At 44.3% G+C, this 284,706-nt stretch overlaps 4 protein-coding genes and 1 long non-coding RNA gene across 12 annotated transcripts in view; 3 read left to right on the top strand and 2 right to left on the bottom strand.

Annotated features, from left to right (window-relative positions):
- Positions 1-78,381, top strand: part of ABCA1 (ATP binding cassette subfamily A member 1) — a 93,314-nt gene extending 14,933 nt beyond the window's left edge. For 2 of the 3 annotated variants that reach the window (XM_032095466.1, XM_032095467.1), the window contains exons 2-50: positions 103-246; positions 6,358-6,451; positions 9,703-9,844; positions 10,722-10,843; positions 30,357-30,478; positions 34,973-35,164; positions 42,307-42,393; positions 46,848-47,088; positions 47,655-47,794; positions 48,033-48,149; positions 50,429-50,617; positions 51,456-51,661; positions 51,754-51,930; positions 52,540-52,762; positions 53,117-53,338; positions 53,712-53,916; positions 54,445-54,558; positions 55,017-55,188; positions 55,716-55,847; positions 56,370-56,509; positions 57,509-57,646; positions 58,190-58,410; positions 58,837-58,909; positions 59,431-59,633; positions 60,640-60,688; positions 61,374-61,487; positions 61,820-61,971; positions 62,409-62,533; positions 62,899-62,997; positions 64,125-64,314; positions 64,470-64,564; positions 64,946-64,978; positions 65,528-65,633; positions 66,348-66,422; positions 66,826-66,995; positions 67,908-68,085; positions 68,626-68,741; positions 68,829-68,973; positions 70,296-70,419; positions 71,008-71,137; positions 71,276-71,396; positions 71,571-71,633; positions 72,090-72,196; positions 72,581-72,722; positions 73,839-73,973; positions 74,204-74,307; positions 74,434-74,526; positions 74,708-74,951; positions 75,155-78,381. In XM_032095466.1, coding sequence (XP_031951357.1) covers positions 181-246; positions 6,358-6,451; positions 9,703-9,844; positions 10,722-10,843; positions 30,357-30,478; positions 34,973-35,164; positions 42,307-42,393; positions 46,848-47,088; positions 47,655-47,794; positions 48,033-48,149; positions 50,429-50,617; positions 51,456-51,661; positions 51,754-51,930; positions 52,540-52,762; positions 53,117-53,338; positions 53,712-53,916; positions 54,445-54,558; positions 55,017-55,188; positions 55,716-55,847; positions 56,370-56,509; positions 57,509-57,646; positions 58,190-58,410; positions 58,837-58,909; positions 59,431-59,633; positions 60,640-60,688; positions 61,374-61,487; positions 61,820-61,971; positions 62,409-62,533; positions 62,899-62,997; positions 64,125-64,314; positions 64,470-64,564; positions 64,946-64,978; positions 65,528-65,633; positions 66,348-66,422; positions 66,826-66,995; positions 67,908-68,085; positions 68,626-68,741; positions 68,829-68,973; positions 70,296-70,419; positions 71,008-71,137; positions 71,276-71,396; positions 71,571-71,633; positions 72,090-72,196; positions 72,581-72,722; positions 73,839-73,973; positions 74,204-74,307; positions 74,434-74,526; positions 74,708-74,951; positions 75,155-75,295 — 6,789 coding nt within the window. In that variant the 5' untranslated portion in view covers positions 103-180 and the 3' untranslated portion in view covers positions 75,296-78,381. The remainder of the gene's footprint in view (positions 1-102; positions 247-6,357; positions 6,452-9,702; positions 9,845-10,721; positions 10,844-30,356; positions 30,479-34,972; positions 35,165-42,306; positions 42,394-46,847; positions 47,089-47,654; positions 47,795-48,032; positions 48,150-50,428; positions 50,618-51,455; positions 51,662-51,753; positions 51,931-52,539; positions 52,763-53,116; positions 53,339-53,711; positions 53,917-54,444; positions 54,559-55,016; positions 55,189-55,715; positions 55,848-56,369; positions 56,510-57,508; positions 57,647-58,189; positions 58,411-58,836; positions 58,910-59,430; positions 59,634-60,639; positions 60,689-61,373; positions 61,488-61,819; positions 61,972-62,408; positions 62,534-62,898; positions 62,998-64,124; positions 64,315-64,469; positions 64,565-64,945; positions 64,979-65,527; positions 65,634-66,347; positions 66,423-66,825; positions 66,996-67,907; positions 68,086-68,625; positions 68,742-68,828; positions 68,974-70,295; positions 70,420-71,007; positions 71,138-71,275; positions 71,397-71,570; positions 71,634-72,089; positions 72,197-72,580; positions 72,723-73,838; positions 73,974-74,203; positions 74,308-74,433; positions 74,527-74,707; positions 74,952-75,154) is intronic. The other variant, XM_032095468.1, reaches the window with a different exon arrangement.
- Positions 78,382-80,626: 2,245 nt separating this feature from the next.
- NIPSNAP3A (nipsnap homolog 3A) lies at positions 80,627-91,932 on the bottom strand. The gene is made up of 6 exons (XM_032096850.1): positions 91,779-91,932; positions 87,278-87,479; positions 83,751-83,912; positions 82,117-82,266; positions 81,654-81,740; positions 80,627-81,543 (listed from the first exon to the last, which is right to left on the bottom strand). Exons 1-6 carry the CDS (start codon positions 91,851-91,853, stop codon positions 81,467-81,469), a joined length of 753 nt encoding a protein of 250 aa, XP_031952741.1. The 5' UTR covers positions 91,854-91,932; the 3' UTR covers positions 80,627-81,466.
- Positions 91,933-115,424: 23,492 nt separating this feature from the next.
- PSD3 (pleckstrin and Sec7 domain containing 3) lies at positions 115,425-228,199 on the top strand. Of its 5 annotated transcripts, XM_032096846.1 has the most exons (16): positions 115,425-115,525; positions 127,709-127,817; positions 140,713-141,781; positions 143,209-143,589; positions 156,494-156,700; positions 156,805-156,885; positions 165,937-166,049; positions 168,948-169,006; positions 172,609-172,698; positions 195,275-195,318; positions 203,177-203,370; positions 205,817-205,887; positions 211,624-211,781; positions 212,625-212,769; positions 215,885-216,028; positions 222,330-228,199. In XM_032096846.1, the coding sequence occupies exons 1-16, from the start codon at positions 115,505-115,507 to the stop codon at positions 222,540-222,542; spliced, it is 3,099 nt and encodes a 1,032-aa protein (XP_031952737.1). In that variant the 5' UTR covers positions 115,425-115,504; the 3' UTR covers positions 222,543-228,199. The 5 variants fall into 5 exon arrangements, with proteins under 5 accessions (XP_031952737.1, XP_031952736.1, XP_031952738.1 ...); XM_032096845.1 differs by lacking the exon at positions 115,425-115,525 and having other exon boundaries at positions 127,451-128,239; XM_032096847.1 differs by lacking the exons at positions 115,425-115,525; positions 127,709-127,817 and adding an exon at positions 136,955-137,000.
- Positions 116,413-137,643, bottom strand: LOC116438172. Of its 2 annotated transcripts, none has more exons than XR_004237618.1 (2): positions 137,477-137,643; positions 116,413-136,499 (listed from the first exon to the last, which is right to left on the bottom strand). It is a non-coding gene; the product is annotated as an uncharacterized LOC116438172 (long non-coding RNA). The 2 variants fall into 2 exon arrangements; XR_004237617.1 differs by having other exon boundaries at positions 116,413-132,898.
- Positions 228,200-266,935: 38,736 nt separating the features above from the next.
- Positions 266,936-284,037, top strand: LPL (lipoprotein lipase). Its single transcript, XM_032096315.1, has 10 exons — positions 266,936-267,167; positions 273,960-274,123; positions 274,238-274,417; positions 275,032-275,143; positions 276,997-277,230; positions 277,471-277,713; positions 278,821-278,941; positions 279,804-279,986; positions 281,166-281,270; positions 282,222-284,037. Exons 1-10 carry the CDS (start codon positions 267,104-267,106, stop codon positions 282,265-282,267), a joined length of 1,452 nt encoding a protein of 483 aa, XP_031952206.1. The 5' UTR covers positions 266,936-267,103; the 3' UTR covers positions 282,268-284,037.
- The last annotated feature ends 669 nt before the right edge of the window (positions 284,038-284,706 follow it).

The following is a 284,706-nucleotide window of genomic DNA, read 5'->3' as shown; positions in this document are numbered from 1 at the left end:
GAGTGCAGCCTCTTGTCTTTCCCTATCTTGTTGCCTTTTCTGTTTTGAATGACACAACTTTTCCCTTCCAACTTTTTTCTTGTTTTTCTTTTCTTTCACTAGTTGATGCCTAGCCACAACATCTGTACTGTGTACTGCTGCTGCTACACAAAGAGAGCTTCTAGGCTTTGCTGAAGGAAGATGGCTTTCTGGACGCAGCTGGGGTTGCTGCTATGGAAGAACTTTACCTACAGAAGAAGACAGACTGTAAGTATTAGCCCAAGGGTGTTCTGGGATCTTAAGTTATAGTCTTGTAGCTTACTTTTCGAGAAAAACAGGGAAACATCCTCTATCTTACTTAGTGTTCCTCCTCTAGTGATTCCTGGCTGAGCAACTGGTCTGGCTTTGAAAAACCTGTTCAAATTGGAGAGAGTGGTGGGTGGACAGAAACCAGAGGGCTTGAAGGCACTCAAGACTTCTGTCCTGAATTCCAGTGTGAGAGTGTTGGAGTACTGAAACACTGATGTCAGATCAGGCAGAGAGGAGGGTGCATCACTGCTCTGTGCTGCAAGGAAGACGTGAAATGAAAACCTGTACTGAGACCTGCTCCACTCTGTGGGTGAGGCATTGCCAGGCTGCAGGGATGTGCCCGTGAGTCTAAAAGCTTTTGAATGCTGCCAAGTTGCAACAACAGCAACAAAATCCTGCCATTTCCTAATGGCAGAAGTGGCAGAGGCAATAGCAGACATCTCCAGTCACTTAAATCATTGAGAGAATCCCAAACCTGCTATGTAACTTTACAGCAGAAGCTATAGATTAAATGGATGGCAGGAAGCATGTTCCTGTATCGGCATGAGGATAAACCCAGGCAACTGATGTTTTCCTGCCAAGGTGTCTTCTGAGTGGCTAAATGCTGTCCTCACCATATGTTAACAGTGTGGAAATTTACCTGTTAAGAATACACAGTATGTAAGAAGAGTTTCTCCTTGTGATAACAAGGACACAAGAGTGTGGATCCAATGTGGTGTTCTTAAAATTCTTTTGCCTTTAGCTTAGTGAGACCTCATAGGATGCTATAACTCTTGAAAACAGCTAAAAGCCTGAGAAAAGATGGTATTGGACCTCTAGAGATTTAGGAAATACCTGTGTTGGACAAGGCCATGATTTGTGCAACAGGCTTGTTCAGGGGATCTGGCCTGCTAGATCTGACCTTGAGGAGGTATCAGTAGGGAATGTGAAGGGAACACGGGTTACTGAAGTGGTGAGTGGAAAGTGGTCTCTGATAAGGTTTTTGAACCCTGCAAATGTCAGGATGCCTGCCAGCCAGTTGGGTTGTGTTGTTTTAGTAACTCAGTGTCACAAGGGAGGGGAGGCTGTCATATTCACCACTGGTAATGGTGACAGTCCCTGAAGTATTCACTCAGGTGTCTGAGGCTTGTTTTTATAAGACTTGGGTCCAGTGAATTCAGAACTGGAATTAGTCCATTCTTAAATAAAACAGGCAAAGGGGGCTTATGGCCTCTTTGACTTTTCCTGTATACATCTGTGGTTATAGAACTGCCAGTGATGACAAAGTTTTTGTTTTGTGTGTTTTTGCCTTTCACGAGTCTTGATCTCATGGACTGCCCACCAGAGAGGTCATGGACTGTGTCAACTGCAAGGAGTGAGGCTGTCTGCTCTCTGGATGTATGGGTCACATCCTGGCCTTGTGAACAGACTTATGGTTTAGAAAAATGTTACAAATGAAGCTGGGGAAGTAGTCTCAAGACTGGCTGTGGCTCCTTAAGATTGGCTCTTCTCAGCTATTGCCCATGTAACCTAGGCTCTAAGAGCTAAAAGCACTCTTCCTACCTTGCTACTAGAGGTCTAACTTTTGCCTACTACCAAACTGCCTTTAGAAAGTAGGGCATTTCTAGGATGTTGTAGGATTTTCTGGAGTGATGTTAAACTGAGTAAACCAGGAGGGTGTTTCAGAGCAGCTGAATTTTATGCTGAGGATGATAGCTTGGTTTTCTTCAGTAGGATCTTCTGAAAATAATAGAATCATAGTCATTGTGGTTGGAAAAGACCTCCAAGATCATCAAATCCAGCCTTTGTCCAAACACCACCACACCAACTAAACTGTAGCACTAAGTGCCATATCCAGTCATTTTTTTGAACACTTCCAGGGACAGCAGCTCCACCTACTCCCTGGGCAGCCTGTTCCAATGCCTGACCACCCTTGCAGTGAAAAAACTGTTCCTGATGTCCGACCTGACCCCTGACACAGCTAGAGGCTATGTCCTCTGGTCCTGTCACTGTTTCCTGGGAGAAGAGAACCTCCCTCTTCCTACAACCTCCTTTCAGGTAGTTTTAGAGAGTGGATAAGGTCTCCCCTGAGCCTCTGTTTCTCCAGGCCAAACAACCCTAGTACTGCATCAGGTGTGAAGAGGTCTGAGTTTAGCAGACCTTGTGTCATGTCAAGGTAGCTGTGCTGGGCGCAGGGCTGTGACTGGGCAGCAGGGGTGCATTATATCCTTCGGTGGTGCCAGAGAAATGCAGCAGGCTAACCCTTTTGGATCTGCTCAGCTATTTCTTGGCGCCTTCTGGCGGTTTCTATACCGGTTTCCCATCAAGTACCCCAGAGGGCATGAAACTGCTCAGAATCTCTATTCCCCACTGACTGTTAGTCAGTTAATAATGAAAGCCTGAGACACGGCTTGTTTTTGTGGGGCTCCTCAATTGTGTAGGGGTTTTCTCATTAACAGTTCTCATTTGGGCTTTATCTGAAGATGTCAGGAGGGGAAGGCCACTTAACAGGAAATGGCAGAGAAGGAGCAGAACATCTGTTTTCACCATGCTGTTATCATGGCTGCACAGTTTTTCATCTCTTTGCTTTCCTGGTAGGAGATCATTGTCCTTGAGTTGGGTTGTGGTGATGAAGGCTCTCTCCCATTTGTACTTACTGAAGGTGTAGCCTAGAAATAGTTTGATCCTTACCCTTCTTCTCACGAGAAGTGTGGGCTAGCCTTGGCTTCCCACTGAACCCCCTTGTTGGCTGCTGCGAGTTAGGGCTGAATTGCGAAAGCTGGGTTCAAAGCTCACCCTGACGTGTGCAGTTCAAGTGTTACTTTGTACTGGATAACTTCCAACAACACCGGAGTGGGGGGAAAGAGCTCACATGGGGAGAGAGGAAAGAAAAATCATGTTCAGGGGTCACTGTGTAAAAACATTTCTCTCCTTGCTTTCTTGCAAATGAGGAGACACCTCAAAGTTGCATGGAGAGACTGGTCAGCTGCTGGTAGCTCCCTGCACTGAAACTGGATCATAAAGGTGTGGAGGGGAGTTGACAGTGGGATGGGGTGATAGTCTTGCTCAATAGATTTCCTGTTGACACAATGTAGAGCTCAGTGTTTAATGGCATCCTGCATCATGCAACTGGTATAAATTTGGCATGCTTTAGGTATTAACCTTGGTAAAATTAGGACAAATTTGTTCCTAGCTGAACTCACCTGCTGTGTGCAAATGGGATGTTCCTACTTCAACTCCAGGTGGAGCAGGGATAGCTGAGGGGTTGGGTGCTTGAAGATTAATTTCATTATTTACCAGGCTGGTCTAGTAGTTGCAGCAGAAAAGTGGCTGAGAAGACTTGATCTTTCAGTATCCACTTAAAATGAAGCTCAGTGAGAAGTGTTCCCTTTTTAGTATCTTTGTGTCCTTGTCTGGAAAGGCTGCAGTGGATGAAAAGTGCTGTCATGGCAGGGGAGGGAACCTGCTGGCCTTTAGGAGCAAAGGAAGGTAACTCAGTTTTTGTTGAGCAGCACAAGAGGCTTGCTGAGGAGTCTCTGCAGACATGCTGCTGACCCTTTGATCTTGTCCCTGTGTGAGCCGCTGGTGCAGCAGTTGCCAGCTGTCTCTCACTTGCAGCATTTTGCTGCCTGCTATGGTACCTGCCTTCAGCTGTAAAGGTGCAGCTTGGTCAGTATGAGCTGCCTCCCTCCTTTCTCTGTCCTCCCTGAGCTTGTCAATCTGCCAAGTTAGGTGTGTTGTGCATGTAGCCCACATGTGTTTACCTTAATGACAGTGTAGTTACCGGTAACTGGGTGTGCAGAAGAGGAGCTGTGTGTGCAAGTGGCCAGTTCCCCCTTCAGCAACAGGGCCGCTTGGGCACTGCTCTCCCCCCCAGTGTCATATGGCTGGGGCTGATATTTCTGTGAGCAAGCCAGGGCTTGAGCTCAAGGGCAGCATTTTCTCATTGGTTCTGTAGCAGTTGCAGGGCTGTGAGAGGCCATCTGTCCACACCGGTCCCCCCAGGAAGCCTCCACAAGCCTAGCTGACAGTGCTCTTCCCCAAACAGTGTAGCAGCAGTTGCTTGGGGTACATGCTGCTTGCCTACAGCCACAGTGGCAGAGGGCTGTGACATGTGCAAGAGCATGACCATTGACGCTGGAAGAGGGAATGGACTTGTCTTGGTTTCATAGCCACTTTTCTGTGAAGAGGAGGAAAAGTCCTGCTGTGTTATCCTGGCAGCCGCTATAAGAGTATCCTGAAAACAGAAGGAGTAGACAAGTTGTCAGTGTCCTCGCTCTGAGCATCTTTGATCTCTGGGAGCCATCTTTGATCTCTGGGAGCCAGAGCACTGTTTAATGCAGAAGGAAACAGGCTGTGAATGTTAATGGCTGAGTGTGTGCTGCCACTACATTGTTTGTTGTAGTAAGAGACCAAAGATATGAGGCATCTTCCGGGCACCTTTGTTAGTGTGGTCTCAGTGGAGTTTCTTACCCGGTAATTGTACAGTGTGGGCATGAAAATAACAGATGACAGAGTATTCTGAGTTGGAAGGGATCCATAAGGATCATCAAGCCCAACTCCTAAGTGAATGGCCCATACAGGGATTGAGTCAGCAACCCTGGTGTTATTAGCACCATAGCTGGTTCTAACCAGCTGAGCTAATCTCAGGATCCAATGGGTAACGATATCCCAAAATTATCTTGCAGAGACTGGCACTGTTACCAGGAGTGCCTGGGAGACTGATGCTTAATTTTTATGCCTTTTAGATAGAGCTCCTATTGGATGTTTAATGTCAGCTATTAAGGGTATCTGGGAAAAGCCATCCTGCATCATTTCCTCTGCTGGATCAAGTGACCTTTGTTTTAATGCCCTATTTTTACAGTGTGAGCTCATGTTGAGGTACCATAGTCACCTAGAAGTCTCTGACCTCAAAGTTTGCATAGAGTGCCTTGTGCTGAGTGTCAAGAGTCCAATTTTAGCTGTTAAGGATGGAACATGGAAAAACATGTTTGTGGGTGGGGATTCTGTCTCCCACTGGGTTGCAGGTCTTACACTTTGGATTTTAAGGAGAATGATGTAGACCTCTTATTAGAAAAGACTGAGTTTTTCAGGAAAGAAGTGGAAAAGATTTTTCTTCACTTGACCAGGGAAACACTCTGTTCTCTTACTCCTAATGGATGAAAAACATATGAAGTAGCAGCATAAAAAGCTTTCAGGTTTTCCTTGTCTCATAGCTCACTGAAAATAAATGTTTGGGCAGTCTTTCTGGAGTGGGAAAGTAGGGGTGTGGCTAGTGAAGCTCAAGTCTGGGAAGCTTCGCTTGTGTCTCAGAAGCTCTCGGCTGGAGAGCTGCTTTTCCCACGTGCTTCTGTGGGATGTGACACATCTCAGTGAATTTTTCTGCACTTCAATTCTCTGTCTAAGAAATGCTGTGTATTTAATAGCACGCTGTTTTTCTTCTTGTCTCATCCCTCTAAATAACAGAGTTCTTTCTTTATTTACCTGATACTCACTGCCTTTCTGTAGATGACCTGCACCAGTGGGTGCTGCCTACCTTCAGGAAAAAATATACGTTAGAACAGAAACTAGATATGAGCCTAATCTTAGTAGCTCTGCTTTCTAGATACCAATATATTTCTGCACCACTGAAAGAGTTGGCATAGCATGTATCAGCACAGTTTCCATGTCTGATGTGTTAGGGTAGACGCTTAATGGTCTACTCTGAGAATGGGATACATGTACCCCACTACTTGAAAAAATGGGATAAAAAATTCAGCTTATTGCTAGAAAGATTGATTGGGAGGTTTCTTTCAGTAAGGGGACAGAAAACTATAAAAAGAAGCCAAAAATAGCCCTTTAGCACATCCATTTTAGTTGAATAAGTGGCACATGTTAATGAGAAAAAACTAATTCTTTGCAGATTATCCTCTGAAGCTGGAGGAACAAACTTCTTGATCCTGGAATGCATAGGCAAAGCAAAGACAGTTCTAACCAGCAGAGACAGTGCTTACAAAACTGTTCTGGCTTACAAGTGGATTGTCCTAGAACTTCTATTCTGACCTTTATTTTGAATATAATGTCTTAATACTTTGTCTTTATTGTTTCCAGTTCCAGCTGCTGATTGAAGTTGCCTGGCCTCTGTTTATCTTCTTTATCCTGATCTCTGTAAGACTTTCATATCCGCCCTATGAGCAGCATGAATGTAAGTACCAAACACAGCAGCTGTACCCAGAATGCTTGTTGTTTCATGGTTAGAAGGTAATAATGCAGCTGGCAAGATGCAAAGAGCAGTGGTTCCATACTTCAGTCAGAAATCTGCAAGAGGATTTAATAACTCCTTTGCTTCCACCTCGGGAACTGCAGTTAACTGATGATGTTGCTCCAGGACTGTACATTGCTGCTCTTTTTCCTGCTGTTTCTCATTTTGTATTCATATTACCTGAGAATTTGCTGTACAGCTGTGACAAATCTATAAAACCTGCACAGAACCCGTATCTTATTTTTCATTTTTGATCTGTATGTGACTTAGCATAAAAGAATGCAGTGTTCTGATCGCTAAGAAAGCAATTTTGTTTCCAGGTAGTAAAGTGCATTAATGTATCACATTAAAGAGCACAAGAGCCATTCTGTTCCTTCTAGCCATTACAGTGTCAGCTCTGCCTTTAGTAGATTCAACAGTCATACACTGCTGAGAAAAAACAATTTTGCTTTTCTCTTTGCACCCTAAATGGGCAAATTTCTGCTTTTCTTTCAAAGGAAGCTTGTTCTTTATAAATGGCTATAGGCCTCTTTGGTTGACATTTGATTTAGGAAGCGTGACTTGTTTGTTAGCAACATGCTGTTGTTTTACTGTGTTTGGTGATAGCTTCATACTGCAATTAGCTGATTGTGGAAGAGCTCTTTGTTTATCTTTCCTTAGCCTGATTACTGCAAGGTACGGTTTAAGGGTCAGCAAAACATGTTTCTGAAGGGCCCTTTGAGGTGGTTCTTTCTTAAAATGAGGAAAGAACTTGCTTTTACAGCACTTATCCTGTCTTTGCAATGGCTGGGGCATTTTGTGCTGTTTGCTAGGTGTTCAAGCTGGTAAGTGTCTTTTAAAGCTGAGATGTCAGTGTTTGCAGTTTCCCGTTACACTTTGGACTCTGCTGGTCCTATGTGCTGCCTAACTTGCTTTTTTCAGCATTCAACAGCACACTTGAAGCTTCCTTAAATCTCATACTTTACATGGTATTTGAACTGCCTCTTCTGACTGAAAGTTACAGTGACATTAGGAGAGATACCTGTAATAACACATGAAGCTGAAGAGAAGCAATAAGCACTCTACTCAGTTGTTATAAATAGCTAGCAGCCTCAATGGTAGTTTATTTCAGGTACGGCAGGGCTGCATATAAAATCAATCCTAGCAAGAGCTGTGATTTCATAAAACTACTTAGATTGATCTTGCTAGTCAGTAGCCTTCTCATAAAACATTTGCTCTGGCACCATGCTGTCATAAGCATAGTTTTGAGTCTTTTACCTGCAATCCTTTTTCCTTCCCATTTATGTTGACTGTTATTGCTTTGTCTTCCTTCTTACATTGTCCTCAGCAGTTATAGAGTATAGGGCATCTGGTAATTTTTAATTCACATTTATGGCTAATTCCTCTTCATTTTTTGAAGAGTTTCTGCGAGTAAGTTTCTAAATTGTGTTGTCTGGATTGGTTTTACTGAACGTTCACTCATGCTGACAGATGTGGATGTGCTGTGAAGTGAAGCAGTTTTTGCTGCATTGTGAGCAGAGATAGAAAAGAAGAAGGCTTTTGGGTTCATGGTGAACTCTTTGGCAACCCTGTGGATGCCTTAAGGGAAGTAGGATTGCTCTCTGTAGTGGCAGTGTTCTATGCTGTTCTGAAATCACTTGTAGGTAATGCCTGGTGATAGCAGTAGCAGAGCTGTGTGCAAGTGCTTTGTAGCCTCCAGATAGCCTCAGTATTTTAGTGATAGTCTTTTTCAACAAAAAAGTAAAATTTTCAGTTTTCTTTCCCTGTTTGAGAAGAATCAAGAATTGGACTGTTGTCAGGGTTTCTTGTTTCTAATGGCTGGGCTTAGTGTGAGGAAGTTTCCTCCTAAAATATGGAGGAACAATTAACTTTGAAGTGATAGTTACGTGGCTTTCACCAGACCAGTCAGAGAAGATATCTTAGATTGCTATTGAGCTAGATTGTGTCTTGTAGAGCTCTTCTTTTCTGTTCCTCTGACTCTTCAAGGTATTCAAAATGCACTTTATTGGGAGTGGGAGGGAGAGAATCTGACAAGAAGTGACTAATCTTTTCTGTTTTCTGTGTATCTCATCTGATTTACAACCAACAGATTCCCGCTTTACTCTTGGAGAAACTGCTGTTACATGCATCACTGTCTGTAAAAAGTTACTATAAACTCTTGTGTGCCATTCCTCTTTCTGTATTGGCTCTGAACATTTTCTTGGAGTTACTAACAATGTAAAATGAAAGGCATGGAGGACAGAGAAGGTGATTCTCTGGGAAATTTTACAAAAAGAATATGAAAGTCTTAGCATTTTTCTTCTTCCTCTACCCTCACCTCTTCCCCAAGCCTCTCAGCCAAGAAGGACAAAAAAAGGAAAATCAAACGAAAGTCAGACAGCTCAGGTAAAGAGCTCTTCTGTTTTAAACAGAGAACTAGGAACAAGGGTTCCCTGGGTACTGGAAACAATAAACCTTAGTTTCCTTCATCTTTCTCCTGCACAGAGTCCTTGGCTTTCTCCAGGGAGGGCTAATAAGATTCCCATCTTCCTTCAACCACGTACATTAACCATTCTTGCTGTAATTCAGCAGCTTTGATACCTCTTTCTTGGCCTTTGGTACTTCCTTTGGGGTAGTGGAGGAGCCAGCCCCCTGAGTGATAGCAGGTATGCTGGGAGGATGAGGTAGACACCAGAGGGAAGAGTGGGCATCTGATCCTCAAAGTCTTGAGCTTTGAGGTACCGAGGAGGGGACACAACCTTCTTCCAGGATTCCTTCCTAGTGCAGGGGTGAGGAAGTGAGCTCACTGCAAAAAGCAGCCTGACAGCTTATCTAACATGCAGGATTATACAAGGCAGGCCTTTCCTGCCCTGTCATTGGGGGTATGGGATTCAAAAGTACCCAAGTGGCATTACTGGTGGATATCTGCCATGAGTAGTTTGTTACTGCTTTGTTCTTAAACAGGATGTAAACTCTCGCCTACAACTTCAGTAGTTCTTTAGCAGAAGGATTTAGACTTCAGCAAAAAGATTTGAAAGAGCAGTGTGGAGAGTCTAACATAAGCTCAGTCCTTCTTAGTGTTGGGTGTTCTGCTCTTTCGTGAGCACTTTGGGGCAATACCCAGTGCAGGGTTAGCAGTGCTCTTCAAATACAATGTTGTGTAGTAAAAGCTTGTATCATGTATTTGTCTCCTAACTCCTGTGTTTCTGTTCCAGGTCATTTTCCAAATAAAGCTATGCCTTCAGCAGGAACCTTGCCATGGATACAGGGGATCATCTGCAATGCCAACAACCCATGTTTCCGCTACCCAACTCCTGGGGAATCCCCTGGTATTGTTGGAAACTTCAATGCCTCCATGTGAGTCTGTCTGCTTTTGCCTCATCCCTATTCTGGGGAAAACGTGGGGAAATGGGGTATTTGGAAATCACCAGCTAGTTATGAAATCTTATGCTAGTGGGGGTTTGCAATTTCTACTACCTCTGAAGTACCAGATTCTTCAGTTACCAAGTGCATAGGGCCTAGCAGACAGGTGGTAGGTGTGCAGAATTCTCAAGTCCAAGCACCTGAAGCTCTTGGTGAATGAAAAGCGCTGCCTGGGTAAGGACTGAGTCCATTCTCTTACCTGGGCTCTGAATTTGACCCATAAAAAGGTAAGCCTTTTTAAGATGTTCTTTTTTCAGAGCATCTCTTTCCCTGTTTAATGAGCCTGTGAACAGTATAGAGTGTGAGGCAGTTGAACAGGTTTAGGGGATACTCTCTGACATTTATCATTTATTACTGGCTAACATGATGCGGAAAGCACAGTTGATGGCCAGCTTTCCTATACCTTGCCTTACTTGCTACATTCATACTGTCAGGAAAGATAGGCTTAGTGCAGAGTATAATGTGTCTGCAACCTGGAGAAGCATTTGAAAGGAGCAAGGAGATTCTTAAATTATTGTTCTTCTAAGAAGCAGTAGATTATAGGCAGCAGTAAGCCCTCTCCATCCCAGTCCTAAAAATGCTTTCAAATGCATGATGTTCCCAATGTAACTTACATTGACCTTGCATTAGCAGATATCTTCTGTTGGGCTCCTTGGATTGTCCCAGGGTGTTCACTGAGCAAAGAGTTTTTTTTGTGCTGGAGTGACATAACCAAAGGGGATTAAAGTTTGGAATTGGTATATAAAACTGTATCTGTGGATGGTGGCTCACAGAGCTGATGACTGCTAGTTGTTTTTCTGTTTTCCCCCAGTGTTTCCCGCCTGTTCTCGGATGCCAGGAGGTTACTGTTGTACAGCCAACAGGACACAAGTATAAAGGATGTCCAGAAGGTCCTGGGAAAACTACACAAGTTGGGAAATTCCTCTGCCTTAGGTAAGAGCCTAAAAGAAAGAGTCAATATTTGGTATTTCTGGTCTGTTTAATTCCATGTATGTGTGTAAATTTCAGGAATGTGCCATCATGTGAATATATGCAATTATAACTCAGAATTTATCGAACCTTTTCCAATCCTGCAGAAGTACCTTAAGCCTCTCCTGTGTCAGAGCTTTTTGTGCTCTTTGTTTGGTGGAAGAGAAGAGGGGTGGTGTGCAATGCCAAGAACAGCAGCTGTTTTGGATGTGAAACTATAATCCTGGGCGCACTGAAGTTAGTCAAAGTGCTCATTTTCTCAAAGGAGTCCAAGTAGTGTGTCTTTTTGGAGAGTGCTAGTTATTTTGGTGTTCTGTCAAGCAGTGAACACAATGTAGCTACAATTTAGTGTTCTAACGCCTGAGCTCCAGAGGGAAGTGTGCTGGAAGAACACAGATGGGGAAAAGCTGATGTTGGCCTCCAATTTACAGACTGAAAGCTGGTTATTATCTGACAATGAAGTATCCATTTCCCTTCTTGTGTTTGATTTTTGGAGGGTTTTTTTTGTTCCTATAAGACTGTTTGGTGTTGTATACTTCACTCTCTGATACTGTCTGGCAGGATTTTGAATGGCAGGGTACGAAAGAAAACTGTGTAGGGGGCTTTCACAGCCCTATTTCCCATGAAAAAATTAGAATCCTCCCATTTTCAGCTTGTGGAAAAGATGATGTGCCTTCCTGTCCTGTGCAGATGAATGAGTGACTAGTGTGAGATCACATGGGAAGCTTGCAGCAAAGCTGGGACGTGAAAGAACTGTTCTGTCTCAGGAAATGTGGCAGATCTCTTGCTATTGCCAGGTCTTTCTGACACGATACCTTGTAAAAGGTTTTTGGGATATTCATCCCAGAAAGATTATCTATCTTGGCTGCTGTTTTAGTGTGGCATGTGTCTAGTGGAAGTGATGGAAAGTAATGGTTTAGAAAGACATACAGCAGGGAAATAGAAAAGGGAGCACAGCCATTGAGGGTCTTCACCTACTGCCTTTGTGCAGCATGTGGAGCTCTTTGGACACAGGTGGTATTTTAGTGTTTTGTGAAAATTGTCCTTGGTTTCACAGCTGTAGTTCTTCTTAGCTCTCTTCATTTGAAGATGGCTCAGGCACACTGCAGGAAGAAAAATATCTGACCTGGTATGATGTGAATAGTGTCACATAGTGTCTGATGTGTGCTGAGCACACTTTAAGCAGAGATGGTGTTTTTACATTCTTTCCTGTGTTGCTCAGTACATTGCAGGTTGTCTTGGAATAATCTGTACTGTTAGTGACAGGTTGACAGGTATGTGCTGAATCTATGTTCAGACATGGACTGCGCAAGGTATTTGTCTTGAGTATTTAACCCTCCTCTCTCCCCTTCAGGGCTGCGCAGAATCCTGATGTGACCAGATCTGCACATAATACTGTGGTCTACTGACTCTGAGCATTAGTTGATACTTGTGTATAAAGGGCACCTCTCCTTGCTGAGGAGCTCAGTATCCATACCACCAGGCCTCCTCTCTTTTTACTCAGAGAACTGGTGAGCAGCAGCTTCAGAGGGGAGAGGATGCAGAGTGAACCCTTTGTGCAGAGATGGACGCATAAGGAACACAGCCAAAATGAGTTAACATGACTATTTCCCAAGGAAAAGTTTAATATTGTTTTCTTGGATATCTTCAGTTGTTTGGTTTGATTTGCTGGGAACAAGCTCTCTCCATCAGAATGACAGATATTGTTGTTAATGGTTTTACACTTCTAGCTGTAGTATTTTACACTTTAGTAGTACTACTTTTACACTTATATTGGCAAGTTAACTCTTCCAAAGAGAGTAGATGCTGGTGTGGTGTTTTTTGTTAGGACATGCCGTGAATGTCAGACATGGCCATTTATAAGAACACTATCCAAGCCATAAGCTGAAGCTCTTGCTGCTGGGAAGGTTTGAGGGGGAGGAGTGATTCCAAGAAGAGTTTTGCATATGGAGTACTGTACAAGTTGAAAGTCAGAAGGCTCATGTTTCTCTCCACTGTAAAGATTAGTGGCCTGACTGCAAAAACAAGCCTCAGACCCAGTCATCAGACTATATTTCTACAATAAAATATTTCAAATGTGTAATCAAAAAATCAAGCCAATGTGTCATTAGAATGACAGAATGTCCATTGTTGGTAAGGCTTTTAGAGAACAAAGCCTGTTTGTCCTTCTTATGCTCATTTACAAAGCCTTCCAGCTTGATGGACCCTGCTGCCCACTTCTTGGCTGTGTGATTCGTTCTCTGACAGCATGCATGGAACAGCATCCTCTAATCTTAGAAGTACTCATGTATTTATACTTAGCAGCGCTTAGATTCCTGTGCAAGGAAGGTCAACTCTCAGTTGCTGTTGACGATGAGGTGTGAGAGATGCAAATCCTCTTCACTCTGGGGCATTTCCTCTAGTGACTCTGGGAACCTAAGGAGACAGTAGGAGTGGATGCCAGATGTAAGTGCACCACCCAGCCTGAAAGCACTGTCTGTATACGTGTGTTTCCCCCAGTAGCAGGAAGGCTAATTATCAATAAGCTAATAATTGAAAGCATTATAATATTCTGTATGTTTTAACTCTGGCCTGGACCTGAATTTGTGTGAATTGGTGGTGCAGACAGGTGCAGCTTTGCAGCTTCCCCAGTGGGATGGACTGTATGCTCCCTGGTGTGTGACATGGGCTCTGTTGGAGTGTCTTCAGCTCCCTTCTCCCCTCACACATTCTTCCTGCTGCTGCCTGATGACTTTGAAACAGGCTTCCAGGAGTTGATCCCTCATTGCCAGCATACAGACTGGAGCTAATGCTAGTCACGCAGAGTATTCATGTCTGTATCTGGCTTCTGACACTGGAATCTGTTTAGAGACCATTTGCCAAAGTCCTTCTGCTTGAACCTTCTTTAAAACAACCCTCACAAACTAATGGTCAAGGTGTGACTCTTAGTCATCTGATCTGAAGTTATGCGTGAGCTGAACCTTGGGGATGAGAGACCTACTTAAGATGGGAGGTTGCTTGAGGTGCTTGCACAGGTATGTGCAAGTCAGTGTCTTCGTTAAAGACAAGGTAGGACACTAAGGTTTTGTTCAGGCCATGCTATGCACTCATTCCAACAGGCTTTGTCTCTTAGGCACTTCTTGATGAGGTGGGAGATAATTCCTCATAACAGGCCTGTTTGTGCAGGAGTTTGAGAAGGAACAGCAGAGAAGAGCTCTCTGTTGGAGAGGAAGGTGTTACCAGTAAGGAACAGTCCAGTGCTGCTTCATGTAGCACCTTTTTTGGCCAGGATAAAGTGCTAATTGGTGGTGTGAGGGAGTTCAGCACATTCAGCTGTCACATTCTATGGGCAGTGCTGTTGTGTGGCCGCTTCCAGCAAGCCCTGGGCAGTGAAATCTACGTGCAGGCACACACATACCATAACATGATCAATTTTGCAGGCAGGTGCCAGGTGCCCTCTCTGTTCCACTTGTTACATGTCTGTCCAGCAATGTCACCAAGGTCTTTAACACTCATGATAAGGCAGAGTGCAAATCAGAACAGAGAGTCAAAGACCTTGGTGACGGCACTTTCAAGAACATGACAAGGTTGCTGGGATTGCCAGCTGCAGTAGGTTTGGATCGCTGCTTGCAGGCACTGAATTTGCAGCTGGCCTCAATGTCATTTTATCAGGTTAAGTGTTTGCAAGAAATAAGCTTTTCTTCTGTTTTGAAAGATGGAGATACAGCTTGCTATTGACGCTGAGGTACATTTCTTTATTTTTCCCTTCAGTTTTCAGGACTCCAAAATACTTTGTTCTGTAGTGCCACAGGGTAATAAATTATCAGGTATAATTAAAGCCGTCTTCTTTTGTTATCGCTGAAAGTTGCAGATATAAGCCAACCTGGCTATATTTACTCCATTGCTCTTAGTTTTCAGTGATCCCAAAGGGCATGTTTCTGTTTTTCTTGAAGCCAACCCAACTAAACAAAAATGGAACAATGCAATAGGCAGAGGGAAACAAACAATGCCTAAGAAATTGTATCAGATCTCAGGCTATTACTCCACACGTGCCCTGCCTATCCCTGTTGTTTGCTGGATTAGTATTGCTCGTGGTAGGAGAGAAACATCAACTGGGTGGCATTCTTTGCTGATGTTGCACTCTGCTGCACAGAGATGTTGAGACTGAAGGAGTTTGCAGCCTGTCTGGTCAGTGCTATTAGTGCTTCTCTTATTTAACAGGTAAAGGATTGTAGAAGGCTTGGGCTAAAGAACAGCCTTGGGAGGGGTTTTCTGGTGACTTGTGTATTACTGTATGATTACAGGCTGCTCAGGGAAACAGGATGTCATGCATTACCTGCTAGGTGACATTAAGGTGATGGCTAACTCCCTCCTCAATGTCTTGTCCCTAACAAAATTGTCCCCACACCCTCAAGCTAAACATTCAGATTGATTCTTATACCCTAATTAAACTGTTTCCTCCCTGACTTCCTTTGGGAAGAATCCTAGCAAAAGCCAGCCAGGCTGGAATGAAGACTAGCAAACCATGCGTCCAGGTGGCCTTCACCCCCAGAAACACCAACTGTGGCAGGGTGGCATTCCTGTTGCTGTGCATAAATATACACCTGGATTCTCTGGTAATGTGCTCCACAGTGACATTCAGGTCCTTGCCTTTCCTTTAGGTCGAGAAAAAGTGTTGCCAGAAATGTTGCCCTGTGGTATCAGTAGAGAGATCTTGATTTATTAGGGTAGGTAGGAAGGCTACTTTACCTTTTTCAGTACCAGTTACCTTGCACTAGCCCTCAGCAGAAATCCCTAGGATATTCCTGGCTGCTACTTCCTCCCAGACCAAAGCACCCCTCCAGGAAGGGGAGCCTGGGACCATGTGGGGAACCACTGTGATTTCTGCTGCAGTCAGATGCAGCCTGTCACAATGAGCAAGTGGAAGAAGCGGCCAATACTGGGTGCTTGGATTGCGCAAAGATTGTGGTGTGCCATGTCAATTGGGTAGGGGATTCAGGTACACATGACAGTTTTCCCACATTTGTCTAATTAATTTTTTCTTCAAATCTGTGTTGCTGAGCAGGCACAGATATGAATGTCCTTAGATTTTATTTTTTTAAGTAAATGGAAATTGTTTAGGCAACTGCGGATCTTCTGGAAAGACATTTCCAAAACATTCTTGGAAGGGCGCTTTAAGTCCCTTACTACAGGTAGTGAACAAAGTCTCTGTGTGAATCCAATGGGTCTGTTATTTCTTCTGTCCTAAACTGAAACTAGGAGGCTGACAGTCAAGAGATGTGCAAAGGTGGACAGACTCTTACGGCAACGTTTTTTATAGGGCAGTTAGTTATGTAGCTTTAATTAGTTAGGTGGCATGATATTTGCATTATTCAGAAAATAGCATCCTGTGACTACAATATAACTGCATATGGAATTACCACTTTCAATGGAGCCTGCTTTTGCTTTCCTTATTATTTGGTAGCCGAGGATGTGATTATCAAGATAATAAAATTATCTTGATAGAGGTCAAGGTACAAAGGTCTGCTGTACTTCTAAATCTGTTCCCAGGCAATCATACTTGTTTTCCATGGGGCTGTTCATGAGCAGTTGTTACTATGTGACTTTGCTTAGAGGTTGAGATGGGCAAACACATACAGCAAAATGTATATTGCTGTATTCTGATTCTGTAGAACTGGGCTTTAGTGTCTGCTTTTGGTCTAAACTTCGTTTCTACAGAGATGCTTTGGAACAGAGAAGTTTAGAATTGTGTCAGCTTGGATTCTGGGTAGATATGTATGGATGTGAGAGAGTAAGGCTCAAATCTCTTAGAATGGGGAATTGAAAAAACGCATGCAGTGTTAAGTTAAATCTGGCCTTGCTGTAGTGTCTGCACTAAACTAGGCGACAGGAGCTTGAGAAAAACGTTTCTGAGAATCCTGTCGCAGAAGATGGTGTGAACCCTGTTGAAAACACACCAGGAGAATTGCAAGCTTGTCAGCATAAGGCTGTGCTGGCGGTATGGTTACTTTAGAACCAGCTCACCCAGTAGTGCTGGTTAATGGTTTGACTGCATGTAGGGGAGTCAGCAATGCCCATAGCTACAATTAGCAACAGAACTATTCAAATAGATACCAAATTGCCGTTTCTTGAGGGCACCACCTTTATCTTTCTTAACTTACCTAGATACAGACACAATGATAAAGAAAACAAGAGTTGCTTGCTGTGCTTGTCAGTAATTAATAACTAGTATGTGCCTCAGAAGCAGGACCATCTTAAAAAAGTTATGGGTGTTTTCTTTAGTCTTCACCCTCCTCTGTCAACACTGACTTTTATTTTAAATCAGCAAATAAAGTAGAGAGCGTTAAGTGAACAGTTAAACCTCTCACACTTAGCTATTGTCTCCCTCTTTGTATGCAGCCTTGTCAGTACAGCTTGCTAAATGTCAGGACTATGTTGCCAAAACTTACACTGTTTTAGCTTCAATTTGCATTTATTTTCTATGTTTTCCACTGTGGCAAATTCTGCATTTGTTTTCATTGACTTCTAATCTCAGAATCTTAATATAATTGCCTGATTTGTGGAAGACTGCATTCAGTTTATTTAAGCTACAGTCTGAGGTTGGTTGAGACAGCAGGATAGTGACTTTTCACATCGAGCTTAGTGTTAGTAGTCCCCTAGGAAATTTGTAACACTGTTATCTGATGAAAAGTTCAGCTTTCTCAGGGGATTTCCGTGTGCCTGAGCTCTCATGCGAGTGGAGATTATGAAATTGCCCCATTTGGAAAAAGCCCTGTGCACTTCTGTGTTTGATTGGTACTGAGGCCAGAGTGCCTAATTTGGGTCTGACCTCCCATATCTTTCAAGTTAATATTCAGCTTTGGAGCTATACCTAGTAATCATACATTTTATCTTCAGCGTTCATTACAAACACTTATTACCTAATTTTTACAGCATTCCTGTGAGCTAAATAAATAAACAGCTGCCCTCATTCTGAAACACAGGAGGATGTGGCAGTTTTCAATGCAGTCAGGAGGCAATAAAAGCTGATGGCTTTTAAAAAATGTTGATGATGTATCAAGTTCATTTTTACACAGGCAAGAAGATAGAGCATTGATTGACTGATTTTTTTGAAAATACGTGTCAGTTCAATTTTTGGGCAGTCTTTTATGTTCTAGTTAAATATTTTGGGTCATAAAATAAGTGAGTGTTAATACCAGGATCCTGACTAAAATCAAGCAAAATGTTCTGCCACCTGTTGCTGAATTTCTTTGCAGCTTCATTAAAATGCAACAGTCTCTACTTCCAGTCCTAGAGTTTTTTTGCGGTTTCTCTGTTTTATAGAATAGCAGTTGTGAATTGTTTGAAATACACTTTTAATTCACTTTACAGGTTTTGTGCTTATATTTTCATATGTTTTGTTTTCAAAATTCTGGAAAAATCCATTGAATTAAATGCAACAGTTGCAGAATTTTTAAAAAATGCATCTGTTTATGTATTTACTAAGTGTCAATAATTGAGTTTGTTAAAACTGCATATTGCTTAGGCCTGTGTATCAGGAATCCTCAGCTGGTGAATTGGTGTAGCTCTGCAAATTTAGTGGAATGTACGTCATCTATTAGCTGAAGATCTTGCCCTAACTTTTTTTTTATGCTGACCTGGCAGCACTCTGTGTGCTGTATGTGGGGGAGATTCATGCTGTTCTGTGATGCACATCCTCTGTAAACAGCCAGAGTTTCTTTCCCTTTCTAATTTAGCTTTAGTTTTAAGGATGGTGCAATAAGCGACCCTTTAAAAGGATTTAAAATAAGACTCCTTCCTGTGAGTTTTGGTGTTTTGTGGTGGTTTTTTTCCCCTCTCTGAACCTTTCTGTTCTTCTAAACATATATTTTTAGAGGCACATACTACCTGAGGTAATATTTAGATGTATTTTTGCTTGATGTTGTCAGAAGGTTTACATAACCACAGACAATCAGAACTCAATAAACATAAACTATTGTATCTCGGAACATCTTTTCCTTGTAGTTCTCTATCTATTTTAACATGTGCAGCTGAAACATAACTGGACCATATCTGAAGCTGACTGAGCATAGATATATGCCAGAAGGAGATTTGCTTATGGGACAAAGACAACTTACTGCAAAGATAGCAATATCTTAACTCTGAGTGCCTGTTCTGGCTCGTGCCAACCAACTCCTTAGGAAAGCAGCAGCTGCTGCCTACCCAACAAAATGTTACTTCAGAACAGTAGGGAGGAAAAAAAGAAAAGTGGTTTTGACACTTGATACATTATGTGAACTTGGAAGTCCCTTGTCCCAACAATTTCCATTGTAGCAGAGGCACAACTGTATGAGAACATGGTCAACAGCCATCACCTATGGTGTTACCCTGCTCTGTTCCACATGCTTGGTGCCTAGCAGGTGGGGAACAGTGTGCTGTCAAGCCAGAGAACACAAATCAAGACAATGAAGTAGCCCTTTAAGACCTCAAGTGTCCTCACGTACCTGGTCTTTTTCATTGTTTTTCATGTTATCTCTGCTGCTACCTTAAGGAAGTGTAAGGAATTTTACCGGTGTATCCATAGAAATAATGCATAAGACCTCTCCAGCCGTACACATTCCATTTTCTTCAGGTAATTCCAGTGCTTTGTGACTCTGGTACATGGAATCAGGTTCCTAAAGTACTAGCAAGCACTGTTCTTCTCTGTGTCTAGAAGTAATCCAGCCCTCTGTGTAAAACAGTGTGGTGCAAATGCTCCAGGGTGTATTTTCAGCCAGCAAGTTCTGTCAGTACCAAAGGGAAGGAATGGTTAGTATATTGACAGTCCAATAGAAAACCAGCTGGAAGGATGAGCTTCTGAAACTACCAAGACAGGGTCTGTTGGGACCATCCTGATGTAGTGTAGTATAGTGTCATGCTCAGAATATGAGAGACATGGTTTCCAGTCAAAACTTCATGTGAATTTGGGCAATCCTTATCTTCTAACATCTGTTTTTCAGTCTTTCCCAAAGGTTGAGAAAGTTCTTCAATTATTTTGAAGTGCTGTTGCTCATCAATCTTTTCTTTAGTGCTGAAGTTTGAGGGTTTTATTTCCATCCATTGGACTTGAGACTCAAAAGCAAACCCAAAGAACTATCCGTAAGGGTAACTTTGCAATGACCAACTAAAGTGAAATGTAGGGAGCAATCATGGGAGGTTGAAATAATTTAGATGTAGGTATGTTTTCAGTGGAAATAGACAGTGTTTCTGGTTAAACTAAGTGCAGTATAATGATTGGCTTATTGTTGTTAATCTTTAGCATGTTAATCTTGGTTGCTTTTACTCTTTGTTCTGAAGGTGGCTTGTGCTGCAGTGAGCTGGATAAGGAGCATTAGGACTTGGCACTAAATTCAGAGCTGTCAGGTCTTCCTGAACATAGGAAAAGTAAGAGCTACTATGATCTGCTGACTGCAGACATGGTATCTTGCTAAACTATAGAATAAGTCATATGTCAGCCAGGTTCCCCGAATTTGTGACAAGTAAGAGGAACAGATATCTTCACACCCAAGGGAAGGGCAGCTTTTTCTCTTCTCATCAGCCTTTCTGTGTGTCGCGGGTTCGGTTTGTAACCGGGCAGAAACACCAATTTAGTGTAGTGGTTTGGTCCAAAATACTCATTACTGTTTATCTGCTGTGAGATAAGAATTAGGAGAAATGCAAAACAGGCACCAAACTTGAAAGAATATAAAGAAGTTTATTAACAGACCTAAAAGAAGAAAAAAAAAATTATACCACCTTCAGAACTCTCCTCCTCCCCCCACCTTCCTCCCTTCTCCCACTGACAGTGTTCAAAGACAACCCTTAAGATGTTCAGTCTGTTTACCACTTCCATAATAACCTTGTTCAGTCCATTTAGAAAGAGAAGTCTCTTCTTGCTCATGCTATGAAAACATTATCACAACGAGACAGCCGCCCACTTCCAAATATTGTTCAGTCCATTTAGGAAGAGGAGTCTCTCTGCCTGCGTGTGAGTCCTTTCCCCCGACTTGCAGCTTTTCCCGCAACTGCTTTCGAGGGTCCACTCTTGAAGTTTTTTGGGGTACAATTTTAAGGTTGAGCCGTTCAGAAACAAAAACAGAGGCCCTTCTCCTTCCCTGGGAGCAAAGGGTCTTCATCATCTTCATCTTTAGGACTATCTCTGGGAGCATCTCTAGGGACTGAGGTTTTCTCCTTTCCCGTTTGGAGCAAAAGTCCTCATCTGGTTCATCTCTCCCTGTCCAAACTTCTCATGAAATTACAGCTGTGTCAGCATCTGCCTATCTCAGCACAGGTGCTTTTGCTTATGAGTTGAACACTCCACCCCCCATATCTTCATGAAATTACAACAGGATACTCTGATATATCATAGCTTCACAACAGAATTTCAGCTTTAAGCATCTCCTCTCTCTCTTCCCTCAGGTTTTCAGCTCTTCACAGCAATAAAAAGGGTTAATCTCACCTCGGCCTTGCAGCTTTGCAGCTGGAATGTTGAATTTTTCTTATCGCAGTGGAGAGGGGGGAGAGCCGAGCCGCTCCGGCTGCCCACGGCAAGGCAGTGGGGGGGGTTCCATGGCTGGAACAGGTCCATGGCTCCAGGATGGCTGTGGCCCGGCCCGGCCTGGCCCAAGCAGGGCCTGGCCGGGCCCGCTGGCCCCCACACGGGGCCTGCAGCCACCTGTCCCAGCGCCGGAAACGAGAGAGAGCTTGGAGGGGGAGTTTGCCTATTCTTAAATGTGGATCACAGAGGTGATCACAACTTTAAGTGGCTTAGAGAATTGTCCATATTCAACCTGGCCAGCTGATAGGTTCTATCAGTTCCCAGAGGAAACTGTAAGCACCCCTTAGCAAGGACGTCCCTTCCGGGACTGTGCTTGCTAACCTATGACACTGTGTAAGAAAGAACAAATACAAGTGCAGGACAGTCGGAGTGCTTTGATCCTGGAAGGCTCTGCCTGCCATTTTGCTTACAGTTCCTCATTACCCATGCCAGTTTCATGGGAGAAGCTCTTCAAACTGGATAGGTGGTGCTGTGATAATTTTCAAGTTGGAGAGTACTACTGGATTCATTCTACCTGCTTGTTTTGGGGATTCAGAATGATTCTCATATAAGTGTCTTCTAGTTGCATTTGAACCAGCAGTCTCACAGATGCATGCTTACATAGCTGGCTTATGAAAACACTTCATTACTATTAGTATTGGTCATTTGATTAAAATGTCCAGTCCTCCTTTTTCCTGTGATTTGAATTTCCACTAAATTTAAGGTCCCTTGCTCAAGTACAAAGAATTCTGGACAGGGTCCTCCTTGGTCACAGCTTATTCTGTCAACTTCTGTTTAGCTCCATGCATGTTTAATAGCATAATGCCATTCTTTATAAGCTTGTTTGCCATTAGAATAGTGGTATGTGACTGGATGTGACCATGGCATTTGGTTTTCGGTTTCTCTATTGTTTGGGGTTTTTAATATATTTTACTTTCTGAGTTGATGTTTTGAAACATCTAAAACCTGCATATTATGTAGAGTATTATATTCCTCATGCAATGAAAATCAAATCCTAGCAGCAAACCCTTACTTTCTGCCTCTGTAGAAGAACCCATCCTGCCCTGAGCTGGGTTTGACCTTTGGAGGACCTTCTCCATAGTCTATACCATCCCTGAATGTGTTCCATTTACCACTCCTGAAAATAATTTTGTTGTAATAATGAAATACATTTTATGGTCACATCTGTGGTCTGTTATCTCTGTAACTGACAAGCCTGTTCAGAGGCTAAGAAATTTGCAGTTTGTCCTTGTATTGTGAACATTAGCAGGAGAATTTTCGACCAGTTATAATGCCATGCAATTTGGAGCTCTGCTCAGGATCTGCTTCTTAAAGCAATACAGTGACTGTTCTTCTGTTTCCTTTAAGGTTGCTTTTTTTTTTTTTTCCACTGTTAGATGTATAATTTCTGCATAATTTCTTTCTGCTTTTTTCATTGGCAAGCTCTATTTCATGGTTGTCTGTGTTGATAACAGAATTTGCCTTGCAGTGGGGAAAGTAATGAGAATATCTGTTCTGTGGCATAATGCGAGGCTTAGGGAGGTGGTTGGGTGTGCTCCTCCGTAGGCAGGAGCTCTGCAGGCTGTGTTTGCCGGCAGGGCTGTGGTAACCAGACTGAGGCTTTTGACTCTGTGCCTTGTGTCTTGGCTTTCTGACGTAGAGTCTTTGTCTTGTCATGTGTGTCATACAGGAAGAGGGCTTGATGGCTTTTGGGACTTTACCAACTGCACAAAGGGATGTATTAGCCCCGTGTTTGCTGCTGGCTTCCCATGCAGGGTGGAGATGGAATCTCAGCTGGCTTAATGGGCTCTGTATGCCTGAAGTCAGTGTATCCCCAGTGAAGACTAACTGAGGACTGGTTTGTGTATGTGCATTAGTACATGCTGAGAGCTGTGCTTTCTACCAGAGTAATTGTGCTGGACTATATTTAAAGCTCTTCTGAGCAAAAATAGTGACTTAGAGAGGAATGGAGGTGGTCCCAGTGTCACAGTCCCAAGACGAGAGGGAAGACCCGGGCCTGTTGCACAGCATTCCTTCTCAGGAGAGATGCTAGCAGCTGGAGATGAATGGCAGGCTGCTTCTTCTTGACTCACATCACCATTTGGCATGGCAGATATATGAAGATGATGGACCCTGGCTAAGGGGGTGTTCACTTTGGTATTATCTAGTGTCTGCAGAGGCAGCACTGTTTGATGTGTGATGGCCTCAGAGCAGAGAGCTATAGCCTACTGTAAAACAGGTCAGGCCATGGCTGCAGAAGGAGCAGCACTTTGACTGTGAGCAAATTAGATTTGTATTTTCACACTAGTAAATCCTGCACAACAGGCCTGCTGAGCTGCTTGATTTGTTCTAAGCAAATCAGGGCATGGCTGTCCAACTTTTTCACAGGACAGTTCTAGCTCTTGCCAGCATTAATAGGTACACAAGCAGCTCTGAGAGCTATTCTCACCTCACAGGGGGAAAGCTGCCGTAGAGGAAAAGAGTAATTAAAACGTAGTAACTGCTTAAGAAACCAAGACCAAAAACCTTAAAAAATATTACTTTGTCATGCTTTTTGGATGCGTTGTCCAAGGTTAGGAGTATAATGAAGGCAGGTGAAAACTTGTTGCCTTGCCCAGCACTGTAAAAAGTTTGCTTTTCATATTGTCAGTCAGTGTCATTGGCTCAGTAGGGTAGCATGGTTCACCATTAGGAGATTGCTGTTTCCTCTGGGTGGTTGTCAGTTTGCTCTGGGTTATCGTCAATTTGCAAGTTGTTCAGTCTTTGCTTTGTCTGTTGAAATTATTTGAGAGCCCATTTTTGTTTTTATAGGATGTAGCTTCAGACATCTTTTGTCATTAAATCACGGTGATAGGTAATGTGTGAAAATCACACTCATTGAGTTAAAGTGCACCTGTTCAAGAGGAATACTTCCCAGATAATGAAAAATTAATACAAAGTTCCAGTGTACAAGGTAGTTCTGTGGCAGCATTTGACTTGCCTGCCCTAATTGTCTCACCATGTGAGGGTTTCCTGAAAGACAGGTTTCTAGCCAGAGTAGTGTGTGCTACTAGGAAATGCCCTCAGCTGCTGGAGCTTCAGCTCTTGGTCTCAGCTTCAGCATCTCCATGGGCTTGTGTTATCCAAATCTCCTGTTGCTGGAAGTATGACCAGTGAAGAAACAGTGCCCTGGGTGAAGCAGGCCTGTGTGACCAGGGTGCCTTGCGACCTTGTTCTGCAGTCATGCCTGGGCACAGTTTTGCACAGACTTGATAGCCAGCTGTGCAATCTGGCTGGGCTTTGCCTTCCTGTAGAAGTGCAGTTTTACCTGAATGGGAAATTGTGAATCTGAAGTCTTTGTACAGGGAGAGGGAAATGCCTTGTTAGCTCACTTGACATTCTTCCTTTCTTTGCTCCTTCTGTTAATTGGTAGAGATGAGTGCTGAGCTGGGAACCCACTTCTTTTTTTTTCTCCTTTGGGCACTTGTGGAACCTTGCTGATTCTAAAGAATGAAGCTAAGGCGTCTCATGCCTCATCCTATCTCACTGTTTCATCTCACTGTGATGCCTTAGTTGCTGTTACAAAAATGATTGGGTTGCCCTATGAGCAGTCTCTGTGGTAAGAAATAAGGGTCAGAATTTAATACCAGCTTCTGTGTCACAGTGATATTTGGCTGTGATGAATACAGGCTTAGCCAAAGGCTAGCAGGTCTCCCCGGCTGCAATGGATATAAAGAAAATAACATAATTGTTTTCAGTCTTGTGTGTTGAATCAGTAGAGTGAAATCCCCTGATGACAAAAAGCCGTGTCCGTAGATCAGACATATTGCCCTACTTTCCTCTTAGCTGCTGAACTAACTTAAGGCACAAAGCTCCTTCTCCCCTTTCCTTCATTTGTTTTTTGTAGGGAGTTAAGGTATGTGAAGCTGGGAAGTAGATCTGAATGTCACAGTGTTTTCACTGAGCTTGTTAGCTTTAAAGAGGCTGAAAACCTGCCATATTGTAGATTATGGGCACAAACCCTTTGGGCAGAAACTCCACAAATTAACATTAGACCTGGTGAGCTTTTTACTCTACAGGATTGAGATAATGTTGAATACCATTTGCATGCCTTTTATTTTTAGAAAGCAGTGTTCAGGATGTGAAAAACATAGCCACAATCTCCATGGGGTTCTGTTTTCCCACCCTATTTAATTTGAAAAGACATTGCACCATTAACTTTCTGGAGGAAGGTATGAGCCCTCTGCACTTCTCAGTGAAGGAAGAAAGAATGGGAAAGAATTTTGAGAAGAGTCTTGTTCTGTAACCTGCCCCTAGAAGCTTTGTTTTCTTTTCCACTTGTCTGTAGATCTTCCCAGTATTGTTGGAAATTATCACTGCTTACTATGGGACCTGTTATGGTCATACTTGTAGTAAGATCAGCAAATAAAACCGATTCCCAGCCGTGGCTTCTCTTGCACTTTGACCCAACTTTTGAGCTTGTGAAAGTAACTGGGGATGTGTTTCTGGAAAGAGGGAACTAAAAACCTGTGGCTTTTGGACCACAGATACTTCTTCACTACACAATCAGCGTTCAGTTGTGGTCTGCATTGAACAGAGACCCCATAGCACTGATTTGCTATTTTTTTATAGTGCATGTTTTTATTTGGATGTTCATTTCAATCAGCAATATAGCAAGCATAGAGGTTGTTTTTCTTCACTAATTCATGTGACTGTCTTGAGCTCTTTGATTACATTTTGGGTTTTGGGTTTTTTTTCTGTTATCACACAGATTTGATTCTTAAGCAAGAACCAACTGGCCTACCACTGTGCCCAGACATGAAGGTGCTGGAAAACGTTAGGTTGTCAGTAAAATGCAAATCTTAACATGTGATACAGTGCTACAGTCCTGTAGGAGATGCTCTGCCGTACAAAAATCCAAGAGTTTCTGGTTTTGATGCCCAGAATGCAGTCCCCAAGGTTTGTTTGAACTGCATGGAAATGAAGGACAGCTGTGCCTTTTGTGAAGACAATATCTGTGGAATGCTGCCATGTGTGATTTTCTAATCCTGACTGGTGTCTTCAGAGAGGAAGGGAAGCTTTGTGGTTAAGGCACAAGACCTCCAGGTCTGGGAGTTCTCAGTTGTGCAGGAAGCTTCCTTATGTGACCATATGAAGGATCTTTCTCCCTGTCCCACATGGAATATGGACATCTCTTCTGCTTGTTTCATGTGGATGGGGATGGTCTCCTTGTTGCATTGCCATACTGTGCCCAAACTGGAGCTAATTACAACAAAGGCATTTCAGCCCTACTAGACCTGTTGGTTTTGGGGGTTATTTGCATGGTTTATAAGCAAAGACTCTGTTCTCTGCTGTTGCTCCCTTGGTGTCAGAACTGAAACTGTTAAAGTAGTCTGCCATGGGGAAAAGCTGTCTCAGTATTATTTATGCTGACTATCCCACCAGTGCATCAGCAAGGTGGTTCACATTAGATTTGACAGTCTTTGAGTGTGTTTGCTCAGTCTGACCTCAAGTTTATCTCCCCATTTGCGCCTAGGGCTTGGCTTGCTTGCTGGGGCCTATGGTTTTAGCCAGGAGGCCAAACCCAGGGGTGAGGGAGCATGCAGGGCTGCAGCTCCCTTGGTTTCCTGTGGAAGATGAAGAGGAGGGGAAAGGAGAGGCTGCATGTCCATGTCGAAGTACATAGAGAGATGGGTCTCCAGTGTGCTGCCTGGTGTTGTTCTGTACCCACCAGCTTGCAGTAGCTGATTGTAACGATGCTCTTGGCCACTCTCAAGCAAGAGAGGAGACATGCAAGTTATATAATGTTTGAGCTGACATTTTGTCTCATGCTTTTTGAGTAACTTGATAGTGTGTCTAAATTTTTATGGCAGGAAAATACTACAGTAGTAGACCTATGGTGGTAAAAGGTATTCTTCCACTCTGGGTGTTTGCATTATTAAGTAAGCTTGGTATTAGCCTTCGGAAGACTTGCCCGTTTCTTTTGTTTCCTGCTTTTGGAGGGTTGGTTTTTTTTTAAATAATGTTCTTTTATTTCTTTAGGCCCAAGTGGGCAAGCAGTCATCTTGGATGGGAATGGCTGTTTTCAGGAGGAAACCTCTCTTAACTCTTGACTTTTTGAGGTATCCAGAGAGAGAATTTAGATGCATTGCAGTGTTCAGTGCTGTTCTGTGGTTTCATGTGTGAGCTGTTATGCATGCCTCCATGACTGAGAGGGATTGCATAAGACACTGACCCACAAGTCCTGGAAGTAGGACCAGATGGGGTGGGGGAGAAAATGCATGGTACAAAAGGCTGGCTTTGTGCTTAGGGTACTGCAGGCAGGACTGTGGTATTGGGATTCAGTCCCTTGGTCTCACAGAGCTTTCAAGTGTGGCCTTGGGTAGTGATCACAGGCTCATGATCAGCTGTCAGGAAGCCAAACACTACCCCACAGTTTTGGTAACCTTGTTCTATTTCCTTCATGGTTTACTCCAAATGATGATGAAAACTCCTTCAGATGTTTGTAGGAGCTCCTTGGAAGGCAGCATTGATTTTCAGCAAACTCTAGTGCTAAGCAAGTCTGAAAATGCTTGGCATGACAAAAAAGGCAGGAGATGAATGCTCTTCTAATGCTGGACTGGTTAATTACAGCTGTGGAAGATGGTGACTCTTTGTTACTCCCCCTCATGATTACAGGCAGGTCAGCAGGAATCTCAGTATAGTTCAGGTTGTGTTCTTGCAATTGCCCATAGAATATCTCCCTGACCAGGAAAATCATGCTTCTATATGCCAAAAATCCTCCAAGCCAAGCCCAGACAAAATAGACTAGCAAAACCCAAAAGCAACAGAACAATGAGGAAACAGAAAAGCGGAAGAATTATTGTTTGGCTACCTTTTTTTTTTTTTTTTTCCCAAAAGGCATGTGGTCCTTTAAGAGAAGCTTGAAAAATATCTTAAATGGGGACAGATTCAATGAAAAAGCTTGCAAACATCTGATCTCTGCATGCCAGTGTGCCTTCAGGCAGCCATCCCTTTGTCCATCTGACTTTCTGAACAGTCGATGATCTCACCAAAAAATAAACAAGCTGCAGAAGTGTTTAGGGAGTTTGGCACATTTAGGAAGTAACCAAGGAATCGGGGTGGGGGAAGTTTTTCCTCCAGTTGCAGTGAAGCAGAGTGCTTTAGCCTCTGCTGGAAAGAAAAGGACGGCTTTATGTTTTTGCAGGAGCCAGATCTTTTCCTAGGCTTTCCCCGGGTGGGGAGTGGGGTTGATGGTCGATTTTCGGTAACGGGGTTCGGTGGAGCGTTTGCACGGCGTGCTCACAACCAGCATATTCATGAGTGGTCCTGCTGCGTGGGAGAGAGGAGGGCGAGGGAGAAACTTTTGCCCCGGAGTAACCTCCGCGTTGCCTCAGCAGAGGCGGGTGATTTACTTTTTCGTGTGGAACAAAAAGGCAACGGGGAATTTGTAACTGGATATGTAGATGAGGGAGCAATGACCGTCAGTAACCCCGTGTACTTGCTGCCTCAAGAGCAGAGCGCCTGGTTCCTTCCCTTTGCCGGCTCCTCCGCAGGATCGGGCTGGGAAGCAGAAGTGGCACCCGACCCGCCCGTCTCCCTTGTCACCTCCGGTGGCACCCTGAGTGCCGACCATGCTTTTTCCTGAGGGGGCCCATTCTTGACAGTATCACCTGCCCAAATTAAGCCAAACCCACCCCCTAAGAAACCAAAACCAACCAACCAAAAAGAAAAAGAAAACAAACCCAAAAGCAACCAAACAAAAAAAGAACAACCAAAAGACCCCTCCTGCAAAAGAGGTGTGAGAAAAGGTTGTTACAGCCATCCCCTATAAGAGGGGGGAAGGTACAAGCCCCTGGTTCTTCCATGTCATTACTTTCTCTTTAGAGGTCATGGTTTTCCACTCTTTGCTCTGGGTTGTGGCATCGTGTCTCCTAGAGTAGAAAATAGAGCATGACACCTAGCTAGTTGTCTTACCTCGGCCTGGAAATCTTCACTCTGGTAAATCCTATAGGACCTGGTCTCTCACCTCCTCCTGGCATAGCTGCTTTACTCATCACTGCTTGTTTAAGCAATGTGGAGATAGAATTGGCCTCTCTCTCTTAAATAAAACAGCAACAACAAAAAACAAACTAAAACTAAACACCGCTCCCCCCCTCAAAAAAAACCTCAACCAAACCACAAAACAAAAAACCAAAAGAACCCACACACAAAACCCAAGAAAACAACCCAGAACAGTGTGAGAGTCAGCTTCTTAAGATCCAGTTTTGTGGACTTTAATAGTTTGCTTGGATTATAATTTCCAGATGGTTCCCCTCTGCTGTGATGAAGGTACAAATTGGTTTTAAAGCCAAGAGCTGAAACACCAATGACTTGAGAAGGTGAAGCATTTGGGAAAGGAAATGGAAACAATGCTTGCAAATGTATTTTTTAATTGCAAGTAGCTAAGATTGTTTCCTAGACCTGCGTGCTATTCTGTATCATACCTGTGTGTCTGCATATGTCAGATTTTGAAATTTATGGTAGAGTACATCAGCTATTAACATAATTAACCAAAGGCTAGTAAATCCCTCAGTGGCCCATGCACCAGCTCAGTCCCATGCTCAGTAACAATACAGGGATTAAGTGCTAATGCTGTAGTAGGTTTCAGATCAGGGGAGCAGCTTAATGTGCCTTGCTTCTGTGTAAGTATGAACAAATTGAGCTGAAGTAATGATGTTAATGGGAGTTGTTTTTGAAGGTTGATTTCTTTTCTTCTTGTTGGTTTGGGGTTTTTTTGAGACCAAGGCACCATGGATTGAGATTTCTGAAGCCTGCCAAGTTTCAGAGCACTTCACCAGCAGCTCCTCTTTTCCCTTTGTGCTATGGTTTGTGTAATTCCCTCTCCCCCATTTGTCAGCTTGACTTTTCCTGTTCAGAGATCTCACACGAGTTTCCTTTTGGCTTTGCTGTGACCAGAATGTTGCTTGTTTTGTCACTTTCCAGACCTGAAACTTCGGGATTTCCTGATTGACAATGAGACATTCTCTGACTTCCTCCATCATAATGTGTCCATGCCATCATCTGCAGTAGAGGAGCTGCTGGACGCAGGGGTCAACCTCCAGCAGGTAAAGAGTACTTTCAACTCCTAACATAACGCTTGTCTGTTGTTTGTTTAGCTGTAGTGCCAAGATCCACAGTGCTGGACCCCACCTATGCCAGGTGCTGTAGATACACAGAGGAAAATGTATTCCCTGCTTCTTTCCTCTTTTTCTCAATTTACTGTGTTATTTGATTTTAAGCTGTAAAATGGCGCTGGGAACCCATGAGCAAACGTTTCAACCTACAGAAGAAAATAGTACCCTCAGGCTAAACTGAATTTCTTCCTTCTGCATTTTTTTTTTAATGGAAGTAAAACATTAATTAAGCTGCTAGCACTGTTCTGACTGCTTTCGGTCACTCAGCTTGGACTAGAGCAGGGTTTCTGGGTCTTGCTCTGCCTTACATTCCTGTGCAGCAGAAGGAGCTATACTTTCAGGTTTGTGGCCAATGCGTCAAGACAGACACATTGTACATTACGTAGTACAAGAGTCCTGATATCCTGAGTGTACCATGATTGCAGTCATAAACATAGCCAGTGGTGACAGTGAGCTAGAGCCTTGTCTTGCAATGGCTGTCTGCCATTGTCAAGGTTGTAACATGTTTTTTGCTAGGCTTGATTGGTTAGTTGACCAGCATCCTTTCTAATGCAGAAGCCAGAACAGACTTCAAAGGAAGACCCGGGGTTCTCTTGGAAGAGTGCAAAAGATGGTATGCAAAAGGAGGAGGAAATCCATTTTGCTCCTCAACTCCAGATCAGATCTTTTCATTGAAGTGGAATGGATTAATAGTCCTTTTAGTCTTTGTTTTCCTGTAGTTACAGGTGCTGTCCTGCAACTACACATCTGTTTTAGCACAGTTAGATAAGTTATCCTACAAATTAAGGATACATTCTACTAAAAAATGTAAAGCGGAGAAAAAATTCTTATCCATTTTAGGCTGCATGCTTTGTTTTACTTGAATCCAATTTGCCTGAAATTCAAGCTAGATTAAGACAGAATCATGCTACAGATGATTCTAGAAGGGTAACTGGAAGACTGCAGCAATAGCATTCTAGTCATTCTCCCAAAGTTAGTGGAGAGGCAGAAAGATTTTCAAACGGGCGAAAAACCTGACCTTATATTCTATGACTGCCATACTGTATTGGTTGTATAATGGAAGGACAAAAAAAGCTTAGCTTTTATCTACATAGTGTGTCGGAAGGGTGGTGAAAGGCTGGTCAGTCAGCTAGTTCTTCCTTGAATGCTTCAAGCTGTATTCTTGTTTATGTAATTCTTAAGTTGATTCTGCTAGACCACTGGGAATGATGCTGCTAAGTAATAATAGCATTTTGTGCTCAGGGATGGCAGGAAGAGCTAATCTGAGCAACAGGACACTAAGCTGCAGATAAGTGGCCCACCGAATTTTTTCTGAGCACTTTCCTAATACAGATGGTAACTAGAGATTCAGACCTCTCCCTTCCTGCAGAATGACTTTATCTGACTCACAAAATGGATGTCTTTGATTTTGCTGGAGATCTGGTTTGGAGAACTGTTGCTGCCTGTTCTGAGCTTCCCCTCCCCCTCCCAAAGACACGTGCTCCTGCCCATGTGCTCTGAGCTCCTTTGTTCCAAGCGCTGGCAAAGCCAAATGTAACTCAGACTCTTCAGCAGTGTCTGATTGGCCGGTCACCCCGGGTCCGCCCCCAGTCCTCCCCTTTCCCCTCCTCCTAATAAAGATGGTCGAGGGGAGGCTCGGCTCTCTCTCAGCTCAGCGACTTTCCTGTGAACATCTCTGGTTGTCTGTCTCATTTGAAAGCTTCTAACTGCAGGGAATTGAGCAAGCAGGGAGTTATATTTCTCCCTCTTTGCTTCTGCTGATGGTATTTGCTCTGCAGCTGATTCAGGTACCGATTTTAGAGCTACTAAAGTGCTAGATTGCCCGTGCTACCTCTCAAGGCTGCTCGAGGCTTTCTAAGGCATTGAAATACAAGCGCTAGCCAGTATAAAGCTGAAAAGATACCTTCCACATAGAACTGACCTCTCTGCTGAGCTGACTAGTGACTTCAGTGTTAATAAGGCATTATTTGTTAGGTCTCTAAATGAGTGGGTCATAGCTTCATTCAGAAGTCATACAGTAGAAGGGCCTATCCAGACTATGCTAACCTTTCACAGCAAATACAGCCCTCTTCTGCAGTCTGTTGGTGTCCTCGGGTTGTTCAACAAGGCCAGAACTTACGATACACAAGTAAGGACCTGAAGTCACCAAGGAGATGGGACAGTTCAGTGGCGCTGCTGTAATGACAGCACTCCAGCATGTCCAGCAGGGTTGTGTATCCGACATACTGAAATTAGTGCAGACAGTTAAAAGCAACCAAAGCCTTGTCTTGATGGATATGTTGCTTCCTGGGGCAGAGTGGCTCAGCCTTCTGTTTTTCCAGTCGTGGCAGGTGTGCTCAGAAGGGTGTGGGATTTGGAAGGTGCCTGGGTCAGCAGTGGGCAGGCAGCTATGTAATCAAGTCTGGTATGCTGCTGTTGTCCAGGTGTGGCCAGACAGCTCTTGTGTGACTTGGAGGCAGGAGTAGGTCCTGTCCCTCTGAAAAGTTGAAGGCACAATGAGGTCCTGAGCCAGTGCTGCAGCATGATGCACTGAATAGCAGTGAGGAGTAAATAGTAATGGGCAGTGCATATTCTGCTTGGAACAAATCTCTGTTTCATGAAGCAGAAAAAGTCCCAAGGAGAGAATGATATGACCTGTAAGGACAAAACAATTATGTATGACTACTTTCCGGCATGAGCCTGGCATCTTGAGAGTCCTTAGGGGATTTAACCTGTCATTTAGGATGTATTTTTGTCTGCTGAAGACACCATGAGTTCAGGTGACTGCAAGTGGATACAGAACTTGCTGACTTGGTGAGACTGGGTGCTTTAGTTTGGGGTGGATAGGCAGAGTGTTTTTCCTAAGGTCTCATGCTGTGGAGCTCAGTGCTTGAAATGGGCAGCTTCTCTCCAAAAGAGTTTAAAATCTGGGTGAAAAAGGTGGACATTTTCAGAATGGTGAAAGGTTGGTCACCTTCACTTTTTGTGAGTGAACACTGAGGCACTGGGAGACACTGTTTTTTCTGTAAGTCCACCCAGGGAAGCTTGTTTAGACTCATTCTGGGAGTGTTATTTCAGTGCCCCACAAATATCTCCTTTTCAGCATGGCTATAACACTGGTGGTAGTATTTCTGCTGGCAAAAGAAAAAGGCACCCCAAATTTTTCAAAAGGCCAGCCTTTTTGATGTGAGAGCTGGGTGTATGGCATTGAAAGATCATATTTTTGGCATATGGATACAGACCAAAGTTAAAGGTTTGCATGAGTATTGCATTAAAAACCTCTTTTCTCTCCTGTCAGCTCCATTTGCTTGTTTTCTGAATGTAATGCACTTTCCCCCCCAGATTGTGCATACCCCTTTGATTTTGAAAGACAACAAATTTCAGATTTACCAGCCTGGTTCATGAGCTGCTAACTCTTCTGGAATGTAGATCAATCCTCCTTAGCTGTTATTGTAAGTTGGGCAATGCACACCGAGTCTTACGAAATGACAGAAAGAAGACGTTAAGTGTACAGCTGCTGTTACCTGTGCATTTACAGTAAAATTGTTGCATCTGTCTAGCCCCAAGGCAAACAAAAATTTCTTTCCAATAGTAGACTCTGGATTTTTCATTGTTTATCACCTTCAAGAAGTATGCAGCTTTTTGACATGCACTTTGTTGTTCAGCAAACATGAAGTCGGTAAATGACCTTATTAAAAGAATTTGGTTATCAGGCCTGAAAGGGTTTGGTGATAACTCAGAGGGATTTTATCAATTTTGTTAATGAGGTGATTGCTTGTGGATTAGGAAACATTATTGACAAGCAAACCATTACCTTAAGAAAAATATGCCTGTGAAGGAAGACTCTAGGATCTTATCTCACTTGTTGCAGCCAGTAAGATAACTTTTTTTTGCTGATACATTATCTGCTCAAAAACACTGCAAAATGTTTGTCTCAGCAGTTAGCGAGTAGATACTTCAGAGTTAAGAGTGATGATTCTGATTCAGAACTGCATAGAAAATGTGGCTGGCAGATACATCTGAGTAGTTTGGGACATAGGTCTTTTGCCCTTCACATAGATTTGCCAGACTTGTGTCTGGTCACAAGCCTTGTTTTTGTCTCGGTGGCTCAGTTCCCAGAAGACTGAACATTAGGCAATGCATGTACCCTTGGCTGGAGGAAATGGCTGCTGTGGAGGACAGGATCACTGCTGCTTTGTGCGTATTTGCAGGGATGTTAAGAGAGACCTGCCTCCCCCAGGACTTCTCTCCCATGTTCTCAGCAGGGAAGGGTTTTTCTTGGAACTGAGTTGCATATGAATCAGGACAGCTCAACCTGTAGAGAAGAATGCCCCCTCACCTCTATCTGGAAATGTTATGAATGGTTTGCTTTGTCTAGGCAATAACCAGTTTTTTGGTTGGAGCCTTAGATGAAGGGAGACTTACATGCTTTCCCCACTTTTTTAGGTCATTGTGTCTGGTTATCGAATGCGACTGCAAGATCTCTGCAAAAACTCAACATTGTCTGAATTTCTCACCATCCAAAATCAGACGGCAGCCACAGACTCTGAAGCCTTCATTTGCACCTTGTCAAAGGAAAAACTCCATGCAGCTGAGCAAGCCTTCCGTGCTAACCTTAATCCTTTGAAGCCTCTTCAGGTGAGTTCGCTGGCCCCACCTGTAAGAGTGTCATTGACACAGTGACATTTTCCAGGGCTTTCAGTCTAGGAACTCATCCCTGCATTTGCAGAACTGCTCAGAGGCAGTTAGAAAGAAGAAAGATGGTCGGTCTTTGTCATCGGAGCATGAACAACATTGCTTCTTCCTGTCATTCTTACCCTTCCTGTTCAGTCTGCTGCTTGCAGAACATAAATGTGTGTGGTCCACAGTTCCATTTTAAAAGGAAAGTCTTTGCTGTGTTGTAACAGAAAGGCTCTTGGTTGTCCCTTTGTTTTAGTCAAATGTTGTATCTTGGCTGGAACAAGCCTAGGTATAAGACTGGCTTGTGCTGAGCGCTAAAACCATCGCACTTTGCCCTTAGCATGGCACCACTGAGTGCGGAAGTTTCTAGCCACTGACAGGACACAACCTTTAAGCAGGTTTAAATCATACGAAGTAGAGTCAAGTTTTAAAGTCCTGTTTCAAAAATTAACCAACTGAATGGGTATTGGGGGAAGAATTCATGAACTTCAAGAACATACATTATTTACAGGATGACTGGAGACTAGAGCAGACTTGGATCTGGGACAATCCAGTGATGTTTGCTACAGATCAGCAATATCTGTTAAAATATAGAAGTTTGAGAAATTCAGTGCTGGAAATAACAGTAGAGTGAAGAAAGGACCACAGAACCCACTCTGTTACCCACTAAAACAAATATTCTATTGTTTGCTGTGTGAGTTTTCAGATTTGATGAGCCTTTCAGTACTGAAAGTCATGTACCACTTGCTTGGCTTTGTCCCCAGTCAAAGAGGGTCATTATCAAGTACTGGAATCATATTACTCTGCTGCGCAGTACGTAGCGGTCAGTGACTTCTCTCCACAGCTTGTCTTCTGTTTTCCACATGTCCTCCGTCTGCACTTTCTTTACTGCTGGAAGAGCAAGACAACCCATAAGCATTAAGAGATGTGGTAGCGACACTAGAATTGTGACAAAGATGGGCTGTTCAGAGAGGAATGGCTATAATTAGTTTCCTGTCTTCAGTTGTATGTGTATGTGCACATATATACATATTTTACTTTTAACCATTCAAAGGTGCTAGAATTTTGGGGTCTTAAAGGGAAGAAAATAGCCAGCTATTGTACCGCTCAGAATTGGTTTTCTGGGCTCTGTGGAGACTCAGTCTTATTTTTCTTATTTACAGAAGCTTCTGCAGTGTAGCTGACAGAAGCAGGTATTGAGTGTGTCTGTGTCATTAGGTCTGTATTGTTGGCTGGTGAAAGGAAACAGTCATAAGTCACTCTGTGCCTCTTGGCAGCAGCAGTATCGATTTAAGACATTATGTGCAGCTTTGGGGGGGGTTTCTGAGAGGCTGGGTCACGATCTTGTCTTCAAGGGGAAAAAAGCTGGAGTCCAGAAGCCAGCAGTTCTAAACCTGCTGTGCATTGTTGTCTGGTAAAGGTCCACAGTTTTCCTCAGAAGTGTGTCACAGTGTACCCTCTAGTTAAGCTGCTGTAATGCATCAGTGAATGAAACAGAAACTAACTCGCTTCAATGTGGCTAGGCAAAATGGATAAATGAATAGGATCACAACCAACGCATTTGAAACTTAGTGTCTTTAGAGGCTAGAAAGCACCCTGACCTGCAGTAACATCTTTGTTCAAAGAGAGAACTTTCTGCTCATGAACAAAGGAGGCTTTTGACGCAACTTATTGAAGGCACTGTGTGTCAAATCGTGGACATGCACACTGAAGATAGCATGCTCTGTTATCTACTACAGAGTCTGTAAACCAATGCCAACAATTTGTCCAGGGATTAATTTTTATTTTTTTCGCTTCATCTCTTTGATGTACTTCATAGCAAGGCATTTCAGTAAGCAAAGTAAGGGCCAAGTCAAATGGAGATGCAACAGTGATTTAGAGACAGGTTTTTAGCTTGTGTAATTGGACATGAGCTTCACTGGTTGCACTGTTTTGCGATTTATGGAGAGGCAGCATCTTAGTACAAGAAGGTTAATACAAGGGCTTGCAAGTGTGTGCAAGAACTTTGTAAATTCAACACCAAGGGCTTGAAGTGTAAACTGGAAATTTGTGCCTCTCTGATAGCCGGGCAGTGAAGTGGCTATGGTTTCTTGAAATGTCTTAATAGATATGACTTAGCCTGGCATGCACCTGCTTGTTTTTGTCCCTGTGCATTGCTGTTTGTTACTCCCTCTGCAAGGTGATGCAGTAAATTTCATCATGGAATTGATCCGGATTAAAAGTCTCTGACCTGATTGTATGTTTATACAAATATTTATGCTGAAACTTGAAGGGGAGGGTGCAGGATTGAGAGCCCTATGATCAAGGAGTGAGTGCGTGGGTTGAGACCCTGATGATAACACTAACTTCTGCTGGCTTAAAGTGTGTGTGCATTTGTAGCCTTGGGGAAACTCTTAAGTGTTCTAAGTAGCTCGCAAAAACGCAGTAATTGCTAGCAAATTATGGACAGATGAAGGTTTTAAAAAAGAAATTAAAGTGCTTGCATAATGAAATGCATGAGCTTGAAATGTCACAGCACTGTAAGTTTTTTTAAAAAGAAAGGTAAGGAATAAACACTTTACATACATGCTCCTCAGTTTTATCCAGAACACCTAGAGTGTTGCCCAAAGGGCAGTGGTACAGTTAAGAACTTCTAATTAAAATTTCACACTAGGATTCTAGCTCTGTCACTGATCTTTTGTATTACTTCAATTTAGCCTGTTCTGTAATATGAGAAAACAGAGCCAAGTACATTGGAGGTATGGTAGGGAGGTTAAAGTGTGTCTCCTTACTCTTTTTTATGTAAGAACCTATTTGAGGCAGACTGTTTGGATCAAAACCCAGCAGAAAATCTGGGTGTGATCACAGGGCACCAAGGTGGAGGATCAACTTTCCTTATTCTGAGTCTTCACTCCACTAGAAGACAAAAGTGTTTCAAAAAGTCAGATTCCCTTTTCCATCATCTGTGTCTTAGCCTGCGTCCCTTCTCTGAAGCCTTTTGACCAACAATACTACAGGACATAGAATAGGTTGTAAAAGCTCGTTGTGTGGACACATCGCCTCTTCTTGAGGCTTGCCTTGCACTGGGTGAGTGAGACTGAGGCAGGAGAACCTGGTTTGAGAACAACAGTGAAGCAGTGCATCTGACTGCATGCATTCAAATTTCCTTCCTGGCCTTCTCCCAGTGGTAGGCCAGCAGTTGTCCCATGGAGGAGCTACCCAGTTTGGGAAAGACTAACAAGAGCAACGACAGTAAGTTCCCAGCCATCACAATGCAGTCCAGTGGGACATTTCTGACTGTCTTATATTACAGAAGTACCTGTTTGTATTTCCGTCTGCAAATCTGCCCAGTTTTGAATGTGATTTGGTGGGGGAAGGTTAAATGACAATTCAGATTGTTCATGTGGGGTTTCATCTCTTGGACAGCACTGCCTAAGAAGGGCTTTGCCATACTCACTTCCAGTGGTATGGTTCTGTAATAAGCCATAAATATTCTGTGTTGTGTAGTGCAGTGGTCCTTGAAAGAGTGTGGTTGGGCACATGAAAATCCAATTGTTTTTTCTCCCTCTGTAATACGGGTGGTATTTTGTCAAATGGTTAGCATGAACTAAGCATTAAATAATAAATGCATTGCAGTTGAAAAATGGCTTTTAGTAAATGTCTCCTAATGTAAATATGTGCTGCAACTGAACTCATAGCTTTCCTTGGTCTTTTGAGAGCATTTTCAGTCAAGCACAATGATATCATCCTTCTAAGCAGCAGTGGCTTGAGACTTCCACTCTCAGGAAACAAAAGCAGAAGCTTAAAGCACATGATTTTTCTGCAGAGGCCAGTGGAAAGTTTCTGCTAAGATCAGTATAGAGTTGTAATAACTATTTCAAAGCAAAAGTGGCAGAATGGTCTTTATTAAGCAGAAACAGTTAGCTGTAGGATGCAGACTGAATTTTGGCTTAATTTTTTGACTTCCCAACACTTTAAACCCATGCATTCTCATGTATGTTAAAGAATCAGATTGTCCATGCCCTGTAAGTCTCACCTGAATTTATTCAAGGCTTGTCTGTCAACTCCAGCCATCTCAAGTATTCGTCACTAGAGTAAATCTTGTAGCATGCACCTACAAGCACAGAGTCCCCCCCAGTGCACTCAGTATATAATCTGAGTATACTCAAGAGTGTTATAATGTTGGCTGTCCCAAAAGACAAATTTAGTGACTTGCTAGCCACTGCGACAGTAATCTTAGAGGGCAGTTGTGTTCAAAACCTGTTAGAGGTCTGTCTTTCCACAGTGTGCCTAGAACAGACAGGTGATGTTTTTGCAGCACATTACCAGTAAATGAGTCATTGCTCTCCCCAGTCCCAAGATGTAGTGCAGATACCTGTTAAAGACAGTCTCACAGCAGGAACAATCTTCCTGGATCTATCCTGAATCTAGAGGTTTCTTATTATGTAATTAACTATGTAGTGAGTCACTACAAAGATGTATATTACAGGGGAATTAATGACATGCTCATCTCTTCAAAGAAGAGTGGCCCTTGTGACTGACTTTTTTTGTTGTTGTCTCTGGAGATGACTTGTGAGAGACTTCCTGACTGGGCTTTGAGGTTCAAGAAGTGGTCGAGGGAGTAAAATTTCCTCCGTATCAATGATACTATTGCAAGTTCTGGTGACAAATGACCTTGAAGTGATATGAATTTGTTAGAGAAGAAAGGTCAGGGTGTTGTGTATGAAAGGATAGATGGGTACTCCTCACATTTCAGCATAAGGTTTGCAAGCTCCTTGAATCACCTAAGACTTACTTAGGAGGTAAGGAAAAAGTCCTGTTAAGCTCAGTGTCCTTGACTGATAGTCCAGCAGTGGCCCGTAATGGATGCCTTTGAAAGGGTGCAGCCACTGTGCGCTATGGAACAGCATTTCCTCAGTGTCATGTTCTTCAGTAGTTTGCAACCCAGACTTTCTCAGCTACTCCTGGGATCTTGTTGTTTAATAGAATTTGGTAAGACTTTTACGTTCAATGAATTCTTTTAAGTCTTTCTCAAACTCAACATTTTCAACATTGCATAGAGTCTACTGATTTTTTCCATTTTGACTAACTCGTATATGCAGAAGCTCATTTGGTTTTGTTTTAAATTGATTATTTCACTGGAAGTTCTCTAGCCCTGTGTGATGAGGCACAGTGGGCAATCATCACATTTCCATTCCCCATCCCACTTGTAAGTCTACAGACCTTTGTCATAACCTCTGTTTGTCCTTACAAGTCCCATTGGAAGAACTGTGGTCTATTGTTCTTCCCTCAAAAACCATTCTTACCTTGAATCATGGCCTTTCTCTGTACTTGAGTTTCTTCAGAGATGGAGAACCCAAAATTGCACATAGTACTTGAGAACCAGGAGTGCATTGTAGATTTATATTGATGTTGATCTGTTTTATCACTATATTTCTAAGATCTTTTTTTTTGAGTGGCAGTAGCTAATTCAGAGCCACACAGGAGGTATCTTAAGGTAGCACTGTCTTTTCTCCATGTATTTTACTTTGCAGTGCTGAATTTTGTCTGGCACTTTGTAGCAGTGTGTCAGTAGGAGGCTGTTCATTAATCCTTTGCAATTGGATTTTGACTTTTCACTGTTCAAAACCAATTAGTATCTTCAGAAAACTTTTCCTCATCTACCTTGTCCCTGAATGACCTCTGAGTGCAGTGAACACAAATCTGTGTAGAGATTGATGAAGTATGTGGAACTGAATAAGCACATCTCTTGTTGTGCATGAATCTAGGACTTTCTACCTCATCTTATTGCTAAAGTAGTAGTGGTAGAGCAGATACGTGGTTTTGATGTTTGGTGGCTAAATTTCTTTAAATATGTCTTGAAGGTGTAAGCCTGTGGGGATTTTTAACTGCTTTTCTTCTAGATAATGTTTTTATTTATCTAAACCTTGAGAACTGCATTTAGTAGAAATCCATAGAGGTTAAAGAGATCCTCCCTGAATTTGCAACTGGCTGTGGAGCAAAGACTAACTGTGCACTCAGAAAAGTTAGCTGAATTTTAAACGTCCCAGCAGATCAGCAGAACAGTGCCCGCTTACACCAGCTGGCACTGACCAGGTCTTACTGTTCTCCAGCAGATTAAGTACAAAAAAAATCGTCCCAGGAAAGACGTGAAAAGGAAGAGATTCAGCTCAAAAGATACGTGCTAAATTCAAGGGCCTTGGCTGTTCATCTGTGTGTTGCAATGCTCTAACTTTAGTATGCTTTCAAATGCTGTAACATGGAGCTACTAATGTGAAATTGTAGGAATTTATTTTAATCTTCATTCCCCTGAAAAAAGGATTGTGCCCAAATATTTTCCATGCAAGATAATCCAGATATGTGAACAGAACAGGAAAAGAACCTCACAAACTGAACTCCAGGCCACCAGTTACACGTAGAGCAATTGGAAACAAGGAGTTGTCTTCAGTGTGACTTCCTGCTAGGGCAAATAGTTCCCTGAAAGCTGTGCCTTCCATTTCTGGATGCCTGTCAGTCTTGCTCTTTGGTGACAGTGCATACCAGCTATTGGAAGCTGTTTGTTTTAAAATACTCCCTTGATTTAGATAAACATCAAGGCCTGATGGGAGGACTTGAGTGATGATGATGTACACTGCACTAGGGAGTTCTTTATGCCTGAGCTGGTATCTGTGTACTCTCACTGAAAACTTGTGCCCACCATATTGTCTTTCCCTCCACTGTACTGACTTTACATCCCCTTCTTGGCATTGGCTTGCAGGATTTCAAGACTGTCCATATGCTGTCCCTTATACTGTGCTTGTTTTGTGACCTGGGATGCAAGTCATCCTTTGCATTGTAATTGTATGTGCATGCATTTAACATTTTGTTGGTATGGTTCCGGTTATGGTATCTTTGTACTTAACCTGTGAAAAGAGAAAGGGGTGATCCTATCACATTGCAAGGTACAGAAGCCCATGGTATTTTAAGTTCAAGGTTACACAGATAGCCAGCTCTGTCTTCCCCACCAAGCACTTTGCCATATAAACAGTCCTTACTGTTCTATACGAGAGTGTTTACAAGAATTTAATTTCTTTGCTTGTGCTTTGCAGTAACTTGTAGTTTCCTTTTCTGTCTTCCTGCAGAGACGACTTTCTTTCAATTCCTCCTTGTGGGATCTCTCAGAAACTGTGGAAACTTTGAGAGAGAGCATTGGGAAGCTTGTTAAAGAGGTAAGAAGGGCCTTTGTGTCAGGAGAACATATCACTGTGGTTGCTATCTTAACCTGTGATCAAGTACAAGAGGCAACTCAAAGGCAAATCCCTGGCTTGTTTTGAAACTTTTCCCCATCCTACAGCTATTTTCCCTGTGTCAGTACAGGCAGCATGCACTTTGCAGCTGCTTGGCACTTCAAGTTAAATACCACAACAGGAATTAGGACGTTTTCTATAGTGTTTTGCCTCCTCAGCAGTGGCACAACTGTTGGGCTTGCAGTACATCTGCTGCCAGGTAGTGCCTTGCAAACTGCATGTTGAGGCTTTCCTTTTTATTTTTTTCCATTCAGTTACCAACCCATGTCAGGGTTATTACTTGTTTGTAACTACTGGGTTTCATGTGCAGTGAGGGTATGGCATGTGGAAAAGATACTGTGGCTGTAATAATTTAAATTAGTAGCTATAGGCTACTATTTCCTCTTTATCTATCTTGCTTTTTGGGCCAGAGATTGTTTTCCAGTCTTGTGGGGCACTCAGCACAATGACATCACAACACTAAACATAAACAGCGATTTGCACAGTCAAATTGACATTCTAGAGACTGCAAGTATTTGTTTTTGCAGGTGAAATGATGGATTAGGGAAAAAAAAACCCCTGTGTACCTCAGTATGAGTCAGAAGTCCAAATCTGGGAGGTAGTGGGTGGGTGTTGAGCCAGAAACTTATCCTAGTTTTTTTGTCTGGCTCTGACTTTGAAGTGCTGCTATTAGTCAAAAACATTCTCTCCCTAGAGCAGAAATCACAACCATCTAAGCTAAACAGTGCCCCCGCCTCCGTCTAAGCTAAACAATGCCGCCGCCTCCTCCTCCTCCCTTCGCTAGTCTTCAGTCTTTGCATCAGAGCGAGAGCTCCGCGCCCGTGAACGGCAGTAACCTCTGGGAGCATGCACAAGAGCGGGTCACTCCAGGTTAGCGTGCGCCTCACTCCCACGGAGGGGCAGCTGCCGGGAGCCTGCGCCGTGCCAGCCAACAATTCCTGGCACACACCCCTCCCCGAGTGCTACAACCTGCCATGCAGTCCCCTCCACACTGAAATTAAGACGATTCCAGGATCAGCTTCAGTTAGGACCATCGCAGAGCTTTTGTTGCTAGCAGGGAAGCTGCCCTTCAGAGTTTGACTACAGCTGTTTCCTGTTACGTCATTTAAGCTTGCCTTTTTTCTTGTCTGGGATAAAAATAATTGAAACCACGTGATACTGAGTTTGCTGATGTGGCCGAAAACGTCCCAGGGTAACGTGCCTTTTGCTTGGCAGCTGTTTTGGGTAGGACTACCTTTTATTCTGCCCTGCTGTGCAAACAAAGGCAGCTTTTTGCTCTGTGTACAGCATGAGCTGCTCCAGATGGCGTGACCGAAAGTTACTTCTTATTGTCTGTTAGGCGGATTTCTGTGTGAAAAGGAGGGACTTGCTCCCTTGTTTCAAATGGCAGCAGCTAGAGGGGGTGGAGAGAACTATTGTTTGTGCCGTGTCTAGGAGCCTTTCTAGCAGGGAATTTTAATTAGAAAATAGTCTGAACAAAATATTTGTCCCGGAGTATGGGGATTGATGGGATCTGTGTCCTTGGACTCTTAAAATCAACTTTTAGGAGGGCAGATTAAACACCAAGAGCAAGGATGACTATTTAGAAACACTTAGGGAGCCAGGTCTGATGTATGGGAGAAGAAATAGCTTAGTAACCCTTCATGTTTGACATACTTGCTTCCAGAGGTGTAAAAAGATCAGCTGTGCATGTAAGTTGTAAAGTTGCTGGTGCCAAAGATGAAACGAAGTTCCTTGCTCAAGCCGTTTCAAATAATATATAGAAATGTATTTGCCAATGCAATCCTTCTTCAAGATGATTAACACTTCATATGTTCATGGGAATTAGCTGTACTTCCTATTTGAGTACCTTTGCTCATCATGTTAGGGAGTTTATAGTACTTTAGCTAAAGTAGCTGCCTTTTTGCTGAGGAAAAATGAGCTGTTTTACCTAAGATACCAAAAACTCCCCAAGGGATCCCTTTGAATTTCGTACTCAAACTGTCACACCTGAAATGCAGCCTTGGCCATTTAGGTGAGGAATCATCAAATCCAAAAACTACGTGAGCATATGTAACAACCAAAAGCTGTTGTGTGACACTTTTCATTCATGTCCCATGATGCTGGTGTCCTGTATGTCACCCTGAACCTGTGGAGCCAGGTCGAGTGGCACCAGGCTGCAGGCAAAGACAGCAGTGAGTAGCGAGGAAATGAAAGTACACTTGAATCAGTCACTCTGGACATAGGCACTCAGGCTTTTGCTGTTCTCACAGCTGTCTTCCATTATATCAGCGTGCTGTGTGCTTTTAGCATCTGAAAATAGAGGCTCCTTGTGTAGGTGACACATAGTAGCTGTTTTTTAGCATCAAGAATTTTTCTCCAGATGTTGGCACATCTAAAACATGGCAGTGCTACATGCGCAAAGGGATGAGCACAAAGGGTCAGGTTTACCTCCCACTGTAAGGCCAAAGAGTCTTGAGTGTGTTTTCCTTGGGTGAACTTGGATTGAATTGTTCAGCACACTGCTGCTTTCAGCATTGTTGCTGGCTGGCTTTGCCAGCTGTCTTAGACTTAGTTATCTGCATTTTATTTAAACAAAAGTGACAGACTGATACACAGTGAGCAAAAGTGGCAGATGGTCTTTGACTCTGTTATTGTCTCTGAAAACAGGGCAGTTGGACCATAGCATCTGAAGTTGTTTCTGAGATGCAGTTGATGAGAAGTTACAAATAGGTGTCTCAGCAGTTCTGCTTGCCCTGTTTACTGCATGTGCCTGTTCTGGGCAGCACAGTAAGAACATCCAAGTTAATGTCACCTGATATTTCAGCAGCAGTCAGGGGATTGGATAAAATTCAGGAAAACGCTTTAAAAGGGATGGAGAACCAGCTGTAGCATTTTACCATGATACTATATAAAACCCTTTGATACAGAACATAGATCTAGGCTCTCATTCTCTGAAAACGGATAACAGAAGGGGAATAAAGTTCAGAGAAGGCCAGTTAGGACACTTGGAAGTAGAATGACTTTCACAAAAGGAACAAGGGAATAGGCTGAGACTGTTCAGCTTGGAAAAGAGATGAGTTGGGGATATGATGGAGACCTGTAGTGGCACATGAAGAGATAGGGTTTGAATGTTTACTGTCTCTTGCAGTAAAAACAAAAAACAAAGCCACATGACACCAAATGGAGCTAACTGTAGCCAAATTAAGCAGAGAGAAGAGGTTCTTTCCTGTGATGTTGTCTGTTAAATACTTGCGGATGTTCTAAATTCTAGGAGTTTACCATGGAAGAAATTAGTGGAGGATTAGGAAATAGTAGTTTTCTGAGCTGAAAATAAATAGAAACTGGAAGGTTACTTAGAGGAAGTATCCTAGATTCTTGCCTTTATCTTATTTTTTCATAATATCCACTTATTGTTGCCATCAAAGAGGTGATGTTCCGACATCTCCAGACAGGAGTCTGAGAGCAACACTCCAGTGCAGCATGAAATCAGTTCTCATGCAGGTGGGTTGCTTTTCTTCTTGTGGTGAGCTTGGCCATGCCCGAGTATGGCAGCATTAATACAGTGAGTGTCTCAGGCTGAAGGCAGGGTGCTTTTGTTCATGACACATTGCAGGCATATTGTCTGGCTTATGGCACTCAAAGGTGTCTGGAGGTACTAATGGTTCTGGCTGGTTGCATGCTGTCACCTCAGGCCTGGTGTCAGGTCAGCTGGGCAGGAGAAGGCTCCTTGCTGTGACTGGCTGTGTGCATTATGCTGTGATTCAGGCTCCTGGCTGCAGCAGGGCTTGTTTTCAAGGATTTTCTGGGAATGCTGTTCACAACGGGGCAAGGAGTTTCTGGGGCAGGGATAAGCCATGCCAGTCTGGGAGGTCAAACTGGCTGCCTGGTGTAAATCAGTGGAGGCTTGGTGGAATTGTGCCAGGTGACACTGCTGTGGCCTGTAGCTCATCCCATGAGTTTGTGATCCATGAGCTGCAGTCACTTGGTGGTGTTCCTTTAATTCCTGTTTTGACTCAGTGTACCCCACCCCACCTGTCCTTGTGAGGGTACTCCACTGGAATGTAAGCCATTGTGCAACCAGGAGGAGAAGCAGCTTCCATGTTGGAGGGCAGGGAGGCCAGGAACCACCCACAGCACTGGACAAGAAAGCTCAAGAGTAAAGAACTTGGCAAGGATACAGTCCAAGTACTTGTACAGAAGAGACTTCTTCTACAATCTCCCACTGTGTTGGTGGGGAAATGTTTTCCCTGGTTCTTACCCTTGATGTTGTGTTCAAGGGGATTCTCATCTGTTTAGAAATCTGTTCTGTGATTTGAAGGCGCATGGAAAGAACTCCTTTTATTAATGCTGTTTGATAACTTGCTTCCATTCTTTTCTCTGCCCTTCCTAAACAGCTGCTGAGCATGAAGAGCTGGAGTGACATGAGGCAAGAGGTGATGTTCCTGACCAATGTGAATGCCTCAAACTCCTCTACGCAGATCTATCAGGCTGTGTCACGCATCGTGTGCGGCCATCCTGAGGGTGGAGGGCTCAAAATTAAATCCCTCAACTGGTATGAGGATAACAATTACAAAGCACTGTTTGGAGGCAACAGCACTGAAGATGATGTGATTAACTTCTATGATAACTCCACAAGTAAGTGTAACAGTGGCATGGTCTGATGTCCTATCTACTTCAAGATTGTCATCACTAGTGTTTTCCAAACTTCCGGAGATGAAAGCGTGTGGTCGTGAGGAACATGTTCACTGCTGTTTCAGAAAGGCATGCACATATTGTCCTGCATGTGCCCTTAAGACCAGTAAGTTATCAACTTGCAGAGTCTCCCAAGGACCGTCTGTAGAGTCCACAGAAAGCTGTGCAGTGGACCTACTTCAGTGGGAGAGGGAGCACAGTCAATGTGGAGCCTCTGGAAATCTGACGTTTTCTGGACAAATTTTGTTTGTGCCATGCATCAGGGTTGTGGGAGCGTTGCAGGACCAGTAGTGTGGCTCTTAGTGTTGGAAGCTACCTGGTCTCTCCGTGTTCACTGGGCAGACTGTGCAGCCTTGGGCTAAAAGGGGCTATTTGTGGAGCTTTGCAGTAAAGGAGGGGTTTTGTGTCTGAAAAATGCTTTGCTTTCAGCTTTGATGGTTCTTGAAGCTCTATGCCTTCTGCACTTGTCACTGTGCTGTTCAGCTACTCACTTTTGTGCTCTTCCTCAGCACCCTACTGCAATGAGATAATGAAGAACCTGGAATCCAGCCCGCTTTCCAGGATTATCTGGAGGGCTTTGAAACCCTTGCTGATTGGGAAGATCTTGTACACTCCAGATACGCCAGCTGTAAGGAAGGTCATGTCTGAGGTAACTCTAGCCCTGTCCTCTGATATGTAGCATGAACTATGTCCTCTGGCTGTGCAGCTGATCCTCGCTAGTTAAATTGGACCCAAACACAAGCCTAGAAAGGATTGCCTGCAAAAGCACAGCCTCCCTAGTCTCTCACCTCCCATGCGCTTACTGTTAAAGGCTCAGTGCACCCTTTCAGCCCATTATGGGTCTCTGCCAGCTTTTGGAAATAACCTTCCTCTCCTTTTTGTGACAGGTGAACAGGACATTCCAGGAGCTGGGTGTGTTTCGTGACCTCGGGGGAATGTGGGAGGAGATAAGCCCAAAGATTTGGACATTTATGGAAAGTAGTCAGGAAATGGATCTCATTCGGGTCAGTATGGTGTCCTTGCCAGAACCACCACTGTTGTTTTTTGCAATAAGTGATGAAATATTTGTTTTAGATGGTGCTTCATGGTGCTTCAGTGCTGAATTGGGCAGATAAATATTATGGATGGGACCCCTTCTTGAAAGAGGCTTTGATTGTACAGATCTTGCATTATGCTTGTCATTCCTTCCTTCATGGAACAATCCCCTGCAAACAGGAGCAGTGCACATGTAACACTCGTTTCTAATCTGCCTCTGTTGGAAAATGTACTGTTTTGTCCGCAGTGTTGCCCTAATGTGTTATGAGAGAATCACCATGGTTCCTCAGGTGCAGCTCTGAGGGGTGGATCTTTGGACCCTGTCTGATGTCTTTGGAAGCACTGTGATGTAAAACTGGGATCGAGAAACAGAGGGACGACTGTAGAGTAGTTTTTCCAGCTGTCTTTGCAACGCAGCTGGTTGGGTATCATAGTGCACCTTCTTGTGTATAGTGACCTCCCCAGGTCTTATAAACCTTAAAATTAATTCATTTTTTACCCCGCTGTAATGGGGGTAAATGCTCTGTAATGCTCTGCTGAATAATCTGTGACCTGCCCTGTTGTACTTCTCCATTAACATGACATACTGGAGTGCCAGAGACAGTTGAACAGACTGTTGCAAAGTTCAGCAGAAAGGAAGGTCCAGAGCATTGATTTGCAGTGATGTCCTCTGAAAAGTGAATGTTGATCCTATTTTTTTTTTTTTTTTAAATTTTAGTGAGCCTTGGGCTTTTCTGGTTTTATATTTTATGTTGCCTGTTAACACTATTGCCTCTGGTAGTTAATTATTGATCTTCCCAGCAATCTGGTCTTCTCTGTACCAATGTAGTAACGGGGTCCCTTTGTTGTCACCTGTTGACGTTCACACAAATAGGAGTCCTTCATTGTCAGTGCCTTGGCAGCTCCCAGAGAGCATCCCATTCAGTTGCCATGCTGCTGGGTTGACAGCCAACACCTCTCAACTTTCTGGGTTGTACAGTCTGTTTGGCATATTTCTTCCTGCTGAAGGAGAGGAAAGTGCTTTGCTTGCCCATCCCTGCCACTTCTAGCTTGATGCTAATGTGCCTGTGAACTTCAGGAAGGGTGACATGTGTCCCTGGGGTTAAGGAGCTTTAATGATGGAACTGAATAAGATGAGGTTGAGCTATTTCCCTGCAGGCATGATGTCCTTTCTGCTGGGGATGGTGGCAGAAGTTAACCTTGAAGACCAAATGAGAAGAGAGCACAGCACATCCAATTCTTGTTTGCTTGGATTTCCTTTTTGTATGTTTTCCTTTGATAGCTTGGTCTGTTCTGTTTTTCCAGTTTACTAAACTGTTCTTATAACTGAGTGACACACTACTTTCTGGTTTGCTGGTAACAGCAGAGTATGGGGAAGCTCTTTACCTCTCTTTAATTTTTGTTGTGGCAAAAAATCCATTTCCTGTTCTTAATCAGAAAGATTTTTGCAGTTTTCTCTCTTGTGCATGTTTTTCTTTTTATCTCCCTGACTTCAGTTCACCTATATCCTTTACAATTACTGCTCCCTTCTGCCTGGCCTTATATTGTCTGCCCAGTTGACTGGTTTCTGCTTCAGTGATGGGTGCTTCTGCCTGGCACTGAACCTGTGCTAGGCATTCTGCGTACAATAGCCTGTCCTCAGAAAGCTAGCAGTTAATCCGGATGAAGAAAGCACTGTCCCTGACAGGAGGACAAAGGCAGGACATTGTGGCCGTATAGGGCTGCTTCAGCCAACTCTGGTGGCACAAAAGCAAAATATGAGAATCCCCTGGCCTCTGGTCAGCACAGTGACCGTTGAGCCTTCGGCCATGCCTCAATCCCTCTCCATCCCAGCTGGGAGCGGAGATTTGTCTGGGAGAAGTGAGGAGATCTTGGCAACCAGCATTAGCCAAATGCATTTCTGCTGAGCAAGCATCTCCCTCTTCCCTGGTTTTCGTGTGTGGGGGGGTGCAGAGCTGTGCATGGCTCTCTGCTGCCCTCTCCTTGGGAGAGGGGTGGCAGGACATGGAGGCAGACAGCCTGCAAAGCACACCGATATGGTTTAGCTATACCGAGGGAGGCATATCCTTCTCAACGGGAAGGTGAGAGGAAGGACCCCACTGCGGTGATCCTCTCAGTATTTCAGAGGGCCTCTCCCTGCACCTTTTTAACAGGTGTTTTCCCTGGTAGTGCTTGTTTTCGTTATGAGAGAGGAGATCTAACATTAATTCTCACAACTATTTCTCCTTTGAAAACAAAATATCTGCAGACGTTGCTGAAAGGCAAAGCCCTCTGGGACCTGCATTTGCCAGCTTCCAACTGGACAGTGGAAGATGTTGCTCGTTTCCTGTCAAACAATCCAGAGGACTTTGAGACAGAAAATGGCTCTCTGTATACCTGGGTGGATGCCTTCAATGAGACAGACCGGGCTATCCAGACCATCTCCCGCTTCATGGAGGTGAGATCCTGTTAGTGTGGGCAAGGAGCTGGGGGAGGGCAGCAACTTGGTCTCCACTCATGCAGTTTGTTGTTCTGGAAAGGGAAGATAGATGTTCCTCTGTCCATTTTCTGGACACAACCAGCCATTAGTAGGGCTGAGTAGCATGTGAGAAAACTATCATTTATTCAGATGCCTGAGTATAGATATCAGAACCTAACTGTAGGCCTTGTTTTTGAAGTTTTTGCTTTTGTCACTGTGTGTGGTTTCCTGCCCTGCAGTTACTGGGTGACTGACAGCTGCTGCTGTTTCCAGCAGTGTAGCAGCTCATACTTCAGTCTGGGGTTTAGCTGGGGACTGTGGTGAAGCTGCTTTAAACTGAGGGAACAAAATTAGTTTTTAATTGTTGCCTCATCATATTGGGAGGTAAGTGCAAAGAGAAACAAGCCATGGCCTGTTAAGGGCCTGGTCCAAAGCCTTCAGATCTCTCTACTGATGTTTAGAGGCTTTTAATCAGACTTGGTTTATTGGTAACAGAAGTAAGACTATATATGGAAATTGATACTTGGATAAGATCCCGTAGGCACTACCTAACCTCTTGCACAGAAAATCCCTTTGCTGGGGTATTTCTCAGTGATATATATTTGACTGGTAGGTGACTGTCAAGCAGTCAGCAATGACAGCTCTTGCAGCTTGCTGGGCTACAGCAAACCATTGCAAGATAGTCGGATGCAGTTGTCTTTTTCTTGGGCATGGCATTACCACTGGAGAGTTCTTTTCCTCTACCCCACGTCTAAACAAAGTACATTATGCTTTGGCAGTGTATCCCATAAATGCTTCCAATTGTGTCCCTGTCTAGTGTGTCAACTTGGACAAACTGGAGCCTGTGCCCACAGAAGTCCAGCTCATAAACAAGTCCTTGGAGCTTCTGGATGAAAGGAGGTTCTGGGCCGGCATAGTCTTCACTGAAATAGCTCCTGACAGCACAGACCTTCCTCAGCATGTGAAATACAAGATACGCATGGACATTGATAATGTGGAGAGGACCAACAAGATCAAGGATGGGTGAGCCCTGACATCCTGCCTTATGAACAAATTCTTCCAAAGGATGTGGTGAGGAGGATTTCTAATGGAAAGGTCTTATTCCCTTGGTGCAGGTACTGGGATCCTGGTCCCCGTGCTGACCCCTTTGAGGACATGCGCTATGTCTGGGGAGGCTTTGTCTACCTGCAGGATGTGGTAGAACAGGCCATCATCAGAGTTCAGACAGGCACGGAGAAGAAGACAGGAGTTTACGTGCAGCAGATGCCCTACCCATGTTACGTGGATGACGTGTATGTATGCAGGCTGCTTCAAAAGCTCCCAGGAGGAGGAGCTTGGGAGGCATGGGCTTTTGTCACTCCTCAGACATGGTTTATGTTCCTGTTATCAGTGAGGAGGCAATCTCCATAGTGTTCCTAATCCCTGGAACTAGGGCACCCACATGGAGGATTTAGAATACATGATGCCCTGCAGAGTCCTGCCCAGGAGAGGGACTGTCAGTAATAGACTTGAACATACAAAGTACCTTTCTGAGGTGTGACTATATGCCCACACCTGATGCAAGCAAAAATAGCACTGGGGAAGAAAGCAGACAGATAAGCACAGGAGAAGGGGAAGAGAGCAATTGAGAGCAATCTCCAGGCAAGGCAGCTCTTTGCATCCACTCTTCTACTGAGTGACAATTGCAGCTCCAGCTCTCATTCCTAACTGGTGATGTACTCTAAACCCATCCGCCTCACCTCATGGTGAGACACGGATCTTGTGTCAGGCTTTGCACATCAGTTGCTTTGTGCAGTGAAGGCTTAGCTGTCACCATGCTCTGACAGCCCTTGAAGTGGTACCTGGAGTTGCAGTGAAGTTTCTCACTCAGTTCTTCTGGCCCCTTCCCTTCATTTTCTCAGATTTCTGCGTGTCATGAGCCGCTCCATGCCTCTCTTCATGACTCTAGCTTGGATCTACTCAGTGGCTGTGATAATTAAGGGCATTGTGTATGAGAAGGAAGCCCGCCTGAAAGAAACAATGAGGATTATGGGACTTGACAATGGCATCCTTTGGTTAAGTTGGTTCATTAGTAGCCTTGTCCCTCTCCTGATGAGTGCAGGATTGCTGGTGCTGATCCTGAAGGTGAGTAGCCTGGTTTGGCCTGTGGCAGCAGACTCTAGAGTCTTTAGAGCCTGCTAAGCAGTGGTCTGCACTGACACACTGGGGAGGAGTTTGTGGGTGTGTGTTGACCAGTCACTTTTTGGGAACAGGATTTTGAAACAACAGGACTATGTGGCTGAAAACAACAGGAGGCAATGTTGTAGATTCAGTTTTCTTGAAAAGAAGCCTCTAGTACTGCCTCACTTCTGGGAAGGCTGTTGTGCAAATTGCAGGAAGCTCCACTTCCCCTGAGCAGCAGCTCTGCAGAGCTGGCTGTAACAGAGGTACCTTGAAGAGCCCTTTCAAAGCCTGATGCACTTGTTGTTCTCCTGCCAGATGGGGAATCTGCTGCCCTACAGCGACCCTAGTGTGGTGTTCATTTTCCTCTCAATCTTCGGTGTTGTGACCATCCTCCAGTGCTTCCTCATCAGCACTGTGTTCTCCAGGGCCAACCTGGCAGCTGCCTGTGGGGGCATTGTCTACTTCACGCTGTACCTACCTTATGTGCTGTGTGTTGCCTGGCAGGACCATATCAGCTTCTCACTCAAGATTTTTGCGGTGAGTCTTGATAAAACTCTTCTGGGCACTGGGTCTCCACCGCTATGGCACTCAGCAGCTCTCTAGCTGGACGCTTTCTTACCTGTCTGGAGAGGGTGACTGTTAGCAACCTGTTCCCTTGCAGGAAAATCCAAAGAATAAGGGAAAGGAAACAGGGAAACTTACAATTCTGGATGGAGGCGCAGCAGAGATTTCAGGCATTATTGAATCCTAGACCAAATCTGCCACTCCATACCTCTAAATACAATGATGGTCCTTGGAACTTTGACTTTTCATATGGACAATGTCCCTTAGCTTTGTGCTACAACTGAGATGACTAGTTGGAGAGTAGATGTAAAAACACTCAGTGCATGTTCATGCCTTCCATTTTCAGAGCCTGCTGTCTCCAGTAGCCTTCGGTTTCGGTTGCGAGTACTTCGCACTGTTCGAGGAGCAGGGAGTTGGTGTTCAGTGGGACAACTTCTTTGAGAGCCCATTGGAAGAAGATGGCTTTAGCATCACCACATCAGCTGTCATGATGCTGTTTGATACTTTTCTGTATGGAGTCATGACCTGGTACATTGAATCTGTCTTCCCAGGTGAGGTCTGCTTCTGAGGAATAATCATGTCTTAAGGCTTTTTAATAAATCCTTTCACTCTTCTCACTTGCGAAGGTGCAAATTTGGCCCATTTCCAAGTAGTGATGTAGAAAGGTCATGGAACAAAACCAGCATCAGAGCAAGGTTGTTGCTTGCTGATAGCAGTGAGTGTTGCCCAGCACAGAAGCATGACCCCATGGTGGCCATAGCTGATCTGGCCCCAGAAGCTTTGCTGTACTTCACTTGTTCCCTCCTCAAAAGTTCACAGACTGTGCTGCAAGGGAGGGGTTAAGAGTATCAGTACCTCGTGTGCTGCTTAGCACCTTCCAGCAGAGGGTTTTTAACCCTAAAGTGAAGTTAGATGTCTCTTACCCAGAGTCTGTCAGTGTCTTCATACAGAAAGATTTCTTCTTAGTCTTGCCTCACCTGGAGGCTTACTGGGGGTGGAGTACTTCCCTTCTTGTCCTGAAAGCTAAAAGACGAAAAGGGACAGATGCAGTCAGGCTCATGTAATGCTTTTCTTTTTAGGCCAGTATGGGATTCCCAGACCCTGGTACTTTCCTTTTACAAAGTCCTATTGGTTTGGGGAGGAACCACAGGACAGGCAGCATCCCCATCCTGACCAGAAGGGGTCTTCAGAAGGTAAGTGCTGGACACAGAGCCTTTCTGAAGTGAAGTGTTAAGGTCTTTCTTCTTCTGAAATGAGAGTCTAAGGACAGCATGAGCAGGACTGGCATGGATAGGTGAAATTGGTCATCCTTTTGTTATCACGGTTTGGATATGCTGATCAGGTGGGTATATCCAGATGAACTCAAGGTACTTTGCCCACCTGAGCGCAGCTGGGCTCATGGAGTTGAGAATCCCTTGTATTTTTGCTGAGCCTGGTAACACTGGAGATCTCCAGCTCCCAGATGAGCCCAGGAGAGAGAAAATAGCTAAATGACAATTTCTGTGAAAGATTCCTGTCTCTGAGGAAGAAACATGGTCAGTTCTTCATATAGCTCATTTCTCCACTGGCCTGGGGGAATGTGGTGTCTGTTAAAACTCCATGCAATTTCTGTTAAAACCTGTCATATCTCTGTTTTCCTGCTTTCTTCCAGTCTGCAAGGAAGAAGAGCCGGTGCATCTGAGTCTTGGTGTTTCCATCCAGAACCTGGTCAAAGTTTACCGTGATGGGAAGAAGGTTGCTGTAGATGGTCTCACACTTAACTTCTATGAAGGACAAATCACCTCCTTTCTGGGACATAATGGAGCAGGGAAAACCACTACCATGTAAGAACAAAATAATGATTTAAGACAGTGGGAAGTGACTGAATACTGCAACTCCTATCCATAGAGGTAGCTGTAGGACTGCAGTGTGCAACCTGGTGCAGACTAGAGTGCCTCTGCTGATTTAGTCTAGTTGTGCTGCTGCCTCACAGACAGAGGGGACTGGAACTGAAGGGAGTTCAGGTTAAGGCTGGGTCAAATGAATCTGTAGGCGGTGTTTTGGAGTAATGCCATTTGTGATTCTGACTTACCAGTGAAAGAAAGCAAGTGGGTACTGAAAGAACAAGAGGCTTTTAGAGGAAAAAAATCTTTCCTTCAAGCAGCCATGTGGGTGTTCTTCGATCACCGCTGGAGCTGGTTTGTGTTTTCGTTTTTTTTAATTCCATTAGTGAGATGTTTCTCAGGCTACTTTCTTGATACGGGATTTCCCCAGGGTTTCCACCTACTCTTAATTCAGCCATCCTGGCATGCACAGCAGCTGTTTCCTAGTGGTGGAACCTACCTGCTTACCTATTCTGTTTTTCTTCCAGGTCGATTTTGACTGGCTTGTTCCCCCCGACTTCGGGTACAGCCTTCATCCTGGGCAAAGATATCCGCTCTGAGCTGAGCACCATCAGGCAGAACCTGGGAGTATGTCCACAACACAATGTGCTGTTTGACTTGTGAGTATCATGTGGGAGACACAGGACTGGTGCTATCTCACAGATGTTTGGGTTCTCTAGGATATAGCAGTGGGCTTTTGGCTTTGACAGTCCTTTTTTTTGTGTGTGTGTGGTGTGAGACAGTGGGGTGGTGTGGGATTGGTGCAGGAACATTTTGTTTATTAGCACATTCCTAAGTGCCCGGGGAATGATCAGCAAGAGCCTATACTTTAGTCTTTCATGTCTGTTAATAATCTACTCCACTTAGCTAGGTCAAGTGTTTCTTCAGTGCCTAGTGATTTGGGTTGTTTGTGGTACTGTCAAGCACCCTTAAAGAAGGATTATTTACATGGGTGCTGATTAGAGCCACACCCTGAAGTCAGGCCCAAGCTGAGCGCACCCAGTCTGTAGCTCCTTCCTGAAACCTCAGCCTTAAAATATGTTTTTCTGAGCAAACAGAAATGCCTGCAGTAGTGCTAATATAAGAGACGAATCCCGGCATGGTGCGTTCAACTGTGCCCTGAGGCTGCATTTGTTCCCTAGGCTGACTGTAGAGGAGCACATCTGGTTCTATGCTCGGCTCAAAGGGCTGCCAGAAAAGAAGGTGAAAGAGGAGATGGAGCAGATGGCAACAGATGTTGGTTTGCCTCACAAACTGAAAGCTAGGACAAGCAGACTCTCAGGTAGGTTCAGATCTTTTATGTTTCTCAGCCTCAGAAACACTCCATTGGCTTTTGCCAAGGCTGCATTAGGGATCTGGATGGGATCCTGCAATTATATATAGACTACTATGTTATTAAGCATTTAAGGAAGTCAGTTAGTTATTAAGTACCTAATCAGTATATCATAGTAAACGTCACAATCTTGCACTATCACAAGCTATCTAATGGCCATAACAAGTCACTCACTTTCTCTGAGTATTTTGTATTTGTTTCCATCATGACGTAGTTCAGCTGCATTTACTGTGTGTTCTCCAAAGCTACTAATATATTTCAGGTTTATGAGTTTAGGTGAGAGTGACTTGGACCTTGCTGTTTGTGAACCATACATGCATTCCTTATGCTGACTTCTGCCCCTTCAGTTGGTGACCTGGAGTGTCCTCCTTTTTCAGGAGGGGCAGAATTCCTGTATCAGTCTGTACCAGATACTTGAGGGACTGAGATGCCTTTGTCTTACTCAAGTATCAGTACAGACTGCACATTTGACTTTAGGGAGGAAGAGCAGACGACCACGGTTGGCTTTAGTATTGAGGAGTGCAATATAATTCCTTGCTCTTGCCTCTGGAACACTTCCAGAGGGAAGAAAGGGGAGTGTCATGGCAACTTATTTCTGCAGGTCAAGCTCTGGAGACCTGTGTTCCAGATCCGCAAATATGGTTAGGCCTCCAAGCTGGTGGCTTGCTACCCCTGGTGCTGAGATAATATAATTCACTTAAGGGAGGGCATGCAAGGTGTGGTTCCCTGCAGTAGGAGACGACTCAGACTCCATTGAGGAAAGCCTATCCAGATGAATTATCCATTGTCCAAAAAGTGGTGGGACCCTGAAGGCCTGAAACAGCAGCAGTACTTGTTCTCCTCAGTCTGCTTTCTTTCAGAGAGCTCATTATCCACCATTCTGCAAGTATTGCTATTCCACTTGTCTCTGCATCAGCCTGAACACCTCTTTCTTCTTGTGCCTGACAGGTGGCATGCAGAGGAAGCTCTCTGTTGCCTTAGCATTTGTCGGTGGCTCCAAGGTTGTCATTCTGGATGAGCCTACAGCTGGGGTAGATCCTTATTCTCGCAGAGGGATATGGGAACTGCTTCTGAAGTATCGGCAAGGTATGTGGTCTTTTTCTCCACTCTTAATGCATGTATTGTGGAAGGCAAAAGAAAATCAATCTGATTCATGACTGTTCTCAAAATAGCAATGTGTCTTTGTAAATCTATCGTTGCCTGCACCAAGTAATGAACAAAGACAGTGCAGGACAAGGATGCTCAGATCTCTCATCTGTATTCCTTTCTCCTCCTGTTCATGTCAGAATTCATGAACGAACTTTGTTACTGGGTTATGAGGGCAGCTGAAGTCAGAAAATCACCCTTGGTGTTCAGCAGTGTCCTGTTCTGCTCCATGCAACCAACCTCGCAGACATGAAATTAAACCTGCATTTGCTGAGCACAACAAGAGCCAGCAGACAGTGGGAGGAATAAACCCCTGATAGCAGTTGTGAATCTTCTCCATACTCCTAGTCTTGTTAAAAGGAGCCAAACTTGCAGCATCACCCTTCCATCCAACTTCATGGCAAGATCCAGATAATTGTGGTTTTAGCATGGGAACACACGTTTGTTTGACTTACCAGCAATGTCTTCCTTGCTCTCTTCCAGGTCGCACTATCATTCTCTCCACACACCACATGGATGAGGCAGACATTCTGGGGGACCGGATTGCCATCATTTCTCATGGCAAGCTCTGCTGTGTTGGCTCTTCTCTCTTCCTGAAGAACCAGCTGGGAACAGGCTATTATTTGACCCTGGTCAAAAAGGATGTGGATTCCTCTCTAAGCTCCTGCCGAAACAGCAGCAGCACAGTTTCCTATCTGAAAAAGGTACAGCTGGCCTTTTCTGCTCGTGTTTATTCTTTCTTCATGAAATCTTAGGCTTTTTGGAAGCAGCAGCTTTTACGTGGTAGAATGTCTCAAAGGAAAATCCCTTGTTCTTTGAAAGAAGTGTTACTTGTTTGGTGGGTACTGTGCCAGACCATGTCTGGTTAAACTATTGCATGGGACATACATCTCCATTATAGTTTTTTTGTCCCAGTGGTCCAAAGCTAATCAGAGAAACACAAAATAGGTGAAGTACACTTTTGTAACACTCACTTCTATATCCGTGACCCCTTACTTCTATTTCAGCCCTTTGCAGTGCTGTGTCACCATTTGCAGCTTCTGATTGGACTTATTTAGAGTGTAGCATCTGGTGGGGCCCATTTTGAATAAACAGCAGGAAATAATGCTTGTCTTCTCTTTTGTGACCAGGATGACAGTGTCTCTCAGAGCAGCTCTGATGCTGGCCTTGGCAGTGACCATGAAAGTGACACACTGACAATAGGTGAGGCTTGACAAAGAATTTAAGATTGAATCCCGGTTGACATTGCTTTGTAGTTCACCTTAGACAGCTGCCTTAGCCTTGTTGCCGCTATGTAGCTACAGTCTTGGACAATTACTAACTTCACAGCAATGGTATTTTAAAATCAGTAGATATTGGAATGCTTTTCTTGAGTAAGCCGTTTTGAATTCGAGCTGTCCTGAGAATTAGTAAGTAGAGATTATGTAGTTGCTTGGCCTGTTAGTCATATGTAATGCTGGTGAACGCTACATCAATGCTTTGCAGATCTTCCAGTTGCATGTCAAAACTCTCTCAGGTTCTGCACAAAAAAAATATAGCCAGGCTTGAGTCCAGGCTTTTATTAAGTTAAAAAGAAATTAGACTTTTTCATGGAAATGAGCTTCTTTCCAGAGATGTCCCATTTGTCCTCCTTTTCTTCTGGCAAGATTTTTCAGGCTGAGCCTTTTTTCCACATAATGAGCAGTAACCAGAACAAAACTATCTTCTACATTTGGTTTTTCTAGATGTCTCTGCAATTTCAAATCTCATTACAAAGCATGTTCCTGAGGCAAGACTAGTAGAGGACATAGGCCATGAATTAACCTATGTCTTGCCATACAAAGCTGCTAAAGAGGGAGCTTTTGTAGAGCTGTTCCATGAAATTGATGACCGTCTCTCCGATCTTGGCATTTCCAGCTATGGCATCTCCGAAACTACTCTGGAGGAGGTTAGTGAGCTGGTGATTCTTTTGTCTTAAACTAGGTGAAATAAATCATGGCAGAATTAAGAACGAGATGAAGCCTTATCGCTTCCTGTAAAAATTTATGGAACAGGCAGCTTTGCATTCCTCTCCAAAATGGATTGTCTTCTGCCCTGTGTAAGTGTGTGCTCATAGAGGGGTGCATTAAAAACTGAAATGTGGTACAGACAAGCACGGACAGGTCCTGTGTACTCAGTTGCACTTTGCTGAGATGTCATGTGTAGGTTGGCCCCTGATTTGGCTTCTGCTCTCTGTTATTTTTAGGGATGCTTCGTGTTGCACTTAACTGAAAACATACATTTCTGTACTGGACACCATAGGTTACATAAAAAATTTAGACATATGTCCTTGTCAGGGACGTTCTTGTGGTTCCAGGGTTTGTTCCATGTGACTGTGTTCCAGCTGCCAAGTCTCCCTTTTTTATCATGGAAGTATCATGCGCTTTATCTCTATGTGGAATGTCTTTATTTGTTTATTTTTGAAGGATGACAAGGGAAACTGAAACAGTGGTGTTGTCATTTACTGACATTGCCCTCCAGGTCCTTCACAGCTGTGAAGACCTTGGTTATTATCTGCAATTTGAAAATGGGTTATTTCTAGTTTAGGAGAGCCCATGGGTCAAGCTCCATGAAGGTGCCTATTCAAGCAAGAGTTAGCACTGTTAGACATGGGGAAATAAGAGACTCTCCATGTTTGGTTACTAGGTCTGTTTCTGAGACATGGGAAAGAGCTCATGTTTGAGGTGCTCTAAGAACTGACACTGGAAAGGGGCAACAGCTGGTAACAGGCTGGCTCCTGGAAACTGGAGAGTGGCCACAAAGTCTGTATCTCCATCATGCAGATGATGAGCTCAATATCCTCTGTTCTCTTGTTGCACCTGTCAGTCTTCTGTTCTCTTGCGGCATTTTCTGAAGCAGTACCCACAATATCTCTCCTCTTTCGATTTTCATGGACACTTATCATTCCTTTTCAGATCTTCCTGAAAGTGGCTGATGATAGCGGTGTGGATGCAGAAACCTCAGGTGGGTATAGTTGTCCCCTACAGAAGTGACACATGCCAAGGTGTGACAGACACTGTTTGAGGCTGAATTGAAGCTCTTCTATCATAGTATTTTGAATGACCTGAAGTAGCTGGGTTTAATGCATGCTTTTTAGTGTATTTAATGCATGCTTTTATGTGCTGTACACATCAATTGACTCAGTGGTAGTGTGTTTATTTTGTAATAGTGAAGAGTTTCTAGTGTTTGAGTATATTGCAAATTACTTGATTGACACTGTTGTCTGCTCTGAAGAGCTCCTGACGCATCAGACCACAGGAGGGTCTAAATTACTTTCTGAGAGAGGATCACTGCACTAAGTGCTCATAACAGCAAATTACACTTGTCATATGGCTACATATGACCCTTCATATCTCAAGTGAGAGTTTTCTTAAAATGAGAGAAGCCTGCTGTTCCCCTGGGGGAAAAAAAGGTGTCATGTGCACTACAAGTTTCTGGGACATCACACAAAGTATGGTGCAGAAAACATGAAGCACTGCAGAATGACTGTCTTGGTTTTGCTTTTAGCTGCACTGAAGTCACTCCAGGTCAGCTCTTCAGTTTGCAAATGGAAGATATGTAAAATGAAAATGCTATTGCTTTGGTTTTTCTGGGACTAACTGGAGATTAACTGAAGCAGTTCAGATAACCTTAACTGCATTATTTTCAGATGGGACGTTGCCAGCCAGAAGGAACAGACGTGTGTTTGGAGACAGACAGAGCTGCCTTCGTCCATTTACAGAAGACGATGCATTTGATCCTAATGACTCAGACATAGATCCAGGTATTGTTCAAACCTGTTTTCTTCTTGTTGATGCTCTTTCATATTTTAAGTACTGCGTATCTGAAGGTTGAGAGTGCCAGAGGATTGGTGACGTATTTGCCTTTAGGAATAGTGAACAGTGCAGGATGCACAGCCTGCTCAATTCTCCCATTCAAGGCTTGGAGATAAGGGAGAAAATACATTCATGTACATTTCTGTTGTTATTGCTGCTTGCTGTGCTTTTTTTTTTTTTTTTTTTGATGAGTAAGAGTGGCTACTCCAGCCATCACCTTGTGTCTTCAGCACAGAGAACATCTCTGAACTTTTGAATGAGGGTCATTTCTTCTTGCTAGCAGAATCCAGAGAGACAGACCTTCTCAGTGGCATGGATGGGAAAGGCTCCTACCAGATGAAGGGCTGGAAGCTCACCCAGCAGCAGTTCGTGGCTCTGTTGTGGAAGAGGATGCTCATTGCCAAGAGAAGCCGGAAGGGCTTCTTTGCCCAGGTGAGAGCATCCAACATGAGCAGAGTCCCTCAGCAGGGACAGCTCAGTATTGTAGTCTGAGTTGATGGTGGGCTGAAAACCTCAAGGGAATGCAGATAACCAAAATTAGCCTTCACTACACATGTAGGCAGAAGGAGGCCTGTGCAAGTGAAAGGAGTTGCATGATAAACCAGGTGGTTACAGTATTCTTGCACAGCAGAATGTAATTTTGCCCTTGAGAACAGCATTTTCAGGCTAAATCCTCTGCATCTGAAGTGAATTCCCTGATTGAATCCCAAGATAGATCTTGGTGTCTAGCACTGTTTTGGTGTAAACAGCAGAGTTATTCCTGGGAAACTTTGGAAAATTTTTGATCCAATAAGTGATTCACATGTAACTCCTGATGCCTCTGGAAACACTTGCTTTAAAAAGGACTTGCTCTTTTCTTGCAATTTCAGATTGTGCTTCCAGCTGTCTTTGTGTGTATTGCTCTCATGTTCAGCTTGATTGTTCCTCCTTTTGGGAAGTATCCCAGCCTGGAATTACAACCCTGGATGTATGATGAGCAGTACACTTTCGTTAGGTATGTTTTGTGTGGCCTATAATTTCTCCTTCTTGCAAACTTGAGTTACTGAGTTCCTTAACAGGTTGGTTTGAGTTTTGTGCTTATCTTAGAAGCATGTTTTAAAAGAGAGTCCAGGTGTTTTCTTCTTTGACCTTTAAATGCCAGCTCTAAGTACAGGCAAGGCCATATCCATTTCTGAATGGTGCTATGACTCTCTTAATTCCATGTACAAAGATCAGGAATGTGTGTGTGCTCTTAGGCCAAGCATTCTTCAAGGGAAAATCCCCCCCATATCCTTTCACTGTGCACTTGGCCTTACTCTGTTGCTGCTTTTTCTGTGTGCTTGTTATCACACTGATAGTGTTTTTCTGCTGTTCCCATAGCAACGATGCTCCAGAAGATGCAGGCACTCACAAGCTGTTGGACGCCCTTCTTGATAAGCCTGGGTTTGGGACACGCTGTATGCAGGGACATTCCATCCCGTAAGTAGAACTCTGGTCTGGGAACAGGAAGTGGATTCCTGGTGGTTCTAGCTGGCTTTAGGAAATGATAGTAATGCATGGCCAGAGAAAGATTAAGCTAAAAGAGATGTAATTACGTTCAGTTTTTCTGCTCAGACCCTTTTTAAACGTTGCCAGTCCTCAGTCTGGTGAGGGAGTGAGGTTTGAGTGCACATCCTTGCTGATGGGGATGGAAAGGAGAGAGCAAATGACTCAAATTATTGTTTGGTCCTGAACATGGTAAAAGACCTATTGATGTTGCTGTATGTTGTTGACTGTAGCTATTCCCACTCCATAATTCTTTGTTTCCAGCTGCATTAGAAACCTAAGTTAGCACCCCACAAACACCAGCAGAAGGAGTGGAGAGCCAGACAGCATTTGTGTTGTTTCCTAGCTCTGCCACCTGGCTTGGTGCATGGCCTTGGGCAAGTCACTGAAGATCTAGTCTGTGAGTGCAGAAGAGGTATACACTCCAAGAGTCCAGGATGGTGTGTCCAGAAGAACTGCAGCTCATGTTCACAGGATGATGGGGAGGGAGGCAAGGTGTCTGATACACTGGCCATTGTGGAAAGTAATCTGCATCTTTCAGAACAGGCATGAAAGCCGAGTTATTCAACCAATGGGCCATGGGGAAAAAGCTGCCCACTGCTGCCTTGGGGAAGAGCAGTGTTTTGGTGCCCCACAGGCATCATAGAATATCTCAAGTTGGAAGAGACCCATGAGAATCACAGAGTCCATCTATCTGCTTCTCGCAGGACTACTTGAAACAAAACCATGTGACTAAGACCATTCTCCAGATGCTCCCTGAACTCTGGACACTGTGCCCGCTGGGACTGGCTGTAACAAAGCATTTAACTACAATGCAAAGAGAGGAGTGTCTGGCACTACTCAGTGTTGGCCAGCCTCAGTTTCTTTGGAAGTGGGGTCTGTTAAAAGCTGCAGAGTCTGATCTGTTGCTCTGAGCTGTTTGTTTCGGTGAGGTCAAGCTCCTTTGAGCAACACACTTCTTCTTCAGGGGACTGTGGAGTTTGATCTTTAAATGCCTTGTAAGCAAAGACCATCATATTTGTCTTAAAAACTACTTTTGTCTTGCCTCTTTTCAAACACAGAGACACTCCTTGTACTGTGGGGCAGAAGGAATGGACCACTGCTTCAGTCCCAGAGTCAGTCCTGGACACCTTCTTGAAAGGCAACTGGAGCATGGAGAACCCTTCCCCATCTTGCGAGTGCAGCAGTGAGAAGATCAAGAAGATGCTGCCTGTGTGCCCCCCTGGTGCAGGCGGGCTGCCACCCCCACAGGTAGGAGGGAGCTCAGTGGGACTGCAGTGAGGAATGCTCATGAGGAGCAGAGTGGCTAGGTGTGATTCTTGCATGCAGCATTGCACAAGATTTATTTCACTCAGCATCTGTGTTTTCTGATGAGCATGTATCTGTGTTTTCACTGGTGACACCAGCGTGAGCAAGACACAGCTGACATCCTCCAGAATCTGACAGGCCGCAATATATCAGACTACCTAGTGAAGACCTACGCACAGATCATTGGGAAAAGGTAGCTGTTGAACACTCTCTCTTCTCTCTCCACCAAATGCTGCTTGCTCTGTGGGGGATGCACAGATCAGGGGAATAAGCCTGAGCAGCCCAAACTCTTCAGTAGTGTGCCAAATCCACTCAGGTCCTCAGATAGCCCTGATCCTCATCTCAAGTGATGCTTCTGCTTTGTTAGTGATGCTGTGTCCTGACCCTCACAGGCAGATTATGGGGAAAGTCTGGGCACCAACCCTAGGGATTACACTGAAGAGGAATGGTGGGACCAGTATCAGATGTGAGAGGCCATTGCAGTCTTTTCCCTGGCCATGTGCCTGCAGCTTTGTTAGGTCTGTCTCTCCTTTGGTTCCATGTATTACCCATCAATTCTTCTTTCTCTCTGCAGCTTAAAGAATAAAGTCTGGGTGAATGAGTTCAGGTGAGTTACTGCCTTTTCTTTAGCTTGTATGTGTCCACTAAACCTTGAGCACAGTATTAAGCGGGACACATCTACCCTGCTTTGCAGTTTGTGTTATATGACTCTTAACTGCCAGATGTTGTGAGGAAGATGTTTAAGGATAAACTGGGATGACCCTAGAGCATTGGACAGCATGTCTGCTTTATGCAGAGAGCAGTCTTGAAGATTTGCATGACCAGTGTGCTGGTACTCTATCCTGGGAGGTGCTGTTCTTCCAAGCAAGGGCAGCAGGGAGATGTCCTGCTTTGTCTTCAGCAGAGAATAGCTGCCTTTATTAAATGGACAGCATGCTGAGGAATTGTGATACTTAACTCCAGAAACAAAGAGTAGAAGACTTCATGGCTAAGCAACCATGTAGGAAAATAAAAGTCATCCCTTCATGTAAGAGTGGAGACAGTAGCCTTGGGTGTATGCAGGAAGAGGAGACATATGGACAGGGATGAGGAGTGGCATTTTCTGGAGATGAGTGAATAGTCATGTGTTAGCATCACTTTCTATCTGAACTTTCAGGTATGGTGGCTTTTCCTTGGGAGCCAGCAGTTCCCTCGTGCTTCCTCCAAGCCATGAAGTCACTGATGCCATTAAGCAGGTGAAGAAAATCTTGGAGCTGGCACAGGTGAGCAGTTGTCCCCCATAAGCCCAGGACGCATTAATACTGAGTCTTGTTACTTGGGAGATGACTTGGAAGCCATAAAATGAAGACCATGTGTGTGTTAGCTGTGTCCAGTGACTTCTCCCCACTACATCTGAGCTGGGATCTCCCAGGCTGCTGTCTGGGAGTAGCAGAAGGCTTGAAGACATGCTCAGCTGAAGCTTACCCAGGCCATGTTGCTGGTGTGGATTCTGCCCAGCACTAGTTGCAAGCTGGTGGGGATTGCAGACATCTGAATGTTTTGTTCCAGGACAGGGTGGGTTGTCTTGGGGAATTAACAAGTGGTTACTGCCATCTTCAAAACCTCAGTTGAACCTTCCTGTACTGAGTCTGCTTTGGCTCAGAAGAGAATTTTTGCCACTGTTTTCATCTGAGACTGCCAGCCTGTGGGCCGCAATATCTCTGAAGATTGCGTGCAACTTTGGTTAATACATTTTGCTGAGAAAAAAGTAGGTGTAAGACTGACCTCTCTTACTGGTGAGACTACAGAAAGGAAAGGGTGGAGGGAGGATGCAGTTATTCAGCCTTCCTACCACCTCCACTTTGGTGGGTAGAGGCTGTTGAATTGGAAGAAAAATGTCAGAGCTGTGAAAAACATTGTGTAGTCTCTGCTAGACCCCAGGGCATGAATTAAGGTATTCTTAGAGGGGAAGTTAACTGTCTCCTTGCTGTTTGCAGGGGAGTTCTGGAGATCGATTTCTCAACAGCTTATCAAGTTTCATGAAGGGCCTGGATACAAAGAATAACGTGAAGGTAAATTAAGAAATCCTTACTTCTGTGCCTGCTATTTGAAGCTCTGGTGACTGGGAGTCACAGCAGTTTGTCTTGGAAAACTGTGTAGACCAGAATTCTCTGAATTTACTAGTGAAGTAAATGTAGCTTGTAGTTTTCTGTGGGTTTTCTCAAAATCTGTTTCTCCTGTGGAGTCTGGACCTAAGTGCCAAAAGGAGTTCAGTGCTGGATCAGTGGTAGCTTCCAGCAGCCTCTTGTGCTTATTGATTAAACTGTGTGTTCTGCCCCTCAGCGAGTTAGCTGGAAGGATGTGGAAAGAAATTATGTGCCCTCAATAGAGGAAGGGGTGTTCTGCAGGGCTTAGGAAGCTTTTGGGTAGCTGATGTACCTGGTGCCTTTCTGATGCTGATGCGGTGTCTTGTAGGTGTGGTTTAACAACAAGGGCTGGCATGCCATTGCATCCTTCGTGAATGTGATCAACAATGCCATCCTTCGGGCCAGCCTCCAGCAGGGTGAAAACCCCAGTGCTTATGGGATCACTGCCTTCAATCACCCACTCAACCTCACCAAGCAGCAGCTCTCTGAAGTAGCCCTGTAAGTTGTGACATGAATATGGAGGGTTTGGGCTCATTGCTGATGACAGGAAACAGGTTATATGGGAGGTTTTGGCCTCACTGGTGGACAGTCGGTGGCCTCTGCCATTTAGGCGCTAACGTGCAGGCCTTATTTTCTCTAGCCTGGGCAGGTGGCAACCTGTGCTGCTGAAAACTTGCTGTTCAGCAGCACTTCTGTACAAACTTTCTCTGTCTTCGAGTCCCTGGAAGCTGCAGTTTCTAGGAACCAGACCTTTCTAGGAATCAGACCTTCTGCCACTTTAGGAAATTCTTCAGAAAGGTGTTTTGCTCTGAATATGGTCATTCCTTTCCCCCCACCATATGACTAGGAACCACTAATAGGTGCTGTTCAGTTTTTCCCACTCTCTCAAGCTGGGGGACACAGTAATGCACAGGGTTTACTTCACTGAGGCATTGACTAGTCCACTCCCACTACAGTCAGAGTCAGGACTCATAATCTGTGTGCATATACAACCTTCAGTCCATAAAACAGTGGCATATGATGGGCAGAAACCTCTGAACTTTGAAACAACTCCAAAAAAAGACAAACCCCCAAAAACCCCGGGAAATGTGGGAAACAAAGTGGTGGTGATAAGGAAAGCAGAAAGCAGTCTATTATGCTGAAGTTATTAACCAGTCTCTAGGTTGTGATGCTGTTCTTGAGATGCCAGCAGACTGTGTATGTTTCCTTTGCTATGTGGCTGGAGAAGAACGGTGCAGTTAAAGAGAGTCTTTCATGGCAATCCTTTACTCAGGATTCTGAGTATAAGTGAAAAATAAGAACAAAAGATGAACCAGTTTCTGCCCCTACCCTCATGAGCTACCTCATTTCATTTCAAAGAGGCCAGCACCAGCAGGCAAACAATTTGCTTTCTTCCCTTTTTTTGTCCAGGATGACCACCTCTGTAGATGTCCTCGTCTCCATCTGTGTGATCTTTGCCATGTCCTTTGTTCCTGCCAGCTTTGTGGTTTTCCTTATTCAGGAACGTGTCAGCAAGGCTAAACACTTGCAGTTCATCAGTGGTGTGAAGCCTGTGATCTACTGGCTGGCCAATTTTGTATGGGATATGGTAAGGACTTAGGCTGGGCTAAACTTTCCTCCATTCTGTTTTTCTAGGGTGTCTTGAAGTGCAAAGTGCAGTTTGGGCCAGTGGGCACCACATTATTTCAGTGAATAATAACTGTGACATTGACTTTTTTGTTTACTGTCATGGGCAGTGGTTCATCTCAGTGGGTCAAGGAATACAACAGAGGATGGGAGGATAACCATAAGCTCAATCATTAGCATTTATTATGTCACTCTGAAATACTTGCCCAGAAATGTTTGTTTGTGTAGCCCTTTGTTCTGCTCTGTCCAAAGAAGGTTTTTTCAACCTGTGGTGTCCAGATCCTTTGAGAGTCTACTGACTACTTCCAGAGGGACCAAGAAATGTACATTCATGTGTACTGTATTATGGTTCACGCATATGGCACTTTTAAGAGTCTCCCATTGAAAACAGCTTTGGGAACACTGAAGAGTTTTGAAAGCTATTGGATTAGAGCAGAAAAACATCCTTCCTTTTTTTATGTCATCTGGAAAGAAATCTGAAGTCATGTTTTTCACCTTCCAGTGCAACTACATTGTTCCAGCTACACTAGTTGTCATCATCTTCATCTGCTTCCAACAGAAGTCCTATGTATCCTCCTCCAACTTGCCTGTGCTGGCTCTCCTTCTGTTTCTCTATGGGTAAGGGATTTCTCATCAGAGGATGACTGGGAAGGCTCTTAGACTTGGAAGGTTCTCACCTGATGTTGCCGCCTTTTTTCTTGCCAGGTGGTCCATCACCCCTCTCATGTATCCAGCCTCCTTCGTGTTCAAAATCCCCAGCACGGCATATGTTGTGCTGACCAGTGTGAATCTTTTCATTGGCATCAATGGGAGTGTGGCCACCTTTGTCCTGGAGCTCTTCACCAACAATGTATGTTTTTCCAGAGGCTCCTCCCTGTCTTGTGCTGCTACAATGTAGTTTCATGTTGGTTCCATGTTGCCTTTAGCAGCCAGCTCTCCAGAAAACCTATGTCCTGGCCTGTACCCATTAGCTTCAGCCGCAGTTTAAACACAGGTTCTGGTGGAAATGGGTTAAAGGCCCCTTTAGAAATGCTTACAGAGTAGTTAAGGTGGGGAAAGGACCTCCTGAGATTGTCTAGTCCAACCTCTGAGCAGGATCAGCTACAGCAGTGTATTGGGTTTGCATGGCCTGGTTTTTGGTAGTGGGGGACCAATGTCAAAGCGCTACAAGCAGGTTCCTCAGGCCCATCAGATTTTAACATTTCCAGTAGGAGACTCCACAGTCTCTCTAGAAAACCTTTTCCACTTCTCAGTCATTCTTAGGGTCAAAAAAAAACCAACAAAAAAAATAATTTTCTAATGTTCAAATGGAATTTCTTGTATGTTCTTAATGAAGGGCATTTTCCATCTACTAAGGCCATTTAATCACCCAACCATTTAGTTGCCCTCAAATTTGCCTCCTGTTGTAGATACCTCTCTAGCTATGTTGGGGAGCTTACACACTTCAGTTTTTCAACACCAGATGCTTCCTAGGAAAGGTACAAATTCCTCTCATGCTTGTATACAACACAAGATGTCTTAGCAAGCACTGTTTGACCCACACTGGTGTGAAGTGTTCCTTGCGGGAGGAGGCTCAGGAGACACCATGGGAGTTACTTGTTGATTGTACCTATTCCTGTGGGCATAAGGACACAGTCCTTGGTGATGGTTCCTTTTGTTACAAAGCCAGTTCTAGTTCAGTAAAAATGAGTACATGCTCAAAGATGAGTACCTGGCAGAACAGGAACTCAGGCTTCTGTCAGTTTAATCCATGGGCTAAGCCAACTGGAAGACAAAGCAAAAGTATTAGAGCTTCCAATATGGGATAGGGAGGAGCTCCCTACAGCCACTGACATAATCAGACTGAGCAAGCTCAACTTCCCTTGTCCTCAGCCTGTAGCCTTTTTGCATTTCATTGTTTGCAGACACTGCCTTTTAGACTGTGAGCATTTGGAAAAAAACTTCGGTTGCGGTTTGCTTGTGTTAATAGCATCATGAGCAGCACAACAACACTGACTATCCAGAGGAGCCAGGGCCCTGGCTTTTGGGGGAACATTTCTAATCCTTGAATTTTTGTGGGGTTGAAGTGTTGGGGAAGGGACAGTGAGGTCAATGACAACATGGATCACCCTTGGGCAGTGGTGGCTGCTTTCAGCTCAGCTGGCTCACGGGCACTTGATTTTTTCTTAACAGAAGCTGAAGGACATCAATGACATCCTGAAGTCTGTCTTCCTCATCTTCCCCCACTTCTGCCTGGGGCGGGGACTCATTGACATGGTGAAAAACCAGGCTATGGCTGATGCTCTGGAGAGATTTGGTAAGTGAAATTGTGTATCACAGAGACAATGGCCTGAGGAACAGAGAAATCTCTAGTCTGCTCCAGATGAGCTCCTCTAACCTTTCAGGAACTGAAAGTGCACAATTTGCAGCACAGATCTGATCAAACATGGCAAGTCTTCATAGCCTTCCACTTTAAGTTATTAAGAGAAACTGGTAGATAGATCCAAAGAGTGTTAAGAGCAATAAATAAATATGCATAAAGGCAATTGTGTGGTGATCATTAGGCCTAGTGTAAGGAGTGGCTGAGGTTCAAGATGGATATTTTTTTTTCTGGCGTGCAGATGCCAGGTCTGAGTCATAGTCTTTCTGTGCTTCACTAACCTTTTGGAAAGGTGGACTAGCTCTTTGGCAGACTGATGTCTCTGGGCCTGAGTCCCAGCTTTGCTACAGTAAGAAATGTGCCTGCAGTTACAGCTAGCCCCTTGTGTGGTCTAACCCTTCCCTCCTGCAACTGGCTGATCACCAGTTGTCCCAGTGCCCAACTTGGTGAGCTTTGCTGGAAGAAATGTTAGCCTGCTGCCCTTGCTCTGGAAAAGTGATTGTGCCTTTAATCTCATTTTGGCAGGAGAGGATCGTTTTGTGTCCCCTCTGTCATGGGACCTGGTGGGAAGGAATCTCTTTGCCATGGCAGTAGAGGGCGTTGTCTTTTTTCTCATCACAGTGCTCATCCAGTACAGGTTCTTCATCAAACCCAGGTAGGTTGTCCTCTCTGCACTGCTACAGGCAGGTGAAGTTTTCATTGGTGTCACATGTCACCTATGAAATGGGGAGAATATTACCTGTGAAGGCCCTGTCATCTTCTGCTAAGGCTTTTATCATGTTGCTTTTTTCAGGCCTGTCTATGCTAAGCTGCCTCCTGTGAATGATGAAGATGAGGATGTAACCAGAGAGAGGCAGAGGATAATTAGTGGAGGAGGACAGAGTGACATTTTGGAAATCAAGGAGCTAACCAAGGTGACAGAACTTCTGCATTTGTACTTCTTAACACAAAACTATGCAGTTCACTGTGCCTTATCAGAGGAATTCAGTGGGGTCAAAACTGGATTGAGTTGGGAGCATTGAATATGTACGGCTCTAATTAGAATTCTTTGACATCGTCCTTCTCATTCTTTTTTCTTACGGTTTCAGATTTACAGAATGAAGAGAAAACCAGCAGTTGATAGGATCTGTGTTGGAATCCCCCCTGGAGAGGTAAGCGTATTTGTCTAATGCATTGTTTTGCTATTACTGCAGTATTTAAGAGCCACAAGACAGCACAGGGTAGAGTAAGATCAAAAGCAGATGAATGTTCAAATTACACCAGAGGAAATTAGAAGCTGAAGCAGTTTCTGATTCTGTGTGTGTCTTTCTTTGAAGAAGATATTTAACTCAAGTGTCTGGGCCTAGAGACCAAACTCCAGCATGCAAGGTTTGGCACACATAAACTGTGGTGACAGTGTACCAAGGCAACACCACAGTTCTTTCATCTTCCCAGCCTAAGGGTTTATACTTAAAATAAAAGCCCAGAATTTTTTTTTTCCCTGAAAATGGACTTGAGTCCCTCTAGATGTCCTGAGGGTCAAGTTTGCTTCTTCCCGTCTTGTCAGTGCTGAAAATGATGCAGCTGGATCCTGTTCTCAAATACACTGTGCTCATTTATATCCCCAGTGCTTTGGACTCCTGGGAGTAAATGGTGCTGGCAAGTCATCCACTTTTAAGATGCTAACTGGAGATACAGATGTGACAGGAGGAGAAGCTTTCCTCAAAGGAAACAGGTGAAAGACAATGCATCTTTTCTCTGCTTTCTCCTCCAGTTTTAACAGCTTTTTTCCCACATCAAAACTCTCTTCCACTTTTCTTGTTACCACTTCTGGCATCTGTTTCAGCCCTTGTTCAACTCTGGTAAAGTAATTTGGTGGCTTAGGAAAGCTGATTTAGTCTGTTAGTCATTTCTGAGTAACAGCTCTTCCACATTTAAATGTCCCTTTTTTAAAAAAAGAAGGGGAAAAGGGAGAGAGATAAGAACTTGATCAAGATGGACTTAGGATCCTGTATTTTTGCTAGATCAGTGATTCCAGAAACACAGTTTCACACTGTTTTAACATCTAAAATAACAGCATGTGCTCATTAAATCCTAGCAAAGGTTTTTTCTTTTACAGTATCTTGTCCAACATCCAAGAAGTCCATCAGAACATGGGCTACTGCCCACAGTTTGATGCTGTTAATGAACTGCTGACAGGGCGAGAGCACCTGGAGTTCTTTGCACTCCTGAGAGGTGTTCCAGAGAAAGAAGTCTGCAAGGTAAATGAAATACCATGGGACCCACCCCAGCGACCAGCTCAAAAGTTCTTGCTTGCATGCACCCTCCCTGCAACTCATGTAATGCCATGATATGAGGCTGTTGAAGATACTGTATGGTGAAATCTGCCCTCCTTTCCTTCAGGGCAACCCAAGAGCTGCCATGTTTTTTCAGTGTTGCCTGGAAAAGTGTACTAAATGGAAGGGCAGATAATTTAGGTCCTATGTTCTCATAGTGAATGCTCTTCTCCACTAAACAACTTTATTCCTTTAAGAATTTAAGGGCTGTAGGTTATCCAGAACCTCACCTGGTGCCAAGTGTTAACATGAGGTTAAAATGATAGTCTTTAGGCAATTGATGACAGCTGCCAGTACCATGCAGCACCCTTCTCAGTTCTGTTTCCTGGAATTAACGGTTTTTACTGAATGACACCCGGGTGCTGCAGGTAGATGATATCTAGGGTATGTCCAAGGAGCTTGTATCCTTCTGTGAGGGTAGACATGATGGATGAAACCTGCAAGCTCCTCTAAGATAGCTGCCAAGTTCTTCCACATGATGTTCTCACCAGCTCCATATAAAAAGGGGACCTGTTTCTGGGTGTGATTTAAGTAGTAGCTGAATCTCTTCCCCACCATAACACATTTTAGTCTGCAGGGCAACAATGCCTGCCTGTTGGCACCATTAGGGATACTACTGAGTAACAAACCAGATTCCACCTATCCAAAGGGCTAAGATGCACCACAGTGTGATTGCTGTGTGTCAGTAGTATCCATGTCTCTGCTTTAAGCCCGCAGGAATAGGAAAGCTCGCAGAAGCTGGTGCTGCTGAGAGCATTAGACTGTTGGGTAATGTGGCTCAGCTGATGTTGAGCTCATGCCCACTGGCTGATAAGCAGCAGCCATTTGGTTTTTCAGGCCTCCCTTCTCAGGGGACAGGGTTATGTATATCCTGATCAAGAGGTGCACAGGGTGTTTCACAACCCATATCCATGCCACATTAGATCCTCAGATGAATGGCCCTTCTGAAAGCTGCTTTTGAAGCCAAAGCTTGTAAGAAAAATCTCTCCGTGTAGACGTTGCTATGCTTGACTCAAGGTGGTGTTGTGCTGTCTGTCATAGGTTGGCGAGTGGGCAATTCGGAAACTGGGCCTTGTGAAATATGGAGAAAAATATGCTGGGAATTACAGTGGAGGGAACAGACGCAAGCTTTCCACAGCCATTGCCCTCATTGGAGGGCCACCTGTGGTGTTCCTGGTGAGTCTGCAACCTTTGCTCATCAGTGTTTTTCTTGTAAAACAGAAAAACAAGTTCAAATGAAGACTAATTTAAAATCTGGAGCATAAATTATTTTCTCATTTTAGAAAATGAGTCAAACGTGCTTCTTTTCAATGCTTCCATAATCAGAATGGACAGGTAATTTCAAAGATGAGGTATTTGCCAGTAGAATGTAGCAGTGTCATCGGTTTTTTGTGTACATTTTGCAGGATGAGCCAACAACAGGGATGGATCCCAAAGCACGTCGTTTCTTGTGGAACTGTGCTCTGAGTGTAATCAAGGAGGGGAGATCGGTGGTGCTCACATCTCATAGGTAAGTAGCAGCCCACTTGTGTCATACATGGCTTTGACATCTGCCAGGGCTGGATGCTAAGCTTAGCCTTTCTGCTCTGCCCTTCAATGCTGTTTGCAGTACTAATGAAGTTATTTCTACCTGCAGCATGGAAGAATGTGAAGCCCTGTGCACTCGAATGGCAATAATGGTCAATGGGCGATTTAGGTGCCTGGGCAGTGTCCAGCATCTAAAGAACAGGTAGGTGTTTCCTTTTCACTTACACCAGAGAGTTGCTTGCATTTTTATGGAGATGTAGTTAGGCTTAGTTCCTCATGCCGCATTTCCATTGCTATTCTGACTATGGGAAATGCTGCTTGATTTTTAGCCTCACTTGTATTTCAGAAGCACTTAACTCTTGTGCTGACATTTTTGTTTGCAGGTTTGGAGACGGTTACACCATAGTGGTGAGAATTGCAGGGGCAAACCCAGACCTGAAGCCTGTTGAGGAGTTCTTTGGGCATGCCTTCCCTGGAAGCGTCCTGAAGGAAAAACATCGGAATATGCTGCAGTACCAACTTCCCTCTTCACCATCCTCCCTGGCCAAAATATTCAGTATTCTCTCCCAGAACAAAAAGAGACTCCACATAGAAGACTACTCCGTTTCTCAGACCACACTTGACCAAGTAAGTTTGTAGTAGCCTGGATGCCAAAAGCTCCTTTTGCAGATGTAGGAGTAAATCCACCAATTTAATTGACCTGTCTTAAAAGGGCATTTATAAAAAGGAGAGTACTGAATCGCATGACTATTTCAGGATACCCAGTGCTTAAAATGCCATGAATTAATGAAATACTATGGTGGTATGTGACATGGCCTTTTTTCTTGCAGGTTTTTGTAAATTTTGCTAAGGACCAAAGTGACGACGACCATACTAAGGACCTGTCACTGCATAAAAACCAGACTGTGGTAGACATTGCAATCCTTAACTCCTTCCTGCAAGATGAGAAGGTAAAAGAAAGTTGTGTGTGAGCCAATTTCTTCAAAGAAATGATGAGCAGAATGCAAACTTCCTTTTCCATGGGATAGGATACTCCCAAAGAAGCTAGAGAAAAAGCAACTGGACACTCTACTGGTAACCATTCAATGCAATGCAATTCAATGCAATGAAAACAATTCCTTTACAGGGGCAGTGCCTCATGGAGTCGTCTTGTACTGTTCTCAAGTGAAAGACTTGAACTTAGCTCATTACAGTATAACTCTGAAGCTGTGGTAAAGCACCTACGAGATGCTGTGGGCTTTCAACCATACTGTATCTTGTTCTGTACAGTATGTTTGTATTAGGGTTGCTAAAATAATTCATTGAGGAATCATGGCCAGTGGTTATTTACAGGTATTTTAGACATGCGTGTTTTAGTCTTTAGAACATTCATGTCAGGAGTGGGAATGTGCTGGTGCTATATCCATTGCTGGCAATGAATGCACCGAAACAGTCAATGGCAAGAAAGTCACCACCAGTGTTGTAGCCCTAGGTTGTGAAAACTTACGTGACCAGCTGGTTTTCTCTAGACTGGTGTAGGTTGATGGTGACAGATCTGAGGCCACAAAGCAGTACTGTGCAGGTGGGATGGCAAGACAGGCCATCATAACCATAAATCAGCAAGTGGTGATACGCAGAACTGTGAACCCTCCAAATGCATGATTGTCCCACCAGCATCACAATCAACAACATATTCTGACTAGGTGTTTGTGCAGTTAAGTACTTTCCTGCTCCTTTGAGGTACTGTTGCAGCTGCATGAATGTCTAGTAGGAGGAGGTGGGTGAGAAGCAGACCTAGGGTTTGGACCACAGCAGCAAACTCAGTAGTTGTACAAGCTGCTAATGCCAAGAGCAAATTCTAAATCATGAACTGTCACTCAGATTTGTAATATCTGCTCTTTAACCCCTGCTTTGCACCAGAAAGGTACCCATCATCTGGAATTACTGCTTAGCACAAGCATGTTGCTGTTCCTGGCTTTGCCAGATAAAACTAGAAACGAGATGTAGATTTTTTTTTTTTTAAACAGTATTATTTATGACTTTAAATAGGTAGGTAGCATAATTAGGGATTGAAAATGCTTTCAGTTGATCTTTGTAGCCACAGTATTTCTTTATATTATGCCTGTAATACTATGCTCTCTTTCTATCCATGTGGTGGATAGCTGCATTCATGATCTGACCATGTTCCAGATTCTAGCAATCAGCTGCTATCTGCAAACAACTCCAAGTTGTTCACCTAAAATTTTCCTGTCTGGAAACCGGTGTAACATTAATGTGTAAGTTTCTGCTTCTGTTGTGCAGTGTAGTTTCAGTCATTAGGTGATCCCTAATTGGAGAATAACACCCTTATTATACATGTGACAAACAACTGTTTCAGTAAAAATCCCCCTGAAAAAAAAAGAGTTCAAAATAATAGTGCTACAGTTCATCAGTCAATTTTTCAAGTCTTACGAAGCCAGACTCATACTAGAGGGGAAATTATATAGTAAGAACAACCCATTCTTGTTCACATTGTGCAACAGTCATGGGACAGTGTGCTTTTAGGGCCCCTCTGTGTTGCTTTTGCATTTGGAAATTGGTTCAGTAATGTGGTTTGAACACAAGTGCAGTTCCTGAGCTGTTCCTGTATGTCATGCCTCTGCCTTAAATACTCACACAGGTTCTGCACTAGTTTTGATGCTACTTCATGGATCAATCATGGACCATTTTCTTCTGTGAATGACCCTAGTAGCACAGCAAACACTGAAAAGGCTGGCATGAGCCTGAAGAAGATTGATTACATATTTCCAAGTATACTTGGTAACACTGACCAACTCAACATTTTTAAAACACAGTTAAAAGAAGTTCCTTGTCCCTCTGTGTCCTGCCTTGAGGTAAAGTAAGAGCTTACTACAGGCTCTGCTGAAGTGCCTTTTTCATACTTTTTTTTTATCTGTATAATTCATTGCTTAGGGGATTGAGAAAAGGAGTGTAAAGGGGATTGGTATACCTCACTTAAAACATGCTTTGTTATTACCTTTATGGCATCGTCACTCTATGGGGATGAGTTACAGGGTGATGAGTACACCAGAGTTCCAGGTGCAGAAACAGCAGACCTACAGCCATGACTACTCCAGAATAGGCTGCCACAAGTATGTTGCGGTATCACTGAAACAAGTAGCATGTACTGGAGGCTTCCCACCACTAAAAGTCACTATTACAAATCAGCATTAAATAACTGAAATGAAGGGCTAAAATTTTGCACTGCACCAAACTAGTGCGTGTAGAGCTAGAACGAGTTCTAGGAGGATTCAGGTTTGGTCCTGAAAGGGCTGTGGTTTGCTCTTGGTAACTGCTCATTTAAATTACTTGTGTATCCGGAAACAACAGTTACATGGTCATATGCTTTCCTTAGCCCACCAAAAAGATTCTCGACTTCTATTGCCCCATGACTGTCATGCTTACAGGGCCTGCTATCTGTGACAAAATGTTGCAGTAAATGTGGATATTAACCAAACTACTACACAGCTCTGATCTGCATTGGTTGTACTGAACAGACAACATAATGCAACACTGGCATGAAGATTTGTCATGGAATTTGTTCAGACAGCCACTAAGTTTTACTCATTCAAGTATGTGTTGGGGAAAAATCACTCTAGAGTCACACATTATATGAACCACTCTTGATAATGAAACTGCACTGAGGTGTTAACTTATTTTAAATTTCAGTACTATTGACATGTTGCATCCCTCTTTGTAGTACATTTGTATTTCAGTAAGGAGTTATATTTTCCCCATGGTTAAACAACCACTTTGTGCTTATCTTTCCCTCCTGAATTATAGTTGGTCCTTTGTTCCAAGCACTTTATGCTATCTGTAATGGGATCTATTTTTGCACTGGAATATCTGTTAACTTTGCAAAAATCTAGAAAGATTTCACAACTGAAATTTCTAAGTTAAATCCTTAAATGGACATTTTCATTAAAAGCAAAAAAAAAAGTATATATATTTGTATTTGCTAATATCTGTTATGTGAAGTATTAAAAGGCACTCTAATTGCCTTGTATTAAGTAAAAAATAAAGCTGTTGTAGCACCATGGGTCTTCACAAGTGTAATTTTTGCATTTTTTATTTTGAGGAGTGCTGCTAGAAACTTTTGTTTTGACTGGTTTTATTTTGTTGGGAACTTTGCATAAGATTTCAGTAGCTCTGAAAATTAGTATGGAGTAGATATACTATTTTCAGGTAAATGAGGAGGTGCAAGTTAAAAAGGTAAGTGCTAGGTTAAACTTCTGAAGTTAGTAAACAAAAAGGTCTCTAGCAAGTGATTGGTTAACTGTCATATCCAACTGCAAAGCAACAAACTTCTCTGGATGTTTAAATCCCAACTCAAGTACCTGCCTTTGAATTTTTATTACAGAGATGTAAGTTGCTGATTGCTCCTCCTTGATAAAAACACCCTATACACTCAGTTGATTTTGAACAGCAGTTTACAAATGAAAGCAGAATAATGATGTGATTGCTCAAGGAAAAACTGATACTAAAATGTTGTCTACTACTGCCTTATAATACCACTATCAACCAAGTTCCAGTATCCAACCAATTCTTGAAGTTACACTCATCAGGAAAATTCATCCTGAGATAAGAAGCCAATTAAAATTTCACAGAATCACAGAATATGCTGAGTTGGAAGGGAGCCTAAAGGATCATCAGGTCCAATTCCTGGCCCTGCACATCATCATTCCCAACAGTCACACCATGTGCCTGGGAGCATTGTCCAAACACTTCTTGAACTCTGTCAGGCTGGTGCTGTGACACCTTCCCTGGGGAGCCTGTTCCAGTGTCCAACCACCCTCTGGGTGAAGATCCTTTTTGTAATATCCAACCTAAACCTCCCCTGACACAAATTCATGCCATTCCCTCAGGTTCTGTTACTTGGGTGCCAGAGAGAAGAGCTCAGTGTCTGCCCCTCCTCTTCCTCTCACGAGGAACTGCAATGAGGTCTCCCTTCAGTCTCCTCCAGGCTGAACAAACCAAGGGACCTCAGATGCGCCTCATTTAGCTTCCCTTCAGGGCCCTTCATCATCTTTGTTGACCCTCTCTAATGACTTTGTATCTTTTTAATATTGTGGCGCCCAAAACTGCCCCCAGCACTCGAGGTGAGGCTTCCCCAGTGCAGAGCAGAGCGGGACAATCCCCTCCCTTGCCTGGCTGGTGATGTTGTGCCTGATGCATCCCAGGACAGGGTTGGCCCTCCTGGCTGCCAGGGCACTGCTGACTCATGTTCAACTTGCCACTGACCAGGACCCCCAGGGCCCTTTCATGCTGCTTTCTAACATCTTGCTCCCCAGCCTGTCTGCGCACCCACGGTTGCCCTACCCCAGGTGCAGCATCCAGAACTTTCCCTTGTTGAACTTCAGGTGGTTGATGATTGCCCAGCCCTCTTAATTTCCTGGGTTTTCTGTTTTGATCTAGTGTCTAGCTGGCATCTCAGGATAAAGCACACCTCTAACATCTTGAATGTTCTTTACTTTCAATGCTGGTGTTAAGGAAAATAGTTTTAATTAAAAAAAAGTAAAACAACGAAACAAAAAATCCCAGTAAAACAATTCTTGCATTTAAATGAAAAAAAAGTCTTCGTAACTCTCTCTCCCCATTTTTCAGCTCATTTTTTGTTATTAAAAAAAGTTTTCCTTTGAGAGAACTGTTGTAAGGCAATGTTCTGAATGATAGGCTGGTTCATCAGCTCTTTGTACCTTAAAAAGTTGATTTGTAAAATGTAAGACAGGGTCTCTGAAGACGTGTTTGTTCTACCCTGAGAATGCTAAAAACATGGCTTTGGAGGGAGCAGTGTATGAAGACATGGGTATAGCAGCTGGGACCTGTCACACTCCCTTAACTGCAGCAGCCACATTCCATCCACCCACCTTGGATACAGGCATAATGGCCTAGAGCTGGTTTTAGTGCTTTCTGTGAGATCTTAATGTGCTTTAAAGAAGCAATAATCATTAGGCAAACAGCACAAAGATACTTCAATACTCCATTGCTCATTGCAGGTCCATGATTAACATGTAGAAAAGCCTCCCAAGCACTCTGCAATTTACAGTCAATACCTATAAATTGCAGTAGAGGGTGCTCTGTACCACTGTACAAAAAATAGAAGTTTCACTTCTCAAGCCCATGTGTCCTCTGCCCTACTGCTGTTCACTGTAGCTTACTGGTTCTAAAGCAATGTGGTGTTGACCAAAAGGCAAGACCTGCAAAATGAGTACTGTACTTGGAGAATGGGATTTATAATTTCATAGTTTAAAAAGAGTAAGAGCTTGAGCCACAAACACTAAAAATTAATGCTTTATGCTGATTTATTTAGCTTTTAACAGTCTAACAAAGCGTGCTTCAAAGAATGCCAGCACATGTACATCAGTTGAGTCCAATGACACAATTGAACAAGAAGAGCTAATCAGCTTTAGCACCCTAAACAAATATTAAAATACCCAAGACAAAGCTTGTGTAGGTAACTCACAGTTTTGAGGCAGTGTTTAATGGACAAAAAAAGGAAAAAGCTGAAGTCAACCATAACAAGTTACCAAGTAAAAAGGTTCATGGCAGAGCTCATTAGGTTACACTACCTAATCAGCCCCACTGTTGCACTTAAGTGCAATTCCAGCAGCACTGATGTTTTACATTGCTCAGAATTAATATAAACCATCCCAATGAGAAGTCTGATTAAAACATAATTGGGTAAGATACACGTGAAAGCTTTCCTTCTTAAACTGTATGGAATAACTAAGATATGATAAGAGGCATCAAAGTATGTTATAAAAATGATGCCATCCCTGGCTGGAATGCTGGACAAGAGCACTTAACTTACTCGGTTTAATAATGATCCAGCTGTGCAAAAAAGTATGAAGAATTTAGGGATTAAAACAAAAGATTGGTGAAGCATGGTTTATGGCATGATATGGCTTAAGTTTTTTTTCTTGGAGATGTAGGAACATCACCACAAACTTCTGGTTAACAATTGGTATCAGAGTGCTGATTTACACTGCTAGTGGATCAGCATTTTGCATCCATTTTTTGTTGACTGAAGAACAGCGCAGCTCATGAGGGTATGGGGATCCATGCCACTTGCTGACAGCACTTCCATCTTGTCTCTTCTGCTGTCAGTTACATCCTATAGAAGGTTACTTCAGCGGTGAGCATTGCATAGGAATCAGAAGCACATTTTGCTGGGACTCCAAGAATCTGACGCTGTCGCGCACTAAAATGAAATGCATGTTAATTAAGACAGTATTCCAGTGAAAAGTAATACTTTTCTCAGTGTGCACGCAGGTATCGCAGGTTGAGTTCTCTGGATCCATCATGTCTTACCAGCTGCTACGACTCTGGCATCTTCATGGGCACTGTGTCTGCCTGCTGCCCGGTGATCTGGGCTCTCGTTCCACCATAACACATGGACTGAGAAAGTAAAAATGAAGTCAGCTGAGCACTATTACGCTGCAATACAACACGTTCTAGTCCTAGCAATCTGGATTTATCTGTTACATGCCTTGCAGTTAGCAGAAACAATTCTCCAGGCATGCCAGTGGTGGGATGATCTTTTACTGAGCCATTACACGGTTCGACTTTAACGTCAGATCTGAGAGTGTTTTAAGATTGTGGCAACTGGCTTAAGCCTATAACCCAATACACAAAGCTGGGTTCAAAGACTGTTTACAGGACTTTGGTGATCCACACCAACATTTTCAGCAAGCTGGCAAATCCTGATCCAGGATGGGGGCTTGCCCCTCTGCCCCTTCCCATGCCAAAGTCTGTATCAGAAATTGGTGAGTACCTGTGTTAAGTAATCCATATTCTGTATGGAAAACACCGATCAGCCTGGTATATCCTGTGTTGATGTGAGCGTTGATTGCAGCTTGAAATGCTTCACCCCACAATGCTGGCCCACCAGGCTTCATCTGGAAAGTAACCCATTCATATACCCCTAGAAGAAAAGGCAAACACTACCACAAGGAAGGAAATACGAATTAATATACCAGATCTTAAACAGTGTGTCATGGCCACAATGTATTTGCTGTGAAACCAGTATGATGTTTCCCTGCCATCTGGGGACAGCAGGAAACAGCCCCTTCCTCCTAATATGCACAAGAATGCACAGCTTCCAGAGGCTCACCAGAGCACAGGCTCACTAAGTGCAGTTAGTTCAAGTGTAAATGTAAGTACTAGGGCCATGAAGAACAGAAGGCTTCACACAAAGCCCAACTTAGCAATTGTCAATGTTGCATGGAAACTTCGGGAGATTCAGACTACTTTGCATATATCACAAGTGTTCATACTTGTTTGAGGGATTCGGGTGGCTGCTTGAGAAATGCTGGGTGTCTTTTCTAAGACTGGTGATGTTTTCTGGCATTGAAGTGGTTTATGACATTACAAACCCCTTTGACTCCTAGCAGTTGGTCACAATAAGATCTGACAGCATAACCAACACAGCAGGACTAGTTTAGCATCTCTGCTGTGCCAAGCAATCTCCCTTATTTGTAGAGAAAAGGCATAATTTGGTAAAAAACTCCAGTCCTGCTAGAAGTTACTTGTCTTCTTTCCGTTCAGGTAGTTACTTCAGATGACAGTTGCTGACACAGTACTAGGAAGCCAGACACTTGCTACTTGGGAGTGTCTGGTGTCACTCTCCAGCAATGGGCTGGAGACAAACTACAACAGTGTTTGAAAGTCACCTCTCCAGATTTTAGAGAAAACTGGACTGCTTTCAAATTCAACAGTAGCAGCATAAAATTCCGAATGCTGAGGAAATAAAGAACAAAGGTTACTGTATCTATACATGTGCTGAGGGCTGAAGCAAGGTCTGTTCCCTGTCACTTCATGCAACAAAGTCTGCCAGCGTTCATAAATTGGGGAACAATCAATACTATTAACATCAAATTTGCTACAGAGAGAATTAAAATACATAGGGACATCACTTCTACACCTAACCTATGATTGTTACAAAGTATGTTGGACTTTAATGTATCTTTAAAGAAGTAGGGAGTCTTTTAAACTATTATGTGAAGAAGCAGTAACATCAAAGCAAACTGGTAAGAGAAAATCTCTGTGAAAGAGAACAACAATTCAGGAAATACCCTCCCACTGATGGATAGACAAAGGAAGTCCGGGATGACTGCTCTGACCGATACTACGGTATTGCCATTTTGCATGTTCATTTAGCAAGTCACAATCCCGACCATTAACAACCTTAATGATCAGGACTCTAGTCAATTATTCATGTATGTTAGTGTAAAATCCTTCTTAAAAACTCTGTCCCTTATCTGTCTTATGTCACCTTTTCCACATGGGTGAATGTACATGCATTTGTTACATAAAGGATCATAAAACTATGCAATACCTGGTTTAAACTTTAAGCCATTTTTTGTTAGTGTTGCTAACTTTTATCAGCAAAAGTAATGATAAGCTCACCCCCTTCTTTTGGAGGCTTCCCAAGTTGACACCAGGGTACCAGATAAGCAACCTCATTGTGCTGCTTCTCCATCATGGGGCGAACCACAGAGATGAATTTTCCCTGCCAGTCTTTGTCATTGGCTAGTGCATGCCGGACTGCTGTTCTGTGGGCAAAATTATCTGTAAGAAAGGAAAAAAAAACCCATGAAAAAATGCATTTAATGCCACATCAGACTCAATCAAAATGTGTAATTACAAGAAGGCAAACTGCACTTATCTAATTTTGGAACTGGTATTTTTAGACATCATATTAGTTCGTAGCAGATGTGGTAAGTTTCCTTTAAATTCTGCAAAACTTCCTTTAAAATCTGCTTTAGCTCTCTGTTTAAAATGGATTCAAGCCAAATGAAATTTTCCAAGAAAGTTTACAAAGGAGTTAAAATAGATTAAGCAATTTTACTGTTAAAAAAGATGACAATAGTTACAGAGGAAAAGATTTGGAGAAAGCACAGTGGATACAGAAGTGAAGTGGAAAAAAATTCAGGAGAAGTAATAGCCTACCAAGAAAAAAAATTAAATGTGGTTTGGCTTATATAAAGTGACATTAAAAGTGTAGAAGTAATGTTTGTGTGTTCAGTTACATAAAAGGTGTTAAATACCCAAAAGCTAAACCTTTTCTTCTTTTTTTTTTCTTAATGAAAAACAAATCCACTTAATTAAGAGTGTCTGAATTTCAACTCCTTAGGCTGCAGTGGCATCTTAAGCAATATATTTATGCAGCCATCTCCCAATATGACAAAAGAAAAATCAGTATCCTGGGATTAAGAGGTAAATATAGCAATTATGTAAGCAGGGGTCTGATGAATCAAGGAGGAAGGATGTTGTAAAGTTTGTTCATTTCTCAGATCACAGTGTGGTCTCGGGGTGGGGGGGAGGGAGATAAACCGCCACAATTAGACATGTCAAACACTGTTAGGAAAAAAAAGGTATAGGTTTTCCCTTGCTTTTGCATTTTAGAAGTTTCCCATAGATTATTAATTTCTTTTTAATTTAGAGATAGTAGCAATAGCTAAGACTAAAATGTTCTGAGAAGCGGGACAATTTATAAATTACAAGTGAACTCAAAATAATGACAGATGAATAGCCCTCTCTTGAAGGAAAAGGAAGACATGGCTGCCCAGGTGATGAAAAATGCTGAGATACTCAAGTGTCCTTTTCTGCCTTGGTCTGCACTGGCAAGTGCTCCAGCCAGACCACACAAGTCACAGAAGGCAAAGGCAGAGACTGGGAGAATGAAGAACCACCTGCTGTAGGAAAAAAGTCAGGTTTGAGACCATCTAAAGAACATGAAGGTGCACAAGTCCATGTGACTCGATGAGATGCTTTCATGCATTCCGAGGAAACTGGCAGAGGAAGTGGTTAAGAGACATTTCATAATATTTGAGAAGTTATGGCAGCTCCTTTTTAAAAAGGGACATAAGGAAGAACCGCAGAACTAGAGCTTGGTCAGTCTCAGCGGTGTGTCTGGCACAATCAAGGAGCAGATCCTTCTGGAAACTATGAGAAGGCTCATAGAAGATCATGAGGTGGTTGGTGAGAGCCAACATGGCTTCACTAAGGGCAAACAGTGCCTGACAAATTTGGTGGCCTCCTGTGATGGGGTTACAGCTTTGGTGGAAGAGGGAAGAGTGACTGACACTCTTCCACCAGAGAGGAGGCCACAAAGATGATCCAAGTGCTCAAGCACCTCTGCTGTGAAGACAGGCTGAAAGAGTTTGGGCTATTCAGTCTGAAGAAGAAAAGACTCCAGGGAGACCTTACAGCAGCACTCCAGTACCTAAAGGGAGCCTATAAGAGAGCTGGAGAGGGACTTTTTACAAGGGCATGTAGTGATGGAACAAGAGGGAATGGCTTTAAACTGACAGAGAATAGATATAGAATCATGGAATGGTTTGGCTTGGAAGGGACCTCTAAACATCACCTAATTTCAACCCCCTGGTCATGTGCAGGGACACCTCCCACTAGACCAGGTTGCTCAGAGCTCCATCTAGCCTGGCCTTAAATACTTTCTGGGATGGAGCAATATTTAGATTAGATATAATGAAGAAATTCTTCACTGTGAGAATGTTGAGCCACTGCAGCAGATTGCTCAGAGAAGCTGTGGAGGCCCAAAACCTGGAAGTGTTTGAAGCCAGGCTGGATGGGGCCCTGAGCAACATGGTTGAGAGGAACCAAACCATCCTCTCAGTCTGTGATTCCATGATTCACCCCTCCAAAACAAAAGGGGCGATCCTTTAATCTAAACAGGTACTGTGAACACCCTGGACTTTAATGAGCACATTGGCTCAACATGAAGATATACCTGGACTGCAGCAGGTGTTCAAGGGGAATTATACCAGTGTGCCTTCCCACTCCTCTATAACCCAAGTATCAACTTCCCTTGGGCTCCACAAAAACCACAGCCACTACACCTAGTTTTTGGTGTAATTGTAGCTTTTTTTGGCTCACCTGCACCTTCCATGTCAGCACCAACTCCAACAACTTAAAAAGTTGATTATACTGCAAAAATCCTATTGCTAGCAAGGCTAAAGCTGCAACAAAATCACTCTGCTCACTTGAGAGGTCAGATGTGGTGGAGTGGTGTTGAGAAATGGTTAAAGGATCAGCGGCATGGATCATTGGAAAAGCTGTGGGAAACAGAACTTTAAAAGAGCTGTACAAGCAAATGCCTACATGAGAAAAAGCCTGCGTGAGAAACAGGCCTGAGAACAAAAAAGGCGTTTTAAGGATGTAGTACTGTGCTTACAAGATGTACTGACCATGAGGTAGGAGGTAGAACTCCGATTTCTCAAGCTGTAACATTAATGTATCTAATATAGGCAGAAGCTTGCCAATGTAGTCTTGTATCTAACACCAATCAAGCAGAAACAAGAAAGTGTTCTCATAATTGTAAGCCAATCAAGAACTGACAAGCATATATACTAATACTATATAAAGTGCCTCTAGATTACCAATAAACGAAGCTTGCATTATCAATCACATTGATTGTTTGCATGTCTTCCCTCGCCTAAGTCAGCGACAGAGTGGGCTCCTACCTCAGTACAGGCCCACTGCAGAAGGAGTTTAAGCATGCAAACTGCATGCTCGTGACTGGTACTCTGAGCTAAAATACAAGAACAATTATACATACATATAAACACACACAGACTGCATATGTGTGCGTATTTCCTTTTTTCCATTCTTTTTGAAAGTTTCAAGACATTTGTGGAACTGGCCCTAAGTTAAAAATATTTACCACGAAGGAAACAGTCTGCCACAATTCCTCTATTATACCTGTTAGGAGCAGAGACTGCTGTTCAAGAACATTTGTAACTTTCTCATCCCAACACATCAAAGTTGTCCTGACAAGCTCTGAAGTGTTCTTGGAGCACCTCCTTACAACAAGAGCAACAAATAAAAGCCAGGTAAGCATTCCCCTCACCTTCTTGCCTAGGAAACAGGGAACACACAGAGAGCAGAGCAGCGCAAAGGGATGCTGACCATACCGTACTTCCAAATGTGAAGCACCTTATTCAGTGCTCCCAGGTCCGTGTACCAGAATCCTACCAGCTCTGAGCGAGCTGGGCAAAAGTGAAAGTGCTCGTTGGCCAATTCCAAAAACTCCTTCATCTTCGCTGGCTTAATATCATATGTGCGAATTTCATAGAAAATTCCATTATTTTGTCTGGGCCCTGTAGCAAGGCGTATCTGAAAGAAAATAGAAAGAAAAATTAGTAAAAATAATTCTCAAGCCAGAAAGTTGTATTCTGACTGATACTTTTTAAATTAATGCAATACTATAGAAGGATCTTTTACTGAAGGCTGGGAGAGGGGTACTTATTTCATGATGTCCACTACAAAAAAAGTACCTTTTGACACTGTTCTTTGAAAATAGTTCCCATGTGCATTATTTGCTGCCACTCCTTTTTGCAATGCAACAGACTTTGATGTGTCTTTTATTTGATGCACTGATCTGTTTAATTATTAGCTCATAACAAAGCAGCATTTTCCTTTTCTCAACCCCTTCCTCAGGAAGTCAGCAGCAAGATGTGTCGGGGTCTCCTCCCCCTGCCGTGTAGCCCTGGGAGAGGGGCCCTGAGGGCACAGACACGGGGTTTCCCTGCCCCTGCTCAGCCTCGTTCCCATGGGTTGGTTTGTGTTCCCTGCGCGGGTAGAAGGACCCTTGGTCCCGTGACTGGAACAGTTCCTGGGCAGAGCTCCGGCCATGCGGCTGGAGAAATAAACACCTCTGAAACAGCTAGCAAGAATCTGTCCTTATATACTTCTTTCTACGGGCCTCCTGGTTTGATACATCATGTTACAGAATCCCCGCTGTAACAAATGGTGGAGAATTGTGGGCAAGACACCAATCCCTAAGGACAGAAAATTCATGAGTAAAAACCACTCTAGATCTCTCTCTTCTCACCTTGGTTTGGATATTCTCTCTGGACTATGGAAGAATCGTGGGAAATGTGGCTCTCTGAGCCACAGAAAGAAATGTATTTAGAAGTTAAAGGAATCCTTGAACAGAAAAACAAGAAAGTGTTTGTTCTGGGAGATCTAGAACATTTTTTTAACTGGCTTTTCAAAAATTTCTTCTATATTTCTCAAGACATACTTTTTCATATTGAACCTCCTGGAACTAGTCATGGGTGTTTTTGGTATGAGATCTGGGATAAGATAAGGGATCAAACAAAACATGGACTAGCGACAGAAGCTCTCCGAGGACTAATTGTAATCAGTGAAGCCCTTGAGGAGCATTTGTATGGTCCCATTATCCCTAAAGCAGAGGATCATACTAATCCCGTGGCCGTGCAGCGGCCATCCCAGGAGCACATGACTGCAGCCGTGCCAGTGGAGGTGCCTGTACTGGATGTGCCTGGCCCCCTCAGGAGCGCGCGCCTTATCGCGGACCCCATCCCTGTCTTGGGGTCCCCTGCCATGCGACCATGATCGAGGGAGCAATGCCGCAGGCGCCGCGGGTGCCGTGAGCCACGTGCAACAGAGAGGTGGCCCCCACAAGCAGCCAGGAACCGGGGGTCGGCGTGGCAGGCCGCTCTGAGCATACAGCTCGGAGAGCCCTATAGAGGGAGAAGCCGCAGTTTCCATAGCGACACGAGAAGCCGCGCAGCGCCGAGCCGAAATGGGGCCACACTCAAAGCAGCGTGGAGTTGGCGGAGCAGAACGGCTCGCAGGGCGTGGGGCCGGCGGCGATGGCAACGCGGGGCCGCGCAGAGCCCAGACACGCCGGAGCAGCGCCGCTCGGAGAGCGCGGAGCAGCCGCAACGCGGGGGCCTGGCCGAGACATTGGAGTCGGCGAGGCAGCAACCACGCAGGACCAGCAGCCACGACAAATACACAAGCACGTGATAGGAGAAGTTATAGCAACGAAAGTCACAGGAACTGTGAAATGGAACCATGTAAAAAACAACTATGGATTTGTAACATGAGATGATACAGGGGAAGATTTATTCATCCATAGAACTGCCATTAAAAGGAATAACCCTAAAAATTACCTGCAAAGTGTAGGAGATGGGGAAGTTGTACAGTTTGATATAGTGCAAGGAAAGAAGGGTTTTCAAGCAGCGAATGTTACTGGGCCTGGGGGTATTCCCGTCAAAGGCAGCCGTTATGCACAAAATTATAAACAATATCCATCCCAGCAACTTCCCTACCCACAACCTACTTTCCCCTTTTACCCTATACCCAATATGTACCCCTTCCTGACTTTACCCCATCCCCAGTTTATTCCTAATCTGTTTTTCACCCCATGGCTTCCCTATACAATTCCCTTTCCCTACAATTCCTCTCCGATGCTGAGAGGGGGATGAAAAGGGGGAGGGAAGAAATTAAACCCTCTCCTGCCTCAGTTTCCCCACAAAGCATGCTCAGAGAGTTCTGTCTCCCTTCTGTCATCCTTAAGATGTTCCAGAGAATCTGTCTGGACATTTAAAGGCTCAGGAGGGTGGGTTGTATTATTTTAAAACTGTTCTTGTTATGTTTATCCCGTTGTTTTCATTCTCCTTTTATTAAAATAAAACGGGTGAGGTGTTGGGGTCCCTCCCCTGCCGTGTAGCCCTGGGAGAGGGGCCCTGAGGGCACAGACACGGGGTTTCCCTGTCCCTGCTCAGCCTCGTTCCCATTGGTTGGTTTGTGTTCCCTGCGCGGGCAGAAGGACCCTCGGATCCCGTGACTGGAACAGTTCCTCAGCAGAGCTCCGGCCATGCGGCTGGAGAAATAAACATCTCTCTGAAACATCTAGCAAGAATCTGTCCTTATATACTTCTTTCTACGGGCCTCCTGGTTTGATACATTGTGTTACAGAATCCCCACTGTAACAAAGATGCATTTGGCTAAACACATAATTCAAAAGCACGGCTGTTGAGGTGCCACCAAAGAGGAAGCAATGTCAACATCTGCCTGTGTTGTGCTTACCCAACCAGCTCACACTACTGCATTGTGTTTTCTATTTAAAATCTTATATCACTATTAGCAAATCACATATTATTGGCAAAAAAAGAAAAAGATACCAATACTTGGGAAAAGAGTGATTCATTCCAACACAAGATTGCTTAAGTCCGCATCCTAGCCCTTTATTGGCTGCTTCCCAAGGGCTGATCAAGAACTGTTTTTCTATTCATATTAGATAAAACCCTTTGGGAGTCCCAAACTTAGTGTACTTTTGCGACTGCCTCAATAGCTACTCACCTCTTAAATAAAACATGAAAAATTAAGGCCAAAACACATCTTTGGCCTTAGCCCATATTTGCACAGAGGCAGCTGCAGGATGGATTTTGGACATGTCTTATTTCACAAGAATCTGCAGGCACGGGCACCATGCAGCTCAAGCCACAGAACAGAATTGTTTAAGTTTATAAAGTACTTTAGGATCATGCTATCCACCACTAACCCAGGTGTGCCATGTCCACCACGAAACCATATCCTCAAGTGACATATCTACCTGTTTTTCGAACACTTCCAGGGATGGTGACTCCACCACTTCCCTAGGCAGCTTGTTTCAATGCTCCACAACCTTTTCCATTAATAAATTTTTTCTAATATCAAATCTAAACCTCTCCTGGTTTAGACAGCTTCAGGCCACTTCATCTCATTCTGTCACTTGTTACCTGGGAGAAGAGCTCAACCCCCCAACTGGCTGCACTCTCAGGTTGTTGAATACAGAAGGTGAAGACCAAAGGCCTTGTTTCTCAATGGCCCTTTGCAGCATGACACATCTAAAACTGGCTGCCATGAGTCACAGCTCCTTGAGGCTGTTGTAAAGCCCTGCAGGATCCCAATGGAGTCGTGAGCCTGCAGTAGCAACCCATTGCACTCCGAATTTTTGTGGGGAAAGAAAGGCCCTGAAATTTTCAGGCGCTTAGGCAGATACTGGGACACTGCAGGACCACTTCTGTTCCAGAGAAGGGCAACGGAGCTGGTGAAGGGTCTGGAATACAAATCTTATGAGGAGCTGAGGAAACTGGGGGTGTTTAGCCTGGAGAAAAGGAGGCTCAGGGGTGACCCTATCACTCTCTGCAACTGCCTGAAAGGAGGGTGCAACCAGGTGGGGATCGGCTCTTCTCACACGCCGAGGACACTGGCAGGATAAGAGGCCATAGTCTCAAGCTGTACCGGGAAAAGTTCAGACTGGATATCAGGATGAAATTCTTGAAAGAAGTGCTGTCCAGGGTGGTGGTGGAGCCGCCGTCCCTCGAGGTGTTTAAGCAAAGACTGGACGTGACACTTGGAACCACGGTCTGGTTCACAGGGTGGTGTACGGGCATGGGTTGGACTGGCTGATCTCAGCAGTCTTTCCCAACCGAATCTATCCCATGATCCGGGGTCGGGTCCCAAAGGATCCTACAGGATTCTGGGCAGGGCCCGGGGCCGGCGCTCGGCGCGCTCGTGCCCGCGCCCAGCCTCGTGACAGACGTGTCGCGACAGCGACAGCGACAGCCCCGCCCGGAGGTCTCGCCCCCCCCGCCCCGCGCCTGCGCCCCCCGCTACCTGTGGGCCGGCGCGCGGCAGGGCCAGGCGGGCGGCGGCGGCGAGCGGCCGGCGGAGCAGCGCCGGCGGAAGCATGGCGGGCGCGGCCCGGCCACAGACACAGACACAGACACAGACACAGGCACAGACACAGACACAGACACTGCCCCGCCGCCGCCGGCCGGCGATGAGGGCGGCACGGGGGGCGGTGCGGGGGGGCGGTGCGGGGGGCGGTGCGGGGGGCGGTGCGGCGGCGAACCCTCCCTCCCGCGGGCGGGCCGGCCGCTGGCACCGCCTCTGCAGCCAACCCCGCCGCCTGCGTGCCGAGCCGCGGCTGGACGGACGGGGGGGGCGGACGAGGAAGGGTGAAGGCACAGCTGTTGTGGTTTTAAGCTCAGCTAGCTATGAAGCAGCCGCTCGCTCAACTTCCCGTGGCTCCTCCCTTTCTTATCCCCTCACATCGGTGGAATGGGGAGGAGAATCGAATTAAAACTTGTATGCTGACATAAGAATAGTTTAATAATTGAAAATAAAGTAAAATACAATAATTATAATAACAGCAACAACAACAAGCGATGCACAGTGCAATTGCTCACCACCCACTGACTGAGCCAGACCTCCCCTTCCTGAAACCAGATCCTCCGCCCTTCCAGGTAACTCCCCCCAGTTCATATACCGGGCATGACGTTCGGTGGTGCGGAACATCCCTTTGGCCAGTTTGGGTCACCTGTCCCGGCCATGCTCCCTCCCAGTTTCCTTTGCACACCGCCTCCCTGGCAGAGCATGAGACAAGGGGAAAAAAAAAAAAAAGTTCTTGACTTAGGGTAAACACGACTTGACAAAATACCAAAACATCCGTGTGTTATCAACACCATTCTTATTCCAAATCCAAAACACAGCCCTGTAATAGCTACTGAGAAGAAATTAACTCTACCTTATCTGTGACCAGGGGCAACAGCCGAGAATTGCTCGTTTAAATTACTAGGCATCAGTGCCTGAAATGTGATATCTGTGTCTCTGCCCATGCACCTGAATACAATAAAAAGTATCCTAACTGCTTGAGGAGACCTGGGACCCTGTTCGTCACAGGCTGCCCTGGGGCAAATCACTCAGTGAAATCACCCACACCCTAGGATCAAACTTCAGATTGTTCCAACTGAACTGAACTTTGCAGGATCAAAATTCAAATTGTGCAGATACAAATCCTTCATCTGCAGTTGTCCTCCATAAGAAAGTTGCATGGCATTCTTCTGTGGTGTTCTTTAGGGTGAAACCAGAGGTCCCAGCGGTGCACAGCACCAGGACTCTCACCCTATTACAGCTCTGGGCCCAACTGCATACTTCTTCCAACCACACAGTTACCAAGGGATGGGATCTCGTGGTGGCTGAGACTGTATCTTCGCAGGGTCAAATGTTGGCTAAGATGAATATAAAGATAACATTTCTTCTGGTATCAGTGTAATCTAGAATTTTACCTTGGGAGACAAATCAGGTCCTAGCAAAGGATGCTTTATGGAAGACTACCTAAATTTACAAGGCATCTTTTATGATTCCCCTTAATAAGGGGAGCACATTCCTTCCTCTACACCAAATTACTGCCTGGAATTAAATGTGATAAAAGCAATTATGAATTCATGTGTATGGAGCTTTCATGCTTTTTCTACAGTAAACAAATTTTCATTTTGTTAAAGACAAATTCAGGAAGAAAGATTGTCTAAATTAAAATAAGATAGAAAAAGTTGTTCTAACAAACACATTAAAAGAATATTGTGGAAAGAATGAAGCATCTACATTGTGTATGTGTATATATGTTCTTTTCCAAGTGGTTGCATTTGTTACAGATTTTTTGCAATATGGCATGAAGTCAGTCTCAGAGTTACTATGAGAGAATCACATAATCACAGAATGACATGAAGTGTGATTACTGACGCAGTTGCTGCCAGTTTAAAATTGGTTTAACATGGAGGGTTTTTTTCACTTATGAACAAATTGTGTTTCAGCTGAAGGCAAGAAATGAGATGGCAAATTCCAAAATATTTAAACTTCTCCACTGCTTATCTCACTGTTTTGTTGAAGTAATGCTCTTCATAACCATGTCATAGTGGAATATTCTTTTTTAAGAATATAATATTATATATTAATAATATTATTTTTAAAAAATATTTTATTTTCATTGTTTGTACATTCTCTGTGTTTGCTTTCTCATCACTAAAGTTCACACAAGCCAGGATTTGAAGTGAGTAGTCCTAAAAAGCAGGTTTTGTTTTTGCTTACCTGAACAGCCAAGAAGAAGCTTTGATTTTATATTTATTTTTGTGTAGTCAGGGAATACCAAAGTGAACATGGTTTTCATAATTCAGCATAACTTTTCAAAACAGTGCAGAGTTAAAATGTACAAAACTGCTCTGGAACTCAGTGAAGGCCTGAAATGATTCCCTGAAACAAGAGTCAGCAAATGATTTTACACAGCAAGTAAATTTGAGAAAACTGTAAGTCAAGGAAGTGACTAAGATAAAATTTGTTGAGAAGACTGTTCTTTCAGCCCTGCAATTTTGCCTGGAATTTGGGTTTGCTATTCTTCCTGGTATTTTCTCATTCATATTCTTCTAGAAGTCCATGGATATCTCTGTACTTCTATGTGGATGTGGCAGAGACAGTGGTGAAGAGAGAGGATTGTAGCTCCAACTCCTGTCTGCCACTCGAAAGTCTGTCTACCAATACACAGAATGGTGAACAGGAGCTGTGCTTCATAGACAGCTCACAGATGGCACTGAACATCTGGGGATGACAGTGTTGATCTTGTGGAAGAACTCATACTAAATAGGATTTGGGTTTTGATGGGAAGTTTTTTGTTTGGTACTGAATTGATGAATCATGTGCAATGTTCAATTTGTGCAACTGTGACTGGCAGAGCTGCCCAAGTACAAGAGGTTTATTAAAAAGTTTTCTTTCTATTGGAAGCCAAAGCTCCATGGAGGCAAAATGTAAGGTGGTGATTTGTGCACGTTGTACTCCCTGCATGAAACATTTTCATCCATTCTCATTTTCTCATGGAACAGGAAACACTTTTAATCTCATCTGTATGTGTCTTTTGAATGTGGGCAAGGTCTGGGTAGGGGTTTTTTATTTGCTTTATACTCCATGTGAGATGGTGGCAATAGAAGAAAGGTAACCATCTGTACCAAAAGGTTTAATGCTCTCAAAAGCAGCTTAAACTTCCTTTGTGATGTTTGCTTAAACACAGAGAAAGTAACTCAGAGTTTTGGAAAAGGAGAAAGCACAATACCCTGCTCCTTAGCGAGGGGGATGTTTCCATTTGCAAATCACAGCTTCCAGTTTCCTATTGCATGAATGATAAAACAAGGACATTTCCTTCTATTTTTCTATTTCTCTATAAATCTTTCAGCCTTTCTTTCTCAGAAAGGCGGTTTTCAAAAGTACAGGAGGGTATAACCCACCACGCATTTTCTTTCAGTGGCAGTAGGGTTTCCATTACATAGTGCTGTGCTGCTTGTAGGCTTGAGAAAGGTGTGCAACAGGCTTGTTTAGTGTGTTAGACATAGGCTTTCTGCTATTAGGTTTTCACAAATCTCTCATACTGAGTGTTTCCCTTCTTCTCTCTCAAGCTGCTGCTGTGTGAGCAAGCAACAAGTGGTTTCCTGCTATGCACACAAGGCAACATTCCTGAATGTAATGCAGCCTCTTGGTATGTTCCCAGTAGGCCAGAACATGTAAATATCCTCTAGTTTCCATTCTCTCAGCTGTTCCATATGAAAATCTGGATAGCAACTTAGCAAACTTGGTACTTTCTTCCCTGTTTTTTCTAGCCAGTATGCATTCCTCATCTCATTAAAACAATCTGTATTGTGTATAAATATTTATTGTGTAGAACTGATTAGAATGCCTAAAAGAATCAATGTCATCTTTGTGTTTAACAGGGGTGAGATCACGTTAGTGTCCTTTGTACCTAGGACCTGGGGACATGGTTGAACGAGAGTCATACGCAGGTGCCCTAGTGAATGAGCACAGAGAAAATTGGTTCCATGTTTTTGTTTTGCTGGGGAAGGCAGCAGGAGAACAATGCAGCACTTTTTCTCTCTGAGAAGCAGGGTCTGTGTTGTTCCCTCTGGATTTATTCACTCCACACCCAAATATGTGCTGAGGTTTGACACATCCCCTGACCACACCAGAATGGAGCCCATCAGCTGTCTTGGCCTGGCTGAGAGACTGTCTTCCAGAGCTGCACAGTTGGAAGAAAAAGGGCAAGCAGGCGCTTATGGCTATGTGGAAGGGAATTCATACTGTTTGTGTTTTTTTAAACACTTAAGTCTGATGTTTGTCATCATGACACTTTGTGTCAATGCTTATATCAAATCTCGGAGGAGATAAATTCTTCTGTATCAAAATGCTCTCTGCTCATCTTTCAAGTAGCTGTAGCACTGTCATAGGTTAGCAAGCATAGTCCCGGAAGGGACGTCCTTGCTAAGGGGTGCTTACAGTTTCCTCTGGGAATTGATAGAACCTAGCAGCTGGCCAGTTTGAATATGGACAATTCTCTAAGCCACTTAAAGTTGTGACCACCTCTGTGATCCACATTTAAGAATAGACAAACTCCCCCCCAAGCTCTCTCTCGTTTCTGGTGCTGGGACAGGTGGCTGCGGGCCCCGTGTGGGGGCCAGTGGGCCCGGCCAGGCCCTGCTTGGGCCAGGCCGGGCCGGGCCACGGCCATCCTGGAGCCGATGGACCTGTTCCAGCCGTGGAACCCCCCCCACTGCCTTGCCGTGGGCAGCCGGAGCGGCTCGGCTCTCCCCCCTCTCCACTGTGATAAGAAAAATTCAACATTCCAGCTGCAAAGCTGCAAGGCCGAGGTGAGATTAACCCTTTTACTGCTGTGAAGAGCTGAAAACCTGAGGGAAGAGAGAGAGGAGATGCTTAAAGCTGAAATTCTGTTGTGAAGCTATGATATATCAGAGTATCCTGTTGTAATTTCATGAAGATACGGGGGGTGGAGTGTTCGACTCGTGAGCAAAAGCACCTGCGCTGAGATAGGCAGATGCTGACGCAGCTGTAATTTCATGAGAAGTTTGGACAGGGAGAGATGAACCAGATGAGGACTTTTGCTCCAAACGGGAAAGGAGAAAACCTCAGTCCCTAGAGATGAACCTGATGAGGACTTTTGCTCCAAATGGGAAAGGAGAAACCTCAGTTCCTAGAGATGCTCCCAGAGATAGTCCTAACGATGAAGATGAGGAAGACCCTTTGCTCCCAGGGAAGGAGAAGGGCCTCTGTTTTTGTTTCTGAACGGCTCAACCTTAAAATTGTACCCCAAAAACCTTCAAGAGTGGACCCTCGAAAGCAGTTGTGGGAAAAGCTGCAAGTTGGGGGAAGGGACTCCCATGCAGGCAGAGAGACTCCTCTTCCTAAATGGACTGAACAATATTTGGAAGTGGGCAGCTGTCTCGTGATACTGTTTTCATTCATAGCATGAGCAAGAAGAGGCTTCTCTTTCTAAATGGACTGAACAAGGTTATTATGGAAGTGGTAAACAGACTGAACATCTTAAGGGTTGTCTTTTTACATTGTCAGTGGGAGAAGGGAGGAAGGTGGGGGGAGGAGGAGAGTTCTGAAGGTGGTATAATTTTTTTTTCCCTGTTTTAGGTCTGTTAATAAACTTCTTTATATTCTTGCAAGTTTGGTGCCTGCTTTGCATTTCTCCTAATTCTTATCTCACAGCAGATAAACAGTAATGAGTATTTTGGACCAAACCACTACAAGCACAAACCTGGTAGCAGGCCACTATGTCCATTAGAATTAAGCTCAAAAGAAAACATTCACATATGTTCCCGGTTCTTTTTTTAGAAGGTCTGTTTCTTACACACTTCATTAATGGATTTTTCCTTTCTTTTTATTTCCTGGGAAATCTGTAAAAGTTTAATGATTCCAGAAGAAGGACATATTAAAGACAACATGCACACTGAAATCCTCCATTTGTTTTTGTACAAATAGTTTTATTCAAAACTTCTGAATTATATATATTAAAAAAGCTCTTCCCTGTCAACAGGCCAAAAATATTACAATATTTTAAAACTATTAATTGTTTATGCCTATTACTTGACCACTCTAATTGCAGTCGTTTCTCTCAGAATATCTACTTGGGCTTTGCAGATTATATTTTTAAAAGTTGAGAGTGAAATATTCCTTTTAGTAAATCCATTTTTAGTTAATTGGGAAAAAAATGAATGCTCTGTTTGCATGTCTTCACAGATGGGGTGACATAAGGTAGCTTCTGACGCTGTAGATATTTAAAGCACAATGCAGCTGAGAACTAGAAGGTCTTTACTACAAAGAGCACTAAAAGGATTCAACATGAGACGGAGGCTTACACAAGGAAGACCTAGCTGGGTTGACTTTTTACTTCACAGGTACTAACTAGCTCAATTAACATTTTCTCTAATAAAATTGAGGCCTTAAAGGATGCTGATAAATCACCCAGATCCTCTCTCCTTAGTTAAAACTCTCTACAGGCTTATTTGTGTCTCCTTTTTGTGTATGACAGGCTCTCTTCTGGAAGTGGAGAGTGAGATTTTTCTCTAGGATTTAGTCAAGTTGCACTTGTATTCTTCTTATCTTGAATGCAGCACCGATTTACACACTGAGACAAGGTATTTCTGTTTCTTTATTCTAGTTTGTGCAAAGTATGAGCTAGGTGGTAACCCACAAAAGGCTGGCTCCCCAGTCATCAAAATTTTACACCATGTATACATTTTAGCAAACAAAGAAATCACGGTTCATTGGCTACAAGTTACACAGTTGCCTTATTAATTAGCATTATACCTTCTACTGGTTAAATTATTATCTCATTATCTCATTTGTCATAATAATTAGTCCACATGTGCAGATTTTCTCTTCTTTTGAGTTGGTGGGTTTCTTTAGTTGGTGGGCTGTGAGTCAGTGATCCCAGTCTCCCTCTGCCAGAATTAAGTTTTACCCAGCTGGAGCTGGGCTCAGCACAGTTGCTGTGTTTGCTTTACTAGTTTCTTCCTTATCTTAGGAGTTCTGCCAAAAGTCCTTGTGGCACATAAATTCTGCTTTGTTTTTGTCCACTATCAGCAGTACATCCTTCTCCCCAAGCTTTGTCAACCTCCCACTAGCTCTGAGATCACTGAAGCATGTCAAGCCTTAAACCTTAACAAGGCAGTTATACCAACAAGTAGTTTGTCTTTCCTACACCTGGACATCATTCTGAAACCATGTTTTCTTGAAGAGAAGTGAGTGTAAGATGGGAGATAAATATTGCTTTATACCAGGCTCTAACATCTCTTGTATGAAAGCAGGTAAAGCCAGGTAGCAGAGATCATTATTTTAGGGCATTCCTTGGGCCTGTGTTTTCTGTCTTCTACACAGAGGCCTGGCCATATCTAACCTGGAGAAATCCTGCGTGGTTTCAGCTGAGGAACAATATTGTGCCCCCTAACCTCCTAATCTTTCTGAGGCCTTATGTGATAGAGGAGACAAGCAAAAATACCCATTGCATCAGATTTTTATAAAGGAAGAGAGAGTCCAGTGTAAGGCAGCTGACTGGAGAAAGCCCTTTCTTAACTTGCAGTGTCATGCCAGGCCCAGCCCATAGGTGGAGAAAAGACACAGTCCTCTACAGGCATGACAAGTGTGTGCGGGCGTGTGACTGACCCTTGCACTGCCCCAAGCCTAAAGACAGCACTGCTGATTTACTGCGGGGACTCATCCACCTGGGTGGAGATCCACCAATGCTGCCACACAGTAAGCATCTAATTTCTAGGTATTTTGTTCTTTGTCTCTTTATCTGTGACCTGCTGTAATACCAGTAATAATACTTATGATACTGTCCCAATGCCTGTGTTAATGAAAGGAACTCCCTGATGGCTGTAGTTGGCCTCCTTAGGGTTAGAGGCAGCAAGCCATGTTACTCTTTTGTTGTGAGCAAGCTACTCTGCCCTAATTCAGCTCCTGAGTTTGGGCTAAAGTCCGAGAAGATTTTTCAAAAATGAAAAGCCAAAAATAACAAGTGAGATTTCTAAGCAAGGCTTAATAACTGCAGAAGCTCACCTCTTCTAATTATTGATACATTGCTTAAGTAAATATACCTATCTTGTAGAAAAACAGCCTTGTCCCCCTTGCCTGGAAAAGTTAATCCTTCTTCCACTCTCTGTAAATAACCTCTTTCAAGGCTTCCTTTGCCTGAAGTTGCATTGAAATGAGCACTGATAATAGGAGTCTGTTTCTGCCTTGGTTGCTCTTCCCCCAAGCCTTAAAAAACTTGCTTTTCTTGGTATTACAAGATGAGAGGTTCCCTGTTATACAATGTCTCCTGCCAAAATTCAGGAGGCTGATTGTTAGGGTAATGAGCTCCAGGTTGGTGCCAATCACACAGGGCAAATTTGCAGCAGTACTAGTCAGCTACCTCAGCATCTATCCAGCATGGTGCCAGCCCTGTCCTTCTGATCTGGATCCTTATGCAATGGGCAGAGCTGAAGGCTGAACTACTTCATCTACCTGTGAGTGAGCTATGGTTAACACAGGTTTAAACATGTTGAGCTGGGTATAGCTCAGTTAAATAAATCAATGGGCTAAGAGGATGGAGACTGGGAGCAGAACAGACAAGTTCTGCCACCATGCTCCTCAAAGCAATCCCTAGAGTGTATTAGGCAGAGGAGCTGTGAGATTACACCTCAGCACTCCTGCTATCACACAGGAGTGGCTGTAGTGCAATAAGTGGACGTGCAATGTGAAGAATGTTTGCAAGTGGGCTTGGCTCACCTGGGCATTGTTAACTTACATCAGTGCCCACTCCCTTTCACAAAAAAATACAGACTTCTTTTTGCTTGCTTACATCTACCCATGTGGGACACATTCTTTCAATAAAGAGTTAAACCACATTGGTGTCCTTTAATATGACCGCACTATTTCAGAAAATGCTCTGAAATGGTGCTCTGTGTGAATGCTCTGAAATGGTGCTCCTGCAGAGACATCTCTCAGAATTTAATGTATTAAACCCAGAACAAATAAAATCCTTCTTGTTGTAAGTTAGGAAAAGTGTATGAAGCTTTGATACAGAGTCTCTCAGCTAGCACTACTAAGGGAAGATGATTTTATGGGAAGTTCCAGTCTGGAGAAAAAGTCTCACCAGTAAGTGTTTTTAGTGATTCCATGTAGATCTCTCCTACAGTGAAATAAAAATCCAACAGCCTACACTGGAAAGGATTCTGTTACTTGTAATCAACTGGTAGGAAGGAGGAACTTGTAGGAAGGAATACACCTACTGTATAGAGAATCCTCCTAGTAGGCTTGGATGACTTGACATTGGGAAACACATGGGTCACAGCAATGTTAGGCAAATTGGTTTAATCATTCACTTGGAGAGCTTCAAATATCAATACTTACCATGGGGGTTCCTGGTATTCTGAAGTCCTGAACTTTCCCAGGTTTACTTGGAAGCTACTGATATCCTAACAGTCTGATGAAGTCCTCTAGAAGAACTTTGATTTTTAAAAACACCTGGAATATTTTAGAAAAAAAAAAATTAAAATAACTTCTAAGAGAGGACACCTGTCTACCTGGAAGACTGTCATAACAGTGAGCTCTTCCACTACAAGTTACAACATCTGCACAATCTCCAGCTTTATATTACTTTGGCCATCCTTTGCTAAGTAAAGCAAGTTGTTATTTCTAGACCTGTCTGTCAAGTGAAGGAGCTGTGAACTGGGATTCAATTTGCCCAGGGTCAGACAGACTGGCAGCAGCAGAACCTGAGTTTGAATCTGGGTATTTCTAGCTCCATGTCCCAAAAAATTTATAGTCTACAAGGCCAGAACATTTTTTTCACACTTGGTGACAGGTAGCTTCAGTAATCACTGCTCAGGTCTAATGAGAAGGTAGACTGTTGCATTTATGCTTTATCTGGCTGCTAGGCCTGTCTCCATATAAACAAGTTACACAGGCAGCAGGGCTTACAAGGAATGCTGAACAAAAGCCAGGGTTGTTTTAATTTAAAGAAGAGGTAACTTGGGGGTCATACGATCCTTGTTCATGTAATTACAGGAGTGCTTCAGGAGAGAAAGGTATTATCTGTTCTCTCTGCTGGGTAAGATAAATGCAGCTGGCTGAAATTACAGGAAGGGAAATTTAGATTAGATGTTTTCCACTTGTTAAGATAGTGACACATTTGAAAAGATTACATGGGAGAAAGAAGGATATTCAGGCCGAAAAATAATAGGGATGGTTAATATGGTGTTCATGCATTCACACAGCTGGTATGGGCTAGATTAGCATCTTTAGCCTATGAAATATGGACTAGAGTAACACTCCATGAGATGTACAAGGCCCATGCAGCTTGCAAGGGCAATGGGAAAACAATCTTAAGATACCCCTCAGTCTGCACCTAGCCCCCTACCTCTGCCCCCTACTCTGAGGCATTATTTGACATTTCGGGGGGAAAAATACCATTTTGTAAAACCTTGGTCACCACTTTGACCAAATGCTGAGTAATTTACACATGTATTACCATCCCTGCTAATCACCCTCATATTCTGTAATGCTTACTGTCTTGTAGCCTTTTCTTTCCTGACTAAAGAAGGTTGTGACATTTTTCAACTACTTGACTTTCTAGGTTCCCCCCATACATCTTGTCTAAGATAACGTGAATGTCTGTGAGAAAGTAACTTGTATTTATACCTAAAGATTTTTACAGTGGTTTGATAACAGGCAACTACTGCCAAGAGCAGTAGTCCTTTTTCACTGAGCCTTCTACATCTTGAGTGACTACCAAATCAATCAAAGATGCCTTAAGATTAAACATTGCAATGCAGCTCTGCCCCCTGTATGCCATGCAGAATTTCTTTCTGGGACCGTTGCACACTTGGGGAAGGATGAACAATGGTGAATGCTGTGCCATAACTCGGCTCTGCTGATCTTTTCATTATTCCTTCCCTGTCTGTGATGTTGGGGCAGCAACTCAGGTGTTCACCAAAGAGCTGCCCTTTGGTAACCAGGAGCTCTTCCCTCTGCTAGCAAAGAGAATGAAGGAATCCTCTAGTTAGAGCAGGCAGGATTTGAAAGGGACAAATTGTGTTGTTAGTGTTGAATCACCAAACTATGGCCTTGTTTGCCTGCTGGCAGGGCACAAGTATCACAGGGAACTTCTGCCAATGGTAACAATGAGTACAACATTTTGTGAAGTCTCTCTTCCTGTGGATTCACTCTTTTGGGCATATATCATGCACTACTGTTAGTATTTCCCATCTCCCATTTGTGTCCTGGTAGATACCTTTGGCAGGGAAAAAGGTGCCTAGATGAGTGAATTACTGGCCAATGCTGAGTGCTGCCCAAAGAGATGTACTTCTCCCTATATTTGTCTTGGAATGAGCATAAATAAAGTTCCATTAAATTAATTTTCCCTGAGACCTCTGTCCTACATTTGTTTGAAATTAGCTAACCAGTTCAAAAGATGCTATGGGAAGCAGACAGATGAACAAACAGATAACAGGTACCATAACCCCATAAGCTTTTGTTTTCTTAGAAAACTCAGCTAAAATAAGAACTGTTTAATCAAATTGTTGCTGCTTGTGTGTTGGTCAAGTTAGGCACTCAAGAGAAAGCCTGCACCTAAAAACCATGGGTGACAAATCCAGCAGACTCCTTGGGTCACACAATAGAAATATGTTTATGTTTTAATATTTATAGTATTTGTATTTATATCTTTGATGAATATAAATTCCCTGTCCAGGCTGATGTGATTGTGATTCAGTGTTCAGCACTGCTCTCAGTACAGCTTCAGCAGACTGTGGGTAAAGGAGATGAAGACACCCTTGTGGCTGAAGGGCAGGACTGAGTACAGAAAGACTGGGACTGGTCCCATCTGTGATGTTGCCTTCTTTTGGGACTAGAGAGAGGAGCTAAGGCAATGGGTCTCAGGATATGACAAGAGGGGAACCACAGAACCTCAGTACAAAGTATTTCCTTCCAGGGCACCTTTATTAGCTTCCTTGCCACATGATTCATTGACATGTTAGAAGTCGAACATCGACTTCTAAAAAAATATTGCTTAGATTGAACTGTGAACTTTTTGGTTCACTTTGGTCTTACTACTTTGCTAGTAAGCGTTCTCCACATTTTGATTTCTCATGGGGTACACAGTACTTACATTAACAGTTTTGGGTGGTCTGTACTGTACCTCATTTACTGCAATATGCTCTAGTCTTTGAAAGCATTCCACTGTGTTCATTTTCAGGGTGGCTTTCATCCTCCAGTCCATATGAGTTTTCCCCATAGTTGTCCAGTCTATCACTGCAATCTGATTTGAAATACATAGTGCCATATCCTAAGGATTATTCCAGTACCTAAAGGGAGTTTTTGACTAGTGATTTGTCTTGTCTTAGAGAAGATCTTGGGGGCTTGAGACCCATTAGTTGTAGGCAGAGTTGTGTGGTGTGAATACTATAATCTGCCAGATCTTCTATGGGCTCTGATCTGTAGGAAAACCCATGATTTTAATGGCTGTTGAGACAGATTGTGTCCCTCTGTTCACTTCCACTACCTTCCTCTGCTAGATCTCCAGCCACACACTTTAGCCGGATTAAAATGCTGGAGTCTAACTCTTGCGAAGTCTTGTTAAGTATTCCTTGGATCCCAGAGATCTTCTGGCTTTATTAATTTCAAACACGGCTTCCTGAAGAGTATAAAAGACCTTTGACAATTTCTTTTTGCCAGGTTACCTCAGTGCACATAGCATAATGAGTCTTTCCATGTATTTGAATATTTCATATCCAGAAGAGACCCTTGGTGAGGTATTTGCAAATCCTCAGGCTGCATCAAGTGCAGCTGTATGGCTTGAGGTCCATAGCCTCAATACAAACATTACCTTTGTGATATACATGTTCCATTCAAAAAATGCATTCCCTGCAGGAAATGCAGGGAGAATGCAGGAAATGCAAAAAGGATTCCTGTCATGCCACCAGATGATTTGGTAGTTGTGTGTCATCAAAAGCCTGCAGTATTTGTTTTCTTTAGAGATCAAAGCCATTACTTAAGCAAGTTACTTTAGCAATAATCACATTCCCATAATGGGAAGTAGAAGGATTTTCCATTGTACTCTGCTTTTGCTAACATCCAGTGCAAATCTGTTTGCCTTTCATAGGTGTGTCTAAAGAACTGCCGGATGAGTTCTTTGGAAAAGCTGAGCCTTTATATTTTACCTACAGAAAACAGTGATCTTCTCGTGGTATCAAGAGGGCCACTAACACATTTACAAATACTCACTTGCAAAGAGACACAACAATCTTCCATCCAATTGAGAAAATCCTTTCAAACTCAAATCCAAGGTGTGAGTCAGGTTTATTAATCTGAGCTCATTGATTGAAAGACTTTCCCCATTCCAGCAGGGGGATGGAGGGACAAACCTGAGTGCCTCAGGAATACCATTCTCTTCTTTTTCCATCCAGTTCCAACAAGCCCAGGCAACCTGCGGAAATTCAGGCCTTCCTTGATGTCTCATTCCACACAGCTCACTCCTGAGGCAGCTAGGCTGGCTGGCTATTTTGTGGCCACTTCAAATGTAGTAGATGCATTCAACACAGTTCTTGACCAGCTAAAAAGATGAATGTGAATCTGACATCTTTGGGTCCTGGATTTATAAAGTAGTGGTGTGTCTGTCTAATTTCATGTATATGACTACCTGCAGTGGGACTGAACCGTATGTCTAGTAGAGACTGAGAGGCGGCCGAGAGACATTTGGTTTATTGCCATGCAAAGAGCAGCCTTTTCGTATTGAGTGTAACACTCACTTGCATCTGTGATTTGATCAGGTCATTTAACTTCTCTGCCTTGGTTGTTTCATCTGAGAAGTCAGATTGCTAGGGCTTGCATTTTTGACAAGTGGTGTAGGAGGATTAATTCATGAGCGTGCACCCTGGACTTCAGACAAGTCTACCAGTATGAAAAACTATAATTAGGAATTGCTTGTCCTGCCCTTGAAAACACTAGCTTTATCCTGAGCACAGATGACTGTTTGCCACTAGTACTTAAGGCAGTGAAGGCTGAATGTGCTCAGTAGGATCAGAATCAGACTAAAAATTTACTTTTAAGACAGCCATTGAAAATCTGAAGTTTGGGAAGAACCAAGAGAGACTCCAAAGGCCGAGGCAGGCAGTGATAGCTTTCCATCGTTTCCAGCAGGCTTTGAACAAAGCTTGTATCTCCCACAACTGTCTCAGTTATCACTTCATCACCATACATACTTCTTCATCTTCTGCTTCTCTCAGAAAACAGGAATCCAGAAAGTTCTTCAAGCCAGAAGAGAATATTTCTGACATCAAGGAAAGGGAAGAAAACAGCATGTTGCTTCTGCACCAGCTATCAAAAATATAGCATTCTAATTAAAATATATATAAATGGAAAAGAATTGTGAAGGATTGGACTGCATACTTGTGGAATTGAGCAGGTTTTTTTCCTTGGGCTGATTTTTGAGTTGGATTTGAACTTGAGATAATTAGGGAGTTGTAAAGCTGGCTTGAGGGAATTCTAAGAAGTCAATATGGCAGTGGATTAAAAAAATCAGGTTTTTGGAAACAAAACAAATAAGGATTTTTGGATTTGAGGAAATCAGGAGCAGCACATCTGTTCCACCTGTAGGCGCTGGATCCACATAGTGATGGTGAGTGAAAAATGACAGGCAAGGCCCACCAACACCCTTGGTTGTTCAGGTAAAACCTGCTTTGGAGGAAATTGATTCTCCGTTCTAGAGCATTGCATTGTCCATTTCATGACTTCAGCATTCCTGGTGAGAATTTTCTGGAAATAAGGGGAAAGAAGAGATAGCTGACAATCTCTTTTCAGATAAAAGCCACTCTGGCTTTTAGAACAGGCATCTAGGGTGCAGAGGAAGGTGTATGCAAATGGTGAAAACTAATGCTGAGGGCTGTAGCACAGGAGCAGGTGAGAGCTGCTTTACCCAGTTGCTGATGGAAGAGTAAGGCTGAGGCAAAGAGTAGGGGGAGCAAAGGTGGTAACAGCAATTAATTTGAGGGGAAAAAAGCGGAAAAAAAATTCGAATGCAAAATTATGCTACTTGGCTAGAGCATTCTGTCTGCAAAGGGTGAGCCTGGTTAAATGTGGCATTTGGCCAAACGGTAGGAAGGAATGAGAGTGGGGCAGGTAGGAACTTCCTACATCTTTCCTGCTGCTTCAAGTAATAGGAAATGTCAAGTTTGTGCCCCCATCTCATTGATGAAGTATCGGCTCCAGGCCATGGGCAGGGTGGTAATTAACAATTAGCTGGGAAAAGAACAATATTAATAAGATAAATGATTGCTAAGGAGATAGGGAGCGTGAGTGTTGGGATGTATGGCAGTGAGGCTGGGACTCTTTGCCGATAGGGCAGCAGTGCCACAGAGCAGAGAGCAGGGGGACTGAAAGCTCCAGTGCAGGGATATGGGTTTAGGTGCTGTGGGAAGCCAGGGCTGTGAGGAGTAAGAGATAGAGTTTGGTTGTGAGGAAATTAGGTGGTATGGGAGACAGTGGACATTTAGAAGATGCATGCTGATGTTGATTTTTGGGGAGGGAAGAAAGAGAGGTGAAAAGTTTGAAAGGAGGTCTGGTGTCCGACTTTGGAAAAAGCAAGAAATTGTAGATTTACATGAGAAGAGAGGACGGGAGTCTTCCCCTGGTATCCAGTTTTCTATCCACATCTTCAGTGTGTGATGCCAGGCATATGCTCCCTGCCTCTTGATGCAAAGCTTCCCTTCTTGCTCTGTCCTCCCAGGCACCTTGGGGCTGTTGCTCTCTTAAGTCTTTCCATCCCTTCATGTGACACTTCCAGCCTGATATTAGCCCAGTAGGCTGTGCAGCAGCCTTGTGTGGCAAGCTGCCCCAAGAAACCAGCCACAGAAGAAGAAAACACCATATTCCCCATGCTTGGTGATACAGCCCACTGCATAGCAGACCATGGCTGTTACCATGGTGCTGCACCAGAAGAGTGGCTGTCTCTGGTGTCACACTCTGGCTGGACACACTATACTTCTGTCTTGTGTCTTTTTCAGTTCTGGCTCCTGTTCTCTGTGGGAAGGAATGGTGTTTTCCTCTGTTTAGAAAATCTGCTGAGAGACCTGCCAGCTGAGACCTACCAGTTCTGACCAAAGGCAGTAATGATCTGTTCACACTGGCTAGGCTCACTCTGTCCCAGTGAAATGGGCTTGTCCCCATTTAACTTTCCACCTGTTGTTTGCGACTGATGGGTGCTCACTGCTTGGGCAGAGCTGGGGAGGGATGTGGATGTGCCCATCCATTTCCAGCTCTCTGCTGTTGACACCCATTGCAGATTTGTTTAAGCAGAGGAAGCAATCCTGCTAGTACTCTTCTTCAGAGCAATGTTGTTTCTGTTTTTGACTGCAGCATTTCAGCCAGAGGCTGCTGTATGAACATGCCAAAGTTACAGGCCATAATTATCTCATTTTGGGGAGGAGAGTGGGGTGATGTGCCTGATGTTCGCCCAGCTCTGAAGCCTGCTTGTTGCATGTCAGTGCAACCCCCAACTGTAGCTGCAACAGTCCTTCTCTGACTCGGGTTTTCCAGGTGCTGATAGTCCTATAAAAAGCTGCTATCTACCCTACCAAAAAAAGGCCATTGAATAAATGTTCTTTTCCCCTCGTGTCTCACTGACTTTGTATCTGATGTGCAGTCTCAGTCCTCTGAACCATCTGTAGCAGGATAAAGAAGACCCTAATGAAAAAGGCAAAACTATAGAGGAGACTCAACAGGAGTATGTGAGGGTCTAAGGAAGCCAAAACCACAAAGCCACCATATCTTGGCTTGAAATGTATGCTTCCCTTGATGATAGCATACCATACAGTTACAGTATTTGGCATCTCCTTTTGGAGGTCAAGACCAGAAAGATTTCTGTGAGACCAGCTAAGGTTTCTGTAGAAAGAATAATGCTCTGTAGAATCACACATATTGTTCAGGAGGGTAAAAGACCACCTGGAGCATTCCTCTTCTGCTCAAATACACTATCTCCTCACCTTGTGTTTGAGTGCACTTTTGAACATCACTGCTGATATTTATGCAAAACATTCTTTTCTCTTGTGGCTGATAGTCTAGATGGACTACTTTGCTAATGAATCCATCTGGTTATCAAATGCAAGCACAAAGTAGGGACGGTAGAAGGAATCAGTGAGTCTAGGGCAGATGGGGCCCTGAGTGGAAGACTCCTAAGAGTAGCCATGCTTAGGCACAGGTTTTTCACTTATTTTGAGATGGCCTTTGATAATCTGATGCAGCAGATGAGCATATGGTTGGCTCCTTCAACCTGAGAAAGAAAGGTCTCTCTTTCCTTACATTATCCCCTTGCTTTTCTGCTAGGCACTGTATCCACTGGGAAAGATCTGAGGAGATGTGCATGCCAGACTGACTTGTGGAGCTGATGATTCTGGTGTGATGCATGCTCTGTAGTACAAGGCGGTTAAGCTAGGGCAGAGTTAATCTTCTCAGTAGCTGTTAGAGACCTGTTTTTTTGATTCAGAGTGAGAATGGTGTTGATAACACACGGATGTTTTGGTTTTTGCTAAGTCATGTTTATCCCAAGTCAAATACTATTTTTCCCTTGTCTCATGCTCTGCCAGGGAGGCGGTGTGCAAAGGAAACTGGGAGGGAGCATGGCCGGGACAGGTGACCCAAACTGGCCAAAGGGATGTTCCGCACCACCGAACGTCATGCCCGGTATATGAACTGGGGGGAGTTACCTGGAAGGGCGGAGGATCTGGTTTCAGGAAGGGGAGGTCTGGCTCAGTCAGTGGGTGGTGAGCAATTGCACTGTGCATGGCTTGCTTTTTTTTTTTTTTAATTATCATTGTTATTATTTACCATTATTATTTTATTTTACTTTATTTTCACTATTAAACTGTTCTTATCTCAACATACAAGTTTTACTTTGGTTCTCCTTCCCATTCCACTGGGGTGAGGGAGGAGAGGGGAGGAGGTTGAATGAGCAGCTGCATGGTGCTTAATTTCCATCTGGGCTTAAACTGTGACACAGTGAAAGAACCCTTCCCTCATATTCTCCCAAGGCCAAATCTATTCTTGCCATATGGATGACATTGTAAATACACCAAAACATGATTCTGTTCTTTACCCTTTATGCAGCAAATTGGGGGAAGGGAAAGATTTGATCCCTAGAAACCTCCATCTAATGATCTAATGTGGCACAGATCCAGACAGAGAAACAACACTGAGCTCCTGGGAACTGGCTGAAATTTCCTTTTCCCTGCCTCCACTGCTGGCATTCCCCTTGCTGGAATATCCTGAACTCCTAGACCTGGCCTCCTGCTTGCCTGTCATGAGCAGGATGGAGGGCTTTCCCCCATCCAGAGAGAAGGCCAGGTTGTACCCTTAGTGCTGGGAAGCAGCAGGAGCAGGACTTGGTAGCCCAGGAACAGCTGACTATTTCTCTGTCACTTTTGGAGATGCTTGGGAAGAACATGGCCAACATCAGTCTGGCTGGGACCCTTCCTCATGGTCTTCACTCTGGCAAACTTTTAGTAGGGTCCCTAGGTTACACCATGATTGCTGCATTGGGCTGCCACTTTTGGAGGGAATTGGCAAGGAAGAGATTTAATGACCTGTCTCTACTGTGGGCTCATCAGTTCCACAGGAACATGCAGGAGCTGTGGTTGGTTGTTGGGGAGGGGATGGCAGCCTGCTCAGAAGGTTGCACCCACTACAGATGGGCTGATTTCAGGACCCTGCAGCCCTTTCTAAAGAGAAGGCCAAAGAGACAGTATTGCAAGACATGGGGAAAAGCAAGGGTTAAGAATAAGAGAGGAGGTGACAGCCGAGACCATGAGGTAACCAAGAACCTTCCAAAGCAGGGATATTCAGCAGGATTTTCTGTGTTCTTCTGTGTTTGACCTGGGCTAATAAGGAGATTTCTAAAGACTCAGCAGGGGAGGTGCTGTGAAGTCCCTGGTTTTAGAAATAAATATAAAATTGGAGATCCCCATACTCCGATGGATGGAATAACAAATGTTTGCGATTTCCCATCAAATGGTCTATTCTGGCCAGTTACAGGGCTCCCCAGACAGGGAATGTTGGTCATTTCCTTCCCTCCCATTGAACATATCAGATGGAGGAGGGAGTGATACCTCAGGATTTTTTCCTGGGCATAGCAAGACTAGAGAATTGTCCATGAGGGAAGGAGCAGGACAAGAGTTAGTTAATCCATAAGAGGGAAGTTTCCCAGAGCTCTGGGTATAAGGCCAAACAAACTTGAAAACCTGTGAGGAAAAAGCCAAGTGAAGAATGGTGATACTGGCGTGGCTTGCAGCATGCGCCTTCTCGCAGTGAAGCTGGCTAACTAGCCAGTGTGCTCACTGGCCAATTCCATGCTGTGGCTGTCACCCTGAGACTCAGTACAAGGATTTATACCTGACTGTTTTTAAGAAATAATAGGAAGGTTACCATCTTTATACATGCCCAGTTTTTATTAGTCTGCGCCTCACCTCCAAGTTTGTTGTTCCCCTTGTGCTGTTGCAGCTTCTTTTCCACCCTTAATTGAGAAAAAAATGGTTGTGATGGTGACTATGTTTTTCTGAGTAAAACAAGAAAAAAAAAATGTTTTCCCAGCTGTGTCCAGAAAACCCAGACACACACAGGAAAATCCAATAAATGATTAACTCAGTCTTTCCATCTGTAGATAGGGGTGTTTCTGGTTAGGTTTTTTAAATTATATTATTATTTTTTTATATCGCTAGCCTTCTTCTCCCTCAAGACAAAAGACAGTCTCTTTGAATTGAAATGCAATGTCCTGAGAAATTTTCTGTGAGTACCTGAATGATTGTTTACTTGTGGTTTTCTGCCTTTTGAATAAGGAAAGATTATTTGGAAGTGAGTTTCCTGTACTACTTCCCTGTGAGAGGAGCATAATGAGCAAGACAAGAACTTTATGGGCAAAAAATTACAGAATTTATTCATTGGTTACTCTTTGCAGAACACTGATTTTGAGGTAGGGTATTTTCAGCTGTGAATTTTTAAACCAGACAATTAAGTTGTCTTAGAAAGTGGTGGGAAGAGATTGGTGCCATCTGGCTGGAGCAGGCACTGACACGGCAATTCTCAATCCATGCATCCAACTATGTGCTGCCCTGTTGATGAGAGAAAGCACCCTATGAGCCTGTATTGTGACCAGAAGCAGGTTTGACCCATCTGTTAGAGTCAGAAAAACAGGTTTGGTTTGCTGTCCTGTTCCCACTCTGGTGGTCAAGTGTGGGCTTGCTTGACAAGCATACCTTGGCAGTCCTTGACACTGCCTGTCTTACCCATTTTCCTGTTTATTGATCTCCTGTTTTCTGCTCAAGGCTCTTTGCAAACAAGTAGTCCACCACAACTACTTTTTTGCCCTGGGTACCAATTTTGCTACTGGGCATACCCAAACTTGGTATTTTCAATACTGTTACCTGGGCAATCTCAGTTTAGCATTACTAGAGCACTGTTGGCCTTGCAAGCTCCGCTCCCCAAAATACCCCCAGCAACTGCCTTTGCAGTTTGGCCACTTCTCACACAAATCCCCCTTACCCAAGCTGAGTGAGATCCAGCTGTCCCTCGTGGTGCTTTCACACTTCTATCTGCCGCAGCCATCAGCTTCTGAGACTGTCTCCCATTTCCCATGCCCTGCTCAACCTCAGCCCAGCACCCATGCACAAGCATGTCACCTGCCCAGTGTTGGCTCCCTGCTCCCTATCACTGCCCATGGCTGGGGAATTCAGGGCAGCTTAGCCACTGCACAGGCTGGACTTGACTGTTTGCCATCTTCACACTGGCTGAATGCCTGTGTGGGTTTTTGGATTTTTTTAATTTCTATTTGGGTTGTGTAAAAACACATTCTGTACGCTCAAAACTAAATTCTTAAGTGATTAAGAGTGCTCTCTAACTGTGATATGTAGCTCATAACTACTGTCAAGCTGCCAGGTTTTGTGTCAGCTTTTGGTGACTTTTAGATTTTTTTACCTGGAAACTTATATCAAGCCTTTGGACTAAAAATACAGATTTCCTTCACAAATGTACTAAACCCACCACATTTGCATGATTTCCCATTCACAGAAATGTTTTAGGATTTAATATGACCCTTCTGCAGAAAACAATGATCAGTGTGTAGAAACGCCAGTTTGTGCCAGTGTCAGGACCCCATCACTTTCCTTGCAGTGAAGCTAACCAACAGCTAGATGCCCATATAGCAGGATCACCCTGCCCCAGACTGGCAAATGCTCTCCTTTCCCAGTCTTTCAGCACAGAGCATATTCCTGGCAGCCTAAATGTCTGGGTAACTCAGGCCAGATGCCTGGATGAGAGAGAAAAGGTCAAATTTTTCTGAACACAAATAAGGGGGAAAAAGCTCCGAACTGGAGTGCAGTGGCTGCATCCTCCACCTAGGTGCCCAGGGCAGGGGGATGTGCCTTGCAAGGGACATCACCAGCCCCCCACTCCCATCCTACTTTTGCTCCCAGCTGCCCCTGGCCTGCAGTCGCATGACCTCAGCCTGTCAGGGAAGAGGCAGGCAGAGTGCATCAACTCCTTGGAGACCCAGGCGCTGGGTGGTTTCTTTTTCCGCTGCATTAGCCAGCTCAGATGTGGCACAGATGGGGAATCTGCAGCCTGTGCCCCCACACCGGCTCCCGGGGCCTCAAGGGTGCCTGACAGATGGGACAAAACCCTGGTGGGGCCGAGACATGTTTGGCATCACAGCTGTGGCTGGGGGAGAGGGGTGAAGCCCTTCAGCACATCATCCAGCCCTGCCTGGCAATCCGGCCACAGACGATGGGCACGGAAGAGCTGCATCACTGGGACCTCTTTGGGACCTGTGCCAGCTCTTTCACAGGATGGAAAGACAGGTTTTCACCCACCTGTTCCCAGAGGACAGAAACAACTGGATTGCAGTGCTGCTGAGCAGGGCAGGGGGCAGATCCTGTGCTGCTCCTGGGATGGATAAAGACAGCCTATGGTGCTGGGGAGTAGGAGAAAGGCTTAGGATGGGGAGAGGGGAAGTTGTAGGGAAAGAGCAGAATGTCTTCTGAAATACAGTGTACACCACTGAGGCACCCACATGACAGAGGTGGTGTAGCCTGCTGCTGGGTGATGTGGGTGTAAAGCAGGAGCATTACTGCTTGGGTAAGTGTGGAGCTGGAAGTGGTGAGAAAGAGTAGGTTCAGGTTAGGAGAAGCAGTGTGGACTCTGCATGCCACAGCCCTGTTGGGAAGAGCATGAGGAGGTGCTGCTGAATGAGCTCCCAGACAAGTTGGAAGCGTCCAGAGATGGTGCTGCTACTCCTGTCTTATTGCCAAACACGGAAAGCTTCAGGCCAGGGTGCTTCACACATTATGCCTGGACTTACTTTTATCCTGCCAGAAATGGATTTGTTTTTTGCCATGGGGCTGTAGAAAGGCTGAGATTGCCCATGGCTGGCAGGGAGCGTGGCTCTGGCACTGAGCTGTGAGGCCAGTGGGGAATAAGGCAGGGCTACGCTGTCCCCTCAGCCACAGAGGTGCTGCTTTGTCTGGGTGTGGTACACTTATGTCAGTGACTTCATGGGACGCGTTTCTACCGCCAGCACTGTCCAAAGCCTTTCAGAAGAGCACAGCATTAGAAAACAACCTTTCCTACCTAACACACAGCTGTTTTTACCCATGCTCAGGATGAAGTAAACATACAGTGTGTTCAGTGACTCCTGGTCCTCGGAGATTGTTCCAGAAAGCCTATCCACAATTTTGATGGGTTAAAACCAAAGAAGTTTTCAGCTGCTGCTGAACGAAACACAAATATACTGAACCTACAGAAACTGGCATCCTTTATGCAGTCTGCCAGCTACTTGTGCAGTTAACTCCTCTAATGGGCTAATGAGATTTGGGGGGTATTTTCCAAAGCACAGCTTTTGACAGGGAAGCCTCATTTTTATTTCAAAGAAGAATGCGCAGAGGTCCTAGTTAGAGAAATTCTAATGATGTGGCTGAGTGCTCTAAAACCTCACGACGCAAGAGAGCTTCCAGCGAACTGTGAAAAAAACAAAAGTCGAAAATCAGTTCCGAGTGTTCAGATGGGGTTACTCCGAAGACATCTGCGCTCTTCTGCTTTTTGAAGTCGGACTGAGAGAGAAAGCCCCAGGGCTGGCAAAGGCTTCTGCTGTTTCTTTTTTTGTTCTTCTTTTTTTTTTTTTCCCCCTAGCAACTGCGAGCCGCACTGAGGGGATTTAGGAGCAGAGTACGGCATGTCCCAGCCTCCGCGGGCTTTGGACGTGCTCCTGCCCAGCGCCACTGCTGCGGGCACGCGGTCTGCGTTCTGCTTTTCACTCTACTGCTTTGCTAATCCTGAAATAATTCTTTTTTTTTTTTTTTTTTTTTTTTTTTTTTTAAATCTTTTCGAGGAGCACGTGGTGCACTCTGCTCCTCTCCCCTCCCCTCCATCGCGCCCACCCCCGCCCCCACCGCCCCTGCCCTCCCCTCCCAGGCCGCCGCCCCGCCCCGCCGGGCCCGGCCCGGCCCCGCCGCCCGGCCCGCGCCGCTCCGCGCCCACCGCGCCGGGGCCGCCGCGCTGCCCGGCTCCGCTGCGGGCCGGGGGGCACCACGGCCCGGCCCGGCCCGGCTCGGCACAGCCCGGCCCGGCTCGGCACAGCCCGGCTCGGCTCGGCGCGGCCCGGCGGGAGGGCGGCTGCGATCCGCCGCGGCCGGCGATGGGAGATGGAGGGAGCCGGCGGTGCGGTAAGGGGCGGCGTGTGCCCGTGCGGGTGCGGGGATTGCGCTCAGCCGGGGGCACTTCTTCCCATTTACTTTTACATTTTTTCTGCTTCCTTTTTCCTTTTTTTCCTCTTTATTTTTTTTCTTTCTATTTCCTTTTTCTTACCCTTTTTCTTTTCCTTCTTCCCTTATCCGTTTCCCTCTTCCCTTTTATTGTTTTTCTCTCTTAATTTATTTTTCCTTTTTTTTTTTTTTTTTTTTTTTTTTTGCGATCCTTTTCACAGTGCCATAAGGGGAAAAAGCTCGGAGTCCACTTCTGTGCTCATTACTGCTAGATCCCGAGAGACACCAACTGCACTAGTGAAGCTGCACTGGGACACGCACCTCAGGGCTGGGACCCCCAGCTTGCATGTCGTGCAGTTGGTTTTGCTTGTGTCTCCAAGTAACTTGTGTGTGTAACACATCAGCTCTGTTGCTTCACTGACAAACTCTCTTGATCTAGCCAAATTCTTGAATTAAACAAGACGTTATCAGAAAAGTCAGCCTTTGGCTGAGTAGTAGCATTGCGCTTTCAGGGCAGGAGTGGAGTTGAGATGATTTCACCAAAAGTGTAAAACTCTAGAATATTAAACTACACAAGCATGCTCCTGTGCAGTTGAGGTGCTATCTTCATCCTTGTTCCTGGGAACTGGAGCTACATTTCTTAATGGGAGCATAAACATGCAGTTGTAATGAGTCTGAACTTCACACAAACCCACTGAAGTTGCTAACTCCCATATAGATGAGTATTTCCATGCTATAAACAGCAATTACCTGGCTCCCACAGGGTCCAGTTAGTATATTGTCAGGCGAAGCCGCACGTATGTGTTATTGAAGTGATTTGGGTGTGTAATAGGCAACTACAAGTACTATTAGTTTTGTAGCTTCAGTCACACTTTAATTCTGTCTGTGCATAGTGTCATTAACACAGAGAGAAAGTAAAATGCAGTATTTGTAATGAAACTGGAGGTTGCACACCCAGTGTTTGAAGCAATTGTAGTAGACTGCTGAGAGTCATCCAAGCCTTTCTCATTTAGCTAGTAGAAAGAAGCCCCTTTCTACTCCAAATGCTTTTTCATCAGTCATGTCCTTAGTTGATGTGTTTCAGCAGACGTTACCAGTTTAACGCTCTCAGTGAATCTGTCCTAGCTCTGTTGATTTACACAGACAGAGTTTTGGGGCATGCTTTTGATGGGAGAGAGGTGAGCTTAACCGTGTAGGAGACCCTGTGCAAATGCTCCCATTCAATTGCAGCCTTGGTTCATTGGGGAGTGTAAGAACATCCTTTGTGGTAGTGGTGATGTTAAAAGAAATTCCAAGAAACGTACATGCTGGTGTTTTCAAAACTTGAAACAACAAAAAAAATCCGGACTTCTTAATCCACACAGAAAATCCTGGCACAACTGACCTGTGTGAAAGTAGTTCTGTTGTGCTATTCATGCTTAAGCGGACTGTTTGATTTACTGTTTAGTATTTCCAGTTTTCAATTTGATCTCTGTGCCATCAAAGTGAGAAGGAAAAGAGCATTGAGGATCCTAATGAACATGCTAGCGGCTTTTTTTTTCAGCAAATCTTTCTTTACTGTTGTCAAGTTGCATAGCTGAAGGACATGAATGTTTTTCAGAGTACTTCCCCTCTCTGCCTCCACACCAACATGGTCCTTTCTATTCTTGCCCATCACACCAGGGAAGTCTGGCAATTGATTTTGCAGCTTTGATATAAGATTAGAGGTTTGATTCCTGTGGGCTGAAGAAGCAGGCTCTCTGTGGGAGTGCCACAGAACATCTCTGGAGGCACTTGTCTACACGGGTGTGTGTTCTAAGGCGAGTTCTGGAAGATTCAGCATTGAGGCAGCCCAAGTTGTACACCACACAAGGGCACCAGTGCAAAGTAAGGGTGCTTTGGCCGTGGCTGATAAACTGTCTTTGCGCGTGCACAATAGCTGATTGCTTGAAACAATTCCTGCTTCATGAAGAGACAGGTGGCAGACCTGGGAGCTGGAGTGATTTTTCTCAGGCATGTGTTTCTCTGAGGCATCTGTTTCTCTTTGGAGAAGCTTTGTTTGCTTGCAGGGGTCTTAAGAGAGAGCAGGAGGCTGGGGTACTGCTGGGTGCTGATTTAAAGATAATTTAGAGGTAGCACAATGTAGTGGCCTAGTGAAGGGAGCCCAAGAAAGGGAGGGAGGGGGTAGTGTCTGCAGAGTAAGATTAGGTGGATGAGTCCCCAGGGTACTGGGGAGCCATCTGCCAAGCTGCTGTGCTTCAGCTGAGGCTGGGCAAACCTGTGAACTGCTGCCAAAACTCAAAGATTGGGGCAGTCAGTCACCATCCAGAGTATCCTGCTTCAGATCAGCTCTGCGTTGCAAGTGCTGAGGATCCCCAGGATGCAGCAGCCGTTAGAGTTGTTTGGTTTGAGTATTGCTGAGCTCACCCAGAAAAGGTGGAAGAAAAGTCCCTGGGCTCAGCAGGGTCATGTGCCACCCCCTGTCCTTGAAGGGACATTTCCTTGCAAATGGTCCGTGATGGAGAGCTGGCTTCTGGTGGAGCAGGGATTTCATGATCTGCCCATCCCACCCAGACCTGCTCTGTGACCTGGACCTGGGTGGTTCATTGCATCCTGGTGGATTGTAAAATTGTGTGTGGATCCTTCCCTCTGGAAGGTTGGCTAAGAAGGGGGATGTGTGATAGGGAGCTTCTCTGGACAGTCACCATACAGCAAAGTGGGTCTGCAGATGAATAAATTTAGGTCTTGTGCAGTTTGTGTCTTAAACTTTTGAATATCTTTCTAAATGGATTCATGCCCTCCAAACCCTATGATCACAGAGACTATTTCCAGTCCTTATTTTTCTGTTTACAGTGATATGGAATCGGGAGGCGGGGGGATGTGTGTGTGTGTTAGAAATAATTTTCTTCTGTCAGATGAAAAAGCTGTTTGAGACCAGCTCAAAGTGTCTGCCTGACACTTTCATTCGGGATATAAGTGTTCCACTCCTCCCAGGAATGGCACTGTTTGAAGTATCCTTCTGCAGTATGTTTCCAGGTACTTTCTCTGAGTGCAGCTCCTTCTTGCTCTGATATGTTTCTTGCTGTTTTGCCAGCTCCTGTTTGAGACCAAAGACTCCTGTGATGCTAATGCATCCAAACATTTATTCTCTACATTACAGAGATGAGCAAGGCAGGTTGTGGATGGTGCTTAAAAGCAGGGTGGGGTGAGAGCTAGCCCTCTGGGTGCGGGCTTGGTTGCTATGGGGTTGAATCAGGAGTCAGAGGAGCTCGGGTATTATCTAGCCCTTGAAGCTTGAATGGCTTCTGAATTGACTGTACTTCCTGGATGCTGTAAGTAAAAAAACCTGTTTGGGCACCGGATCAGGCTGTCCGTCAGGGATCAAGCTGTCCATCAGAGCGTGAGCACTGCATTTCCACCTCCACTGAGTACTTCAGCCACCAGTGCTGGCTGTGGGAACTGTGTGGCATTTGCTGTGGCTCCCTTTGCTAACTGCATGAAAAGGTTTTCAGTGTTGCAACTATTGGACTAAGCCAAAGGAAACCAGGCTGGAGCTGGCTTCTGAGGCTGGCCTGCCAGGGCAGAAGTGCACAGGTCACTGTCACGCTTGCTGAGAACATCATGTCATAGCTGCAGCAACTTTATGCTGCCTGGTGAGCAGACTGTCTTGCACAGGACCAGGAGCTGGACTTGATGATCATGATGGGTCCCTTCCAACTCAGCATATTCTATATTTCTGTGATTGAAAAGAGGCCCTCGTCTTGAAACTGATGCAGTAGTTTAGGAGCAGTAAGAAAACAACCTAAATGGTACAGATTACATAATACAAGCCTCCCTTTTTTGCAGAAGCGATGAATGGGGCTTGCTTTCTCTTCTTGGCATGAAATGGCACAGTGGAAGAGGTGGCTTACCTCCAAAGTGTACTCATTATTTTTTTACAACAGTTTTCAAATGGGAAGTGTCATTTGAGTAATAACTGCATCTCCCAGGTTGAATGAATGCCAAGTGTGATGGCAAGATGCACTTAGGCCTGGGATATGTCTGCATGTCAGTGCTAACAGAAGAATGCTTGCCAGGGAAGCCCTTTTCTCAAGAGAAAACAAATTGTAGTACCAGCAAGTTCTGGTTGTCATCAGCTGTCTTGTCTGTGGACTTGCTGTGACATAATGAGGAAAAGAGAAGAGGTATTAACTTCCTCACCAGTGGGACACGAGTGCCAGCTGGCCTGTGTTGTGCTGCTTGTGGGGGATGTAACATCTTTGATGTCTTCTGCCTTCCTGCCGCAGCTGAAACTTCCTGTTGGCTCCTGACTGTTCACGGGGGCCATAGCTGCCCGAGGATGCTGCAGTCCTTAAGGTGCACTTTCTTAGCAAGCGAGTGGTCTTGCAACTGTGTTTTCAGTCCCCCAGTACGTGCACATCAGGAAAAATTTGTTGATGTGTTTTCTCACTTCAGTTGTGAATCACAATTGTGCCTCAATTGTGCCAGAGATAAGATGGCTCAGATCAAACTTCAGTCAAATTTCTGTTCCAAAAAACTCTGTTAAATCTAGTTAAGGCTCAGAAAAAAATGCTGAGGTAAAAGCTGTAAAATTAATTTAAATACGTCATATGAAATAACCATGCAGAATCAATAAGCTATGTCTAAGAGGTAGATACATACTCCTTTTTGCATACTCTGTTGCTGTGTTGTAGTTCTGCAGTTTGCACTTCCACGGAGAAAATCCAGGTTTTTACAACTTTGCAAATGTAAATTCTTCCAGTGGCTCTTGTGTAGTAGAATAGTCTAATGGTTGGGTGTGGGGTGTTTTTTTGTTTGTTGGTTTGCTTTTTTGTTTTGTTTTTTTTAGCATTCACAAATGCAATATTTTAATCACTTTGGGACACTATCTTAAACTATGTTTATAATATTGATTTGAAAACTGAGGATGAGCTGTCCCAGTACCCTGTCCTTCCATCCCTAAAAGCAGTATATATTTAGCTGGACATAAAGAATGTGCAGCTAAAGGCTGTAGGATGTAAGGATGCCCTCTGTAAATTTTCAAGGAACAGCAGATGTTGGCTGGAGTTTTGGAAAGAATTTAGTTGCTTAAAGATACAGAACTAACCTCTGGTAGGCTCATGAGGCATTTAGGTATATTCAAATGTTAGCTTCCATGGAGCAGAAATCCATGTAGAGCAGAGCTGTAGCCTGTCTAAGCATTGTTCTGCCATCTGAGATGCCTAAAGACAATGGAAGCACATTACCTACTGAAGAGAAGCAGTCTGTCAGTTTGCTAAATATACTGGAACAGATTGAACAAAACCAGTAAATGCAAGATGTCTACTACATGCATCATTGAATTCTCTGGATAAAAGATGCTGTATTTGCACAGTTTTTCTTAAATTACACTCCTGCCCCAATGCTCTTTGACATCACTCGGGAAGAATACTTGCACTGTGGCTTTATAAAAGTTTTGAGTGTTTTTCGTTATCTCTGTGTGTTATGTCTAAGAACGCAGTGGTTCAAGCAGTGAGCTAAAGCCTTCTTCTCAGAGGGTTTGTTTTGGTTCTTACACATACCTTAGAAATAATGCACAGACATCCAAAGGTCCATAGAGCATGCATCAAAAATCATTGACTTGGCAAATACAAGATGCTGAGTGACCTTTAATGGTAAAGTATAGTCATACAGACTTTGAATTAATATGCTGTTCACAGCCATGCAGTTACAGCTCAGACAGCGTCAGCCTTTGCATAATAAAAAACATTTAATTCTATATAACAGCTGACTGCGTCCTAACAACTTCAACCAAACAACAAAGCAAGCATTTCTTTAAGGGGAGAAAAACTCAAGTGCAGGTCTAAATAAAGCAAGGTGACCAGACTGGAAACAAATTTTACCTGCAACTGCTTGATACTGCTGCTAAGGCATTAATTTGAGGTTTTTTGTCACTGTTTCCAGTGACAGGTTTTTTTTCTAAGCAGCAACTCTTTTGCTTCATTTGTGAACTGAGCCTCTCTTTAGACACTGAACTTCTGTGAAGTCTGCCTTTGAGCTGGAGAGCAGCTTTGATAGTATCTGCACCCTGTCAGTTTTGCTCTCTCCAGCCTGACTGCTTGTTGTGAGGCTGCTCATAGTAAACAAATCCTGTAGTGCTGGGAATAATGGCATGGGGAACCAGCAGTGCCCTGGTGCCTTTTGGTGAATCCGTGGGGTAGGCTGTGGGGTATGTTTCGGTGAGGACTCAAGAGGAGCTGGCTGGATGGTACTGCCTGAGGTCTGTCCAGTCCAGGGCCATGCTGAAGCCTGGTGAGCAGGTAATAGTGACTCACTGCACTGGTTTGGATTCAAGGTTGCTTTAGCCTGGGAGCATGTGTGTGGTCATGAAGGTCGGCAGATGCCCCGGAAGAGTTCAGCTTAGAGATTCATGAGAAGGGTGTGATTTCTATGTTGTTGGGGATTTGTATCCCTTGAGCTTGTTCACCCTCCTCGTCATGTCCCTCAGTATTTTGGTTTCTGTGACATTGCTTTGCAAGGAGGTTGGTGGTTTTGAATACAAATTGTACGAGGAACCATGTCCCCTTTGGTGTGATGCTGACTCCAGTACCTTCTTCTGTTGTCCTCTGGCTGTTGCATTAAAAAAAGAGGTGCTGAATAACTGATTGTTCTTTGCCTTATCCAGACCCCTTATCACTGCAAGTACCTCTGCCAATCTCTTACTTGCCTCCTTCTTGTAGCTGAAAAGTCTTACATGACTTTGTTATCCCTCTCTAAAATCCAGACTTCTCTGCTGGAAAATAGCTATAGGCCGTGGTCTCACACAAGCCCTTTCTTTCCTCACCACCTCTGGCTTTCTATACATCTCCCTGCAACTCCTGATAGTTAGGAATTAGTTTAAAACCCAGGCTGAGATTTCCTCTCTTTCAAAACCTTGGCTAGCATTTAGTTTTAGCAGCTCCAGCTGAGATTTAGCCATGCAAAGCTCCTGTTCTTATGAATTTTAATCTATTTTACTAATGCTTTAATTCAAGAATTGCAAACGTAAGTGTGGGGAGGTATGAGGAAAACACAAATAGGATGTATGAGGTCACATGGAATTAAAGACTACAGCTCTTGCTAGTGGTCTTACTGTGGGCACCTGCACTCTCCTTGTGATGTCGGTCCACTGGATTTCACCAGTTAGCAAATTTATTTTAATGCCAGCTTTCTGCATTTAATCCTGTTACTTAAGAAAGTGATTTAAGGCAAGCTCAGCAGGCAGAGTCTTTTCAGAACAATTGGTATGATCTGCCAAAAGCAGTGAAGGTTGCTAAGCTCATGGCCACGCAGGGATGGTGTGACAGTAGAGGCACGACTCTCAATGCAGGATTCTGTAAAGACTTGTCCATGACATTGCAACTTGCTGGAGAAGGTTTTAAAATCTGCGGGAACCTTCTATCCATCATTCCTGCTAAGAGCATAAACTCACTGTATAGGGGTATATGATAAGCTGCTGACAGGCAATTGTGGTTTTTGCTGCTAGAGATGTTGGTGAAGCAATGAGAATGGAACAAGCACAGCCTGGGATTAGAAATGATCCAGATGTGGCTGTGAAGTTCTCCGTAGTAGACTGTGATTTACAGGCGTTCTTAAAGACTTTTTTCTGCTTTCTTGCAATAGTGCAGTGTTTCTCCAGTAGCCTCAATGAAACCTCCAAAAGGCGCTGCCAGCGTGCGGGGGTTGTTGCCTGCTGTCAGGAAGCTGACATCCAGTGGTGGTATGGCTGAGGGGGAAGGCAGTCAGCTCTGGAAAACAGAGCTGTGCACATGCAAAAGCATGTAAAACTGAGGCTTCCTCATGGTACGGCTTAGCTGTGGAGACATGCCTAAGGACGCTTTGACCTCTCTGTCCCAGCTAACAATTCTTTGTGAATGGTCCTTAGGTCCCTTCCTGCTGATGTTTGCCCTTAGCATGAGTGGTCTCTTGCTGTCCAGAATTTTGGCTGACTCTTACTCCCTGAAGACTCATGCTTGAGAACCCATCCTGTTCTGCTTTGTCTCAAGTACTGTTTTCCCAGGTCTTCTGAAAGGAGTCAGTCTGTCTTAACAGCATCTGTCCTCTCAGGGAGTCTGAAAAACTCCAGACTGAAATTTGCCATTTAATTATCTGCTCCTTTGAGTACTTCCTTCTTATTAGACATTTTCAAAGAAAACGTATGACCTTAAGTGTGAATGCTTCAGGAGGCATGGGTTCATACTGGTTCTTTGTGCTCAGACATTTCTTGTCATAGCCGCTGTGGACAATGTTATCCCATTCCACTGAGATGGAGACCAGCTCTCCTGTCAACTCAGCTGAAAATGGTGGTGAGATAGCAAGAGTTTGATATCCTTCAGTTAAAGCTCTCTTACATGTAGGTATGAAAAGGAAAAAAAAAGGCCCAAAGACAAAAACACTTTGTCCCAAAAAAAGGTCCCAACCAGAACCTTGGTGCAAGTCAAAAGAGGATGCTTTGGTACTTTTCTTCTGTGGAGAAAGGAGAAGCATTTCCTTCAGCTTTCTATGACTCACTAAAAACCACTGGGATTTTTGGACGACAGTTTGAGGGGAGCTTGTGAGTAGACATGAAATTCATCCAGAGAGAGAAACTGTGCAGCACCCAGCTCTCATCAACCCAGTGCCTGCCTAAAGACACCTCTCAAGGCTGAATTGTGGGCACAGTTTCTCCTTGCAGATACTGACCCGCTGCTCCATTTGCACATCCAGACAGCAGAGCAGAGGCAGTGTGTGTGCTTCTTGCTGGGCTGACTTATCTGTCCTTGGCAGCTCCTGCTGGAGTAGCAGGAGCCCTGTGGTCTTAGCATCCTGCTGCTGTTCAGTTCAGTGGTGAGACAGGGATTCAGCAGCTTCGCTTCCTGTGCTGGCCTGAAACCACCATGAGCACCACGGGCTTATCCTAAGCGTGAAACAGAAGGCCAGCAAGGTGGGACCTCTGTGGACCCATACCGGTGCCTTGTGTGAGGTCAACAGAAACTAGTCCAGTGTGTTGGCAGGAGGTCTGAGGGGTGAGGACTACCACCTCCAAACTAATGCAGCCTCATAAATGTTATCTAAAATTCACTGAGAGACAAATGCAGCCCTCCTAACTCCTGACCAAGAGCTATGAGCTAGAGAAGTAGGCTTGATCAAACATGTTCAAACAGGCAGAAGGCACTGCAAGAGTGATGCACAAATGGGTAGGAGCTTGGTGCCTCTCTGCCCAGAGCATCACTGGACTGAAAGATAATATGTATATGGCTCATGAGAAATGTATGTACAGCTGAGCTGATTTAAGGGGATTGGTGCTGTAAGCATCACCTTCTCCAGCAGTGACAAAGACGAGATGCATCATAGGTGGTGGTTAAAGCCCTCTGAGGGAAGCAATTATGAAATGAGCTGACCTGGATGCAGATTTCTTTGTCCTTGAGCTGAGAGAGAAGGCTTAAACAGGAATTTTATATCCCTTTCAATCTTGCTTGTATTTAATCTTTGCTAATGCAACTTGAAAGCACCATGAATGTTTGTCCAGCCCATTTCTGGCCTGCTGGTGTCGGGGCATGTTGACTTCTGCAAGGCTTAGGTGAGTGGTAGATCAAAAGAAGGAAAGGAGAGCCCATGTGGTCTCTTGATTTGGACATTGGTAAAGCAATAGTCTTAAAAACTAGCTCTGACCTCAGAGCATCCTCATTCTTTCCTGCTCTTGCATTCTTTTTAAATATTTATTGTTTGGATGAAATATGACAACCTTACCCTTAAGCCTGGATCTGGACTTTCTTTACACATCCTTTTACTGCTCTGACAACCTAAATAGATGTTAAATACAGCTGTTCCCATACACAAGCCAGTATCTGTAACTCTCATCAGCAGTGTTGAGCACTTCTGAAAATCAAGTTGCCCCTTTCAGGTGCAAAGACTAAGATCTTGCAGCCTCTGCTTAGGCACCTAACTCTGATAAATGATGCTCTATACACTGAAACCCCATTAATTTAACAATTTATTTGTGCCTGTTATTGGATGATGCAGAGGGTGCTGTGAACTGGAATCTTCTTCATTGCTTTACAATAAGGTACAGGCAAATAGAGATCCTTGGAACATGTGTTTGCTGGCAGGGAAGCTCAGTGCAGCAGATGTCTGTGAAATCTCAAAGAGCAAGGCTGAGGGATGGATAAGCTGTGTCCCAGAGGGGCATAGATCAGAAATTCCTGACTGCTCAGGAACTGGACTGTTCTGTTAATTTTATTTTCCATTTCATTTATCTGTCACTGGGATTTGGCACCAGCTGGTTGTTAGCTGTCCCATCCCTTCACATCCGTCTGAGTAGGCTGAATTTTTGTCTGGCTCCGTAAGCTACTCCTGTCTAAGCTGTTGCAGACAAAGAGCCTTCTCCTCTGTGCTCTGGCTCCAGCTATTCCTTTTCTAACCCTTCCTGCCTCCCTGCCAGTGAATCCCTGTAAAGGCAGGACAGACATGGAGATTTCTTCCAAGCTCATTTTGTCACGGTTGTGATAGTCATCTTTGTGCTAGAAAGCCCTTTATCTGTTCCATCACATTTTTCCTAAAGGATTTAGTAGGCTGGTGTTAGCACATCCATCAAAGTACTGGAAGCCCTAGTGCTGAGTAGTTGGACTAGTGAATGGTAAATAAATCAGTCCAAGCCTCCTGTGTAAGATCTTCTGTCTGCTTAGGGCAGAGTGGTGTTGGACTAAGTCTTGCAGAACTGGCACAGTGCAGATAAGTAGGAGAAGAAATGGGTGTAAAAGGCAAGAACACCTGGAGCAAAACTGTTCTAGGACATGGGGCAAGATAGCTATTTGTCAATATGCTATTGGAAGAAAATGTAGTTGTTGGACAGATGGCCTAGGAGGAATGTATGGATTTATGATTCCATCTATCTCTGATTAAAGAGCCGTGACTTTGTGTTCCTGTGAATTATGTGTCCCTTGTACTTTGAATTTCTGTTTGTAGCTGATGCTTATCCTAAGGTATTTGATAGAAATGCATAAAAGTTATTGTTGTCCTGGGGGGCAGAATGTTCCATTTGACTTTTTTTTTTAAGAGTGTTTTTGTAAGCTAATGCTTTCACCAATGTGAACCATGCCATGACTTGCTATGCCACAACAATTGACTGCCTCATATGAATATAAAGTTTACTGAAGAATTTATGGAGTTAGTGAGTTATTTAACTGTCACTTCAAACAGAAGAATTACGGGCTCCGTCTTGCCCAGCTGGGAAGAAGCTTAATGCTGACTCTAGACAGTTTTTGCACTACAGTTTATTGCTGGTGTGCACTTTATCTTAGAGATTTGTTTTGTCCCTACCTGTTCAGAAAAGTATTTTGATCTCAATCCTGTAGCCTTTCTCTCTTCTGAGAAACTGGACCTTTACTCTGTCAAACTATTTCTTACAAGAAGGGAGCAGTGGGGAGGTGCTGGTGGCACCAGGCCTGAGTAGAATGGATTGCTCATTCCATCTGTCCATCCACCCTTCCGGGTGTTCCCCTGATAACTGGGCTCACCACCCTGTGTCCACTCCCTGCCTCCTGGCCAGATAAGCAGGTTTGACTTGTGTGGTATGGTTGTAAAACCAAGCTGGGCTCTTATCCTGACATACACAGTGGTGGTCATGCATGGGCTGCCCAACAGGGACCCTTAGACAGTACTCCCACATGTTTGCATACTTTGTCTTTCTTCCCTTTTTTGATCATTGTTGTAGTCCTTGCTCCTCACTTTCTCTACCCCACTCTGTTTTCAAATAAACAGCCTGTCCCGTTTATGGTTTTCCCATGGGTCCCAGTTTTATGACATACATCATACTCAAATTTGCTATTTCTGATACTATTCCCTTGATATTTTTAACCCTAACTGGTATTATTGAGATAGTTGCCCAGTGCCGCTGGCCTTTTAGTGGGTAAGCTGGCTAAAGAAGTGAGTGGTTGAGTGCTCTAACATTTCTACTCAATACTGAAATGCTTGAGTTCAACGACAGAGAGGTGAGCTCTTCAAAGGTGCTCTGAGTTGGCCCATGTCTTCTCTGAATGATCTTGGTGGTGACAGACTGAAATGAATACTTTAAAATGCTACCTGACAGTGCACTTGAAGGGATTTCATGTTCCTTCTGCTGTTTTTTCACTAAAAGGTAGATAAGCTTTGTTTATTTTGACTCTACAGGCAGAAGCGCTTGTGCGGGATGATGACGTATCGGCTCATGCCCAGAATGTTGCCAAGGCCAAATATGAATTCTTATTTGGCTTGGAAGAAGAGAAGCCTTCAGGAACGGGTAAGTGCTATTTATTAGAATTGTGTGCAAAAAAAAAAATAAATCTCTTAAGCCACTCAGGAAAGTTTTGGAGAAGCTGCTTGCTCCCTTAATGACCCCGTAAAGGCTAGCTCACTGTGCTATGCTGCTCTTTGCAAGTACCAGATCAAAGGATCCTGCTGGTTTGGCCCCAGAAAATGACAGTGGTCCCTTGTCTTATACTCCCACCTTTCTTTCTGGTTCATGTGGGCCACCATCATGTGACAGCAGGGACTCATATGCTGGAGAGACACTGGTGGAAGGAGTCCCTGCACTTCTCTGCAGTGGAGTTGTTTCAGCCATGAGTTCTGCAATTGTACGTGCTGAAACATGGCCATTTCTGCCTGGAGGTCCTTCCAGAAATGCTCTTCATGATCTGCATGCTGCTCTTTCTACAGCTAGAGGTAGGTGAGATTTTAATTTAGATACTTGAGGTGGTACCTGAACTGCTCTGCCCTCTGTAGTCAGTAATTACACAAGTCCACGTGTAATATCTAATGTTATGCCTAAGGATCTGTCTTGTTCCTGTTGTCTTCTAGTAAATAGAGGGCATTTTCTACCTTTTCAGAGCCTAATTTTAGAAGAAAATAAATGTAGTTATTTTAACTATTCCTCTTGCCTCATCAAAATTATCAACAAGCCCTGCCCTCTTTGCAAAAGCATTTCCTCAGGGTGTTCTCTTTGTACCTTGATCCTTTCTAATTGCAAACTTTCTGGAATGTCACTTAATTAAAAGAAGACTCCCTTCTTGCCAGAAAAGGGCAGTACTTTGTTCAGAAACAAACTGTGTAGGCTCCTCCACTTCAGTAAGAAAAGGAAAAAAAGAATACTAATAATAAAAAAAGAAGAAAGAAGCAGAACTGGAGTTTGGAGAGTGTGTAAACAGTTTCTTCCTGGATTTTATGAAGTTTGGTCTTCCATTTGGGAAATCCTAATTAAAAAGTAGAAAAAATCCAAATTTCCATAAAGGGAAGAAAAACCCCCAAAAAACCAAAACCAGAAGGTCTTCATTTAGGAATTTTAAAAACTTTTCCAAATTGCCACAAAATGTATATCAGATTATTACATGAGTTGTGTGACCTCATTTCTTGCTTGGAAAGACACAATGTGAGAGCACTGTCAGCAGGCATTGGTACAAATCCAGAGATTGGTATTAAATAAAGTATGCTGTGTCTATTAAATCCAAGTGAATCTGTTGTTATTACCAGCCAAAACAATTATCAAATATAACGGGTATTCTGAGCCAACTACTGAGCCCTAAAATACAGGGTGGCAAAGATTAAGCCAGATATATTGCCTTATGTGCCTAATTCTCTGTATTGTCCCTGTGCTGTTTCTTGCCTTGTTTCTGGATCTTCTTCTTGCCTGGTTTCTGAATCTCCTCCTTTTCCTTTATTAATGAGAAACTACCACTGGGGGCTAACAATTAGCAAAATGGGAATGATTTCAAGGGACCCTCACAGGCAGGTTTGTGAATATTTAACAGTGGTTAACATGTAACATTTGTGAATTGTACCCGAAAACTGGGTGACATTGTGCCTACCTAGACTGGCCTCATGCTGTCACAGATAAATGCATCCTCCTCCTCCTCCTTCTCCTCCAAGTTGTTTGACCACTGTGAATAAATGAGAGTGGTTCTGCCCCTTCTAGTTTTTTCTTCAAGCGAGCAGGTTTTAACTGCTTATTAACCAGAGATGAATGAGGACAGGGTGAGTGAGGGGACAGTAGTACAAACCCAGGGCTTTGTGCACCAAATCTGGGCTTTTTTGATTTGATATATGTCAAATATGTAATGACGTGCTTTTGGGGGAAGCAGCTATGCTTGAAAGTCTCTCTGTCCTTCTCTGTGTTAGATGGGAAGGGAGAAAACACCACCAAAAATCCAAATAAACATGCTACTTTCTGAAGTTTCCTTTAAAAGAAAGAAGACATGTTTTTTAGGGGTCAAAATATGAAATATTTCAAACAAATGAGTGACAGGGGCAGGGCCAGGAGAAATGCTGGTGTTTAAACTTGATCCAGGGAACAACTCGTCACTGCGGGCAGTTAGGCTGAACTTTAGTTTATCTAACCTAGAGCAGTTGACCTGCGCTGTGGCTGGCCTCAGAAACAGAACCTAGCATGTAAGCTGCTGAACGGCTTAATTACTACTGCCTTCTGCTTTATCCTTTCCCTTTCGGCCACAGCCATGTTACTGCAGCCCTGCTGATGCTGCTGAGGGTATACATTTCATGATTGAGTACACTTGAATCAGACCAGCCAATTCACAAAGAAGGAACAATAATTGGGGGCCACTGTGGCAAACACTTCTGTTTACCCAGGTGGGAGGTGGCAGCCTTTGTTAATAAGCTCCCATGCTGATTTTTACCTTCCAGGTTGAAGTTGCTGGGCATTTTCACATGAGAGGGGGGAAAATAAAAAGTTAGATGGCTTTAGAAGAGGTGTTTCATCAATGATACTCAAATGCTAATAAAGCTGTCACATGTAAGGCATTTTCTCTCCTTTGCTGTCTTCAGTCTGATTTTATGTGGGATATTTGTGATCACTGATACCCTAATGTGCTCTTGTCTTTAATGCTTGATGCCTCTTGTCTGGCTCCTCTCCTCTCTTGTCCATTCCCCATTCTCCTGCCCTGGATGCATTAGTCTGAGCAGGAGTAGTCCAAGCCCCTGGGACCCTTGTGTTGTGGGACGGTTTGGGATCACACATGTCCCTGTAGACCCGTCCCACTGTGGGAGTGGGGAGGATGCACCACACGCGTCCATGTGCCCCTGCACAGCCTGGCCACCTTCGTTGGCGAAACCCCAGCCTTCTGCCTTCAAGCAAAAGAAAATGTTTTTTAGAAACTGAATTTAGCTGGATAGGACAAGACCTCTTCTCAGACTCACTCAAAGGGCGCTTGTTGTATGTGGAAACATACATTCCTCCTCTGGAAACAGCCGTGGAAACAGTGATCTCTATTGAGCAGACTTTTCTTTAGGCTTGGCTGTGCTACAGGCCTGATTTTTATGACTTTGCTGTTAATACATTTAAATACCAAAAAGAAAAAAAAAGTCACGGCCACATGACTTAGTCTTAAAAGTGATTCCTTGGGGGAAAAAATGGGGGATACTACAAAATAATTCCTTAAGTAAACACGAAGGCCAAATACCCCATAATTCCTGTTATGTGAGAATATAAATCCAAGACCGTTGTTAGGAAGAAAATAGCTTCTTAAGATTAATAAACCGTCTTTTTTCTGATGCTTCTGAGAGGAGAAAGCTTTCATCCCTCCTGTGTACTAGAGGTTTAATCTCATCCTTCACAAAAAGGCCCTGTACAAATACTGCCTGTGTTGCTATGCAAATCTGGTCTTTCCCAACAGCTGCTGGAGGAAGCTTGGTTTTGAATTCCTGGTGAAACAAATAGCTTTTTGGAAAGCCTGTCACTTGCTGTTTTGTGTTCAGTGAGGTGTCATGAGGCAACTGAGCTCATTTAACAGCTTGCTTCTGCCAAAAGAGATGGTCCCAGACACACACTGCCACGGATTGTCTCATGCTAGTTCTTGTGCTCATCTGTGTGCTTAGCAAGCTCAAGCCAGCAAAAACTGAGTAATAAAACCCCCAAAATATTGCCAAAAGAACAATTCTAAAAAAAAAAAAAAAAGGCTTATTTTCTCCTGGCGGTGTGTGCTGAATCACCTCTGCAAGGGGTCAAACAATGCCGGATCTGACACGTGAAAGAATATCAAACACATACTTTGACCCGTGCAACATACCCCTTCCTGAACCTCAATCATAGAAATGATTGCTTTTGCTTTACAATTTCTAGAGCTTGTTTCAATAGCAAAGAAGGAACACAATGGCTGCTATTTTGTAAAAGTAAAGCCTTTTCAGGGTCCTTTGCTGCTGATTTAAACAGTTTTAAGAAAGTTATCCCAGTGTCTTTGTGTAAAGTGAGCATCACTGATATAGTAGGTTGTCCTTAATCTGCTTCACTTGTTTGCTCTGTTACTTCGAGGCATGCATGTCCAGCTCTGCTGCATCCTCTTTGCATTGCATTGCATGGAAGTGTCACCTTCCTGATCCTCGCTGTATGAACTGCCCTTAGGCCAAAGGCACTCATTACATTGTTCTCATGGTAGCCCAGACTGCTGACTGTACTCTTGCCCAGTGCTCCAACTCCATTCCTTTCCATTTTGAGGCACCACCCTTTGCCATGTTTTCATCTCTTGCTCTTTCCATCTCCAGGCAATCCTGAAAGTCTGGGTTCCCTGGTCTGGTATCTTCCTCTGCAGTTCTGCTTTCCTTAAAAGGTGCAAAACTGCATTTTCTGAGGTTTGGAGGACTGCCTGATTTTCACATAGATTTTGCTTAATTACGGTGAAGGATTGGCACATCATATGTCCTGCAACATTTACCAGGAACACACACAAGGCTGGAATACAGAAAGCTCAGAGCTGTGGCACCCCTCTCCCCTGTAGCTAAAATTCCATCATCCTGTTGTGCATACTTGACTTTATCAGCTTCTTGTTGTTTCTAGTGTCCCACTGCGTTTTCTGACATGCAGAAGACCTGCAGGAGTTTTTAAATCATAGTGTGTAATCAATAGTTTTCTCATAAATACCTCTGATGTTTGGCATTGCTGATTGGCAATGATGCAAAAAGATTAACTTCTAAAATTTACGTCTCCTGAGGTGCTGTATTAGAAGGTATTTTTCCAGTTGAGTTTGTGCGCTGTAGGAAGCGATTACCTCTTTGGCACCAACATGTTCACTGGCCATGCTGAATGCTCCTCTTTCACTCCAACATGGAGTAAACCAGATCATTTTGGATGCTCTGAAGAGCAGCAAGCTCTTACAGTGCTGTCTGAAGAGAATTGTGCATGTGGAAAAATAAATGCTGGTGCAGGAGGACAGGTTCCATTGTGCTCTGCATCTTGGCTGCATGAGGTGGAGCTGTCTTGCTGTCTCCCTTGAAGTTCTGAGTCCCACTTCCTGGGGCTGGGAGAAGCAGAGGCATGCTCTGGAGCTGTCAGGTGTGGTGTGATGGATGTCTGGGTTTCCAGTCGAGGGGAGATGAAAACTAAAGGAGGCACAAGGCATTATGGTAAGTCCCTTGCTCCACAGGAGGAAATTGTATGCCTTGTGACCTGCACTTGAAAGCTGGATAGTTCAAGTTGTCATAACCTACAGCTGTAGGGAGGAGATTACCACATCCTCAACTTGCTAAACAACAGAGTTGTTTGAAGGCCAAGGGTTTAGTACAAAATTAAAACATGGGCTGTTTGTTTATTGTTTTTTAAAGGCGCAGAATTAAGCACTCAGAAGTTAGGAAATGCCAGAGTTAAGGCAGTAATTGCCTCCCTTGTGTGGGCTGTTTGCTGAAGCTGAGAGCCATGCTGACGTGAGCACACAAATATTTGGGGACCTGCTGATGCTGGCAGTCCATCAGTGTCTGGCCACATCAGATGCTCTGAGGACATGTGACACAGGCTGAATTCGGCTGAAGCTGGCAGGACTCAGCAACACTTTCCTGGAGGCAGTCAGGCCATCCCCTTCCATCAGGCAGACAGAAAATGGGGCATCTAGATCAGTGGGCACAATGGGAGAGGCTCAGCCAGCTGACTTGGCTGGCTGTAGGCAGGTACAAGTGGGGCACAGCTGCATTTTTACCTGTCACCACTGCCTCCGCTCCGCTCTCCCCTCCCCTCCCCCAGCCCCATCATCTGGTGAGATCTGCAGCACATCAACACAAACCCTCTGTTGTACTGTAGCCTTGCTTCATTTCTGAAGTTTTCTGAAGGAAATCATGCATGTTTACCTGGCTGCTGATAATGCACACAGAGAAGGCATTTTAATAAAATTCTGTGGGTAGATGCAGTTCTGGCCTGGTATTGAACTGAAAAAGTGTAACACAGAGTACAGCACGCACGTATTTTTCCTGTTCACAGTTCACTGCTTTAACAAGTACCTTCTGCCTTAGATCCCTGCGTTGTTTATTTAACTCTATCCAGCTTCCTGAGGAAGGGAGTCTCATTTGCTGCGAGAGCCTGCTGAAAAATTACTATGCAATGTCCAGCTGCACCTTTAGCAACAAATACTTGGAGCTGGGAGACACACATGTCCTTCTGTGTCCTATTTTTGTTTTAGCTGGACGTATAACTTGATATCCATCTCCTAGGGTGCTTTAAGAATTGCCTAGCAAGCCTACTCTTAGCTTGATTAATTGGTCCCAATCCCTGAAATGTAGCAAAAGACATCCTTTTCTGCAGGTGTGCCTAGCTTCTGGATCTACAAAAATCCAGAGTTTCTGAGATCTGTGCTTAGGAGTAAGGGATTTTTTAAGCCATTTTTGTTTGCTCAAAGCAACTTTCCAAGGGTTTTGGGAGGATTCTTTAAAAATACAGTGTTTTAAATATATAACATTAATTACAAGTGAATTTAGAGACTATAAAGTCTTTGTAGATGCTGAAACTGTCAAAGCAGCTGTGAGTTGTCACCGCTTCAGAAGTTTGTTGTTCAAGTGAAGGCTCTTATGGAGCTTTTAAAGTAATTCTTGCTAATCACTTTGTGTGTCTACACTTAGGAAATCACCTGTTTAGCTGCTTTCTTTATAAATCACAGCAGCAGAAAACCAGAAAATTTCGGATTCTTTCTGAATCTGTTGTTTACATTTTGGGTTTAAGACGTTTCCAAACATTAGTCTTCAACCAAACCTTGAGATTCTCATAGCCATGTCATTCCAGAGTGTGGGACTTTGAAGAAGAAAAGTGCATTAAATATTCTAAGACCCACTTGCACTTTTACGTCAGGATAAGGAGTCTAGATACTCCCTTTGTATTCCCTCCTGTTCCTGCTCATGCTAGCAGCTGTTCCACTCTACCATTTTGCTTTCCAGGGTAATGACTCCTGGGACTGAGCTATCTCACTGACCATCTGTGGCCCATACAGCAATTTGTAGTGGATAATCCCTCACTCTAAATCCTCTCAGCACGTGCTGCATGTTAGTTTTGGACTTTGTCCTGTTTTGAGCTTGCTGTAGGCCTGTGAGTGACTGCAGCAAGGTGCCATCCTTCTTGCAACCAGGGCAAAGGTACAGGGCTCTCTGAAGGACACTTAATTCAGGGTAGTTGAGGTTATGCAAGTGGTCCCAAAGCCTGTTTACCACTGGGAATTAGTTAAAATCTGTGGGGAAAAATATGCAACCGAATCACAGCATTGCTTGCATAAAGCAGGAATAGGGTTAGAACTTGTGCAGCTGTAAAAAAAATCCACACACTCAGAGAGGCACAAAGTGACCCATGTATTTTATATATTTTCTAAATGGTCGTTGTTCTCCAAATGCACAGGATGTACAGTCCTACCCTAGCAGCTTTTCTCACTGTTTTCCAAACCAGTGACAACTCGGGCATCACATTACTACCAAACTCCAGTGCTGGGACTTGGCTAGCAGAGAGATTCATGACAGATTTACCTAGCATTGGCATGGCTGTCCTATGGCAGACTGAAGGTTCATCTAGCACAGCCTCTGGTAGCTCCAAACTCCCAGAATTTGGGGAACTATGCAAGAAGAGTGGTGAGCAGCACATTTTTGAGAATCTCTTCCAGTGTGCAGCAAGCTGTGGGTGTACGATTTCCTGAGCACCACACTGCTCCTGGATGCTTGCAGGGGAATTATTTTTTGCACAGAACCAATTAGTTTAATTTCTGAGTAACCCTGAGCCACTGGCTGTCACACCACTGTCTGGCTGTTCAAGCATGGTGACTGCAAAGAGCATGCTGCCTGTGCATGCTGTTGGGCTCTGTGCCAAACCTCCCAGTGACCACAGCAGGGACTCCCTCTGGTTTTCTGTTTTTGGGCTGAGGGATCTCAGCCAACACAGTCAGTTTTTCTGCATGGGCCCTGCTTTACCTCTGTTACCCTCTACCTTCCCTGCGTGTTTGCTAAGTCACAGAGGCATTTCACTTATTTCTAGGCAACTCTCCCCACCCTCTTCCTTCTGCTTCCCTCTCCCTTTCACTCAGCTTCCCCATTTCCACCAACTTGTTGTTTTTACATAATGCCACTGTAACATTAGACGGGATGAAGACCTGGCTCCGCTTCTCTTTTTTGGAGCAAGCAAATTGCCCAAAAGCCTGGAGTGTCTGCAAGCTGCAGAAAATCCTTCACCCAGTCCGGTGTGGATGTTTGCAGTCCAGTTACAAAAGCCCCATGTTTGCATTATGTTAATCCCCTGGCTTTGGCTGTGCTGGCCAGGCAGGACCTATCGCAGCATGGAGAATGACATCACTTGGAAAAAGGGCTGCTGCACAAGGCTGCCAGAGGCTGTGCAGCATCCCTCCCCTTTCATAGGGGACGGCCGCTCCATCTCTGCAGGAGCAGGCTGCTTTATCAATTGGAATAGTTTTAGTGACCGTAGAAGTTTTAACATGATGCAGTGCAGGACAGGGAGATATATGTAACCCTCCTCTCTGGCAGGCTGCAGTGATACAATACCGTAAATCCTGTGATTTATTCATTAAACTCCGTCACCTAGAGATTTGTTTCATCTTAATGCATGCATTGTTTTTTACTTGGCCTAATTTGCTTTTTACAAATAGTGGCAAGAAATACCAGGCAAGCGTAACTGATACAATGCTACATGCAAGCTCACCCATGTGCTACTTGCGATCGGCGCAAGGAGCTATGGAGAAATAAAATGCAGGATGACTGGGCTGCTTAGAGAACGCTTCCAGCTCACTAATGCTGAAATGCCATAAAGCATCCTGTGCTCCGAAACCAGCACATGACTCTCAGCATCGCCATTCTGCCCGATTCTCCCCTTACGGATGCAGTTACAAAAACGGCTGCTAAGCACAGACGTATCCCTGGCATGCCGTCAGGCAGCCTTGCTGGAGGAAATTTTTTTTTCCCCCTGCAAGCTGCCAAGGTGGACTCCTTAGCTCCTGCGATAGACTGAATGAGACTGCAGTTCCCCCATCAGTTTCATAATACTCAGAAAGCATCCATTTACATCATTGTGTGCAGTGCAGGGCAGCAGCTGCCAGGAAATTTGAAACTATTTTGATTCCAGTTGACTGGAACAGCAGCAATTGAATTAGCTGGTATCGCTATAGATAAACTGATGATCTGTGCATTTTATTTCTTTGACCAATGGGTAACTGCTGGAGCTACAGTAACCTCTGTGAGTAAGGAGACTGTTCAAGCAAATATATCTAATTTCTCGAGCTAGATTATATATATATATATATATATACTGTATAGAGAGAGACACTCACACCATTCTTTTGTAAAATGTACCTGTAAACAAAATGTCTGTCTATGCTTTTAACTTGTGTTTTGCTTCCTAGAATTTCCTTTTATTATGCTGTAGACAAGCTTGCTTGACATGGAATGGTTATTTACCTATGAAATATCATATCTATGCCTGATTTAAGTCATTAATTCTTTCAACGTCTAGTCATCAGAAAGGCTGCCAAATGCTGTTAGGCTATATTTGCCCAGTCTCAGTTTTCTAGTCACTCACCCCCTTTCTATTTTAGCTTTTTCCTTATCCATTTCTTTCCTTTCTTTCTTTCTTTCTTTCTTTCTTTCTTTCTTTTTTTTTTTTTTAATTGTTGAAAGAAGCCACCTTCAATGCAAAGTAGAAATTTGTGTTACCTGAAAGTGTGTGTCCTTTCTTTGTTTGTTTGGTGATGGGTATTTTTTTTCCCTGCGCATCTTCAGTGCAGTCCTTAAATTTTGTTGTCTTTCTAGCCTGGTTTGTAATGCAGTCATATTGGGGGATGGGGTTGGACAGGATATGCCAGTAGCTGCAGCAAGACATGATGCTGTGGTGGTGGATGGGAATAAGGGAGGAGTTTCCCTTAAAGAGCTCAAGCTCCCCTAAGCTCTTGTACCTGAAATAGCTCTCTGAGCAAAGGGAAAGGCTTTGCAATTTTGGGGGGGGGAAGGGCGGGGGGGGGGGGGGTGAGTGTTGGTTGTGGTTTACCTCACGAAATAGAGACCTTGGCAGTCATGTGCATGGTGGTACCTAACATAATGGCAACAGAACACTGCTTTGGTGCCATATATGAATTTTTTTTCAATCAGACAGAGAATTAGGCATTATTCCTGGATGAGGGAAGAATCCCACTGACTTACGCTAGCATACGGCGGCAGCAACAGCAGCAGTCCGTCCTGAGCACAGCTGCTGACATCTCACTGTAGAAAAGGCCTTACATTTCTGCTGTGATAGTGCTACTCTCTTGCCCAGATGGAACACAGCTTGCAGGTGTAGCAGAGGGGAGTACCTGTTAGCACTCTCCCTCCCCTTGGACATCTCTCTGTGCCTGCATGTGCAGATATGTGCTCTGTATGTGTACCTCTTCTGGAGCCCAATGCGCTTGCCAGAGGGTAAAGTTTGCTTGGGATGAAGTTCAGGAGGAGAAGTAAATCAGAAACTCACTCAGAATTTATTTCTGTCGTCATCAGTGGCTGTCGGTGGCAGATGGGGATGCGCAGCAGTGCATTTAGCATTCACCACGAGAAATAAGGCCCCCTCTGTTTCCCTCATGTTGGTTCAGAAGCTAAGATAGCAATTAGCAGAGACAAGCCTGGCCCCTTGGCAGAGTCTGTATGCGGTGCCTTGTTAGGGCTTGGCCTCCGGAGCACATTGGCTGCCTCCCAGCCCCACAGGAGGCTGGGGGCCAACGCTCCAGGCTTCCTTCCAACAAGGCGGGATGTGAGTGAGGCACGGGGGTCCCAGCTCTTGGGGCACTATGTATTGCTTTTCTTCAGGCAGGGCAGCCAGAGAGTGTGGCTCAGGCAGTGGCCTGGCCGAGCAGTGTCCCATAGTGCTGAGCGCACACACTGAGCTTTTCTGTGGATGGATGTGTCCACCCAGAAGGGTTTATGTTAGCATCTGTAGTCTCCCTATCAGTCCTCTCCTAAGAAATCCCACCTCTAGACCATGCTGAGAGAGCAGCAAGCGCTAAAGCTTCTACACTAGAGCAGACCAAGGTTGTAGGATGAGAAAGCAGCTTGGGGTTGCTTGGTTGGGGTTGTTCTGGTGCAGGTGTAGGGACGCTGTAACCACAGAGCATCACAGTCATATGTGAGTCTGTCCTGGCCGAAGTGTCCCCCAGTAGCAACCTAGTGCCTGTGCCATGAAAAGTGTGGGCTTGAGATGCACCCAAGCACTGTGTGGCTGAGTTGTGTGCAAAGGGGACTGTTTGTCTGCTGCTTTAGACACTTAGGAAAAGCACTGTGGGTGCCCCCACACCTGTATGTTGGAAATCCTGCCATGAAGATGGGCTGGTGATGCAATTGTGGATAGGGCATCCTTGCTTCTTACAGCTTGCTCAGACCTTGCAGCAGAGAAATGTTCCCTGCTTTGTCCAGTCACTGTCCTCAACAGCAGCCAAGTTGTCTGGATGAAGCTGAATTTTTTGCTATATAGTAATTAAGTCAATGGCATAGAAACGTTTGGAGATACTACTGGAGAAGATTCTGAGGCTTGGCAGGGTCCAAGACTGTCAGTTTGATCCTACACCACACCCAGTGTGCGATATTTCCCCTGTGGCTAGGTATACTGGGATACATTGGCAGGTGTGAGCTTCGGCTTACCTTAACAAGCCACTTGCATATAGGTAGCCACATTAATGCAGTTCTGAACTTGTGTTAGATTATCCTCTTTCGCCTTGAACTCAGCCTATCATTAACCGCAGCTACATGGCTTCTGCCTCAGAAACAGACTTGTGGCCAGCCTGCTTGGAGCAGAGGTGGGTATCAGTTTGCAATGTAGCACCTAGAGACACACCTTGGGACCAAACCACCCAAATGCAAGTTGGTGTCTGGTGTCTGGTTTCAGAGCTGTCACTTCTGGTGCTTTTCAGAGTAGGTGTTTGGGTCTGGCCATCCTGCAGTTTGATTTAAAACACTTTTATACTCCAGGCCAGTTTTTTTTTCCAAACGAGTGGGACAAATGCAACTGTTGATGGTTGGTTATTTTGTTGTTGTTTTGGGGTTTTTTTCCCCCCAAAAGCTCAGTTTCTCCTCGGGCTGTGATATAAGGTGGCCAATTATCTGTCATTATGTGATCCCTGAGGTCCCTCCAGACAGATGGTTCTCTGTTACCTCACAACAATGGGAGCCACTGGGTGCTTGGTGCTTGGAAAATGGGATCATCCATTTTTGCTCCTGCTTTGTTTACATCAGTTGGAAAAGCAGCACAAGGAAGGGAGGGGTAGCAAGGTTTTTCTGCAGGAATGTATTTGGTGGAGTAGAAAATGTGAATTGCTTGGTATGCGTCCATCACTGCAACATGACCTTCAGCTACCTGAGTTGTTAAAGGAAGAGGGTAGTGCTGGCAGAGAGTTGAATTGCTCATTAATTGCTTTGTAATTTAGCTAATTAGCTTTGTCAAGGCTGTAGAACATCAGGGTTGTGGCTGATTATCTTCCCAGTGTTTCACCTTTACAAGTGCAAATTACTTAAAAACGTAAAAGCATCATGTGTGGTGTCTTTTTAAAGTAAAACCATCATGTGTGGTGCATGCTGCAAATGGATGTCAGACATACGAATCTCTGCTTTCTTAGGCCTGTGCGCCTGCCCTGTGGCCTCCGACTGTTCGTGGGCCGCTGGGACCTTTCCTGAAGTGTAGCAGACATTTCTGGCATTCCTTCCTCTGTAGGCCACACTCCCAAAGTAGGACTGCCCAAAAACTTCTGTGTAAAAGGACCAGCTCTGGATAACTCCAGTGTGAGAGCGTGCAGAAGTGAGTTAAACTGAACAGTATTTTCCCTGCAGGGGAGAGCGTTGTTACTCTGTTAGGAGTGGGCTGAGGAGGGAGGTCAGGCTTTTTCCTTTGTGCGTGTGGTAGCTAAATCCAGGGTCTCTTTCTTTTTTCTTTGCAGGTAGTGGCCGTGGAAGCAGCAGTTTGCCTCCTCATACCATCATCAATGAATTTCCAGAGTATGGCACTGTAGAGTCAAGCAGACAAGCGCCAACGGCTCCATTGACGTACCAGGCGGAGCCTGTAACATGCAGTCCAGAAAGACGGGACAGTCACCACTGCATCAGGCCCATTCCTCAGTGTGCAGCTCCTGCAGATAATTTGAGGCCTGATGCAGGGGCAGTGCAGCTTCACACCCCAGAAGAAGGTTTGCAACCTGCGGGTAATCTGCCAGAGATTATGAAAATCTCTCGACGGCTAGAAGCAACAAAGGTGAAAGAGAGAGCAAATACTTCTCAAGATTCAGAGACGCAAATGGAAAAAAAGAGCGTTACTGGCAGCCAAAATGTGCAGGCAGCCAGAGAACCAGTTCCAGCAGGCCAAGAAAAACTCTCAGACATGCTCCTTCCATCTGAACGAACAGCTGAGGAAAAAAAGCATTTGATCATAGAGAAAGATCTGGCTTCAATATGGGCTGGAGAAAAGCAGTCCGAGTCCTCGCAAGCCATAAGTAATAAAGCAGAGGAGGTCCACACAGCTCAGGAACCAAGCTGTCACAGACCATCTGCAACAAACCTGGAAGCAGTCAGCAGAATGGAAAGGGGGACACGTTTTGAGGAGTTTTCAGAGTACAGTCAAGGCAAAATGCAAACAGGTCCTGAGAGGAGGCTTGCTAAAGAGGCAGCTGTGAGTAAACATGTAGAATTTCAAGGTGTGGAGATTTTATGGCTGCATAAAGCCGAGGAGCAGAGAAGAAGGAAGCACTCACTGCTGGACTCTGGGTCTGTGGAGAGGAAGGCATTCCTCAAAACATCCAGCCACCCTGTGTCGCCAATGGTCTCCCCAGGCTTGCTTTCCTCGCCAGACAGTGCGTGGAGTGAGGTCTGTGAGGACCCAAGGCTGGGACCCTCTGCCTCTGGAGCCACTCCTCTGGCAGTGCTCGATGAAAGTGGGAAGGATGAAGTTTCTGTGAAGGACAGGAAGAACTGTGGTGAGGAGGAGATGGCTGTGCTTGCAAGAGGCCAGGCCAGGTGAGATGGTGCTAAGTGGGGAGAAGGGGTCAGGTAGGGTTTCTCTTGTCTAGGCATGTGGCTTGTGCCTACGTCCTTAGGAGCTAATGAGAAACAGCAAATATTTGTCTGCTGCCTGTGGTGGGGTGTCAACAGTAGTGGTTTGTAGCTGGTGGTTGGCTAGTGCCTGAAGTTGGTACTGAAGCCACTCCACACCATCTTACTGAAGTTTGCAGTCCATCTCAGGTTTTGAAACGTAAATATCAGAAGTCTTGCTGTTTCACAGTAGTGTCTGTGTGATGAAGCATCTGTTGCAGGTGTAGTTGGGATCTGGACATGTGTAATTAAATACAGTTGGCATGCAGGCCTGGCCATATGCACCTGAACAGATTTTCTGTTTTCAGACAGAATTTGTGCAAGAACAGTGTGAGAACCTCTGAAGGGTCAGATAATAAAGACATTTTATCCAGGGCCTTGTAGATCATAAGAGGATAAATGCTGTGATATGCTGTGATGTGCTTTCTATAGTATCTATCTATCTTATCTATCTATCATCTGTGTTTATATAATTTTAGCAATACATATTGGCAGAATGGCGTGCTGCTTTGCATCCTGATTTGCTTGCTTTTCTTTTCTGATACACATTTCTGACAAAGCAAAGGGTTCTACTAGGGCATTCTGAGCAAACCATGCCCACTCTGACCTGGAGAGGTGTTCGCTGCTGAGACAACAGGATCTCTCCAAGGGAGGCTCTCCTGCCTCTGTGCCTCTGGATCTGTGGAGTTTTGCTTTGGCTAGTGCATGGGATTACTTGGGCTGGCTACCCTAACCTCTGGCATGGTGAGGAGCCCCACAGTATTTGGTGCAGAAAAGAGAAGAAAACTCGCGGCAGGGGAATGCTATACCTTTCCCTGTGCATCAGCAAGCAGGCTGAGTCTTCTCCTTTCAAGTCTGGTTCTTCAAGCTCCATATTTATAATTGCACTTGCTTCCCTTTTCATTTTGAAGTGATTTCCTTCAGCTTTTTTCTGAAGACCTCAGTCCTAGGACTGCAGAGCTAGCAAATTATCCTTCAGGGGCAGAGGCTCCATCCAGATGCACGTCTCCAACATGTGCAGCCCCATGGCACAGCACTGGTGCTAGGATAGATCTTACATGTGCTTTTCTCGTTTGCACATAAGCAGCTGATGTTATCTGATAGACAATATTAGGCTGTCTCCCAGACCTCTTCTTTTACCCAGAAAATTGTTTCTATGTCCCCAGAGAGGGAGATGATGCCAGTCATAAAGAGAGGTGGTGCAAGGAGAAACCAGCATTTTACCTGCAGTGCCCTCTCCTGTGCAAAGCTGCGTTGACCTTTGTGCTCAGAAAGGTGGAAGGTGAGAAGGTTTGCCCAAAGTCTAAACCTTGCCCCCAAGCTGAAATGAGCTGTTTCTGGTTGATTTGCAGGATGGTGAAGGAGGGGGAAGCAGCCACAGGAGGATATGAAGATTTCCTTGGGCAGAGGCACTCTGACGTCTCCACTGATCTGTACAGCTCACAGTTTGAAAACATCCTAGACAATGCATCTTTGTACTACAGTGCGGAATCGCTGGAGACATTGTACTCGGAGCCCGATAGCTACTTCAGCTTTGAGATGCCACTCACTCCCATGATCCAGCAGCGCATGAAGGAGGGTGGACAGTTTTTAGACAGGACATCAGCCTTGGGGCACACAGATGTCCTTGACAGGGAGGTGAAGGGATCTGGTGAAGGCATCGCCAATGGCTTAAGGGATGCAAGCGAAACACTCTTCAAAGGAGATGTCACAGAAGTCTCTCATCTGGAAAGGTAAAAGTGTGTGAGCTTTCTGTGTGCCTGCTGATTTTTCCCGAGTCTCTGTTTACTTTCCTGTACTGTCACAGAGTGTAGCTTTGCCTCTTTTAACACTGCAGATTTTCTGCAGGGAATAATTTCCAGGGTGACTGGAGGAGACAAATGAGCCATCCAAACCTGCCATTCATAAGAAAAGTGCAAATTTATATTATGAAGGTTTATTAGGCAATGCTGATGTGTTGATAAAAGTCTGTCTGGTATTACCACATCTCTGGAACCTGTCCCTGGAGGAGTTAGTTACTGGTTACAAATGGACCTTGTTCAGCTCCAATTCCTACCTGAATTTATTGGCAGCAACTTTAGCAGCGGTAACACTTTGTGTACACAAATGAGTTGTCCAAAAGCAGTTTGTGATATGGATGTTCAAGATCTGTCTGGGCATAGCTTTTCCTCTCTTGAGGCCAGTGGGAGTTTTGAACGTTACTTCATCTGGGGTGGGCTTTTGTTCCCACCACGTTCACAGGTTAGCTGCTTCTTTCATTTGTGCACTTACTTACTGAAAGAGGAGCAAGCGTTTCAAAAACGTTAATAATTTAATAATGTTTAGGTAAAGGGGGGGATGAGAAAACCTATTAAAAGAAAGAGTCATATGAGAAGCAAAAACTAGGCTAAGTGGTCAGAAAATACTGTACAATTGTAGAAAATCACTCTATGTGCAAACTTTTCTCATAGTGTGTTGTCAAAGAGAGTGGGTACAGTAAAAGGCAGCCACAGACAAAGTGGGAGGTTGAGTTAGAAGCAGAGCACTGAATGTGCAACTCACCTACAAAGTGGTGAAGGACCTTGTGAGTGACAAAGATGCCTCTGGTCTCCATCTTCCAGGGACAGGATGCTATCTAAGAGTCCTTGGACTATTCCCTTAGATGGACCTAGTCTAGTTCAAGCTTTCTGGGGAGTAAGGGTAATCTGTTTTATTTATTTTCTGCTAAAATGAAGTAAGTCCTTTGAGCAGAAGTAGTAACTTTACAGATTAAGGTACAGTTTGCTCTTAAAACAACTGGCAAAAGGACTTAGCTGTTTAAAATATTTTTCCCTCAATCATATAGTAAAAAAGGTGTTTAAATCTTGTACATGCATGGTGCCTGCCAGTAGGCAATAAGTGACTGCTAATCTGCAATAACCTGTATGGAGCCAGAAACTGAGGTCAGTCCTGAGGCCTACAGCTCCTTACACCAAAACGAAAGACTGACATAAAACTGGACAGTGGAGAACAAGCAGCACGTTCAGGTCCTGATTCTGTTACCCTGTAGCTGCAGCATCTAGTATGTAAAAGATACTGTCAAGGAAGGCCCACACTGGCTCATCAAGACAAAAATTATCACAAAGACAAGGTGTGCTTAGATGAGGCACATCAAGTGCCTGCCTAATATGGATTTCACTTGGAATTAATTTTAGTTTGGTTCTGCAGCCATACTGATAAACCAGCAGTAGATTTTAAAATTCTTTTTTCCTCACTGAATTTAAAGGAGAAAAAAGAAGAAAAAAAAAGGAGTGGCAGCGGGTTTGTTAGGGACAAGCCTTGAGGGCTCACCTAAGGTAGGTGCCAGTAGGTGAATGTCACCGCAGCAGTATGGCTAGCCGTAAGCCAAACAGAGTAATCCTCCTATCAATAATCTTACAGCCAACACCACCCTTCCTCCTCCATTATTCTAATATCATGTTGTATTGCACCAGGCGCATATTTTGTGTGGTGACTGACAGGTCGTGAGTACTATTTTGTTGGAGCTAGTGGGGAACCACGGTGTTAAGAGTGCGTGGGTGAGAAGCAGTGTGTGCGTGCTGGGGGTGGCGGGGGGTTTATGGAAGAGAGGTCAAGGCGGTGTGTCATGGTGATGCTCAGGTGAGCCAGAAATAGCCTCCTGAGCCCTGGCGGTTCAGGGAGTTTGAACGCGCGGTTGTGTTGCCCGAAGCGATCCGAGACTTAGGTTTACCTAAGTCTGCGTGTTCGATGCGGGTATGGCACCTCTGTGCCTGCTGCTGAAGCCCCCTTTTCCTACGGTGCCTTGAGCCTGCGGTTGTGCTTGGGGCTGCAATTCCTCACGCGTAGTGCACCCTCCGCACGGTTCCAGCCCTCCCGGAGGAGAAGGGTGGGGGGAGGCAAGCCTCCCGCCCCGCCGTGCAGTGCCCGGCCCTGCGCGGTGCCGCCGGAGCGCTCCGTGCGCTTTGCCCGGCCGGGGCTGCCCCACTCCCGCCGCCCCCGCCTGGAGGAGAGCGGCAGGAGAAGCCCCTCCCGGAGGGGTGGGGGTTGCTGTCGGGGCGCGGCATGTGGATACTGGCAAGTGCAAAGGGAAGCGGGGGGGATTTTGGGTGCGGAGCATTTGGGAGCAGAGCAGGGCAGTGTGGCTGTGCGGGACAGCAAGGAGCGTGAGACACACACCCCCCTCCTCCCCCCCCCTTTCCGGAAAGGGTGCTGCTAACCCGAGCGAGCAAAAACTGAAACCAAAATCTCTGCAGTGCCTTCTGCTGTAGCATTTCGGTGATACAAAAAGTGGCTGGGGAGGGAGCATGCTTCCAAGTACCAGCACTAGTTAATGGGGGAGCAGTGTGAAACACGTGCAGTTCTTCCTGGCCCAGTGCAGAACGGGACGGCCGACTTGAGAGCAAAGAGCTGATGATTTTACACCTGGAAATAAAGCCGTGTGCCAGGTGGGAAAGGAGGAGCCGGGGCTCCCCGTGGTCATGCCCTCCTGATAGCTGGTAGCTGAGCACCACAGCCCCTTTGGCACCTGTCCGGAGGGTAACTCACACAGGGACTGAGGTTTTGATGCATAAGGACAAGGAAACCTGGCCTCGTAATGAATAAGCGGGAGGGTAACATCCTTCTCCGGTCTTAGGAAATTGCTGGCTTTGGGAGGGGTCAGCTCTGGTATGTGAGGGCCGGTCACATGCCTTCAGAACTGAAAAAAAAGAGGAAAAAAATTATTAAAGGCTTGCAAGCTGCAAGCTCCTTTGAGCTTCTGGGTGTCTGAAGATTTCATCCCTGCTGTCCTCCTTGTCAGCTGCTGGCCGTGGTTAAGCGCAGTAAGTCGTGGCGAGAGCTGTATGGTGGACCTGCTTGCTTTGACAGCCACCTGCCGTGCTTCCTTAGGGTAGGGGGATGTCAGCGTTCCGTGGGTCTTCCTGCAGAGCAGGCTGGTTTACTTTTGCAAGTAGTCCTTTCCTGGCATAATTTAGGTGCCCTTTGTGTTTGGCCAGTGGAGGAGGGATGGCTGGGGGAGAGCGGCATGCAGCTTGCCTTCCTTTGGGACTCTTGGTGTCTTTGGGGTGGAGTTTATTCTCTTTCAGTTCTCTGAAATAAGCTCAGTTGGTTAGAGCATGGTGCTAATAATGCCAGAGTTGCGGGTTTGATCCCTGTGTTGGCCATTCACTTAACAGTTGGAGTCGATGATCCCTTTGTGTCCCTTCCAATTCAGAATATTTTGTCATTCTGTAGTGATTATCCCTTGAGGGGAAAAAAAAATTGTGCAGCTGAAGTAGCCTTAAATTTCCACAGGAGGGGGTGGGAGAACAGGGGGAGGAGGGGTAGTGTGTGAGGTTGCAGAGCTGAGCGACAGCCTTGCTGTGTGTCAGGGCACGATGAAACACGCTGAGCCGCAGGTTGCCAGTGTAATGAAACTTTGTAATAACAATAAGGACGTTACATTTGTGCCGTGTTTGGTGCCCTTGTCTCTGTGTTATCCTTGTAGAGGCATGCAGTCCCCACTGTCACACCCACGCCCCAGGTGCTGTACTCCTCCCTTCCCATGCCAGTGGGCTGCGTTAAGACGAGAAAGGCTCAGCCCTCCTTTCTGGGAGTTTAGTCTTACTTTTAGAGGCAGTAAGGAAAACTGTTTGCAAGCTGCTACCAAGACTCTGAGCTTGAGTTTGCATTGCCTGGACTAGGTGTAATCATTTGCAAATTGATTCAAATTTGTGATCCAAATCAGAGTGGGATGAAGGGGTTGTGTTTCCAAAACAGTAAGGTGAACCTGAGGGGTAAAGGAGTTATCTTTTCTGTGTATACCACAGACAAAGCACCTGCATGACTACATGTGAAGTGTGAAATTACCTCTGTGATGATCTCTATAATTCCAGACTTTAAAGACTGGACTTCTTTTAGTCTTTTCTTTTACTGCACGCTTCACAGTATGCTTTCCATTCTCTCTTCCCTTGTATGCTAGAGTCAGAAGAAGAAAATAAAAAAACCCCACAAAACAAAAAAACTTACAGCATTTCTTTTCCTGCCATAGGTGCCTTTTCCTGTTGTCTTGGGAAGTATGGTCCCTGTTGGTCGGACATTGCCCAAGATTTTTCTAAATCCAGAGAGAAAATAAAAAATCTGTATTGCAGCTCCTAATCCTCAAAAATGCTGAATATTTGCCACCTGCCATCATCTTCAAAGAACTGCTGGTGCTCAGCAAATTCTGCAAGTCCTGTTACGTTTTTTCCCCTAGAGATGCAAACACAAATTTAGTCACATACGTATTCAAGAGGGGAAGAAAACAAACTCCCTAAAGCAATCTGGTGATTCTCAGAATAAATTCACAAGAATGTAGCCTGAAATTCCCATTGGGTACCAGGTTACTTTTAATTGTTGGGGCATCTTATAGTACTTCCCATGGCGGATGTTGGGGCGTCTTATAGTACTTCCTGTGGTGGGTATTTTTCTTCTGTGTGGGTCATTTCCAGCAGTTTCTTAGTTGGCACTCTGCTTATTCCTTCTTTAAGACAATAAACTTTGTTGACAGATAAGCCCAGTTTTGACTCCTTTCTCCAGGTTGTTTCTGTAAGTTTCTTCCCAGTTTGTCAGTACTCTGCATGCCAATTATAATTTTCAGTTTGCTCACTGGTATTTTTGTCCAAAGTAGCTTGTATTTGATTTTTCAATGTAGTTACAAGACTCAATATTTAGAAATCTAACATGTAACCTTTATACATTCATTTGGTTAGTCTGTCTGACAGAGGTCTGGTAGAATTTTTTCCACTTTGAAGATTCATTTTGTGACCTGGTTGAATTTTTTATTTAGTGTGAAATCTGCTGGGATTCCTGTTTTTCTGAGTGGATGTTTTTTCACCTTCAGACATGCCTCAGCTCATGACTCTGGGACCTAGGAAAGATAGGTCAGTCAGAACATGGTACTTCATATTTGCTGCCAGCCATATGTCCAGGATAAGGAAGGTTATTCAGAGGGATGGCATTGGTTGTTGTCCTAGAAGAGCAAATGCATCAAATTCATCTGCAGCTGGTGAGCAAACAAAACAAGTGTTGGATCCCATTTGCTGGCACATGGTCTGATGCATCTGTCAGTTGTTGAGCTGCTGCTGACCACAATATGCTGGCATGAGTGTGTGTTGAATCCAGGTAAAGATGAAGTGGTAGAATTCACGGGGGTAGATTTCTGACACGACTTGCATTTTGACAGCTGAGGATTTGCCTCGTTATTACACAGCCTAGTAATTTCTAAAATGTTATGCTACAGTGTTGACCTTGGTATGCCTTCCAGGAAGGTGTCATCAGTTTATCAAGGCTCTGGAGATACGCTGTACAGAGTTTGCCTTTGCTCTGGCTAATGAGGTGCTTGGAACACCAGTTTAGTGAGAGTTCGTAAAGCTGCTTCTGGTTCCTAAATAAACTGTTGTTTTAGGGAAGAAAGGGCTGCTGACTTTTCGCCTCTTCAGTTCCCAGCCTCCTCTGAAAATAAAACAAACAAAACAAAAATCCAGGAGCTGACAGAGACAGAAAAGAAAAAAAAAAAAGTGGAGCAGCTGATCAGTTTGCTACACAAAGCGCCTCAGTATAGAGTTGTCAGCAGCTCAGCTTCTAAGCTGGCATCTGTTGGCATATCTCCATTAAAGTCAAAGCCATTTAGGTCAGGAAGCCTTGATTCACCAAAACCGAGGTGTCTCTGCCAGCTCTGAGCTGGTCCTGAAGTGGAGCCTGCTGTCTCATCCATTAGCCATGACTGGCTGTTAGTCAAGCCCCTCTCCACGTTATTGCCGGTTAAGGCTCTTCTTCCTCTGTGTGTGTGTTGGGATAGAGAGAGACAGAGCCTGGCAGCTGGCAGGATGGCATAGAGGCATGCATGTCTTCAGATGTGATGCTGGAGCAGCGGTGGAGAAGAACAGGCCACAGAGCATGCAGACTCCTTGCTAGCACAGCTGGGTGAGCTGTGGGTTGGTTAGTGGTTGTTTTTTCTTTACTCACTATTATGTTTGAGGACAGCTGGTTCATTTTGCTGCATGGTTTCAGTGTAAAGCTCCTGTGTGATACTAGTGCCAGTGCTCAAGTGCTTCATCTGCACATTTGCAGGGAAGCCTGAACCGAAAGGTGTAAGCACATGTATTTTTATGGATGTGTTTTGCTCCCTGCCAGGGAGGACCAGCTGCCTGGTTAATACGCACTTCCTGAGCCAGTCTCCCAACAGTTAAACCAAGCCCAAGCACAGGGGGGGAGTACTCTGCTGGCTTCCCAGCTTTGGTCCTGTCCTGGAGGACCCTGCAGGAGCCTTATAGGGAAGGAAGGTCATGTGGGTGCTGAACACAGGGGTGGCTCTTGACACCTGGAGCAGGTGGGCTCTGAGGGGAGAGCCTGAGGGTTCCTGAAACATGTAGGGGCTGGGTGTTGTCTGAGCAAGGTCATAGGTGTGCCATGCATCTGTTTTTTATTTATATTTGGGGGCAGGTGGATCAGATCCTGAGTGTGGGGCAATCCTAATGCAGTCTGTATGTCTATGCATGTCAGAAATATCCATTGCAGGGAAGAGCCCTTGGATACCCCCTTTGGCGAGGACCAGGTTTTCACTTCCTAGGCATGGTGACATTAATGTGGTGAGTGTCCCTTTGCAACCACTAACCCTTGCCATAGCAATGTATAGAGCCTGAGGTCGAAATGGAATCAAACCTGAAGTATTTTTAGCAAGACATTTGCACTTCAGGTGGCAGCGGGCCAGCATGTCTGTGTAATAAAGTACAGGCTGTCTCTCAGAAGGGCTGCAATCTTGTCCCTGCATGTGGCGAGACTTCTTGTTCTAATGCTGTGATCCTGTAACGACAACGATTGATTGAATTTGCTGTATACAAGCCTACCAGAAATGGCGTTTTCTGAATGCTTTAGCTGTTAGCTCCCTTTTTTACAATCGGTAGGAATCCTTTTAATCAAAGGAAAAGACAAATGATTACAGAAGGGAAGAGGTTATTTTTGAACAGCGGTGTGCATTTCAGCCCCTGAAATTGACTTTGCATATGTATTGTATTGATAACCAATAGGGGATTACAGGGATTGTTACTTTTAACTTTGCTCCTCTCTTTGTGATGTGACAAGGCTGAGGTACTTTATCATGGATGCTTGGTGATTACTCTGGCTTGCGGACACTGTCCTTGCTTTGTATGTCCTGGCTGATGCTGTGTTTGTGAGACACCCACTGAATTGAGTTGCAGCAAAGTGCAGCTGTGTCAATCCTCAAAGAGGGATCTACTTCAAAGCATCTCTTTGAAGAGAATCCATACGTAGGACTTCAAAGCTGATTAAACCATTTGGAGTAAAACAGCACACTGAGTCATCTGCTAGGAAAGGGCATTATTTTTATTTTTTTATTATTTTTCTCCCCTTCCTACAGTTGTATCTTGGAAGAGCCCTGGAGCTGAAGGTAACTGGCAAGGTACATCATTGCTTGAAGTGCTTTTGTGTTCACTCTCTCCTGGCCCTGAAGAATCTGGTTTGGACCTGCAGCAAAGCTGCAGCACAGCCGTTCCCAGTCCGTTTGTGTGGTCGGGTCATTTGTAGCAGGAACTGAGTCATCACATCCCACTGCTTCTGGGATTTCTTCACTTTCTTCAGTGGGGCTACTCCTTTCAGAGCCAGGCTGTTCAAGCTCAGCTTTTCAGGTCCCTTTAAACAAAATTCAGACAGTGCCACTGCTTATGTCTGGTCTGCTCTGAAATGTGAAAGGGTATCATTCACTGAACAGCCACATCTCTCTGAAGGGTTGTAGAGCAGGGATTTGTTTCCTCAGGGCAGGACATAGGGGGTGGAGGGGAGGAGTGGGGGCAGACACCTGACTGTTTCTGCTTTGTCCCTCCCATGCTTCCCTCCCATGAGGGGGTGTTGAACTAGTAATAGAGCATGCTTTTCATGGACAGAGTTGACGGTTATGGAGGGAGTGCTGTCCTGCTTCAGAACTGGCATGAGAAGGCTCGGAATGAAAGCATTTAAAACAACAGGGCCAGCACTGTGCTGCAGAGGGTGATTATCAGCTTCAGTGTGGCTCCCCAGTGGATGCTCTACCCCTGCTGAAAACAACATCGGTTCTGGCCCTAGCTTCAGCATGCCAGAATGTCTCTCCACCCTTCCTTAATTTAATCATTGCTCTGATAGATTTTGCTGGCAAATGCCTGACACAGCCTGCCTTGGAGTAAAGCTGATGTTAAAGGCATGCACACTTATTTGAGAAAAGTTGCTTTTCCTCCTATTCCCTCCTCCTCTCTTTCCAAGAAGACTGTGAAGTTTCCAGCCCTGTCTTATCCAAGCTCCCCCTACCATCAGTGCAACCAGTGCACTCCCTCTGGACACGTATGCTAGATGAATTAGTGTTCCCTGGGGAAGGAACATATGCATCCAGGGGAGTCCATGTGCCACAGAACATATGCTGTGCATCAGTCTGGTAAAAGTGGCAGGCAGCAGCAAGCTGGGGTGATTGGAGCGGCTGGGATGAGGACAGTACTTAGGCTGAGTTGTCACACCCTGCCACTCGGTGTCAACTCTGAACATCACTTCTTTGTTAGCAGCTGGGCCAGTTGCTCTGTGCTTTTACTCCACAGAGGAAAATGCTAATATGCATTTCTTCCTTGGGACGAAGCAGAGAGTTTTTTCTCCATGAATTTGCTGCAAAATGAAGAGCATACCAAGGTTTAAGGCATCATAAGCTCATACTCAGGCTGAGGTTTCCTCTTGCAGCCTAGTTGGCTGGGAGAGTGGACCACTGAGATATGAGGTGTCTGTATCATTATTATTACGTTACTGGCCTTGCTGTGTTTTTTTTCCTGAAATTGCAGCCGTTCTTCAATCAAAACATTGCTGTGTAGAGTTTCAGTTTTGGTGGTACCTGGGATGGGAGACAGAGGGGAATAAGTGAATCTAGAATATTCTCCAACAGATGAAGTGTGCTAAGTGCTGAGCATGGCAAGACTGAGATATCTTGGCATTGGGAGCTAAATCACTGTAGAACTGGTTGATAATTGAATAAGTGAAGAAAACAGTGTAACATACTTCAGACTCTGCCTAGCAGTTACGGTGTGTTACAGGAAAGCTGGGAAGCCTGGCAGAGCTTACAGTCTACAGCTTACATGTTTCATCTGTGAGCTTGGAGAGGTGACTATTGCTGTTAGAAAGTATTGCATTAACCACAGCAGCTGCTTATTGAATTCGTGCAATTTCCGCTGGATATGGTGGTCACAGCCTTGGTGCATTCCATGTTGGTCTGGGAATGCTTTGACAGAAGGAGAAAGGATGCATCAGGAGTGCATTGCTGGGGACGGAAGTATCAAGGTCTGTAGACCTGGTTTCTGGCCACAGCCCATGTGCTGCTGAGACTGGAGAGGTCTGGAGTTTCTTTGTAGCTTCTGTTTTCTGTGTTTTCTAATAGCAGAAATTAATGTAAGTGTCTCTGGATAAAAATCAGCAGCCATTGCTGGACAGGCAATTACCAGTAATACCATTACAATCGCTTTTGGCCTTGAGTCTAGGATTAGGGGGAATATAATCTATTACATTTTTCAACCTGCTTTTTTCAGTGGAGGTTTCTCATTTTTATGTGATAAACAGTAAAGCTGCATGAGAAATCCATGTCCAGCCTTGCTCTGTATCACAAAGCCCTTTCTTGGCACTGTTTTGATGGTAATGCTGCTGTGGATTCTTTATGTGTAGAAACTGTAGACTGCAGAAGAGAGACCTATTTTCAGCCTTGGTTGTTCTTACCTCTTGATTAGAATTCGTTATAGCACTTTACAGAGGGAGGCAAGTGTTACTGATTTCAGCAGATTGGTAAACTGAGGCATGGAGGGAAAATGATGCACCTGGAAAGCATTGAAAGTAAGAGGAGATATTAGCCTTTTCCCTGAGTAACACCACTTGGACCCTGCTAAAATATCCTGCCCTAAAGGCAGTTTGCACAGTAGCCATGCACAGGGCATCTGCATTTCCTAAGCCCTCGGGGATACAAGCACTGAGTCTTCAAGCCACCTAAAATTCTTGAGAACTGAAGTCTCAGTTTAATGCTAAGAATCTATAATTTCCCCTGAACAAGAGGCTTACATTACAGGCAACCTGTATTGATTTGACAACCTTTTTGTACTTGGTACTTTTGTACCAAGTACAAAAAGTACTCACTTAGTGCTTACTTCTTGTACCAAGTACAAAAAGTACTTACTTAGCCCCCCCTTTGTACTAAGTAATAAGCTAATTAACTGTCAGAATTAACTACTGGAATAGCAGAAGCATCCCTTATTCTTCGAGGCATGTATGGGCACCATCAGTCAGGATGAAGCTTTTAATCAGGGAAGTTGAAAGATAAGGTTTCTTATTCTGTTGACTAGTTTTGGCAAGCAGGGGAAAGAGCACATCCTCCCTCTTGCTGGGTGTTCCTCCTTCACATCCCAGCCACGGCTCCGAGAGGCAAAGCAGAAGCTGGGAGCTGCCGTACTGCTAATTTCACTTAGTGGCAGATGGTGGCATTTCCTTTCTTTCTAAACTTGTGGTGGTTTGTGGTAACGTTGGCTCTTGTAGTGCACTGGTTCCTAGCAGAGTACAGATGTTCCTTGTCAGCTTTGGCCATCTTTCAGGGCTATAAATACTACCTTTAATGAAGTGCAATGGTGAAGGAAGACTGTGTCTTATAGTGAGGTTCTGTGAGTTGGCGTGACTTTTGATGCAGCATTTGTACATGAAAGACTCTGTAGATGTGTTAGCTCACCTGGGTGTTCCCTTGCTCTTGTCAGTTGTTAGAGATGGGAATTTTCAACAAGTTGTGTCTGATTTGGATGGACAAGGTATTGCATGGGGCATGTGTCAGGGTACTCTGTCATTTGCTTTCTTCACAAGTTTGGTATAGGCCAAATTTGGAGAACTTCAGACGTTGACTAGTTTTGGAAAGGGCCAAGGAGGCATTTTCCACAACAATGATGTCAGGAGGGGCTTTTTTTCTTTTCTGGGATAACTGATGGCCAGTAATGTTAGTGTTGTTGGAATTGTATTTACAGTATTAATTTCCTACTAGAGCATTGAGACCGACCCCATTTTTGTTATAGCACCTTTTTATTTACGCTAAAATAAATGCAAACCAATGCAAATCCCCAGTTCTTGCAGGAGCAGGTTAGATTTCTGTTTTCCCTGGATACTTGATAAAGAAGTTGTACCCACAGGGCAGATGTATGATATTTCTGATGTTGTAGCAGCACTGAAAGGATGGAAACAGAGGTAAAATGGAAAAATCTCCTTTCTGTACATGTCCTTCTTTTAAACCATGGATGAGAAGAGAGGTAGGAAGCAGGTGATGATTTGTGGCATGCAGAATACTAAATATTTCCATTTTAAGCTCAACTTATATGAACATCTCATCTTTAAGGAGTTAATAAGTGGCTAGCAGACATCTGAGTAAATGGCTAGACAATTGTTACTGGAGCACAGCGATCAGTTGTTTTAACCATGGCCTGTCAAGTCTGAAAATTACAGTGGTGTGTGAAGCCGTGGTATGTTATTTAGAGTGCTGTGTGTTTAAAGTCATCTTTAACTCATTCCACTCATATCTGCCCTGTGCATGACCCTTGCTGATCATTCATTAGCCCTGTGTAAACGGAGTTTTAGTAGAAAGAATTTCTATATATTACAAAAACACAGAAATAAAAACAGAAATGCTGTCAAGCGCACACATACACAGAGCTGAGATTTTGCAAAAATTTTCATGCCATTGTCAGAGAAATGCTTTTCTAAAGTTAAAAGCCTGTGTTTGTGCAGGGCTGTGTGTGGTGGGGTGCATTTTTTGGTGTGGAGGGCTCTTTTGTCTTTGATAGCAGAAGCAAAACAGGCGCACAGCTCAGCCAGAGCTTTCCTATTTTACTAGAGGTGGGAGGAATCTGCAAGTGCATGATTTATCTAAAGTGCCCTGGGATTGCCATGCTGAACATCTTGACTTTGAGCAGCTGATGAGGGAAATAATTGCCACCATGAGGGAGCAGGAGGGAAGCAAGGAATTCCCCTGGCTGGCATGGGTGGCTTGTGTCTCTCATAATCCAAACTGGGTTCCTTGCTCCGAGTCCTGCTTTTTGTAGCAGTGCCTTCCCATGGGATGTCTGCTGCTCACGGGTGATACAGAAGCCATTGAGAGCTCTGGTGATACTATTTTAGATTTAAGGAATTATATTGTTTCCAGGACAACTGGGGAAGAATGGGGAAGGGACTTGTTCTGACTCAGCTTGGAGTAACTGATCACCCTGGCTTAATCGCTGCATTTCTCCTGAAAAGTGGTTAATTGCCCACTTTTACAGAGGCCTCTTCAAGCCAAGCAAGCAATTGGGTTAAAAAATACTAATGCAAGAAGCACTCAGGTGCAGTTGTAGGCTGATAATAGCAAAGAGCTCACTCTCAAGTGAGCCCAAGCTGAGGATCCTTAGCACAGTCAGAAGGATTTGTCTGTATTTGGCTATGTTAAACACACTTAACTTCTGCTGGCTGCGATGTCAATGTCCCTGTTCTACACTGGTCCTTCAATTAAGTGGATGTTGTTACATTGTGTCATCTTGCCTCCATACAGTTAATTGCATGCTATTCTAAGAGGAAACTCTAATGTTATCTTGTTTTTCTTCTTTCCATATTTTTTTCATCTCATAGCAATGTTGAACTACAGAATGTGGTGTTAGACTCCGGTGCAGCCATGGGGAACAATGAACTTCAGGAGAAAGATGCCACTGGAGCCCTTGGCCACGATCTCAGCAATGGCAGCAGCAGCAATTTGGAAGCAGCTAGGCGCCTGGCTAAGCGCCTCTACCATCTGGACAGATTCAAACGCTCTGATGTGGCAAAACATTTGGGTAAAAAGTATGTGATGATATGAGTCCTTTGGCCACATTGTTCTTATTGCTGATTCTGGAGGGCTTCACTTTTGAGTGATAACCTTTGCTTATTTCTTTGCTTTTCTATAGCAATGAATTCAGCAAGCTTGTGGCTGAAGAGTATCTTAAATTTTTTGACTTCACAGGCATGACGCTGGACTATTCGCTCAGGTAAAATTCCACTTGTGGACTTTGTTTTGTTTAGTAACTAGTGTTGTCCTGATTTACGTGTCCTTTTTGGGGTGTAAGAAGGTGAAGAGAGGACTGCGATATATTTTGGGGACAGAACTTTCCTCTTCTCTTTGGCTTGATGTGCTGCCATACTCTAGTGCTACTGGAGTGGTGGCACTTGGAGAGGGAAGTATTTGGGTAGACCTGCTTAGAAGATGGTCCTTGATACAGAGGAACTGGAGAAAAGTGTCCAGTCACTCTCAAAACAGGGGACTTGTAGTCTGCCAGGTGCTTTTGAGGAATTACGGTGTTGCTCACAGCTGATCTGCACAGACTTTCTGGCTGATGCTTTCTGGAGCTTACTCTGCTTTGCTGTAGTGTACTAAGGCCAGGGTTTGGTGTGACTTGGCAGCACCCCTCTCTGTGTCTCCCTGAGGCATCCAGAAATGTGTAGAACAGCAAAAGCTTCCATGTGGAAAAAGCTGCAGTGAGTTTGGTAACTGTTGGTGTGGGTGTTTGAAAACCCAGCCCTTCAATTTTCTTTCCTTTTTACACTGGAATCAGGCCTCAATACTGTTTATTTTCCGTACTTTTTTTCTGAAAGTCAAAACACCAAGTTTGTGTAGCAGTGGCCTGTTAGTGCAGTTGCTGGTGTTCTGATGTTTAAGGGGATTTAAATGAGTTTAAATCATTTGACTGAGGTTACTTAAGTGGGATTTTTTTTTCTAATGATACAAATCCAGGAGGTGTGCATGCACTTCTTAGCCCCCTTGCAAATGCATTTCCGGGGGTCTGATACCCTGAGATTATAGCAGATCCAGGGCACCACCTGCCAGCTGAAGGTGGTGGAAGTGGAACATGCCTGCACAAGCATGAACCACCTGGTCCTGAAGCAGGGGGAGCAGAGCCAAGGTAGAGCACCTGCTCAGCACAGGGTGGGAGCTGCTGGGCAGTGGGAGGTCTGCTGCTCATTCCAGGTTTTAGCACCCCTGAAGCATGATGCTAAATATACCCTTCTTTTAAATTGTGAAATCCAACACATAATTGCTTTGTGGCACATATTTAGGAGGTGTCTGCTCCCTGTAGATCTCCTGTTAATATTAATAGTTATGACCTTCTCTAAAATGTGCCCAGGCTCATGTAGGACTTAAACAAGCCCGGGGGGTTGTTGAGGTTTTGAGAGTAGCTGCAGTAATTGCTGACTACATGCCCTGAGCATGCAGCAGCAGCTGGGGACAAAGAATCATCCTGAAGCCTGGGGAAACTGAGGCATGCTGCCTTGCGCTTGGCAGAGAGTGAGAGGTAACACTGCTGTTGTTGCTGGTTCGCTGACAAACTGTGGTTTATTTAGCACTTTGGAGGCAGCTGCCCAGATCCGTGCTACCTCCCAGCTGCGGGAGGCTGTTGTGCAGCATCAGGGAAAAGTCTGAGACCTGGGAAGGGTTGTTCCTTCACCGTCCACTCCCTGGATCCATGTTGCCCATGCACTTCCTGCGTGCATCTCTCGCAGCCTCTGCAGGACTACTGGAGGGGAGGAGTTGGGGTGGCTGCTCCAGCTCCTCTCAGTGTCCATTCTGGAGTCCCACCCTGGACATGGCGAGAGCAGTCTTCAGGCTGCCCAAGGAACTAGTTAGTAGGTTTCACTGGGAAAATGCTTTTGAAGGTGCTGGGATCCATCAGTGCTGGTCACCACCTCCTAAGGGCACAGGAGCAGGCAAATCCAAAATGTTGGATTGTCAGCAGACAAGGCTGAAGGCTAACTGGAATTACCAGGGATCTTCTGGAGCTAAGACAGAAAAATATGTTTGTCCAGTGGGAGCAAGGTCAGGTGATGTGGGAAGAATACAAAGTTGCTGCTCACCACTCTAAAGAGAAAATTCCAGCTCACAAATTTCAGTTGGAGTTGTACATGGCCAGTACTGTGTGGAACAACAAAAAGATATAAAAATAAGTCAATAGAAAAAGGCAGTGCAGAATGGCTCAGTGCCTTGAGCTGGAGGACTGTGGCTGTGAGAATGATAAACTCCCAGCTGACTCTGAACTTGTGTGGGATCTGCTGCTCCATCTGAATCCTCATAAGTCTATGACGCCACATGGGATTCATCCAGAAATACTCAAAGAGCTGGCTGATGTCATTGTGAGGTCTCTCTCAATGATTTTGGAATGGTCTTGGGTATCTGGAGAGGTCCCAATTGACTGGAAACGGTCTAACCTTCAAGAAGAGCAAGAAGGATGATGCTGGATACTTCAGGCCTGTCAGTCTCATTTCAGTGCCTGGTAAAATTATGCAGAAGATTATTCTGGGAGGTATTGAAAAATACCTGAAGGTAGTTCAGTGATTGGTCACAGCCAGCACAGCTTCATGAGAGGAAAGTCCTGCTTGTCCAACCAAATTTACTTTTATGAGAGGGTAACCCACCTAGCTGATATGGGGAAGTCAGTTATTACTATATTTTTTGATTTCATAAAGCTTTCAGTGCTGTTCTCCCAGGACTCTTCTGGAGAAAATGTCCAGTCCACAGCCGGATAAAGACATCCTGTGGTGGGTGAGCAGCTGGCTCAGGGGTCGAGCACAAAGGGTTACAGTGAATGGGGTGACATGAGACTGGTGACCTGTCACTGGTGGGATTCCACAGGGCTCCACCTGAGGCCCTGTGCTGTTCAAGATCTTCATAAATGACTTAAACACAAGACTCGAACATATAGTAAGTAAGTTTGATGATACTAAACTGGGGAGGAGCCATTGACTCCTACAGGGAGACTTTGATGAATGAGAAGCCTGGGCAACTACCAACTGTGTGAAATTTAACAAGGGCAAGTGCTGGATTCTGCACCTGAGATAGACTGGGAAACGTGCTGGAGAGCAGCATTGTGGAAACGGACCAGGGAATCCTTGTGGAGGGCAGGTTGAATGAGTCATTGTGCCCTGGCAGCCAGGAGGGCCAGCTGTGTCCTGGGATGCGTCAGGCACAGCATCACCAGCTGGGCAAGGGAGGGGATTGTCCCACTCTGCTCTGCACTGGGGCAACCTCACCTCCAGTGCTGGGTGCAGTTCTGGTGTCATCAATATGAGAAAGATACGAAGCTATCAGAAAGTATCCAAACAAGGCTACAAAGATGGTGAAGGGCCTGAGGGGAGGTCAGAGAAGGAGTGGCTGAGGAGACTGAAGGGAGACCTCATTGCATTTACAACTTTCTCACAAGAGGAAGAGGAGGGGCAGGCACTGATCTCTTCTCTGTGGTGACCTGTGACGAGACCCAAGGGAATGGCTTAAAGTTGTGTCAGGGAGGTTTTGGTTGGACATGAGAGAGAAGTTCTTCACGCAGAGGGTGATTGGTCACTGGAACAGGCTCCCTAGGGAAGTGGTCACAGCGCCAGCCTGACAGAGCTCAAAAAGTGTTTGGACAATGCTCCCAAGCACACGGTGTGATTCTTAGGGGTATCCTGTGCAGAGCCAGAAGTTGGACTTAGTGATTCTTGTTGAGTGCCTTCCAACTTAGGGTATTCTGTGTTCTCTGGTCTTCCTGGTGGGCAGAAACTCATCCCTGTGGCCCTTGGCTGCAGCATTGTGCTGTGAGAGTGAGGAAACTGCCTTGTTTATTTACCAGATACTCTTTCATCAGTTGCCTCTCCAAGTCAGCTTCCAAGGGTTAAGGGTGCTGTGGAGGAGGAGAAGGTGGAGGTCACTGGTGCCTGGCATGGGCAGGGAATGTTGCTGGAAAGAGCCCAGATTGGGGTAGGAGACAGAAAGATGGCTGATTCTCAAAATGTGCCTTGGGAGCTGTTGTGGATTTAGGAACAGTATTCCCCAATTTAATGTTCCCACTGAAACACTTCAACACATATGCTACTTGCTCCTTTCCCCCTCCCACTGTCCTTGGGGTGTCTGGAGAGGAGAACTGGAGGCACAAAAGGCAAAGATCAAGGGTTGAGATAAGAAGAATTTACTGGAAACAGCAAATGAAACTAGAGAAATGAGCAGTAATGGCAAGAGTATTAATAACAGAGTGTACAAGAGAGGTGAATGATTCACATGCAAGTGCTCGCCATGTGGAAACTAGCAATACCCTGACTGCTCTGCCGCACAACCCAACCAGAAGGGACTCTTTCCCCCACAGCCACTGCGCATGACCTGAGGTGATATGGAATAACCTCAGGCTCCTAGGCATGCCCGTCCTGGCTACTGCAAAAATTATCTGTCCCGGCCAGAATCAGGATGTTTTCCACCCCTTGTGCTATACCATCAATATTGCGTCCAGGTCCTACACCTCCCAGCTACATATATGTGTGTGTATATATATAAACACTAGCACGAGTGTCATTTTCATAGTCAGTGGCTGTCCTTTCAAGATGTCTGTTGAGTTCATTTAGTCCATGACTGTAGGTTCTATGTGTTCTAGATGTCTTCCAGTACAGGAGGGCTGCTGTGCTGTTGGCTGGTTGCAATCTGCCTCAGGAGCTCATGACTGGTGAATGTGGAGCAGTCCATGTTCATTCTCCACAGTAGTTATGGCATACAGTGGCAGTGTCATTCAGCAAACAGTACCATACAATTCAACATTACAGACCGTTCTCACCCAGAAATTGAATCCCCTTGAGCTACACCTCATGTTTCCCTGTCCCTGTGCATTATCCACCAAGTGCCCTCAGATCCTTGAGCAAAACATATCCCATGGATGAATTTGCCTTTGCAAAAAGGCAGGACCAGTCCAGACCGTGTTTCCTAACACATTTCTCATACATACCACAGGGACTTTATCCCCTTCTGTGGTGCATAGAAGTTTTGATTGGGCAGAGCCAGCTTGAATGGTAGAACCTCTTGTGTTAACTAACCAGGAGGCCTTTGCTAAGTGCAGATCCCCATCTTTGAAGGTGCCACCACCCATTGCTTTCAGTGTCATCTTTAACACTCCATTGTACTGTTCAGTTTTCTCAGAGGCTGGTGCATGATGGGCGGTATGTTATACCCACTCACTTCTGTGCTCTCTGGTCCGTGTGTCTGTGGGGCTGTTTTTGAAATGAGTCCCACTCTCTGACTCAGTTCTCTCTGGGGCACCATGTTGCCCCAGGAGTTGCATCTTGAGGCCCAGGATGGTGTTCTGGGCAGGGGTGTGAAGCATGGGGTTCGTCTCCAGACATCCAGTGGTTCTTTCCACTGCTGTAAGCACATAGTGCTTGCCTTGGCGGGTTTGCAGCAGTGTGGTGTAACTGATCTGCCAGGCCACCCCATGTTTGTGTTTCGACCATCATCCACCACAACAGAGAGGCTTTGCCCGCTTGGCCTGCTTGATCGCAGCTCATGTTCCACAGTTACGGATAACTGGGAGACAGTGTCCATGGCTTGATCACAAGCCCACATGTGTGTTGCATCTCTTCTCTGATGACCTGAGGTGTCTTGAGCCCACTGAACCAGAAATAATTCACTCGTACGTTGCCAGTCCAGATTAACCTGAGACACTTTAATCTTGGTGGCCTGGCCACCTCTCCATTGTTGCAATGTTCTTCAGCAGCCTGAGTCTTGGGCACATGTGTATCTCATGATGTACTTCTACAGCCAACTTCTCTTACCAGGGCAGCAATTTCCTGCCACGATTCATCAGCCCAGGTGTGTTTCCCTCTGTACTACCGACTGACCTGTCTCTGTCAGCCCAGCCACCCCAGCACAGCATTTGCCACCCATGAGTCAGTGTAGAGGTAGATTGCTGGCTGCTTTTCTCATTCAGTGATACCTAAAGCCAGCTGGACAGCTTTCAGCTCTGCAACCGGACTTGATCCACCTTGTCCTTCAGTACCTTCTCTGACTCGTCACAGAGGGCTCCATACAGCCGCTTTCCATTTTTGATTTGTCCCTGTGATACAAAAGGAACTGTCAGTAAAGAGAGGTATTGCTTTCATTTTCAGGTAGCTGATTGTATGGTGGGACCTCCTCAGCATCTGTCACCTTCTCTTCCTCCTTTGATGATGGTGGTCTGAAATTTTCACCTTCAGGCCAGTTAGTGATGACTTCCAAGATTGCTGGGTGATTGGGGTTTCCTATTCAAGCTTACTGTGTGGTTAGAGAAATCCAGTTACTCCACAGTGGCCTGTTGTGTTGCAGGGACTTTCCCTTTGAATATCCAGCCCAGCGCTGGCAGTTGGGGCACCAGGAGGATCTGTGCCAGTCACTTCTGAGGCAGCTGCAACCCCTTCACAAATTGCCAGTATCTCTGTTTCAGTGGGGGTGTAGCTGGCCTCAGATCCTTGTTATGTTGGAATGTTTGTATTCCCAACTCCAGAACACCAGGGGTCATTCTTGAGTCTCCATGTGTCCTTATTGCCAGAGACTCCAGGAAGGACCATTCTTCCTGGCTGCACTGTGGAACATATTTTTTACATTTTGTATTGTCCTGACTGGCCACTGCATGAACAATCTCCTGTTTAATTTGTTAAAAATCTTGGTTTTGTTCAGGACCCTGCTTGAAATCGTTCTTCTTTGGGATCACATGATAGAGAGGTTTTACAATCTGATTGTAATCTGAAATATGCCTCCTTCAAAAACTCACCGTGCCTAGGAAAACCTGTGTTTCCTTCTTGCTAGTTGGTGGGGACATAGCAGCTATTCCATTGACCATGTCCATTGAAATCTGATGACATCCATCTTGCCATTTTACTCCAAAATACTGAATTTTCTGGGCAGGTCCCTTGACTTTACTTTGCTGTATGGCAAAACTGGCCTTCAGGAAGATTTGGAGTGTCTTCTCTTTCTGAAAAACTCCTGCTGTGTTGCCGTGCGTGATCATGTCATCAATATATAGCAAGTATTCTAGGACCTCACCCTTTTCCTTACTTCCATTTCCAGTGCAGTCTGGATCAGCCCACGGCAAATGGTGGGGCTGTTTCCACCCCTGGGGCAGTCAGTTGCAGGTGTATGGCCCACCCCTCCACATAAAAGCAAACTGTGGCCTGCACTCTGCTGCTAAAGGGATGGAGAAAAACATGTTAGCAATATCAGTAGTGGCACCACTTCGCTGCTTTGGACTCCAGCTTGTACTGAAGTCCCAGCATGCTGGGCACAGTGGCACTCAGTGGTGGTGTGACTTCATTCAGGCTATGACAGTCTGTCAGTCCCCACTTTCTACTGGGCTTACACACCGGCCATATAGGACTGTAAAGGGTGAATGAGTCTTGCTGACCACTCCCTGGCTCTCCCGTTCACAAATCATCTCATGGATGGGGGTCACAGAGTCCCAGGTGGTGCAGTATTGATGGCGCAGCGATGTGGTAGCGACTGGTACCTGTTGCTCTTCGACCCTCAGCAGTCCCAAAACAGGGGGACCTCTGAGACATCAGGCAAGGTGTCTAATTTCCTGTCTCCACAGCAGCTATCCCAAAAGCTCTTTCAGGTTGAAATACCCTCTTTTGAGGTAACCTATGCTAAGGATGCACAGGGCCTCTGAGCCAGTCACAATGGGGTGCTTTTGCCATTCATTTCCAATCATGCTGTCTCCAGCTTCCAGTACAGTCAGCTGTTGGGATCCCACTGGCACCCCAGAAAGAAATGGCTTCTGTCCCCACATAGTTTGATGGTATCAGGGTACATCATGTGCTCATGTGACTAAAGCCTTACACTCTTGTGTGTCTGATGTGCCAGGGCACTGGATCCACACAGTCCAAAAGATCCAGTTGTCCCTTTCTTCTACTTGATTGGGGTCTGTAGTTCTGGTAATAGTATGTGTTACTCACCTCTTGTAAATGTGATCTAGAGGTCCCTTCAAGAGGATCAGAAGTAACATCAGGCCTTATATTAAAAATGAACCCTGTCCTGGCTGGAATCAGGATAGGAACACAAAGTAGGAAGGACAGAGAAACCCTTCGAAGATTCACTTGTAGTTACTTGTGAATTGGGTTACTTGCAATACATTACGTGTGAAATTAAGTTATTACCAGGCAGATCACACTCTGTAAGGGTGTGAGATTGTTGCAAGTACAGCCTGTCTCTGACCTTACATCAGAGAGAAAAATTAAAGTTTATGCATCGAGACTAGATAGATGTGAATGTTCCAGCAATATATTCCATGCCTCTCAGATCTGGTGTTAGTTTCAGTCTCATGGGATATTTAAAAACTGTCTATTAGACACACATTCTCTATGTGTTCTTACTTCAGATCCAGAAATTTTGTGGTTTCAGTATTTTCTTAGAAGCATCCTGATAAATGAATGCAGAAGTTCATCTTTGGCTGTGAGACATATTTTTCTATCAGGAAGAACAGCAATGTGGTTAAGAGGAGGGATGGTCAATTATGAGAATAAAAGGGAAAAAAGATGTGTGTCCTCCCCACTTCTCTGCACAGGCTTGCTGGCTATATCCAGTGAGTGTGCCAGGCTGTGCACCAGCCCGGCACCCTGGGCTCTCACAAGCAAGAACCTCAGAAGGGCCAAGTTACTCCTCCTGCTGTTGAAGCTCAGTGGGAGATGTTGCGACTCTTCTGCCTTCTTGCCCAGATATTTTCTGTAGGTTGGGTAGTCACATTCCTCCCTGACTGATGTGGTTCTGGCCACTCTGATAAGTGACCACACATTTGGTGTTAGCTGTGAGTGCTGTGCACTTGCTTGACTTCAGCACCTGGAGTAGCTTGTCTGATTTGGAGAGCAATACCAATGAAGTAAAGTCTAAAAAAAAGGTGCAGGAGTGGTGGGCAATTAATTAGAAGACGATAGGGAACATCCTGGATGTCTTGTCGTGCATAAAGAATATGTGTTCCAATTCCCTGCCCAAAGAAAAAAATACTTAAAAGTAAGAATAGCTCTTTCAAATGGTGGAATTACTTACTATTTTGTATATTCTTCGGCTGAGACCAGTGGTAATTTAAGTCTTCCTTCATTTACTATAATGTTGGAGTTAATTGCACACGGAATGATAGCCCAGTTTCCTAGAAAGGCTCCTTGGAACTGAATGTCTGATGTGTGCTTACATACTTCTTGCTGTGATGTGTGCTTTGCTCTGTGCACTGTATGAAGCAAAAAGAGATTTACTACCTTAATTTCACTTTTTTTCCCCACTGCTCTTTTAGGAGTTTCTTTAAAGCCTTTTCACTTATTGGAGAAACTCAGGAGCGAGAGAGAGTTTTAATCCACTTCTCCAGCAGATACTACCAGTGCAACCCAAACACTATTTCTTCTCAAGGTAACTTTGTTTCTGATACAAAGGTCTTTGCTCGGTGGTGTCGTCCTTCATTCTCACCTTCAATAGCACTTATGGTGTATGCCTGGAAAATGAAGCTATGTAGTACTGTACCACACTTTAGAGACTGTCTGTAGTAAGCATTGAAACTCTCATCAGGAAAGGTGTTCAGACCTCCTCAATATAAATCCTCAGTTGTAGCACCTCCAGGTATGAATGTCCTCAGTTGTGGTTTCTGGTCTCGCTGACTTTGGTGTGTGGTACTTGTACTCTGGTTGCATTCATTTGGACAAGAATAGGTCCCATGTCAGGTGGCAGAGAAGCTGTTTGCTTTCCATGCTCCATTCAGTGCTTGTGTCTGCATGCACTGGCATCAGGCATGCCAGTCCTTGCCAGTTGTGGGGGTGAATTTTGGGTGCTGTATTCAGACCCTGGCATGGTTTCATCTCGACTGGCTAACGTCAGTCAGAGTTATCCTCATCGCCAATGTTTTCACTCAGCTTGGAAATAGATGAGGGAAACAAACAAGTACATAGATCAAACCTGAGAAAACTGGGAATGCAGAAGAGGACAAACTGTCTGGTGGCGTAACTGCTGTGCTCAGCCAGACATGCTGGCAGAGCCACGTGGCCCTGTGATTGCAGCACACGCTATTCACACACTGAAGGAGGAGGTTGAAAAAGGCAATCATGGGTTAGGCTGTACCTTTAGTTTCAAGTGTCAGAAAGAGCTGCTACGTGTGGAGGTACCATTGCACTTCCTTACCCCTTGCTTTGTGACCTACCCCTGTTGCAGTGAGATGATGTTTGGGCACTTTGTACCTGTTCAGCTTTACTGGCTGTCCTGCAGGGGAGGGGAGTAGAGTAAGACAGGATCTGCTCCTGCCCTGTCTCTTTCCTCTGCCTACTGCCTTTCTTATTTCAAGACCCTGTAGGCAGTCGGGTAGAATTATGTGCATCATGTCCAGACTGAAATAATGACTTGCCTGGTGATGTGGCTGCCTTACTCTAGTCCAGGGTGCAAGAGGGAAATTGTGACTTCGGACCCTGAGTAAGCATTTAGATCCTGCACACTTTGCTCGGGATCTTAGTACTGGGTGCTGTTTTGTATATATATATATGTATGTATATATGTATATATATATATGCATATATATGTATATATGTATATATATATGCATATATATATATATATATATTGCACCACAGTGTAAGAAAGTTACAAAGCTATCAAAAAGTATCCAGAAAAGGGATATGAAGATGGAGAAGGGTCTAGAGGGGAAGCCAAATGAGGAGCTGTGAGATAACTTAGTTTACTGAGCCTGGAGAGGGGGAGACTGAGGGGAGACCTTATTGCAGTCTACAGCTTCCTCATGAGGGGAGGAGGAGGGGCAAACAGTGATCTCTTCAGTGTGGAGAAGAGATCATATGGTGACGTGTGACAGGGGTGAGAGAGAATGGCTTAGAGTTGTTTCAGGGGAGGTTTGGGTTGGATATCAGGTTCTCCCAGAGGGTGGTTGAGCACTGGAACAGGCTCCCAGGGAAGTAGTCACAGCATGAGCCTGACAGAGTTCAAGAAGTGTTTGGACAATGCTCTCAAGCACATGGTGTGATTGTTAGGGATGTCCTGTGCAGAGCCAGAAGCTGGACTCCATGATCATTGTAGGGTGCCTTCTAAACTTGCTTGGAAAGTTGATTTTAAAAGAGCTTAAAGTACTAGTACTTTTCCCTGAGGTGGGCACAAAGAAGAACTTGACAAAGTTCCCAGGATGTTCAAAACCAAACTTTCCTAGCAAACCTTAGAAGATCAGGAAACTGGAAAAATTTAAAACAAACATTCAATAAAAAGAAGGCATTTCACAGAGCATGACTTAGCAAACTTTACTCATCCAACCTTAATTACCCATATTTCAGAAAATGGAAATTACTTGTAGAAAAGAAGAGATGAAAGAAAGAGAGAAAACCAAGATATAGCTACTGCCCTGGACCGTGGTGGTTTCAGCTTCCATAAAATCCAAATACAATGGGGACACAATCACACATCCTGGGGTCTGCTCTGGCCTCCTGTGGCAAGCAACCCCCATCGGAGGCTTCTAGTCATCTGGCCACCCTGGGGCTTGACTGGGGCTCCAGGGCAGGGTGTTGGGCATTGCTTTCAGTGTGCCAGGAATTGGTGGAAGTTCTGAACTAGAGGCTCCAGAGGGGGGTGGCATGTGGAGCAGTGCACCATCCCATTTTTTTCAGAGCTACTCCCTCTACACACACATAGCAGTTGTTTTGAGTCAGTAATAATTCTTTTCTCAGACCTTCAGTCTCTCAGACTTTCCAACTAACTGTATTCTCTGGTTCTATGAATCTGACTTATTGCTGTGGGCCTTGGCCACAGGCTTAGAAACCCCTGGAGTCCTCTCTACCCAACATGGAGCCAAGGCAGCATAAATAACTGACTGTGCTTCTCCAAAATTAAGTCTAATTCAGCTCTGAATGAGGACTGAGACGGGGGGAAGAAAAACAGAATACCCTGCTGTACCCACTCTTGACACAAGAATGAATGTATTTTACTTTTCCCTTTCTGCATTGAAGTAAATGAAGAAGGTGTTCATTCAGACTGTGGTATTGGTATTAGCAAGCTAAGAGTGACAGCATGATTTCCTGTCTTGTTTGCTTCATCCGTGGGTGCTGCAAGACAGTTTTGACAGTTACTAAAAGATAAAAGAGAGACAATTCTGGTTTGGCAGCTGTGTGATGACCTCATTGTTCATTTATTTAATTATGTGTATTTCTTGATAAAATAGATTCTTATAAAAGGAACAGACTCAATTAGTCTACGAGGCTCAGTTTCAGCTTCTTAAAGGTCCATATGTGGTTTTGCATGTGACTCTGGTTATGTCTCTTTCTGCAGATGGAGTTCACTGTCTCACGTGTGCCATGATGCTGCTTAACACAGACCTGCATGGCCACGTGAGTATGCACAGCTTTGTGTAGACTTCTATCCACACCGTGCTGGGATGGGGTGGTTTTCTGGCAGTCCCTGTTCTGGTGGCCTTCTTCTAAAGCCCCTGCAGACATCAAGCAGTGAGAAGGGTGCACTCCCAGGCTGTTGTCCTGGATGGACCTTTCCAGCATGCCTTGATCAGTCATGTGTAAGCTGGCATTCTGCCTGGCTTTGCCATAATGCCTGAGCATACTCCTTGTCCTCAGGCCCATCTTTCTGGTTTGCTTACCATCCTTTCTGCAGCAGACCCTGACCAGGAAGCTGTGCTTGGAATTAGCTTCCCCTTTACAGTATGTATAAACATGTGGGAAGGCAGAATAAAGACAGGAGGTGAAGAAGTTTGGGAAAGGTCACAAAGGGAAAGTGATGTTTGCAGGCATCCAGTTGCAGGGGGCAGACCTGGTGGAACCAGAATTTTGCACAGATAAGTCATGGGTGTACTCAGAGCCAAGAGAGTGGAAAGGGGCATGTGGGCATGCTGAGTGGCAGCCATGTGTTCCTGCACTGCACACCTCTACCCACTGCCTGCCCAGGGGAAATAGCATTCTGGTTTGAGTCCTCTTAGTCACGCTGCTGCAGTGTGCCAGCAGCCTTAGGATGGATATTTCAGCACCCATGGTGCAATACACCTGCTATGCAAGGTATTCCCGTGCTGATGGGAGGCTTCCTCTGCCCTGGGGTTAGGATGGAGTGGGTAAAAACACAGGGAGCATGACATGATAGTGTGCAAAAGCGGTGGCTTCAGTCAGGTGGGTCCAGGGCTTCTCTCTGGCCATCCACTGCACTTGCAAGAGCTCTTCCAGGAGGGTATCCCTTGGGAACTTTTACACATTGAGGGTGCTGGGTCAGGCAGCAGGACATGGAGGCACCCTGGGTCTGTCTAAAAGGGCTGCTCAGCCCCTGTGGGTGTGGGTAATAGAACCAAGACTTGTGTGTTCACTAGGAGTTTTGAGACCTACCTCCCATTAATTGAATGCCTTTGTCTAAAGGTTGTGGAAGCAGGAGAGGAAAGGGAGTTGTGAAGAATTTTTTTCTCTGTAGGCTTAGCCTTCCCTACTGAATGGTGTGTCAGTCACTTGTGAGGGTGATTGGGGGTGCAAGAATGTGCCTCAGTTTGTCTCTTAGCACACATGGCTTCTCTTGAGCACACCTGAGTCTTTCTGCACAGGCATCCCACTCCCCAGAGCGATGAGCAGCCTGGGGTTCCTGCTTTCCAGTCTGCCTGGCCTCACAGTCCAGGGAGGGAAACCAAATGGTCACGCATCAGCCTGACAGCTGCAGTGCTTTAGTGGGCCCTACTGTCTTCAGAAGTACTGGAGTAAATGATCTGGCACTGTCCCGTCACTGCTGCTGCCAACTCTGGTTGTTGCACTGTGTAACTTTGGAGGCTCATCCCACTGGCAGTTGACAGTGTGTTGTTATGTATATGCAGCTGTAGTATTTGCCAGACTGTTCATATTATGTCCATGGGTGTGTCATCATGTTCCCTCCAACCCCTCTGATTTCCTGTAATTTTGGTTTTCCTCTTACTGCTTTGCATTTTTCCACATAGGTGGTAAGTTCAGTGTTTGACTTGGAATGCAGCCCTTGCCGATATGCCTAATTGCCTGTTTCCTAACAAAGATAGTGCTTTGCCCCATCCTTACCAGGATTCTGCTAGAGCAGGAAGCAAATGAGTCACAGGGCTTGTGTACACTGAGCTCTATTTGTTACTGACATACTGATCATAAGCACAGACACTTCTATTTCACAATAAGCTCCACTGCTTGTAGGGCTGTAATGCAGCTGCTCTGCCTTCGGTTCACACTTGCCTTTAACTCTTGTAGACGAACTCTTACTTATCCCCTCTATTTTCCCTGTCTTGCCACACTTTGTTCTATTTGTAACTAAACAATTTTTGCTAGGTGTGTCTTGGAAATGCATGCTTGCTTCTCTGCACAGGGGCCATCACCCACTCTGGTGCTAGAGAGTTTTGAGGTAGCTCTAGACCACCAGGCACATCTTCTGGAACCTCTGTGGCACTGTATGGAGATACTAGCTTTGGTCCTGTGGCAAAACAGCCATTTGTCTCCATTGCCACATTGCTGTTGGTTTTGGTCAGCATGGGGAAGCTGCAAACTGTTGTGTGGAAGAAACAAGTGGAAGCAGGCTGAAGTTGCAGTGAGAAAGGAAAGTACCTGCAAGTCTAGTAGACCAGCTTCAGCCTGCACCTAAAGACTGAAGTTATGAGCTGTGTTCTATAAGCTTTGCAAGCAGAGAGGCAGGGTTACAGCCAGCCTGTGTTGTCAGGAGCCATCCTGTTGTGGGAAGTCATGCATTGTTCCAGGGTTACTGCTTGCCTTCTTTCTGTGGCTTTGTGCAGGCTGCAGGCTATGAGATCTTCCTTATTGGCTAGGTGAGGCTGATGGTCAAGATTTGGTGGTTTTCCATCTTTCCTGATGATACATTATGGAAGGGAAATATAGGATGTGCTATCATGTAACTCTTAACATCAAATGATCTGTATTACCAACTGGTGGCCTTTCTTCGGCTCCTGTGTTAATTTGGGCTCCTGCTCCTAGCCCAAGACAAAGCTCACACAGAGCTCTTCTGCTGTATTTCTGCAGACAAAGCATGTCCTGATAGTGGAGAAGTTGTCTTCACCTCCATCTCCTGACTGACAGTGGTGCCATCCTCAAAGATACCATGACCATCACAGAGCCCCATTTTTCCCTCTGTCTTTACCATATTTCACAGCTCATCTCAGGCTGATTTCCTTTCTTCGGATTCTTTGGTGTCCTTTTTCATCAGTGCAGAGTTGTAATTGCTGCCCACTCACAAGGTTCCCACATGTGAAGCAGGGGACTTCTAGCACCTGGGGGACCAAGTACAGACACTTCCTCTGAGGGATGATGGAGACTAGCATTCAAGAGTAGTTTAGGGCAGCCTCAGGCATCTGGATGTAGTTTGGCTCCTACAGGGACATAACTGTTCCTTTCCCATTTGTGGCTTGTTTGGGCAACTTACAGTCTGAGACTTAGACAGGAAGAGAGAGAAAAGAGAGCAAGCCTATGGAAATGTCCAAGCAGCCTCAGCCTGTGAATCAGAAAAGGTAATGGCCACTTCTGGGCATCGCACTCCAACTCAGGGCGGTTGCCACTGAAAGGGAGCATTGCAAATTTTAAGAGAAGTGTTTGGAAGGGGCCTCAGTCACATGTTTCCTTGTGCCCACAGCAGATTCAAGTAGAGCTTTCCCATCAGAGATGGGTAAAGTTTGGAGACATGGGGATATAAGGCACCAGGCAGATACCAGAGAGTTTCATCACTGTCCTGTTCATTACCCCCGGCATTAAGCTGGGGTTTTTTTGGGGGTGTGTGTGGGCCTTTGGGTGCAAAGACACCTTCCCTTTTCTAGCTATATGCATACAAGGATGCTCATCTATGAGTAATTTCATGAATGCTTTCTTATTGCTGCCTACCTTGGGCTTAAAGGAGAGCAGGAAGATGTATTTAATTTGATGTTGCTCATTCCTGTTATTTTGGAAAGCAGCAGGAATATGATGCTGTGTTTCTCTGACATCCCTTTCAGAACATTGGGAAAAAGATGACCTGCCAAGAGTTCGTTGCTAACCTCCAGGGGATGAATGATGGCAAAGACTTCCCAAGAGGGCTCTTGAAGGTAAGGAATTAACTGCAGAATGTGGATTTCATTTTTTTCTGAAGGATGGTTCAAAACAGGACACCCATCTTGCATTTTCTGAATCTTAATTGTCAAACATGACAAGTGATGGGCACGTTTCTTCTCCCAGAGCATACATAATATATACAGTGTGTATTTTGTTGTTTTCCCTCTTGCCTTGATTTGATAGTGAAGGAGACTCTCTGCAGCACAGAGGGGTGAGACTGAGCTGCAGCAGGTTTGGCCCCAGAGCTGTGGGCCTTGTAAACTCCTGTGGCTATGCCAACCCAGAGTGCTGTCTCCTGATTACAGTGGACAGAAGCAGCCAGTTGGCTCTGCCTGCAAATACATAAGGGCTAAGTCTGATCTCTGTGTACTATCTGGAAGGCGTGTGTGTTTTTTCATCAAAGGTGCTCTGGGGTATTCAGATTAGAGCTGGAGATGTAATTTCAGATTATAATGTGCTGTCTGGCACAGGCTGCATTGCTTCAGCTTTTGTTCATTAAGTTTGTGCCAGGAGTTAAATCTGAAAAATGCGGGAAGAGGCTGAGCAGGACAAACCTTGTTTTATTGTCAATAATAATGAGAATGTTTCACTTTTTTTCGTCTGATTGCTAGCATGAAACAGCACTTTGAATGAAGACAGATGTACATACACTGGAGTTCATAATTTATTCATTTTGTTGTAGTGGAAATAAAAATAAGAAGCTGGTGCATCTGAGTGCTGACCCAATGCCTATTGAAGTAAACCAAATGAGTTGCCATCTCTTCTGTGGGTTTTGTGTCAGGCCCATTGTGAAATACAGATGTACCTGCATAGGTGAATGGGGCAGAGTTTGTCTTCTAGTCTTGGTAATATCTTCATTTTCTTCAGCCTCTTCAGGGAGCTCTTTGTTGGGCCCTCCTGCCTCAGTTCTTACTAAGCAGTTGGAAATATAAACTCAATCCCCCCTTTATTTTAATGTCTTTAATTTTTGAATCTGTATACAGAGTATTCATCTGTCAGCAGCCACACTTAATTTTTTTTTTCCCCCAAGGAATCTCATTTCTCAGTTTGCCATAGAGGGATATGTTGAGATTAATTTGCAGGCTAATTACAGCCCTTACTGAATAAATAGATCTCCAGATTGTGTTTAAATAACCTTCTAAGTGTACTGACAAGAGACTTCCACTGGTGCTCACCTGCTGTTTGTTTTCATGCTTACAGAATTATGCAGTTGGGGCTGTACCTTGGTGTTCAGTGCTCACCTGCTAATGCTAGGGATGTCTGACTGTTCACCCAAAGCAAATATCAGGGCTCAGGATTTTTTGGATGTAGACAGACGGAAGAAGTTCAGTGTTGCTGTCCCACTTCGCTTAAGGCTTTCTGCACTTTTCTGTGTGCTGCCTTGATGTCTTGGGGACAGAGGTGGCGCCTAGCTTTGGTTTCTCATCTGGCTTGTCTGAAGATTTAATGAAGTGACCCTTGTTTTTTCATTTATCAGTGGAGGGTAGTGGAGTGGGTAGAGTGATTGTGTGTGAACTACTGTGTTCACAGCAGCCATGCTGCCACTAAATGTGCGATTACAAAGACTTAGTGGAAATTAATTTTGCATTTATCTCAGTAAATTAAATCCACAGCGCGCTGCTCCACAGCACCAAAGTGTGTGTGGCTTGCTGCTGCATTAGCAGTGTAGCCACTGAGCATCAGTGAGGCTGCGGAGCCTTCTCCCTGCATCCTTGCTCAGCCGCCTGGGAGAGGAAGAGCGGTTTCCACAGGGTGGCAGTGTGTCCCTTTGGGAGTGAGGTCCTGAGCACCCACTGGTGAGTAATGCAGACCTGTGGTGAAGCAAGTGGGCTTTTCTGCCTCTGCAGGCTCCCCGTGTTCTCCTTGTGGCCTTGCTGCGTCCCTGTATGAAGCTCTGCAACTCTGCTGAGCCTGAGCAAAGCTGAACAGTGGCGGAGGAGAAGGAGGGCCAGGGAGAGTTGAGTGTTTATCCAGGGCTTGTGAAGCTCTGTGCAGCATTTTCTGTGGATCCAGTTCCCAGATTCAGGGGTGCAAATGCAAATGCTTGGGCTTATCCAGGACAGCTGACTCACAGGCATCAGTCAAACGTTGTCTTCAGTCAATCCCTTCACCCTGAGTGCAGAGTGTGGCCCTGAGTGTTTTGTCTGGGTAGGAAAATAGCACACCAAGGGCCATACATCAACATGTGAGGAGGGACACACTTCCGTGTGACCAGTCTCAGAAAACTTGGGACATCAGATCAAGTTAGTTCTTTCTTTCCACCTCTGTGGGGGAGCTAACTTTTATTAAGTTTTTTTTCCAACAATGAGAACACTTTTGGTAAAAACCACAAGGTCTTCACAACCTGATTCTCTGTGTGTCGCTAGTTGTGCTTTGAGAACAGATATTTCACTGTGGTGTGAAAGTAGAAATGAGAAATGCTAATATGATCTTGCTCACCTTGTATCTTGCTGTCTGTTCATTTAAACCTGAGAGGAGTTTTGCTTTTGTACACCCATCTGCACAAGGATTCATTGCCTTTCCTTTTTCCTCACTCCTTTAGTCAGATCTGAGGTTGCTTTTAAAGTTGGAACCTGTAAAGGCAAGTGTGCCAAACTGTGATTAAAAGTGCACTTCTCCCCATGGGGTCTGCTTGTATTCATGTATTCATCATATATATATCTATCTATATATGTATATGTAGAAAGAGAAGCCATGGCTAGAATCGCCTTCCTTGGAAAGAGAACAAAATCAGTCTGACATTTTGGCAGCGTCAAGAACCTCATTACAGTGTAGGAGTGGTTTCTTTCTCATGTGCTCACACCAGCTTTAACACGCTGTAGTGATACCATCTTCACAGTGATATGCTAGAGAATTGTATTGTGTGACCATAGCCTTCTTCAAAGCTGGACTTCACAAGATTTTCTGGAATGAGAAGGAGATTCGCTTGGAAACAGCCTAACTTTGGCCATACATTCTTCCTTCAATTCCTGCAGGCAGTGTGGTCCCCACAAATAAAGTGCTGGTATGGTGCTGGCCACTATGTTTTCCTCTTGCCATCTTGAGACAAGGTGTGTGGGAGTCCACTCCAGGAAGGTGGCAGTAACAAGGCCTTTCATATGTAAGGAGAGAAAATGTCTTCTGTGGTCCACAGAGAGCCTGCAAGAGGGCATCACTGAGGAAATGGATCCCTGCTTCTGTTAGGCAGTGTTCTGGAAGGGGTACTCTGTTGTTAGGCTGTGTGCAAAGTACCACCTGTTCTGCATAAGTAAATGTCCTCTGCAATTACAGTGTCCAAGACACCTCATTCGTGGAATCAGGGGCATTACCCAACCGCTGACATGGGCTGACTGGTGGTAGTGCTGCCCTGTGACATGAACACTGGATGTGGGGAAGTCTTCTGGCAGGAGGTGGTAGCTCTTCACTGACCCATTGTACTCTCTGGGAACCTCCATCATGCTGAGGTACTTGATGCTCTCTAGGGACTTGGCTAGAGTCATCCTGTCAGGGGCTGCTGATGGAGATAAAATGCCAATCCTGCATAAAAGATCTGCTTTTTCTCAAAGGCTGTTTTTTGGGTAGGCCTTATCTCCTGCAGAAACACTGTAATGAAGTGACCAAATTAACTTGGAGTTGCTGGTGCTGAACTGTTCTGAAGAACCAGTCCTCCTTAATTTCCTAAACAATCTGAATTCTTGATCAGGATTCCTGGGATATACAATTTCCTGTAGAAGCTGTGAAGTAGGATTTATCTCATATTGCTATCAGTTCCCTGCACTTTAATTAAGGGGTTTTTTTGCCACTGTCTTTCTGCCTTCTCTCTCTCTCCCTCTCTTTTTTTAATTCCCTTTGAAAGCCCTCCAAAGCAAACACTCAATTTAAAGACAATTACTGGCATCTTATTTCATCCATTCCAATAATTTCAGGTATTTAGCGGAGAGAAGAGAATGAGCATCAGGTGGATAACTTTTCCCTGCACACCCTCAGCCCCGCCTTTACAGAGAGGAACTCACACTAATTGGACTGCTGTGTACGCCCTAATTGCTCTCATCAGCAGTCTCCGTACTTCATCCGTTTTGTGGTTTTTTGGCAAGAAATTTCCACCTTCGAGGGAAACCTAATGGAATTGGAGAGATGAGAGCATGTGACAGCATGCCAAAATGGCCCCAGGAGGACTGCATTGGCTGCTGTAACACCCTGCAGCAGTGGGCAGAGGACGGAGAGGACCAAGTGTCTTTGCTCAACTGAATAACACAGAGCTCTGCCTCCTTTTTTCTTCCCCAAAATAAAGTTTATCCTCTTAACAATACTTCCGTTGGAAATAGTATTTCTGGGCTATTTCTTATCTGTATGAAATGGAAGATCTGTTACTGAAGGCCCCTTTCAGCTGCTAGGAGACAACAGAGTCTAATCTGGCAGTATAAAAGTCAGGGAATGCAGGACAAAATCATTAATCCTTGTCTTAAATAGTTGTTTGTGAGAGCATACTTTACTTTCCATCTCTGAGGAGCCACAGATCTATAGTGACTGGAGGGAGCACCCAGCTTGCCTTTACTCCTCCCCATCCTTGCTGCGAACCTTCCTGCCATGATAACCTTTGTTTCCTTCAGCTTAGAGGTTTTTGAGTGTTGTCATTTGTCCTATTCAAGAGTAATACCCACTTAAAGCATGCATGTGCAGAACTATGAATTGGACCAGGTTATGATGGTGTGTGTTTTGCTTTGTGTCCTTCGAATTACATAGATTCCTGACACCTTCCTGCCCTGCTGAAATGCAAATATATTTTTGTTTTGCATTTCAGGAACTTAATTCAATGCATATAAAAAGAAAAATCTGTAATCTATATATTTTTTTCTCAAGTCAAATAAACCCAGATACTGAGTTGAAGAAAGCCTCATAATAGCAAGAGCCTAATACCAACTGTGTCTCTGAGCAGGCAAATCAGAACTTTAAACAAGGCTTAAAATATAAAATTTTGTAAAGGTGATCCAAGAATAAGGATTGCTCTGCAAAAGTCCAGGGGTGGTACTAGGGATTGCTTATCTTACTAGGAGGCAGGCTGGATTTCAGGATGGACCTGTTTCTGCTTTCACAATCGCATTTCTCTGAATTATTTTTGCTCCTTCAACCTTTCACCTGTTTACTTTCCAATTGTTACTCAAAAGATCTCACCTAGCCTACCGGGCTTTTGTGTCAGCAAGGAATGAAACCCAAGCAGAGTCAGCTAAGAATTTCCATTACTACTGTCTGCAATTATGTGGCTCAATACCAGATTCATAATGAATGTTTGGGGGGTTAATTTTCATCCGTGGAGGCAAGCTCTCTAGTGTCTTGTTCAGGTTGATCAGACAAGGGAATTATTTGATGTTTGGCTTCTCCAGCCTGTCAGATAGCCAAGGCTGTCACTTGTCTCCCACTGTAACTGAAATGCATAGCAGCTCCCAAGGATGAATGTCAGCTGTCAAGTGTGGAGGATACAGACTGGTAGTCTCCAGGAATGATGCACTTTGCCACTTCAAAATAGGGATTTTGGGCTCTTTTCAGGCTGGGAAATCTCTAATACAATGTCACACGTACATTTTGGTCCCTATGACATATTACTCCCACCTCCATGTAGGTAGACAACAAATTCTGAAAAACATTCTTTGATCTTCCACCCACTGATCTGCTTGAAATTTAAGTTCTGTGCTGCATCTCAAGGGAAGGAGAAGTAGGAATATAATTTATACCATATTTAAAAAAAAAAAAAAAAGAAGAAGAGAGAACATTCCTTCCACCACCTTTATATTTATATTGCTGTATAAATCTTTGTTATTCCTTCCTTCTATTTGTCACTACACTTTCCAAATAACATTGGACTCTTCTCTCTCTGACCCAGTTACACTGTTTTCTGTCAAACAAGAGCATTAGGCTAGTCCTTAAATTTAGATTTTTTTTTTCTCCTTTCCTGTGATGTTAAATGGAATATTTAGTTTCCTCTGAGGCTGCTTTCTTGGATTAATAAGTATTCACAAGATCCTTGTACAAAAGTGGGGCAAATCTAAGGCACCAGTTTTCTGTCCTGTTGACAGATGGGTTCTGGAATGTGTCATGAGATGTAGAAAGGATTTCACCTGCTTTTGGTGCAAGATAGCTGGACATGACTCCATTGGCAGATGGAATTGTGGAGAAAAGGGATGTCGAAGGCTATGCCTGTTTTTCCTCCTTTCACTGCAATGCCTACAGCCACAGGTGGCAGCCACTTGAAACCTGTGTGGATCTCAGAGTGGCCTCAGTTTCCTTCCTCTCCCGCTCTTCTCCCACTTCTCCCCCTTCTCCCCCTTCCTTTTGCCCTTTTCCTTCCTTCCCCCACTTCCTCACCACTCCCCTGCCATTTCCTTGTCCTCCTCTTCCTTTTCCCCTTTTGCTTTTTGTTGTGTTTGATGTTTGTAAGAAGCCTTGGAGGGTGATTGGTTTTGGTTTGGTTTGGGTCGGTTTTCTTTTGTTTGTTTGTTCATGTTTTTGTTTTTAATGCGGATCTCTAGGGGAATGGTGAGGGGTTTATTTCAGTGGTGTTGACTCTAAGCATGCTCACCTCGCTGAAGGGACAGAGGCAGAGGTTGTTTGCAGCTGATCTGAGATGGTTTGTAGGCTTTGCAGCAGTTCTTGAATCACTTTCCTGTGGGTTTCTGTCACAGCTATGCAGAATTTTAGGGGTTTGATGCTTTTATGGATTTGTTTGAAGTGCTGTTGTTTTCTATAGCTACATTTGACAGCTTTAAGTTAAGGAACTTGGTGGTCTGTGTTAGTTGGTGCCTACTATATGGCTCACTTAATTTCTGTGAGCTCTGTTGGCACCAGATGATAATTCCTAAAAGGAGGAATTCAAGAGGAGGAGCTATTTCCCTTGGATACTATAGTGCTTTGCCAGGAAGTAGAACAGCTAGTCTGTGAAACAGCTGTTTTCAGATCTGCTGCAAGGAACATAAGGATGGCTAAAGGCATCTCTTCACTTGCAGTGCTAATCAGGATAACAGGGTGCAGGATTTCTTTGCATCCCTGTTGTTATCCAATGGCTTGTTTTCATTAAACCTGTGGTCTCCTATCATTCTCAGCAGGGCACTTACCTTAGGAGTGGTTTCTTTTGGCACAAGATGGAGCACGAATCCCAGAGAGATACAGTGATACCAGGATTGATTTGATTTTCCACCAGCCATTGTGGTTTTGTCATTCTCACTTCTAGGTGCTTGTTGATGTAAAAAGTCAGTTGCAAAGACTTGTGCTGTGACCATGAGCCTGCTGGTTGTGGATGTGCTTTTAGCCTTCCTCTCCTGTAACCTAGAACAGAGGTAGTTCAGTTCCCTTCATGCAGTCATCCATCATTCTCCCACCATGCCAGCTCTTACCCTGCTAGGATTCCTGTTGACCTGGTTGCTTATGCATTTAGAAATGAAGTCGTTGCTTTAGTATTTCTGCTGCTCACAGGAGACATTTAGATTTAATCTTGATTGTCATCTCCCCCTAGTCAGCAGACCTAAGAAATCATTATCTTAATATTACAGGAATGTTACTGTTGATCAGTTTTAAGCTCTAGTTCTGTAGCGCCATCGTATATGAGTAGCTTATCTGTCAGAATTAACTTTCCCCTCCCCTTCCAAGAAGGAGAAGAAAAAAAAAAAGATGAAGAAAGAAGGAAAGGTGAAGGATGAAGGAAAGATTTAATGTTGTTTATTTTACAAACAGTATTTAGTGGCAGCATTAAGTAGTTCTACCTTTCTGTTCTACACAAATACATTACTGTCTTTTGAGGGTATATTTTAAGTAATTGATATGTCCATGTTTATGTATTTTGTCAGTTTGTGTTTGTATTTGTCATTGACAGGCTTAAATGATGCTAATGGATTCCTGTGACTTTGATGACATTGGAGTTCTTTAGATAGAGTAAGGTGGTCCTTAGGTTTGTACCCCAAAAGCCAATATTGAATTCTAGTTTTTCTTCTTGTGTTGTTGATTTACCGAATCACATTAGGAGGACCAAGCAAGGACTGAGTATGTTTTGCCTCCCCGGAAAACTTGACTGGTGGGAGGAGCAGATGGAAAGGAGCTTATTTCAGGGTAAGCTGGAACAGCTGCGCATTTCCTCTATGGGTAGTGGGGTCTGACCTAGTGCCTTGTGACAAGAGAAGAGCTTTTGTGTGGCTTTAAAAGGATGAGATGGAAGGAATAATAGAGACTCTGGTTTTCTGCTCCTGCATCTGTTTTGACCCTCAGTTCAAAATATTCCTGCTGGTTTATGGTTTGTTCCTCAGAGGAACTGATAGGGAAGGTCCCTGGATAGGGTCACAATCCTTTTGATCACCCCAATGGTGTCACTGACTAAATGAATATTTACATTCTGCCCCTTTCCTACCACCTCTTTGCTAACTTCTGAACAAGAGGAAGATCATGAATTCTTGACACACTTGGAGGGTCCCCTGGGTGTGGTCAGCTTTGATTCTTCTGATACTGCACAGCTAATTCAGCCCCTCTTTAAAAACATCCCTTCTATCCCTCTATTTATGTTAACAGACCACTTCTGGCTCAGAAATCCCTGTTGCTCAGTTACAGACATAAATCAATCCTGTGTACATACTAATTTCTAAAATGGTGGGTCTTCTCAAATGTTGAAGAATGGTCTTTCCCCAGGACACAGTCAGTGTGTACACAGAATACTGGCTCAGTCAGGAGTACAAGATTGTATTATCACTTGCAGATGAAAATTAGGGACACTGATGAAATCTAAACTGAATCACACATCTGAAGACATTTAAGGCTTCAAATGCATAACCTCAGGAGGCTCTCTTTGGGAGAGTGTGAGCCGAGAAGTTTTTTCCGTATTCAGTTGAAAAAAAGAAGAAAGAACATTCTCTTGCCCTTGGAGCTTTGGACTCCAAGAAACAGACTTGTTCCTTTCTGAAGTAAGGAACAAGTCCTACCTGAGGATCTGCTAACTTCAGCTCAGGGAATGCTTAGATGAACTGCTACAATTAGGCAGCAGTGATGGTACTGTGGGTGACAGAAGAGAAATACTGCTTTGATTCAGTCTAGCTTGTGTTTAATAATAAAATTGCTCTGTGCAATTGACACTGGCCTAGGTCTGTGTGTGATATTTAGGGAGTATAATTATTTTAGATGTGTTGAGGGTGCCTGGGGAGTTGGCCTTATTCTGAGAGCAAGAATAATCTGGTAGGCAGGGGACTGCTAGGATAGAAAGCGATTTGTGGCCATTTACGTAGCACCTGTCAGGACCTGCTGCTTAGCTCATCTGGAGTGGTTTGACTGCAGTGCAAATTTCCTCTAAGAAGAGATTTTCTTTGAAAAGCTTTTCCGCAAGCAGTGGATAATTTCACACGGGTTAAGTAACATAAAACCTTTTTTGGGAAGTGGCAGAAGTAACTTAGAGCATGCTTGTTGCTAGAAAAAAGGGTTCCTTTCAGTTATCCTCTAGCAATGACAGGTTTGTGTCAAAAAGGGGCACATTTGGGATTTGATCTTAATGTGTGAGGTATGGATGGGCTTGCTAGATCTGACTATTGTGGAAATGAAAATGTATTTTTCTTGTTGGCCAGAAGGGAAGAAATCTGTGCCTCAAGCAGGATGGAGGCAGAATCTGTGAGGAATCAGAAGTTTCTCACCCCGGGGACAGTTTCTGTGTTGATATTTAGGTTAGTTGTTCCCTGTTCCACTGACCATTGTCCTTCAGCATGGCCCACACCTGTTGCAGTCTGTGGGAAGGCTATGCACCTTGTAGCATCCTTGGGGGCAACATGAGCAAAGGGTTAATGCTGTCAGAGGCTGCTGCACGCTGGGAAGACAGCAGCATCTTTTATGAGCAAAAATGCACCTAGGACCATCATGTGGCTGTCTAGCCATTTGCCCTGTAAGGATGTAAATTCCTGATTGCAAGAGACTGGGAAGATGTAACCAGGGGAAAAGTCCACTCAGTTAATGTGCATCTTATTTAGCCTTAGGTGCTGTTGGGCAGACGACATAGGGTGAGCAAACTCTCACTTTGCCTTCGCATGGCTTGGCAGAATAGAATGGGACTGAGATGTGAATGGAGACTGGAGCCTCTTCAGCCAGCTTTTGACTGGCTGATGTATCTCAGCACAGGACATTAACATCAGCATGCCAGGGCAGCCCTGCCTCATTGCTCTGTGTGTGCACAGACTTGCTCCCTGTGTGTCGTGGTGTGAGTGGGATGAGAGCTCTTGTGTCCTCCCAGACCCCAACACCACTGCTGCTGTCCTTGCCCTGCCTGGTGATATGGTGGCGTGGGGCAGGTTGCTGTACCTGGTCTTAGCCTGCAGCACGGGAGCATTGCTGCAGTCTTCCAGCTCCTTGTGCTCACTCTGCACAAACTGTTTGCCTTTTCTGGGTTTGGGACAATGTCCCCATTGTCCACTTTTGCCTTGCTTCTCACACAAGCTGCTCTACCTGCCCAGTGTCTGTCGGCAGCTGCCACGATCCTGTGCTGAGTAGAGCAGAGCAGTCTCTCTCTCTCACATAGGAGCATGTTGCCATGGCAATGCACAGTCTGCTGCATTCTGGGTCTCCAGGAGCCAGAAATGATGGTGCTTTTGCAACATTGAGGTAAACATCTCTCTTTTCCCATATACAGTGCATCCAGCCCTCAGTAAGAGTACCAGTTCCTATTAGCGTCAGCCTCCCCGTGCCCCCTGCATGGAGGAATGGGGCTCTGGGCACTGAGAGAGTGCCTGACCTCTGGAACCAGGTTCCTGTAGTTTGGAGTGGTGCCTCTGGCAGTGGTAGTGGCTCTCTCATCACTAGGCTGTATGGGTTTGCCACAAGGGAGAAACAGGGTGCCACTCCAGAGCTGCATCACTTGTGGGGCAGCCACTGGAACATGCAGGTTGCTTGTGGAGGGGTATGGCTGCAGCTCTCCTGGCTGCTGAGTGGGGAGATGAGTCCCTAGCTGCTTGTTCACAGCTCTGCTGCTGGTTTGCACTGATCACCTTGGGAAAGTCATCTCTTTTCCCCTAAGCTGCTTTTAGAGTGTGAAAGTGGCCTTGCTCTCTCTTGCACCCTGGGAAGGCACCCTGTGAAGGCACCCTGTGAGGACTCTGGCTAATGAGTGCAAACACTTAGAGTTGTGGAAATTTGCTGATTCGTCTCTCTGGGGCTTGCCAGTACTTCGTTATGGTGCTGTGGATTTTCACTCGTTTTTCTGGTGCTTTCGGAATCCATCAGTGTTTCTCACATCCAGAAGCCTGTAGCTGGCAGGTGATTGAAGACTCTTTTACAGTGTTCTTTGTCATTGCAGGCAGTAATGAGCATGGCAGGCTGTTGCAGGCAGGGAAGTGTGGCCGCGTGAACTGAAAATGAATACCTTGCTTGATCTGTTGGCATTTGTTCCAGCATCTTTCTCTCCACCTCTCTCCCTCTCACTGTTGGTGTGTGTATGAAGGGGGAGTTGATGCTGGAGAGGGGAGCGGAGCAGAGCAGGGGAGGAGTTTCTATCAGCCTCTTCTTTTTCTTTTTCTTTTTTTTTCTCCCGTCCAGTGACGTGAGCAATGCCTGGAACAATCAGGCTGGCTCCAAACAGTGTGCCTGAAGATGCTGGAGAAAACAGCCTAGTGTGCTTTAAGCAAACACTGATTGCTTGAGCCTGGGCTCTCCAGACGTAATCTTTTCCAGTTCCTCTGCAGGGGATTGGGAAGTTCCATTAGCTTTCTTCCTTCCCATCCCATACGCTCACTTTTGGAAATGATTGGAGTTAACAGTGTTCAGAGCACCAGCAAAGTCCGGGTGAGAGCCACAGGTTCGGTGAAATACTCCCGAGAAGAATCTCTCTGGCGGCAGTCCCATCGGTCAAAATCTATGAAAATCTCCAACTCCTCTGAGTTTTCTACTAAAGAAAGCAAGGTAAATAACTAAATATCAATAGTGGTTTGCTTGGTTAGGCATGGGGTTGGTGTTGTGAAAAGGTTATGCTTTGCAGGAGTTAAGAGCTCCGGATGATCTGCAGTGATCACAGAATTGCTGTCAGGTCAGGAAAAAAAAAATCTCTGCATTTGAGGAGAGACCTGAAGGTGGAAGAGCTCTGGTGTTATAATGATCGGGTCTTAGTTGAATGCCCTGTCACTGAGCTTGGTGCAATAGTAAACAGAGAAAACTTGCTAGTGACAATGCTAGTTGGAGCTCTGCACTTGGGAAAGGTGCCAGAGTTGGCAGGTGATGTCCTTGGGATTATCTTTTTAATAGGAATTGTTTTCTGTAGAAAAATAATTTTTGCTCCTTATCTACAGCTCTGTGGTTTAGTAGGCATGGGTGCTAGATGAAAATATTGTCCCACTTGCATGCATGATTAAGTACTGCTGTTAAGTATTTATTAGGAAGGCATTGCTTGTGCATTTGCAGGAATATGTTAGTGTGTGGTAATGGTTGGTAGCACAGGCTGTGCCCAGCTGCTACAGTGACTGTGTGCAGCATCTCCTCACCCAGCCCAGCCCAGTTATTCAGTTCCTAAGCAAACAACCCCCACTCCATGCAGCATCTCTTTTTTTCCCTCATCCCGCACTCCCACACAATAACTGAGAGGCACCCAGGAACTCTTGGCAAGCGCTTTAGTAGCCGTCTCCCTCTCAAAGGTGCTCCATGTCTCCAAGGGTTGGATGAACTTTATGCAGTGACCAAAATGTGCCTCTAATTTCATTCTTATTGCCAGTTGATTCTGCCCTTGGGATTAGAAGATACAACCACTTGCAAAGGTGTGTTGAATCAGGGTGAAATATTTCAGTGCATCAGCCAAGCATTTAACTATGTCTTGGTTCCATGTGCATGCAAAATAGGCACAGGCATGGATCTTCTTGTACTGTCCCTTCCCTGAATCTCTTGTCTGTTCTGTGAGAAGTCTCCTCTGCTATGGTGAAAAGATCCCAGTGCTGCACAGTAGTTCCTAGCAGATCACTCTCTGCTGGCTTACAGGTTGTATGGCATTTCAGAGCCTGAGCTGCGTAACTTAAATCACAGAGTACTGCAAACAAAACTAAATCTAAGTATTTTTTTCAGTTCAATTTAATGAGCCTCTGTTTTCAGGACCTTATTAACCATATCTAAGAAATAGTGTATTGCTGAGTTGGGGCAGAGAAATAGCATGGCCATCATTTTCAGGCTGTTGCTGATGCAGTATGTGCTTCTCCAACAAATACTAAAGTAAAGGCTGCATTGTGCAGGTGCTCTGGGACCCTGCTTTTGTGATCACTTTTACCCTAAGCATGGGAATAATTGCACAGTATTCAGTGGGAGGATTTATGCCTGAAAGCTCTCCTGCTTATGGTAAAAACTCAAGTCTTTTGACATTGGGTGAATTACTTAATCTATATGTCTTCCCTCTCACAGGCTTTGTGTCCAGTGTGTATGCATGGTGAAGTGTCCTCAGGGCAGGGACTTTTTCCCAGGGATGGTGTCTGACACAGTTTGTTAACTACTGCAGTAATGAAAACTCTGTGTTCATTCCTCTGTGGAATTCACATTTCTGCCTGCTAAGTGCTGTAGGTTGTTGTTTGAGAGGTATCCACTTCTTTTCCTGTTTATCTCAATAAGGTGGGAAGAACACTGCAGCTTTGTTTCAGTTGTGCTGTTTTCTTATTTCACACAAAGGTTTTTGTATCTGTAGGGCATCTAAGATGTGTAAAAGCTGTGTTATGGAGGGCTGAGAAGATCCCTGCATTCCCTTCAGTGATGACTGCCTGGCTGATAAGATGACAAGCAGCTCTGCAAGTGATTGGTCTCATGATTTTGGACAGCCCTGTTCTTTCCATCTCTCTGTTCCCCATTCTGATCTTTGTCTGCCCATTTATTTTGCTAAGACGTCACTGATCTGGAGGACTGATTTATAACTGAGTTTTGGCTCTTTGATACTGCTGTGTTGGTGGAAGAACCTGGAGGTTGTTAATCTGTAGTGTGGCAAAGGAGGTCTTTTTATCAGTGTAACTCTGTGCATATGTGTTCGTGCATCACTTCTCAGGAAATGTCTTCAGTTCTAGGCTGGGCTTTTCTGATCATTGATGCCTTGTAGATCTCCTCAGTCTTAAGTAAGGCTTGGTTTGTAGACTTGTCCTCTTCATATTTCTGTGGGTGTGTTTCCCTCTTTGTGTCTAGACTGCCTTGTATTTTATCTGCTCCCCATATAAAGTGATTACGGTGCTCAAGATGCGTTTCTGTGACTGCTTCAGCTGACTTTGGACAGGAGACAGATTTAAACCATTTGTGCCTCAGAAACATACTCCTCTTCTACTTTTCACTTGATGTGACTCAGCCTTTTTTGCTAAGCTAGAGAGTATTATGTATCGTCATGCTTTAGTTAATATGAACAAAGCACCAACATGGTGCCCGCAGATGAGGTCTGCCTGCTGCCAGTGTCAGAGAAGCTAGGTAGCCCAAGTACCTATCATCTCTTTGACGCACATCAGGTAGTGCCTCCGTGTGTATAGAGGCTTCACTAGGGGGCTGCATCCTGAGTGTGTATTACAGGCAAGTACCACAGCCTTAGGGCAGCAGGAGAACCTGTGAAAAGGATACTGTGAATTATGTACCATTGCTCTCTGGAGAGCAGGCTCAAGTCCAGATGACATGCAAGGTGAGTCAAAGAAACTTAGGATCATCCGTGTGACCCAGCATGGTTGCTAGTCTCTTCTTGTGACAGACTTCTTTTCTGCAGCCAGGGGCTGAATTGCCAAGTACTTGTGCCTGTCCTGCCTGCAAATGCACAGAGCTATTAAAACTGTTGAAATAGGCTGTGTAGGTGCTCCACTATCAAGAAGCACTCCTCTAGCCTTTTCTCTATTTATCTGTAATAATTCAGTATGCTGCCTTTACAATAACACTGATGAAACACTTCAGCAAGTACAGAAAAAATCTTTTCAAGCAAGCCTTGTGTATCAGTACAAAGGATGCATTTCTTGTGTGGCATTAATTTCTTGGCTCTCAGGAGCCACAGCCAACCATCCTTTTCTGTTTTATGATGATATATTTGGTACAATCTTTCTTTCCTTTTTTTTCTTTCTCCCCCTCCTCCTCCTTCTCCATACAAACCAGATTTTTAACAGAGGAGTTTCTCTTCGAAATGTTCTCCTCCAGTTGGTGACGCACTTGAAATTCCCTGGGTGAAATAATCTCCTTTCCTTCCCCCTAAAACATTCCTATCAACCCTATCTCCTCCTACACCAAAACAACATTCATCGGTTCCATATGCTGCTGAACAGCTCTGTGCTGTTTTATGAATAATGTATGCCGGCTTGTTAGAAGAACGTTTGTTGTACAAACCAGTGGAATTTAAAATGGAGAACAGTATCAGCAGACATGCCATGCCATGCACTAATGCACAGGCTTCTTGGGGTACTATTCTGGCATCCTTGCTGCATCCCCATCAGAAGGGGGGAAAATTCATGAGAAATCGTGGGCGTGTGGGCTTTGAATCTGGCAAGGAGTTACAGACACTCAGTGATCAGAACCCTTATCCTTGCCTTGCCAGGTGTTACAGATCTGTGCGTGAGGACAGAAGAAAATGTCAAGATCTGGGTTTTGAGGGAAGGTGGCAAATAGCAGGTGGTGAAGTAGTATAGATCTGTATTCTGGGGGAGGGCCAGCCTTCAGGTAGTCACTCAAGCAGCAAGCCATGAGTGATATATAGCACTGTGTTGCTCCCCATCCAAACCTGTCAGAAGGCAATGATTCAGAGCTACGCCCTGGTCCAAAGGATGAGCACGTTAACACCTATTAGGAGTCTGTGCAGACACCTGGAATGTCTAGTATCTTTTGCCTCTGTAACCTGTTCTATTTTTGTAGAGTTCTGCTACTTCAGTTGTTTTTTCTCCATCCAGTAAAGTACATATGGCAGGAGCTGGAGCTGATGCCTGGCTGGCTGCTCTGCTCCAAAGGACAAAGCTGATGGACAGGTGCTGAGTGACTGGGGGAGATGCTGTGACTGCAAAGACTGAGCACATCTTTGCCCAGAGGTGTATTTGGGGCTTCCTTGCTGCTTGGAATCAACCATGCCATTAGCAGCTGGAGGTGAAGAAGAAATGTATCCAGGCAGGGGTGCTTCTGGCAATGGCAGGGAAGTGTGGCAAGGGCCTGGCTCAGAGCCTAAGTGCAGCCCTGTCCTGGGGGCATCAAAAGCCACCCAGGCTATCCTCTGCAATGATCAGATCATTCCTCCAACAATGACTCCAAAAATCAGGGAGAAACTGGGTGCAAGGAAAGATCATGACAGACAAGAACTGAAGACAGTCTGGGTCATCCCTGCTGTCTCTATGAACTTAGTTTTGGCTTTGCCAATTTACCGTCTCACAGCAGGTATTTCTGGCTCCTCTTTTATGCGTGGAGCAGGTGTAAGAAATGTGTGGTGTATTCCTTTCCCTCTTGGCAGGCTTTTCTGTATGGGCTAGTGCAAACAGAAAGTCAGTAGCTTGCTTCAAGAGCCAGCCCTATGTTGCCTTTTGAGGGGAGGAGTTGTACAGTGCTTTGGGATCTCTTCAAGCATCTTGCATCTGCTGGGTGGGCTTTGGGGGCCCTGCAACTACTTGTTACTTAGATGATTTACCAAGATCAGTATCTGGGTAATTTGCTAGGTCTTTGTCCCTATGTACACACCTGGTTGTGCCTTTCTTTTGTACCATTGCTTCTGCATGCAGAGGCTGACTCACAGCATCACTGGCAGTCAGCAGGTGACAAGAGCAGCCTGTTTAAATGGGTCCAGTGGTTTGTGCATGTGACAAGATTTTGAGGAAGGTGAGGGTAGTGAATGACTTTTTTTTTTCCTTGGTAGCTCTGTAAAATAAACAGGAGTTTTCAGAAGCATTCTCTCCATAGTTTTGCTTTTCTTTCCAGTTGGACTGAAAGTACCAGCCAGTAAGAGCTTGTGAAAATCTGGAGTTTTTGTGGACCTACTTGCTTACCAAAGGGAGAATGGGGGTGGAATTCAGCAGTTTTTTAGAGTTACAGCCTTCCACTTAAATAGGAAAGTGTTTCTTGCCTCTTTTATGAACAAATACAAACAAATCCCACAAACACATAACAAATCTCTTTTTTTTTACACTGCAGTCTTCTAAGGGTCAAACTGGAGCTGTAGGAAACAGCATTGGAGTTAAAACAAGAAAGGTGGCTAGGATTTTGCCTACTGTTCTGCTTTATGTAGCAGTCAATTCCTTTTATTTTGCCTCCAAAATTGCACTTGTTTCTCCGAGAAGCTTACAGCAGTGCTCGGCCTGAGGTGCAGTGCACCTAGAGATTAACACTTGTCAGAAAGGGGAAAGCTGTAAACTCTAAGGAGTTAGGTCTTTGTGTTCTGGGTAATAGGGATAAAAAGTCAAAGCATTGAAGTCAGACACAGGTGAGTGGTTGATATCTGGGGGTTTGCATCTTGCCTACAGTAGCCCTGGGTGACAAAAGAGATAGAAAGTCTTTCCCTTTTCTGATTGGTATCGGTCCAGCTTGGAAGATGAGACCCATGCAATATTCATTCTGTCGTTCACTGCTGTGGTCCAGCCTCCTGTTCTCTAGCTTACATAGTGAATTTGCCAAACACTTCCCAGGCTAGCAGGTAGGAAATGGTGACTGTTGTCAGTCTGTAAGAGTGCTTTAAATGGGAGCTTTTTTTCCTTTTTTCCTTTTTTAATTTTTTTCTTTTTTCTTTTTTTTTCATTTCCCAGGAGAAAACAGGAGTAAATAAAAACCTGTTCTTGCAGGTAGCTGAATACAGTGGAAGTCATGGCCATGCCATAGTCTCTGATGAGTTTTGTTGCAATTTAGTGAAGCATTTAAGTGCTTGTCTCCAAGTTTGTTTGATTTAGTCATACTCTGGAGAAATGTCTGCTGAAAAGAGCTGCTGTCTGCATCAGGGCCTTGGGGAACCGCCATGAAATAAATCAGGGGGCAGGTGCGGTGCTGTACACATATGCTACTAGTTGCAAAACATGGCAGGAGGAAATTTTACTTCTCTGGAACATCTGAGAGCCCAGGTAGACATCAGGAAAATGTTCAAGTGTCCGTTATTTTGGAGAATAACTGGAGAATTTTGGAGAAGGGACAAAAAGCAGCTCTGAAAGGCCAGTGAGTCCAGCAGCAAGTGCACAGCCTTGCAGCAGGCTCTGCCAGAGAGGTGGGTTGGGGGACTGGATGGGTTGGATGAGAACTCATGTATTTGCATCCCTGGAGAGGTCCTCTGCTTGCTGAGGTCTCAGTGAACATGCGTGGTAGACACACGGAACATGCTGCATATACAGCTGTTGTGAATGCTCTCTACAGTTTTTCTGTTTCTTAAATACCATAAACTTTTTGACAGGCTCTATTTGATGCTCTGTGGGGGACACCATGTCCTTGGTCAGATGTGTGCCATATGACTGGCTGTCTTTTACTCCCTAAAGTAGGAAGACAGTGTCTGGCTCATTAGTAAAGTTTGGGACAAACGTACCTCTCTTTTCACAAGGCAAAAGCCCGGGGTGTTTGTTGTCCTTGCACCAATCTGGACTGCTGCTTTTATGTGTTCTGCTCTTTGGCTGCAGTGATCCCTAGAGATGTGCTTAGCAGTGATATCTCATAAAAACCTGTACAAGGCAGGTGTTAATTTCAGAGGTTTTGACCCAGTGTTGTAGTCATTTGGGCCAGAGAGCAACAAATGTGTTTCCCCAAGCCAGGTTTTTGCTGCTTCAAAAACTCATTCAGCTAGATGAGGAAAAAAAATACTAGTTCTGAAAAAATGGGAGGCAACTGGGGAAAATATGCAGCCTCTTTGCTTTGTATTTGGAAGTAATTTTCTGGCTGAAAATGTAAGAGAATATTTTAGTCATAGCAGGAAGAAAAAAACAAGTCAAAGAATAAGACAGGAGCTTTGGCCAAATCATATAAGAAATGTTCAATGACCCCAGGAACCAGTATCAGCATTGGTTTGTGTAGGAAAATGGAGTTGTGTCTAATTCTGCTGAACTGGCAGGAGGAAAATACTAGCTCTTTCTTTTGCTTTCTTTCTGCAGAGTGGTCTTAAAATCTCGTGATAGCTTTTCACTGAAAATTAAGCAACTGCTTACAAGTTGCCATAAATGCCCATCCCTTCACCTTTGGCTGTTTGCCTTTGGTTCAGAGCTCCTTACACAACTTCACAGAAGATAGGTTATTTAGAAATAGTGAAAGCTCCAGACTTGGAAATATTTCATCATATTTCTCTGAATGGTACAGTGAAGCCCAGTTAGTGGTGAGGACCTCTCTTTGCTAGCTCAGTGTAAGTAGAATGAGGCATGATTATTCCTGGTGTGCATATCTGCTGTATTGCTCTGAGAAACCTACGTTTTTTGGAACACTGTGACCGAGAGTTGCTGCCTGTGTAGCATCAGCATGAGGTGAGTTACACCAGTATGTTTGACCTGCTTGTGTATGGTTCAGTTAAGCCAGATGTCCACAGAGCTGAATATTAAGGATCTTCAAATAAGATTTCCAGATTCAGAAAGGAGCCAGTGGATGACAGGATGAAGAGTGGGATATGCTTATGGTGTTGCTCATGCAAATTCAGCTGTGGCATATGCACAAGGCTAATTTCAACGCTTCAGTTTCCAAATTATTTTTAGTTTGGGTCAACATTAAGGCTATCTAAATGTTACTGTTTCTGTTGAGCATCATGTCATAGCTATTATAGTATGTGATTTTCAGGCTTGTTCATACTTGATGTGCTACTTTTTGCTAATCATGTGCATCAACAGTTCTTCTACACGTTAACATATTTTGAGGCTGTGTAGGAGTTATGTGCCAGAGAGAGTAAATCTAGCTATGTATATAAGGTGAATTACAAATGTGGATTATACATGTGAGAATCAGGGACATTCCATACCAAAATACTTCAGTTAAGTGACCTATTTGAAGAACTCCATTAGCTGGTAGTAATACCAGGGGTTTAACCATTGTATACATCAGCTACTGGAGGGCTGAAATAAGACATACTTATCCAACTGATGTATGTACTTTCTCTCAAAAAAAATCCATCCCAGCTGTCTTGATACTCACCCAGGCTTAAGTCAGCCTTCAGACTGACTTACCCTTTTCTTCGCAGGCTTGTTTCAACAACAGAACTGTTACCTTTGGTGTCAAACCTACTGGCACCTTTCCTACGAATTGAAAGAGAAATGGTGTTAGTGGGCAGCAGTCCAAGATGGTGATCTTCAAGCACAAAAGTTGCTTAACATTCGTTTTCTGTTTTGCACTTAGAAACTGAACGTGTTTATGTTTAGGTGTATGACTGGGAAAACATTCAGGTGTCTGTGAGGCTCAGGGACTTTGGATAGCTATTCTGGCAAATTTTCACAGGTAAGCCCATATGGTGAAATTTTAACGTCCCCATTAAAATCATTGACAAAAATGTCTCACTGAGAGTCAGGAGTTAAACTGAGCTTTGAATTTCAAGGCCATAGTCTTTTGCAAACTGTAGGTAAAGTTCAGGTTCATGACCACCTGAGGAACTAGAATGTACCTAAGTCTGTGAGAACCAATGAGATGCATCCCAGAGTCCTGAGGGAATTGGCTGATGTAGTTATCAAACCACTCTCCATGGTATTTGTAAAGTCATGGTAGTCATGAATTCACCATTCTATTGGTGAAGTCTCAGGTGACTGGAAGAGGGCAAACATTGTACCCATCTATTAAAAGGGTAGAAAGGAGAACCCTGGCAACCTCACCTCTGTGACTAGGAGTATCATGGAACAGAGTCTTCTAGAAGCTGTGCTAAGGAATGTGGAGAGCAGGGAGGTGATCCAAGACAGCCAGCATGGCTTCACCAAGGGCAAATCCTGCCTGATCAACCCAGTGGTCTTGAATGATGGAGTGACCACATTCCGTGGACTGTGGATACATTATTGCTGCTAGCAAGAAATTTTCTTGCTTCTTTCTAAGTCTGTGAGATACTTCTCTCTCTCATGAAGATATTTGCAGAGTTCTTAAACTATGAACACCTGCGATCTTGTAGAACTATGTTTATGGTACAGTAGAAAAATATTTTGACAATGGATGTTTTAGGATTCTAGCCAACCACCCCAGGGGGTGGCTGATTCTTTGTCCAATTAGACTATGAAGAAAAAAGTCTATAAAAGAGTTTGTAAAATAATTAAATAAATCAATCTTGCTGCACAGTTCCTGCCTGCTGGATCTTCTCTCCTCCTCCCTATGGCTGTGGAATACAGTAATAGTGGACAAGGGAAGGGCTTACACATGTCATTTATCTGGATTTCTGTAAAGCCTTTGACAGAGTTCCCCACAACATGCCTGTCTCTAAATTGCAGAGAGATGAATTTTGTGTGTGGACCACTGGATGGATAAGAAAGTGGTTGGATGATCACATCCAGAGACTAGTGGTCAATCGCTCAGTGTCCTGATGGGCATCAGTGACAAGCGGTGTCCCTCAGGGGTTCATATGGGGATCAGTGTTACTTAATGTCTTCATTAATGACATGGATGAAGGGATCAAATGCACCCTCAGCAAATATGCAGATGGCACCCAGCAGAAGGATGAGATGGCATCCAGAGGGATCTGGACAACATAAAAATCAGGAATCTCGAGAGGTTTAACAAGACCAAGTGCAAGGTGCTGCACCTGGGTCAGAGCAACCTCTGGTATCAGCACAGGCTGGGGATGAACAGATGGAGAGCAGCCCTGGGGAGAAGGACTTGGGGGTGCTGGTGGGTGAGAGGCTGAACATGACCCAGCCATGGGCACTCACAGCCCAGAGAGCCAAACGTGTCCTGGGCTGCATCCAAAGCAGCGTGGGCAGCAGGGGAGGGAGGGGATTCTGCCCCTCTGCTCTGCCCTGGTGAGACCCCACCTGGAACACTGCATCCAGCTCTGGGGTCCCAGCACAGGAAGGACAGGGACCTGCTGGAGTGAGTCCAGAGGAGGAACGCCAAGATGATATGGGAATGGACCACATTTCCTATGAAGACAGGCTGAGAGAATTTGAATTGTTCAGCCTGAAAAAGAGAAGACTTTGGGGTGACCAGGTTGTAGCCTTCCAGTCCCTGAAGGCAGCCTACAAGTAGTTTTTATAAGTGCATGTAATGAAAGGACATGGGGCAATGGCTTCAAACTACAAGAGAATAGGTTTAGACTATATGTTAGGAAGAAATTCTTTGCTGTGAGTGTGGTGAGGCACTAGTACAGGTTGCCCAGAGAAGTTGTAGATGCCCATCTCTGGTAGTGTTTATGGCCAGGTTGGATGGGGCTCTGAGCAACCGGGCCTAGTGAAAGGTGTTTCTGCCCATGGCAGGAGTGTTGGAACTAGATAGTCTTTAAAGTCCTTTCCATGGCTGTTCCATGATTCTGTTCTTAAAAAGACACAAACCACAAACCCCTAAAACTTGCTTGAGGAAATGACTGTAATCTCAAAACATGCATTCAGTATTTTTTCCTTAGGTGAAATTTCTGCTGAAGATTCTCACATTAGTATTAGCAGATGTGGTACTTTCTTGAGACAGCTTGCATGCTGATCTTAGTTGGGTATCTTTCCTCAACATAATAGTGTATGTGGAGGAGGCGTCAGACAATAATTCCGTCTCATTTCTCTCCCTTTGCAGGCCCTCTACAATTCAATCAAGAATGAGAAGCTGGAATGGGCAGTGTAAGTATACTTCTACTGTGTAGAAATTAGGAGTTTAAAAATAGTACCTGTGTAGTAATCTGTTTATACCTCCTATGTCACCATCTGTGTGAGCTCCAAAGCCTGTAGAAGATAGCCAGCGTACATAATGAGTTTGCTTTTTTGCTAATGAATGACCTGGCAATACAGACTCATCTGTTTCTCCAGCAAGGGGAGTTGTTATTGATACGAGCCAGCTACATTTGTAAGGAAAGAGGACATTTCATTTAGTTGGAAACTTCAGCCTGAAAACAGAGAAATTAAATCCTCTGTTGTTCTATGACTGTATAAATAAAACAGAAGTTGACTTTTCCCTTTATCTTTCTGTTCATTGTGTCAGAACTGCTGAATAGAAACACACATCTTGGATTGAGTTTCCTGCTGTTGGTTTATTGTCTTGGTTTGTCTCCTGATTAACTATGGATAACAACAACAACCTGACGTGAAACGTCATAAATTGGACAAAGTCTGATATCCCCCCCTTCGAATCCTTAGTTGATTTTGACAGGCTAACAGTTGTTAACTATGGAAATGCTGCAGACAAGAAAGAGCTTCAATTTCTGATTGTGTTAAACTGACATTTCTCTGCGCTTAGGTTTCATGTGGTCTAGTTATGTCAGGAAAGGGTAGAATTGTCTCCTTTTGATTTTGCCACTTGCAGAACAGTGGATTTTGGTATAGAATAGAAGAATGATGTCTTTTATGTATTTTGACTACAAAAAGGTGTTTCCCTGCACGTATTTACATATCTGAAACCTCACCTTCTTGGGAACACCTTATCTGGAATGCATGCTCATGCACCGCTTGTGCTAGAAGTCCTAGCAACTGCCACAGGTCTTGCAGGCCCAGTGGCTTCTGATCTTCATTGTTTTAAGATCATGATCTGCAAACAAATTTCTTGTCAGTGTGTGCAGCCTCACAAGGGCTGCTGGTTCCAAGTGGAATTGCTGTCCCAGTTCAGAAATGTGTTAGGTGATGTCAGAGTAGTAAAGAAGGTGTGCTATTAAGGGGAGTCAGCAAGAAGTGCTATCTCTGATGAGCATTAAAAGTTGTGGTGGGAGACATTTTCGCAGACTCTGTCTTGGACCTGGAACACACTGTGTGAATCTTATGTGTCCCACCAAAGCTGTTTGCCAGACACTGTAACAGGTACTTTAGAACCAGCAGAATCCATTATGTGACTTTCTCGATGTCAGAATTTTCCTCCAGCTCTTGCCAAAACACCATATCGTATCTAATACACTTGGGTAGCCTCCAAGTGGGAACTGGCTCATGACTGGCTCTGCTCCCATGAACCTCAGTCAAGGTGATTTATGAGATAGCTTGTTTGTGTATAGGTGGTAACTGCTTTGGCATTTACACAGTCTAGTCCATGTCCTTTGTTTGGGGGAAAATTCCAAGCAGGCTGGAAGAGGGATAATTCAGACTCTTTTGTAGATAAAACTTTGGGTGGGTATATAAAGCTGCCTCCTTACAGGAGAATGCTCAAAGGTGGCAGTTGTCTCTTCCAATCTGAGACTGACATGTAGCTACAACTGATGTTACAATTACTTTCCATGATGAGAAACAAAGCTCATTCTGGGCATAGTCAGTACCTTTAGAGCTGAGAGTACTGGCTGGAAGAGGGATTGTGAAGATGTTTCTGTTCATTTTTATAGAGATGTGTGGTTGGTGTAAAGAAATAATCCCAAGAAGCCCTGGGGCTGGCTGAGCTTGAGGGAGGAGGCACGTAGCTCTCTTGCTCTACTGCTGTGATGTGCAGAGAAAGCTGAATGGGAAGGAGACATGGTCAGTTTTGTTCTGATGGGACCAAGGAAGATCCCCTCTCCCTTCTAAAGATTATTCCTTTGCTTCCCTGATGTACTTGGCAGGGTAAGAAGTGGGACTTAAGGCAAAGGTGAAGATAGGACTGCAAATCCCAGTATAAGCTCTCCTGCAATGCTGGCATGTTGAAGGAATGCCTTTCCTCCAGCCAGGAATCCTTTGAGGATCTAAGATGCTCATGAGCTAAGCAAAGGTTTAAGAGCTGCTTTGGAAGTACATTATTTAGTGAATTAATTGCTCTCAGTAAGACCATAGGCAGGAGAGGGTAATGGTGAAACATAAGCTAGGGAAAGACTGCTATGCAGTCTTTATCTTACTAGTTGTGAGCTAGGTGTGTTATCATCTTAAACAGTTTGCAGTACATTTCCAGTAGAACTATAGTCTGATCCAAAGCCCACACAAAGAAAAGGCTACCATTGACTTCAATTTTGTAATCACAAGAAGTGACACCTTAATCAGCAGATGTTCTCCAGAGACTTTCAGTAGGAGTATTCATTTATCCTTTTTGAATGGGAAAGCATGAGTACAGCCCTGAAGAGAGAATTGCATTACAGCTCTTCTTCTGCAGTAGTGCCTGTTTCAAGTTCATCACAAAGTTAAAAGTGAATCACATACCATAATCTGTAAAATAAAGAGATCTAACATGGAATTTACCGTGAACTGGTAGCTGTGGGATCCTGAAAGCACACTTCTACTCCACGCTGCACACCCCAAAGGTGTGAATTATTCTTCACATCCGTTGTGGATGTGCTTAAATCTGAAACAAGGGAAAATTTTGAAATCAACCTTTAAAAAAGTTTTCTAGCAATAAGCCTTTTAAACCCGGACACAAGTTTGCCTGGATAAACTAGAGAAGTGCTTTCATTGGCGGTTTTTGTGAACTGGTTATTCTATCTGGAATGGGTTAGGAAGAGTAGATCCAGCCATAGAGGCAAAGAAATAGATTGGCTGGCCTCCTAACATCCCTTCAGTTCCATTGTCTATAATACTGTATCTCAAGTTTTTTAGGTGTTTGTCATTCTTTGGCTTTCACACTGACCATTGTCAGCTTTAAGCTGAAAAAGAAAAATCCATTTGATTACAAAGGTGCCAGAGCTAAATATGTTTTGTTTGCATGATGTCTACATGGAAATGTGGTGGTGACCATTATTGTTTTCCATTGTTTGTAATACTATGTCTGTTTCCTGCTGAAGGTAAGATGAATAAAAAAAATCATCATCTTAAAATAGAAATAGGTGATCTAGAATTAATATATGAACTCCCAAAGCACTGCTTACAAAATGGCTAAGGCCAAATGGCTGCATTTGAGCCAGTTGTGTCCCAAAAGCCTCCTTTCAGCAGAACAGTGTAGTTTTCAGGAGAATCATTTGGATTTTAGCTAGTCAGTGATAGACTTTTCTTTCCAGAGAAGTTTACATGGACATGATACATTATTTTTTTGTTTTTCTGGGCTACACTGAAAAGTTATCTCCTTTCAGCCAAAAGAAAACAGGTCATTGAGACAGTGATGGTGGGAAAGAGATGCTGCCAAATCAAACTGTGATGCTGAGATCAGGGTAGTTATAAAGACATCTGTGCTGAAGTTCACCTTTTTCTAGGTCAAAGTGAGAAATCTCTCCCTATTATAATTAACTTTTTGTCTCCCAGGTTCTAGGATGTTTCCTGTTTGCAACTTCTTGATTGGTTTTAGAGTGGGCTCAAGTGGTATTCAACCTGGTTCTCTATTCTTCCCTCCTCCCACTGGGAAAGATGCCAAAACTTCTCTCAAGTCAATTTCCTAATACAGATGTTGTCAGCTCCACAGATGCATGTTAGAAACCTGATTTTTTTTTCAATTGCAATATTTAAATGGATGAACCCAACCTTCTGCTATGTCAGATAAGTTTGCTATTTGAACAAATGTAGAGATGAAGCAGACTTTTAAAAATGGAAGGGCTTGACCACATCATTCCAGATTAGTGACTTCAGAATTTTCCAAGGCAGAGCCTCAAATCAGACCGTAGAGTGTACAGAAATAATTTAGTTACTGAGAGAATCGGATGGTGCTTTTCTCCCAGAAGACAAAAATGGGACTTGTTGTATAGGGTGTTTTTGGAAGAGGCAAAAAATGCTTTTCTTCACCAAAATGGCAACATGGGGATTTTTATGTTTTTTACATCTATGTGTCTAAGAATATGAAGCAAGCTCTTTCTAGTTGTCAGTGACCATTTACTTGGGAAGGAAAACATTGTTGTTTCAATGCTGTGGCTGTAAGTAATAGCACAAGCAGATCCTGGCTTTGGTGTGCTGGTTCTCATGGTCAGCCAGAGGGCTGATTACTGCTATCTCTGCAGATCCTTTTCCAAAGAGACAGGCTTAGGGAGGTGGAACTGAACCTCCTTGTTTTGGAAAGCCTTGCAAACATCATGTGCCATAACCAGAGTCTTGGAGAAACTCTGCAGATGGTAACCTTTTCCTGTCACCAGGACCCTGCAGAGCAGAGACACCGTAACTCCTATTTCCTTTGGATGGAAAGGTGGGACATAAAAGATGTTTTGCAGCTATCAGTGCTTTTCGGTCATCACGGAGGGGTCACCAGAGGAATTGGTTCCAGACCCAGAGCCAGGAATGATCTTCCTCTACTGATCAGGGACAGAAAATCTCTTAAGACTTCTGCAAGCCTAACTGAACCCTTGTGATGGTGTTTTGACTACTGAAAGGTGTTTTGGAACCATTGTGGATTTTTTCCCCCAAAGGCCCAAGGATTTTGCTACTTCCTGTATCAAATGGGAAGGAGAGGTAGCAGTCCTGCCCTTTAAAAGGACATGAGCTATGCCTGTGTGACACTACATCCATGACTGAACATACCTGCACAGGGAACCTCATCCACTGACTCTCACCCCACATCACTGGAGGCCTTTGCACTGGGGATGTTACAGCACATGGATGATCTGTGACAGCCATCTGAGGATGTGGAAAAAAGTCACATTCCCCACTGTTTAGGGTTTCAAACAAAGATCAGTTTTCAGGTTTATGTACCCAGAGGCCCACTGAATTTTATGCAGTTCTTTCTTGCAAAAGTACCCTAAAGGCTTGTTAGAAGTAAGCTCAGATTGTTAAATTCCTGATAAACAGTATTCGGGACCTATCTATTTGGCCACCCTTGGAAGATACCTCAAGAAAGGCTAATACCTGAACTTTCTTGCTACTTTGACACTCCTCCAAATTGTCTTGCTTTCTTCTTGTGTTTGACCACTGAAGCAACATGGACTATTTGAGTAAATGAGTCCCAGATCTCCTGGTTTTCATCCACTTCTTGTTTGTAATGAGTCTTTCTTGCCTCTCTGGCTCCCTTCATTGCCTCTTGCGGAGTGACTCGTTCATCTTGCCCTCGTGCATATTGTCAGAGCACTCAGCTCTCAGAAATGCCTGAAACTTCTGCGTCTCAAAGATGTCCCAATTTCATCATAGAACAAAAGACCAGTTACAGGTTTGTTCAGTGCTACCAGTAGTCGTAACAACAGATGCTATTTTGTCCTTGTCCACCATGTCTTTTGAGGAATTCCTGTTTTAATCGCTGCCCTAGAGGTGCTGAGTTAAGAGCACTGCCCCTAGCACTTAGAGGTGTCCAGGATTCCCCAGGACTGCTTATCACACCACTCTGGGTGCTTGGTTAAGGGCGCTGGTATGTTCCCACAGGACAGTTGATCAGTATACAATAGCTTACTCCCATAGCTCCAAAGGAGATAGTTTATTCCAAAAAAATGTTAAGCCTTCTACTGGAGTTGGTCTCTGCTGACAAGGAGAAACCTGCAGTGTCCTTGGCTGAAATCCCAGAACTCAGAAGGCACTTCTGTGTGACAAATCAGCCTGAGTGCTTATGCCCTTTGAGAGATATTAGTCTGGATTAAGTGCCTCAGACTCATGTTGAGAGAATTTGCTTCTGGAATGGACATACATCTAAGAAGCACATAACACACAATGGTTCAGGCTTACCAGCAACTAGTGGGTGTCGTAGACACATGAATGGCAGGGACAAACAAAATTGTCAGAAATACCTACACTTTTTCAGTTGGGAGAGAGCTTCAACCAAAGCATACTTGAAGAAGTCCCTACTGCTTTGACTAATAAAAAATTTTTGTAGAACTTTCTGTGCTGGAGTGGGAAAGCACACACCAATAGACTGAAAGATGCAAAGAACAGCTCTTCCTTGCAGGAATCAGGTCTTAAAGTAAAAGTTTTGCTCCTCTTAATTAGGAGATCTTTCAAGACAACATCATGAAGATGTGATGCATCTCTTTCACTATATCTCTATAATTAATATGAGGTGATGAAAGTCAAATGCTTGGGAACATTGCCTGGTACTACAGAGTTTTCTAATACAGCCCCTACGTTTCTGATTTGGTTTCCTTGTTGTCAAACCCGTCTCTTGTCCTTTTACTTTCTTAGATTAAGTTATTCCCCAGAAGACCATTTCGTAGAATCATAGAACCATTTTGTTTGGAATCATCTAGTTTGGAAAAGACCTCCAAGATCGTCAAGTGAACCTTTGACTGCACATCACCTTGTTGACTAGACCATAGCACTACGTGCCACATCCATTTGTTTCTTGAACACTTACAGGAATGGTAACTCCACCGTCTCCTTGGGAAGTTTGTTCCAATGCTTGACCATCCTTCAGTGAAGAAGTTTCTCCTGATGTCCAACCTGAACCTCCCCTGGCACAGCTTGAGGCTGTGTCCTCTCATCCTGTCACTGGTTGCTTGGGAAAAAAGGGCAACCCCCACCTGGCTACAACCTCCTTTCAGGTAGTTGTAGAGAGTGATAATGAGCCTCCTTTTCGGCAGAGCTGAGGATAACATAGGTTTGTTGCTCTAGCCTGCAGTTCTTGGAGGACATTTTTTTGAATGGTCATTCCCATAAGTAGCCATGGTAGGAGTATATCCCTAAAGGAGCTTCTGGATTGATGTATGCCTTGCTAATCCTCACATAATACATGCCTTTGAACATATACATGCGTTTGGAATGTCTGCCTGAGCTTGCTCTCTCTGCTAATCATCTGGGTCCAGTGAGGTGCAGCAACTTGAGGTCCACCCACAGTGGGTTGGCAATATTAGCCATCATTATGCTTAAATGATAATTTTTTTTCTTAAATCAGATGCTGGTCTCAGGAGGTATTGCTACCACGACTTTCCAATGGCAGCCTTCATCTTCCCTGACACACCTTTCCTAGTCACCTGGACAGGAGTATATGTAGACTTCAAAGGATGAAGGGCTGCTCTGTAATCTGGCCTGTTCTCTGAAAACCATTGTCCTACTCTTGTGATGGACACCCTTTATTTTCTAGGTTGCCTCGTCCTTTTTAGCCTTTGCCTGTGAAAAGCAAAAAGGTGTTTATTAGTCAGACAGTGCTTGTAACTTGCATTGTTATCCCCAAGAGCTGTGTTGAATACATTGCCCTAGTAGTAACATTTTGAGCAGCATTTTGTTTCCAAAGTAAAGATAACATAATTCACCTAGTGTAGTTTTTATTTTTATTTTTAAATTACTACTATTATGTTAATCTGCAGAGGGGAAAAAAAAAAAAGAGGTAGAGTCTGTGTTTCATATGCTAAGCTAAGGGGTGAGCCAGAGTGATCTGTAGTATTCTAATTATTTTCATCAACATATGACCTCATGAAGGTATTGGGCATTTTTCAGGAGAACCCAGCAGGCAAATGTTTCCTGTTTTAGCACTCAAATACATGGAGTTAAAAACAGGTGAGGTTGGAAGACACAGAACACTCTTGAAGTCTTCTCTTTTGAGACAGTCATCGAAACTTGGGCTTTATTGAAAATCTGTGTCCTGTCTGATGAAGTAGGTGAACTGAAGCTTTGCTATCATATGTCTATATTTTGGTATATTTCTAGGTTTCTCCCTAATTATGGCCCCCTGTAATGAGAGAGGTATGTTTTGACAAGGAGTGTTCAAAAATTGCTGAAATGTAACTTAGCTGGTCAGTCCAGCATTCATGCATGATTTTTACTGCTTTTTAAGGGATGAAGAAGAGAAAAAAAAATCTCACTCGGATGGTACAGATGAAAAGGATAATGGGAGCCAGACAAAGGCTGTCAGTCGAATTGGCAACTCAAATAACCCGTTCCTGGACATCCCTCATGACCCCAATGCTGCTGTATATAAAACTGGATTTCTGGCTCGGAAAATCCATGCAGATATGGATGGAAAGAAAAGTGAGTAATATTTAAATCCTAATGTGTTATTTTCTTGTTATGTCTTCACAATGCCACTTACCAATGAGCCCATGTGTTTCTCAAGGCGAATAGTGCTGCTTCATTAGGGGAAATAGCAGCAATAACAGGCAACACAGCAACTGGATTATCACACTCTCACTGTTAGCCCAGAATTTACAATGCGCAGTCCCATTTGCAGCAGCTCTAATGTATAAGAAATAATGTGATACAGCAAAGCAATGTGAATTTTTTTGTGCTAAAAGAAAATTAATATAGTGGTTTGCAGAATAGAAAACAATTTCAAGTGAATTACAGTAGCTGTTCTGCAGTAATTTGATAATTCTCCTTTCCTTTCCAACACCAGATTGTTCCAAATCTCCCCTCCCCTCTGGGTCTGTCTTTAAAGAAAGGCTGTTCTCTACCTCTGTTTGGAAGATGCTGTAACTGTTCCCTTCCCTGCTTTCCCAGCCTTGGGTCACATATCCAATGAAGGGCAGCAGCTTTTGGCACCAGCCTGCTTTTTACTATGCAGTTTCACCCTGCCCCTTTCTTGTAATAATGCTGCTGTGTCTTTTACTTACTTCAATTATCTCCTTCCTTTATTTTCTTACTTCTGTTTGTAATGCACTAATTATCAAGGGCCTCTGATGCACCTGTGTGTGTGTTTTGTTGTTCGGATACCTTCATTTGTTGTCTACAGATCTTGGAAAAAGCTGAGGTTAGTCAGAGCATCTGCTTTTTTCCCAGTCAATGTTGATGATTGCCTACTCATGGTTCTCATTGTTGGGCTAAATCTCAAAGACAAAAGTCTGGCTTCATGATGGGTTTCCAGTGACAGCCAGTCTCTCCTAGCTGGGCTAAGCTCTCTGCTGTTCACATGTTTTGCTAGTCTATTTTAGAAGGTACAATTGGAGGTCAGTATTTTCAAGATGGAAGCTGACAGCTGGGCAACTGGATCCAGACAGAGGTGTCAAAATCAAGCTGACCTAATTCTTTGTGATGTCTGAGTACTCTAAATAGATTCGTCTTTATTAAACATCTTCTTATTTAGCCTTTATAAGTAATTGTATCTAGCTGCCTTTATTAAATTATTTCTTTAATTATAAATACCAGAATTGCTCATTGTTCAGCACACTGGACACTGGAATTTTGGAGATAACTCTTTTATGAGTAATATAATTTGGGCCATGTTTTCAGAAGTTCCTGTACAATTTAAAGGTCTGCCTTACTGTCATGCAGTTCTCAAAAAAGTTGCATTCTGGCTTTCTAGGCGCAAATAAAACAAAACTTTTTTTTTCTTTTTTTAAGCTAGTTAGACGGTCTCTTTTCATATTTCATTTCTTAATGGAGTTTTTGCAGGGCAAAGATTAGCTTGTGCAGGATTTCTAATGAAGTGATGTGCTAGAATGCTCATCTGTTACTTTCTCTGGAACCTAGTTCTGAGGGTTGAAGTCCTTAGGCACTTAGAGGAGAAGGGTGTAATGCCTGGAAGCTGAACTGAACAAATGCCAATTAGAAATAAGGCGTGTTATGCAAGATGATTAACCTCTGGGACAAGGGACTTGTAATCCCTTCGTCTTCACTTTCTGTGTTCAGATCAGAGTGGGATGCCTGAGTGTCACGCTTTAGTTGGGCACGGGTTATTAATTCCAGTATGGAGTCAGTGATACACGTATATGGGTGCTGGTCAGCCGTGTATGCTTGGTGGGGAGTGAGTTCAGATGCAGGCTTCCAGTCTCTGGCACTGTCACCATACAGCCTGTGCCTAGTTCTCTCCCTCTGTCGCACCTGAATTTCAGACTGAATCCTTCAGCCTTCATGCTGAATTTACTTTTTTTCCCCCCCACTGCTTGTCTCTAGGAATTTATGGGCTAGATATGTTGTCATATGTTGTCTCTGTTACGTTCTTCAATCTCTAACTGACTTTAGCTTTCTTGTGGGATTGGGTATTTTTCACATGATTTTGTTTGGCACCCTTCTCCTTTCTCAGTGCTAGCTTGGGTGTGCACTAGCAGTAAAGGGGAAGGATGCTTTGGAGAGACACTGCTTTCTGAGTAGTATCCCACTGGTCCTGAGCAGTGCCTGCCAGCCTGCTTTGGCATGTAAAAAGACTGTTTCTTTCTGAAAACTGCCATGGTGCAGAGCTCAGACGTAGTTGTGTAGGGGCAGTGTCTCCCTATCTGCAAAAGCACAAAGGCTGGATCTCTGTGGCCTGCTTTCTGCATTGCTGCTGCTCAGTTCTGATCCAGTTCAGGGCTGTCATTAGGGTTGTTGTATTACTCTCTCTCACAGCAGGTGTGTGCAGGCACTGTGCTAAGTTGCATTGTCCTTTGAAAAAGATAGTACGAAGGAGGTTTAACACAGGACTAATGTAGCTCTCCTGTAGCCTAGACAAAGTATAAAAATGGATCTGAGTTAAATGGGTTTTCATTTGTTTTCTTTCCAGCTCCCCGGGGAAAACGAGGCTGGAAAACCTTTTATGCCGTGCTGAAGGGAACAGTCCTGTACTTACAGAAGGTAGGGGAAATCACTATCTTTTGAAAACTAATTAAAGAGGGATAAAGCAGCATGCATCCTCTCCACTCTCTCAGCCCACCTCCAGGCTCCTTTCCTTCTGATGCACAGCATGACTGATCTCCCTACCCCCCACCCTATTAACACACACATTCAGGCATGAATCCTTTCATTGACAGCCTCTCCCTTTTCAAATTTTCAAGTTCAGTTCCACTGTCCCCATCTATGTGCACCCTGTAAGTTCCAGTGTGTACCATTGCTGTCTCACACGGCTGAAAAAGATAGCCAGCTTCACCAGCAAAGACAGTGTCACCTCTCTGTGTCGTGCTCACATTCCTCTAGGCTGCTTTTAACTTTGCATTTCGTACGTATGACTTCCCCTTCTGTAAGGTTGTCCTCTTTTCCCACCTTTTCATAGTATACTTTTCTGCAGTGCCTGCAAGACCAGCTGCAAAACAGTTGAACAACAGCTTGGCCTAGGTAGGAATCTGCAGCTTCTGTTCCTTTGCAAAACTGAAGGATAAAAGAATACTTTCCTTCCAAAAAGCCGGAAAAGACTGGTTTCTAACAAAATGTGCTTCCTGACAGCAAGATGTCTAAAAAAAAAATGTCACATGAAACCCTTCAAGCCTTTTGTTGCAAGCTTAAATATATTCTAGTACATTTTTAACTATACTGTTAGAACATAAAATGCAACATATGAGTGAGAACTGTCAAAATCAACTAAATGGCAGCAGCTAAGTAGGTTGTTAAGGCTTTTTGCCCTCCAGTATAGTTGAAATATTCATGGAATAGATGCTGCTTGTCCAGACTGCCCTGTATTGCAGAAGTATGCTTCTTTGAAAGCTCTTTTACATTTCCACTCTGTTTTGTAACTGTCAGGAGTGAAAGTACATACTGCTGTTTCCTCCTCCCCTGCTGTGGATTTCTGAAGTTGTTGGTTTCATTGGAGCCAACCTGAATGGTCTCTTGAGAAGAAAGAGTGATTTGGATCAAATTGTTAACAGCATGAGGTTTACAAGGTGAATGCTCAGGGTGCAGTACCTTTTTGAGGGGGCTGAAATCCTGAAACAGACAAAACAATCTGCAGTCAGGATAGAAGATTTGGGCTGAAAGTTGGATGTGATATGCTCAGAGCCATTGCAAGAGCCTAGAACCAAGTCTGCTGAATTCCAAGTCCTTTTGCTGGGAGGAAGTTCAAGTTTTACTAAAATGCCTTCATAGCAGGCTTGTTCTTGTCCTTTTCTGACTGAAGTGGATTCATCTGCTTCAGTTTCTGAAGTAAGTCATCTTTAATGTTCATCTGAAAAGACTGCATGGTTCTCTGAGAAATACAAAGGCTTGTTTGTACTACAATAATTAATTTCTTACTTGATATTAAAGGGAAAGAACTGAGGATACTGTCTATTTTAGCACTTAAATTAAATATTTTTATGAGTATTGCTGGCATATTAGTTTAAAAAGCTTTCTGTTTAATAAAATGTAGAGATGCTGATGTAGCATGCAAATTTTCCACAGAATGCCGCCCGCCCCCTTCCTACCCTCCATGCTTTCAGGAGCCGGGAGTAATTTCACGTATGACTGAATCTTAGCAGAATGAAATGCATTGTTGGAGTTCTTGTTCTTACTTGTTTGTCATTTCTGTATTTTGCACTTGTTGGAGCACTTGAGTTCAGTGATTACAGGGCGGTACTCTGCAAAACTGCATTCTCCCATTTGCTTTGAAGCCACCTTACTGTAGCACACTGACAAGCAAGGCTTTTGCTTTAGTGCTACGAGAGGTTGACAAAAGGGTGTGATGGGAAGCAACTCATTCCAAGAGCGACGGGACAGCTGTGAGCCTTCCCAGGGTGTCTCTGGCCCCTGCTCAGCCACATGCTGCAGCTGTGAAAAAGCCTGTGATTTCTCTTCAGGTTCAGAAGATCCACCAGGGCTTTCCTTCAGCACTCAAATAAACTTTACTCTGTTAGGGATGTAGTATCATAGCAGGTGAAGGTGCCAGAGTTAAAAAGTACGTAGTTGGGCCAAGTAGTTATTGTAACTGTTGCTGAGCTGCTGTTTCCTTCTGTCATATACTAGGGACTGAAATTATCCTAATTTCAGGAAGTACTGAAGCATTTTAGAACAGCTAGATTTCTTTACAGAAATGCGTGGTTCTGGCAGTAGTCTTGGTCAAAGGATTGCCTTGTCTCAGCTCACCTTCTCTCCTGATTATAGAGTGCTGTAGGGCAGGGTGCATTCACATGCACACACATTTTTCCTCTTTCTCTCATTTTCTATGTATCTGTGGAGATGACATCTGTGATGGTGGTTTCATTGCACTGAGTGCTATTCAAGCAGGATAGAGCAAAATCTCACTGTACAGGTACTGTCTACACACAAACACATGTAAAAACCTCTGCAATATTGCTTTCTGTGTTCATCTGTAACTCAGCTATTCCCTCAAGACACTGCTGTAATATAAATATTAATTGTTCGTAGCAGCTGTGATTCCCCTGGTGGGCAGTGTCATCCCAATTCTGCTGTCACTCTGCATTCCTGTTCTCCTTGTTTTGCTTTCAAAGTCCATGTATGAGAGTGTTTTGTAAATGGTGGTCACTTGAGATTTACTGAGGACTTTTTCTGGGTAGTCTTGTCTCCCTGCCCACATTTTTTTTTTCCATTGGAATTATTCCAGTGCTAATTCCTGTACTGCATATTGTTTTGTTCTTAAATGAGCAATTTAAGAGAGATGGTTTCTGAATTAGTGAGCACAGAGAGCACCAGAGGGGCTCAGTGGAAACTTTCACAATTATCCAACTAAACATGCCTGCACAGTATTATATAAAATAAGAAGTTTGACATATTTGGGATGTTGGCTGTGTCTCTGGGCATCCTCAGGCCAAGGTTAATTTCCTGCCCTCTGTTCATAGCAAGAGGAAATTGCGAAGTAGGAGCTTGACAGAATGTCTGTTCACTAGACTGACAATGGGATGTGATGTGCATACACAAGACAAGCTTATAAGGAGAGGACATAAGGCTGACCTCGCTTCCTTGCTAGAAATTGCTTCTGGGCAAGCGGTGCAGGACATGAGCCTTCATGTTTTGTTTAGACTCTTCTGTGAGGTTCGCAACATCTTTGCTCTTTGATGTGGCACTTTATAATCCTGCAGGCTTTGGGTATTTTTGTATAAATTTTCTCAAATTTCCCCTACTAAAAATTAAAAAAAAAAAAAAAAAAATAGAGAAAGGCAAGACTGATGTAAAGTGTTTGGTGATGAGACTTTCTGAGAGTTTTGCAGCCATCACATGCATCTGAGTGGAGATATCCATCCATGGTACATTGACTGATAAGAAAAGACAAATATCATTCTCTGGTTTACCAAAAACGTATTTGGAAATGTGCTGACTCTGGGTCAGCAGGATGTGGGAAGGTCATTCTCCAGGAGTTTGAGAAAGATGAACTCAGCATGCCATTGCATTGTGTGCAGTACTCCTATCAGCGTTTAGTTGACAGACAGGTCACAGTTCCTTTCTGGCTCCATATATATTTCTTGCCACTGTCTAGGTCTAACTTTAGAGAACTGCCTTCCGTTTCAGCTCAGCCTGCACGCTGACACCAGCACATCATAGCACATGCTGTCCTTGATGGCTTAGGCGAAAATGGATGTTCCTACTCCCCTAGCATTCCCTACCAGTCAAAAAGAGTTGAAGGCCTTGGAGAAGGAATTTTGGCAGCACATTCACATCCTTACAGCTTTCTCTGAGGCTGGCAAACTACGTGGAGACATTTCCGGTATGCTGATCAGTGCCTTTGGAGAAGCTGGCAGAGCCCCAGCTGTCAAGGTAGATTGCAGCCAACTGATCTGGTGGGATTAGCAAGGATTACCATGAATGCTTTCTGTTGGAAGGAAGGGGTTCTCAGCCAGGACTGCTTCTGGGACTGCCCAAATGTGGACTTTTTCTGAAACGGGTTTAGACACCAGAGCAGGTTGTGGACATTGGATGCAACTGACAGAGGAAGCTAGGAAGCAACAAGCTGGGTGATAGCTGACACTGTCTCTAGGCGCTAATACAAGGAAAGATAGAATATCATGTTTCTGAGGCCTGAGGTTTTTGTTCGCTTCTGGCTGTGAGTTTTTCCCAGTCTTCATGGACAATGGAGCCTGTCATGTCCCCCAAAACTATCACCAAATTGATCAGCTTGTGAACCCTTAAAGGAAGGCGCTTGACCTGAGGCCTTGCCTCCTCCATCTTCAAGATGGGGTGTGCCAGACTTCCTTGAAAAAGGTTTAAAGGATGCCCTAAGTGGGCATAGGCAAAATCGTTCAAGATAGACAGATGCCTCCAAATCTTCCTGAGTCTCGAATTATGAGAGAGGAAGGACATTTGGCTTCGCTCACTGTCAGCCCTTGAAAAACCCTTATGCTGCAGATCTTTAGGTTGAAGGCTGCCCTTTGGTCACCTGTGCAGTTATGCTCTTTCTGCTGGGCCTGCCAGACCTGTGGTGGGTTGTGCCCTTGCCTGGCTCCAGGTGGAGGTGGTGGTGTGGCGGGACTGCTGGGTAGCTGCTGGTGACTCCCCCATCCACTGAAACTCAACCTGGAGAGCCCCAGCCCAGCCTGGCTGAGAACTCAGATACCTTTGGCAGTGGTGTAGATTCCTCTGGCTGCAGTGCTGTTTGGTGTGCTGCCAGAGAAGTTCTGTAAAAGTATTCATGCACATTAACCAGCTCTTCTCTCGGGCGGGTGCCTCCCGGATGTTGAAGCTAGTGCTATCCCACACACGCTCTGCATGCTGCACTGTGTTTCCTGCTAAACCTCATCTCGTAAATTGTGTTCAAGCGCAGGATCAATAGTTATCATGCCTGCAGGGAGTTACTTCACTGCTTTGCAGCCATCACAGTGGGTACATGTTCCAGGTGAGACTGATTTCTGTGATACACTAAGGGGGAGATGGAGTCAATTACAGACTGCTTTGGCCTGCCCTTCAGAAACAAAAGGATGCAGCCTTGCTGGCAAATCACTTTTCCTTCAAAAAGCTCCTGGCTTTTCCAAGCCATTTATAGTCATGCGGGCTCTGAATGGAACTTATGGCTACATTATGCCCTTGTCCAGCTTCTGTCACTCATGAGATTAAAGACTGCTTCCAGGCTGATGCTTGCAACACAAGGGAAGTTTGACTCCCTGTTTTTGTCATCTGGTGTTGGGAGTGGTACTGTTATTGTGGTAGAAACCCAGACAGAGCTGTGCTTGCCATTTGTAGACCCTCATCAGTGAGATTTAAGGGAGTTTGCTGTAATTTGCTTTGTGGACACTGGTAAGGAGGCTTCTACAGTGTCTGAGGGCTTGCCTAGGAAAACATACAAAGGTAGCTGGTTGAGAAAAGTTAAAATCAGGCAGCAGAGGCTGAGAACCCAAGTAGCTGAGCAGTGGAGGCTGATTATGACAGATTCTTGAAATGAAGACAAATAATCCACAGCTGTTGTCATAGTCAAATACTTCCTTCTTACATCTCTTCCTGTCAAGCAGGTAGTGGAACTACTTCTCTGCCCTGGAAAGACATCAAAACAGAGAAAGAAAGAGAAAGGGAAACGTGTTAAAGGTAGTGGAAACTGCAGGTGCACAAGTTAGGCTGCACTCAGTTCATATACTTTATTACTATTTCTGAACTGTGGAACAAGGTTTTTCCCTAGGCTAAGGAAAACGGAGTATCACATGCAGAAATAAAATGCCGTTTTCCCCCTGCTATCTTCTGCAGGATGAATACAAGCCAGAAAAGGCTTTGTCAGAGGAAGATCTGAAGAATGCGGTTAGTGTGCACCATGCACTGGCATCCAAGGCAACAGACTATGAGAAGAAACCCAATGTCCTCAAGCTTAAAACAGCAGATTGGAGAGTCCTGCTTTTCCAAGCCCAGTAAGTGCTCTCCTCATGCCACTCATTGAGGAAAGAAAGCAGTGCTGGAGGAGGGGTGAATTCCTGCCTGGACAAGTTAAAGCAGAGGCTTAAAAGGTTCAATCTGTTTATTTGATCAGAAATAAGATTAAGTAGTGATGTGATTAGAGTGCACAAGTAGTGCATGAGAAAGAAACATCAGTTTTTAAGAGGTTTTTTAATCTAGCTGAGAGAGGCATAACAAGATGCATCAGCTAGAAGCTGAAGCTCCAGAAAATTCAATTTGGAAACAGGGCACAAACTTACAACAGTCAGAGTGATTAATCAGTGAAGCAAATGACCAAAGACAGTCTTGGATTGCCTGTCTCCTGATGTCATCAGGTCCTAGCCGGATGTCTTTTAGAAGATATGCTGTGGTTAGAAACAAAGTTACTACTTAATACAAGAATGATTTGATTAAGTTTTTCATGCTGTGATATCCAGACAAAACAGATGACCTGCCTTTTGCTTCTGAGCTCTTCTCTACTGAGATCCATATGAAACCTCCTAGAGATCTGTGATATCCAGCACAACTGAGACCTTAGGACATATGTCTGAATCAGGGCATTGGTTGGCTCTGCCACCTGTGTTATTGGTATTGGATTAGGAGAAGATGTCTGCTAGGGTGAGGTGTGGGTCTAACCACAAGCCAGCCTGTGACTGAGTTACTTAGCATTAACTGCTCACAAACATAGGCAGGAATATGGAGCAGACTTTAAGACTTGTCCAGTTTTGGTTATTCTCACTTCTAAAATGCTGTAGAAGGGGCGGAAAGAAGTAGAAGAGGCTGAGCCAACAAGTACTTAATACGTGTTTCTTCCCCAGGAGCCAAGAAGAAATGCAGACCTGGATCAACAAGATTAACTGTGTGGCTGCTGTCTTCTCTGCACCACCATTTCCAGCAGCAATTGGCTCTCAGAAGAAGTTCAGTCGCCCACTCCTGCCAGCCACCACAACAAAGCTATCTCAGGTGAGACATTTTTATATAGAGGGTAGGTGATGATGATTTCTCTTTGTGGCTGGAGACTGGGTGGTGGTCCTTGTCACTGTTTTATAGCTGTTGCCACTAGCAGTCCTAGGAGGAGAAGACTTGCATAATAAATCTCTGCTCATTTCCTCATGGAAGATTGGAAGTGCGGGGAGAGAAGGAACGGACTCAAATACAATTGGTTCATATTTTTTAAGAAAATAGTACCAGATAAAGAATTTTCTTCTTGTGCTTATGGCCCTGCAGAGGACATTTCAAATACTGATTGATGGGGATTTTTGAATTTGAGTGTTCACGAAAGCCACTCATTTCAGAAGAAGTAGACATACTCCTGGTCTTTGGCTTACCAAGTTGATAAAAGGTGAAAGCTGATGCAGCAGACAAGCATCAATTATATTTCTCCCATTAGTTTTCCAGACTCCATTTACCAGCTATGGGGTTTCCTTTGTAATACATATTTAAAAAATGTGTCTTATATGAATGTCTTTGGTCTTTCTTGTGATCACACAAGCTTTTAGCATCCTGTGGGAGGGAGTTGCACAGCTCTACTACTTCTTGCACAAACTCACATATTTCTGCTTGTCCCAGACTGGCTGTGTCAGATGCTTGTGCCCGTAGCTTTTTGTACTTTGGGAGATGCAATGCCTGCCTGGAATTCCTCCTTCACTGGCAGGAACATGATACTGATGGCATTGATCAGGTTTTAACACAGTGACATCCTCCTGTAGCTTTTAAAGTGATCTGCCCATGCTGGATTTCTTCTTAAATGCATTTGTTGGGGTTCTTTTTTTACCATCTTCATAGCTTACTATTGATAGCTAACTATCCTTAGAAACCACTGTCTCAAAATCTGTGTTTCTCTAAGGGTGTGGGTTTTTTTTAGGTTGCCCCTGCTTTTTCTCTCTCCATGACAGTAGCCTTTCTTCTTACAATGTGGTGACCGACTTACCGTCTTCTGTTCTGGGTTAAAGTTTAAAGCATGTTATGTAAAGAATAACAGTAACTTGTCTCATCCTTGTGGTTTTACCTTTTGCTTATGCATACCTTTTTTAAAATACAGTATGGGGCTTCCATAATTTACCCCCAGTCAGCAAAGGAAGCTTTTTTACTCACTGTAGTTCTGTGCGATTGTTCCATTTAGCACATTGTTTCCTAGTATCATTGTTTCCATTTAATCTGGGAAGGAAGAGGATAGATCACAGCCCTGTGGTTTGTATCTTGAAGAAGGAGTGACACAAAAAGTGGAATAAGATAAGCTGTTTTAGACAGGCAGAAGAATGTTAAGCGTTCAAAGTAGATAAATTCAAAGGCAAGCAGAAACATGTTTGCTTTCATCTGTCAGTGTGGAAAAGCTGCCAGCAGGCTGTTTCTCATTTGGCAGACAAAAAAAATACAAATTGTCAAATCCCTGTGGTTGCTGTTTAGGATTTTATGGGATGAATCATGATGGACACTACTTCAGAAGGTCTGTTCCTGGTCAGCCAGAAGTCAGGGTGCAGTGAGGACCTAATATGGGTGAGGAAGAGAGGTTGGACATGATGACAGGTTGTGCAAGATCGTTGTACCAGGTTTTCTTTCAAAAGCAGAGCAGTATCTGATCTTGGTTAGTCCAACCAAAGAGGGATGTGACAAAGCTATATATAAAGGAACAACCAGTCTAGAAAAGATCTACTAGGGTGTTGGTTTTTTTCTTTTTTTCTGAGAATGCGCAGCACATACAAAAGCTCCAAAGCCGGTGCCCTGGAAATGACAAGTGCTGTATTAATAGCTGCTCAAAGACCTCCTGTCATCAGACTGTAGAACCACTACCACAGGATGTCCCTGGGACCAGGGAATCAGCACAATGTAAAGGATGATTGGGCACTAATGAGAGAGCATGCACATCTAGGGTAGTAACTAAGAGCAACAAGAATTTTTGGCAATCAGTAGCAAGTGGTTTCAGCTCTACCATGTTTAAGCGGAGGCAAATTATCCCACATGTTTCTTTCTTCAGTTCTCCTGCAAAAGAGTTGAAACACAAGATTAGCTGGGGCTTAGCTATCATCATCTGTAGAAGTTTTCCCCCTTTCTGCTGTTTTCCACAGCTCCAGCTCAGTGAGCCAAGAGGCTCAGTCCCCAGTGTGACTCAGTGCAGAGCAGGCTTGTCTGAGCTACGTTTGAAGCTGTGGGCTGCACTCAGGGGCACATCACTGAGGGACAACGCTGGCAGCTGTTCCCTCCTCTGAGGCGAGGTGACTACACAGGAGCTGACCTGGGTGCTACCTCTTGGCTAATTCACCAATATCTGCATGATTATGTATCTATTTTGGACTTACCTAATTCAAATGTAATTTCAGATCCAAGCCTAAAAATGGACAGGCCATCCTGCAGGAGATGGAAACCTGAGATGAGGGAAGGTTAGCTGACAGATGGACTGGAGGAAGTGAGTGGGCCTGGGATTATGATAAAGGAAATAGCCTAGAAAGTGGGAGTAGCAGTGCCTCACTTTCTCCAATTGCACAGTGGGATAAAAGCTGGTAGCAGCTTAGCAAAATGAGATACCTTTTGGGGTCTGGACAGCCCTTCCTCTTCTGAATGTACTGTATTGTTCTAAACAAGTAGAAACCACACACCAGAGATCTTTTGGCAATGCAGAAATAGAAGGAGAGGCACTGACTCCATGTCTCTTCTATCCTGGAAGGAACTATTTTTACATTGCAAAGACCTGAGGCAGGATGTTTGCCTGTCTCATTCTGCCTTTGGCTTGTCTGCATACACAACAGTCTTAATTAATTTACCAAAAATTTTATTAGAGCAAAAGTGTCATGTTGTCAGTAATGCTCGGCAGCAAGCTGCTTCTGTTGCTCACAGCAAGGCGAGGGATGACAGGTTTGCTCTCCTTCCCAGTGGCATCTGCTGGCTGCTGAGTTTTTTCTGCAAGCTTGGCCACTTTGAGTGCCTTTGAGAGAGCTGTTGGTGTCAGAGCTCTGGGATAACAGATCTTACCAGTATAAGAAACAGAAGCTATGAGGTATTATTGTACAGGAACCTCTGTATTTTTCTTTGCTTAATGGATATTTTAGATTCTGTTACTTAAGTACATAATATGTTTCTGAAGGATGAACAGCTGAAGTCCCATGAAGCTAAGCTGAAGCAGATTTCCACTGAGCTTGCTGAACATCGCTCCTATCCTCCTGACAAGAAGCTCAAAGGCAAGGAGGTAGATGATTACAAACTGAAGGATCACTATCTGGAGTTTGAGGTATGTATGGGACACATTATTACTTTACTTCTTGAGTGTGGGTGGTCTTATATTTGGGTTACAGTCCTGAAGTTCTCCATTTTTCACTTTACTTCCCTAAGGAGTGTGTTCTTACTAGACAGAAAAGTCACAGCAATTGCAGAAGCTGGAATGTGGCTGTTTCTTTCTGATGAGAACTTCCTTAGCTCTGAATTTAGCTCCTAGTCTGTAACATGGAGGATAGAAATGAGACCCCTGTCCTTCCTGATGCATCTATTTGAAGAGATTATAAGATCTTCATGCATGAAGTTGTCTCGTGTTGTAAAACTGTTGCCTAGTGTACTGAAACCTCAAGTCTCTAGAGAATGATTACATTCTGCAGTAACGCAGATCATGGTAATTGTCTTCCACTGGTAAGTTCTGAAAGAACTGATAGGCTAAAATTATTGTCATAGGCATGGCTGCCTCATCAGAGCCATTTGTGTTGTATACCACTGAGATGGATGTCAGGATGAGAAGGAAAAGAGTAGAATTAAAAATCACAGGATTGAGTGGTGCAGCTTAGGCAGATGCATTAGGAGATTGTTTTGAGTATCTGACATCAGCTTTTATCCATAATGGTGTCTGCCACATTGTAGGACTATGTGGGAATGAATCGGCGACCCAGCAGATGTCTGGTACTTGTTATGACTACACCTTTGAGCTTTTTCCCCCAGGACTGCGAGTCAGTGTTGCCTTGGGTCTGAAAGGATCCTACTCTAAATAGGCACTGCCTGGCAAGGAAAATATATAGTCTGAAAAAGAGGAAGAGCAGATAAGACAGATGAGACCTCCAGAGCTGATGCTGGAGGCAACAGAGCACAAACCTCCAGAACTGAAGTAAGCCTTCTGCCCCATGCTATCAGTTTCTGTTAGAGGGACTCTTTTTATTCCTGGACTTAACTCATTGCATACTTTTGCTTTTGCAGAAGGTTGTAACCACTGTGTTGAGTTTCACTTTTCCATAGCAGTCAATCAACATGGCTCCGTGAAGGAGGAATCATTACCTGACCAACATGATAGTCTTTTAGGATAAGATGTTTGGTGTGATGGCTGAGGGGATAGCAGTGGATGTTGTTGGTTTTTCACTTTGGCAAGAATGCTGACATTGCTGATGAAGTGGATTAGGAGGTTGACAGTGAGGTGGTTTGGCTGAACAATTGATATCAAAGGGTTGTCATCAATGGCACAGTGTCAGTTTTGAAACAGAGCACTCAGATGTGCAGAGTAAGCCACACACTTTCTCTCTGGAGGGGATCTTGTAAAACTTGGAAGATCAACGAGTTTCTTAGCTTTGGGTTCTTGACATAAAGTTTATTTTCTATCACTTTTAGAAGCTTGGTGAGTTAGGATGAAATGCAGGCTGGATGTTTTCAGGAAGATTGATGGGGGAGTAGATTGTTGTGGGTTTTTTTTCTGTTTCCTGTCAGTGTTAACATGGTGATCTTTTGAGATATTCCTCAGGTACCTCAGTACAAATCAGAACCAGTGTAGCCCAGGAAGCAAAAGGTGTCATCTTCACTAGTGAGAGTCTCAAAGAGCATTTGAGCTGTGCAGTTCAGATAAGTGATCAGCTCTGCAGGAATGCTTATCTAAGCAGGCACATTGTGGCAACAGCTTCACTTATGTGTTAGAAATGGTAATTCAAAGTGCTGGTGTGCAATGCTGTGTTACCTTCACATTTAGCACAGATTTCACAGGCCATGTTGAGCTATCAAGACACCCTTCCAAGGGCCATGAGATGAGGCAATTCCAAAATGCTAGAAGTCAAACAGATGAGGCAGAAGGCTAATTGGGATCTTCTTCCGGAGCTAAGGCAAAAAAAGGAAGGTGTATGCTGAGTGAAAGCAAGGTCAGGTGACATGGGAGGAATACAGAGATGCTGCTCACCACTGTAGCAAGAAAATTCACGTGGCCAAATTTTAATTGGAGTTGCAGCTGGCCGGAACTGTGGGGGACAGTAAGAAGAGTTTTTTAAAATATATTAATAGCAAAAGGCAGTGTAGGAATAACATCAGCTTGTTACAGTATGAGGATGGTCATCTCGCAAACAGGGGCATGGACAAGGCAGAGGTGTTTAATGCAGTCTTTGCCTCTGTCTTCATCCTCATGGATGACAGACCAGGGGGGTGTCAGTGCCCTGAGGTGGAGGACCAAGACTGTGAGAATGTTCAGGTCCTGGTTAACCTTGAAGTTGTGTGGGATCAGCTGCGCCAGCTGGATCCCTACAAATATATGGGACCTATTGAGATTCATCCAAGAAACCTCAAAGAGCTGTCTGATGTCATTGCAAAACTTCTCTCAATGATGTTTGAACAGTCTGAAGAGATCCCAGTTGTCTGGAAACTGCCTAGTGTTTTCCCAATTTTCGAGAAGGGCAAAAAGGATGACACTAGAAACTACATGTCTGTCAATCTCACTTCAGTGCCTGGTAAAGTTACGGAGAAAATTATTCTGGGAGGTATTGAAAAACATCTGGAAGACATTGCAGCCATCGTCACAGCCAGCACAGCTTCATGAGAGGAAAGTCCTGCTTGTCCAACCAAATTTACTTTTATGAGAGGGTAACCCACCTAGCTGATCAGGGGAAGCCAGTTAATGCAATTGTTTTTGATTTCATAAAGCTTTCAGTGCTGTTCTCCCAGGACTCTTCTGGAGAAAATGTCCAGCACACAGCTGGATAAAGACATCCTGTGGTGGGTGAGCAGCTGGCTCAGGGGTCGAGCACAAAGGGTTACAGTGAATGGGGTGACATGAGACTGGTGACCTGTCACTGGTGGGATTCCACAGGGCTCCACCTGAGGCCCTGTGCTGTTCAAGATCTTCATAAATGACTTGGACACGGGAATGGAAGGGATACTAGGCAAGTTTGCAGATAATACAGAACTGGAGGAAGCTGTTTACTCCCTTGAAGGCAAGGAGGCCCTGCAGAGAGACCTTTACAAGTTACAGGACTGGGAAGTCACCACCTGTATGAAGTTTAACAAGGGCAAGTGCTGGATACTGCATCTAGGTTGGGGCAACGTGGCTTGTATGGACAGCCTGGGAATGAGACAGTGGATAGCAGTGCTGTGGAAAGGGACCTGGTCAAGGAGTCCTGGTCAAGGGCAAGTTGAACATGAGTCAGCAGTGCCCTGGCAGCCAGGAGGGCCAACTGTGAACTGGGGGGCATCAAGCACAGCATTGCCAGCCAGGCAAGGGAGGGGATTGTCCTGCTGTGCTCTGCACTGGAGTGACCTCACTTCAAGGGCTGGGGGCAGTTCTGGACCCCTAAGTATAAGAAAGATATAAAGCCCAAAAGCTCCTGAAGGAGGGCAGTGAAGATTGTGAAGGGCCTTAAGGGCAGGCCCATATGAGGAGCATCTGAAGTCCCTTGGTTTGTTCAGCCTGGAGGAGACTGAAGGAGACCTCATTGCAGTCTACAACTTTCTTGTGAGGAGAAGAGGAGGGGCAGGCACTGATCTGTCTGTGATGACCCATGGGAATGGCCTGAAGCTGTGTCGGGGAAGGTTTAGGCTGGGTATTAGGAAAAGGTTCTTCACCCAGAGGGTGGCTGGGCACTGGAACAGGCTCCCCAGGGAAGTGGTCACAGCACCAGCCTGACAGAGTTCAAGAGGCATTTGGACAATGCTCTCAGCCACATGGTGTGACTCTTGGGGATGATGCTGTGCAGGGCCAGGAATTGGACTGGATGATCCCTGTGGGCCCCTTCCAACTCAGTTTATTGTATTATTCTGCGAGGCAGTAAAAAAACCCAAACCAAACCGAAATGTTGAGCTGTATGAAAATTGTGAATGGAAACTTTCTGAATGGAAACCTTGCCTTTAGAATAATGTCCTGTCAGGGTTGGATGGAGATGGTGAGAGGTGAGGTAGGATTTTGTAGCTGTCTCTTTCAGACTGAGACTTCAGGCCAAACCTGGTGTCTGTGTGCAAAAGGCCATGTTGATACATCTTGAGAAACAAACCAAAAGAGCCTGTGAGTCCCTAAGGTAGCAGCATAATATCATTAGGAAGGAAGAAGCCATTTTCCTTTTCTGTAGGTCCTTACAATTCCTTTCTGTTCGTACACCGGTGATCCCTTCATTCTTGTTCCTGATGAAAGACAAATGAGATGGAGGGGAGGTGAACCAGGAGGTCCTTGTTCAGGTATGCAGCCAGTAGCATTTCTTTTTGATGGTGTCTTTGCTTATACACACCAGAGAAGAAACAGTTCTCATTGCCTGCTCTCTGAGGAGGTACTGCATCAGACTGTAAAAAAAATTGTTGCTAGTTGCAGAAAATTTATAGTTAGAGAAAGATCTTCTGAGTGCTGTCAGATGAGAGGTGAAGCCAGAACACTGGTGTATGGCTACCTCATCCTTCTTTAGTATGTGCATTCATTCTTCAGAGATAATGTTGCAGAAGCTTTTGAATGGTTTCAACTTCTGTGGTTTTATTTCTTGACAGAAATTTCCAAATTAATTTCTTTGAAGGCAAAATTCCTACCAGCTTTTACCTAACTTCAAATGTCAAGTCACTGAACGACCAAATTTGTTGTGCTTGAAATCTAAGTAGAAATGCACTGATTAATTGTAATAGAAACCAAGGGCTCACAAAGGCCAGGGAAACATGGCCAATTGTACACATGTAGGTCCTAGATTTCCATTCTGATTGCTGAGTCTTGAGACTCTGGTGGTGTTTACTGAACCAGTATAAAGCAGAAATCCATACGGCAGTAAAGTCCCCCTCTCAATTTTATGCTATGATGCTGTTGCCAAGCTAAGAGCACTGGCTGGCCTTTTGCAGAAGTGTCTGGTTCATTTTGTGATGAATCATCCATCAGCTCAGTGCATCATCATCAGGGTTCTTCTTGCTGTTTCTCCATTTCCATTTTTATTAAATGACACATCTTACCTGCTTCATGTGTTTGTCTCTCACATTGTGGAGCTGCAGCTCCAGATATGGAAGTCATAGGAATGCTTACTTATTTAATTTGTAGGTGGATTCTGTTATGATTCTCCTCTATGAGGGTTTGTTTATTCAAAGGACTCTCAAAAGCCAGTCACGTTCTCTTCTTGTTTTTCCCCCCTTTATATTCCACACTTCAAAGTGATTACCAAGCTTTTTGACTTCCTGCCCTAAAATAAATGTTTTTCTTAGAACTTTATTATATTATTAGAAAACAGAAAAAAAAATTTAAATACTTTTTCCTCTTTCAGGAGCGTGATAGTTTGGCTGCTGTTTTGCCACTTTGAAATATAAATTAACAATCAGTACAGATGTTTACATCCACCTTCCCTCACCCCCAGCACACTGACATCTCTAATTACAATGCCTGCACCATATCTTTAGTGGATATATCAGGGGCAGGTTATTAAATAAATCCTGTGAAGTGGATTGCTCTGTTCTCAGGACCTCCTGCCCCAACATCTGTTTTTGAGACCCTGCAGGATTCTTCTGTTACCGTACCCTCATTTTCTTCCTTGCCAAGTTGTTTCTTGGTGAATGATGCAATTGTGGCAAACAGAGCAAAATCTTCCTGTTGGAGAGGGAAAAGTGCAGACAAGGAATAGAACAAGTGGGCATGGGCCACAGTAAAGGGAACTTTTTCCGTTTGAAAAATACAGACAGCAACCTTCATCATTCCCTGTGAGTGACCTAGCAGGGCAACATGCCATGCTGCTGTCATAGCCCTCTCATCTGCTCCTTTTTGTCAAGGTCTGGCCTTTCAGAAGATTCTCTCAGGGGCCTAGTGGTGGCCATGCTGGTACAGTCTGAAGTTAGACCCTGCTTTGGTTTCTCCACTGTGGATAAGAAAAGCTGGAAAAGCAGGACCTGCTGGTGGGAGTGGCGGGTTGCACAGGAGAGCTGTAGACAACCAGAGCAGGATTTTTGTTGTCCCTTAATTTAGTGAACTTTATCTCCATGCCTGCCTGAGCACATAAGATGTCAGTATGTATGAGCACAGCTTAGGTCTCAGCATGACTAAGGTAGCAAGCTTTCATTCGGTGGTGTTATTTGGAACGGGAGCCACCACTCAGCAGAGCATTGGAATTTGTGTGCTGCAGAACTGAGTGCCTCTAATTACACAGCATCCCAGGACTCAGTCTGCCTGAAATCTTCTTTGTTTAATTTACATTAGCCACTGTTGTTCATATCCACATTAGGCACCATTGTTCGCATACATATTGGGCTCCTGGCTTTCAAGGCCAGCAGAAAGCATTAAGTTACTCAGGTGATCTCTCAAGTGCTCCTGCAGAATTTCTTCCAGACTGATTTGGGCCTTTCTTTTCATTTCCCAGAAAAACCGCTATGAGATTTATGTTGGCCTCCTGAAAGAAGGGGTGAAGGAGCTGCTGAGCGGAGGAGAGAACGATGCGCCAGGACTGAAGAAATCCCACTCAAGTCCTTCTTTGAATCAGGAGTCTCCAGTTAGTGCCAAGGTGAAACGCAATGTGTCGGAGAGGAAGGACTACAGACCAGAAACACCCAGCATTAAGCAGAAGGTCACTTAAGGTGGAAATGACAACTAGGGGAACAGCCATGCAGCAAAGTACCGGTGGTCAAAATTTTTTCATTTAATAACCTGTCATTCACAAAAAATAAGTGCATCTGCCTGAATGGGGTGTTAGTGACATTTTCTATTGTATATTTTGCTGTTTCTGTGCAGATTGTGGGAGATGTCTTTGCTCCTGCTTTGCTTTGCTTTGTTAATTTATCATTTAGCAGTTGAAGCATCGGGACTTCTTTGTGTTGTTCTGTTTCTAAAGGAGCTGGGGAAGGGGTAGAGCGCTGTGACGTTTATTCTGTCCCTTCCCCATTTATCTCCTCCCATCGGCATGTGGCTTTCATCTCTCAAGTCACTTGTCACTTTATTTACGTGGTGGGTGGGAAAAATAACTGGACAAGTGCTGCAGTGCTGTGAATGTGAGCTGTAGCTGTGAGAAAAGCTGTGCAAACATGCAGCTGCAGAAGGCTGATAGAGGCTAAGGTGCTGGGAACACTAGTTTCCTGACAATGTGGGGCATGTTTGTACTGGTACTTAGCAGCAGGTGGTACAGTAAATAGTCACTGTTGCTTATTGTTACTGCATTGACCCTGGACACACGAGTGCGAAGGATAGAAACCTGGAAACCTCTGGCAATGCTGGGATGACGGCATTGGAATAATTTGTTTGCTTCCTTCCAAGCAGAGAGCCTTCTCCTGAGTTTGCAGGCTGGAAGGCATCCAAACCCATGCTGTCTCTGCAGTTAGGAAGATTAGGGATTACCCAGTTGGAATGGCTATCTGGGCTTCACATTTATTTGCAGAGAAGGCTGCTGTAGATGTCAGCCATTAGCATTATATATTAATTATATATATTAAAGACAAGGGGCCTCTGTGTAGTTTTTAACTATACGCTCTCACTTAGCTGCTATATAGAGCCTTATGATATATTGTGTCCTGTTGCTTCCCCTTCCAGGGGTTTCCTTGTTGGTGTGCACAGAGAGCCGCTTTCAATTCCTCTCATAGTGACAAAGCACTTTGCCTTTTTTCTTCAGAAAGGGATTCTCCTCAGTTCTCCATTTTCCTTCTTTAGCTCACATATAGGTGGAAGAGGCTGGTGCCTCCTCACAGTTCCTGCATACCCTCTGCCAGGCTTTCCAAGGGAGCACAGGACGGGGAGAGACCGCTACGGGTAGATCTTTTCCCACCTGAAAGCCCGCTGTTTGTGCCATAGACCCTTGGGGTGGCCAGCAGTCTTCAGGCACAGAGAGCAGAAAGATGACATAGAAATAAATTTCCCAGCCCCTCTTGTCATGGCTCAGTGTCATGGGTCTGCAGAGAGTGCTGGCTCTCCTGTTACCTAACCTGTTACCTGAGTTTTAGTCTCGGCTTTGATACTGGCCCACAGGGTGAGCTTGGACAGGTCTCTCCCACTTTGTGTTGCCCTTCCCATATATGGAGTTGTACAACCAAACTGGCCTTTCCCATAGAGCACCTTGGGGGAGATAATGTTGAGGGCCAGTTGAAAATGGTTTCTTGCTGTTCTTTCTATTGTGCCTGGCACAGGATAGCCTTCTTGATGAATACAATTCTTAATGCATATAGAAATGTCAAGATCAATGCAAGGACTGTTTAGAAATGCACTGGTGTTTTTAGCCCAAGTAGTCAAAGGGCCACACATCAAAAAAATTGCCACCTGAGTGGATGTGTGCTCTGTCAGGCTTCCCAAGGGTCCAAGTCAATTCATCTAGCTTATTGGGTTGCCAGTCCAGTGGTTAGAACTGAGAGTGATCAAAGAAAAAAGACCCTTAACAGGCACCACATGACTTGCCTCCCCCACTGAGTACCACCATGCAACAGCTTTCCTGATGTTGTGCTGTCTGTTGGCTGTTAACAAAGATGTTGCACTCTCAGATGTGAGGTTTTGGAGCAAATTGATCCTTGCAGCTGCAGCCTGGCGGCAAAATCGATGAGACTGTTTTCACGAGTGGTGTTGGAATGCGCATCCATCTGGCATCTGCCACTGAGAGTGGCCGCTCTGTGCTAGAAGTCAGAAGGTTGGCTCCTAACCTTGGCAACGTTGCTAAAAGCTGCAGAGTCCTGAATAGAAATTGGCAGCGCTTCCAAGTGGTGGGGCTTTAGAAGTTGTGCATTCCTACTAAGGTGGAGTTAACATTTAGTCCTCTTCCTGAAGAAGAGAGATGCCTTCTGCTGCTGGAGCCAAAGTGATGTGGTGCAGCTTGTTGTGTGGGGAGACTCAGTGTAGGGATGCATGCTAGTTCTCATTGAGAGGGATTGTTTGGAGTAATTTAGAGTGGCAGATCAACAGCTCATGGAGCAGAAACAAAGATAGATCCCTGCAGCTGTTTGCCATGCTTTGGAGGTTGAAGATGAACAAGCAGAACAGAGAGAAGAAATTCGACTGGAGAATGCTGAATGCACATTTGGGAAGAAAACTTGACCTGTCTCTTACGATTAAGTGGTGGTATTCCCCAATTTAGTGTTCCCCCTGAGACTGTCCAAACCACATGGTCCTTGCCTGCAAGCTCCCTCCTCCCCCTCCCCATCCTTGCAGTGGGCTGGAGAGGAGAATTGGAGGCATAAAAGGCAAAGATCACAGGCTGAGATAGGAACAATTTACTGGAAACGGTAATGAGATAAGAAAATGAACGGTGACAGCAACAGTATTAATAACAGAGTGTACGAGAACACTCACCACACAGAGCCCAACAATACCCAACCTCTCACTTTCCAATACCCTGACCCAGAAGGGACATCTTCCCCTGTTCCTGGAAAATGACATGAGGTGGTGTAGAATAACTTTCAGGTCCAAGCCATGCCCCTGCCTGGCTACTGCAAAATGTAACCCTGTCCTGGCCAGAACCAGTACAGTCTTTTATGACAATAGGATACATGCAGCAGAAACAAAACCCAAAAAAGGTGCAGATCTGTAAATGACCCTGCTTGGCTGTCAGGTTTGGGTTGACTAGATCTTTTTGAAGGCAGGCTAGAACATGCTTGGCAAACCTCTTGTGGTTATGGAGTGCAGTGCTTCAAAAGGCAAAGAGGTAACATTTAACTTCCGTCTTCCCTGGCTTTTAAAATATTTTTGTTGCTGAAAATTCCAGTTAAATTGCTGAGCTCAAAAAGAAATTACTCCTGTTAAATGCATTTTCCAGCTTTGACACAGAAACTGGATAATTCCTCTTCAAAGTCATTGCAAAAAAGATGATTTGAAGCAATAGGAAAAATCAAAAAGTGAACTGCAAAAAAGATAATTTTTTTCATTATTTATTACCTATTTCCATATATACTTGTAAACAGATTAGGGTATTTTTTTTAGGTCTCATCTGGGTGTATCAGATGCAGTTTCTCACTGCCTTTTTTTGTCATTAAACATTTGTTGAGCTTAGAGCACTCTTGCTGAGACTGCTGAGGCATGCTGATTAGTTTACCCAGAATTTATAGTTTCTGCTCCAGTTTTAATTAATGCCATTTTCCTCTGTTACTTTACAATTTATAAGCATCCCAGGCACCCATGTAGAAATGCACACTTTGGAGATGAAAAAAAATTTGTGATCTTGTGAAAATCTTAGACTCCTTCCCTCCCTTGGGAAGAGGATCATCTACCAATCAGTACTGTAATTTGACTTTTCCTCCTAATGATACTATAAAGGGTGGGGCAGGTTCTCAGGAGGTCTAAGTGGTGCATCTCCTTGAGTAGCACCATTGAGAGTCTGACCAGGTAGCTTTGTATGGTACCCTGCACTCTTCCCTTCTTTGCTGAAATGTTTGCCTTTAGGAGGAATCAGTGCTTGACCCCAGAGACTCAGGAGCTCTGTTTGCAGCCTGGGACTTGAGCTGCAAATTGCTGGAGCAGCCTGCAGCTTGCTTGGTGTGCTCAGTGCAAGCAGGAGTTACTGGCTGGCTGCCATGAGCATGTGTGCAAGAGAGCCTTTGCATTGGTGATGCAGGGAGGTGTCATCCTTCCCTGTCACCCTCCCTGCTCCAGTGTGCTATCATCGCTTAGGCAAAGCCTCTGCCTGCATGTAGAGAGTGGGTATGCAAAGAGGGGAGCAGGATTGGGGCCAACACCTCCTTGCTTCCCCTTTCTTAATGCGCAGACAGTGGTTCTAGAGGGACCCACCCTGCTCTGAAGTATTGCTGGTTTGCACACCCTGCAGGGCCTGAGCCATCTACTATCCCCAGCTAAGGAAGAAGAGACAGGAAAGGGCCTCACTGATCTGCACCTGACAGCAGAGAGCTGATGGAGAAGGGGAAAATTGCCTTCCCCTCTCCCCACTCAGCAAGCAAAGCAGGTGAGATACTCTCCTGAAGCCAAAACCACACTATCCTCTATGAGTCAGCAGGATGCAGGGGACTGGTTGAGATGGTTTTTGTTGATTAGCGTCTGTGAAAGAGACTCCCTGGACTGACTGTGTGTTTGTGTGCATCTTGCAGATAAATTACACATGAACCAGTGAACATGCCTACAGCTTTTAAATCCAGTATTTATGTTGTGTCTTCAATTGATGTAGAGAGATAAGTCAGCCAGCAGAGTGATTAATGCAGCATAGTTGTGTGGGAATGCTGTTCAGCTGTGTTGCCGACCCAGAGAGTTTTTCATCTGTAGCCAGTCACTTGTAAATGGTTACCAGAAACTTTCTCATGGTTAGTAACAGCTCATCACTAAAATACTTGCCCTCTGATCCTGCCTGCTCCCAGGTTGCAGTCTGTCTATGTTAAGGGGCTTTCCTAGGGAGCAGTGCTCAGCACAGCCCTGCTTTGGGGAGGAGTTTGGCCTAGCAGACCTCCAGAGACTGGAATTGTTCAGTGACTTTTCACAGCTCCAGTGCCTTTGGGTAACAACGCTGGTTGCTCTTCTGGCTTGAAAAAGCCAAAATTCTTGCTTTTCTCCAGTGGGGAAATGAGGTTCTTGCTTGACTAGAGCAGGCCATTCGGTGAGGAGGTGATTATGGCAGCGGAGAAGGTCAGAGATGACAGGGTTATCATCAGGCTTTTTGGAGGCATTGCATGACAATGTTCTCCTTGAAAGTGGGAAAGGCTTTTCTCTGCAGATGGCATACTGCTTACTGTGTTTGCATTCTCCATTTCTAAATGAATTTTGGTCTTATTGCAGTTAGTCTGACAGCTCCTCCTCCTTTTCTGTCAAGCTGCTCTTGTCTGTCATCTTAGCACCTCAGCTGCTTCTGTATAACAGGTCTGTTTCCTTCCATGCTTGCAGAAATCCAGAAAATTTGACTCTCCCATCTTGCATTGAGAAAACCTGCTCTGAAGCAGTGCTGCATTGAATGGATAACCCTGTGAACAGCTTTTTCACTCTGCTTGTCGGTAGCCTGTGTTTCCAGCCACAGTTATAGCTGGGAGGTGCGAGACCAAGTTTTAGACTGCCGTGATCCTCTAGTCATATGCTGCAGGGATGCAAAGCTCCCCCTCCCACACTCAGACCAGACACTTGAAACATTCCTACTCTTCTAGTATCCAGGTTGTTGGAAATGCTGGCTGCTTCTGCAGGGGCAAAGGCAGTATACACATCTTATGTCAAGCAATCTTTCATCTTGCTATTTGTTTAAATTTTCTCCAGTATTGCTCTCCCCAGGCTCTGGGATGTCACATCTGCTCTGAGGGGGCAGTTAAGAAGTCCACATTTTTCACCAGAGCACAATCATTGCTCCCCAGCATGTGTTCTCAACATCTGGTATCGAGGCTGCCTAGAGGGATGAACCGTAGAAGCTGTCTCAGAAAGAGCTAGTCTGCAGCTTGTGCCTTTTAAAGGATATTTTTAGTGCATATAGAAGCAGAATGCTCCTCTCCTCTCCTCTCCTCTCCTCTCCTCTCCTCTCCTCTCCTCTCCTCTCCTCTCCTCTCCTCTCCTCTCCTCTCCTCTCCTCTCCTCTCCTCTCCTCTCCTCTCCTCTCCTCTCCTCTCCTCTCCTCTCCTCTCCTCTCCTCTCCTCTCCTCTCCTCTCCTCTCCTCTCCTCTCCTCTCCTCTCCTCTCCTCTCCTCTCCTCTCCTCTCCTCTCCTCTCCTCTCCTCTCCTCTCCTCTCCTCTCCTCTCCTCTCCTCTCCTCTCCTCTCCTCTCCTCTCCTCTCCTCTCCTCTCCTCTCCTCTCCTCTCCTCTCCTCTCCTCTCCTCTCCTCTCCTCTCCTCTCCTCATAGGTTTCCCTCTAGTCTGTGCTGCTTGAGGAACTGTCCCTACCACCTGCTGCTTTTCCCCCTTGTGACAGCAGCACCCTTATCCAGGGGTACGACAGTCTTTTTGTGAGGAGACTGGTTTGCATGGGAGCAAGGAGGACAGGTCCTTGGAAAAAGTCTGAATGCCACCTGGGAGTATCTGCTCTGCTGATAGCAGCATCCAGTTGAACACTGAAAGGAGGCAGGCCCAGCCTTGCCTGAGAGAATGTCCCTTGCTCATGCATTTTGTTAGCTGCATTAAGGTTGGGTTTTAGTTATTTATTAGAGCCCTTCGTTTACCAAATGCAAGCAAGAACTTTCCCAAAGCCTGCACCAATGGCCTGACTTTGCCCTTGTAGTCAGAAGGAGCAAATTTAGGCTAATCCCCAAAGCATTATCTCTTCCCTGCCTTTGAACACTTAATTATTCCATAAAAATTATAAATGTTTAAACAGTGAGGGACTTCCCATGGCCTGTGCTTTTAAATCTGGGCCAGGAACCAGCTGGGGTACAGGCCAGAGGTTTATTTGGACCAGTAAAGGCACACACCTAGCAATGCAAGCACTGAAAGTGCTACAAGCCGCAAGGGCAGGATTTTTCTCCGACATAAGCCACTGTTTATGTTGCCACTCTATAGCAGTGGTCCTGTCTGTAATTTCATCTAAATGAGACCAGGACAAGAAGATACATTTTGTCTAGACAGGCCAGGTTTCAGCTTGGGCCAAGTGAGTATTATGGTGTAGTGACAGAGCAGCTAGCTAAGCTGCCATGGAGACTTGTATCACATGAAATCCTCCAACTCACCTTAGCCTCTTGCTGGGAAAAGGGAGACCAATGCTATCGAGTCTGTGTCACTGCACAGGGCAAACTCTATTGGTAATATAAGTCTTAACTCACACTCTGACAAAAACCTCATGCTCAGAGCTGTCAAATTCTGAAAGACTGTAGGATGAGAGCAGGGGTGGGTTGTGGTTGGGTTTTTTTTAAAATTTGTACATATTCATGACAACTGTGTCCTCTTATTCGAGTCTAGAATTATAATTTGGCTAAAAGGACAGAGTTTTTTGGCTGTTTAAAAACCTTTAAGTCACTACTCTCTGTGTGAGGTACACTCTGAGGCTTAGATTACCTGGTGAACATGTTTAAGTGATGCCTATAGATGTCTGTATGTATTTCCTAAGTATAGTATGGCTTCTATGGCTCAGCATTGCAAAGCCTGCTGTTCTTTTCTGAGGCTTATTTTGGTCAAAGCACTTCAGCAGCTGCAAACATTGTTAGGTTGCTTGTTGTTCTGATTGTTCTCAAATGAGGTTAAACAGCTATCAGAGCTTTGCAGATTTAAGGTATCCTTTGAGCTGCCTTGATCTTCATGTGTTGTCCACCAGGGGCTGCCTGTTGTTCTGCATGTTGAAAGCAAGACATATACTTGAGAGTCTAAGCAAGAGTTAGTGGGTGGGATTTTCTGCTAGCTTAACACTGGGCTGACTTTCTCCCTGTTTATGTCAGCTGGTGCCTGTACCAGGAGCATCCACGCTGACTTCTTCTGAAAATCATGCTCTGGGGATCTAATACACAGCTTTACTTCTGAAAATGTTGACCTTGCTCTGTGAAAATTCAGCAAAGGGACATCATGTCCAAAGTGTCCAAGAAGGACAGGTGCCTGTGATGTCTCCTGCAGATACAGCCGTACAGCAGTAGTGAGGGGTTTTTTTTTCTGCAACGTACAGATTTCCTGAAGAGTGGCTCATCAGCAGGGAAAAGAGCAGCAGGGCTGAAATATCTCTCTTGGGCATCCCAAGGTTTCCCTTGGGAGCATTAAACAACCTTTTAACAAGTTGCTGGTCTGAGTAAAATGACATAGGGAAACCCAGTGGGTTTTCCTATTGCGCTCTAGTCAGGGCAACAGTAGTGTGATCTGCATTATTCTTGGAAAGAGAGAGCAAAGCCTGAGGGTGTGATTCTTAGCTGGAGTCATAAAACTGTTTATCATGCAGTTAGCTTGAAGCACTTGAGCAACTTCAGTGAAACTACGCCTTTGCGCTTCACTGGACCACAGCCAGAGTGATTGTGTCGTACAGAACCGAGACGCAAGTGAACTGCTCAGAATGAAATGAAGGGGAACACCCCATCACCTTGCTTTGGGCAAGCTGTAGTCCTGTAATCCTTTCTCAGGTATTGGGCTTCGCCCCTTGGCTTTCCTGCCCCCCCATGGTGATGGGAAGATGTGGCTGAGTACGGTCAGTTGTAGAGTCACAGTTAAGAAGTGTCATTTACCTTCCACCTGAACTGTTGCTATGTTGTTTTCCCTTAGGCTGAGACAGAGGACTGAATTTTCAGACAATGTTGCTTGGTAGCCATATGGGAAGCATAATTCTCAGCAGTGGTAGTGCAGTAAAACATTTTGCACATGCGTGTACATACACCTTATACATCTCTTGTGTGCAGAACTAACCTTACGGGGCTTGACAGCAGTCCTTGCAAGACCTTTCCTCTGGGTGGTCTCCTATCGCTTTTGTGATGTGTAGGAACCTTCTTTCTGGTAACCTTGAATTCAGTTTACTCTCATCACTGAATTGCTGGAGTGTTTTTCATGTAACATAATAGAGACACAGTCCCAGTCTCGCTGCTTTGCGGTAACTTCTTGGTCTGCTGTGAAGCAACAACGTTGAGGTAGCCATTAAATCTTTTCCAGCAGCATGGAACTTGCTGTTCTGACTCTTGAGGAGGTCATCATCTCAGGTTTGATGCTGTCCTACCACCAGGACACCCTGTTCTGTCCCTGGGAGTAGGCATGGCCAGAAAAGCATACTGGGTGGTTGGAGTCAGAGCTGTGCTGACTTAAGTCAAGCCCTGGTTCATGGGAGATTTTTCCATGCACTGCTGTTGTCCATAAGGACTCAAACATACACTTGCTTACACAGAGATGCTTTCCTGAAGCAGAGTTGTCACTCTTTTCTACAGGTATCACAGGATGCCCTCCCTTATTCTGCTTCATGTATCTGGTACTAGAATGATCATTTCCTGATAAATGAAGGCACTTAATCAGTCCTCTTCCCCTTGGAAGAAGGACTTTTGGGGATATTGTTATATCATTTAAAATAATATTTTGGAATTTAAGTTTACATTGCTTTATTTTTCACTTGAGGTGACTGTACATAAATATTTTCCTCTATTTTATCATTGCTGATAAAGTAAGCCTACAGTATACAGACAAATAATTTGCCTTTGATGTATTGAAACTGTGAGATATAAAGTAGACTTCTCTTGTGTCCATGTTCCTGACTATAACTCTGTTCCTCTGTGTTTTTATAAGTTGGAATAAATGTTGCTTACGGGCAACAGTGAGCCTGCAAGCTTTCCAATAATTTTTATGTCATTGAACTCAAGCAACCCTATTGAAGGATCTCACATATGTATAATGATATATGTATATGTACAAACTTTAGAAAGAAATAAACCAAATGTATTTCACGTTCTGCAGCTGAATGTTTTTTATTTGAGCCCTGACAGTTGTTCTACAAGTAGGAACATGAAGGTGGCTTTACAGTGGCTGACAGTCCTGCTTCTGACTCCTGGCAGTCTAAGTAGTTTCAAGGTTTTCCTTAGCTGTGTACATACATGTACTGTCTGCCTTACAGTCTGGATCTGACCTGTGGTTGGGCTAACCCATGGAACCAGTGGCATTGTGTGCACATTAGTCCTGTGTGAGGGCAGCTGGAGCTCTCTTCCTTCTGCACCTATAAAAGAGGTGGTATCCATTCCAGCTGTTTCAGGGTGTGTAGCCTGCAGAGCTACCACTGCTTGCTGTGAAGAGACAGCAAGAAGAGAATTAACTGATTTAAAATGGGTTTACCAGCACATGGGCCAGAAGAGGCTGCAGCAAACAGCCGTTCAGAAATGATTGGGAATTGATCTCAAAATTGTTGAGGCTGGGAATTGCTGCTGACATGGTGGATGGGAAGAAGGACCCACGAAAGGCAGAAGAGTCAGACACTAAAGAAAATGATGGAGTGCAAAAAGGCAAAGGTGGGAGTGGTTAAGAAACTACAGCTATCCAAAATACCGAGAAATAGTTGGTACAACAAACAGCCTTGTGCTTGCAGTTCTTTGGTTGTACAAAGTTCAACATGGGAAGTTAGTACACTGTGTGGAGAGTGAGTCACAAGGCAAATGGAGAGAATGTGTCCAATACATGTAGGGCATGCCCAAACTTCACAACAGGGCTAGGAGCTTGTGCTTGGAGACAGTAGTAAAGAAGACATGTTTCTTACTAAGATTTCTGTGAATGTTTGACTATCTTGAGGTGATTGTTTCTTTGTATTTTTCTTCAGTGTGCTGCCTTTAGATGAATGGTAAAGACTTTCACACCTGAGGTAGTTCTGTGTTTGTTTGTTTTTTCACACTATGCCTTGGGCTATCAGATTTTTTCATTGTTGTTCCAGCCTGGTTGCTTCAAATCACTTGGGATTTTTGATTCCAATGCATGCTTCTGGATTAATATGTCTTTAATGAAAAGACTAAACAAAGTGCTGGTAAGGATGGATGGGAGTATTTTAAAAAGATGTATTAAATGCCTCCTCTAAGCCCAAATGAATGTTTGAATTGTGTCTGAATGTTAATGTCAGTACTGCTCACCACATCTTTTCTTATTTTTTCTTCCTAGCTGACAGAGTCAACGCTGAACATTTTCTGGTGATTTTTCTACCTGGAATCATTAGTCACGTCACGTTACTCACAATGAAATAAGCTAGAACAAAATGACAGAACAGGTGCAAAGTGAAAGACAGATGCATTTATATTCTCTTCGTTGTCCGTTTTCAGTTCAAGTACAGAATATAATTATCTAGGAAGACTGAAAGGGCTAGTTTGTGTATGCAGGAGAAACCTCCAGTCTACAGCAACTACACATCTCTTTGGGTATTTATAAATAATGTATCACGAGAAAGAGACTTAGCCCAAAGTGATGCACAGTTTGGTCTGAAATTGTCATGGTTATCTCTAGATTGGAAATGAGAATAAAGTTCTTACCTGTCAGAGCACTAATCTACTGCAGTGGCCTCCTAATGTGTAAGGTAAGGGCAAAAATACCCAGTCGCTTTTAAGGTAGAGCTGGAAGAGGAATCATGTGATGATAACCCCGGTTCTCATTTGTCAGGTCATTCCACATTCCATCTGTTTCTTTCTGTGTTTGCTACTAAATTGATGTTTCTCAGAAGAAATTATGTCAGCCACTATGCTAACTGTTTGTCCCAGAAAAAGGGCCATCCTAGAAAATATGAGTTGCTGCACAACAGCTAGCCATCTTGCCGGGTTTGCTGTGTCATAGCACGTTCATCTTAGGACATCTCTTCTGGTCCCATTCTACAGCTAGTTTTTTGATAGATCAGTGCATAAATGATGCAGGTTTTCATTTCGCTGGTCTGCTCTTCACAAGAAGATGCAAAGACAAGGACCTAAACTGGGATCAGGTGAAGGAATCAAGATTAAGTTATTTGCCTTGGAAAATGTGGAAGGTAATGTGTTGCTATTATGAACTGGAAGTTCGTGGGGATGTTTTGGTCCCCTCTTCCCATGCCGGGTGTATCAGTAATAGGCTGAGTTTGCTCCAATAACAACCTTGGGAAGTCCAGACTTTGGTACAGATTTTGCTGAATTTGGCCAGTGAGGATAAACTAAGAAGGGTATGTCTTAGGGAGGAACCTGGGCAGAGAAGGGGAGGCACAGGAGTGGCAAAAAGATCGTTCCAGGAAATAGAAACAGTGATGAATAAGGCAAAAAAATCAGATTAAATAAACAAAGGAAGAGGGAGCCTTCTGAAAGGAGGAGTGCAGGTGCCTGCAGGTGCGTCACTGATTTGCAACCTGATCCACCAGGAATTCCCTTCACAACGGTGTCTGAAAAACTTGCTGTGAGAGGGTGGGCTTCAGAGGGATAGATTTCCACTGTGGTGATACGTCATGTAAAGAGGAAAAGTGATGGATTTGTAAGTGAACAGTTGATGTATGTGATTCATAAGATTTAAGAGTGTGAAATAAGCACTTTTATAATTGTGTATAATAAGGTGGAAAATAGCATAATTTCAGATAAGCAGCAGTGGTGTGTTTGTTTGATAATCAGTATATTGATTACTTAATAGATTGACCAGTTCCTTAGGACTGTGTTGCTTAATCACTAAAGCCTGTAATTTTGTTGTAGCACTTACATCTTGATCTTGCAATCTAAATGCAGGGAGTTGCTTCCTGAAGTAACAGTTATACTGAGGGAAAGAACATTTCCTACCTAGTTTTAACTTGCTTCAGCCACAGCACATTGACCATTGTAAGGACGTTTGCAGGAATGTTTGTAAATATTTGAATTATGCCAGTGACCAAAGGCCACAAGCTAAATAGGATGAATCTTGAGAATGCAAACGCCATAAAAATTACATACTGGGAAAGCAAGGTCTGTGAATTAAAATCTCAGGGAAGGACTTTCATAGTGCACGAGCATTGTTTTCTCAGCTAACACTGTCTGTATGTGCAAAGGTACTGAAGGGCCTTTATCTTTATGATGTGCAGTTTTAAAATGTTGGGGAAATGTACAGATGGGTAGAAGTCTGCGGAAGGAAGCAGAATATAGCATCAAAAACTGAAAACTCTGTGGGAAAGAAGATTGCAAGGAGGCCTTGCCCAAGGGGAGAGTATTTGTTTGAAAGCCAGAGACAAGACAAAAACTGAACAAGGCTGTAAAGAAAAAGCATGGGAGGCAACTGAACAGTACACAGATTCAGTTATCACTTGGAAACGACAATCCATTAATAGGAAGGGAGCAGCCTCTTGTGAATGTTGCCTAACCCTTCCCTTTATCAGAGTGCTCTTTTGGTGAAATGTTCTTATTCCCCCATTGTTTGCAGAGGCATTTTGAACACTGCCAGGGCTTGCCATAGGGTCAGAACAGCATGCTGTGCACTGGCCTTCAGGGGAAACTGCTCAGAGTTAGCCAAGGTAGATACTCCTTCCTGCACCTGGTAGCTTGGAAGACAGCAGCATCCCTGGGGTTGTGCACTCTCTGTTGGATGGGGTGTGTCTTTGCAGAAAGGACAGAAAGAAAAGCAAGCTGAAGCCCATTTTCCATCATCGCTATACTAAGATTGTTCAAAATAAGTGGTTTAGGTGGGTGGGTATGGTTTGCTTTCTTCCTCTCCAAGAAAATGTTTTTTGTTCAGCCAGAAATCGTCTTTCTGCTGTATCTCGCTCAGAAGCGCAGTGTAGATAGGCTCCATCAACTCTTTGGAAGGTGAATATTTTTAGTCAGCTTGCGCAACCTTCTCCTCAATGCCCAAATGTCTCCTCACCGTCCAAAAAAGTACGCTCCCTCTTTTCAGGGTAATTCCAGTCAGGACTTGTAAACCAAGACATGTGTCACTGAACCCTTGTCACAAGTGCAGTCTTCAGCACAGACATGTGCCTTGTCCTTTGAATAGAAGTTATTTTGATCAAGGTCATGGCAGGGATGCTGCTATGAGGGTGGGTGTGGAAAATGCTCCTCTCCAGTCAGAAGTGCATGTGTGATACCCAGCTTTTGGTGTGCTCTGCTTCCTGTTCCATCCCATCCCATCCTGGGCTGAACTGTGCTGAGCACCCTGTAAGTACAAGTACTGAGACAGGGATGGATGGAGCCAATGCCATTAGCAGCATAATTATCTGAGTAATAAAGACACTAGAGATGCTCATCTTGACAGGAATTTGCTGTGGTCTGTGCCTAGGACAGGAATACTTTCCATGTCTGGCTGCTGGGACAGTTTTGTGGGGGCCTTGCAGCCAGCCAATGATAGCAAGAATGGTGTAAAACCCGAGTCCTGTTACCACAGCCATACCCACGCTGCGTTTCTTAGGCAACTGAAGTGTGGGCGGCAGTTAGAGGTTGTAATTGTTTCATGGGGGAAAAAAGCCCATATACATACACACTCGGAATTAAAAAATGCAGTGCTCTTTCCTTTTAGCTGCGGTTTTTGACTGCACTTTGGACAAATTGTCAGAATCTGCATTCCCACTGGCAGGGAGCCAGGCTCCCTGGCACACTGATTAAACGGTGTGTGGGCAAAATGTAGGCAGATGATGGGGACCTGGTACATTGAAACCTTGGAGAGCTGTGTTCTCCTTCGCTGCTGCTTTCTTTTTCTCTCCAAGTTCCTTTCATGCTAGTTTTCTGGCCATCCTTCACTAGATCCATTTTGGGGTCTGAACATCCAACTTTGGGAACTGAGAAGACGCTTGAAGCCACAGAGGTAGCTGCTCAAGGTACATAATCCCAGCTGATTGTTCCCCTGCGGGTGAGCACATTACCGTCTGAGTGCAGTGGAGGTGCTCAAGAGACCAAAATGCTAGGCTGCAGCAACATAAAGGAAATTTTTGCATTTATATGGGAAACCTCTTCTGTGAAGGACCCAGTCAGCCAGTAAAACACATTCTTCTGGTCCAGCTTCAGCCTTCTTGGGAGCTCCATCTATGACTTGGGGTATGGCTTTATTTCAGTGAGCTGCTCTGCCCTTTTCCATCCTGGGGCACTGGGCTCCATCCAGCTGACAAGCACTGGAGCTGGGGGTTTTGAGACATCACATTTCTAATCAATCTGGTGCTTAGATCTCACAGCTGTAGCATTTACACTGCCATGTGTGTGAAGACTGGGGGCTGTTGCATTGTTCTGCCTGATATGTGTCTGCCTGTCATGGTGGGCACTCTTGGTTTACACTGACTTGCTCACTTTTCATTTGGTTTTTCATCGTTTCTCTTAGGGCTCAACAATACACAGGAAGGTGAGTTGTTCAACCTTTGGAGCCACAGCAGGCATTCAGTGGAGGCAATTTTCATGAACATAATGGCTGGGCTCTGCTCTGAGTCAATGTTGCCCCACTCCTGTGTCTGATGTCACCATAAAGGGTTTGACTGGATAGCTACACCTCAAGAGAGGTAATTCTGCTTTTAAAATGGGTGAGCTCCACTGCACTGAACACTGGTGTGGACCTCCCAGTTCAGAGGCAGGGTGGCTTCCATGTGGCTTCCAGAGCAAGGCAAAATGATGCTCTTCTCAAAATATGGCCGTAAAAGCTCAATCTCTTTTTTAAATTCCACGGAAATTTGATTCACATCTTTAGCTAATTCAAACTTCTTAAGAAATCTGGCACAAACAAGTCTCTGGAGGTATTTTGCAACCCTCTGGGTTCTTGCTGCACCTGTGATTCATCAAACGTGTCTTGATGTTTAGTTCAGTGTGCAGCCTGACTGACAGGGCCTCTTTGCCAAGCGTTAGGAGGTGCAAAAGTCCTGCAGGGTCTCGTATGTGCTGACGGTGCAGTCGGGGGCTCAGCCTCTCATGATTACAGAGAACGGGCTGGTGCTCCTGGTAGGAGCTATCTGCTCCAGCACAGCTGCACTGTGATCTGCCTCCGTGCCCAAGAGCCCGAGAGGTTTCATACTCAGCTGCCCCAGGAGCAGACCAGGGCCAGAGCTGCATGTGTGCCTGACAGTTCTGCCTATACTTCAGGGAACGGGTTTTGGCTGTGTACATTCAATACCAATAAGTATTAATTCTTATGATTTGCAAGCTGCTTGGCTTTCAGAGACTGGTACAACTTTAATGCAAAACACCTGGCACGGTGTTTTATGAGCCCTGGGGACAGTTTAGCTTGTTCAAACGTGTACTTGGCTTTGAGTCACTAATGTGATCAATCAAAGGAGCAGTCTTTTCCCTCTGACTCACCAAGGCTGATTCCTTGAATTTCAGGGGTTTAAATATCCACTTGATTCAAGTATTAAGGATTTTGACTTAAAAATTCTGGCTGCTTAAATCACAGTGGGAGCAACTCACCCCAGCTCCCACAAGTTCAAGGAATAATCACTAATGTGCTAAAGGCAGAGAATATCTACTAGCTTTCATCAGCTGAAAATTGAGCATTTTGGGGAAAAAACTGTAGATTCGGTGGGGTGCCAAGCCCCAAAAACTTCCCCTGTTCATTTGCTCCGATCTGTCTCTCATGTAAATGGCTTTTAAAAGATGAAGAAAACCAAATCCAGCCCCATGTAGTGGGATTTTCAGGTTTCTCATTCCACTCCATGGAACCCTGATTTTGCTAAAATGAGAAGGGAGAAAAAAAGTCCATGCCCCTCCTTTTCCCTTCAGGTACCTTCTGTTGAAGGACAACTTTCATTCCATTTTTCCTCAGCATGTACACCTTGAGGCCTGGTGAGTTTCTGCAGTCCTTGCACTGTCTCACCTTGAATGTTGTAATGCTGCTGTGGGTTTTACTGTTACTGTTCTGCCTGCTGGTATTACTGGTGTCATTGGAGGATGTAATTCTTTGCTTGTCTGTGCCCCTTAGTGCTTTTCCTGTTGTTCTGACCACATCATGTTGTATCTTCTCTGCGAGCTATTGTCCTTATGTCCTCTGCAGGGAAAATAAAGCACATAAAGCCTAAGTAACTGGGTCACACAGGGATTTCTGAGCACATCTGGAAGGTGATTTCCCCTCTTCCAGAAAAAGCAGTGAATCACTTTGTGTCACACTCCTTTTTTAGCTGCCTCCAGTACTCTGACAACTTCACCTCCATTATGAAGATCATACCTTCCTAGTCTTACCCTTCGTTATTGCTCTCAGCTTGTTTAATTATGAATTGTCATCAGGCAAGGCTTCAGCAACTGGCTGAATCTCTGCAATTCTGACAAACACCTCTAGCATATGTGCAGCTGTCTTAGTTCAGTGCAAAACCCCATTTTCAGACCAAGCAGTAGAATGAACAGATATATTTGTGGTCACCTGTGCTGCAGTCATCATCGGAGTTCAGAGTTCTGCTATGCTAAGCAATGTGTAGGCCTCCTATGCCTCCAGACTGTGGATTTGTTCCAAAGATTTATGCCCAAGCTGAAATTCAAGGGTGAGAGGTTTATTGGACTTTTGCTGTTAAATTTTAGTAGGGTCAGGGTGCACTGACTGGCTGCTGAGCTTGAATATTAGCAGACAAAATAGTTAGGAAAGAGGGAAAAACAAAGATAAAGAAACAGGCACACTGTGGCTATTTGCCCCTGATCAGATGATTGTTTCTGATAACTGTTCTTAAAGCTGGTTTTACTCACAATAAACAAAAATAGGAGCTGTTTTGATTGAGGGTGGAGGTTAGCTCTGCCCTAGCTGTTCTGCCCTAGCATTTCCATCCTGCCACATAAAAAAAGGAAAGCACAACTTCAAACAAAGCTAAGCCCTAGAGCCTTTCTGGTTTTCTACTTAAGCATGGCGTAAATTATACAGCAATGGCACAGTCTCCGTATTAATTTCACTCTATAAGCAGTCATAAAGCATTTAGTTTTAACATGAAATATTCAAATTATTCTCTGTTTGTTTTTGAATTCTTTATGTATAATTTAAAGAATGCGCTAATGCAGAAATTATTAAATGTGGATATGTCAGATGACAACTAAGCTGAGGAAGAGGGACAAGGATACTGGAAACTGAAGGATTTCCCAAAACTATAACAAAGTGTTTTGAATGCAAGATTTTTTCCTTGGGAGATGCAAATAAAAAAATATCCCTGATACTATGGTTAAGAATGACCTTGTTGATAATGTGATAGATCCAGCACTGCTCAGCCTGCAAAGTGCTGGATGGGGTTATTATTACTGGTCCTTATCTGTCATTGCATGATGATAACAGATTAGCTGACTGACTGCACTCTGTGCTTTAGTGCAGTCCCAGCTTTCGCAAAGGCTGCTCCAGAAAACATCACCCTGTAGTTCCCACACACTTGAGCTTGGAAAGCTTGGAAATATCTCAAGGGACCTATCTTGTGCATAGTTAAAGTGCTTTTCACTTGAAAAAGAGGTGCCATGCTTGCTGTGCTCTTCATACACCATGTAGCCATAAGGTATTTGTAGCACTTTCAAAAACAAGACAAGAACTCCATCCAGCAGGATGAAAATGCATAGTTCTGACATCTCCCAGTGCTATGCTCTTATGGGCTATCCCTGTGTATCCCCGGACTGCCTCCCATGTAAGTGGAGGATGGTGAAGTGTGGTTGCAGAGGAAGAGCTTTCAAGCTGAAAGTCCCTCTTGCCCCTTTGTGGACTTGAGCTATGTCTGTAACCCATCAACTTTTCCAAGTCAGATTTCCCCCATGACTTTCCAAAATAACATTGCCCCCAGCACTAAACATGTCCCCAGGAACATCCAGGTTGTGCGTCTGCTGCCCCACAGCACGCCAGCATGTAGTGCTCTGCTTCAAAACCCTGAGCTGCAACAGGGTGCAGCCCCTCTTTCCTACCGGACTCTTCATCACTCTTCTGTGGATTTCCCAGCTACCTGGACTCTCTCTGTGGGTGCACAGCTGCAATGCTCTCTTGCTCAGATGTCTGCTCTCATCTGAGCCCAGATTACTGGGATACATCCTTTTTGATGCTCCAGTATTCAGCCCCCAAATTTCTTCCTGTTAACTCCCCCACTAGTGGTACCCTCTTACCTGCCGTGAGCTGCATAGGGCTGGGAAATTTTCCCCATGCTCAGCTGCCAGGCAGGGAGGAGACTGTGTGATCTGCAGCATTCACAGAATGAGTACCTGGCACTGGCCTGTGCTGCTCTGCCGGTGCTGCTGGAGGAGTCAGAAGGATCAGAGCAGTAGTGGCCGATGCTCCCCAGCAGCAGTTCACCTCACCTTCTGTGTGGCTGCATGGGCCTATTTGGCATGGCAGGGATGAGGGATTGGTGACTCCGGCCATGGATGCCTGTGGGGAGGGAGAGGAAAAGGCCTCTTAAATGTGCCAGAGCAGAGCTCAAAATGTCCTGCCAGAATACAAAAACCCTGGTCACAGTCCAAGGGATGGTGGTGCTCTGGGAGAGTGGCAAGGGAAATCTGCCATGAAAGGGCTTGAAAGGCAGAATGGGCTGAAGCACTGAGAAGTGGGCAAGAATCAAAACTCAGTGCTATGAAGAAATCTGTATCAGAGGAGCATGACAAGTTTTCCTGGCTGTCAGAGGATGAGGAAGCAGGAGGGGAGACTTACAAAGAGTGCAGGGACAAGGTCAAGCAGGAGGTGGATGAGAGAAACACAGGCACCTCCATCCTTTCCTCCAAGCCTTGGCCTGGAAGTCTTTTGCTGGTGATGGTGCCAGCAAGGCATGAGTCATTACTCAGAGCCTGAATATGCATCCTGCCTCACTTCAAGCTTCCCACCTGATCAAGTTGTGCCACAGGGTGTTGATGGGGTTGGCAAGATAAAAGAGGGGGTAGAACTTGCTAGATGGAGCTGGATGTTGCTCTTTGGCCAAAAAAAATTTGATGCTATGATTATTCACCCTTTCTGCGGCTATTAGTGGGCTGTAGGCATATAGGGTTTCAAAAAAAGCGTTATCCATTTAAAAGTCAGATTAAGAAAAATCTGCAACAAACTATATATCTGAATAGAAATGGGAATTTCTGGGGAGCCAAACATTTATTCATTATTGAGAAGCCAATTGCTTCTGAAAAACCCGGCTCCTTGTTGCTTCTTATATTTTCAAATATGATGCAGTTGCACGTGGGGACAGTTCAGTGGTGGGAGCTTTCACACAGATTTGTAGCACAGGGAGTGCAGGAGCAGAGGGAACAGTTTGTGCTGTTGCATCACAGCAGCTAAGAAAGCCATATGTGAAATATCAGCCTCCCATCAGCCACACAGACATACATCTCCATTCTTTTCTCTCCAAATGGCTCCTGTTTCAGAAGGCAATGAGGAATGGAATGCTGTATTGGGAATGCAATCACTGATTGCAGAAGAAAAGGCAGTCCTTGGTGAAGAGGTTATCATTCAAGCTTTATGCCTATTCCAGAAAAGCTGTGACTTAACATTGTTTGTGAGCAAAGGGAAAGGAAGGATGGAGTGGGGCAAACCACTGTGCATTTTAAGCAGCTTTGATTCTGAGTTGGAGCTTTATGTTAAATACCATGATTCATGTCTATTTATTTTGTTAAGCAGTGAGCAAGCAGAAAGTCTAGCAGCTGAAATGATGTGCCTGAAAGACTCCTGGCAGGCAATCCATCAAGCAACTATTGATTAGTGCTGCCACAGGAACCATTATGCACAGTAAGACCTTTATTCTTTACTCTGACAAATGCTCACTTAGATGTAAATTAGCTGAAGGTGTCCTTCTCTCACTTGTTAGGGCTGAACTGGGAATGAAGCTTTGCTCTCCTAAGAGCAGAAGTTTGGAAAGCATAGCAAGAGCCATGAGCAAAAAAACCATGAATAAGATTCCAGGGCTCCAGGAGGTGTCCTAGCCTTTTAAAAAAGGAGGAGAGAAGAGAAATGAAAAAATTTGCTTAAGAAGATGGCATGCTGTAACTGAAAAGTGCTCCAGTGGGCTGTAATGGCTAAACAGAAACTTGCTGGTAATGGTGCTACTGAACCAGTCCGGCCTCACTCACTTCCCGTGGTGCATAATGTGAAGGAAATCAAAGGTGAGGAAGGTGCAATGGAGGTGCTGTGATACTATTTAGGCTTGCACTGCATTGCCTGCATTGCCTCAATAGTGTGCATGTCAGTATCTATTTGCATGGATAATCCAAGCAAGCTTTGCTCTCCCAGAAGGGGTCTAAATGTGCTGTACTTGTTACCTCCCACAAATGGTTAATTTCTCCTTCATTTTATAAATATTTCTAAACCCATGGTAAATATCTGACTTCCATCTCCAGCCATTGGTTCCCATTGTACCTTTCTCTGCTTGATTAAACAGCCTGTCAGGATCAAGAATTTTCTGTCCTGCAGAGGTGCTTTTGCACTGCCGTCATGGCCTATTTAGTTATTTCTTGAAGAGCTAAACAGATTGAGCTCTCCCCGTTTCTCTGTACCAGGCATCTGCTTTGATTTTAGCCTGAAATGCCCATTCAAGTTTTCTCGATGTTCCTACTCATGGGCATTAAAGGACAGTGTTCTCAGACACAGTTATTACACCTTTGGTGTCCTTCACATGGGGTGCAGAGATACAATTCTTGTCCTGCCCCTTGCCTCTCTGCAGAGACTTTGCAGAGGCAAAAAAACTGCTCTTAATAGTTGGTGCTGATAGCCAGAGCAGAACATTGCAATTTTTCTGGGTTCCATGGTGGTCTCTGAGTGAATTTGCTCCAGATGGATGACCCTGAGCTTCTTCTTGCCCTCAGCAATGAAAATATGTGGGTGATATTATTTCTGCTGGCACTGTGCTGAACTAATTATTCCTGTTTTTTTCCAAAGAACTGAGGTATGCAGATCTTGTTCTTGCATCATAACTGAAATCTTTTCCCAAATTCAGGAAAAATATGTGGCGGCGAAGCAATCAGTGTGAGCCCGTGCTTGGCTGTTCGTAAAGGCTGGATGAGAAGCAATCAGTTTTGTCTGGAGAAGTCTCTACATGCATGATTTTTGATCTCTACATGCATGATTTTTGGTCTGTCAGGGGGAGATGCATACTTGATAGCTTGCAGCTGATGTCATCTCCCTCCTGGAATTAATTAGGTGGTGCCAGATCATAAGTGAGTTCCTGAACTGCAGTAGGTGCTGTGCTCAGTCTGTCAGCAGTTCAGCACATCTGTAAATGTCAGCACAAGGCAGTACATTGGCAAGCGTCACAGGTGAACAAGATTGGTAGATTGTTGGGCAGAACAACTGGGCAGAGGTAGTATTGGGGGAATAGCCTGAGTTTTCATGCCCATAATGTTATGTCTTAGTTTTAGACAATTTAAAGGAGAACAGTCTCAAATGAGCTGCCTCCATTTACAGGTTCAGCCAATCCCTTTTCACCAATAAGGAATGAATATGAGTAAATATAAGTGAAAAAGCAAAAATCACGTGGCACAAGAAGCCGAGCTGCTTGCCTGAGCAGACTTTAAAAGCACCCACAGTACTGGCCCCCTGCCCCCACCCAGTTCCACCAGTTCCATTTCCTGGCTGCAGGATCTTAGAGAGACTAAAAATTTTTGGGCACAAGTAGGTGTAGGGAGTACAATAACATTTTGGGTTACCCACGACATGCTATCATGAAGCAGAGAGTTGTTTAAACGTGAGGAGCTTGTGCCTAAATGCTCTTGAGAGTCAGTGCCTTTGCTGGAGACGGGTGTGTGTAAGGTACATCACCCAGGGCCTGGATGGTGATGCTGAGTGGAGGGCTCTGCTGCAGCTCTGGTGAGCCACGGCTCTGCCAGGCTGCCATGAGGGCAAGGAAAAGGGGGATTTTTCTGCTCCTCTTCCCTCTGCATCCAGGGAGGGTTTTTTGTACTTTCTCCATTGCTCATGAGGGTATTAGACTGTGTTTTCTCTAGTACCATACTACTTTATTATCCTGGCAGTATGCAAACACTGCTAACCTACACTCTCTGTATGATACGGATTTAGTTTAAGTTTACGTGACTTAAGACATTACTGTAGTCAGATGCCCAGTCCATCTCCTGGAAAGGTGTAACTGGACCTGAAATGAAGCAGTACATTTAGGCATGGTTCATCTTGCACCACCAATGACTTGAAGTAGCATTAGAACAACTAGGCTATGAGGTACACATCCTATTATGTCCAGGAGTGTTAGCCCAATCAGGAAATAATATGGCAGAGAGGGAAAATGAATCCATCTCTTCTAAACCACTGCCTAAATCCACTTTCTGTCATGGATAAATTATTTTATTACAATGATTCTGGCTGCTGATTCTGGATGACTTCAACTCCTTTGGCTTCAATGTAATTTTAGCCCATGCCTAAATGAATTTGAAGTGAAGCTGGTGTGAAAATAAAACAGTCTTAGCAAAGATGTGATTTGTACTCTTTCAGATTTTATATTTTTTGCTTTGCTTGTTAATTTTTTTTTCCTTTGCAACTAATTATTTCAGGAACAGGTAACAGGAGAAGGTGAATGCTTCTACAGAGACATCTTCAATCTCAGCCATTTAAACAGCAATTAATTGTAATCTCTTCTAATTTATTAACTTGTGCAGGGTCTAGTATCACAAAATATTAACAAGAGCTGAACAGGGAATTCAGCAACAACGAACTATCTATATGCACTTGATTGAGTGTTCAATTTATTAAATTGTAGCTATAGTACAATTTGAAGACACTCCACTGTGTAAACTGATGTGACCTCACATATTTTGCTCTTTTTAGTCACTGAGGTCTCTCAGTATTTCTCTGTTTTTCCTTGGGGCCATTTTTAGTTCACCGCTCAAGTATTGATTTCTCCTATTAGGGACAGGCAGAAAAATTATGAAAAAACACAGGGAAGGATCCAACCAGGGTACTGGAAGAAGAAAACTGGTATCTGTGAACTATTGATATTTTAATTCTCTCATTAATTTTTCAGGAAAGAGATCAGAATGTACAACAGTAGCCAAAGAAACACTGGCTGCAAGGACTGACAGCATCTGGTAGGGTCTCATGTACCACATGCTGCTCTGCTTTGCTTCCATGGTACCACCTCATTGTCACGGCTCAGTGCTTTACTTTGCTGTATTTGTTTCTGAATTTGCTACTTGCAGCACCTCAGGTTTTTTCCTGTTACATGTGGATGCCAGCAACCATTAGCAAGATGCCATAAGGCTTGATCTTCTGTATGGCTGTCCAAAAGGTTTTTCCATGGACCTAGCACTTCTACTGATTATTCTAGCTGTGTATAATTGGCCAAGCCACAGAAGTGGGGCAAGGAGAGTATTGGGCAGGGGAGCCAACACAAAAGATGGAGCAGTCCTTAAAGGTTTATGATCGTAAGTTTCATAAGCAGTGCCGTTCAGGCTGTGAAATCTCAGTGCTCACCATATGGAAACCTTCTGGAAAAAAGACCCTGGTGGTGGCAGTACATCATCATTGGCTGCTGCCTTAGTCCAGATGTTCTGAGCAGCTCTGACAATGTCACCCCACTGGTGACAGCAACAGAAGGCCATGGGACCTGAAGGCACAGGAAGAATGGTGGCCACCCAAAAGGACTTCTGGAGAGTAAGGAATTCCAGCATGCTGTGGCCAATGCTGGTGAGCCTCTGACTGAGAGGGACAAATGCAGGCACATCTACATGGAAGCTGGCATAGAGTCATAGGATCATTAGGGTTGGAAAAGACCTCTAAATCACTGAGTCCAGGCACCGCTGTGCTCTGTGTGTCACCTCTGCAGCAGTCTGGTCACAGCCCTGGGGTCACTTCAGCCCCTTTCCCAGTGTCCCCAGTTGTCTCAGATCTTTGCAAACTGCATGGTGCTACCTGTCTCTGTTTGAGCATGGAGCATAGACAGAGGCGATGGCTGTGCAGCCACTTCATCCCTGTTTCAATACACCCACTGAAAGCCCTGTTTTATGACAATGTACTAAGGAGACAGAGAGAAGCATCTCCTGGAAGGTGGGAAATAGGTAAAGGAGAACACCCTTTTCTAGATCTGATGCTCATTTTCTTGCATCAGAAACTGGACAAATATTTGTGTGCTTTCACCCAGCCAGTGAGTCAGAGGCAGGAATGCAGGACCCATCCTTGTCCTATGCTCACATACTGACTTTGTGTATATCCCTGCTACAATTTGACTATCCATGCCGTGGGCATGAAGGAGGATGGGGAAAGGAAACGTTGGCAAACCAGGGGGAAAGCCCTTCTTCAGTGCAGCCAGGGGCGTAGGACTAGATCTGGAGTGGGTGTCTGTGGCACCACTTGTGCTTGCAAGAACAGGGGCTGACAAAATGGTCAGAGATGGAAACAGGGTCAGATCCCAATGGTCAAGGTCATGGAAAAACAGGATGGCCTCTGATACAGGAAAAGTAGGGAGTCGGCCCTCCCAGGGCTTCTTCAGTACTGGCATCCTCCTTTGCCCTGCCAGAGGACACAGCTGACCTTCTCTGGCTTGGCTCCTGGCAGTGGTCTCTTGGGTTTTTGCATCCTTCGCTCCTTGGACTTCAGAATGAGCAGGACTGGGAAATAATCAACACCTTGGTAATGTTCTCCACTGATGCATTAACTCTTGGGTAAGTGCTTACCTCAGTGCACCTGACAGCCGGACACAGGATGGGAGAACCCACACAAACAGTGGTGGTTGCCTCAAGAATATCCTGTAGGTTAGTTACAGGCTTTGTTACTTCTCTTCATGTGTTCTAAGCCTATTATTTGCAAATCTCTCTTCATCTGTGTTATTACAAGAGCAGAATTACTCAGCTGCCCATCCACCAAGCCATTCAGTGTTTGAGACATAGCCTTAAATTTTTATTTATGACTTCTCCTTCAGAAATGAAGTCCTGATCCTTCAGTCCCTGAAGCTGTATGAAATTCTTGCCTTCCTCAGAGGCTTCTCCTACACCGAGTTTACATTCATCCACAAATATTGCTAGGCAAGTGTGTAATTTCAGCTAATCATTGCATGTTCACCTTCTGGGGAAAGTTCAGGGGCTGCCTTGGCATGCAGGCTCCCCATCAACACCAGGTCTCGTTGCTACTTTACTCATTATTCATTCTCAAATGGTGAAAGCAAGTGACTCAACTGCTGAATGTTTCCTACTGAGCTTAACCGAGTAACACTTGTGAGGAGAAAAGCTCCTGTTTGCCTCCGCCTCGCTTTCAGCTGCAAAAGACCATCTGAAGAACACTGACAGCCTTCTTCTTTATGATCTTTCCATCTCACCAACCCACTGGAGTAATTAAGTTTTCCTTTTCGGTGCCAGTAGGTGGCATTGCTTACTCTCTTAAATGCCCAAAAGTTAAGCAAACATTTGGCCAAGCCTTCAGAAGTAGTATCCAGTTGGAAAGTCACGACCTTTCCCAATATTGCAACAGCTTCCAAATCCAGCATCTAAATTTTGGCTGGAAATCAGGCTGTTTTCTAGCCCCTAGAGGAATTAAGTTGTGTTAGCACTTCCCTGCTGAAATTACAGGTGGAAAAGAACTAGGTAGTTTTATGCTATAGCATGATAAATTTATGAACAAGGTGGCATGGTGAGATTGCCTGTGATATGATAGAGCAGCAGTCCATGATCTTGCAACCTCTACACCTCTTTGTGGTGTGCAAATGCAGTCTGCTCAATGGAGTTGTGCCACTGGCAATTACAGCTCCGTCTTGTGCTGGGTTGTAACTGCGATTGCAATCATGTTATGTCACTCCATGGCACAGACTGACAAAGATTTGGCCATGCCATCTTTCTCCCAATGGATAGCCATTTCCTGTCCTGCAAATATAGCACATGGGACATCATCTCTTCATCATAATAAGACTGGAGAGATTTTTCCAAGTGGATGTTGAAAGGTCCTGGCACTGCAAATGCAGCTTTGCTGAGAATCAGCACTCCAGGAAAGACAGCTTGGCAGGCTGGGGATGGCTATGGTGTCATCACAGGAGATGACCCTCTATAGGCTACTGGGAGAGGGGCGGCGTATGAGGAGAAAGGCAAGCAGCACAAAGGCAATTGGAAGTCTAAGCGTTAACTGCCTTCAATGTTGTCTTGCATCCAGGAAAAAATACGCAGACATATACATGGCTCCGGGGTAAACTTCAGGGTTTCTTACCTCTTTGTGGGCAAGGAGTGTCCTGGAGGACTCTCAGAGCGCTCAACACCACCAAACAGATTTACGAGCAGAAAACCTATCCTTGATCTGTTCATGAGAGGAGTGCTGAAATGGTCACCCTGGACACCTGTCTCAAGCAAGAGGCTAATCATCTTGCCGTTCATTCTGGCTCAGGGAAGTGGATGTCCAGGAACAACTTTTATCCAGCCATTTCTGTGTCATCACATGGCAGGTTGGGATGTGCCCACTGCACCTGCTCATGTGGTATGCTCTGAGCATGCTTATGGGAGACTGTGTGATTCACCTGCTGTCAGAGGACAGTGCACAAAAATGTTGAGCAGCTCTATGAATGAGGACCAGGTCCAACTTGGCTCTGGACCCCCGCACAGCACCACATGCCAGTGCTCTAGCTCCAGTGCCCAGGATGACTCTGCCTTTGCTCGCACAGTAGGTAGACCACTATTTTCTGAACTATGCATGACATCTGACACAAATATGGAATATGTGTGGGGCATCATGCAATCTGCCCATGGCAAAAGCAAACAGGCCATTCCTGGCTCTACAGTGATCTTCTCCTACTACACGCTATCCTATCATCTGATTAGGAGCAGCTTGTTAGAGTGCATGTCTGCTCTTTCAGGAGTTCAAATAGCTTTAATGGGTAAGCTTTAACGGCCTTACATGTTAATCCTGTGCCACTGGGATCCGTGATCTATCCCAGTGAGGTGCCGCTCTCGGTCTTGATGGAGTAGGAGTGTGGCTTATCTGGCAGGGGATCCTAAGCCATGTGGAAGACACTCGATCAGGAACTCCTCAGGACACAGACAGTGACTTCAGGGCCTTTTTCTCTTCACCCATACCTGAAAGGTTATTTGTGCTACCTCTTGCCTCAAATTACTGACAAGGGGTGATGATTTTGGCCTTTGTGCAGCAAGAGCAAGGCATGGAGAATGCATTTCCTTCTCAGATGACCATTATTAAATACCTTTCAGTTTGTTTCATAATATTCCTTTGTTCCAGAATGAAGACTCCTGAGTGATGATTATAATTAGCATCTGGGGCTGTTCACTGTGAAATAAAAGATTTTTGATTCCATTGTATATAATTTCTAGGGAGCCTACTTGCATTACATTTTCATGATTTATTTTTAAATTGGCACAAAGCACTCAGAAAGTGATGTATGACAAGCTGTGGGATGTTGTCCTGAGTGGATTCAGACTGTCTTCTTATGTAGTCACTTTACCATTTTTGGTTGCAGACTCTCAGAGAAAATTTGAGAGTGATTCAGATTCCTAAACACATGTACCAGCAACATTTGAGATATTCCTAGGAAGCCCAAACTCTCCACTCAAAATAGGCAGATCTGATGTGGCACCTGTGGGCCCACAGGCTTCACAGACTATTGACCGCAAGGTACAGCTTTGGTAGCTAGTCCTTTGATATGCATTATAAATTTTTTCTTGCATATTGTTGCTCTCTGACATTAGGGAGTTATGAGGGAATTAGCCCCCTAGGCTCATCATTTGCATATTCTATGTCATGCCCACTTCTTTTTTTGTCTACAGTTAGGAAATTCAGCTCTTCCACCTGTGGCCATAATGGTCTTGGCTGCAAATCTCATTGGTCAGGTTGCTGTGGACAGGCCTATTCCTTTGATTAAGAGAGTCCTTCTGAGGCAGCAGCAGCACAAAACACATGATGTCTCCTCCTCAGACTTGGCTGGGAGCCTGTTCTGATGTTGTCAGCCCTTCCTCAACTCTGCTTTTTGTCTTGCAGGCTATATCATTGCTGCCATGATATCCACTCACGGGACTGAATTAGCCCTGAAAGCAGCCTCCTTGGCTACACATTATGGCATTGCTGTGATAGCAAAGAGCTGAGAATGGTTCAGCTGCCTGAGTATGAGGGGCGGGTGAACATGGAGGCCCTGGTCCTTGCAGTGGGCCATTCACCCTCAGGTGTGCTGTTTCCAGGACTGTTCCAGGCTCTGTTTCAAGAGCCATGCTGGTGGTGTTGACTATGGCATGAGAAGAAGGACGATGACAACAACAAAGGAAGAAAATATGACTCCTCCTTGCACACATGGCACATATCTGTGTTGCTTGACATCAGAGAAGAAGGAGCCTTTGTGAATAATATAAAGATAACTTTTTTTTTAAAGAAAATTACATTGTGTTGTTTTTTCTGCTACTCAGGACAAGCAAAGCCTATGACTTAGTACCAAATTGGGTCACCTGACCAGAAGCTGTTGGGAGACTTTGGATGCTGCCACTCACACGGCTGCAGCATGCTACCCTCTGGAAAAGGAGGGCCATCATGGAGAGAGTGGCCATGCAAAGCCTTTGAAGGACAACAGCACTGGAGAGGTGCACTGGCACTTCCCTCTACCCCCCATGACATCTAGAGGGAATGAGAAGGCATGCAAGCAAGGATCTTTATTTGTTCTTAGGTGCCTGTAGTGACTGCAAACACCCATCAGGAGGGGGAGGATATGTCCAGAATACACAGCTCCTTAGGACTTCTCTTGAGTCCTGAAAGTTAAAAAAAACCCCACCCAGTAGCAGAAAAGGATGTAAAATGACGAATTGTTCTAACATTGTGTGTGTCCCTGAAAGACTGTGTGACTACTAGATTTGCAGCCAGTGGGTATCTCTTCATTAGAAGAAAGAAGAAGCTGGTCAGGATATGCCACAGAGAAGGGCCTTTTTTGTACCTCTAGTCAATGAATTCCAGAAGTCTTTTCTTCCATTTATAGCCTGTTAGCAAGCGCTGGTGTTGACCTGAGTTGTGCCAGATGCTGCTAGTTGTGCCAGCCTGGAAATTGGATGTGCTGTCTGAGACCAGGGTCCTCTTTCTACTATTTTCACATCCTAGGCACATAGTGAAAGAGTTTTTCAATGCCCATGAGGTCTAGTTTCCTTGAGCACAAAACCAGACACCCAACTTCTTATTAAATCATTCCATGAGCAAATTTGAACTGGGTTTCAAGGTTTTTCTCCTCCAGTTCAGGAGTAAGTTCTTCTAAGGCTGTATTAGCTATTGGTAAGGAATTACCATGGCTGTGTTTGGCGAGGAGCTGTGTGCTTTCAGAGCAGTGCAAGAATGCACATTGAATATGCCTGTGATTGCTCTTCTTCTAGAAATACAAATTGGTCAAGAACCTCAATTGCGTAGTGCTGTGGACCTCAACGTGTCTCCCGCAGAGTCTGGCAGATGAAAGACCCAAGGGAGGAAACTGAGGCATAGCAAAGTGTTTCACCTCTTTTGATAGTCTTTATGGCCCCAGAGTGGGAGAAACTGGTACAAGATCTTTTGTCCATAATGAACATTACTTGATGCCCATGAGTCAGGGGTTTTAGTGACTGGGGTCTTTCAGATTAAGTTTGAAATTAAGTTTTGCCCTATGCTATCCTTTCTCCTTCCAGGGACATGTCATATAGTCTTTCAGCACCTCTTTAGGACTGTACAAGCATGTTTCAGTTCCTGAGGGCCACAAATTTTTCAACAGCTCACCATGAAAAGGTATGGACTCAAAAGTCACATCGGCTCCTGCAGACCTGAAATGCCTATAAACACAACCTGCAGGGGATGCCTCTGAGAAAAGATGTGAGACAGAACTTCTCCAAAGAATTTTACAATCTCAATCTTGAACATGATACCTGAACTGAAGGTAGGATTTGGGATTACTTGCTTTAGGACAGGGATTGCTTGTTTCAAGTAGCTTTAAGATTCAAACTGTGTTTTATCCACAGTGTAGTAAATTGTCTATGGTCAATTTGCTTTTGGTGAGAACCTGATGGCTGAAAGAGAGCTACAGGATGTAAAATGACAAATTGTTCTAACATTGTGTGTGTTAGATACTGATCAACCTCATTGGAATATGCAGCGAGTGACCTTCCTGAGGCAAAAACATATTAAGAAATATTTCTGAACTTCTTAGCTTGCATTTAATTTAAGTAATAATGAAGAAAATTTAAAATAGATCAGGACTAGCAATATGTTTCATAATTTGTGTAATACTGTCTTTTTCCTAACTGTACACTAGGGATAAATGGTAGGAGTTTATGCCCTATTGCAAAATTAACCAATTCATGCTGTTCTTTCCTGAATTTTCACAAGTCTGGATACTTCTGTAGCATAGTGATGGTCCTCTGTCTGAAGATTTTTGTTCCTTCTTTCACATTTCACTGTTTATGATACTGACTTACGGGAATGCCTGCACCCCCTTTGCCTTTAACTTGCTGTCTTGTCAGTAGCTGCCAAGAGGGTTCTTCCTTTATCTTTTGTAGCTAATGATGTATGTATTGGGGCTGCAAACTCTTTCTTACTTACTCAGTATTTCCCCTGCTCTCACCTGGTATAACAGAAATGCTCTTGAGATCCTTGTTGAGGGCATGGAAAGCCACTCTTCTAGAACTGTGTGTCCTTTTAACACTCATGTCTGAACACCCAGCCTGGAACATAAAGGAACTCCCATGCTTTTCCTGCAGACAGTCTCTTCCTCAATGGCTTGTTTACTTTTGATACTGTCTAGTGATGCAGAGTTCTTCCATAATAGTTAATAGATTTATGTGCCCAGATTAGAAATAAATGGGTGTCAAGGGTTCCCCCAAGAAACTGTGAAACCTCTCATCTCTCAGTATGAGATCTGTGTCTCGACATCCATTTTCACACAGAATATAGTGGGAGAACTCTCTGATTTGGATGAGGCCCTAAAATTGCTTTGTTTTCTGGTTCATCAAATCCTGTGTGTAATCTAAGAAAAACAACTGGAACTTCCCTCTGGCTGAATTAGCTGAACAGCTCTTAGAGCTTATGTTTGACTTACTGGGGGTTGAATTATATTCTTGAGGGACAAGGAGCAAGGGAAAAATTTAGAGGGCAACTGCCAAAAGTTGGTGGTAGGAACTTGAGTAGGTGGAGGGATAGCAACAGACTCATCTTTCTCCCAGAGAGTTGTTCCAGTTGACTCTCTTGGGGTTTGCAGGGCTGAGCATGTGATTGGGAAGGGCTGTGGTGCCAGCTGCTTGCCAAAGCACTTTCGGGCTTGGAGGGGCTTAAAGTGGTGAGTACTGCCCTTTTATGGGGGAAGAGGGGGCAAAACATGCAAGACATGATACTCAGACATTTTTCTACTTATTTCTCAGCGAACCTCACTTGGTTGTCTTCAGGCAACCAAAGTCTTATGAGTGTGATATGTTTCAGGGTGCACAGAAATGCTTCAGTGTAGTAAGTCCATGCTGGATCAGGACTTTTCTGTGTAAGGGCATAAAGCACTTTGGAGGCCCTCCTTGAAACCCATCACAAGGGAAGGTATCTAATTACCAAGTGAGATGCCAGCATATGACTATGTGGAAAGAGATACAAACAGTTGATACAACCAAAATGCCCGGACCCAAGAAATGAGTAAGTCTCAGAAGGTGGCAAGGACATGCTGCAGCTGTATGCAAGGAGTAGTTTTACAATGGAGTGTTCTCAGTCTGTGGTGTGCACATCAACCTTGCCTCAAATACTTGCCTCCAAAGCCGCACCAGTTCCCAGATTCACCAGAGGGAGATGGTGTTTGCAGGATGTAGATAAGCATCTGCAGTGGATGTTGAGTTCCATTTAGCAATCACTTGGCAAGGCTGGCTGCAATGCAAGCACAGCTCATGCAATTTCAACTGTGTACTCTCTCAAGGGTATTGTGTCATGCAGGAAAGGCCTCTAAATTTTAAAAAAGGTCATGACTGGACTCCCAAGGGATTGAGATAGCCCTTCTCTATCCTTGGGGAAGAGGTTAATTTTCCAGGGCCTGTGGGTGTAGACAGAAAAAAGGATGGTGTAAGGTCTTGGAACAAAACACTGGGCTGGGGTTTAAGCAAGTTCAAGGCTAGAGGGGAAAGGCCTGATTCTCCTCTTGGGTTATTATGCAGTCATTTCTTGAGATGGTTTACCCAAGTGCAAGGACCCTTAAGCACAAGTTTGGCTTTACCATGTTCAAAGACAAAGATGTTCTAAAGTGAGAATGAGGCAGAAAAAAGTCATCAGCACAAGAGAAAATTAGAAAAAGGGGTGTATTCCTGCAATACAGACCTGTGTGTGAACAAATGAAAGAAGGCCTTGTCACATAAGGAAGAACTCAAAAACTGAATTTACAACTTACGTATTTTTATTCTCAGCAGGACTTTTAAGTTTCGCAAGAAACAAATCCTTTTTCATGTCCCCTGGTTTGACCACATATCTTGAGTGTTTTAAAAGATCAGACATCTTTCCAGCTTGTGCAGTCATAACACACAAAGCTAGTGAACTGCTCCTACTTGAATTCCTGTTAGGTAGATGGGAGGCCACTTTTGTGCTATACAGATGTTGTAAGAATTATTTGCCATAGAAAGTAGCAACCATCTGCATGAATCTGCTGTATCTTTTGTAGGGTTGGAGTTACTGGAACTTCAGAGTCTTTTTTTCTATGAGACATTCACAAGGGTTGGTGTATACACCTTGGGACTTTGAATTTTGGGTTGGATATTACATGAGTGCTGTAAACAACAGGGGCTGACGGATGGACCAGGCAATACCACCCTATGTGTAGTCCAAAATTTTGCCTCTAGAATAGGTGCTTAGGGGAAGGCTGGCAGACACACTACTCCACATGACTAACACTAGTTATCTGGCTGGCGCAAGGGAGTATGTGTCTCCAGACACTCTGGATTCATCAGCTGTTTTACACACTTCACAAGATCCTGGAGGCCATAACCTCCTAGGGAATTGTCCGTATAAATTTCACTTGCAATTTCAGGGTGCAAGAGTCCTCTTCCTCCAGACTGTTTCCTTTCTCCTGTTCCTGGGGCAGACCAGCCTACAGAGGTTTTGGAAACTTAGCTTCCACACTGCATGCTGCGATCATCGGATGACAGGTGGTGAGACATCTATCATTGCTGTAAGTCTCTTGCTCCCTATGCCTGCATCCAACCATGGTAAAAGAACTGGGGAAGGGGATTTCTCACTGAGCATCAGCGAGTGCAGCAGAAGGAGTAACCAGGCACAGATACACACACTGACATATTTCAGCAGCCCCCCAGTAGGAAACTAATACCATTTCCTGCTCAAGTCAATCAATGCTCCCAGCCCTGTGCTTCAACAGCACCAAAACCTACCAACAGGCTGAGCTGGGAGGAATGAGCCTGTTCCCTTGCAAACCCTATCAGGATAATCAGTAATTCCTCTTCAAGGAGGTGCCAGACTTTGCTTCCACACGTGTAAACCCTTCATTGCAGAAGGAGGGCAATCTGGCCAGCAAAAAAGCCATACAGTATAAGGTCTTGTTCCACTGTAAGGAAACCTTCACTGCCAGCTATTGCAAAGTTACTAGTAGCTAATTAGAGCTGACTTAAATGGTATTTAGTGTGTTATTCCAGAAGAAAATACTTTTTCACAGAGTGAATGCAACAATTACACAGATGCCAAATTATGAATGATCATTTATATTTTCCACATATTTGCATTTTCAGATTCTGTTTCCAGATTTTTTAAATTTATGCTGATATTATAAAGCTGTGTTAATTACTTTTTGGGGATATATGTTTCATTTTTGATAAAAAAAGTATTAAAAAATATTAATTTTTTTTCTTCAGAAAAATGACAATTGGAAAGGAAAAAACTTGTAATAACTGCCTAAGACCAAACAAAAATACTTATTAAAACCATTAGTGACCAATAAAATAAAATCCAATGAAGTAAAGAATTGCTCATTATTCAAATTTAATTTCCAGGGCTGAGTGGTCAGTTCCATTTCTACCTTTTAAAAACAAATTTAAAAGGAGATTATAAACCAGAAAGTTTTAAAAATCAGTGTTTTGCTTTAAAAGTGTCAAAACAAAAAGGTTGGATGGAATTACTTTTTAATCTTGAGCAATTTAGTTAATTCAACCCAAAACTGCAAAATACTGTGTTTGAGTCATAGCCTAACTTTTCAAAGCAAAGAACTGTTTAGGCTGAAAATACTTTGCTGAGCTCTACTTCTGCCTCAAAAGAGAAGCCTGCAGCTGTTTCATCGTGAATTATCCATGCACCACTGACTCCTTCCTTTACCATGCCTAATCAGCCCCAAATTTGCCTTAATCCATTAGCTTTGTTTGCTCTGTTGTCTGTCTCTTCTTTATCTTGGGAAGGAATAAAGGTGACAGCCCAGAACCAAACAGTGGAGGACTGTCCTCGTCAATTGCTTGCAAAGCAACTCACAGGGTAGTTCTTCCCTCTAATCAAAGTCCTGTAATGCCCCTAAAATCCAAGGAAAGAATTTTTTTAAGATCTCCATTGTGAAAGGCGAACTTTATGTAGGAACTGGTTTTACCATGTTCACTAATGGAAGCTCCTTTGAGGTTATTTTTTTCCTTCTACAAAGCTTTTTTTTTTTCTCCTCAAGACTGTTAAGGAAAAGAAATACAGGCATAAATACAACAACTAAAAAAAACCCCAATTCTGCTCGGCTGGGATGACAAACCACAATACCCAGATACGAACTACTGAAGGAGTCAGAGAGTGGCTTTCCACTAATTTGCTCATCAACATAAATAAATGATAAAAGAGATTAGCAAACAAGAGAAAACCAGTGGCAGCTTATGAACTGTTCACTAGTGCTAAAAAGGGTTGAATCTTTTAGGAATGAAGGTATATTTTATGGAAGCAGGTAGTTTATGTAAGACCCTCCTTCCAGTCCTGCAATTGCTTACAATTCACAGCTTGCATTACAGAAGAGTAAATATTTAGCCTTCATGGCCACAGAGAAGGGTTTGATGTTGAGAATGTTAAACCTTAAAGACCAGAAGGCAAATAAAAATTACCCCAGCATTTGTCCTTTGAAACAAAACAAAGAAAGCCTAGCAGTTTTTAAGCTAGACTCAGTAGTGTTCATTCTTTCTGCTGTTTGTATTTTCTGTAATTTCTTCTCAGGCTGGTCAGTTCAGCCCAGTACTTCAGCCATAGGACTTCCAGAAAACCACAGGGTATGCATACAACTGCATGCACGTCTGCTTCTCCTTGTGGTGGAACAGGTATGCATGGGCTGGGTTCATGCACAGACAGCCTCTCCAGTGGGAAGGGGCAGTGTCATCCCATTCCCAGCCTCTCACCACATTTTCTGCAGCAGCACTTACAGCAGGTTTAGTGGCACTTCTAAGACCTGAATGCAGGATCACATCTAGGTCAGGACTGCTGCTGAAGAGAGTCCTCATTTTGGGCTTCAGGGTGCATCAGCATCAAGCCAAGCATCTCCAGAGTGACTGCTAGATGCAGATTTCCTTGGAAAAAGCCATCTCTGTTAGAAGCAATGTGAGCATGTGGAAGAGATAGAAAGTGCCTTTTGCATAAAAATCTGTGCTGCAGCTCCTAGATGGGAAAGTGCTTGTTTGGTCCTGGACTGGAGGCAAGTTAAGGCATCCAACGGGCTGAGCGGCAAGACCAAGCACTGAGAAGGCTGAGGCCAAGCGGTGGTCTGTGGGAAATTTTGTACAAAACAAAATTTTGTCAGCTTTACATGAAAGTGGCCTCAGGGAAGCCTCAGGAAAGCACTTGGAGGAAAATATAAATAAGCAGTGGACAGTCAATAATTTCTCTTCACTGGAGAGGAAGAGCCTAGCCCCAGCACACAGGCCTTGGTGCAGCATGGGTGTGCTGGCTGAGGCAGCACCTAACCTCTGGTGTGCTCCTGTGCCAGCAAAAGCTCAGCTTTGCTCTGAGGGGCTGGTGAGTGCCTGGTGCAAGGGTCCAGTTCCAACAGCAAGGCAGACATGTTCCTGGAACCTTCCCACTTAGTCAAACTGAGTTTTCACTGCTTCCACATCTCCACCTCAGTTGACTGAGTCCACAACACTGTGTGCACTAGGAACTTCATGTGATTTTATTTACCCATGAGTTTTTGGTAAAAAAAAAAATCTTTTTATGTTTGCCTTAGGTTGAAAAATGTGTTTTTATGTTCCTACATGCAAAGGACTGGAAGCCTTAGTTCTTACAGCAATATAAAATAATACCTAAGGATGTGAACAACTTTAAAGCCCAACACTGGAAAATTTTAGGAAGAAATTCACTCAATAACAAAGGAACAAATATTCCTTAAAAGAGCTTCATTCCCAGAGTTCTCATGGCATCAGACCGATGGAAAATCAAGTTCACATGTCCCTAATTATTTAACAGGAATTCTTAAAATTCCCTCAGGATAAGTAACTTGAAACAACCCACAGAGCTATTTTGCTTGTTTCCTGGGGCAAATTTATGTTGCAGTTTGGTAGTTACAATGTTATCTGCTGCCTTGGAAAAACAGGCTCTGCTAATATGACTATTACCTAATTCATGCCTGGAGTCTGATCCTTGGAGATTTCTAAGCCTTTTAATGATCCCTTGAATGGCCTCTTTATAACTTTAAACACAGGGACATTTAGTCAGGTGGCTGCCATAGTAGGAGAACAGGAAGGTTTATAAGAATAACCATTTTTGTTTGATGTCCTACCATCTGCACAATTGCAAACTTGTGCATAAACACACATGACTGCTTTTTCACCACTATACATGAAAACAAAAATTACCCAACACTCTCTGGGAGATGGGACTGTGGAGGAAATGAAGGTACTGGTGGAGCCTCATATCCGTGTCTTCCAGAGGAGATAGAGGCAGAAAGTACTTTTCCCTCTTTTCAATTGTTTTTTTTCTGGTTTTACGCCCCTTAGGAAGGACATCATGTGGGGGGCCTGCCCCGCTGAGGGCAGTCTGTGCTCTGGGTTTCTTTATGCTCCTCACTTTGTACACGGGCTTGGGGCAAGCCATTTCAATCTTTGGTGCCTCAGCTTCTCACTCTCCTGTAAAGTGCTTACACATGGCCTTAGGAGCTGCAGAAGGTGGTTTCTTCTCACCCGGATCCCCACTGCCGCCTGCTATGATCCTACGGGAGCACTGAGGCACAGCCACAGTGAGTCAGGAGGAAGGTGGTGTCAGAGACCATCAAATCAGCCAAATTTCCATCTGCTCTGTGTGTGCTCTAGCTGGTGGAGAGGACCCTGAAGTGGACTGGCTGTACTTTCTGCTTCCAAGGCTGCCCTTGGTACACAGAGCTGCTGCCCCTGGACTCCAGCAGGAGATGGAACATGCCTTTTCTGTGGTGTGCTATGTGGCAATGTCTTCAATGACAGGCACGTGACTTACACAGTAAATATGACAAACTGAGCACTTTGCAACTTTAAAAACAGAAAAAAGCTTTGCCAGATTTATGGCTGTAGATGGCAATGATGGCATCATTTGGTGCCCTGAAGGCCAAGCTGATGTGCTTCCCTCACAAGCTGTTTCTAAAAAAAGGGCCCCCAGGGAAAATGTGATTTTCCAACTTGGAGAATCCTGTCTGTGGGGTCTGAAAACCTCCATGATCAGGGAATCAGGTCTGCCATTTTTCGGGCTTCTCCTATAGGTTGCACTGTTTGGAGTTGATTGATGAATAGTGAGATCTTATTGCTGCAGCCCTTGTCCTTCCTCTCCGCTTCACCTCTTCTTTGTGTCTCCTCTTTGTTGCCATGTCTTAGTTTTGGCAGGAGTATCTCTGGGACAGGGACCACAGCTGCAGATGTTCCTAAAAATGTCAGCATACTTGTCAAGATAGTGAAGTAGTGCAATGAAAGAAGTAGGTGGAAATAAATACTATTTGTTTGCTTACTTGTGGCAAATAGAATAGATCAGACAGGGAAATTTTACTGTGCATATGTAAACTGAGCCTGTTTTCTGGTCACAGTTTGAAGGCAAATCACTAACCGAGCTCAGGCTTTGCTTGAAATCTTTTAAACCTCCATGAGAAGTAAAATTGAGAAGTAAAGTTGATACCTATAAAGGTTAGGAGCACAAAATCACTGCAGGATTCCTCTGTAGTTCCTGGAGGCAGTGCGCGAGTGTGCTTTGACTGCAGGCGGGCTGAACTGTCCTTTGGGGAGCACACCCCTCACTCCATGAGCACTTGGTTTGGATGTCCACAGCAGGAGTGTTGAGCCAAGAGGGTGTTTTTACTTACCAGTTGCAAAATTCCAGAGAAGCAATGCTAACTCAGCTGAAACTTTAACTGAAAATTAAAACAAATCCCCTTTGGGACGAGATGGAAATGTCAGCCCAAGGATGAATCTGTTCTCAGTAAGTTGCAAGCAACTAAAGGAGATACAAATTGGAATCCAGCCTTTGCTGCACCACACACCATCTGTCAACCTTACAGAGTGAAATAAAGGAAAAGCAGAGAGCCTGCAATTATCCTCTCCCTCGTTGGATAGCCTAGAGGCCAGAGAAGTGGATTCTCTTCCCTGATACATTTATTGAGACGGAAATGACACATTCGTTTTCCCACAGTGGTGATGCTGTTGCTCTCTCATCCTACTCACTGTCCCCTTGGCAAGAAGGAACACAGACTGCCAGGCTGGGACCTGAGTGAGAAGGCTCTCTTCCCAGGGTTAGTGATATAGATTTAGCAAATTGCAGGAGAAGAACATGAGAGAGCAGGGGATGCTGAAGTCTCTCCACCCGGCGCACTGCTGGCAAAATGCAGGAGCCCTTCCAGGTGCCTGAGTACTGCTGGTACTGAGCACTTTCAGTCAAGCAAAATCTCTTCTCTCTCTCTTTCTCCCCCCCTGCCCTTGCACATTTTCATAACCTTGCAAAAGTTTCAGACAACGTCATCTTTAACCTACTGCAGGCAGGACTTGGGAGCCACATGAGGAACAGCAAGGGGGACCATACTGGATCAGAACACCAGCCCCATGGCCAATGAATGGGAGACTTGGAATACACTCCCCTACACCCCACCCTAAACAGGGTGCTGGAATGTCTCTCCCTTGGCATTGCATTTTGAAAGATGTGTCTGGCAAGACAGCTAGCTGACTTTGGCAGGCACTGCCATCAGTGTGATAATTAATTAAAAAGCAGTTGAGAAAATACAGCACGAGGTTACTTCACAACCGGATCCACAAGTCACTACCAGAGCAGGGCATCCTGCTCTATTCTGTATCTCTGTTTTTTTTTAAGGAATCAGTATCTTACCTTGTGCACTGGAAATAAGAGACTATGATGGAGAGGAACAAATCCTTGTGCTAATCAGTGAGAGGACCTTGTCTGTGAGATAAGACAACCTGGCAACAGAACACCAAGTGATATCACAGCAATAGAAAGGACAAATATGGCAAGACATAATAGCTAAAGGCTATTTTACACAAGCCTTCTCTTGTTTCCTGTGTGACACCAAAGACTGGAAAAACCTCCCTGCGGAACAGAAAAGTTAGCAGGAGGAACAGGTGTCACATCTACTGCAGTCAGAGCTGCAGCTGCTGCATAGCTCCCCATATTTCTGTGTCTTCAGCTGGGCTCTTCCAGGTACCAACAGTGAAGGCACACATATTATGTTCCTAAGCAGACACCCAGGTTGTTCCTGCTCTCACTTTTCCCACTGCTGCTCATTTAGGGAGATTTGAGATAACCATTACACACAGACTTTGGTGCAACTGTAGCTCTCACCTGCCTGCACACCTGCCTGTCACTGGGCTGTCCCTGCCCCTACTGAAAGGTACTTGCAGTGCTCGCCCACTGCCAGCGTGGAAAAGCAAGCAAATAGTGGGCCACAAAAAGGGCCTGTTGATGAGTGTTGGTGTGACAGGCTCAACAGTCACCCTCAAGGCCCTGGATGTCTTGATGTTGTGCTGCTCCTTACTTGAAGCAAAGTAAGAGGCTCAGCCCAGGTCAAGAGGACCTCCGCTGCGTGTAAAGTTATTGCTGTAGCCCAGTTAGTGGTTATTGAAACAGTCAGGGAAGACTAAATTTTTTATTCCCAAACTGGAGTTTCTTTAAAAATGGCTGATTTTCAGAAAAATACATTTTAAAAAACATTTCATTGATATCTTTGAACAAACTAAAACTAGGAGAAAAGGATCCTTTTTTGTTTGTTTCTTTGAACTTACTAATACAGAAATCATCTGGAAGTCTTAGCTGACTTTTTGGCTTTATTTTCACTATTTTTCTTCTGGGTGGGGAAAGAAAAAATTCAAATACTTACAGAAAGGAAGAAAAAAAAAGACTTCTTACTTGTATTTCCTTGAAGGAGTTTGTTTTCTCCAGAACATGTTTTCTGCTTGTTTCTAAGCAGATACTTTTGTTGGAAGACCTCTCACCCTCAGTTATCAAATCTTTTATGTTAAAGCAGTACAGAAACATTCAAAGTGTCATGTTGTGTCACCCCCCTTCCCTTCTCACTGTACTTCAAGCTCTCTTTGGAACATTGTTGTGGAAATGAAATTTTCTGGTTGGTTCTCCCCTTCCTGTCATTGTGTGAGGCCAGTGAGTCTGCTTGGGGTTTAGCACAGCTGCACTGCATAAACCAATGCTGCCCACGTTGTGTTGGAGCCACTTCTGGGCTTGTTTTCAGTTTAACCTTCCACATGGTCTGTGAGTGCAAGTACCAGTCTAGTTATGCAACTCCTCTCTCCATTACCCAGGATTTCACCTATCCTTATTAGGAACAGTGTATTTTAGCTCTCACTATAGTACCTTCCACCCACTTTGGAGTCCATGAATGCTATAAATCAAGCTCTTTTTTACAGACGGAGCTTTGCTTTCCCCTCTAGGATTATGTATTTCACAGGCAAAGAGGAACTCAAGTCCAGTTAATGATTGCAGGACCTGGAGTTGATGCCATGAAGCTTCTTTTTCATCCAATCAAGATTACCTGGAAGGGAAAAAATGGTTTTTAAATGTTGCAAAATATGCTGTGTCCCATTTAGTTCAGATTATTTTGCATCTGAGTTTACAACAGACTTATGCAATTTGTTCAAGATCCAAGAAACCAGAATTACCCCCTTCCCCCCATTTTTCAGCACTTAAAAGTTTTCTTTTAGTGTTTTGTTTTTAATCTTCCTTCTTTTCTTTTTCTTTTTTTTTTTTTAATTTGGTGGGCACTTTGCATAACTCTTTCTTAAATACATAACTGTCTTAAAGCGAGGCATGGGCATAAAGAAAAAATTATGCAAACAAACATTTTCAGTGTAACAAATTAGATTTCATTCTGTGAAAATCTGCTGTGTGCCCTTGCTATTGACGGATATCACGAACTATGTTGGGAATTAACTGTAAGTCTGTTTACAGCCTGTGGATTTACAGATGGGGCCAGCAATCCATCCAGGACTGGTGTGCCAAGCATTGACACTGCTCCTTTCTACCTGATCCTATAAGTATTTAAAACTCCACTACTTCTCTTCCCAAAATCATATTATAACATGCAATATGTCACATTGTCAGCTTTCAGGAGACTTCATATTCTGATGGGGTAGGTAGCATCACCTGCAGTTAGGGTGACCTGACAGTCTCCCTAACAGCAGCCTGCCTTAAAGTGTTTGTTCTTTTAGCTTGCCTTATGTTGCCATCAAGGAATGACATTTTCTAGGAAGGATGTCTGACCCTAGAGAGAGTCAGGCTGATTTCTAAGGGGGAAATGATGCCATACAGTTTCAACCAAATTAGATCAACAGAAATGCACAGTTAGTCCACACTAGTGGAAAAGAAAGACATGAAAAAATTCCTGTTATTGTTTCGAAAAGATGGTCTCAAAAACTGTGTGTCAGAGGATATGCTCAGTACTCAGTAAGCTGCAGCACAAACCATATTTTTCCCTGCCCACATCACCGCCATCCTCTGGTGAGGAATGCTGGTCTCTCCTTATTCCCTCTTATTCTCTCCTTATTCCCTCTTCGCTTCCAATCCCCTGCTCTGACTCCCACTGTGTTAGCCCCCTCCTCTCCCTGACACTCACTTGTCTCAATGGAAAAGTCTCAGCATGAACAGTTTGTACCCTCACTAAATTCTTCCAATGCCTTCTGGATATAAATAGGGATTGCTGGTGGAGGAAATTCTAGTTGTGTCTTGGGGGAAAATGTATTCTCACTTACAGATCTTACTGGTCTTTTAGTGGAACCTGAAGTTGGAAAGGGGACCCAGTACTGCTACACTTCAGCAGTCTGTTATTGAACAATCTCACTAATATAAACCAGATATGTTTTAGTCTCCTAAGGTGTCTGGTATGAGAAAGATCTGTTACCCTTGAAGTGAATCCCATTTGCTTCACATTGCAAAACCCAAGGAGTCCTCAATCCTTGTGTCATAAGCTTCTTTATGAAGCTGGGCCTTTGGCAACAAACTGCACAATGAAATGAAAACTGGTATTGTTATTAAATTAATGTCCTTACATAACTGATCTTTCACCCAGTGACTGCCAACGCAAATCTCAGTGCAAACCACATTTCTGAGAGGAGGACAAAGAGAGTTGAAGAGCTCAAAGAATCAATTTTTTATTTCTCAGGACCACAGATGCAACCTCCAGTGAATTAATTTTTTTTCTCCAAACTTGTATCCCCTCGAGTACTGGCAAAACAAGGTCTCGGCAATGATTTTTTCGAGGGAACAATGGAAGCCCCCTTGCAAGCACTGTACAGGAAATGCAGTTACCTGCTGGTTACTGATACAAAAGCATGAATGGGAAGGAAGACCCCACCAGAGGCAGCAGGGCTAGGTCGCCAAAAGCAGCAAGGGCCGAGGGGGTGAAACGCCGGGGCCGCATCCTGGCTGCGCGGGCAGGGCTGGCCAGAGTGCTGTGGGAGGGCTGTGGGAGCCGGGCCCAAGGAGAGCTCGGAGCCTAGGGCTCTATGCACGCCATGCCGAGCCGGGGCCGTGCCGCTCTATCCCGTCCCGTCCCGTCCCGTCCCGTCCCGTCCCGTCCCGTCCCGTCCCGTCCCGCTCTGCTGCATCCCGCGGCGTGGGGCGCCCCGCGGCAGAGCCGAGGGCCAGCGCCATCCCCAGCCCAAACCTCAGCCCCATCCCCATCCCCAGCCCCACTCTCAGCCCCAGCCTCAGCCCCAGCCCCAGCCCCAGCCCCACCCTCAGCCCCATCCCCAGCCCCATCCCCAGCCCCAGGCTCATCCTCAGCCCCAGGCTCATCCTCAGCCCCAGCCCCATTCCCAGCCCCAGCCCCACCCTCAGCCCCAGGCTCATCCCCAGCCCCACTCTCAGCCCCATCCCCAGCCCCAGCCCCATCTCCAGCCCCAGCCCCATCCCCAGCCCCAGCCCCATCCCCAGCCCCAGCCCCACCCTCAGCCCCAGGCTCATCCCCAGCCCCACTCTCAGCCCCATCCCCAGCCCCAGCCCCAGGCTCATCCCCAGCCCCACCCTCAGCCCCATCCCCAGCCCCAGCCCCAGGCTCATCCCCAGCCCCACCCTCAGCCCCATCCCCAGCCCCAGCCCCAGGTTCATCCCCAGCCCCACTCTCAGCCCCATCCCGATCCCCAGCCCCAGCCCCAGCCCCACCCTCAGCCCCATCCCCAGCCCCAGCCCCAGGTTCATCCCCAGCCCCACTCTCAGCCCCATCCCGATCCCCAGCCCCAGCCCCAGCCCCAGCCCCACCCTCAGCCCCATCCCCAGCCCCAGCCCCAGGTTCATCCCCAGCCCCACTCTCAGCCCCATCCCGATCCCGATCCCCAGCCCCAGCCCCATCCCCAGCCCCACCCTCAGCCCCATCCCCAGCCCCAGCCCCAGGTTCATCCCCAGCCCCACTCTCAGCCCCATCCCCAGCCCCAGCCCCACCCCGGCGATGGGGGCAGCGCCGGCCCCGCCCCGCCCCGCGGCGCGCGGCCAATGGACGCGGGGCGCTCGTTTGCATATTTGCATATTTGCATATTGCCCGGGACATAAGGGCGGGCGGGCGCGGTGCTGGCGGTGCTGGGCGCTCCCGAGCCGGGCCTTTCCCCGTCGCCGCGCTTCTGCGCCGCGCTTCTCTTTAGTTGTCATAAGTTTTTAAAGCAAAAACCTTACTTCTTATTTTATTTATTTATTTTTTTCTTTCGCGACGAAACTTTCGTGCCGCGGCAGGAGGCGAGATGGGGAGGAAGGCGTTCCTGGCCGCTGTGTGTCTCTGCCTGCACTGGGTGGCTGCTCTCGGCGGTGAGTCCCGGGGCGGGGGGTGGCAGGACGGCGCCCAGAGCGCGCACGGGACACGGGGTGCACGGAGCTGCCGGGCCTGCCTGTTGCTTTTGGGAAAGGGGAGCCTGGGGGAAAGCGCTGCCGGCATGGCGGGAAAGGGGAGTTTGCAATCTTTCCTTTGTGACGCTATCCCGGGGTACTTGGGATGCTGCGGGACCCGGGTGTCACGGAGTGGGCTTGGAAGGCGCTGGAGAGCGACACTGGGGGGAACCTCCATCCTGTTAGGGGGGACCTGGAACCTGTTCCCCAACCGAAACTCAGGCACAACCTGCCGGGCTGCTGGCGCGACCTGTTGAGATTTGGGATGTGTTTTTTTCCCAGAAACGGGGTGGCTTCCGAGAGTCCCTTACCCCAGCAAGGGACTTGCACAGCAGTAGCACCACGGTAAGGTCCCTGGGCTCCCTCCTCTGTGGGACTCATCCATCCCAGCATCCCAACTTCATACAGTTCTTGATCATAGCCGAGGCAAGGCTGAGTCTCATCGCTATCATGTGTTTCATCGTTATCGTGTGTTCGAGTTGTAGTTAAGCCTGTAGTGGGCAGAATCCACCAGGGGACAAGTGAACAGAGGGATGTACTCTTTCTAGGTTCACGTATGGCTGTGTTTGCACTCTGCGTGTTGTACCTGCACTTGTGCATAGGCACCCTGTGCAAGCTCGAGGAAGTGGAACACGTGCAAGTGTTGACTGCTAGATGTTCACTAATGCTCTCTCAGTTAATCACAACGTGGTTGAAGCTGTTGTGAACAAAGGGATTAGTTCCAGGAGATCACTACTCCTCAAGCTTAAAAAACTAAAAAAAGCTATTAAAATATTGTTAGCAGTGCCCTGTCACAGGCTTACTTTCTTACACCGATCTTCCACACATAGTACCTATCTTTTAAAGTTTAGCCTTAGAAGAAAGGGTGGCCGTAGCTCCTAGAGCTGCTTTGTGATCCTAAACTGGAATATATAAACTGCTGGTTTTTTCTGCTGTGGATGCCTTTGTTACTGCTTTGTGTACAAGGAAGCTGAAGGGAAGTATTCAGAAGTAGGAGGATGGGATGCTAGGGTACAGCAAAAGGAATGTATTCTAGCTTTGAATCCAATCTTGTGCCATCAGAGACAATCAAAACAAGTTTTCATCACAGTATCCAAGTTCTATACAGTAAAATAACTGTCTTCCCAGAGAAAGCTTTCATCCCTGCAGGAACTGATTTGCCACAGACTTACTAATAATTTCATTATTTCTTCTTAGGAACAGGTTATATGAAAGCAGGTTGTGTGTTCATCCTAAAGCAATTCAAGCCTTTAGTTCCACACTATTTCTTGCACACCACAGTAAAAAGTTTTTTGAAACCACAGAAAACACATGATCCAGCCCTCCAGGAATTCAGAGTATTTAAAAAACAACATAGAAAAATACTTTATAGGTGAAGAAAATGTTGGCGTTCCAGGAAAAGATAAAAACATTGCTAGGAATACATTCAGAAACTTATTTTTACTAGTATAAATCCAGAATCTACATTGTTGTGTGATATGAACTGCTGGCTTTTTCTATGGCTGTGTTTTTACGATAGACGTAGCAGGGGAGCTGTGGCATGGCCTTTTGAGAAACAGTGCGTTTCTGAGAAGGCACAGAGGTGAGGCTCTGAGGCATCAAGTTGTGCTGGAGATTAGCATGATCACTATCACTTCTAAAAGTTTGCTGGAATCTCCTCTGTGCAAAAGTACTTGCGTGATAGGACTTTCTCATGCATCCTTACCTCTACATTACTGCAAAGTCTGACAGCGGTTGCATTCTAATTGTCTTGGGCTAATTCCAGATATCCCAGAGGGAGTGATAGATGGCATGATCTCTGCTGGATTGAGTTTTGAGTGTCCCAGCTGCAGCTGAGTAAAGATTTGTCAGGGAGTACCAGGGAGAGGGATGGGCACCCCTGTGTGTGGTGCAAGAACAGCAGTTTGCCAGCTGCAGAACTTGAGCTGGGAGGTTCTTGCTTAGCTTCTGAACTTGTGCCCAGCAGCTTTTCAGAGGTGTTGCTCTTTCCATTGACCCCACCTGGGAAGTGAAGCAGAACATACTCTCAGGGCTCTGCCATTAAGGAATACATAAATAAACTTGAAGTTGTAATATTTTTGCAGCGAGGTTAAACAATAACCTGATTCGTGAGGTAGGTTTCCTGGGATTGCAACACAGAGTAGTCTGCTTTCAGTTTATAGTGTAGATCAAATTAAACGATAACTGTTTCTGTGATATAACCCCTTTATTACAGCTGGCTGTGGGTTTGCTTCAGAATCTTAGGAATTCAGTAGGACTGATTGACGGGTGATCCTAATGCTGATTGTTGGCTGAGAGAAGATTTAGCCCAGTTAACTACAGCTGGTAAATGTTCCATTTTATGTGCAGATGTGTACTGCTGTGCCTGTGTGTGCATGTATGTCTCTGTGGGCTATAGTATACACAGTCCAGCAGTGTCATTTCTAAGGATCTTTGCACTTAGCTAATAGTATTTCCATTTCTCAGTACATAATGCTAGGAAATTGTTGTTTATCAAAGATTCCCTTTTTAAAACCATAACTCAGGTGCACCCATTCTGGCAAATGCATTGTTATCATATTTTGGCAACCTGTGTGATGTGGGCAGTTTAACTTTTGATTAATATTCCAGATGTTGTTACTTCCTCAAGAGTCACATTCTCCACCCAGCCGACCAGTGGTAAACAGTTTCACAATAAAAATAATTTGCCAAGTTGCCTTGGGCTTCCTGTGAAAGAAACTTGAAACTGAATTCTTTTGACTAGTGTGTCAGAATGCCTAAAGACAGTAGAATGCTTTCAAAATTGATAATTGATAGGAGTCCCTAACTGAACGGAATTTCACAAGTTGCAAGTCCAAAGTGTCACAAACTTTGAACAGGAAAAACAAAACTACTGAGTTTTCCCAGTTAGTAAGCTTTTTTTCGCTCCCGCTTTCTTTGAGTTCTGTGAGATTCTTGATCTCACAGCTTTTTATTTTTTTTTAAATATGGAAACTCAGACTGTGGAAGTAGAGGTGTAAGAAAAGCATCAGAAAACTTTGTATAGCGTGACAAAATGGTGAAGTTTTGGCAATGCAGCCTAAAAAGCCAGCTTCCATCTGGAATTGGTCACTTGATTCTGCTCCAGTTCCCTAAATAATCCCTTTGTAGGTCATGTTAACTGTAAGCACACAGCAGTAGATAGAAAACTTTGTTTTGCAACAGGTGCTTGTAGTTGTAACTGTGTGCCTGGAAACTTTGGCAATGCACAACACTTGCTTTGGTACCTTTGCTGAACTTTGTCTAGGAAAGTGTAGTTTTTAGAAAAAGCATGCATTTCTTTTTTGTCTGAATGTATTTACTTCCAGTCTGTTTTATTCAAGGCCTTGTTTAGAAATGGGACTTGCATTCTTGTCATGAAAAGCTACTTTGGTGTCTCAACATGGATGTATGTAGATTTCTAATTATATCTAATTTCTGTATCTGTGTTATGAAAAATGCGATGTTAATTCAGATAAATTTCTGTCCACCTTTCAGAAAACTACCCATTTTTGGGTTTTCTCTGGCTTCATTAACTTGAGTTAAAACATATTACTTACTAAACTGTGGTGAGTGTGTACGTTGACTGTGTCTGCACTTCTTTGTGTAAGACTGTAAGAATGAGGCCCAGCAGTTCACTGGCTCAGGACATGATTCAAGGAGACTTCTCCCTTTAAATCTATGAGGAAAAGTCTGTGGCAAAATCTATGAATGACAAAGTTTGGTTCTGAATAATTTTTTTAATAGACCAAGAAATATGATGAGGTATGAAAGCAGAAGTGGGAAATGCTATTTTTCTGAAGAGATATGCTGCGTAACTTCTCTGCTTCAGGTTTAAAGCTTGGTACATGTAGGTCTGTGTGGTGAGTGTGTACATACTATGTGTACCTCTATAATGTATTTGTAAAACGTGGTCTGCGGAAGCTGAGATGTGAGGTGGTGCTGCAGCGAAGACCAGGTATCTTGTGCTCTGAGCCATATAGAATTTGCAAAGCCAAACTTAGGCAAATTCTGAGGAAAGCTTCTTGATGAGCACACCATGAAGAAGTCTGTAATAAACTCCACTACACACACACTTCCCTCATCCAAAGAGTATCTTGGCTGCTGGGAACTGACCATATGTGGACATAAGATAACATGACACTTTTTGTGGCCATAAGATGATAACAGTAATTTCTTCTGACTTTCTAATTCCTCATACAACATAGTTAAATGAGAAGAGTGGCTGCCTGCCATTTCCCTAACTCATGGGCTGTTGCTTTGCAGCTGCTGCTTTCCTGGTGGTGACTGTATCTCAGTGATTTTATGTCCTCAAATCCCCATCGAAGATTTTTAGACTAGAACACGCAGATAATTGTGAGGCACTTAGCATGTCTTCAGTGGCAGGTGCCACTGTACTGCAATCTTTCTAAGCTTGGTGCACTTTTCCAAGTGCACCCTTATATAGTACACTTTGAATTGTAAATTTCCTATAAGCTTGTTTTCAAAAGAGCTGTGGTCTGGACTTACATGCAAATTCTAGCATGTGTTTGTAATTGAAAACACACTACAAGACAGGATATCAATGTAATTTAGATTTTGGATGATTATCAGATAAGTTTAATTCAGAAGGGAAATGATATCTATGTATGAAAGGAAGCACTATTAACTAGTGAGCAGGTGGGCTATTCTTGTTTCCCTTCCTGTACTAGGAGGGAGTATACATAATTGGAAGTCCTGGTGTTGTATGCCTTACAGTTGAAAGCTGTTGCTGTTCCTTTCAAGGTTTTATTGATTCACAGCTGAGTGAAAAGTTACAGCTTATATTTAACCAACCAGCCTTTGGAGCTTTTCTTTTTCTGGCTAAAAAGTATATAATATAAGTCTAAAGATTTGTTCCAGAAAAGTGTTTTATACTCTCAGTTGGCGAGAAAAAGAAATTTCAAACATGCAAAAATGTAGAAAAGGTTTGGTTAGTTTGGTAAATGTAGCTTTCATTGGTGGGTGAAATGTTATATTTGCCATTATGCAAATACTTCTGCTGGTTTGGAGGAAGGGTAAGGTCTATGAAAAACACCTTTCTTTAGGAGGAAGGAGGCAGGAAGGGGGCCCTCAGTGTAATTATCCTGGATTAGCTACCCAGCCTAGCACAGTCAAGGTTGAAACCTAAAGCTGAGTACTGCCTCTGTTCAGTGAACAGTTCTTGCTTTCCTGCGTGTGCTTTGACAGGTGAGAAATCCTGCTGAACTTGGGCAGTATTAAGCCACTGACTATGGCTGGCAAGTTTCTCAGAGGCTTGTACATAAGCATTTGTTGCAAGGCTCTGTGCTGGTTTTAGACTTAATGCAGGAGGTTAGACCCTGATTTCTTGTGACCCTCCAAGCACAGCAAGAACTTCCCAGACTTTATAGAACTCCCTGAGGTGGGGTCAGGCAGAAGTCAGTGGCCTGCTGTGTGTGGTAGCTTGAATAAGAAGACCAGAAAAACTGTTTTGGAAGAAAATGAATTGTAAGTTAATAATCACCTGAGTGATGCAGAAATGCAAATCTACCAATTATCATAGAAAACCTCTTCTGCAAGAGGAAAAAAAAGAGGAGTGGGAGTCTGTTTTGCATGCCTAGTGTAAGGTCCTTACCTAGGTATTCCCCATGATGACTTGGAGCCAGTCATTAATGTGTGTTTAGGAGTTTGTGAAAAGTTGGTGGTCTTGATGTCAGGAAAGACCATGCTGAGCAGGACAGAACTGGCCTAAGTTCAGCTGCACTTGAAAAACAGGCAATCAATATTTGCCAAACTCAAGTTGCCAAACAGGAGCCTGGGTTTTAAAAAGTTAATTATGGGGTCTGCTGTACGTAGAGGCATTTAAGTGTTGAATCAGACATAAAAAGAGGAGACATTTAAGTTCCTTCCTGAAGGAAATAGTGAGTATGAAGCCTAAAGTAATTTCTGCCTTGGCAGGAAAAGGAGTACTTAAATTTTGAATCTGGAAGCTGGAGGGAGTGATCTTTGCAGGCCATGATATACTTTGTTACCACCAGTACAGGATCTTCACCTCCTTCCCCACCCTGGACTCAAAATAGCTTCAGGCAGAGAAAGATACTCTTCTGCCCTTATTTTTCTGTAGTTTATCAGATGACCTGAAAATGTACTTATTTTCAAAATAGACTGCTGGTTTGCTAGTTCACTTTCTCTGATGGGTGTCTGGTCTTCTCACCTGCTGTTTGTTGGTCAGAAGTTAGAACTAGCATTTTGTAAAGCAGTGGTGGCTTCACAGCTTTTAATGCACTGCAACTACATGGTGTTACAAAAGGCCTTGTTAGGCAGTGATTATTGATGAGGTGATGTGGAAGATGCACCACCAAAATATGTAATAGTATGGTAGTAGCTCTCTGCGTTCCTGGATGAGTCTGTGACTGTCCTGTGCAGTTTTCTGTACTCTTGTGATACTTAAGAGGTTTCCTGCTTAATGTAATGGGGAAAATACTGACTCTTAAAATGCGTTCATACCTCTGTGACAGCTCAGCAGATTCTTACTGTTTTAGCAGGACCTTGGAAGGGGAGCAATTTTCATCCTTTGATTTCCTCTTTACATGGCTGTTGAGTGCTGTAGGAAATGAAAATCATGCATCCCATTTCTTGACTGTTCCAGATATCTCTCCAACATTGTACCTGTGCCTTCTGACTTTGTCCTAGTACTCCTAAACACTGCTATATGTTTTTTGTGCTCTTGCATAGCAGAAGCTGAAAACAATTTCGATGGAATTGAAAGCAAGTTTTCCTTACGGACACCTGCAGAACCCGATGAGGATGTCTGCTACCTGGTTCCTGGGCAGGTGAACAGCCTGGCACAGTGCAACTTCAATCATACCAGTAAAACCTTTGTGGTGATCCATGGGTGGACGGTAAGACGAAGTGGGAGGAATCTCCCTTTTAACTACACTTCTGATAAACTGTCCAGAGGTGTCTCACAGATATATTATTTCTCCTTTTTTAACTAAAATCCCCAAAATCAACAGGTGACAGGGATGTATGAAAGCTGGGTCCCAAAGCTGGTGGATGCTCTGTACAAGAGGGAACCTGATTCAAATGTCATTGTGGTGGACTGGCTAGTTCGAGCTCAGCAGCACTATCCGGTGTCTGCTGCATACACCAGGCTGGTGGGAAAGGATGTTGCTATGTTTATTGACTGGATGGAGGTAAGGCATGGAGACATGTCTCACATTCTACATAATGTCACAGGAGACAGAACAGCAGTGATGCAGTTGTGCTAATCATCTCCTGTTGGGACGATGGAGTTAAACTCCTGCAGACAGTACTTTAGCTGGACTGGTAGAATTCCAGCTTTAATTTACTGGCTATCTCCTGCTCAGAGGGCTTTTGTAGTGCATTCCAGAAACTTTACCTTGTGGTCTGTGGAGTCCTCTGAGCCCACAGTATTTCTGTCTCTGTGAAAGACAGGTCCCTATATATTATACAGCAGCCAGCCCTTAGGAATCAGAAATGTGCCCTGCCTTTGGAAAATACTTATGAGATCCAAAAACTGGTGGGGAGAGGGTGGCTGAATATCTTTATAATACACAGCCCTGTTTTCTGTCCTTTATTCTGCATTCCTCTCAGCTTAGATTTTGGCCATAAATTAGTTAGATCAAGAAATCTACTATGGCACAAAATTATGATAGCTGTATAGTGTTTCTTCTATTATTCATGGCTCAAACGAAAATCCTGGTATTAACAAAATGGGGGTTTTTTTGTGGCTTCTGACATTTTTGTGTTTGGTTTTGAACTTCAAACAAATTGTTCTCTTCTGCAGGAGCAATTCAATTACCCTCTCAACAATCTCCACTTGCTGGGGTACAGTCTAGGTGCCCATGCTGCTGGGATTGCTGGGAACCTGACCAAAAAGAAGGTGAACAGAATTACTGGTAAGGAAACCTGTGACTGTAGAGTGGAGGGTCCCATCTCTTCCATACTGAAACATTATATTCCACTGAAAAATCACCAATAATTGTTGCTTGCTGGCAGTACTTTGGTTATATGTTCATCATTTAATGAAACATCAGGGCTGGTATTTCTTTAGTAGAACTAGAAAAAAAATTCAGAAAATAACAAAGGTGGTGAGTGAGAAACCTTTATTTGCTTTTTCACAGGAAATGAGTGAGTAGGCCATGATAAAAGAGTTGTTTGGGGGGTACGGTGGGGACTGACCAAATTTGTGGCTTGGAAAAGGTCACAGTATCTCTTGCAGCATGAGAAGTTCAGCTGGTTGTCTTTATCCAGGCAGTCATTTCTTACAGCTGATGGAAGCCATTCAAAAAGAACAGGATGTAGGTCCTGCTGCAGCAGTTTTAGTACCTGCAGAACTCTTTGCCATGGGATGGTGCAGATGCAAGAAGTTTATATCGGCTCAAAGGGAGATTGGACAGATAATCAGAAGAGAGATCCAGTGTGGGTTATTAACAAGTTAATCATAACAGGCTCAAGAAATATTCTAGGCTGGAAATAATACTGTGAGAATTTGGGGAAGGGGAAGGGAGCATACATATACTTGCCATGTTGCTATGTGTGCTCAGATGTCTAAGGTGATTTTTGGAGACTGAGAAATGTGCTAGACAAGACAGAGTGTGTGGCTACTCTGGGGCTGGTTTACAACCCACCACCTGGAGAGCTGAGCCCTAGCACTGATCTCAGTGACAAAAGAATTGCCAGCATCAGCAAATGAGGCTAAGAAAATTGCTCATCTGTGGTGTCTTTGTTGCTGAGAGCGCTTGGGAGCAGCATTTAGAAGGGAGCCTAGCTCCTGTCACCCTTTACTCTTTCACCTGAGCCTGGCTGTGATCCCAGATCCACAGGCAGGCTGAGAGGAGAGCTAGGCAGCAGTCACACCTGGAAAGGTCGAGTCCTGAGAGGTGGCAGATTAAAGTCAGGAGGCCAAAGCAGTAGTCCCTCTGCCCTTCCTTTCTCTAAGTTGCAGCTTTGTTGCTTTGCCAAATCACTGACATAGCAGTAGCCCTCTGTTATGCCTCTACAGTTGCTTTTGGTGTTCTTCCTTTCCTTGGGAAAAGCACAGGGAGCAATGTAATGTGGCCCCTGAAGCCCTCACAGCTGAGGGTGAGGCAGCTCAGACCCACTGGAGCTAACTGTGGGTGAACAGCACAGGTGCCTGTCCCCACCTGAGGGCTGCAGAAAAGACATGTCCTTCAGCCATCTCTCAGGTAGTTGTCTGAACAGGAGATAGTACTTGTTCACTGGCAGAATAGTTCTGGGCTTTTTTGATGTCAGTGTTGCTGCCGCTTGACAGTTTACCATAATAATCCCCTTCCCCTTAGGTATGTAGAGAGTGAAGCCCTCATTTATGTTTCCCACTTGTTCCCCTGGCATGGAGTTGTCAGCAAGACTTTTCCATACTTCAGACACTTCAGATTCAAGTTCTACAGTTCTTGACAAGAGAGGAAGACGCTGAGAAAATACTTAGGAGCTCGTTTCTTCCACCCACTACAGCTACACTGTAGCTACAGCTCTGAGGAAGTTCGCTGGGCTTCCGTCCATGTGCTTGCATACACTTTTATTTTTTTTAAACAGTGACAACATTTCAAGGTAGTGCATTTGATTCTCCTGTATACATGAATGTTATTTAAATGATCCCTCTGTAATGTCTGCAGGAAAACCAACTCAATACTCCAGCCCAACCTGGCAGTTGAGTTTAGCTTTTGTTGTCAATGTCAGTGTCTTTGGCAGACAGTAGTATCAGTTTTTCTTTGTGGTTTGCCCCATAAAGGGCTGGATCCTGCTGGTCCTACCTTTGAGTATGCTGATGAACTCACTCGCCTCTCCCCGGATGATGCTGACTTTGTGGATGTCCTACACACCTACACCCGAGGCTCTCCAGACCGCAGCATTGGGATCCAGAAGCCTGTTGGACACATTGATATTTATCCCAATGGTGGAGGTTTCCAGCCAGGTTGCAATCTGGGAGAAGCACTGCGTCTGATTGCTGAGAAAGGCTTTGGAGGTGAGGTTGCTCTGAAGCAAGCAGTATAACATTCAGAGGGAAACCTGAATAGTCCTGCAAGGTGTCTTGTAGGGAAGGATGTCTGAGAGGCACAGGAATATGTTCTTTTAGGTGCTTTTAAAAGTCATCTGTAAACAGCAGCTCTGGCATAGTGGATCAGGCCTGTTGACAGCATTGCTTAGGGGTTTATATCATTACATGTGTGCATGTATACGTATTCCACATTTTCATTCTTTCAAGATGTGGATCAGCTGGTGAAATGCTCCCATGAACGATCCATCCACCTCTTCATTGACTCTCTCCTCAATGAAGAAAAGCCCAGCATGGCCTACCGCTGCAACACAAAGGAGGCCTTTGAGAAGGGCCTCTGCCTGAGCTGCCGCAAGAACCGCTGCAACAATTTGGGTTACAAGGTCAACAGAGTGAGAACAAAGAGAAACACCAAAATGTATTTGAAAACCCGTGCTCAGATGCCCTATAAAGGTAGGTAGTGCCTGCTTACTGGTGAGCAAGACTGGTACTTGTGGTCAGCAGTGTGTCATGGTGGGCGTGTGCTGCAGATGACAATATTCCTGATTGGTGCCTGTGGTGAGCAGGGGTGAAGCTGGTCTATAGTTTGCCATTGAATACAAGTCTCAGAGAAAAGTGTCCTCTTACTCAATGTGTGGAGGTGTCCGGTAGAGTACAAGAAGAAAGGTATTTTGTAACAAGTTTCTGAGTAGCAAAAGTTAGACTTCCTCTGCTGCCCGATCACTTGGAACAGCTGAGTCTTCCAAACCTTTCAGTGTTCTTCATCCAAATGATTACTTCTTCTGCTGGGGAAATAATCAGCAGAACTCAGTCGGATGAGCAACTTATTTAAAGATATGCAAACATCAGATTTGTGGCTTTGGTAGTACGCTTGCTAGAGGAGCCCTAGTCCTTGTTAAAATAGCACAGCACTTCTTGATTCTAGTTGCCACTGTGGGAGATCTGAGAAGGACAGTGCCAAGAGAACTGGGAGGCTTTCAGCTAGGAAAATAGCACTGGATTTTACTACTTTATTTTATTTTCCTCCCTAGCTTTGCCTGTACCCCATGGGATGCTTATAGTGTGCGTTGTGTGACGGACCAGCAATCAGAAGGCACATTCCTGCAGTGTTAGAGCAGCTGCAAGACTGGTGTTCTGCTGGCATTTGGTGCTTTATCTGCAGTGTCAGTGGGCTCATTTTTTTTCTTTTGTCTCCTTTTAACAAGCGTCCTGTAACAGGAAGGCTTCTCACTTGTTTCAAGTCAAGGACAGCAAGTCTTACACGTTCAATAGCAGGTTTGAAGGTGATAATGCAAAAACTGTGGTTATAGTGGCAGCTTGAATGCAGAGTTCAGTTGCAAGAACTGCAAAGGTGTTCTTTAAAGATGATTGCCTTGTTAACTTATATTTACCTTCTCACAAAAATAGTTCCCTGGACACCTGCAGGGAAGTAAACTCATTTTAGTGAAGTTGGCATATTCCAGCCTAGGATTTTCAGAGGTGAGGCAGGGTGATTTCGTCACCAGCTGTCTCTTTGGAGGTTGAGTTTTCCTAATGGTGTTTCCTTTTGTATTCTTCCAGTCTTTCATTACCAGGTCAAGATACATTTCTTTGGAAAGACTAACACAACCAAGACAAACCAGCCATTCCTGATCTCTCTCTATGGCACTCTAGATGAGAGTGAGAACATTGCTTTCACACTGTAAGTAGCTACAGAAACAACTGCAAAGTACTGTTGAGTTTACCTAAATTTGTTAAAGTCTTAACTGAAAAACTTGTTCTAGCTCCAGCTCCAGTAATCTTACAGGGTCCTAGTATCTGCTCTTGGGCTTGATCAAGGAGTTGCATTTGCTTCTGAAGCTAATGAACCAAATCTTACAGTAGCTCTTCTTGATACGACATCTGAAATATGGAAATTTGAAGTCTGACCTGTGACTCAGCCTAATAAGAGTCTTTCTAGTGCTTTCTTATTTTCTTTTCAGTACCTTTGTACTATGTTAAATCTTCTTAAAAGTAGACTAATAGGTTTGAAGACCTCAGTACAGAACCTGAGGGAGACTTGGGATTTGCTTTCACAGCTCTGCAAATAAGTTTGTGTGTACATCCCTGGACATAAGCTGGCAGGGAATGGAGCTGGAAATCACCAAAGTCTGTTTTCTGCTCTGAGGAATGTAAATTGTTTATGGCTGGTGGTTGTCTGGCTTTCTGAGAGTCATCAGCACGGGAGAGGACAACCCTTGCCTGTCAGACTGTCCCAGGATTTTAGCAGCCTTGCTACAGAAGGATGTTCCTTTTGCCTCTACAAAAGCTTAAGGCATTTTTTTCCTTACTTCATCCATCAATGATGAACCTCTGCAGAAGGATGCATCAACCATCCTATGCAGAAGGTTGCTTCCTTCTCTGGAGTACAAAAATTCCAGGTTCTATTGCTCCTTAATTTTCTTTGTCTGTCCAAGAGTTTCGGGGTTTTTTTGTTTGTTGGTTTTTGGTTTTTTTGGGGGGTTTCTTGTTTTGTTGTGTTGTTGTTGTTTGTTTTTTTTTTTTTAATCTTCTCCTCCCCACAGGCCTGAAGTCTCCTCAAACAAGACCTTCTCCTTCCTGATTTACACAGAAGTGGATATTGGAGACCTGCTTATGCTGAAGCTGCAGTGGGAAAAAGACACCTTCTTCAGCTGGTCAGACTGGTGGACTCCTTTTACATTTGACATCCAGAGAGTCAGAGTGAAGTCAGGAGAAACTCAGAAAAAGTAACTTGCTTTGGTTGTTACAAGCTATATTAGTTTTAATTGACAGTGCTTCCTGATTTCTGGTATCTCACAGGCTGGGACAAACATGTTAAGCAGTTACAAATTGGTGCAGCACTGATAATCAGGGCTCCAGTGGTATCAAACCACCATTTATATCAGCCAGGTTCAGTCATTTGCTTCCACTGTGATCTGCAATTTATAGTCTTTACTCCCACATAATTAATTTGTATCCTGCTGTCTTATCTACTTGAGGTTAGTTATAATATGCAGGAGTGTGTGTCCATGAACCAGCATCAGTGACTGTGTTTGCAATTTCTCTCCTCCTTTTTCATGCTGGGTGTTTGCATAGGTTTTGTCACAAAGAGCATGCTTAGATGGGGGTTTTTAGAAATCCTTTCAGAAGTGTGCTTTCACAAAAATTATTGCTTAGTTAAGTTGGATTTTCTTAGGGGTTTAATACCTGCATGGTGGGTGAAAACAGACACAACTGTTGCTGGACATTGCTAATGCGTGAATGTTAAAACATCAAAGTCTGCACAGAAGTGCTTTGACATTAATCTTTTGAAATACTCATATTCACTAAACATGAGCTCTGTTTGCAGAACACGGGCCTAGAACAGAGTATGTGTGTCCTAGGTATAGTATAGTAAATAATAAGTTCCTTCTTTGAATAAACAGGTCAGTCACTTGATCAAAGAACTGTTATCAGAGCTGAACAAATATAGGGGTGGGGAAAGTACTGATAAATAGTAAAAGCAAGTGCTCAGGTTTTCTGGAAATTGTAACCTACTTTGTTTGCAAACATTTGAGGAGTATGGCTTTCTTCCAAGTTCATTCACCTGACAAAAAACTCACGTAAAGACTGGTGCAAATAAAGATCCAAGAGACTTTGGGATAGAACTTCAGCTGTCTTAGCCACAAGAAGATTTTATGCAGAGGATCAGTGAAAATTATGGCTGTGGTTTGATGCCCACGTATAATTCGTTTACCAGTTTTTCTTGCACAGCGTTTCTTTTGTCACAGAATTCTCTTTTAAAAATAACTTTCTCACTGGCTTGTGAAGTAGCAGTGCCCCATGTGACAAAGTATAAAGACTGTTTCCAAGCACCAGTCTTCTTTCTAAGATTAAAAAGGGATGTTTGGCTCAGTCATGTGATTTTTCCAATATTTATTCCACAGAGTGGTGTTCTGTTCTCGAGATGGCACCTCACGTCTCAGTAAGGGAGAAGAGGCAGCAATATTTGTGAAATGCTCAGAGCAACCCGTCAACAGGAAGAGAGCAGGGTATGAGTAATCACTATTGGTTCTATATTGTTTTATTACCACTCAAGTGGTAATAAAACTTTCCCATTAATTGACTTGTGCACTAGTCTTCTCAAGGCTTCAGAAGCATCACAGTCAGACTAACCAGAGGTTTGCTTATGGCTGCTTTAGCAGCTTAAAAGCCCTTTGTTTGCTTCTCTGCTGACCATTCTTGTGTGGTTGTTAGCATGTCTGAGAAGCAGGTACTAGTCACTGCCTCTCACAGCCACTCGGTGGCCAAGCTTGAGGGACTGTTGGGGAGGGTTACGGACAAGGCACTAGCACACAGAGGAAAGCATGTCTCTGTCTCAAGATTCCTTACGCTTACCCTTAGCTGCAGAATATTCAAACTTCCATACTGGGTCAGCCCAGAGCCCTCCCTCCTTACTTGCCAGCAGCAGATTTGGAGGCTGGTGCTGGAATGGAGCAGGCATATGCAGGTGCTCTTCTTGGCACACTGCTTTCTGATGGCAACCATCAGCTGAGTGACTTTCTCAGATTTTCATCCCTATGGATCAGAGATTCTGCCTTTGTTTAATAGCCCTTGGTGCACTTTAGTATTTTTATCAATAATTTTTCTGACCCAGATTAAATGTGGGGACAGTCTTTGCCCTTTACTCACAAAAGTTTGAGATAGAGAAGTGGTTATATTTATTGTAGTTCAATTGCTGTGTATGAATGGGGACACTTCTAGGCTGAGATCTAACTGCATAAAAAGTGCACGTGCTGACCTTGACTCTGGGGCAATGACTTGGATGGGCCTTGAGACATCTGTGTGTGTATCTGACATAAAAACAAGCAGAAGCCAGGAGAAGCCCAAGCACATAATTTATCTTCCTGTTAAGCAGGGAGTTTTAAAATCTTAATTCTCAAAAGTAAGACAAGTATCTCACATCTTCCTTATCACCTTTATATTTTATCTTGTTTCCACAGTACCAAGAAAGCCTCTAAAGAAAATTCTGCTCATGAATCTGCTTAAGTGACAAGAGCAAAGATTTTTCACACTGGGGAGGAGAAGAGTCTGTTCATCCCTGTGGACTGGATGTTCAGAACCAAATATATAGAAATATTTATCCGCTGCTGGATTTTTGCCTGCTATTCCTAGCTATTTTAGAGACTTCTTATAAGAAAGTCTCAGCATATGAAGTTACTAACCATAACCATTATCCAAATAGTTAAAAACAAAAAGAAACCTGCAAAACAACATGCCAAAGTTTGGAGTGCTGAAAAGATACAAGTAATTTTGCTTAATCATGGTGCCTTGTGACAAGGTTTCTTGACATCAGATCATATATAGCAATTTTTTAGTATTTATTGAAAAGAAACAAAGCCCTGTGCTTGATTTTATTTTTTGCTGTTGTTTTTGGGGTTTTTTTGTTTTGTTTTGGGTTCTTTTGGTTAGTTGGTTGTTTTTGTTCTTTTCAGGAGTCTTTTAAAACTAGACAGATTTGTTTTCTGTCTTGGCTAACTGAATTTTCAGGCAGTTCAGTGGAGAGAGTTCATAGTTTTCAAGTGTGTGTTTAACAAATAAGTAGGTTTCCCATGTGAAAAAAACCATCTTTGCTGTGTGTAATACTAGAAGGTGTCAGGGACTGACTTAATATGGGGATGAATTTTTTAGTTTGTGGTTATGAATGTATTTAATTGGGGGTAGATCCCAGTGGTGCTTAGCAATAGGTATGATCTGTTAAGCTATATACTTCTATGCCACTAAACCCTGTAATAAATAACAGCTGTAGGAGAAGGCAGCAATGCCAGTGTCTTATGCAGACATTTAATACTTTATCTATGCTTTCAGTTATTGCAAATGAAACTGTCTAGCCTTCAACACTGAAAATGGAACTGCAGAGGAATTGAGCTACCAGAAAATGCAGGAAACAGATATTTCCCCCCACCTCCACCTTTTCCCAGCTTGCTTGCATCATGTATGCCAAAACTGTCACAGTTTCTCTACTCTTTGTCAATGAGTGTCGGTCATGCAGCTGAGTGGCTGCTGTTTGCAGTTTTCAGTGCAAGTGAATCCACTTGATAGCTGACAAGGATGTTCATACTTCCCCGTACTGGAACTGTGACTGCCAGAGGACCACCTCTGTTTGTTTCTTGGCTGTGCTAGGAGCTGCTTAGCTTTCTGCTATGAGATGGAATTCAGCAGGAAGCAGGAGCCGAGTTAAAAGCAGCCTGATTGTGTGCTCCACAAGAAAGAGTGCTCTGAGAAACACTGAAATTAGCCACGCTGCAAGTTTACAAAAATAGGTATATTGAAGGCAGTCTGCTTCCCTGTTTTAAAGTAACAATTTTTCTAGTGTGCTGAAAGGTGCAATAGCCCTCTTTTAACTTCGTAGAGGAAAAACAAAATGCTGGAGAGGTAGAAGGGCCTGAAGGTAGGCACTTGGAGGAGTGTAATGTTAGCTATGTTGCTGGGTGTTGTAGTCTTTTCCTGCATGGGCAAGACAGCACGGAGATGGTGATTTCTCCAATATCATCCCATCTTAAAAGCAAAGAAAAAAATGTAAGTGTTTATGTGCACAGTTTGTTTCCTATTTCCAACTGTAGCTGCTAGTATATTTGGGGATAAAAGTCTTAAACAGTGCAATATGTTGGAATATTAATAGCTCTGAAATTGCTCACATTTGATTCCACATTCGATTAAACTACAGCAGAGATGTGATGAGTCATTGAGGGTGGGGTTGAGTATTGAGCCACTGCATTTGAGACATCTAAAAATAAATACAGTGATTTATTCCCTATAGTTTCCACATTTTGTTGCAATTTTCTCTTAAAAGTTAAATTTTTCAGAAGCAAAGTATCTGGACAGCTGTGCTCTTAATACAGGATCAAATACAAACACATTTAGAATTTGGATACAAAATAGTGAAAGTTCTTTTCATAAGGAAACATGGTTTAGCTTGGATGTTATTTATTAGCTGTAAATAAGATATTTATGGGTGTAAAGGTAGTTTGTATATATTGCTAAAGTTGCTGACAGTCTCTACATTAATACAGTTGTGTAGTATTAATCCTGTATATAGCTTTCAGAGATTTTTATCAACAAGCCACTTACATTGCATTGTTTCCTATGTGGTTAATACTTTTTTTTTTTTTAGAAATCTCCTCAGTTTTGTATAGAACAGAAACCTATGGTTTTAATAAAATTCTCAACCTGATACTGAAGTCATTAGTTTAATTTCAATGAAACAATCTGCTGTATACCTTATATGTGAAGGCCAGAGCCTATCCTTGAGTTCTGGGCTGGAAGGATGTAATGAGACACTGAAAAAAAAAAAAAAAAAAAAGGGCGGCTTGTGATTGCTGCACTCCCCTCCCCGATTTCATTTTGGGAAATGCAAAACTCATGTATTAAGACATCAAGCAATCACTGTATGAAAGAAAGTATCCCACATCATAAAAGAAGTAGTTT

This window comes from Corvus moneduloides, chromosome Z (genome assembly GCF_009650955.1).
Source record: "Corvus moneduloides isolate bCorMon1 chromosome Z, bCorMon1.pri, whole genome shotgun sequence".
Taxonomy (NCBI): domain Eukaryota; kingdom Metazoa; phylum Chordata; class Aves; order Passeriformes; family Corvidae; genus Corvus; species Corvus moneduloides.
Note: the sequence above shows the minus strand (reverse complement) of the source record. Positions and strands in the feature narration are given on the sequence as shown.

Coding starts and splice junctions, on each gene's coding strand:
- PSD3 (XM_032096845.1), top strand. CDS start 127,939: ATGCTGCTCTTTGCAAGTACCAGATCAAAGGATCCTGCTGGTTTGGCC. Junction 156,701..156,804: donor GCAAAACATTTGGGTAAAAA/GTATGTGATGAT, acceptor GCTTTTCTATAG/CAATGAATTCAGCAAGCTTG. Junction 203,371..205,816: donor AGATATGGATGGAAAGAAAA/GTGAGTAATATT, acceptor TTTTCTTTCCAG/CTCCCCGGGGAAAACGAGGC.
- NIPSNAP3A (XM_032096850.1), bottom strand. CDS start 91,853: ATGCTTCCGCCGGCGCTGCTCCGCCGGCCGCTCGCCGCCGCCGCCCGC. Junction 82,267..83,750: donor GAAGCCTCCAAAAGAAGGGG/GTGAGCTTATCA, acceptor CTTTTCTTCTAG/GGGTATATGAATGGGTTACT. Junction 81,544..81,653: donor TGCCAGAGTCGTAGCAGCTG/GTAAGACATGAT, acceptor ATTTCATTTTAG/TGCGCGACAGCGTCAGATTC.
- LPL (XM_032096315.1), top strand. CDS start 267,104: ATGGGGAGGAAGGCGTTCCTGGCCGCTGTGTGTCTCTGCCTGCACTGG. Junction 274,418..275,031: donor TGTTTATTGACTGGATGGAG/GTAAGGCATGGA, acceptor TCTCTTCTGCAG/GAGCAATTCAATTACCCTCT. Junction 278,942..279,803: donor GAGAACATTGCTTTCACACT/GTAAGTAGCTAC, acceptor TCCTCCCCACAG/GCCTGAAGTCTCCTCAAACA.